This window comes from Eublepharis macularius, chromosome 4, assembly GCF_028583425.1.
Source record: "Eublepharis macularius isolate TG4126 chromosome 4, MPM_Emac_v1.0, whole genome shotgun sequence".
Classification (NCBI taxonomy): Eukaryota; Metazoa; Chordata; class Lepidosauria; order Squamata; family Eublepharidae; genus Eublepharis; species Eublepharis macularius.
The window spans coordinates 114,131,418-114,373,722 of NC_072793.1; the positions used below are offsets into that span (position 1 = coordinate 114,131,418).

At 41.1% G+C, this 242,305-nt stretch overlaps 3 protein-coding genes and 1 pseudogene across 5 annotated transcripts; 2 read left to right on the forward strand and 2 right to left on the reverse strand.

Moving 5' to 3' along the window:
- Window positions 1–10,494: 10,494 nt before the first annotated feature.
- On the reverse strand, window positions 10,495–119,111 carry BICD2 (BICD cargo adaptor 2). Of its 3 annotated transcripts, none has more exons than XM_054976879.1 (8): window positions 118,627–119,111; window positions 57,799–58,011; window positions 29,166–29,318; window positions 28,143–28,595; window positions 25,666–26,685; window positions 23,681–23,832; window positions 16,152–16,317; window positions 10,495–12,691 (listed from the first exon to the last, which is right to left on the reverse strand). In XM_054976879.1, the coding sequence occupies exons 1-8, from the start codon at window positions 118,864–118,866 to the stop codon at window positions 12,686–12,688; spliced, it is 2,403 nt and encodes an 800-aa protein (XP_054832854.1). In that variant the 5' UTR covers window positions 118,867–119,111; the 3' UTR covers window positions 10,495–12,685. The 3 variants fall into 3 exon arrangements, with proteins under 3 accessions (XP_054832854.1, XP_054832853.1, XP_054832852.1); XM_054976878.1 differs by having other exon boundaries at window positions 16,107–16,317; XM_054976877.1 differs by lacking the exon at window positions 10,495–12,691 and having other exon boundaries at window positions 12,708–16,317.
- Window positions 119,112–125,822: 6,711 nt separating this feature from the next.
- Window positions 125,823–125,975, forward strand: LOC129329454 (U2 spliceosomal RNA; annotated as a pseudogene).
- A 31,829-nt stretch (window positions 125,976–157,804) lies between these two features.
- TMEM40 (transmembrane protein 40) lies at window positions 157,805–187,097 on the forward strand. The gene is made up of 10 exons (XM_054978793.1): window positions 157,805–157,891; window positions 174,967–175,023; window positions 178,071–178,163; window positions 180,510–180,545; window positions 182,393–182,425; window positions 183,056–183,115; window positions 183,684–183,755; window positions 183,836–183,910; window positions 184,805–184,867; window positions 187,009–187,097. Exons 2-10 carry the CDS (start codon window positions 174,975–174,977, stop codon window positions 187,026–187,028), a joined length of 501 nt encoding a protein of 166 aa, XP_054834768.1. The 5' UTR covers window positions 157,805–157,891; window positions 174,967–174,974; the 3' UTR covers window positions 187,029–187,097.
- Window positions 186,865–236,862, reverse strand: TKT (transketolase). The gene is made up of 14 exons (XM_054978792.1): window positions 236,651–236,862; window positions 226,643–226,760; window positions 225,682–225,795; window positions 224,335–224,432; window positions 218,089–218,280; window positions 216,707–216,825; window positions 213,425–213,618; window positions 210,139–210,303; window positions 206,906–207,062; window positions 203,618–203,748; window positions 197,125–197,208; window positions 196,894–196,987; window positions 193,816–193,938; window positions 186,865–191,596 (listed from the first exon to the last, which is right to left on the reverse strand). The coding sequence occupies exons 1-14, from the start codon at window positions 236,755–236,757 to the stop codon at window positions 191,409–191,411; spliced, it is 1,884 nt and encodes a 627-aa protein (XP_054834767.1). The 5' UTR covers window positions 236,758–236,862; the 3' UTR covers window positions 186,865–191,408.
- Between the last annotated feature and the right edge of the window lie 5,443 nt (window positions 236,863–242,305).

Sequence of the window (242,305 nt, forward strand, 5' to 3'; positions counted from 1 at the left end):
CAGTAGCACCTTAAGAGACCAACAAGATATTTAGGTATAAGCTTTCAAATACCAGATATCTGAAGAAGGGAGTTTTGATTCTCAAAGGTTTACAGGCTGAAAATCTTGTTGGTTTCTAAGGTACCACCGGACAACAGTTCTACTGCAGACCAAAACAATTGGTCGGCATCTTTGGCAGAAGGACGCGCTTGTGATTTCTGATGTTTTTTGTAGTATCTATTTTATTTCAACTTATACAGGATGAGCAGGAGGGGAAAAAACCCAGGTTGTGCTAATTCTAAACGTGGCATTAAAAAGCCAGAGTTGAACTCTTGTGGCTATTGATAGCTACTTGTTGTCAGGTAGTTCAAAAAAGCCCAACATCACTCACATGTCCTCCTCCCAGCCCATTCAGTTTCTAGTCCTGATAATTCAGAAGTGCTTAAAAGTACATGAGAACCTCCGCAGTCAGAGGAGCAGCTGAATAAGCTTTCCGGTAGCCAGGAGGTTGGGGACTCGGAGCCCTGAATATCTTCTTCTATACCTCTCTATGAGCAGAAATGCGACAAGGCAGAGTTGCCAAATAAATTATACAAAACAAGAAAGTGTGTAAATTTTCTTGTTAAGAAAAGTACAGAATAAGATGAGCAATAATGAAATAATGAGTTTTTTATTCTATTCTATATTTCTTTTTTTATTACTAAAATAACGAGTAGAAATAGGTTTGAATTTTGCATGTAGCGTTTATTTGTAAAAAATATATACTAAATAGGCTTATTATTATTCCAATTATTATTCTAATATCTATAAAGGTTATGATTTTTGTACTCTGTATTTTAATAATCCTTGTAGCAAATAGCTTTATATTTGCCTTTCTTGTCCCTCTTCCCCCCTCTTTTCTGTACTCCCCTTTTGTTTTAATAAAATAAAAAAACATATTTTTAAAAAAGAAAGTGTGTACATTTTCATATACACAAGCGACAAGTTTGCTTTTCTTAGAATGTGTATTTTTGTATTTATTTGGAATTTGTATTTTACTCTGCTTGTAGCTACAAGCTTCTAAGCCGGTTTTGCATATTCCGCATTTGAAAGAAAGATGGACTCATGCCTCCATCTTGCATTGGAAACAGAAATACTTACCAGTTTATCAAGGGGCATGGGGATGGGGGATCTTGAACACTTTCCTCCCCTGCCGTTTTCTCAGTGGAAACCTCCTCCCCCCCACACCCACACTGCTTTTCCTTCTGTTGGAAAAACACTAGTGTACCTGTATTTTTTCCCTCTGGTGGGGATAAAAGCAACTCATAAAGAAAACAGCTGGAGGAAAAGGGTTAAAGATCCCCCCTCCACATCCATTCTCCTCCTTGATAAAGGAACCCAGGCAGCTAAATTTGTAAAAGAAAAGAACATTGATCATTAACATGTAGTTTGTTTAATTTATTTAGGTGCTTACACCCCACTTTTTGCCCAGTTGGGTACCCAAGATGCTTACATCCGTCTCCCTGCCTCTGTTTTACTATCACAACAGTCCTGTGGGGTAGGTTAGGCTGAGACAGTGATAGCCCAACATCACCCAGTGAGCGTCTGTACCATCCAGGTTTTCAACCTCGATGTTCCAGATCCTAGGCCAGCACACTAAGCTCTACACCACACTAAGCCCTCAGCTGTGAAACTCACTGGGTAACATTGAGCTAGTTACTTTCTCAACCTCACAGTGTTGTTGTGAGAGCTAATGGGCATGGAAAAGAGAATTATGTTTGCCACCCTGACTTCCTTGAAGGAGAGGCGGGAAACAAATTTTTAAAATTGCTCAGGAATATTTAAATGTTTTATTTCCCCTCTTTCAAAGGCTGTAATATTACAATTATTTCTCTTGAAATGATGCTGTGGACTCAAGTGAGTTTCTCTACTAAACAGGGATTTTAACACATATTGTCAACATCCGATATTATATTCACTAAATACTCCAGCTCTCTTTAAAGAAATGAAAAGGAAACTCCAAAAGAAATCAGTGTACAAGTAAACTGCTCAGTTCTTTTCACCATGTATGCGTGTGTGTGTGTGTGTGTGAGAGAGAGAGAGAGAGAGAGAGAGACTATATAAATTCTGCCTAAAAATGTCTTCCAAAAATCCAGACAGATGTGACATCTGAGTAAGTAGCAAACAAGATCTACAGGAAGGATGACTTAGGAAGAAGCAGCTCAAGGTATCATGTTGCCAGTACAGAGGACAGGCTGTCATTACAGCTTGACAAATTTCTAGTGCAGAAAGAGAAGGCAGCAGGAAGTGGGCTTGTCAGATTGCCCAGAATAGCCCATAAATTTGCAGAGGGTGAGAATACTTGTCTAGGCTAAACAGAAATAATCTGTTTCCAGTGTCAGAACAGTTGTGGCACTGCTGATAGTTCTATAGCACAAGGACAGCTTAGCCCAACATCAGAACTGAAGATTCCATTCCAACCTACGTAGTTTCTCGTTATCATAGAGCATTCATGCTCACACGTCTGAACGCTGTCCCCTCAGCCATCCTATATGGGAGATATTGCAATTTGCCTTATTCAGATAGACTCTACTCATGTATTTTGAAAAAGGTTGACTCCTTGTCCCTCCCATATGATACTGGAATGCCCCCATTATAACTCTTATCATGAATTATGGATTGCCCCTATTTCAACTAAATTACCTTCCACTGTACTAAAAGATAATATAGTCCCCTATCTGTTGGTGGAAAGAGATCCAAGGGCTATGTTGGCTGTGGCCAAGTATCTCTCCACCACATTTTCCTTAAAGAAATAAAGACTCCTTATCCTATTGCTCAAGATCATTGGATCAAAGGTGCTTGAAAGAAAGGGGAGGAGAAAGAAAGATTCTGCAGTCTTCTCTTGGTGTTTTATGTCATTGTGTTCACAAAACTTATATTGACGGGGAGACATTTTAGGAGAAAAGTCAGCTAACGCATTTTATAAAAAAAAATTAGAAGGAATAAAATGATTGATAGACAGATATTAAAATCTGTCTGTAGAGTTCCCTTGAAGCTGTGTCAGCCCATTAGTCCCTCAGACCCAGCATTATCTACTCTACTTTAATTGGCAGAGGCGCTTCAGTATCTCTCCCAGATCTATCATCTCATAACCTTTTGTAAAGATTGGTGCTATTGATTGAATCTGCCACCTTCTGCATACCAAGGACATGTTCTGCCAGTAACTCCTCCCTTTGAATCTTAGTTCAGCCCATCACAGCCCAGCAGCCCCCTCCCCAATATGCAATATGGGAATATAATTGTGACCTTCCTTATGGGGAGGTGTGAAAATTGCAGCAATAATGTGAAACACAAGGCACTAGCAAATGCTTATTTTTCTGATATTAGGTATATCTTTATAATTAGAAGCAGAAAAATGATGCAATTGGAAACAGCAATTAAAAGACTTCTGTTCTGAATATCCTCAGGCAGTTTTTATAAAATAACAAATGATGGGGATGCAATCTAGAAAAGTGATCTTGAGCTAATTCACTGCGGATGTGAAGCTCTCTAAAGGATATTCAAAAAATATGCAGACCCTTGCGGTGTTTAGCATGTAATATAGAGTTTATATGTTGTTGCAGACTAACTTTAGACCACCATTTAGGATGTTTTGACACAGTGGGCCTGAGAGTTTGCATTTTGGTTTGTGTAAATCCACTCTAGTAATCCACAAACATGCATTCTTTTTGCTGTTTCATTTATACTTTTTCACCATTTCACTTACAGTTTTACAGCCTTAATGGATGTTTTCTCATGAATAAATGGCTTTAAGTCCAAACTAAATCCCAGAACAAATGGAATGGAGTTTGCAACAATTCTTCTTCAGCATGGTCCGAAACATCTTATATCATGCCTTTAGAGAGCAAAAACCTGAAAGTTCAGTAAAGCAATGTGTTGCCTTGTGAAATGGCATGTATAGAAGCTAGCCACACACTGTCACCCCAGAATGTCTCCTATTAGAAATCAATGAAATCTGCTTTGCCCTTAAGAAGCAACATCTCTGGGTAACTTTAAAACAAAAATCTTTTTTCTTAAAGTCAACTTAGGTAGAATATGTATGCTTATACAGAACAGATTTCTATGCGGTATGTCAGTGATCTGTGTGCATATTCAAGGTTTTGTTAAATCAGATCTAGAATGATCCAATTATTTTTAATTAATACATTGACTATCAGGGAAATATAAATATAAACTTTTTTTAAAAAACACTTAGATCCTGCCTTCCTCCTCAGTGGAGACCGAAAGCAGCTTACATAATTCTCCTAGCCTACAATTAATTAACATCACCCCTGTGAGATAGGCTAGGCTGAGTGTAACTGGTCCAAGGTCACTCCAACAATCTTCTGTGGCAGAGTGGGGATTTGAACCTGAGTTTCCTAGGTCCTAGTCTGACACTGTAGCCACTACGCCATGCTGGCTCTCACCGGAACAAATAAAGAAACAAGACTCAAACTCTCTGTTGAAGATTGATGGCTGAGCCTGTAAATACTGAACATTTTAAGGGAGCATTCAGTTGTCAAGCAGCACTGTGATTTGGCGGTTAATACACTTCTTTTATTCAATGATATTTTAATTTCCATGTGGCTATTTAAAGTAACACCATCTCACAAGTACGTCCAGGTGACCATCACAACATTATAAGCTGCCAAACTCTAAAAATATAAGTATACCTAAACTATAAAGGAGCTGAGTTGTTCTTTCCAAGTAGTATGTGACTAAGATAACATGGCAAAAAATAGAAAATTTCAAATTGAGTGATCTGATACCAATCTCTTTCATGTTCCTTGATTATTTGTTATAAAGTTCAAGGGAGCCAGTTTGGTGGTTAAGAGCAGCAGGACTCTAATGTAGAGAACCAGATTTGATTCCCAACTCGTCCACTTGAAGCCAGCTGGGTGACCCTGGGTCAGTCACAGCTTCTTGGAACTCTCTCAGCCCCTCCCACATCACAGGGTGATTGTTGTGGGGATAATAACAACATACCTTGTAAACCGCTCTGAGTGGGTGTTACATTGTCCTGAAAGGTGGTATATAAATCAAATGTTGTTGTTGCTGTTATTATGTTCTTGATGCACAGTCAAAATAGGCTATTGGTAGGAGTTATCAAGATTGTTTTTGAAAATTCATTTATATTGAGATCAAACCTCTCTTTTTGAAAACCGCACTTCAATAATGTAGATGGATTAGTTCCTTACCACTCTAGTAGTCTGCCCTATATGAACTTGACAACTGGAAATGGTTTAATGGCTGTACCTAGTTTTAAATTTTAATGATTTTGACCATGTCACATCAATTTTATTCAAACTTGTGTTTCTGTTCTGTTTGTTGTTTGTGACTTGTAATGGCCTATGGCTGTATACAATAAACCTTCTATCTATCTACCACTCTAGTAATCACTTCAGATGTAAATCATTCTGAAGATGTCTAAAGGTATTGGAAAAATCTGCCAGTTTCTGATGCTCCTCTGCACTCCACCCCACCAATTTTGAGATTATAAACGTTGCATTTGTATTATCTGTTAGTGTGCTGGACTACATTATATGCATATATCTATGTACAGAATGATATGTAAATACACTCTGTTCAAGACCAATATTTCAGATGGCTTATACAGGCAATAGTAGTTGCATGATTTGATGGAACTTTGTGACACAACCTGTACTGTAGACTAGATCCTATAAACCACAAACACAAGGCACTCACAGAGATACATTTTTGCAACCTTCCCATTCTCCCAGAAGTTTTTTAAAGATCTTTGAAAAGCTGATTCTAGGAAACAGGAAAGCCTCATGGACAAAATATAAGGAACAGCAAGGAATACAGCAAAATTGTCTCCCTTCTAATGCTGATGGAAAGCTTACTCCATACCCTATTTCTTCTTTAGCAGAAGGAAAAATATTACTGAGATTTGTCCACAAGATACTCTAGCATTGACTTTCCAGAGATCTTTGGGCCTCCCAGTAGTGGTATGCAATTCAGTATATCTGGTTAGAAAATATACCTGAAAAATACCTTATTGGTATTTTTCAGGTATTATTTGGGAATCCCAATCATATCTGAGATTCTTGGATATACTAATATTGGCTTCCCAATTATTTGGAATTAACCAGAACCATTATTCCATATGGAGAATCTTTCTGGGGCTGGAGGGTCTGTTTTTCAAGCAAACTATACCGAGATTGCAGAGGACTGAGGGCTGCCCATCCTTTAAAGACTTCCCATGTTTCAAGAAGATTGGGTCAAGGAGTCCATTGTATGGGCCCCTGTCAGGGTTATGGCCCCTGCCACACTCTGGGGGTTTGGAGTTCACTGGTGTGCTGCAGGCCTGATCTTCTCTGGGCTTCTTTGGGAGTACTATTAGGATCTTTGACATACTTTGGGAGTGCTGGAGATGCAGCTTGAGAAGCTGTGAGATGCTAAGAAAGAATGCAGTTATCTGCATGACCAAAGATTTTTAATCATAACAATTCTACTTTCTCTCACTGTACTTTCTCTGCCTAACAGGAAAATTCTAGCACAATGAACCTGGCAGAAGGCAGACACTCCTTGCCCTGAACTGTGGTTTGGGCTTTTCCTTTCCCTTTTAAGAGGTTTCCCAGGCCAAGGGCAGGGGGAGCTGAATCTCAAAGGTGAAGAGTATTGCATAGCAGGAGAGCTGCTTAACTGTCTGCCCAACCATGCTATGATTCCCTCATGTGATCTATGAGAGAATCATCATAGTTTCTACATAGGAAATATTTGACCCAGTTATTTTCAGAATTCCAAAAAAGCTCCAACAGCTGAATGCAAAGCCAGTATATTTGGACCTGAATATCAAGAACACTATATTTATTGGATTCCTGATACCAGAGGTCCGGGGTCTGAGGCACAGCCCCCGGCCTCACCAGGAGGAAACAATGGGAGGCAGCTGCCCTGCTGCCCCGGCCAGCCATCAGGGCCAGAACCTGCCTGTGCCAGGGGAAAGGGGCAAAGGCCCAAGGCCCCAGAGGGCTGGAAGGGGCAGGGCAAGGCCAGCCAGCCCCACCCTCCAGGGAAAAGATGGGGAGCTAAGCAGGGCAGAGGGAGGGGGCAAAGGCAGGGGGAATAGGGACCCAGCAGCTGCCCAAACAGAGCCCTTACCAGCCAAGGAGGAGAAGCAGCCACAACAGCTCAGAGCCACGCCCCAGCCTATCCACCAGCTAGAGGGCAACAACCAGGCTCAGGGAGTGCCAGGAGCAAAGCAACTCCAGGTGGAGCTGCCACAGGCATTCTGGGGGAGGAGATGGGCAGCCCCACCCAGCATGAATGGGCAGGCAGCCCATAAGCTGGCCAGGGCAATTCCCCAGCCTATCCACCAGCTAGAGGGCAACAACCAGGCTCAGGGAGTGCCAGGAGCAAAGCAACTCCAGGTGGAGCTGCCACAGGCATTCTGGGGGAGGAGATGGGCAGCCCCACCCAGCATGAATGGGCAGGCAGCCCATAAGCTGGCCAGGGCAATTCCTCGCGAGCAAGGCCAGGGAAGCTCAGCCGCACAGAAGCCGACTGGGGCAGCTCCTCATGAGCAAGGCCAGGGAAGCTCAGCAGCTCAGAGGCCTACTGGGGCAGATCCTCGAGAGCAAGGCCAAGGAAACCTCAGCTGGGGATTGTTCACATTTAACCCCACCCTGCCAGAAAGGCAAGGAAGCCTAGAAGGGATGAGTGATGGGAGGGAAACACCTGAGGGGAGGCACAGCTGGGCCAAGTCAGGAGAGGGAACAAGCCTGAAAGGAGGGTGGGGCGGGGCGAGGCGGAGAAAGAAAACCCTATAAAGGCTGGCTAGGAAGAGCTCTGGGTGGTGGGTTTGAGTAGGAGTGATGGAGTGGAGCAGAGGCAAGGAGGAGAATGGATGAGGGAGGAGGAGATGGCAGAGATCAAAGAGGGTGAGTGGCAGAGGTTGAGTGGGCCAGTGAGTGGATTGAGAGGGAGTCTGGGTGATGTATACCATCCCTCTGTCCACAGAGCAGGGTCCCACAGAATCCCTGGCCCCCCCTTTGACATCAGGAGCAGCCTGCCCAGCGCCCTGCCCAGCAGCAGCTGCTGCAAATCCTGACACCAGAATCTGAAAAAATATCAATTTGTTTTTTAGTGCACATCCTTACCTCCTAGGGGAAGTTGGGGAAAGATGCGAACACGTTCTGCTTGCAGCTCACAGATTCCAAACCTATGGTTTGACCACTTTCATGTCTTGGTAATAGCATGCATTCTTTAGGAGCAGAAAATGATGGCAAATTACTCTTTTAATTCTAGTCAAGCTTACATGCTGAAAATTATCTTGGAGGCTTTGCAAAGAGAAGGCAGCACTGCTGCCATCTTCCTTTTAAAGTCATGCATGTGGGGTAGAAAAATATTCTTTTTCCATTACCTAGTTTAATGAGAAGCACGTCATTCCAGCAGTCCCTAAAGGAACCCAGCAGTCTGAAGGTTTAGGCCTAGTAACTGGAAACTCAAAACTCTTCTCATGACAAAAGATTGCATTATAATCCAATCTTTTTTTTTCTTTTGGCTGCTAAAGGTTTCACTACAGCCAGGCAACAAGCATTCAGCATTAAATTGCAAACTGGCCATGACAGGTGGGAATAGGAGAAGGTTTCATCCCCCCCAAGATTAAGAAGAGCAACATCTGTCAACCTAAAACTTCCATCCGCTGCTAAGGTTGCAAGCTTATGCTCCCAGTTTACTGAAATTGGCATCTAAATGAAAATCTAGTATTTCTTATGGTAACCAGACCAGAGGAATGAGGAAGTACTTTGCTTTGTATAAAACTGACATATCTAATTACATGTTGAAAAGGTATTTTTAAAAATTTTAATTGATGTATGGAGAAATTTGTTTCACGATAACAGCTTTTTTGAATCATTAGAACTGAAGATAAGGACTAAAATGTTTCACTGAATGTTTTATTTAACTGATGCATTCTTTGCACCATATTGCCATTGTAAAGCTTGCTATGTTATTGTTACACTGTAACTGCAACATAAAATATATCGGGAAGGAAATAAAATCATAAATCTTGTTTGTGCTGCATTCCAATGGAAGATTCTAAACTTCCCGATAACAAAGATTATCAAAGTAAAAAAATTTCACCACTGAGGTTATATTTACAAAATATCTCACCTGCTTTCCTTGTTCATATATGTACAAATTAGTAAAAGTGACTGGTTATTACTATTTGTAATTTCATTAGTCATGTAGCACAGCAGATTGACAAACCTGCATAGAAAATGTAAATTGCAGACTTTTATGAATAAACAAAACAAAACAAGATCTAGATAGACAGTATATAAAACATACGTTCAAACAAAGAAACAGTGTGGTGTATTAAATACAGTGACAGGCCAGGGAAGCTGGAGTTCAAGTCCCATACCTAGATTAGTCAGGTAGCCACCATCTCTCAAGTCTAACCCTAGGTTTGTATGATGATAAAATGGGATCGCTCCCCTATATGCCACAGTGAACTCTCTAGTGGAAGGTACTTTTAAAGAGGGAGGTGCAAGATGTCCTTAAGCAAACAAATTCCAATAAAATGTAATGTGTTTTCTGCAAGAGGAAAGGCTGTTTCAGTATTTATTGCTTGCATTTTTGTTATATCTTACAACCAGCAATGGCACCTTCATCGTTCAAAGTCTGTCCAAACAAGAGCTTTTTGAAATCTACTCAGACACTTTTGAAGTGTTTTCATATGTTTGTGTATATGTAAGTATTATATAGAAAAATATTACCTGTGCAGTGCCCAGTCCTTGAGGGTGTTACTTTTTGTTTTCCAAGCCACATGAAGAACATACCTGAAAAATACCTTGTTTGTGAACAAACGTAAACACTTTGAAATCTCACTTTTAAATACATTTCTCCTATTGAAATCATGGACTTAAAATGGCTTGCTAGAACATGTCCGTAATGTGTAAAGAGACCATGAAATAGAAACAAAAACTACTAAAGATATAAAGATATTCAAATAAACATAGACAGGGCCCAGGCACTGGGGGGCCTTGGAAGTGGGAAACAGGTACACATTACCTGGACCTAAATGCTCACAGAGGGTCCCCAGCTGGACGGCTGGCCTTATATGTTTGTTTTTTTAAAAAATACCTTTCATAATTCCTCAGTATGAGGAAGGCAGGCAGGCTAGGGACATATTTATAGTGACTGAATGAGATCTGGGCTGAGCTTTGTTCCTCCTGTTTTAGAGGCACAAACCAAAGGGCTCTTGGTCCTTAACTCTTTGTCCATGCCTTATCCTTTGTGGCCTTGCTCTATTTGTAGAGGCCCTGACAGGAGGATCCAGAACTAGCCCAGGATGTGATGAACTGAAATGTGTCATTCTGTTTATTTATATTGTATTTTGTAAGCTGTTCCTATTTTAGAGAAAAGTGGGGTAAAAATTAGCAAATACACATATTTTTGCAGGGCGCAGTAAAATGATGCTTAGTCCACAGTGGAAAGAGAGAATCATAATTCAAAAATACACCAGACATAATCTCTTCTTTCTCCTTTATTGATACTGCCAACGTGACTACCTTTATGCAGGTAGATTGCTTTCCTAAATAACCCACACTCTTTTTGGATTAATTTGGAATTAACATTTTTTTGCCCTCTACACATCCTAAAATTATCAAATTAACACAGAGTGTCCCTTAATCAGCTTCCACGTCTTTCTTTTAAGCATCCACTTTTTCCAGGTCTGTGTAAAGGTTACTTGGCAAAGGGTACATGCACATAACAATAAAATGGAAATCAATCTGCCACTAAAAGGTAATGCACATAAAAACATAATACAGTACTTTGACATTTCAAATAAATACCCACATAGAGATGTAATTTTAAACATAATATGAGTCAATACTGTAACCAAAAGATGACAATACAAGTCCCCACTTCTAGGAATTATAAAGTTTTTCCAGCAAACAGAAAACTTTCCCCATGACATTATTATTACACTTTTTACCTTTTTTAAAAAAAAAAAAAGATGGAGGAGTTTTCTTTCTCCCCCAGAAGTACCAATTTAATTATTCCAAGTAGCCTCAACAAATAGCACCATGACTAGCAGGTACATTTTGTTGATCCACATTTCAGTTTCTGTTTCCTGAAATTACAATGATTAGATATAACATGCAAGAGAAAAATATTAAACATCATTTTTCTTCTTCTTCTTCTCATTTGCAAACAATACTATGGTTAAACTGGATCCACCACCATACAAAGCTAGCAGAACACCAAAAGTCCCCAAACATCCTCTGTACTGCAACCACAAATGTGTTAAATACATCTTGTTCATTTTTTTTTCATTTGGTTCACAAACTGTAAATTGGATTTCATTTAATATTTGTTTTTCTTTTATGCCCCTGAATTTGCAAAGATTTGCAGGATGAAGTATCATTGACTAACAGAATTTTTTACAATTTGCACAGACATCATCTCTATAGTCGGTCTAGCCATTTAAAAAAAAATGTGCGATAGGGCAATTCACTTGCACTTATTGCTCCACATGGATCCCGCAATTCCAAAACCACTGTTTCCTTTCTTCTTGGACAGACTAGCCTACACTCTCTGTTAAAATTATGAAAGGCACTACTGGCAACAATTAAACAACACAAAGGCGCTGAAATAGAACACCCCATCACTAACTTTAGAATTTGTCTTCCTAAACTGTACCACAATTTGGCACAATAAAATAAAGTAGTAACAAAAACAATTCCAATTTGGAATTTAAATGGTATTGTATAAAATTCTGTTAACCAATCATACGCCATAACATCTTCCTAAAACCCAGACAATCTGGAATTTACAGGTAACACTAATTTTTTTTCAAGTGCCTATAACTGTTTTAACCAGAGCAAAGTCAAGTTTTCTTCTTGTTACATTGAACTATTCCTAAGAATAATAATACAATATGAAAAAACCCCAGAATTTGAATACCCTGGATTTCTCAATTAACATGGCAGTTAAAAATCAGTAATTTAAAACAGATAAAGCTTAACATTTTATAATTAAACAAAAAATGAATGAAAAAGGAAAGAAAGTTGCTGATTCACAGCACATATATACTTTAGCAGAACCCAGTTTGTCTTAAGTTCTTTTCTTAAACACAGTGCAGAGCAAAACCAATATAATATATAACTCTGCCACATGCAAATAGAAAACAATAAAAAACATCAAGCACAAGTCCAAACTGGAGGGAGATTGTTAGCATAAGTCACTGGATTTTTTTTAATATATAAACTCTTCTACAAAAAGAATAAAAAGAAAGTAAATATCAAAATATTAAAAGTGCACAGGTTTAAACAATCAGATTTTTTTTAATGAATGCTCTTAGGAAACAAAATACCATCTGAACATTTCTAGCAGGCCAGAGTAAGCCACCATGGCAATTATTACATTATGAAGTAGGTTTCTTCAGCATTTGTAAGGTTTCTTCCTGCAGCAGCACTTAAAGGTGTAAAGCTTTTTGCTGGTTTGTTTGCATCCAGACACAGTGTGTCAAAAAGGGGGAATAAAAAAAAAACACTGAATGCAAATTGAAAATAGTGTGGCTTTGTTTTAAGGGGGAAAAGAAGGTTCATTATCAGTGGTTTCCATTCTTTGCGCAACGGGCTACCACCACTTCTAACCATATCGACACAGGCTAAGATACGAAGTTGCCCAGTTGCAATGGCCATCTCCAGGAACTACTCTACAGCTGCAAAGTGGAAAGTAAAAAAAATAATAACATTAGAAATTTTTCAAAAAGCTTGGTTATTATGCTTCAGTTTAAGAACTAGAAACTTTAAAAATACAATGGTGTGCTGCAAGATGTCCATAGCACATTAGTCAGCTGAGGGGCTGTTAGTCTTCAAAGGTCAAGCAACCAACTTAGCTTGAGTGTGCTTTCCAAGCATCTGAAACAATGCTTTGATGCACTTGCCAGTTAGCAAAAGCTCTGCAGGAAGAAAGTTCCTTACAAGTCCTGAATCAAGCTATGCTGCTCAAGCAAAAAGTAGACAGCACTGAGTAAGCAAGAGAAGTTATCAATGAAGCTGTAGGTTCTCCAGAAACATGCAGGTCAGTGTATCATGCCAGACAATGCAGAGGGCAGTAAATAATTTATGAGAAAAGTCCTACTTGCAGAGGTAGGTGATGGCTTAGTAATTTTCCATGCTGTATCCCAACTCAACAAAAGCAGACCCTTTTAAAATATATCAACTGAAGTTAGTTTTAGGAAACTGACTCCCTCATACAAACTCTGAACATCTGGAATTCAAGTTTAGAAACAGAATCTGCATATCACCTTACAGAATTAATCTTTCTCTTTCTACCAAGGATTAAGACCAATTGGACCCATACAGCATTCACAAACGTTTAACAGTGAAGGAGGGCTGCTCCAGGATGGGATTGACCCAAGCATGGCAACTGGTGAAAGTTCCAGACATAACATGATCCAAGAGCTCAGCGGACTACACCTCTGTTTGTTAAAAAGAAGGGTAGAGATGACAACAAAACCACTATCCAACCTGTGCTGAGCTCTCAAACCGTTGTAATGAATTGACATTGATAAGACAATGATAACTTCAAACAACACTGATACTTCTCGGTTTTTTTTTCAATTAACTTGAAAACTTGCCAATGCAATCCATTTCTTAAAACCTCCTTTTTCCTGTGAGTACTCTATACTACAAGCACAACCAGGAACAAAGGATACAGTTCGCATTGTACTAACAGCTCCCCATTAATCTGGAAGCATAAGAGATGGTTGCTTCAAATGGAGCAAAACAGGGTAGCATTCTAAATGCCTAGTTATTTTCCCTCCCACAGGCATCTTTTAAAAATTCACATACAAAGCAAGAATGATGGGGGAGGGCAGTTAAAAGGCCTTTGGGGTTATTGTGCAGCAAAGAGGAACAAAGCAGGATTGAACATTGTTAAAAGGTGTTCTGTTTCTAAAAACATCAAAACCTGCTACCTAGCAATATTAAAGCTCAAATTCCAGAGAATACAGTGTTTCCTGCAAAGGCAGTAATAAGTGAGGCATATGGAGCCTGCCATTCTGACATTAAACAATCTAAATTTTTTTAAAGAAACCAACTCTCTCATGTTAGTTGATTCTTCAGTAACGTATTAGACCTGGACATATCAGCAGTTATAACTTTTTATATCTGAAATAGATGCGAGATTCTCGGGTTTCTTTTTGCAGACTTTTTTTGGGGGGGGGGGTTCTAATTTCTCAAGAAGTCCAAGCACCACGTAGTTTCCTCTGCTGGGAAAGCAGGCAGCACTCCCCTTATTACCTTACAGTAACATTGCTATAGCTCCTAACTACTTTATAGGCAGAGCGGCAATGCAGAGGAAGCAAGCTGCTGATCATCTACAAAAGAAACGGTAATATGAGATGAGGCAGTACAACACCAAGATTATTCTTAGCATGGCTTGGCGGGAGGGGGAGGGGCGGAACTGTACTACCATCAGCAGAAGGTACAGCTGTGCAGTCTTGCATCACTCTCTAGTAATATTCTAAGCATACAAAGTAATTTGAAAGGAGTACAAAATGGACAGGGCTTTACATTAAAATAAAAGTTGGGACTAGGCACTTTTGAATCTTTTTCTTTTGTTCTTTTAAAAAAAACAATGCGCCTTATTGTGCTCTTTAAATTTACCACATCGTTTTATCCCCAGTCTTGTATCATTATCATTGTATTATTATCATTACCTCCAGTCTTGTATCATTATAGGCACCAATTATGAAGTACACTTTTATTATTATTGTTAATAACTTACTGAAATTAAGTGGCTAAAGAGGCCCCTTAAACGTTCAATAGTGGACAAAGTATTTTTTAAAAACACATATACCTAACCAACTTCATAATTCTGTATTAGCAATAATAAAGTGGTCATTTAATTTCCTGTGCCTAGAATGTAGAGCCCTGTCAAATATGTGCTTGCATAAGAAATGCAGTATTTTCTGTTTTATTGTTTTGCGTAAACAAAAGTCAGAGCTCTGTAATGTTAGCCTACTGAGCCTTAATACTGTCAGGTAAGAAGAACTGCATTGCAACTTGACAATACTAAAACATATTCCTATTAACAATTTTAAAAGCATATATACTGTGTAGACAGCATAACAATGAGCACAACTCCATTGATTGCAACTGGAGACCTGAAGCTTAATTTTGGCTGAATAGTGCCTGGTATGTAATATCTTCTTCCCAGAGCATTATGCTGGCCAACAACATGATACCAGAGAAATCTTTGCAGTAGATGTTACTGTCCCGCAGCATAACTTTTCTGGGTGATCCTAATCTTGTTTTTAACATTAAGTTTCACTCCAAAATGAGTAATATTGTATATCTTGTGTGTGCATGTGTGTGCAATTTTCTATAGGTTAATCCCCTGAAGCCAAGCAGAAAAACATTTCAGAGGATCTCAACATCCAGCCTCCCTCCTTGAGTTCTTCTGGCTTTTGCAGCTTATATGAAAGTATTTGGACTTTGATAAGAGGTGATAATGTGAAGCTTGCCACCACAACAAGCTTAATTTGCGTTTTGCTTTAAAGGTCTCTCCATACCCAGGTTATGTATCTAATTGCAAATGACTCATTTCACCACTTCTCAAACATATTAGGCAAGGAGATGCTTTCGCCAGAGAAATTATCTCCATCATGAAGTATGCTTCCAACGCAGGGGAAAGGATCACATTTGTGCTATACAAGCTACATTTAAGAACACCAGATGCCATATACCTGGTGTGCACTTTTAACACTTACCCTAGACAGTAAAACCATACTTGCTCCTTGCAGAAGCAGCCAAGAACTTCTCCACTGCTTAACTTGTTAACAGCATTACCCCCCACCCCATGCTTGTGAATCAGTTACAGTTAAGACCACTATAATACAACTTGTATTACATGGTTTAACAACATACTAGTACAAATCCACTCATCACTGCAACATTAAAATAGTGGGGATTTATGCTGACACCGAACAGCACAAACATCAGATACATATTTATGACCTTCTATTTGCCTTCTTAGTCACAACAGATCTTATATTTCTCACTGCAAAAGACCTGGTTATTGAGCACAGACCCTTCAGATCTGTCTCCGCAGGATCGTATATGACTTACGCTGGGGTTACTACTCTTGGCTTTGGAAGCGGATTTTGTGCGCACCCTTTTGGACTGCTCGTGATCCAGCTCCAGATGCTCAAGGCGCTGGGTCAAAGCCAGCTTTTGCTGAATGGCCATTCGGAGCAAGGAGTTCAGGGTCTTCTTCTCATCTTCCGCTGCAGCGAGCTGGCGCTGCATTTCATCCAGCTGGGTGACGTATTCATCACACCTGCGGCACAAAAAAACACTCTTAAGCAGCACAATTTTGGAACAGTGGCATCTTGGGTCACACATTACTTTTGGACATCTTTGGCCACAATCCTGAGAATGCTTTCCTTGGAGTAAGGTCGCATGAATAAAATGGAATTTACTTCTGAGTATACCTGCTTAAGTATGCCCCTTTCATCACTTGTAGGCACAGTATGCTCACATGAACAGCAGACCTGAGCCAATAAGTGTCTGAACTCGGCTGCAGCAATTTCCCTGGCCTATGAAGTACAAAATGTATTGTTCAGAGCCCCAAAGTCGCCGAGATTAAAATCTCCAAGTTCCTACCTTACACGTTAAACTGACTCTCAGCACATGAATGATGTCTATTTGCATATCTGGTTGCAAAACAATTGGGTTCAGAAGGCTACGGTCTTAAGATAGAAACTACTTTACACGGGGCATAATTGTAACATGGAATGGCATTCAGCACATAACCACCCAAACATACCATCTGAAGTTGCATAGGGAGAGGAAGATATGATGGCAGGAACTGATATCTAAAACAGCCTTAAGTCTTCTATGGTAGGTTCTATGTTTATCACAAGTGAAATTCAACTCACATTTATAACATAAACAAAAATTATCTTGTAAAGATAAATCCTTGGGCTGAATTCAGCACAAAAACTGCAAAAAGACCACCAATCCCAGCTTTCCCCTCCTCACAACAGACACCTCACCTCAGGAAAGTTTATTCCCAGGACCATGAGACCTGCATGGAGCCATGTAGACTGGGAGACAACAGAGGGGAGACAGAAGGTAGTGAAATCATTCTCTTCTTCCTCTTCCATCAGTGGAACTCTCCCCATGCAGATGGGAGTGATTTCACCACTTTCCCCCTCCTCATTCTGCAGCCCATGCCTGGGTCAGGAAAGACTGCTGGGGAGAAGGAAAAGCTAGGAAGTTTGGTGACCTCCAGCAAACTTGTTTATTACAGGCCTCATAATGTATTTATTCCACTACTGAATTTTTTCTTTCTTTCTGAAATACAATTTAATTCTCCTCTTAGGTATTATTCCTTACCTCGGGCTCTTAACAATAAATTCAGAACTGCCACAGCATTTTTAAAGAACAGTTATAACATCTTAAGTGCTATGCACTGTAATTGTTGTTTATTGGCTTTTCCTTTCCAGAAGGCATCTGTAATTTGTTTTACATAAAATGCAGACACACAAACACATATACAAACCCTTTCTTAATACTAGAAGTTAACCTAAAGAGAATGACTTTAAGCTAAATAAACTACTTTTTCGCTCACCACTGAGGAATCATAGAATCATAGAGTTGGAAGGGGCCATACAGACCATCTAGTCCAACCCCCTGCCCGGTGCAGGATCAGCCTCAAGCATCTCTGACAAATATTCAAACAGCCTCTTCTTGAAAACTGCCAGTGAGGGGGAGCTTACCACCTCCCTAGGCAGCTGATTCCACTTTTGAACTACTCTGACTGTGAAAAAGTTCTTCCTAATATCCAGCCGGTACCTTTGTGCATGTAATTTAAGCCCATTGCTTCGGGTCCTACCCTCTGCTGACAACTGGAACAGCTCCCTGCCCTCCTCCAAATGACAGACTTTCAAATATTTAAAGAGAGCAATCATGTCCCCCCTTAATCTCTTCTCCAAACTAAACATTCCCAAGGCCCTCAGCCTTTCCTCGTAGGGCTCAGTCTCCAGACCCCTGATCATCCTCATCACTCTCCTCTGCACCCTCTCGATTTTGTCCACATCCTTTTTGAAGTGAGGCCTCCAGAACTGCACACAATACTCCAGGTACGGCCTGACCAAGGCAGTATAGAGAGGGGCTATGACCTGCGATTTCGATGCTATGGCCCCTTTGATACAACCCAAGATTGAATTAGCCTTTTTTGCCACCGCATCACACTGACTGCTCATATTTAGTTTACAGTCCACTCTTACCCCAAGATCCCTTTCACATATACTACTGCCCAGAAGTGTATCCCCCATTCAGTATTTGTGCTTCCCATTTTTGTGGCCCAGATGTAATACTGTGCACTTGTCTTTGTTGAATTGCATCCTATTCGCAGCTGCCCACTTCTCCAGAGTATTCAGGTCTTGTTGAATTTTAATTCTATCTTCTTGGGTGTTTGCTACTCCTCCCAATTTGGTATCATCAGCAAATTTAATGAGCAGCCCTTCCACTCCTTCATCCAGATCATTGATAAAAATATTGAAAAGTACCGGGCCCAAAACTGAGCCCTGCGGCACCCCACTGGACACCTCCCTCCAATCTGATGAAACGCTGTTGACCACCACTCTTTGGGTGTGGTCCTCTAACCAGTTCCCTATCCACCGAACTGTCCTATAGTCCAGTCCATAGTCTTCCAGTTTGCCCACCAGAATGTCATGGGGGACCTTATCAAAAGCTTTACTGAAATACAGATAAATCACATCAACAGAGTTCCCCTGATCCAGTAAGCTGGTCACTCGATCAAAGAAGGAAACCAGGTTGGTCTGGCAAGATCTGTTAGGGACAAAACCATGCTGATCACTGAGCGGTCCTTCAGATGCTTACAGATTGATCCCTTTAAAACCTGTTCTAATATCTTCCCAGCAACAGAAGTCAGACTGACCGCCTGTAGTTTCCTGGGTCATCCTTCTTCCCTTTCTTAAAGATTGGGATAACATTTGCTCTTCTCCAATCTTGTGGCACATCCCTAGTCCTCCAGAAGGCCTTGAAGATGATGGACAGGGGTTCTGCAAGTTCTCTAGAAAGTTCTTTCAGCACTCTTAAAGGAATCAGTCCTTTAAGAAGTGCTTGCTTACAGATCAGAGAGGTAACTCTGAAACTTTTTCCATTTTAGAAATTAAATATCTTACATCTCACTGCAGACATGCTTCACAGAAGCCTGCTGTGATGTCGGCCCCTTGTCCAGCTACACAGATTGTGTGTCAGCTACATAAATTGTGTGTCAAGTGGCAGTTTTACGGATAGCTGCAGGGACCTATCAGACTCTCAGTACTTGACACACTATAGAACTCTTCAGCTATGTTAGTCCAAAAGAAGGAGAATGGTGACATGAACACATCCCTGGAATTCTCAGCTCTTACTGAACAATCACGGGCTCCTTTCCTATTCTTTTTGGGCTAAAGAACCAAAACAACATATTTTTTGTCCTGGAAGAAACTGGAAACTCGCAGTCAACTACTTGTATTTTCACTGGATAAACGCTACTTTACAAGACAGGAGAATCAATGCACATTTCTTTTTGATTGCTCCTAAAGATATCTGAGAAGGGAAACAAGAGCACTGCAGGAAAGAGAGTACAAGCTTCCCACACAATAGGCTATACACATTACCATTCAGTTTGCTATTACTGAAGCCCCATCTTGTCAAAAACTACCATGTGTACCATCAAACTGGATGGCAGCTTAGCAACATGACATACAGGAGAAAAATATAACATATCTATTAAGTGTGTTCACTTATGAGCTTTATTGAATTTCTCCCAGTTTTCTGTACATGCCTTACATTTTAAAGACATTCTTAGTGTGTTTGTGATTGTAGTATTGTAGAGTAATCCTACAGAAAAGCCAACAATATAGTTCAATTTTTTTAAATGCTAAGATTAGCTATTGGCATGCATTCAAGTTAAATTACAGGCTGGTGTTTCTCCTTTGTTAACAGGCTTGCCAGGTGCCTGCCTTTGAAGGGAAAACTCCCAGCAATTTGCCTCTCTGCTTGGCAATCACAGGTGATCAACAGGAGAAGATAAGCTGCCCAGAGATCATCCACCATTGACAGGCAGCCTCGGCAAATGGCTGTGTACACTCCTACACCCTGCACAATGACTGCTTCCAGTGACACCTTAAGAATCAGCCCCAAACAGCGTTTTCACTGTGTTTGGGGATGATTCTTGAAGAACTGGCTCTTGTGCAATGCTGTCACTTCCAGTATAGCCAGAAGTGATGTCATCGTACAGAAGCATGTACACACGAAAGAAGAACAGTTAAGTCCCCGTACCCTGCCCCATACCCCCCAAAACTCCCACCGGTTGCCAGGAGGGACCCAGCAACCCTGCTTGGCTAGGAAATATGCTATGCAACATGGTATTTCCATGTGACTTCCAATGACAATCTGCTTCATACAAGACATTGTTCATCAGTTATACCTAAGATAGCTGCAAGTGCAAGATCCAAATCAATGGTTTGCCCAATTTCATACACTTCCATCTCTCCAGCCAAGGATGTAGTATATTTATACAAAGCAATGGGGAAAGCCTTCAATCATGGGGACCACTGAGAGGGAAGCATACCTGCTCCAGACTGCTTTCCCAGAGTCTAACATTCTTTGCTTCTTCCCACCCCAGCTATCCTTGTTTCTTGCATATGCATTAGCCATCACTGTCAGGAGAAATCTGGTGTCTAGTATAAGTGGGCATGCTCTAATGAGATACTTGGGGTTTTACAGCATGCCTGAAGGATCTCTCTAAGGACCCTAGGTTGCCAGGGCTAAGCTTCCTCTCCTCTGGAGGCATCTGCAGTATATGTTCTGGTTGCTATTTATACAGAATGTTAAATAATTTCTTACAATCATGAAGCTTTTTCAATGGTTAGAATATTTTTCCTTCAATGGCTTCTCATGCTGTGAGCAAAGCTAATTTATTAAACTATTGCATCATTAAAGAGGCCAAATGTAAGGCAACTGAACTTTCAAGCTTTCATTAAGGCTGTGAATTTTTTTTCTCTTTAACAACTCCATTAAAACTAAACAGATCTAAAACATAGTTTTAAAACTTTGGTGTTACCACACATTCTCATCACTATTTATTAACCAGGAAAATCTGAATTTAAGGAATATTATTAATTTACTATGTTTTAAATAAACACAGCATGCATTTTGAAGTCTATGGATCTAAGAGGAAAAAACTCAAGAAGATGAAGATGAGGCCAGCTCCAATTCATAAAGCAGTAGTTAAATTATTCTTTTAAAATTAAGTTAGCGGTTCATGTGTTAGAGCTAAATCAGTTTCAAAAGCATTTCAGCATTAATGTTATTTATTAGAAAGAGCTGCATGTTATCTCTAACCATACATTTTTAATAGTTTTAACTCTGTTGTGCGCCTGCAAAATGGTTAATTAATCCCAGGATATTTTCCTGTCAGTGTTTAGCTATGGCTTAAATATTGTACATGATCTTTACTTGAAAGTGTCATCTGTCGTTAATTATTCTCATGAACTACTTTACAGCTTCACTTTTAATTCCTGCAGTGACCTGAAGATGGACATACATTTTAAAGTGTATATGAATGTAAGAATGAATGTCTCTTTTTTGATGGCATACTTATGGAAAAAATTATCCTTGAATTTGAGTAAACACTGTGTTCTCAAACTTCTTTCCCCTTTTAATTAGAAAATAAAACTAATGCACTTATCTTCAAAGCTAATACTTTTTCACAATACAGCACTACTTGTGAGCAAGTCACAGTCTTCTGGTTTGCTATAACAGATTCCTCTTAAATGCTGAGAAGAAAAATGGAGGACTTGACAAACCATCCATTATTTTAACATAGCACCTTTCAAAAGATGGTAGAAAACTCCATTTCAGTTTAAAATTGCTCTTGCTAATATTTTGAAGAGGTAAGCATTACCTTAAAGGTCTCCACACAACTCTTCCCCCCCCCCATGTGGTTTGTGAAAATTATATGGAATAGGCATATAAATTATTATTACATCAAATGATGGTCACTCCCAACATCTGCCTGGTCCCTCTTATAATTGCCAAAGTTGCGCCTTCATTGGCTTCTCTTGTCCCAGAAGCTCTATTATAACTTTTCATTCAAACATTCTATCTAGTGACCTTTCCATTTTTCAAAAGAAGCTACTCCAGAGGTTTTAAGGTATATAGGTATATGGCAGAATGTTCTTGCTTATTCCCAGGGCTTTTTTTTCTGGGAAAAGAGGTGGTAGTGGATTGCCCTCAGAGAAAATGGTCACATGGCCGGTGGCCCTGCCCCCTGATCTCCAGACAGAGGGCAGTTTAGATTTCCCTCAAGGTCAATCTAAACTTCCCTCTGTCTGGAGATCAGGGGGCGGGGCAACCAGCCATGTGACCATTTTCAAGAGGTTCTGGAACTCCATTCCCCTGCGTTCCCCCTGAAAAAAACCCTGCTTATTCCCATGATGCTGTCCCCCCCAGCCATTTTGATTTTTTTTAAAGATAAAGCCTGTGGTAGGAAGTGATTTGCAAGATGCAAAGCTAAAAAACAAATGTTATCGCATGTAATATTCTCCATGCAACAGCATATCTATGGACGAGAGAAGAAAACTTCTTATTAAATCAAGCAGCAAGAGAAGCACAACTCTACTGTAGTTTTATTTTCTATCCCTCTTCATCATATGCCTGTAACAGTGCAATTCTAAGTAAAGTTTTTTTTAAAAAATAAAGATTTTATTTAAAAAGAAAAGATATAACAATAAAAAGTGCATAGAAACTTATACAAACACTACATATGAATTTAATTTAAGCTTAAAAGGAAGATATATTCAGAATATATAACAGCACAACTAAATTGTATAATAGTTTCATCCCTTCTCCTTAGTTGCTTATACCCAAACTTTAATGTCAATAATTTTAAATCAGTTAGTTATCCTGTGTTTTATCTTTGTAACATAATTACCTTAATTTATCTTAGTTTTAACCTAAGTAATCAAAGAAATTTTTCCAGAATTCCACTCTGTGCACGCAGAAGTTAATTTAGCCATGGATGCATATTCGTACATCTTGTCTATCCACTCTGGCATGTTAGGGCACAAATCTGTTTTCCATTTTGCTACAAATCTGTTTTCCATTTTGCTACTGCTCTTGCAGTATTCTAAGTAAAGTTGCACCCTTCTAAGTCTCTTGAATTACATGGGACTTTGAAGGCTGCACTGTAAAAATGATCACATTCTGTCTGTGTTTAGTCACTGTCAGATTACAGCCTCACTTTCCAGTATGCTCTAGGCTTTTATTTTATATTTTTAATTCTAAAACCATGTTACATTAATTCTATTAGTAATGCATTTCCCTTGTTATTTATGTTATAGTGTATACCTCAGGGTTTTACTGTATGCATTATGTCATTGAAGAGAATGTCTTATATATTAGCATAAATATTAAAAAGGATTTTAATATTCAGCTATTAAATCTCTCTCTCTCTCTCTCTCTCTCTCTCTCTCTCTCTCTCTCTCTCTCAAACACACACACCCTACATTTCATTGTGGATCAAGCTCTTATTCTTCCATTCCCCAGAGATGGTTCTATAGCAAGTTAGATTCTATTTATTTCCCTTATAATTAACTCGTGTTGGATTTTGGTGCATTTACCTGGTAGCAAACATGGCCCTCAGAGAAGAGAAGGTAGCAGCATCTTCTTTTAAAGCCTTCAGTTCATTACGAAGCTTCATCATGGTCTCCGTAACCATGGCTTTTTCATTTTCATATTTGCTTTTTAAGTTGGCAAGGGCAACTTCTGCTGTCTATTTGTTTACCAAAAAAGAGCAAAATAAAACATTAACAATTAACATAATTTTTCACAAAGCAGTTAGCTAAAGAACCTTTCAAATGTTCTTGTACCAAAACAGTGACTTGGCAACAGAGGTCACTATTCTGTAACACCAGTGAAATTGATGGTATTCCATTGGGAAAACTCTTTATAGTTTATCTAAATTAAGAAGCAAAAAAGATAAGCAATAGAAGTCCAAGGATTTCAGAGATTTTTTGCTTTAACAGCTGTGTGAATGAAGACTGACCAAGCCTTGAAAACAGAGGCGTACTGTAGCACATTACTTTAGGTTGCTACTTCTTTGAGGTGCAAGATTGCACCTTTGTGACATCAGAACATTATTCCGTTGGTGAGGATCAACAGCATACATGTAGGAGCAATCAAAGAAAATCACTTGTCTGAAGCTACTGAAGAAAGAAAGCAGACAGCAGCTTCAAGGACTATAGGATAAACTAAAAATTATATCCTATATGCAAGCCAGTTTGGTGTAGTGAATAAGAGCGGTGGGACTCTAATCTGGAGAACAGGGTTTGATTTCCCCCTCCTCCTCTTGAAGCCAGCTGGGTGACCTTGGGTCAGTCACAGCTCTCCAGAGCTTTCTCAGCCCCACCCACCTCACAGGGTGATTGTGGGGATAATAATAACATACTTTGTAAACTGCTGAGTGGGCGTTAAGTTGTCCTGAAGGGTGGTATAAAAATCGAATGTTGTTGTTGCTGCTGCTGCTGTTATTATTATTATTAGAAAAGCATTTAACTGTGGTGGCTAGTGCAAGACTGATGTAAGGTGTAGTGGTTCGAAACCCCCAATCTACCATGGAAGTTTGTTGAGTGACACTAGGCCAGACGCACACTCAGCCAACCTACTTCATAGGGTTGTTGTTATGAGGGGAAAAGGGAAAGCCCTTTGTATATTTTGTGCTAATTTGCAATGAAGCAAAACATTAAAAAAGAAGTTCTTTGACCTCTAAAGTTCTGAATTGGACTGCATGTTGTTACTCCATGGGGGTGAGCATCCCTGTGGTAAGTTTCCTACCCACACCTAAACCCAGCTGTGAACATAGTGAAGAGTTAATCAACTTACCTCCCCAAGTAGCTCAGGGGGACTCTCCCATTTTATCCTCGCAACAGTTCTATAAGGTATATCAGGCTGAGAGACCCAGAGCCTGGCCCGAGGTCACCCAGTGAGCTTTATGGCAGAGTGGAAATTTAAACCCAAGCACTCCCAGTCTTAGGGCCAAGCTACAAGTGACGAATGACACTTGAACGGCAAGTGGATTGAGTGGAGGGCAAGTGAACAGGGAGAAATACACTTGCCGTTCAAGTGTCATTCGTCACTTGTAGCTTGGCCCTGAGTCCAACATTCTAATCACCATATCTATCTGTGGTGGTATAACTCACTATCCTTGATTTTAAGGACTTTAAAGCTTCTTCTAAATTATTTATTGTGTTTAATTAGTACATCATTTATTGTTCAATTAGTTTGTCTTTATTCTATAAACCATCTTGGAAGTTTATTTTTTTTTTAAAGGAGGGTGGGTAAGTGGTCGAATGGATGAATAGATAAAAGGTTTCTTTAAGTGGTAGCCTTGATTGATGGATGCAGAACTTGCTTCAGGAAGGTTGATCCACATAGTGATTGTAATGTGTAGTCCAGCAATTTGGCAGTCAATAGGAAAGGTTGGCATTTATTAGCATCAGACAGTATTTGGCATGTAAAACCACTGCTTGCTGGAGGAGGGTTAAGTGGAACTTTGGGACACTTTTGACAAAACTACAAAGAGTTACTACCTGTGTAGACTGCTCACCTGCTTGTTGGCCTTTAGCACAGTCCTCAGAGTTGCTATTTGCTCTCGTTTGGTGCTCAGCAGAGACTTCAGCTTCAGGATTTCCTCCATAAGAGCTTCTTTGTCCTTGTCCACTACTGGCCCAAGTTCTTGCGTAGTCACTCGTTGCCTGGACAACTCTGTTGTTCTGTCTACAGCAGCCTGCAGATGCTTTATCTGGTCACGAATTATGGCAATCAGATTGTAAATGTTCATTGGTTCCTTCCTAGGATCTGATACAGGTGATGGGAGAGAAGACACTGGTGATGGACTGCTATCACCACTCCCATTCTCTGATTTTCCTAAGTCTATGGACAACAAGCCTTTGGAAAGCAGGATTGGTGACTTGCGGCCTTTGCCCTCTGGACTGGTGCGTCCTCCTTTACCTTCTTTGTAGTAATCCAGCATCACCCGGTTTGGAGTTTCATTGTTACACATACAAACGTGATGGTACAGGTTAGCTAGCTCTTCACTGAAAGTGACCAGTTCATCTTGGGCAACACTGAGACTGCCTTGAGTTTCCCCAGCAACATCACTGACTTTCTTGAGTTCCTTCTCCAGTCTGACTACCTGCTCCCTATCTTGCCTACTAGATTTTTCCAGTGAGGTAATCTTTTCTGTCAGAGCTTGAGCTTCTGTCTCAGATCTGCTCTTCTCCTCTTCATAATTTGATTCACACTCCTCATATTTGGCCTTAAGGCCTTTAAGCTCTTCTTTCAAGTCATTAATTTCTGCCACAGCGACTTTATACTTGCATTCTAGAATCTCTGGGCCATTAATGTCAACCTCATAATAATCTCCATCTTCATGGCTGTCACGTTCCTTTTCATTGTCTAGAGCTGACTGACGTTCCTTGCTGACCTGGAGTTTCTTCATGGCATTCAGGTTCTCTGTGAGCCTGCCAACTTTTTCATGTTGCTCTGAAAGGGCTCCCCGGGTATTCTCCAGCTGTTTCTGAGACTCCTGAAGTGTGGACAACAAACTCATCTTTTCTCTTTCCATCTACAGAAAATGAAGAATGGATAATGATCTATTTTAACACCTGACATAAAAGAGATCATAATTCAAAGGCACAGCACCTGCTGTACATATGTAAAGGTTCTAGTTTTGACTCTAGTATCTCCAGCTGAATATTGATAGACATGTCTATGACAAAGAGTAGACTGTTGCAGATGAACCAATGATTCTGTATAACTCATGTGCATACTTGCAGCTAGCTATGTTCCTTGTGTATCAACTGCTATTATACTTAACGATGCTCAGTACAGTGTGGCTCCTGAAAGAATTTGGGCCTGAAATGTGTTCAGTGCCAATGATCATCACGCTATACAATTCACATTAGTTCTCACTTCCTTCATCGATGATGGAACACACAGCTTGTACATCAATGAAAATGCAGCTAACTGTGAGAAACAGGAAGAATCACAAGATACATTGATCATTTAGTATTTAGGGACCTTGGTTGTTTATATCTACAAGAAAAAATGTACTTGATGGAAGGCAAAAATGTATGTCCTGGAATGTTTGTGGAAGTGAAAACAAAGAGCAAATTTCTTAACTTCCTATAGAGTTCTCCTCTCAGCTTTTCTGTACTTTCCTCACTTAGTTAACTCCGATTTGCCACCAGTTCAAATGAAATTGAAAAGAAACTCCATTGACCATTACATTGCCTGACACAGTTGTAGGCACTACAAAAGGACCTAATAATACAATATTAAACTATCCATATTGTCTGGCCCCGCATTACTATATGGCACATATTCTCTAAGACATAAAAATGTCATCAAATAAGACTCTCCCCTTGTAGTCTGAAAGATGCTATTCAATCTTAAAGGGCTCCTAAAGGATTTATCATCAACAGGACTGTGGCACTTTGGACAAACCACAAGACATATATGTGATTCTTTTCTTCTCTATAGCAAGAATAATCTCTTTAAGTCTGCTTGCAGGGTTCCCAGCACAATGCAGTGACTGTCTGACATATATTTCACTTTTTTAAAAAAATACAGTAATAAGATCATGGGTCATCTGCCAAAATTTAGTTAGAATTCCAGCAGCTGATACTGTGACCTTCATACTATTTTATTCACAGTACAGGAAAATTAATGCATTTTAAATGTATACATTTAAACTTCCTCCCAAAATATATGCTACTTCCACATAAGGTCTCATAATAAGGAGTTTTGTACTTTATTATTTAGCTTCACCAAAGTGTAAAATTATCTCTCAAAACTGAGGTTCTCCCTTTCGTCTGAAGGACCTATGGATAATATGAATGTGACATTATATAGCTACTTAGGTTGTAAAATTAATGTGGAAGTAGCATATATTTTGGGAGGAAGTTTAATGTATCATATATACAGAACTTGTATACATGATATAGGTATCATATATACCTGCATAACGTATCATATATTTACCTGCATTTATCATATATGATAAATGTATCGTATATTTACCTGCATAAGCTGCTGTTTCAGCTTCTGGATTTCAGATATATTCAGTTCACTCAAGAGGTCAGACACAAGGCTAGGGCCTGGAGGGAAGCTTTCATTTTTCTTCGGCACAGATGCTTTGTTATTGCCATTGTTCATTTTACTCAGGCAGTTTTGTTCAAAGCCGTTCACGATTTCATCATTATTGGGCTCTGTGGCTTCATCGCTGAACTTCAGTCCATCCAAGGAGATATTCAAGTGGCTGGTGTACATGGAATCATTGATATTCATATAATGGGATAGCTCCTTGCGAAGGTTGTTCTTCTGTTCACGTTCAGTCTTTAGGGTTTCCAAGGCCTCCTCAAGCTGGCGTTCAGATATCTCTTTCAGCCGTATGGCATCTTCTAGCTGGCTGTTAAGGAATTCAGTTACCTCTTCAAGCCTCTTGATTTCATGCTTCAACCCTTCAAACTCCACCTACCACAAAATGTTTTCATGTTAACAGGGAAGGAGAAATCAAAAAAGTAAAGAACTCTTCAGAGGAGGTAACTTTTTTCAGAAATATGCTGAATGTCGCCTTACCTTGTTCTATTCATATTGCACTGATGTAATTTAATTGTTCTCTAACTTGTAGCCTATGAAGCCTATTTCAAATTTACCTTTAATAAACACAGATGAGACCAATGTTCTGAAAGAATTACCAGTATCACTTCTGAACAGCAGATGCCTCTCAAATTTCAGGTGAACTTATAATCTGTTTAATAAAATATTGAGCCTGTTGAATGGTGACTGAGGACTAAAAATAGACATACATACACAATGTGAAATAATATACATTACAGCTTCTAACAATGCTAAGTAATACAAGAAATGAGAAGGTAAAAAGAAGCTGAAGCTCTGTATCAAGGTAAAAACTATTGTAATGAAACAAAAAGAGCGGCCAATGGGCTTTGTAGTATGGATATGGGTGGCATAACAGGCAAACTATGGCTTTCCAGGCAGAAATGAATTTTAAACCTCTGCAAGTAATGACATGTCAAGCCCCACCTGATTCTGTTTCAGAACAGACACTTGTTTCTGCAGACAGATGTTCTCCTCCTCAAGTTCTGTATAATCTTGCAGCAAGCGTGCTTCTCGGAATTTGTACTCTTTGATGTCATCTCGCAAGCGGCCCCTCTGTACCTCCACATTCTCATTTATCTGCAACAGTGTACACAATAAACAACTATGACATGTCTTTTCCTCAAGCAATATGTGATATTTCAGGAATGACCCTAACTCTTCCTCATATTCTTGCCTAGAAAAAGAAGTAATAGATACTTGAGGAGTGGGACTTACTTTGGTTGTTTATAAAAGACACCCCTACAAAAGGCCATAATCATCAAGCATTGGTTTTAAAATCCATAAACTTTATTTAGGCAGTTTTTTAAAGTGGTCTAAAAGGTTGTCACAGTGAAAAGGCACAAAGACTTAATTGGAGCACTACGGAATTAGAAGAGATATCAAAATATGCTTTAAAAATAAAAATGGCCTGTCCTCTGTTTCTTAAAGAGAAAAAAATTGACCAGAGAAGATGCTGAATCTATTTCCTTGGAGGTTTAAAAAGTAGATGAGCGTCTGCCAAGCATAATTTAAGTCTAGAGAAGCAAGCATTTGTGAATCTATGATTTACTACAACTGTCTGATACGTGCCATTATCAGAGGAAGGAAGGTGAAAATGAAACGCATTGTACAATACAATTTACAAGAAAAAGAAAATACAGTTGTTATTCCATACTTTATAACAGCTTCCGACAGCAAATAAATAAAATAAGACAGATTCTCCATTAGTTTAGCAATCTAAGCAACAACACCCTCTCTGTCATTATTGAAATAGTAGCCCAGTCAACATATAGCACAAAAGCCTTATTCTTTCCCCACAAAATATTTTGGTACATTCAGTGGTTAATCTTATCCATCTTTATGTTGTGTGATGCCCAGTTTCTAATCATACATTTTATGTACGGTTAATGCAGTTATTCAGAATGCACCATATATTCCTCCCCAAATATAAGGAGATTCACGTTAGTAACCATGATGAAAAGACCAATCAATCCTACTCTTTCTGTTCAGACACCTGTTACTTCAGCATCCAAAGCCACATCCACTGGGGTGTGGGTGTGATTAGCTCTTCCCTCTGCACATCTCCCCTCTGGACACTGTACAATACATTGCTTTTGTGGATTCCCCCCCCGCCCCCATTTTAAAAAAAGACATACCTACAAAAGGCCATAATTGTCAAGCACAGGCTTTAAAACTATAAGCCCTTCTTTAGACAATTCTTTAAAGTAGCATAAAAAGTCACTTTGGGGGAAGTGCAGGGGGCTACAACAGAAAGAGGGAGGTGGGAAAGGTCCATCCCACACACCCAATGCTGTTATTCTGGTCTCCAAGACAAGCAACCTTTTAGTAATCTTTAGCTATAACTTCTTTTCTCCTATTCTACATTCTTGCCACTGCCAAGCCTCTCACTTCAGTCTGGTATCTCTTGCTACAAATCTTACCTATCAACTTTCCTGCTTGCTCTCCTTTTCTACCAATTGACTATATCTCTGCTAAACTATTGTTATAGTAAACTTTCTCTCCTTTTGCTCTATACTGAGTATGTGTGGGGGGGGGGCGTGAATTTACCATGAAGCAATGCTAGATCATGCTCTATAGGGAGCACTACTTTTGTAACAAATGAAAAGAAGGCTTTCTTCTTCATACCACCTCCAGTAACATACTTCTGAGGATCAGGAAGGACTAACACTACTAGGAAGCTAGGAAAGGCCAGGCACTAAGGCTAAGATCCAAAATACTGGAGAAAGCGCATGAAACAAGCATACTCAAAAGCAACAGCGAGTCTGGGGCATACAAACAGCAACGTGTTAGCCCCACACCTCATATCCTCAAGGAATGACCTTCAGCTGGTTTGACTCAGCCATATTTATACTGCAGCTTCCACATGTTGTACAGGATACAGTGTCAGACTTGGATCAGTGAGATCCAGGTGCAAATTCCAGAGCAGTCATGAAGCTTTCTGGGTAGTCTCATCACCGTTTCTGAGTTTAATCTATAGCACAGAGTTGTTGTGAGGTAAAAGAAGGGTAGGAGGAACCACAAGCTCCTTTGAGAAAGCAAAGGATGAAAAAGTAATCAATCATTCAGGCAGATGAAAAAGTAATAAATCATTCCATCCCTAGTAGCCATAATTATAATTGTGATTTGATTTTCTTTACTATAAGCCCTATAAAGCAGTAATCGCATCATTTCAGTTATCTGCAATGCACCCTCCAGAATCAATACCTTTACAAATATCCAGATTACATAGCTACTACCCTCATCACCGACATGAATTTAAAGACAATGATGAAACAGGCAAGTCTATCGATATGACTTAATAAAGCTTCTTTCACAGTGATCTTGGCATACAAATGTTACAATACTGAAAAACTTGTATGAAAATATATGTATGTAATGACAGCCATGAGGTGATAACATCACCAACTTGTTAAATATGTCTGGCTCTCCCTCAGCTCCAGACTTATCTGGCCTAGCTCCCAGACTTACCTAGCAGAAGACATCAAGAAGACTGCCCTAACAGCTGGAGACCCCGCTCACAGAAGAGGAAATGGCACCAACCCTCAAAAACCAGCGAAGACTGACTGTAGCCCCCCGCCAGCTCCCTATAGGTAAGTGACAGGAGATGAGCATGGGTACCACGGGAGCTCAGCCTGAGGAAATGGTTCTATAGAGGAAATCCAGTTAGGCCTGCTCTATACCCAGGGCTGGCCTAGCCATTTCCCAATAAGCCAGAGGTAACAGAGGTGGATGGTGTCTGGAGGAGCCAATATAGCCTTTTTTAAGTTTCAGGGAACATGGTGACACCCATAATTTATGTGCAAATGGGTGATGTGGGATGGGACAGGAGCAAGGCAGCCATCCCCACTGGCTTTTGACTCTTACACAGCTTCTGTGCCCTGAGAGACCAAGACCAATCCCACATCAAGTACCCTCCTCAGAAGGGGGGCAGATAGGGAGGGAGGTCTCCTGCTTCAGTGGGAGACTTCCCACTCCTTGCTTAATTTTCTTATTGTTGCTCAGCTATGCAGTGGGAGAAAAATTCCCAAGGGAATGGGTGGGGGAGCAGCAGCAACACTATAATGTCACTTCCAAGGCAATCCAGAAGTGATATCATGTTGTATGCTCTGGCATTTGCCCAAAGTCAGGTAAGGTGTTGGCAGTTAACAACCTCAGGCTAGACACCCTAGGACCAGAAGGCAGGTCAGGGAGGGTGGAGAGTGAGCCTGACACACTGCCAGCATGTGCAGAGCACAATGGTGCTAACAACCCCCTTTCCTCTCAAACCTGAGGCCAGCCAGTTTCTAGAAGGAAACCAGTATGGAGGCACATCAGAGTACTCAACCTGTCCCCCTCCAAATTTCTTCATCTGACGGGGACAACAGTGAGCCATGTTCCCTCAAAATGGTATTTATATAGGCCTCTCTGAAACTTATTTATACAGGTCTCTAGGAAGTTGCACTTGTTGAAAGACAGAATAGTGGCTCTAAACTTTCTGTTTAGAACCTAAGTAGAATTAGCTGAAGAACAAATCCAGTAAAGCTAACAATAGTTGTCCCTCAGGAAGAGATTAGGCCTTACAAGTCAGGCTACAGACTCCCATCAAAGTAAAACATAGAGCACCAGAGTCTTCACCAAAGTCTTCGAGATTGGTTGACAAAACATACGACAAAAAACCATGAATGTGTGCCATCAATGTCTCAGCCAAAAACACAGTATGCATTCATTTAAGGCGTATCTGGAGGATTCCTGAAAATGAAACCTAAGGTAATACAAACATTTATGATTTTTAATTTGTGGCAGTTAGTGAGACTTTCAAGTTCTGCACTTCTATATCTAGGGTCCTGCTCCAACTTCAGCATAGTGGCAGATGTGTCCTCATTGCTGCTTGCACACATGGTGCAGAAGGTCAAGAAAGGCACCGTTTCTCACACTACATAAGGCCAACATTGGTACATAGGATTAAATGGAGCACAAAACTGTAACAGATTCAGAGTGGAAAAACAGGTCAGACAAGTGCAAAGAATGGACATAGACCTGTGCTTTTTATAAACAGGTTGGTAAAAGAGCCCTGTTCAATAATATTGTACATTTCAGGTATCTTGTATTACAATGTTAAAACATACTGATTTTAAAAAGCACAACGCAGCCTATTTCACATATGTTGAACCTAACAATATAATACAAGGGCAAACAATATAACAAACAATATAACAAAATTTAATAAAATTTAACGTATCAATAATGAATTAAAGTCCAAGGAATGAACCAGACATAAAAGTAAGCCTCCACACAAGGGAGACACAGGCAGCAATAGTCAGTGCAACACAGCAGTGTAGTGAGGTGCAAGGTAAGTGCAGTCAGGATCTTTAAACATCTTGTTTGAAGACAAAGCCTTTCATTCTTAATGTTGCTTGACTTGTGTTTTTTCCCTGCAGGTGTCCATGACCAAACAAGGGGTACAAAGACCCCAACGACTCTACAAGGAGCCAGCAAAGAACTTGTGGCTTTTCAGTAGAAATACAAAGGGCTGAATCCAAGCAGCTTTTACAGTGAAAAAAGGTCTCCTTTGACCACCAAAAAGCTAAGTTTGTGATCATAGGACCAACATGGACATAAGCCACATGCAACAGAAGCTGTAATAAGGAGGGGGATTGGCTGAGTTTCAGCAAAAACGCTGGCAGGATCTACCCCAAAACTTTTGTATCATATCATAAAAATAAATATATATAAATATAAATAAATAAATCCTTGTCCATAAATCCTTATATGCAAATTAACTGTATACCATTCAATGGTGATAGATGAGTTCATTTTTATTTTACTCGGGCAGCTCAATCCTAAGAAGGTGGGGTGGAAAGTGCACAGGGAGAGAACTAAAGCTTCTGCAGGCGTAAATGGGTCTTATGTCAACGTAAACCCTCTCTGCTGGCACCCGCCTGAGTTGCACTACTGCAGATCGGTTGCCGCCGGCAGGCACACTTGGCAGCCGGGTGGAGGTGCAAGTGCGGCACAAGTTCCTGCGCCGGTGCTGGAGGGGGCAGGGCAGGGGGCAGGCTGCGAGTTAGTCTGCTTCCAAAGCCACTCCAGGCCCAGGAATACCCCCTGCAGTGGCAGAAAGTTACGCCACAAAAAAAGGAGGCATAGCCCATAGGCGCCCATTGAACGGAAAAACTGCCGCGGGAACTCTGTGCATGAGACAGGAGAGTGGGTACTCACGGTGGCAGGCCCTGAGTGCACTGGGGGGACTTAGCGGAAAAACTGGGAGAACTTTGCACTTGTTAAGGGAAGAAGGGCAAAGTCCTGAATGTCTGGCTAACTAACAATAACCACTCAAGTCTTCTTGAAGGTTACCTGACTCTGAAGTTCCAGCTCAGCAAGAAGCGAGGGAGCACTTAAGAAGGAGATGGGGTGGCGGCTAACCTGGCTTGCTGATTTGTGCCAGCTGCCCCCTCACCTGACCACTAGCCTCTTCAGGAGAGGCTCAGCGGGGGAGGGGGCAGTGATGGCAGCCCTTGCCTGCCCCAGAGGCAGTTGCCCAGAAAACTACTCTTGACACAGCCATTCATGGGGGCTGCTGGCTACCCTTCTGGGTGCTCTGTTCAGACTCCCTCAGCCGGGGACCCTCCTGGTGGAGGAGGAAGTGTGGCCACGGGTCAAGTTGACCAGGTGTTCGTAACTACCTGTTGACTTTCTCCCTTACAGGATAAAATCATCCCGAGGCAGAGCGCCTCCTTGCCAGAGGGTCATGCATCATCTGCACCAGTGGGGCTGCTGCTGCTGCTGCTCCCTACTATGTGCATCTTCCCAGATGTTGGAAAGTGGGTTTGGCCTCAGCCATAGACCGGGCTGGGTTAGTTGCAGCACATGTGTCTCTTTCCTTTGCAGGCACATTGTAACTCATCTGGGAGACAACAGAGCATGTCTGCTTCAGCCCCCCCCCCCCATCCTCCGTGAGTGCCATTCAGATCCAGCCCAGGGAGTGGTTTCCCAAGGCAGTCCGCATCTCAGCCTCACCCCTGGGAGTGCAGAACAAGGGCTGTGCAAACTGCCTTGGCTCCCTTTCCAGCTGAGGGACATTGGCACTTTTTCCAGTTTAATAAAACATGTTGAAAAACAACAAACTGCTATGTTTGCATGCCTGCCTGACATTGCCAGTAGCTGCCCCCCGCAACTCCCCATTGGAATGTCCTCTCACACATTCCCACAAATGTTTCCCAGCTCAGAGCTGGGATGGATGAGGTGGGCTCTGCTGCCAAGAGGAGCAGGTGTCAAGTGGCGCCTCCTCCAGCTTTCCTTCCCCCTTCATCCCCTCAATGTAACTTCAGGCAGTTTGAAGTGTGGCCCATGAATGTCTGACAGAGAGGAGGCACTGAGGACCTTTATTCTCTGATAGTCTGAGCTTCTAGTATCTGATAAGCCAGGAAGATGGTCACTGCATGCGGGAAGTTGCTGTCAGGGGGTGAGGATGTGGAGTTACATCTTGGAATCTCTGGGTATTCCTCTCTTTTTCACCATTTGCAGAAGCAGGGATGGACTTGGTAAATCTGGCATGGTGAGGGGCTGTCAGTCCACGCTGGGGCGAGTATCACCCCAGGACTGGGGCATGGATTTCAAGGTCCAACCCGCTTCTCACATCATGATGATGCAGTGATGTGTTCAAGTGGCGCCACTGCAAGTTTGTGGGCGCTTTTCACTCCCCTCACCTCCAATCAGACTTTTGGCCTCCCATGTGGTTTCCAATGGGTGTTCCTGTCACTCATTGAAGAACCCGCCTCCTTCCACCTGCCTCTCTGGAACCTGGGGGCTGAAGGGTTGCCAGTCTCCAGGTGGTAGCTGGAGATCTGTCAGAATTATAACTGATCTCCAAGCAACAGAGACCAGTTCCCTACTATCTGGCCCTACTTTTCAGGGAGGGGGAACCTGTTTCTTGTGGTGGTGGTGGTGGTGGTGGCAGCTGAAGTGATGGGGGATTTTCTGGCATGCCAAGCTGCAGCCACCAGCCTGGCCCTCATCAGAAATGGGGGCTGGACAGACAAGAGGGTGGGTGTCCAATCCGCACCTTCAGTGTTACCTTTGCCCCCTCTCCCCAGCAGGGATGTCTGCTCTCTGATGGGGGAGTGTTGGTGGGCAGCGGAGATCGCGCCTTCCCCATTGGCTGCACCTCTGCTTGCCCTTCACTCGCCTGTCAGGCGAGCAGTGCGGCCATTGGCTGGTGTGGGCGGGTTGTCAAGGGAACGGCGGGCAAGTGCTCTTGGCAGCAGCTGCGCCTCACCTCACTGAGCTCGGCCGCCACCAGGACTCTCCAGCAAAAGTTCATAGGGAGGAGTGGAGCAGCACCCCATTTACATCCACGCACAAGAGAAGGCGCTGCCTCACAGCTTAGGATTGAGGTGTTAGTTTTATTATTATTTTATAATGTTCTGCTTTTAATTGTAGCTGCCTTAGTGGCCTCAACTAGGCAGAAAGGCAAAATGAAAATTCTGTAAACAAACAAACAAACAAATAAATGAACTAATTGCTACCTACACTGGTTACAGTATTCAAATGAATGAAGGTTTCTAAAGCAATAAGGCATTTTAAGAAATTCCACGGCTTGTTTTTAATATTGTGATCTGTTTTTAATTGTAAGGCACCTCCAACCAGGCTCTGAACAGGCAGCATAGAAATACTATTAAAAAAAAAGGGGGAGAAGTTAGGTTAGCTTCCAAGATTAGCTTTTTGTTGGGGTGAGGATAGTCAGGGTTATCCCTATATTTATTTTATATACTACTATGACAATTCAAAAATAACTAACAAGTTTATTTATTTTAGAGGGGAAAGTTCAGGTAAAATCAGATAATTCAACATATATATATCTCTGAGATAAAATTAGAATATGCACAGACATGAGTTCTTATGTTCTTCACAGATACTTAAAGGCTTGTGTTTTGAAGCTTTGGCTTATTTTTCCCCAATTACTCTAGGATACTTTATTTCTCTTTTGAAGTTAGGTATGCTGGTACCCACTTTCTAGTACCCCAATCCCCTTCTCTTCACACACCAGTGCTTTCCTTCAGTCGTTAACTGAATCTGAAGATCTCCACAAGCAACTTCCTACCACACCAGACCAGAGATCTCTTCACTCCTCAGAGCGAACTCCTTGTTTGATTGGGTAGGGAAAATCTGCTGTCCTTAGAAGATCTATCCCGTTTTCTTTGGCCTGTTTGGGAGTCTGCACCTACTGCTCAAACTTCCTTGCTACCTCCTGTTGGTGTTAAAATTGCTCTCCCTTAGGACTCATCTCCCAACTCTTCACACTTGGTTCCTCTTTGCTAGGACTGAAAAACAGATCCTCCTCTTTCCAGCTCATGTTACCCAATCAGATGCCTTGGAGTAGCCTGTCACTCAAAGCTCTTTGTGTTTATGAGAGGTTAACCCTTAACAGTCCTGCAGCTGTGTGTACAGCACTTCTAGGCTTTTTAAAATGTGAAGTCTGTCACAACTACTACACTTGTTGTACCTTTAATAAAATTACAGGAAACTGAAGAGGTTAGGTTTTGGTTTTGTGCTAGTAATAACTAGAAAACAGGGTCATTAAAATACATAACTCTGAAGGCTGAAAAATGAATCTGGCTCCTAAATTGTTGTGATGGCCAAAGACAATTAGCCAAGGTTTGTATTATAGCACCCATTTTTCAGGAAACTAATGGTTAATATTCATTTACCATCATAAATAAATGAGTTTGTTTTATCTAATTCTAGCAGAATTATTTTCTGAGGCTAAAAACGGTCATCCCTAAAGTGAAATATTGAATTTATTTTTTACTTCTATCCATAATGACTTGGATCCTAAGCCTTACTTGTGCTTACACTGAGCCCTTCTCTGTTGCAGAGGCAGAACTGCAGCACAGTGCATTCCTATGGTATTCAGTGCTTCCATGCATGCAATATCATTGAAATGATTTGCAATGAGCTAAAAAGTATCTAGCACCAAAGGAACATGCTTTGCAGCAGACGAATGCCTCCACAATGAACAGGACGCAAGGCAAGCAGAACTAAGGCTTAAAATCTAAGCTCATCCAGCCCCTTGTGGTGGATAGTATGGTCAAGCCATAGATGACTTATGGCAAACCCAGCTGGGATTTTCAAGGCAAGAGACTAACAGAGGTGGTTTGTCATTGCTTGCCTCTGCATAGCAACTCTGGTCTTCATTGGAGGTCTCTCATCCAATAACTAACCAAAGCTAACCAAAGCTTAGCTTCTGAGATCTGACAAGATCTGGCTTGCCTGGGCTGTCCAAGCTTTATTTGTCCCAGAGGGGAGAAAGCAGCACTGTATAGGAAGGGACAGCATCCTTTATTCCAGTGAGAAACTGGCAATGGAAATAGTCTTGCAATTCACAAATCGAATTGCCTGCATTCTTGTAAACACACCTACACTGCATGCAGAACAAAAGCAGCCATCTATATTACTGACAATTTCTAATTCTATAATTTTTGAAACTGTGGATGTTTATAAGATGCTTGTCTGTTGGATTATTTGAACATTAATAAAAATCATTTTCCACATTAATGCGTTATATATGCATAGTGTGGGGGGAAGGGTGTAACAAAGATTGTTGAAAAACATTAATGTTGAGATACTGATGGTATTTGCAAATTTCACAATTGTTAAGACTGCTTCCTTGGAGTTTCTATCAAAACCCTCCAAGAGTAAATGGTACAACCTTTTTTTCCCTACACAGCTGTTGTAGTTTTTCTTTCCTTATACTTTTTTTGCAGCTGTCTAATCCTTCTTGTTGCATTGATTCTATACCCTATACACCCACTGTTTTAATTTAAGTTGTTCTTTCTAACTAAATACATAGTAATTTAATTTATGTCCAAACCGAGATGCATCGCTCTAGCCTTGAGATTTCAAAAAAAAAAAAAAACACTCTTAACCATCTCTTGTTTTGTGAAATGTATTGAAAACTTCCTGTTGTGAATGGCTCAGGAGGAACAATTAGTCATACAAAATATCCAGTTATTTTTGAAGTGAGGAAGGCACTTGACAAAAGGTATTAGATGGCTGGAAAATGGTGCACTGAGTAAACATTATGTTATTTCCAAGACCTTCCTTAGGGCAAGTTAAGTGTTCTAAATGCACAAACACAGTATGCTTAAGTCAACTAGTCATTTTGGAGACTGGCATATGAAAAAGTAAGATTTTTTTTTTTAAAGAATGACATTGAACATCAAAATACCACCCCCTTCCTTTATCTTCTGAGCTCTTAGGGTAGTCTTGTCTATCTATGAGGTAAAATCTATTAATTTTATGTCTTTTAAATACATAGCAGCACTAGTTGATATAGTACTCACAAGAAGGCCTTGCAGGAAAATACAATTCCTTATTTGGGGGCTACAGGGACAAGGATAAACATTACATTTCAGAAATTTCTCCTAGCAGATGTAACTATTAGCATAACATGAATGGAGCATAGGGTCACATAATGGATTTCATTAAAAGTTAAGAGATAAAAACATCTTCATCCAGGCACAGTAAAAGCATTAATTTTCAAACAACAGCATGGACTGAGATGCTTGGGAACTAGAGTTATAAAATCAAAACATTAAGCACAATCTGCATTAATTTTAAAACCTGTTTTCCAAAAAAAACGTGCATTTAAAAATCAAAATGTACTTTGAATGTCTGCATTAATTGGAGGCTGCAGCTCTCTAGACAGTTGCCTTTAAAAGAGACATATTCAAACAAAAGATGTTAAAAAGAGCATATCAATGCACAACAAAAATGGAGGAAATCATGAACAGATGCCTTCTTAAATAATACACAGAGTGAACCAACCCAGATTTCCATCACAATTTATCATTTTTGAAATGCTTTTTCATTATTGGTTCTCAAAGGGCTGCAAATGATAAATGATAGTTTCTTACTGAGCGAAATACAAAATTCATATAATTATTCAAGACGAAAAAGAGATGGTGAGAGCACACTGTCAGTTTAAAATCAAGTTCAGTGAAGGTAAAAGGTGGGAAGAGCAACAGCTGCCGTCTGAAACAGCCCCCAGCATGCTGAAGAAGCACAAAGCAGTGGGCTCAAATCTGATTCTTCTCATCACAACCAACTGAACTTTCTTGCAATGAACAAAAGAAATGCAATTACTGTGCCTATTTATCTTATTATCAGGGCTTTTTTTCAGGGGGAACAGAGTTCCGAAACCTCTTGAAAATGGTCACATGGCTGGTGGCCCCGCCCCCTGATCTCCAGACAGAGGGGAGTTGAGATTGCCCGGCGCGGAGGGCAATCTAAACTCCCCTCTGTCTGGCGATCAGGGGGCGGGGCCACCAGCCATGTGACCATTTTCTCTGAGGGCAACCCACTGAGTTCCACCACCTCTTTTCCCAGAAAAAAAGCCCTGCTTATTATTATTCTTGCTGCCTAAAGTCAAAAGGTGGGAGGGGGAATGACAAATGTTGACCTTCCTAATCTGTGCAACACCTTAAGAAAGAAGGACCCACAGGCCAAATTATTTGAGATATTTTATACAATAAAAGGAGAGCACTGACAGATACATGGAAGTAGCTTTAAAGCTTTTAGCAGGCACAAGCAGGCTGGCCACGCCCCTTGCCTCCACAGGATCATCTGCACTATGAGAAGTGCCCACGCATAGGCCCTCTTCTCATGATCAGCAAAATTGGAAAGCAACATTGCTGATCGGGATTGGACACACGGAGAATTCCTCCATGCTTTCACACCATGCTGACAACTCAGTGATCATAAGGAGCTGGGGCCAGTGTGCTTGTGCCCCTTTCCTTCCCTGCATGGCGAGGCAATGCAGGATAGGTTTGCACATGTCTTCTGTGCGCAGTCTATACTGGATTCTTCTTTGGTGTCAGACTAGGATCTGAAAGACCCGGATTTGAATCCACACTCTGCCATGGAAGCTCATTGGGTGACCATGAGCCAGTCACACACTGCAGCCTAGCCTACTTCACAGGGTTGGTGAGAGGATACAATGGAGGAGTAAGCGGCTTTGAGTCCCCACTGAAATATAAATGAAGTAATTAAGTAATATATTTGGATTGGGTAATTCTCATGCATATACAGATGAACGTTCAATTTAAACCTCACATTTACAAAGGTCCCTGCCTTATTTGTTAATTTAATTCACATTGACTCATGCTTACAAACAGATGCATGCAAGTACATGCAGGATGTATGTACATTCATTGTAACATGAACAGAGCTCTTAAAACCAAGTGGCTCATGATATTTGATGTAACAAGAGCAGCTTGTATAAAAGGAGTGGTTTTTTAGGAATACAAGTGAAGTCATTCCTGAAAGCATGCTATTAGAAAGAATGTTTGTGTCCCAAAGGAATTCAAGATCACAAATCGGCAAGTTTTGTAGTAAATATTTTGTAACAATATTTTGTAACAAATTTCATAGTAAAATGATATAACAGTATCAATTCCCTTTGAAAAAGCACCATGACAAAATTCTAAAAATTACAAAACACTGATTCAATTAACATTGTACCAGCCATACTATCCTTTTAGCACTCTGGGTTCGTGGGGGTGCCAAGTTTTTACATAATGCCAGAATAATATGTTACTTGCTTATTTAAAATCTTTTAATCCACCTACAGACTGCATTTATCAAGGCAGTTTGCAGTTTTAAAATATATATTGCGCTAACACAAACGTTTAAAGTTTGCCTTAACTGCTGTTGCTATCTCCTAAGTGCCCTATTGGATCACTTTACTTCCCTAAACACAGCAACAAAGTGTTATTTTTGCAGGCCGTATCACAAAACACATTCCAGACGCACAGAATGGCAGTTGCATAATCTCACTCCCACTCACTTTTATTTCATGCTCACAAAGAGCCAATTCTCAGACTGATATCCTTAGGCTTCTCCACTTCATGCAGGGAGTGAGATTTTGGACCTGCATGCAGGAGCTTGTTTAGCGTATATGCATAGTCACAGGCATGAGGACCTCTTAGATCATAACTGAACGTATAGGACATGTCCACAATACCAGAAAAACAGGCTTCAAGTGAGCAACCAGCTACATATAACAATGAGTGTCAATTATATTATAGCCAAACCTTCCCCTTTAAGGAGGGAGGCTTATCTCTCTTCCAACATTCAGTTGTTACTCGGCAATCATGAAGTTGATGATCTGCTGCTAAAGTTTAGCAAAGTTCCCACTTAGCTAGGATCTGAAACAAACTTGGACTCTTGTCAAAAGCATAGTTAAGCAGGAATCCTAATTAGCCTTGGCTGTGGTTCGGCTGTGCAGTGTTTGATCAAATCGAAGCAGGCGACATTAATTCTGCTCCAGGGAAGGGTTGAAGAAAGGTGCACATATACTGCTCCTAATTGCTTAACAAAGGTTATGCAATCAGGACTCTCCATAACAGACCTTAATGGGAGTATGTGGGGGGACACTGATAGTGCTTACGCTGAGGTTTATAATTTGTCTGGAGGCAGGTTTGATTCTTTATTTAGGCTGCACAATGGTACAGTTTCTATTTTGAACAAAGGATTTTGTACATCTCATTTTGTCATCATTGCTGTCTATTCAGAAGAACAAAAGTTGATGTCTTTAAAACAATTATACCCGTACATCTCAATGTTTATGCTTAATGTGGTCTTTGGGCGAGTTAAATTCACTAAGCATATGCGCAATGAGTATATTGAAATTGGTAGTTAAAGTGCCTTCAGAATTTATCTCTGTGGCCCATTTGTCTCTCTAATTGCATGGTTCATTTCCCCCCTGATGTATCTGTATTATTTTTTGTTGATTTTGAATCCAGAGGTTAAGAAGTATTGAGAATGGCTTCCCGATAATAACAACAATCTGTAATTTTAATTACTGTTCATTTTCTCTCTCTCCACCCCGCTCTCTCTCACACAGATCCATTTTTGTTTTAATTCTGTTTGCTCCCAATTTCACTTCTTGCAATTTTATCTTTATTGCCCCATTCACCTTATTACATCTTCTTCCCTGCTTGGTCGCCAAAGTGTTTTCCATTTATCTACCAAACGCCTCCTGCCTATGCCACAAAGTTTATTTTAATCTTGGACTCTTTCTTTTCACAGTGCTACATCTTCTTATGACAGCATATTTCAAATAGGAAATGGGACCGATTTTCAGGATATGCTCTGCACACATGAGTCATGTGCTCTTACCACATCTGGCTGAATTGCAATTTGAGCTTTTTATTTCAAACTATCAGGGGGGATGAGTCAGATTTGTTCACATCAGTTCAGCTCTGTTTTTCAGTTCTCCTTTTGCATCTTCATTTCTCAGTTACACCATAACAACATTACAATGCAAGGGAGTAAATCCTGTCTTCTTACTTAATTGTATCATCAGTTTAAGAAATCTTCACAGTGCACTTCTGTGTACAGTTATTCCTGTCCACGCCCACTGATTTTAACCATCTCCAAACAAAGTAAATGCATAGACCTGTATTGTTAAGCCAAATATTATAAGCTGCTAATGAACTCAGCAGCCTGCTCTGTAGGTTTTCACTCAGAAACACCCAAAACCCACCCAAGTTATTTATTTCCATACCCTACGCAAGTCAATATACTGAAAAAAGCTTTTTGATTGTTTCTTTTGAGAAGAACCATTCATAAAGAAAATTATACTTAGCTCTTAATGCAAGCTTTTAAAATGCAAGTCTTAGGAAATCTCTGGTTGCAAAGTAAATAGCAGGTTTTATCTAGTCTCCTACTGGACTAGTTTAGTAATTTATGTATGTGTGTGTGCACGTGCGCATGCGTGTGCATGCACTTATGAGAGAGGCAAAAGCAAGTTGATAATGATACACAAAGGACTAATCAGCATTTTAGCTATAAATCCTATTGGGAATAGAAATGCACCCCTGACTTTGGGAACACTCTGCCCTCACTAATGATGTTAAGGCAGGTGCTTATGGGAACTTGGAGATCTGGAACAATTAGGCTACTGTCTAGTTCGGGAAAAAAGAACACCAAACAGAGCCAATGTAGGCAGATGGGGCCTAACCAAAAGCTTAGCTGGCTACTATGGTGACAGAGCTGGCACTTAAAAATAAATGCTTGCTGGAAATAACACTGATTGGGGGTGGGGAATGAAAGAACCAGTGAGGGGGGAAGCTGTATACATAGTCAAACAAATCTTGATGAACAGAGAAGAACTTTGGTTTATTTTGCAACCTTGCATATTCAGTATCCACTTTGTATGTATTTATTTTAATAGCAAAACTGAGGGTGATAAAGCTTCCAAGCTGAACTGATGTTCTGAGAAAGATATCCTGCTACAGAAGTGGGAAGAAATCCAGGCAGGGAGCCTTATGGGTTTAAAAGAAGAAGACATTATCCATCTTCTTGCAGAGAACTGTAGATTTGGAGGCTTTGGTCATGAACCAACGAGCACATGCAGGAACAGAGAAAGAATACATGCACCCGTGAAAGCCCCACTTCCACCTCATACAATATGGGTGCAGGCTGGTGTAAGAGCCACGAATGGGGACTACAAGAAACACAGGACTCCACTGGAAGTACTGAGGGAGTGCCATTGCAGGATGCTGCGTGTCATAATCTTGCATCTCCTGGAATGAATGCATGACAACAGGAAGAAAATGGGCTGATGGGAAGAGGAGCCACAGAAACAGCTTGAAAGAACTTCTGGTTGTTTATCCTGCAAAGCAGCACTGAAAACTGACAAACCCAAGTGTTTTTTAACAGCCCTGCAGACTAGCCATCACATGCCATGGGAGCATTCAAGCCAGATGACTAAAATTAGAGTTCTTTTAACATATTCAAACCTGGTGCTGCAGCCAAACAAAATCATGCAAGGAATCTTGGCTTGAAGAATGAAGACCAACCGGAAAGTTTGCACACATTAGAAAAGCAACAGAGATGGGGGATTGACTAGCTCTGGACTCTTTTCCAGTGCAAACAGTTTTGTGTGCCTCCCAGCTTCTTTATCTGGCAACAGGACAAGGGTCAGCCTTTGCAAATGAGAAAGGCATGGGCAAAACTGTTGCCATTCTGCAAATATATTTATAGATCGCAAGTGAATTTATAGCCTCGGGACAGTTTTATGGAGTAAAAGCCTAATCGCTAATGGGGGAGAGGAGAGAGGACCTTGCTGCAAGCATCATAATCAGAAAACTACATTTTGTAGATTAACCTGAAGTTTATTTATGCAGCCCAGCCCAGCAACCGGGACTGATCATACCTATTGAAAGTAACAAAGGAACTTTCCTCAAAAACAGCCTCAGGAAAATTGTTGCCATTTTTATGGTCTTAAAAGGAATGAAAATTGCTGATAACACTGAATAAAAGCAAAGGTTTGTTTTTCCAAACATGATTTTTTATACATTACATACAGCCTCTAAGCAAATACATTTGTAGCAACTTTGTATTAAATGAACTATGACTTTATTCTTCTCTCTATTCTGAAAAAAGTGCTTTTTTTTTTTACACCTGCACAGCTAAGTGGTTTACCTGACGTAGCAACAATCTCTCTAGGAGTTATTGCTGCTGGGGGGAGGGGTTCGGGGGGGGGGAGGTACAATCCAATTGCTCAATGATGGGATGGGGAAGGGAGTGGTTATTAGCCATTCAAGGTATCTCCAGGACAAAGAACCTGCTGAGGTAGCTGACAGCAGCAGCCAAGAGGCATATTTGGCAACCAACCTATTTACATACCTTGATAGAACTAAAGCAGAACACTCATTACAACACTGAGAAAACAACATTTACAATTTCTTCTTTTGCATCACATACATTAAAAAGTCGTCATGTGCTTGGAAATGGGCTGACTCTGTGCACATATGGACATGCCCATAGCTGCAGAACATTCGCTTCAAAAAGCACTGGCTCTTCAACTTGAAAGCCTCTTACCTCCAGAAATGAGCCTGGACTACAGAAAGAACCATAAACATAATGTGGGGAAGACACTCACGGAAGCAGCCGCAAAACTGAGGTCAAACAGTCTGCATGCCTGTTGGTGGTCAGCATGTTAAGCCCTATGAAGTTAAGTGCTACTCTGTTAAGGAACCAGCAGCCTATGCTCCCCTTTTCTATATCCTCCTGGTAGACATTTTGTCAAGTTTGCAGCCCATTCAAATTAAAAGAGTTATATCTTGCATTACTCGGACTCTGCTTGAGGTGACAAGCACCTTAAAGCAAAACAATAAATACTACAATATAATATAGAAAACGTAACAACTAAAATAATTCAGTAGACTGAAACATCAACATCAACATCAATATTTATAGATCGCAGTGAATTTATATTAAATCCACCAAGATTCGTCTATTAAATCCACCAAGATTCTTTGCGCCCTTTTATCCACTGGAAAAATAAAAGGGGTTTCTTGCCCCCCCCCCTTTTTGATTCCTTATAGATTCTTGACATAGTAGGAACATACCTCTAGCAGCCATTAAAATTATTTATTTAAAATATTATAATGCTACCTTCTCACCCAATAAGGTCCCCAAGCCAGCAAACATGAAAATACTAAAACACCTGAAACACTAAGATAACATTTAAATTAATATCTTACTATATAAAAGGCAAGCTGTATTGGCGACAATTTACTTTTTATCCTTGCGCAGGTGCATTGCCAACAACTCTGGCCTCAAGGCTGCTGTGAAATGCCTGCTTGCCACTGGAGTGGGGGGTGGAGAATCAGTTTGCTAGAGCTCATTGTATTTTTTCACACAACGTGCATTGTTGCTAGTATGAAATAATTCAATAAAACATATAGACACATAAATATTATACTAATATGCACGCATACAAAGGGGTAGCAATCTAAAAATAAGGCCCAGTCCCTCCTCATATAAAGGCAAAATGCACTACTCAACCAGGATCAACTTGGTTCTAATATTCAGGGTTGCCTTTATTAAGAGACCAACATCTGTAAATATTGAGAGCTGAGATAACCATGCCTGTACTCTAAATTTAGCTGGCCAAAGAGGCACCCCCTCACCCAGCAGGTATGGAGTTTCAGATTGGGTTGATGACACCCAATTTTATCTGTTCTGGGGGTGGCCAGCCAGACTCTGCTCCAGACAAACTGGCCAGGGCTTTGGAGGTTGTGACTAGATGGTTGAAACAGAACCAACTGAAATCAAATCCCAAGAAGATAGAGCTCGTGCATCTGAACTGGGAGTTTTCAGGTTCTGGGATCCGGCTTCCAACCCTTGATGGGGCGCAGCTTATGCCTGTAGCGACAGTGAGGAGCTTGGGTATAGTCTTGGATGCCTCCCTATCAATGGAGGCCCAGGTTATGGCAGGAACGAGGTCAATGTTTTTCTATCTTCACCAGATCAGACAACTTGCTCCCTACCTTTTAACCTCCAACCTAGCTGCAGTGACCCATGCAACGGTCACCTCCAGGTTAGATTACTGCAACTTGCTCTATGCTGGGCTGCCCTTGGGCCTGCTCTGGAAGTTGCAACTGGTCCAGAATGCAGAAGCACAGGTTTTGACTGGGACTTTATTCCAGTCGTATATAACACCGGTCTTGCGCCAGCTGCACTGGCTTCCAGTGGAATTCTGCATCAGGTTCATGGTTTCGGTTCTGACCCTTAAGGACCTTAGCGGACTGGGACCAACATACCTACGGGACTACTTCTCACCATATGTTCCCAGAGGGTGCTTCAATCAGCAGATAAACATCTATTGGTGATCCCTGGCCCCAAGGAGGTTGGCTTTGACTCAACCAGGCTTTTTTGGTCCTGGCACCTGCCTAGTGGAACCCTCTACCTGTGGAGATACAGGCCGAGCAGAATTTGCTATCATTCCTCTGGGCCTGTAAGACAGAGATGTTCCGCCAGGCATATGGTGGTTGAGGCAAGCGGGTCCCTTAGCTGACCTCCTGCCATAGAGGGGACACAAGTCCCCCTGATTCTACTGCTATGTTTACTGGTCACCCAGGGTTGCCAGGACCCCTCAACCTCCTAGTGGGGGACAGGGTCCTGGCACTTACCTTTGGAGAGAGGGGGGTGAGCGCACGTGGAGCGCATGTGCGCACCCCACAGGCGTGATAATGTCACTTCAGGAGTGATGTCATTGCGTGGCCCCTGGGCAGTGCTCTGCAGCACTGGAAACGGGCCATTCTGCTCTGCAGTGCCTCAAAATGGGCCCAATCTGTAGCAGAATGGGCCTGTTTTGGGAACTGCGGCGCGCAGGAGCATTCCTGCACTCCGCAGCAGCTCAAAAACGGGCCAAATCCACGCCAAAATACGCCCATTTTGAGCACTGCGGCATGCAGAAGCGTTCCTGTGTTCTGCAGTGCCTCAAAATCAGCCCGATCCATGGTAGAATGGGCCCATTTTGGGCACTGCAGAGCACAGGAGTGTTCCTGTGCTCGACAATGCCTGAAAATGGGCCCGATCCGTGCCAAAATGGGCCCGTTTTGGGGCGCTGCAGAGCACAGGAGCACTCCTGCGCTCTGCAGCTGCTGAAAACAGGCCCAGTTTGCTGTGGATCGCACCCATTTTGAGTGCTGCAGAGCGCAGGAGTGCTCCCGCACTCCACAGTGGCCCTGATCTGGGCCAAAACGGGCCAGATCCCGGCAGCTGCGGCGCACAGGAGCGGGCGGCACCACAGGGGAGCATGCAAGGAAGATGCGTGCCCCCCACTGATCAGGTAAGTGGGGGCGGGGTGTGGGGAGCGGGGGCAGGGGATTCCTTGCTCCCACTGGAGGTCTGGGATCCCTACCCTGCCCCATGGGTATGTTGATGTTGGAGGGTTGCTGGAAAATGTGTGCTGCTGATTAATGAATATTTATTGAAATTTTGTTATGCTACCACATTTTATTTTTATATTTTGGTTGTAATCTGCTCCGAGCCTGCTTGCAGAGTGATCAGACTATAAATCCAACTAATAAATAATAAAATAAATAAATATTAGATGTCTCTTTCAACTGATTGCATTGATTTACACTGTATAATCTGCCTTCAACCTCAGTGAGAAACGTGGATGATAAAATAAATAAATAAAACAAGACCTTCGAGTGGGCGTGATAGGCTAAGTGCTCTTTTTACACATGGCTACAGCTGCTAGTGACCTCACCATGCTCTAGCAAGTCCCCTTGTGCAGCCCAGAAGCTAAAACTGAGGCTAAGATCAGGAGATGAAATCCGTATTATTAAATCCATATTATTAAATTATTGTTAAATTATTAAATCCATATTATTAAGTTATTAAGTTCTTGGCTTTTTAAAAAATGCACAAAACAAGTAAAATAGTACTTTCTATTAGACCAAAGGCAATTGCCATAAAAGCATGCAGATTTTCAAATTACATAGAATCCCTCATAGAGCGGCATGGAAGGCTTGACAGTAGAATAGAATACTGAATGAAGCATTCTATTCACTTACGCAACTCGCAATGACTCTGACGCCTTCTCATCTGACCCCAGAAGGAATGGGATGTTTCAGTTACAACGACGCACAAGTTTAGCACAACCTGGATTGCACATCAGTTTTCCCCACAGAGATGGGACAGAAAAATTGTATACTTGTGTGTACATAACTCCCATTATGTAAAATGTGAACTGACCCAGAAATTTTCTTCTAGGACTGCAAAGAGGGCAAACATCTTTCCTAATCTCTAGCAAAACCACATCACAGCTTCATTAGTAACCATGCAGTTTCCTAACTGCTCACTTACTCAATTTCCCCTCTACACACTCTCAGAGAGACCTCTGCTCTGCATCATATAAAGGAAAGAAAGATTTTCATGTCTTCATATACATTGCTGATGAAATTAGACAACTTCACCCAACATCAACAACCCCCTAAAGGCTAATCAAATTCTTTTTCAGCCCTTCTGCTGCCCCATCTTCTCCAAGAGCCAGTTTGGTGTAGTGGTTAAGAGCGTGGGACTCTAATCTGGAGAACCAGGTTTGATTCCCCACTCCTCCGCTTGAAGCCAGCTGGGTGACCGTGGGTCAGTCACAGCTTCTCGGAGCTCTCTCAGCCTCACCCACCTCACAGGGTGTTTGTTGTTGTGGGGATAATAATGACATACTTTGTAAACTGCTCTGAGTGGGTGTTAAGTCATCCTGAAGGGGGGTATATAAATTGAATGTTGTTGTTGTTGTTGTTAAGAAGAGGTTTCAGGTTAAAGAGCTGGGCCTCTGCCTTGCGATCCTTCCTTGGATGCTTCTTCTGAGTTCCATTCAACTAAAACAGGAGCAATCTAATCACTCCAAAAATGCAACAAAAAGAGTAGATAGAGAGAGACACACAGTTATAAACAGCAACCTCTGCTTGGACATAGCTCCAACCAGAGTAATGATCTGCACTCAGCGTTTACTGAAGGTACCACCCTGCAAATGGCTGCCTATACTCAAGCATTTTCTATTGTGGCTTTCACCAGGTAGAATGGCCTGTCTGAGATAGATAGGAAGGCTCTATCATACTTCTATCATTCCTCAGAATGCATAAAATGGAATTGTTCAGGAGGACAAGAGCTTTAGTTGATGCCACTGTTTATTGAAGACATTATCTTGTCCGTACTACATTGTATTCTAATTTCTGTAAACTATTTTTTGAAAATTTGTGTTATATTTTAAACCATTTTTATTGTATTGCTTTCTGATTTTGTCAACCAGTCTTAGTAGATTGTCTATTGTACATCTTATACTCTTCCCATTGCATTGTTTACATTTTGTAACTGCACTGAGTCTCAGGGAGGAAGGTAGACTGTAAATAAAGTAAAATAAATTTCACACAATTTTTTTTCAGTGGAACACTAATGATTTGAAACTGAGCATCCAACTTTATATATAAGAGATCATTAAAAAAAATTAAGAGCATGCAGGGGAGAAGAGAATCAACCAACCAGTAGACAATAGAAATTGGATTTGTGAAGCATTTTTGAAATAAATCACATCCATTTGTTTCCAGAAAAACCCGGCAAGCAGGTAAACCATTGGGAGATTACCTGCCAGTGGCGGGCACCTGAGATCCCTAGGATACTATGCCTGTCAGGAACAGTGCACCCTCCTTCCTTCCACATGCTTCATTCACCCCCAAAGCGGGCCATTCCATTTTCTGACAACCACTCAAAGCAATATATTTTCTTGACACAAAGAAGTACCCCTTTTCAAGGGAAGTATCTCTTCAACAGTCTGTCAACAGTCGTATACACACACACATATTTAGATCCAAATAAAATACAAAATACAAAATGTCTGATCATGGCCAGCAACAACTAAAAACCAAAAACCTAATCCTACTGCAAGCCATCACTGCCACATTTTCCAAAATTGTTCCCAAGCACACCCTGGTCTTCAGGGTCAAAGAGTCTTCCACACACACTATGAAATCCAGTTTACTAGGTGCAACTTCAGTCTCTCACTGCAGTGAACTCAGAATGCACAGTACATCTCCTTGGTGTCTTGCTTAGCCTTTGTTAAATTGCATTGGGAATATTTCTAAATAAACATAATGGCATGAGGCAACATGCACAGTAAATTAATGGAAATGCTCTGAGACCAGCATTTCTTTCTCACACTGCCAATCTACAGAAAGCACAGCTTGGCTCCAGTTTTAATGGGCTTGCAATCATGTCACATGAGAAACCAGAGCAGAATTAAGGTTATTCCTGTTTGATTACTCCAGCAATTTGTACTAGAAGAAAAAGGCTTATGCAGAAAATGGCTGTTGGCTAATTCCATTCTATGATCCACCTTAAATTTACAGGGAGTCTGACTGTGAAAGGGTTTAAGGCTTCCCATTTCATTCATATTAGTTGCCATAATACATACTATTACCTGATCAATTCTATCTATTCAGTGGTGTCCACTACCAAAACATCAAACAAAAGTTTTGTAATGGGCTATTATGCCATTACTTGACCTGGATTTAGATGCAGTATATTCTGCAACTTCCTTGCGATATTTTGTTCTTGCATGAATCTCTACTCTCGGTTGTGCAAATTGAGTTTTTAACATTTGAACCAAGGCAACATTATTAAATTTCCTTGTGCTACCAAAACTTTGCAGCCTTTACTTCTTGCTGTAACATCACATTTTTACCTTAAAGTTGAAAGTAACCTGTTATAGCATGCCAGCTGACCTACAAAAAGTTATCTAGTGCCGTAACAACTATAAAATATCTTACCAATATAAACATAAATAACCCACAGTGGCCTTCCTCATGCTCTGATGGTTTCACCAAACTAGGAGTAAAAAACAACAACTATCTTTCTCCCCTAAGATGTCTCTATCCTGTATGTACCTTGATGGGACTGATCATGATGACACAGAGTCAGCTCTTCAGTTAACAATTTCTATTTCTAAGTTGATTAAACTGCAGCCTTAGTACAATGTCCATTCAGTGCCACTTGCCACTACTAAACGATGGCAGAATTCAGAAAGGATTCTTAAACTGAATCATTGCGTATTTCTTTCAACCTCTTTCCATTCCATGACTTCTTTCTGAAAATTATATAAATAGTGGTGTTTTTCTGAACCACAATTAGTTTTATTAATTGCCTTTCATGTTTGATATATGAGGGGGAAATGGTTAAGTTCTGGCAGGCCAAAATGGAGGTTGGACACATTATTTTAACAATTGGCTGTCTTTACTCTATATTCACAATGTATTAAGAACAGTTTGCAATGAATAGATTCAGTCCAGTGGTTTCTGTCTGCTAAATGAAGACTGTCCCACAGAAAGAGTCTTTCGGAAGAACCATTATTGAGCTTTAAGGTTGAGTGCTAGAAGTCCTGTGCTAGAAGTTGAGTGCTAGAAGTCTCATGAGATGCACAGGACTAGTTCCAGCTCCATCTCTCTTGAGGAACCAACCAATAAGAGCAGGTGGAATGCTGAGCCAGGGACAGTCAAGAGTCTGTTGGGGAAGGTAAGAGACGGAGAGAGAAGGCTTTTGGAGCTGCTGAAAGCTGCAGAAATAGCTGGCAGTAAAATCTGTTCTGTTACACTGAAACATTCCCTGTTTAACCCAAGTATATTTATGAGTTTAAAACCATTCACTCCTCTGTTCCATCTTTTAAATAGTTTCTTTTTGTTTTGTTTAACCTTGGCTCGGTTGAAGTCATTGGCTGAGGGAAAATATCACACACAGAGACCTCAAACGCTCTGGTCACATTAAATGGGTCAAGTTTAATCTAAATGGTGGCAGCATATATTGGGGAAAATAACCTCTAAATTTCCTTTCTCCAATAGCCTGGGGCAGTAGCTGGATGAGGGGAGGCTCTCTGGTGAAGCCTCTGGAAATGGAGAGAGGGGACCCTGTGAGAATTTGGGTCAGGACTAGAGATGGGCATGATCCGGATTATGATCAAAACCCCTCCACGATAATGGCAATCTCCCAATCGTGACCTGGTGGATCGTTGTCTTCCATGGCAAACGATCCAGCAGCCGGGACTCCGGGGCGATCATGATAGGACCGGGAAGCTAGACATTCAGGTGCCAACAATCTGTTCCCCTGGCAACGGAGGCAGGAGAATGCCTGAGCTTTGTTTGAAACTTGATAATATTTCCCCTAGCAAGGAAAAGCTCTTCTCAGTGTTAACTCTTTCAAAATCCCCTTGCTTTGAGAGCAGCTATCAAGCTGTTTTGCGCTCCTCTCCTGAGTTCATTCAGTGCTGAAAGAGTTAACTGAAAAGAGATATCTCTCTCCTCCTGGCTTCTCAGCCCAGTGCCTGCTTTTTGCAAGAAGTTGGTATGTGATTTGATGTTTCATTTGTGTTTTTCCTATTTAAAAAACCATAGGATCCGCGAGGATCCTGGTTTTACTTTCTTCCTGTTTAAAATATGCTTTTGGAAGACTGGCTGCTTGCTTTTAAAATTGGGTGGGATAGAGGATTCTATCCCTGCTTTTTTTTAAAAGCTGGCTGAAACTTGTTGACGGGGTGTCTCTCTCTCTATTTGGAGGCAGGGACGGGTTAAAAACATTTTCCCCCTCTGCTCTAAGTGCGTGCGTGTGTGTGTGTGTGTGTGAGAAAACGTCCCCTCCCTGAGGGGAGGTGGCTCATTGCAGGGTTAAAAACTTGTTTCCCCATCTGCTCTAAGTGTGGGGGGGGGGCGCCCCTCCAATCCCAGATCCCAGATCGGAAACGGGACTTGATCGGAGTGAATCAGTGATCTGGACTCGTCACCAGCGTGGATCCACGAACAGCTTGATCGGTATTTTTTTTTGGATCGTGCCCATGTCTAGTCAGGACCAATGTTCCCTCTAAGCGGTGCAGTGTTGTGAGCCAGAAATCCAATTTGTGAGCAGCAACTTGCAAGTTGTGAGCACGCCTTTTTGAAAACCAGAATCCATTTGATTAAAAGACTTTTGATTTAGGTTGTCTGAGGCATTGGTATTGGGTGCCATCAATATGTTGATGACACCCACTTAGGCATGTGGTTCTCAAAAGCTTATGCCTCAATAAAGTTGGTTAGTCTTAAAGATGCTACTGGACGCTTTATTATTTTGCAACTACAGACTAACACAGCTAACTCCTCTGGATCTACGGAGAAGAAGAATTGTACATCATCCAGCCCCGCAATGCACTCACTCTCTGGCTATTCCCTTCTATGTTTTATATAAAAAGGTGTTGTGAAGCATGCCTGCGAGTGGCTCAGACACCATTTCTTTCCACAGGCATCAGTGTATTGCCAGAGTTTTCTTTGCATTTTGGGCAACATCAGGCAGATGAGCTTCAGTAAGGGTTCCTCTTTGCCCACAAGCAAATCCTAAACAGAATGTGATGTGCAGTCATTCCTCCCTCTACCTCTGCTCTGTCTATTGGCATTTCCTGTTTCTTCTGTGGCCAGATCTGCAGAAAGAAGAAGGAAGCTGGCTGAAGTTGCAGGGAGAGCACCTATTTAGCTTCCATCTGAGAGCTGCTCATTGGAACAGCCTAGAACTGGCCTTTAGTCACCCTAGAGGCTTCATGGCTTTAAAATTCTTTCCTTTTCTCTTTGTGAGTTATGGTCATGGAATCTTTGAAATGAAATCAAGTCATAAAGCATAAAGTCAGCACTGAAGTCCTGCCTTCTCCTTGCTTGCCATTCTGTTTTATTACACTGTATTGCAATTATCTATTCTCCCCTGAAGATATAAGCAGAATGCCATTGATGTACAAAAATACTGGTAAAACTGAGGCCTCAGCTCCCCACTCCCCATGGAGTAATTTAACTAGAGGACAGCCTGTCATACCAGCCCGTGTAAAATTTCCAGATTCAGACCCTAGCTCTGTCATGAATTTTCCTTGCCATGCAAGTATTTGTGACTAGGGATTCAATTTTTTGTGTGCATGTAAAATAGATTTCCTTAGTCATGAATTTACACACACAAAAAAAGAGTATTTCCCTACCTGGAGCTGGCAACCCTAGGAGTGTGAAACACCACCGCCATCTCCTCCTCCTCCTCCTCCTCCAGTGCCCGGCGCTGGGCCAGAGAGGCTGCTCAGTGGACAGGTGAAAAATTGCATGGGTCCCTGTCACTGCCGCCACTGCCTTCTCCTCCAGGACTGGGCCAGAGAGGATGCTCGGCGGGCCGGCAAAAGGCCTTGCAGATGCCCATTGCGACTCCTCTTCCACACCCGGTGACGGGCCTGGGAAAGGCCTCGTGGGTGCCTGCCACAGCTCTTCCTCCAGAGCCCAGCGAGGGGCCGGGGAAAGGCCATGCGGGTGCCTGCCGCAGCTCTTCCTCCAGAGCCCGGTGAGGGGCTGGGGAAAGGCCGTGCAGGCGCCTGCTGCGGCTCTTCCTCCAGAGCCTCGCGAGGGGCCAGGGAAAGGCCATGCGGGCGCCTGCAATGGCTCTTTCCCCAGAGCCCGGCGAGGGGCCTGGGAAAGGCCGTGTGGGCGCCTGCTGCGGCTCTTGTTCCAGAGCCCAGTGAGGGGCCAGGGAAAGGCCATGCGGGCGCCTGCCACAGCTCTTTCCCCAGAGCCCAGCGAGGGGCCGGAGAAAGGTTGCACGGGCACCTGCCGCAGCTCTTTCCCCAGAGTCCGGCGAGGGGCCGGGGAAAAGCGTGGCTTTTCCTCCAGAGCCCAGCAAGTGGCCGGGGAAAGGCCATGCGGGCGCCTGCCGCGGCTCTTCCCCCAGAGCCTGGTGAGGGGCCTGGGAAAGACCATGTGGGTGCCTGCTGCAGCTCTTCCTCCAGAGCCCAGCAAGGGTCCGGGGAAAGGCCGTGTGGGCGCCTGCCGCAGCTCTTTCCCCAGAGCCCGGCGAGGGGCTGGGGAAAGGCTGCGCAGGCGCCTGCTGTGGCTCTTCCTCCAGAGCCCGGCGAGGGGCCTGGGAAAGGCCATGCGGGCGCCTGCTGCGGCTCCTCCTCCAGCGCCCGGCGAGGGACCTGGGAAAGGGTGTGCGGGCGCCGCTGCAGCTCCTCTTCCAGCGCCCGGCGCCTGCTGTGCGCTGGGGCTTCTCACCTGTGCGCTGAGTTGTGACAATTCCTGCGCCATAGCACAGAAGCGCACGTTGGCGGGAACCCTGGTCAGGACTCTCTGCCTGCTAAATTGGAGCCTAGACAGGTGGTGTGTTGTAAGCAGCCTTTACCTGGCTGGACATCTAGATAGCCCCAAATCTGTGAAGGGAGGATTAGGGTGGGTGGCAGAGTGTGAGAAGGCAGGCTCTGCCATACACTAGCTTACGTATTCTCCACCATTCAGTTCCCATGATAGACTTCATCTTTACACCTGCACCATGGAAATAACAGCTTGTGCAAACTTGGCATTCTACTTGTCCTGCAATCACAATGAGGCCTGTTTCATAGCACTAGTGTGTGTGGGGGGGTCACTAGCTGTTATGGAGGAGGAGGATAGCCAACACAGGAACCGAGCGCTAGCACTGGAAAACATGGAAACTGGAAATGTAGCTGATGAGGTTAATCTTGTTAAAAAGCAACAGTACTTGCTGAGAACGGTTTATCAGTAGAAATGCTGATTATGCTACCTAGATAATAAATAATAAAATACAATTAAATTAAAGCACATTATTGACTTAAAACTGGAACTGATGGTAAGACATCATTAGTTACATATCACACAAACAAATTTATTCCATTTACATGCAACAAATTATATGGAATTTGTGCATGAAGAATCTCAAGAAACACCTTCTTCAATAAGCATCTTCCTATTTTTTAAGGAGATCAAGCCCTGCTCTTTGAGCTTCATTCATCTGACACTTGGATGACAGCTATAGTTTATAAGAAGCAGGATTTTTTCAGCTGTTACACCATCATTACGTAATCCCCTCCCCAGGACAGCTCATCAACTTCTTCTCTTAAAGGCTTTTGGAATGGCTGGTTGAATTCATTTAATTCTATGTTGCTTGTATGTGATTTTTAAAAAATAACATGTTATTGCTTGCTGTTCTATTTTAATGTTTTTTAAAATCATTCTAATGTTTACATGTATTATACAACTGTATTGCACAGCAGCTTCAGGGTCCCTATGAGACTGAGACAGGTTATAAATTATTAAGAATAAGTACTTTTGAATTATCCATGGTGTATATAATTTAGGGCAAATGTACCAAGTAATTAGCTATGGATTGCCAAGGGAATGCAACATGATAGTTTTAATTCAGGCATAATATCACATAAGGATCTCACCTCTTTCAGTTCCTGGGCAACAGAATTCAAGCGTTCATTTTCAGACTGGGTGTTGGCAAGAACATTCCGCAGCTGTTTCAGTTCTGTCTGCAGCTCCATGACTTTTTTCATGTAGTACTCTTCCTTTGTGGCAGATTCCTGAATCAAGGTCTCTTCCCTGCTCTCTCCATCTGCTGCAACCTTCTTATGGTTGGTATGAGCTTGCCCAAAAGCCTGCCAACAAACAAAACAAAGAAGGTAAGAATGTCGATCTTTGATGCCGAAATTTTCACTAAAGATTATTTTAATGGCATAAATGTGTATTGTGCTGAGATTAAAAAGTTAACTGCAACATGAACATCCCAACACGTAAAGCAGAAACAACAAAATAATTTCTGTTAATCATGCACGATGGCATGCATGTTCTTATCATTCTCTACTGTGACTATCTCCTTGAAGTAAAAATACAACACATAAAGTAGGCTCATGAGTAAAAGCGAAGTTTAATTTTTAAAGCAAGAAAAAAACGCTTATGATTCCCACAAATGTCTATACCTTAACAACTCTTCAAATTCTAGTTTGGACACAGGCTTGAACAGTCAGGTTCTGTTACCACTAGCAACACAGCTAAGTATTCAACAGGTACATTTTTTAAGTTAAGCAAAGCTATACTATACAACTGTGCTATCAAGTAGCAGCTGACTTATGGGGACCCCATTTGGTTTTCAAGGAAAGAGACATTGAGAGGTCGTTTGCCATTACCTGCCTCTGCATAGCAATCCTGACCTTTCTTGGGGGTCTCTCATCCAAATACTGACCCTGCTTAGCTTCCAAGAAGAGATGAAATCAAGCTACCTGAACCATCCAGTTCAGGGCATTCATAACTTTGGCTGTTTGTTTTATATTACTCTTTGCTAACAAGCTATTCTTTCTCACTGTTACTAGAAGTTCCATGATATGTGAAAAAAGTGCTTTTCTGTACCCCTCTCGGAAGCACTAGCCACCTAAAATTAGCTCTTACAAGCACAGCTAGCTACTTTGGGCAACAGATGTTCATAAAAGCAAAGAGTTTAACATTTTACACAGGCCAATGCTGACAATGATCCACCTGACAGATGGACAGCAATTAGATTAATGAATGCTACCTCTGAACTATAAGAAGTTCACTGTAGGCTTCTCCTCCGTAACAAGATGGGTTTGGGTCTTCCAGATGAACAGATATGCTCAAAATACCACTTTGAGGGGAAAAAGATTACTAATGTTCTGAGGGAAAAAGGATTACTAATATGAATGCTACTCTAACCAGGTCAAGGGCAAAACCACCATCTCTGCCTCCTTTGACCAAAACTCCTTTTGTTTAATTATCTACCAAGTTATCCATTCACCATTTATGCCCTAGCCCTTCTGAGCATATCTGTCATTGCAGGAGTAAATTTATTTCCATCATACAAGAAGTAAGCCTGAGGATTTCATTACTTTAACATATTAGATAAGGAGGCATTTGCTGATGCGATAATTATGGAAAAAACACGACTGAAACAAATGATGGGACATATCTGCTCCACCTTGCATTCAAGGCACCCTCTTATCACTCCTATCAGATCAAACTTGATTTCATATTAAAAAATCAGAGAAACCAGAGACAAATACCCATTGAGTACATTCTGGCCAGATTCTTCTCAGTGCAGTCTCAAGAGAAATTAAAAAGCATCACATTTCAGTCAGAAAGTAAAACACTGTCTGTGCAAGCTCTTGTCAAATGAGTTTCCACTCCACAAAGCTTCTTATGAGCCTAATGCCCAACTGTTAGAGACACAGCAAAAACCATATACATATATATACACATATACATATATATATATATATGCATACATACATATTATTAATTTATATATGCATTTTATTATTTATTCTCTAGGTAGCATACTCAGCATTTCTACTGAGATATCGTTCTCAGCAAGTGCTGTTGCTTTTTAGCAAGATTAACCCCATCATCTACATTTCCAGTTTCCATGTTTTCCAGTGCTAGTGCTCAGATCCTGTGCTGGCTATCCTCCTTCTCCTCCATAACAGCTAGTGACCCTCCCCACACCTTCACATGGCTACACTTATTATGAATCCACAATACAAATCCATGAAGCTGTCTAATACCACTAGTCCATCTTGCTAAGAATCATCTAGTGTCTCATATCACCTACTACATGAAACCCCTTAAGAGATGCCAGTAACAAAGGTTTAGGCCTCTATCTAGTCAGCATGCCACTATTCTGGTGCAAAGTTCACATGCCATAGCCTACATATATATAATGGGGCTGGTGTAGCATTGCAAGCTGGTTTTAAAACTCAGTGGAGTTTCAAATGACACACATTCTTCCACCCCAGTATAAATAGTTTACCCTGCAATTTGTACACTTAAAGCACACACATTACTGCAAGACATATTATGCACAGCATACACATCAAGACTCACTGTTAAAAACACACACTGTTAATACTTGACGTTATGTGACAGGTCATCTCTCCCTCCCGATCACAACCGCAAAGTACAACCAGAATGTCTTAGCCTTGTCAGTCATGTCTGAGAATTGCTATCCATATGAAAATTGCTCCCATCTCTAACTCATTATGAAAAGACAGAGCTGCCTTTGTCATAAAGTCAATGTATACAGTTGAAAAGATTTCTGCCTTATATACTGGCACCTGCAGTTTCAGTCTCCAAGACATCCCGCTGTTTGCACCTCTGGCTCTCCTTTTACTCTCATAAATCATATACTTAACATAAGCAGTTTCTTTTCTCATTTGTACTGACCCATTTCGTCCCATTAAGAACTGTTGCCATGACAAGAGAGGTTTCTTAAGCCTTTCACCAACCCCATTCTTCCTTTCAATTACATTTGCTGCATGGTTACCCTCAAATTCTTTGTGGCAATTTTAAAATAGATCTCAGTTATTATTGCAGATTCTGATTATTTGGATAGTAAGCAATTAGGCAACTGATATGGTGTATGCAACTGTGGCTGTTAACAACCCTGATTTCTGTATGGTGCATCCATGTACAAACACACTCACAAAAGTACTAGTGTTCATCTGGTGTGCACTTCATTCCTATTCACAAAACCACTTGCACAGGTAGGTTTATAATCTTTTTGGAAAATCTGCCCCTCTACAGAAGGCAGATCTGAACAAGACCAATTATTAAATTGTTATAAATTACAGTGTGTGAGCTGTGTGAAGGAAGGGAGCCTGGAAAAGCCCTGCAGCCTTCTCAGTTCTCCGCCTGGCATCTCTGCCTGTTTCTCTTATTCCCAGGGTGAACCATCTTCTCTTTGGGTAATAACCGCTGCCACTAACAAATTTCAAACAGTGTCTCCAGCTATACATATTTGTACATCACTTTATCTGTGTTGCTGTGTTTTCAACTTCAACTGTAGTAGCTAGTACAGGGATTGCACTTTCGTGCTTTTGTACTTTGCGGTAGAGAATGCACCCAATGCCCCTCCCCTTTACCACTCTTTGGAAAGCAAGACAAATAGGTATGATGTGTTTACAGAGACAGGCTTCGAGCATTCAAAATATTATGAAGCTTAATAAACAAAAATAAAAGAGTTCCGACAGTCTGTTCAAGTATTAGGATAAGCAAAGATATAAAGAAAAGATGACAACACACAATCCTCTCAAACTCTGTACTTATCCCAAACAATGTTTAACTAAAATAGGCTAGTAGTTCTTGAAGTTGCAGCATTTAAAAGACCTTCACTACCTTATTTCTCAGATTTGGGACATCCACAGAGTTGGAACCTCCCCACTGTCCCTTGACATGGGGCAAGATGAAGCTCCTAGGTAAAAGTGGCTTCTGCCCATCCCAGGAAGATGAATGAGACGTTTCCTTCTTATCTCCTGATAATTTATAATGTCCCTTTGGAAGTTCGTCACCCTTGGGGTCAGTCCAGGTCTTCCTACCATAAGAAAAAATTACTATCTAGGCTTTTGGCTGTCCCAGGGTCAATACATTTAAGTGTGACATTCCAACAAAGTGTGAGATACTAAACTTTTTGTTCTTACCTTAGCCACATCCATTTGCATAAGCTCTGGATTACTCTGAACTTGGGAGAAAAATAGTCACCTCCTGTAGCTTTCCTTCTGTTTTACCAGCTTTGCAGTATCTGGAGCATGTATAGAACACAGCCCCAGTTAATAAAATACTGAGTGGATTCTTGGGTAGAGGGCATTTCTCCACAAGCATATCAACAGGAGCCCCAGATACACATCACCCAGATATGTTCAGCCCCAAAATCTAACCACTGCAATTATTGCTTTCTACAGCTAGATCCCAGTCCAAGTTTACCGTATCTATTTAAGTCTATCGTATGTATTCCTTACTATGGATGGTGTCTGCACCCCGCAGGGTTTTCCCAGACACCACTCTATAAACAAAATCTTTCATTGACCTGTTCATCACAATAATAGAGTACCTTCATCTTCCCATACCCCAGAGGCAGGAGGTATGGCAGCCTATTTACACTCTCCTATTCACACTCTCATGTATGTATGTATGTATGTATGTATGTATGTATGTATGTATGTATGTATGCATGCATGCATGCATGTATGTATGTATGTATGTATGTATGTATGTATGTAAAATAAACAAAAAGCCCTGTTATAAATCTTTGTCTGAGATCAGCACATATGTCCACATATTCTTGTCTTTGCTCCTATTTCCCTGTGGCAGGGGAGCAGTCCATGAAGATGGCACAAGACTTGGCCGCATGGAGGCTGGGTGACCCGGTGGTATGGAGACTACATGTGAGGCCAGCTGGCTCACCTCTAAACCGGGCTGGTTGGAGCTGGTAGTGGGGTTATGGACGTGGCCAGGAGCTGCTGCAGTGGCTGCAGCAAGGTCAACAGGTGAGCCAGAGTAATTTGAGGTGAGGGCAGCAACCTCCCAGGTGTTGGAGCTGCTGAGTCCAGGAAGCAGGAGATTGCCATCCGCAAAACAGCTCTTAATCAAACTATTGAATTATGGGTATGATGGCTTTTAAATGCAGAAGTGCATTTCAGGTCAGTAAAATTAACTATGCACATAAAAAGCTTGCCAGTTTGGTGCCATTGGCTCTCAAAACAGCAAAACGCCACGGGAAGTTAATACAAGATTAAAGTGTGCAATATATTTAACACAGTCCTGCTGGTCCTGCTGTGACCCTGATGTGTTTCTTGTTAAGACACTTCTCAGGCAAAGCCCGAAATATGCAAATTTCTTTCCTCCATTATACTACAAGTTTAAAAAAAAATTGTGGATTAAACTCAGACTAACTGCACCAAGTGGATGAAGGATGCCATCTCATCTCATCTGAACTTTTATTGCTAACATCTGGTATTCTAATTCTGCTTTCCTCTATCCCACAGAAAAACCTTTCCCTACTAAGAATTATTAAAAACTGATAGTTCCACCCCCAACCCCAGCAACATTCTGAAATATTTCAAGGAATTTAACACAACAGAAATGGTATCTACAAACCTACAAGAGCATTCTGGTAGTTACAAGTTCCTTACAAATTTTTACACAGAAGTCAGTATAAATACAGAAGACAATAGTGTAGAAAATAGAAGTCATAATTCATATGTGGGCTTACTGATGATGATATTAAATCATTTTCAGTTAATCCATATAGAATACATATTGCACAGAACCAAAGTAGACATTAGCTGAAATGCACAGCCAAACTACATCTCACTCATGCATCTCTAGGTAATGCCTAATCACAGTAGACACAAGCTACAAAATCGCTGTGTTCAGAGGTTCCCCTGGAGACAGGGAAATGCAATGACATTGCATCAAATGGCTGCTTCAAATAGATTTTGCCAGGAAATACCTGGAAGAGAAGCAGATAGGAAGGCACTAGCCACAAGTTTCAGGTAACTTTTGTTTGTTCTTGAATTGCTTCATATTGCAATAATACAGTTCTTGGATGCATGCTAAATACAGAATTTCTATGTAGACTGGGATGTCACTACAAAGTGACAAACTTCAGGTCCCATTGGCAGAGATCATTAATTTATCTTTGAGCTTGGATGTGTTCCCTGGAGCACTGAAAGAGGCAGTGGTAAGGCCCCTTCTGAAGAAGTTATCTTTGGATCCCACCGATCTGTCCAGTTACCACCCAGTTTCAAATCTCCCGTTCCTGTATAAGGTGATTGAGCAGGCAGTGGTGGAGCAGCTGCAGGTATTCCTGAATGACTCCTCAGTCCTGGATCCATGGGATGGAGACAGCACTGATCGCCCTCACAGATTATCTTTGTCGGCATCTGGATTGAGGCAGGTTGGCGCTGCTGGTGTTATTGGATCTGACAGCAGCGTTTGATAGTCAATTATGACCTTGCCGATGTGGAGATGTGTAGGGCCGCCTTGCAATAGCTGGTCTCTTTTCTCCAGTCGGTGGTGCTTGGGGAGCAGATGTCACTGAGGTACCCACTGGTATGTGGTGTTCCTCAAGGGGTGATTCTCTCCCCAATGCTATTTAATTTCTATATGCTTCCCCTTGCCCAGTTAGCCTGAAGTTTAGGACTGGGATGCCATCAATATGTTGATGACACCCAATTGTATCTGTTGATGAACAGCCACCTGGATGCCGTCTCGAATGTGACTGTGAGGGTGAAGCAGAGTCGGCTGAAGTTGAACCCTATGAAGACGGAGGTCCTCTATCTGGGTTGGGGGTTGTTAAGCTTGGGAATCTGGCTTCCAACCTTAGACAGGGCACCTTTGACACCTGCGTGGATGGTGAGGAGCCTGGGGGTGATTCTGGACACTTCCTTGTCAACTGAGGTCCAGGTCTTGTCAGCTGCCAGAACTGCGTTTTTCTATCTTCAGCAGTCAGGCAACTTGCTCCCTACCTCTCCACCCAAGACCTAGCTACAGTGATCCACGCAACGGTCACTTCCAGATTGGACTACTGTAATTCATTCTATGCAGGGCTACCCTTGAAACTGACCTAGAAATTGCAACTAGTCCAGAATGTGGTGGTGCATGTCCTCATGGGATCCACATTTAGGACACATATTCAACCTGTACTGCACGAGCTGCACTGGCTCCCAGTTGAATTCCAGGTCAAGTTCAAGGTGTTGGTGTTAACCTTTAAGGCCCTTAACAGACTAGGACCTACATATCTTTGGGACCATCTCTCCCTGTATGTTCCCCAGAGGGCATTACACTCTGCACATCAACATCTGCCAGTGATCCCTGGCCCAAAAGATGTTCACTTGGCCTCAACCAGGGCCACAGCCTTTTCAGCTCTGGCTCTGTCCTGGTGGAATGCTCTCCCAGTTGAGACCCAGGCTCTGTGGGACTTCTGCCATGCCTGTAAAATGGAGATGTTCTGTCAGGCCTATGAGAGTGGTTGAGGAGCTGGCAAACTATCCTGCTGGTCCCTTGCCTGTTTTCCTCTGTTCCACTCTACTTTTTAAAGAGATCAGTTGATTTTATTTTTACGATTTTAATTTATTTATTGTGTTTTAAATTGTGGTTTGTATGATGTTGTGACACACCCTGAGCCCACTCGCAGGGAGTGTGGGATATAAACAAACAAGTAAATAAATGGAAATATCTACACCCAAAGTTTTCTGTAAGCAGCTGTCCCTACAAATCTGATAATGGATTCTTCTAATTTATTTACTCAAAATAGGAACGTTGAGGATGACAGAGGGCTTGGCAGAGAACAACAGACAGCCAGAAGTGTAAGGCATTAGCATTAACATACTATCTGCCCAGCAAGACCTGAAAACAACAGCAAAAGCAAAGATTTCCCAAGGTGCATCTGGCTTTCTAGCAGTCCCATTTTAACCTCCATTTTATCCTAACAACAGCACAGTGACGCTGCAAGAAACCTTCATGGCTGAGTCAGACCTACATATTGTTTTGAAGCAAATGTTTAGCTCTGAGGGACCAATGAAATAAAACTATGCCAACATTACTCTGGATTGGATTCCACAGAACATTTCCAGTGACAGAAAGGATTTCCATCAGAAAAGCATACCTTCCTTGGCTCCCCCCCCCCGCCACTGCAGCCCCAAATGCTCCACAAATGCTGTTCTTGAGGGATGGGAACCTCCAGGAACAGGATAAGGGGGAAGTCAGAGGTCTGCAGAGGGAGGGGAGAAATGGGCAATAATCACATCCTCTTCTGTTCATGGAAACTCTCTGTAGGATCCAATCCAATACATTCACAATCTATCTTAGAATGCTTTACTTCACCAATAGCAGGCTTGATTAATTTTAAATATCAGCTTCTCATCAACATTATATCAGTAGGTATTGACTAGCTCTAAAATCAACTAGATTTGAATTAGCTCTAAAATCAACTAGATTTTTTTTCATAAGCAAGAGCATAACAGCAAATTTTCTTAAAGAAACAGCATCTAATTTTTTCTGGATTTCAAATTTTGTGTATTTGATTTTAGGAAGAATTACATTGAATTTTGCATAACTATCTTGCTTATAAAACAGGTCTGTGTGCATTTCCATGACCACAGTAAGTAATATCATGAAAGCTTTCATAAAGGCAACCTTCTATTCTTTATGGCTGGTAAAGCTGAAAACTGCTCAGGCCAAACATGGTGAAATTTCAAAAGCCAAATGAAGGTTTGTACAAAACCTTCCAGAGATCAGGGATTCTACAATTTGCAAACATATTTTCAAAAACAACTGAATAAATTTAATTGGGAAAAATATGCAGTTCACATAGTGTTTGCTGATAAAAATCAGCAGACATCAAAAATAGCAAAAGACACTCAGCGATAATATGCTACAGACTTCCTATACTGAACAATGTCAGATTTTAAGGCCAGGTGTGTCATAAAAGTATACTCTCAATTACAGTCCTTTGTGCAAGCATTTTTAAGACGGCTTCAGCCAGATGTTTCTTCAGAATAGACGCCAGCCACAAACAGCAACTCAAGGCATCTTGGCTAAATTAGACTCAGAATACTTTCTAATGCCATAATTCAGCCTCTTTGATAGTTGCAGTTTCCTTCCCATTTGCGGGCTAAAAATGCTCTTTACTCAATAAAACAAGAATAGCAATCTTGCAAACATCCAGTTAGATGGGAGTATGAAAACAAGGCGCCCACACTAGATACATAGGAAAATAATTCTTGAACAAAACACTTGAGAACCGATAGACCATTTTATTCATCCATGAGCTGAAAAGAACATTTTCTGAGACGTTAACATTCAGATATATAATTGAAAGGTGTGGGGTAGAGAAAGAAAGTTTCACATTCACATAAAAACCAATATGTTTCTGACAAATGGGGAGGGTAATGTGTAGGCTCAAACAGAGCTGATCAAGGTAGCTGACCAAACTTCTAGCATAAGAGTTAGGATTCATCACAGGGTCCAGCATGCATCACAAATTGATCTCTTTGCGTCTCAGAGAGCTATTGGGTAGATGTGATTCATCCAAAACCACCCACTGAGCTTTACTGCTTGGGATATTAAACTAGGTTAGCCTCTCTCTCAGTGTAACCTGCTTGGCAGAATGTTGTCTGCATACTAGGTGTGAGAAAGTTATTTTATATTTCATTTGATCTAACCAAATGTGTTGTTTCACAATCCATTTGCTCCTCAAATGCTTGCACATTTCTACTTTCATTTACATTTAATTGGAACTAAAATTGGAATTAAAAGGAACTATTAATACTCCTGGAATCTTATACCCATGATATAGTAATTGCTGACTGTGTTATATTTTTTTATGAGTATAGTTTATGGTCACAGAGAGCAGTACAGTTTGTGAGTCTTGAATTAAAGAAGTATATCCCACCTAGCAAAGCTTCATTGTCAATGAAGAAGAAGCCATTCTAGCAGAAAATTCACTTCTGAGAAAAAAACACATCCTAAAATGTCCAAGAAGAATGTATTGTACAAATACATTCAATACCCAAGAATAGTGCCAATTTCAGTCTCTAGAACTGCAATAGCCAGGGGGGGAAAGAAGAAAATTGAAACCTACCCTACTGCAGAACAGCAGTATTTGCTGTGAAGATTTTAAAAATTGGCTAAACAATCATCTTCTCTAGGGAAGCGATGCCAGGCCTTTGGCAAGGCATATTAATGATGCAAGAATAGCAACTATGTACCAGTTCTATGGAAGCCATTCGCCGGGGCAATATTCTTTCTACAATGAACCTATGCATTTATAATCATGGTGAAAAATTAACTAGAATTACAGATTTAAATCTCTGGATGTGTATAGAAGAACATCCTGTAAGTTGGGTTGTGAAATATGAATCTATGTTGAACATACAAAACTGCCTTAAGACACATGCAGCCAGCGTGGTATGTCCATTCTTATTAGCAGAAGCTGCCCAAAGTCTCTCTCAGCTTTGCTACTGGAGATGCAGGTGATAAACCTGGATCCTTCTGCATGGAGGTCCTCTGCCACTGATCCATTGCCCCCCATAAAGAAGCAAATGTGTGTGACAGCCGGATAAAGAGGGAATAAGAGGAATAGTTTAGAATTCTACTCTCTCTCAATTGAAGAAGAAAAAAAAGAAAGCAACTTATCTTCCCAAAGCCTTGACATTTAAAAAAATGGGATTCCTTCTGATCACAATATAAAACAGGCTGACTATACCACTAGGTCATTTGGACTAGTGTTTTTTTGGTAGTGTTCCAGACCCAAATGCAGCCTACTCCAGACGGTCAGACTGCTGTTAAATTTAATCTCATAGGGTTTTGTGTGCTGTGGACATCTGTCCCCCAGCAACTTCCCCGAAGCCATCAATTTTACTCACATGAACTACTAGCCATCCATCAACTAATAACTACAAGTGGAGCTGTACAGAATTAACAAATCAGGCTCCTGAGCCATCCTCGTCTGCCTATTAGTACAATAAGACCCTTGTCACAGTCAAGCATAGACATTTATTTAATTCAAAATCTGTATAAGGAACTATTGTCATCCTTTTTATAGTTGGCAAAGGTTAATTTTGCAATAGTATTGTGCAGGGTGTTTCTGTGAGGCAACAGAGCCCTTCCCTATGCCTTGACTATACAACAGCAGGGACAGCCCACTCCCAATACACATGCCAAACATTGGCATACCCAACTATTTTGCTCAGCAGTAGCACACAGGGCTTGGCTTTGTACCCAAGCAGCCAAGGTGAGTCCCTGAGACTTCAGTAAAAAAAAAAAATGTATAGCAGTCCATGATAAAAAATATTAACAAAACATGCAGAATCACCCCACCCTCTCAAAATAAACAAGGGAAGGGGGAGGGGAGACAGGAAACAGAAGTAGCTATTGACAGAATTTTCTCATGCATTCAGCAGCTAAACTAAAACCAAAAGCAGGCATTTTGATCCACCAGATGATTTTCAGTAATGCCCCCGGAACAGTGAACACTTTAAAGGCATTACAGTTTTTCTGCCTGGAATATTTCCAAGTACTCTCCTGCTACCGCATGACAATTATTTCCTAAATGACTGAACAATACGCATACTGTTAAGGCAAACAGTAGAAGGCTACACTGTGAGCACTTCTGAGGCGAGAAGCTTTATTTGCCAATACTGTCCCACAGACAGCACGTGACCTGGCTTGCGCTGCAAACAGATTTGCCAGCAAATGGGTCAGGCTGTCATGCATAATTCATAGGAGCCACCACAGGATTTGTTAAAGTTAAACCAGAGGCTGCTGGCTGCTGAGCTATTACAAAGCAAAAGCTCCAAAATTATATCATCTTACTAGCTACCAGAGATCTACCCAGAAAATAATAATAATGTGACTATCCCAAATGCTGTGACACAAAGGCACAGACCCAACCCATTCCATGGTAGATTTCTGACTTCTACAGAAGTACAAAATGGAACACAGAGTCAGCACGGTGTAATAATGAAAGTGTCGGACTAGGAACTGGGAGACCCACGCTTAAATTCCTGCTCTGCCATGGAAGCTTGCTGGATAACTGTGATCTTGGGCCACTCACACACACTCAGCCTAACCTACCTCACAGGGTTGCTGTGGGGATAAAATGGAGGAGAAGATAATTATCTCAAGTACCCATTTGGGAGAAAAATGAGGCATAAATAAAGTAAATAAATAAAAGCATTGGACTGGAATAAATGGAGTTGTCCCCTCTCCACTTTTTGAAAGACTCTGTAGATAGGTCCTGCTTAAGTAGATAGAGCTGATTATTTTTCTGTCTAGATGGTTGCATTTCCCTACCAGACTGTCTGGATGGGATCAGTGTATCTGCTTACCACTTGTGCCCAGGATTCTTCTGATAGATCAAGGAATGGTTGTTGGAAGAAAGCTCAGGACGGTCGTTTGCACAAAGCGGGTCTAACCAACTTTTTGGTCCTTTCTAGCTCTATGATGAAAGCCTCTTGTGGCTTCAGGTTCATGTAATACTATAGGCGTGACACTGTCCCATCCCACAGACATCTAGACACATATTCTTCATGGACCTTGATAAGGAAAATGCTTAAAGCGTACTAGTGAGCATTCATATATGAGTGGAGGAAAAACAACCACTCTACTCCATGACAACTGCATGTATGTGTATAATATTAAACACAATTTTATTTTCAAATTCTTTCCCCACCAACTCTTGGGGAAGCTTATAGTTGGGGTTCCTCTCTGCCCCTAAGGTGACCGGGTCATCATTATGGTGCTGCTGCATCGCTGGTCCCGGGGCATGGCCCTAACCCCTAAGACCGCCTGTTCAGTCCGCTGTTAGCTCCCTGAGAGCTCTGGCGGGCACCCCCTTATAGGCCTCAGACGTGATGGGAAAAGTACCAGGGCTGTGAACCCCTAAAGCTCCTATCCCGCCTGGGAGGATGTCCCTTACCTCACGGACAGCACCTCCACTATCCTCCTCAGCCAGAAGCTTTTGCCCACCTTATATCCTCTCCCTGCTGATAGCCTGTCCCCCATCCCAGGCGCCCACCCCCAAGGCTAGCCCAGCACCCAGGCAATGAGTGGCCACACCAATCTGCCCCAGGGCCAATCCAGTGGGCCCTCAGTGTGCTCCTCTTTGTCCCACCTCTCCACCCGCCTCCCCCCAGGCCCTCCCTGGCCCCTGGCCCACTGCTAGCCCACTGATCCACTGCCAACCCAATGATCCTCCCCTGCCGCTCTTGGCTCCTGTGGTGGCAACAAGGTTCAGCCAGCTGACTTCTGGGTTGTCGGCCTGGCCCTTCCCGCCATTCAGCTGTGCGGCATGGCTCTACTGGGCCCAGCCGGGTGGGGCCCATGGTGGCATGTCTCCCCACTGCCTGGCTGGCACGCTGTATGCAGCACAGCTCTGTTGGGCTGTGTCGGGCGGCCGTGGTGCCAGCAGTGGGATAGCCCCTCGCTGCCCAGCCAGAATCCTGGGTGCTCTCTCCTGGTGGTCTCTCAGGTGGGTGTTGCCAGCGGAGGGGGTGGGCATCGGCGTCAGCAGGGGACTTCATCTGGGCTGAAGGGCCGGCTCCGGACACTTATGTTATATTTTCTTCTCATTTCCTCCTTGTTAATATATATCAGACAGAGCAATTTACCCAAACCACCTAGACTTCGCAATACTGTCAATACTGCAATGCTGTCAAAAGAAACATTTTGCATTGTGCTTCAAATACAACTGTATACACATAACAGCACCATCCAGTTATTAAAAGGGTGCCAAGGATTGCTGATTTAATCCTGAGGAATATGTGCTACTGTGAGGGAACAACAGATTCAATGAATTGCGTCTTTTTCTAATGCTGCCAGCAAAATATTTTGATACTGCTGCAGAGGTAGATTTGTATCACTAATTTTCAAAAGCTATCAACTGTGCTGATGTTTCACCTCAAGCCAACACACAGGTTCTGTATACTTACCTGCAGCTACAACTAACAGCTGTTTTTAGATCATTGTACCACATGTCCAGTGTATCACATGGTCTTTTCAATGAGGCTTGGTTGAATGTACAGTTCAAAGCCAAGTGGTAAAATAAAAAACCAGCCAATAATCTAGACATTCTTAGCCAGTAAAATGAGACGGGTCTGGTAACATAAATCTGAGCCAGAGATTTAATTTGGGATTAGTTCTACTAAACCTGTAAAAATGAAACCATGATATACAGTTCACATACCCTGTGCGAGAATTCTGAAATGTAAAGTCATTTATGACAAAAAAGGATAACAGTTTTACGCATGCAAACACAAAAACATTTCATTTTGAGATGGGTGGTTCTTGTTTCACACATTTTTGTTTCCTTGTAACCTTGTCCCCTGAAACCTTGTTACAAGATGCCTAAAAGGACAGGACTGAGACTCACACAGAAAGAGGATGATATAGCAACAGGGTCAAAGACTGGTCAGTAGCATGATGAAATAGAGCCCTAAGACTGGCATTGGCCACTACAGATGAAAAGTCATCCCAAGCTGTTAAATCTGGCTTTACTGTATGCCCTGCACACATGCATCTTTCAACAACTCACTGTCTGATCCAAACATTTCTCCTGACCAGGATTATCAGAAGAACGAGGGGTTTTGTCGGGGGAAATAGCAAAGCTTTTTTTATTATGTTTAAAAAATGATAGAGTTATACATCAGCTAAACATCTAACAATGAGCAATGAACTCTGTTAACGCACAGCCCATGAAGTCAATGAGTTCCTAGTTTAAATTTTTTACACTTCTGTAGATGCTATATGACTGTCTGGAAAGTCACCAGATGTTCTTCTCATTTTTTTGTCTTAAACAGATATAAGAATTACAGTGAAAAGTGAACAGGATTAAGTATTTAAAACTAACATCTCTTACTATTTCATCTGCTATCATATAAGGAATGGACTGTGCATGAATTTGCCTTGGAGCAAATTTAGGTGGTACTTACCTAGGAGTAGGCCCCATTGAATAAAATGGGATTTATTTCTGTGTAAGCATGCACAGAATTGCATGGTTAGCCAACTACAACAATCATGCATTTACAATGCCATTTGGAAAAAGGTAAGTGTTCAGAACGATACCATTCAATTTCCAAACCATCAATTACTAAAGATAGTAGACACACTCTAAGAGATCCTTCAGATATTCTTTTTAACCCGTACATCTTTTAAAATCAGATCTTTTAAAATGAATGATGTATGAGATACTTGCGTATTTGAACACACGCCTACTATATCAGTATATATATCTGAGAGATAGGATACACTGCAGCTCTCTGTTGATCTAAAACTGGCCTATGTGATGTGAGATGTCTGAAGGCCCTTAGATGCATCCTAGATGAATAAGCTTCAGCCTTTCCTGATCTGAGCCCCACAGGACTTAGCACCCAGGGCAGCTGCTAAAGTCTAAATGTTTGGGGTAGCCCAAGAAAGTGAACTCAGGGGACTTAGTCTAGGGAGGGGAAATGATTCTGGGATCTCATCCTGAACTTTCCACAGGGGCCCAGAATCACAAAGACTGCCCCGGCTCTCTTTGCATGAGCCTTAGCAGCAGGCCCTTCCAAAAAAATGGGGGGGAAATCACAGAATATGTGAACTATAAATAACCACAAATGTTCTATAGGTTTTTTCTGTACTGAACTATTTGGCTTCATAGAGAATTGTAAACTTTTAAGTCATTAAACATGACAGAGAGAAGTGAATTATTGTGAGTTCCTCCACAGACCAATGTATGGGACAAAACACCCCACCCCTCCCAAGATGAAAGAAGCAGTAGGATTGGTGGCAGGCAACTACAATTCCTGTCAAGTTGTCAATTAGCAAGAACATCTCAAATTTGCAGACACCCGGAGTTGTGCAACATCAGCTCATCAAACTGGCCTTGTCTGGTCTCCTTTCTTTTTTAATTAACACAGCAGTGCTTTCTGCTTCACTTGTCATCTCCTGATGCTAAAAAGCCTTGAAACCTGGAAAATTTAGTTTTTGGTTTTGAACTGCAGTGTAGCCAAAAACTTACCGTGGTAACCTGTACGTTAGTGGGGAGGAGAAGCATAAAACTGTTCATTGGCAAAGCTGGCCTGAGACAGGATTCAATGTGGATAATAATATGTTTATAAATATGCAGTTTTTTCAGGAACCGCACTATTCACACTTGTTATTTCACATGCATTAACTACCAGAAAGTGGTTTAAATCTGAAATGCAACTCCCCATACATGTGTATTCTCTGTGGGTGGCCCCACTTAATGGAATGACCTGCCTGGTGAGGTTAGGCACTATGCAAAATGAATTATTTAGGAGTGCTTTTTAATACAGATAAGAGGGCTGTATTGTAAGGAAATTGTTCAGAAAGATGCTTTAGTAGAGGGATATGGAATGGAGACTATACTACTGTGTACTCTCTGTTGCTGTAAGTATGTTCCTACTATATAACTTCTGCACTGTTTAACGTGTCATGTTTAAATATGCTTATGCTTGGTTTTAAGCTCCCCCCCCATTTCTGCCTGTTCTCAGATTTCTGAAATCTAAATCCTATTGCACTGTTGGTTGGATATCCCAGCCATTGATCTTATTTGTAATCTGCCTTGAGTCTCCAGTGAGAAAGTCAGACTATAAACGATGATGACTATGGTGATGATGATATATTGTACAAAGGGACATAACTAAGGACATTTGGGTGCTATTCCAATGTCCCCCATATTCAGTGCTATAAGGCTTGCATACCACTCCCTTCACAAAAGGAAGCTGCCCATTAGCAATGTTTGGTGAACACTGAGTCCAATAATTTTCATTTCTATTTAACTCAGCCACTGCAATCAAAAAGCAAAGCTGGTGCTGATGCAAGCAATAGTTTCTCATCTTGCCTACCTGTAAGCATCACCCCAAAGGGGATTATTTCACTGGCCAATTTTCAGCAAGTCATATTGAAGGGGGGGGGAATACAATTTTTAAAAAACGATTCAACATATGGAAAACAAGATCAATGCATTACCACAATAGTTGTAGTAAAATGATGTAACCTTTATCACACTGTGTGCGCCCCCAGTCATTGGAGCACTCCTCACAGCAGGCTCCAATTAAACCATTTCTGCTGGAAGCATGAGAAGGGGCATCACTAATGGCTAGTAGGAGGAGGGGTGAGGGAATTCTGTCTAGCAACTTGTTCCTAGAGATCTTTACTTTTAACAAAAAAAGGGACAGCATTCATGTTTGGAGTACCTACGCATGCACATACATACTTCTATATTTGTTTCCTCATTTCTAAACCACTGGCAATTTCAATGCAACCCACAAATACATTGCTGCTCCCACACTTTCACCCATTCCTATAACTGAGGCACCCAGTGACATGCAGCTCTGAAATGTCAAGCCAAACAAGGCAGCTCTTTAATAAATGCCGCACTGCCCTTTCAGTTGAAGTGAAAGACTGATAGATGAAGCTAATTGTATGCAACAGATGAAGGAGGCATTAACTGCTGTTTTCACTCATTCACAAACAGGTTTCAAGCGGCTGAGTTCTCCGTATTACATTTACATTACTATGTATAGCACTTCCCCTCACAATACTATTGTGTTCGGGAGCTCACAAATGTGTGCACATGCTTTCCCACACACACTCACTCTCTCTAAAAAGGCCAAAGGAAGTGCTAAAAAAACCACAAGAACATGAAAAGTAAGGTAGCCTCATTGAGTGTAGTCCCCCATTGCCCTCATTAAATTAGCAGGGCTTGATCTAATTTCTTCTTCAAGCAATCAGACAATCCAGAAACGTGACCCCCATTAGTAGGGTTTGAAAATGGGCACTAAGAAGCATTAGCACATAAAACCTTGCCTGCTGTGCTCAGTTTCATTTTGCCTGCTTGAATACAAACAAGATCAGAGGAACAAAAGCCAGACCCTGCTCTCCTCTTCACTATGCAATGAAACCCTCATTTAACAAAGGTGCTTTATTTGATTGGTGTGAGTTTATCAGAAACCTTACAAACCTGAGATGACCAAAACTAGAAGGGAATATCTAAGGATTGTGAAAGTCAGTAAGAGTTCACCCCAATTTTGTTGCAGTCAACATTTCCAAAAGACTTTTCCCCCTTTCTCAATGGCATTTGAAGAAGAGATTAAAGGCTAGCCTACACATTAAAGCCACCACAAAGAAGCAACTGCAAATCACTCCATGTGGCAGCTGGATTCATAAGATAAACTACTTTGCAAGCAAGGGCCCACTAGTGGTTGTGATTTTCTCCATACCAGCACAAAAATCCAAATGGTTGTGTTGGCATGGAGAATACTGCCTCAACCATATCCTGTGCTGCTGCTGCTGCCCACACACACTTTACAATGCTGTAACAACTGCCACATGGGTTGATTTAGTGCAGCTTCCATGTGGTACCTCTCATGTGCTAGCCAACTTCAATTTGCCTCTCAGCTGGCATGATGATGCTGAATAGTCAACACACCCTTTTGACTAGCCCTGCAGCCAATTATTAAATGTCATGTCGGTTGTATTTGAATGTTTCACTATGAGTACCTAAGGCTGCAGATCTGTTCAGAATGGAAGCTCTGTGTCCTGTACCTCAAAATCTGGAAACTTCTGAAAACCCAGAATTTGAGAATTTTGCTAAAGGTAGAAGTAGGCAGACATGATTTACTAAGGGATACTAAACCTTGAACAAAGGCTACATGAAAAGCAAAGATGGCAGACAGACACTGGGTTAATCATAGGTCTGAACATATAGGTTGGCTTTTGCCCTACAAGGGCAATTTTGAAGAGGGTTCCATTTTTCCATTATGTTATCAGAGAAATGCATTTGCAATATATTTTAAGAAAATGTTTACCTGTATAACATATCCTTATACCTTGGACTTTTCTGACATTACTGATGCAGGATATAGAGTAGAACTAAAGGAGAGAGTTTGATATTTATTTTTAAAAATATTAACATGCCCACTGTTCTCCTTAGCACCTTGGGATCTGAACAGTAAGCAAAGAGGTGATGAGTCTATAAAAAGTCTATTTGAGGAAACAGCCATTAAGAGAGAATGTAACTGGTGAGCATGTAGCATATAATTGAAGGATTTGGGATTTCCCAGCTAGACAACGGAAAGAGTGAAGCCTTTCCAGAACTCGGCCTAATTTTCCATCTGAAAACTCTTGCCTGGGACCAACCAGGAAAAGTCCAAGAATCACTTTCACCAGAAGAACGGGGGGTGGGGGGGGTGGGGGTGGGACTGGCTATCCAAGCATTAGAAGATATCAATGAACAAACTCACCAACTTAGTGTATTCCTGTATTAGTAACTTTGTATTTTTGTAGGACTGAGGCTATTGTTTTGTGTAGTTAAATAAAACAGGATTGTCCCCTTTTCCTGTTGGGATCTAGAATACTGTTGCATTCTTGTAAGCCCTTATGAAACACGAAATAAAATAGAGCCATTGTCTCCTTACACATTCTTAAAAACCAGTTAAAAGAGCATCTCTACATTATGAGACATTAAGATAATCCAACCAAGTTCTGTTGTGTGCTGTGCATCCCTGACTGAAAAGGAGAACCTGTGGAAAATGGAGTAACTTTTGAAGATGTCCCTCCCTTCCATGTCTGACAAATGCTGCAATAAGCAGCCCTTTTAGACCAAGTGAGGAATTAGATGATCCTAAGATTAATTACAAAGCATCAAGCGCCAAAAAACATTAGTCACAGCTTGGCGGGTGCTTCATTTATCAACATATAGAGTTTTTCCAGCTTTAAATTAAATGTAAGATCTTTTGACCAGGAAACAGGAAATCAAACACCTTTGCCCTGCTCAGTGGCAATTTAGTTTTGTTACACACAGTTGAGGCTGTAATCATTATTCATGGCCTTGGAAATTAGATCTTTCCTACACACATGCCAAGTGAACCCTCCATGCCAAAACACATTCAGACATTTTTTCAACGTTTCTCTTTCTGGGGCAAAAACTGTAGGGCTTTTCTGCACACTAGACTGACTTATGGTTTTCTTGGCAGTTGATCCACAAGCATTGGAATCTGTTTGAGCATGGTTCTTCCACATGTCTGCCATCCCTCTGTATTTTTACAGTTATGGGGTCAGATTCTTTTCTTCCACAAGTGCTTTAAATAATCAGGATTTTCAAGGGAGGGTGCTGTCGTCATTGGCGGCATCACACACACACCCTGCAAGCACACACCCCGCCTTTTTCCATTTTTTGTGTATGCTTATATCAATATATAGGGATAATGGCGGAATTTAGATAAAAAAATGAATACCTGCTAAGGGAAAAAGGGGGGGGTGCTCCACTGACACATGTAAGGATGCTGGAAGCACTATTTCCCTTTGAAACTGTTCCACTTTTTTATGGCTCTGGAAGTGACCACCCACCCCTTTTCTTGGGCCATCAGGACTTTTGCAATTTTTTAAAAATCATCACTTTAATATCGATATATTGATATATAGTTGTAATGACAGGTTTAGCTGATTTTCTGAATTCCCAGCTTTGATTTTTTTTTCTAAAGTAAGTCCCTAGCCCCTTCCTACATGGAGATATAAGGAAAAGGGAGTATCTCCACAAGGGAAGGGGTAGAGACTTTTTTAAAATGAAAGTTGGGAGTTCAGAGAACCTACTACAACTATCATTACAATGGTATGTCAATATAATAATATAAGAACTGAATTTTAAAATGATTGAAAACAAAACCAGAAAGGAAAGGCACAGGTGAGGAATGGTTTGACGATGATGAACATTCAATAATCAAAAAGTGAGTTGGAGGTGGGCGATAGGGGGCAGGATGAAGAAAACTGAAAGAAACATTATGCATGAGGGTGAAAAAGGTGGCCCAAAATCAGCTCCCAGAAAAAGATAGAGGTCAAAGTGGTCTCAAAAGAACCAGGAAAAAAAGAGGGTGAAACCAAAGCAAAAACTAAAGGCACCAAAATGTATGCAGAAATCAGGTGATAAACTGAACCATCATGGGCCAGAACATTTAAAAAAAAACTGCAGAAAAGTTCCTAATGTCTCCTTAAGAACTTGAAGGACAGAGGGACAACCAAATTGATGGTTCCTAGACTTACAAAACATGCCCTCTTTGCCCACAATCACAATGTTCACTGTGGAAGGGGAAGGAAGCTCTCCTGGTGAACTGTAAGCTTGCTTGGGAGTAAAATGCTAACCAGCAGATATCAGAAATGTTTTAAAGTGGCTTATTATGGGCAACCATCCAAAGATTCTCCAAGAAAATTACACAGAAGAAAAATTAGAGGCTCCCCAAATAATTTCGCTGAGTGTAATTATAGTATTTTTGTTCATTCAAAAGAGAAAGGGAGTTAAAGGCAGAAAGACTGCACAGAGCAGCTATTTTGAAGCCTGTTAGAAAGAGCTTCAGGACAAAGAATGTTCCCCCACCCCCGCCCCAGTTTTCTGGATCATCATATGCACCATTGAACTAATGCTCTCAGTCTGCCAAGAGCAAGCATCTGCACTTATGCCCCTCACAGTTCAAAGAAGGGTCTCCAGGACAGAAGGCTCTGACATGGACACAGCTTCGCAGGACAGGAGGCAAATGCTTACATTTATCTTTATGCTTGTTTTTACATTTATGTAAAAGAAGATCTTGGTCTTTTCTCTTCCACTTTAGCAGTCTTATTTAGGGGATCAAGTCGCTCTACCAGCACAAGATGTTCTGGCTTTCTAAACACAGCAGACTTTAGTGTTGTATTATGGAAGGCAGACCTGCCCTTTATTTCTGTGCACTGGAGGGTTTGTTTCATATGTCAGTTTCTGCAAATTAAGACCATCAAGTCAATGTATGAAAATAGGCAGTACAGCCAAGTACTGTATAGAGCGTTGTCCAAATTCAAGAGATTGGAAGCTTATACATATATAGCAATTCTGCTCTTTTAAACTTGGAACTCAAACACAGAAGTGCTGTTTTAGAGTGAAATTACAAAGAGAAAGATAATTGAGTAAGGTCTTCTGTAAGTGCTACAAACATGGCCCATATTCGCAACTGAGATAAGTGTAAAGTTCTGCATTTAGGTAAGAAAAATCAAAGGCATAATTATAAGATGGGGAAACTTGTGGGTCTTAGTAGATTATACACTGAACATGCGTCAACCGTGTGATGTGGTAGCTAAAAAAGCAAATGCAATTTTGGGCTGCATCAACACAAGTATAGTGTCCATATCACATGAAGTGATGGTATCACTTTATTCTGTTCTGGTTAGACCTCACTGCACTACTGTGTTCAGTTTTAGGCATCATAGTTTAAGAAGGATGTTGACCAGCTGGAAGGCAGGGCTTTTTTTCTGGGAAAAGAGGTGGTGGAACTCAGTGGGTTGCTCTCGGAGAAAATGGTTACATGGCTGGTGGCCCCGCCCCCTGATCTCCAGACAGAGGGGAGTTTAGATTGCCCTCTGCACTGCTCGGTGGTGTGGAGGGCAATCTAAACTCCCCTCTGTCTGGAGCTCAGGGGGCGGGGCCACCAGCCATGTGATTATTTTCAAGATGTTCCAGAACTCCATTCCCCTGCATTCCCCCTGAAAAAAAACCCTGCTGGAAGGTATCTAAAGGAAGGCAACAAAGATGGTGAGGGGTCTGGAGGCCAAGTTTTATGAAAAAAGGTTGAAGAAGCTGGGTATGTTTGGCCTGGAAATAAGATAAGTTAGAAGTATTATGACTGCAATGTGCAAGTATTTGAAGAGCTGTCACATAGAGGATAGACGAGAGTTGTCTTCTGTTGTCCCAGAGGGTCAGACCAGAATCAATGAGTTCAAATTAAATCTAAGCATCAGGAAGCATCATTTGGATCTGTTCCTCAGTGGAACAGGCTTCCTCAGAATATGGTGGGCTCTCCTTTTTGGAGGTTTTTAAGAACAGGCTAGATGGTCATCCGATAGCAGTGGCAATTCTATGACTCAGTATGAATTTAGGCAGATTGAGAGAGGGAGGGCAGGATGGGATAATCCAGTGCTAGGCTCTCGTGGACCTTTCTTAAATGTCCAGGGTAATGCTGAACACCACTTTGGAGACAGGAAGGAATTTTCTTCCAGGTCAGATTGGCCAGGGATCCTGAAAGTTGTTGTCTTCCTCTGGGCACAAGGCAAGGGTCAATAGGGGAGCAAGGGGGAGGTAGCTGTGAATTTCTAGCAATGCGCAGGAGGTTAGACTAGATGATCCTTTAGGTCCCTTCGCTCTATCCTTCTATATAGCTAGGGTACATAAGCATTCTGACTGCAAACAATAACATAATTCTCAACAAGAGTTTATAGGTTAGATGCTGAAGCCTTGATATTTGTTAAATTAATATCCACATCAACATACATTAACTTTCCTTAATTTATTTCCCCTGCCAAACATACACAGGAAAAAAGGGGAGGGGGAATGGTTCTAAACATAAAACAAATAACACGGACAGTGGGCAATCCTGACTTGTATCCCTGTGTAATTGAACACCACCTGAAAAAACTTCATTGATCAATTAGTTCAAGATTAATTGTTTTAAATGTTATCGCAACAGGTATGTGAGCTTGCTTGTCCATGAAATAATCATTTCCAAAATTGGAAACTTGATTTAAATTTTTTTTTTAAAATCAGTGCACCCAGGTTTCAAGCAAGTCCAGAGTAACGAAGAGGAAACAGGCAGACTGCATTATGAAGCCTATGCTAGTAATGTCACTTCTCTACAATGATCCAAGGTCATTCTAAACAGAGAAAAAAATGGAAAATTCTCTCAGATATATTTGGTCAGAGGCCTCCAAGGAATAAAGACTGCCAACCATTTATTTCAAAGAGAAAACAGGAAGAAGAGGTTTCCTTTACATGGCTTTATTTTTATTCAATAGGGCTCCTATAGAAATGCAACTAATGAAAGTTAGGAGGAAATTACTTCATAGCTTGTAGCTATTTTTAAATTATGAAGTCAAAATGTTTTCTACAGGGAGTGGAAATGTCTAAATGTAGCTTCCATCTCAGGCCTAATCTAAACATTATCCTTACCTGGCTACTAACATGATGTGTAGCATAAGTACTTACCATTTAAGTGGATCACTGCAGATAATATGCACTGCATGGTATAAAAGTAAAAACAAAACAAAACCTAATACCTTTTCAATTGTAATGTGCTTTTCCTACTCTAGGAATTCCAGAGATTTCATATTCTATGAATCAGACCACAATGCCTGGGCAGATACACGACATCATGGAAAGCATCATTCCCCCATGTGTATAACACAAATGTCCAAAACCACACAAGCCAAAAAGAGCACATAAAATCATCATATAATTCGAGAAGTGGGATCCTTAGGTCACAATGCATATACTAACTTTTACAAATGAACAAATAGGTCACGTGAAACCAGAAAACTCCACATGGCAAGCGGTCCATAGATCCGTTAATTTCCCCAAGGCTGGCAATATTTTTTTCTTTGGCCATCAGTAGTTTTTTTTAAGAAATACACTTTTCAAACAGCTTCTTACATCCTATATTTGCCTTGATATAAACCTTTGTAGATTCTTGATAAATTGGTTATTCTTAGAGCAGCTTTGCATTAAAGAAAAAAGTGCTTCCTGTGAACTCTTAACATACTGCCCACAGCAAATTAAGCGTCTCTTTCACTGCTCTAATTTGATGCAATTTTGCTGCTGTAAATACAAAGAAGCTTTTGCCAGAGTTTGAAGGCAATGCTGATGCGGTGTGAGGTCATCTTTTACAGAAAATACTTGAACTGTGTTCTCTGCACAGAAAAGCTGTAATCAACAACTTTAGATAGCTTTCAGTTAGCACAATATACAGACTTTGTTTAGGCAAAGCTCAAGACCACATAGTAACATAGCACTGCTCCAAGTACTATTCCATTTCATAGCTTTATTATTTATTTTTGCCCTGTGAGGAAGAGACCGCTGGACAGTGAAAATCTGTGGAATAGAAAAGGAAACGCAAACTTTCAAGAGTCAGAAATAAGACATAGATCCAGAGGAATTAGCCGTGTTAGTCTGTAGTAGCAAAATCAAAAAGAGTCCAGTAGCACCTTTAAGACTAACCAATTTTATTTTATTGTAGCATAAGCTTTCGAGAATCAAGTTCTCTTCATCAGATGCCGATCAGAAATAAGACAGAACAGCAGAAAGAGAAGAGAAATAGAAGCACTGATAAATCAGCAGAGATTCAAGCACCACTTTTTAGTAGAGCTGAATAGCTACCAAGCTATGTAGACCCTTAAAAATTGTGAGCTGAATTCTAAAGACAGCAAATAGAGGTGGTTTATGAAACAGATTTGAGCTACCCCCAACCACCCACCCAGAAAGAGTGCGATCCAGTGAGGTAGGAAGGAGAAAGTGGCAGAATGAAGACATACAAGGGTGTGTGTGTGTGGAACATTCTGCCAATTTCTCCTCTGGTTACCTTGTGCCATATCCCACTCTTCCCAAAGTTCCCTCAACCTCAAGAGTACCTTTAGGGAGCTACAGTGAGAAGGGGAAAAAAAGAACTTTCCGTAGACTCTCTGTCTTTAGAATTCAACACAATTTTTGAGGGCCAAATAGCTTTCCAACCCACATGCTGCAAAGATGCTTTGTTCATGCCCCAAGGTTCATGCCCACATTCCTATTTGCATCCAGTAGAGATTAAAAATAACTAGATGTACAAAAGCTGGCCACAGGTATAAGTACATTACAATTACCTGAATCCCATTAATGAAAGAGAGGGCAATTTACTTCAGTTCTCCTCTCCTGATACAGACCTTCTGCTGCTTCTGCAAACTTTTCCTAGGGGGTCCACTGTTTGCCAGAGCTCATTTTGGCCTGCATTGGGAAGCAAGGAAGTCCCATTCCACTGAAAGAAACCCATTATGTCAGTAGAGTTTTAAAGAAGCCTGGAAGGGCTGTGTACACACACATTTGCGGGACCCCCAGAGAGTCAGAGAGCTTTGAGTGGCAAGTTACTCCAAAGCCATCTGATTGGGTAGCCTGAACTGAAAGAGAAGGGTTTTTTCCAGTCCTGGCAGAGAGAGAGGTTCTGTGAGGAGAACTGAGAGACGGAGTAGTCAGGGAAAGCGGTTTCAGCACTGGCAGGAGAACTGGGAAAGTTGGCAGGAGGTTTCGGTAGTAACTGCAGACTCCCAAATGGGCCAAATGAGAGGGATAGATCTTCTGAGGAGATTTTCCCCTTCCCAGTTAAATAGGGAGATAGCTCGGAGAGTGGCAAGATCCTTGGTTGTGTGTGATTGTAAAGTGACTGAGACCTTTAGATACACTTAAGGACTGACCCAAATCCACAAAGGGTCTTCTCTCTCTTCTTCCCAGACACTTTACCAGACAGGTAGCCAGTTCCCTATATACTCCTCACCCAGCTACTACCCAGGGCTACTGGGGAAAAGGAATTCAGTATTTGCTCACTTATGTTGCCATCATTTTATTAATCGGGCCCATTGGTTGTGACCAGAATGCTTGATGTTCCTGTGTTATTTCCCCCTCAGGCAACAATTTCAAGCTAGCCAGGATTTAAATAGAAAAAAGAATGTTTATTTACAAGATGTATATAACACTGGGGTGAATTATTCAAAGACACAGATACTTTGTGGTTAAGCGTGGAATTTATAATCCCACGCTCTTGTAACAGTGGATGGTTACGGTGTATGAGATCAGATGTCCGTGGTCAGTGATATCTCTGCTGCCACTCCTCAGCAGCTTCAAAATCCTTATCTACCTCTCTCTAACTGCCTTAACTCCAGCTGACACCAGCCTCAGCATTCCAGCAGCTCTCACTGGCTGTTCCCTGGGAGAGGTGGAGCTGGAATTAGTCCTTTCCATCACGCACATATAACATGAACCATAGAAATGCTGCAAAAAGAGCAAAGGCAAAAATCACTCTAAAGTGCATATTCTCCAGTCTGAATTCCAATTTATGGACTACTGCCTACAAGAAGCCAGTGTTTCAGGAGCATCAGACGTAGAGATGTATTGAAATTAATTCTGAGCAGTGTTCTTGCTGCCACATCACATGCTAAATAGCAAAACAAAAAGCTAACTTTGGGGCCTAAGCTCCTTAAAAACCATGATGCCCTAAATTTAATGCGTAATTGCAAGCCAACTAGTTATTCAGCCACTCTAGAAAAGGCTGTAGAGGATATTGCTCATGTATTATCTCAACCCACAAGCAGTTCGACTAGGCTTTGTCACAGATGGCAGCCACTAATTGAAAACTTCTTATAATTAAATTCACCCAAGACCCCCAGCATTCTACTAAAGGACTTCACTGCTTGCTGGACTACACTTTTAATAAAAAAAGTCTGTGCCATTTTTCTTTTAACTACAGAAGCACTAAGCAGATTTTAACACACACACACACACAATCTGTACGCTATTGGTTCTGAACCATCTGCCAGAATCCCAGAAAGCAGCAACATATTTTTATTTTCAAAATGGGGCAGCCAATACGATAATCTTAGCATGTTTGTATCCTTTTAACATTTCATTAATGCTAAACGGTGGAATGGACTGCCAGGTGTATTTCCCTGTTTGGTGTAGTGGTTAAGAGCGTGGGACTGTAATCTGGAGAACAGGGTTTGATTCTCCAGATCTCCACTTGTAGCCAGCGGGGTGACCTTGGGTCAGTTACAGCTTCTAGGAGCTCTCTCAGCCTCACTCACCTCACAGAGTGATTGTTGATGGGGCGATAATGATAACATACTTTGTAAACCACTCTGAGTGGGTGTTAAGTCATCCTGAAGGGTGGTATATATATATTGAATGTTGTTGTTGCTGTTATCCTCCAATTCCATTCAGCATAACTGGGTGCCTGTGGTCAGGGCAGCAATGACATCAAGACAGAGTTAACTTGACCTAAACATTCCAGTGGAGATTCCCATTTCAGTAGCATCCGCATTTCCAACAATAAATGTGCTGAAGGTCTTAGAACAGGATCCTGCCAACGGGGCCCAGGTGCTTTACTCCCAGAGCAATTGGCAAGTAAAAGAAACTACTAGGCAGAAATCTGTGGCAATATACTACCTCTGCAGAGAGCCAAAGGGTGCATGACAATTTTCATCTCAGCAAGGGTCAGGTGACCTGAGAAACCAATCAGGTTCCATCTAGCCATTCAGACCTATTGACCCTGGCTTGGCTCTTCAGCAAATTATTGCCCTCGGGAGGCTGAACACAGACTATTGGATACCTTTCCTGAAATTCTTTTGAGCTGCTTGATTGTTTATCTTCCTACCTCTAAACTGTCAGCCCTGACAGGAACACCCTAAATACCACTGTTCAGCTTGCCCTAAGGGACTTGGCAAGGGAAACATGGCTGAGTTGACATGTGAACTAGAGAATTCTGAGTATATAGCTGGCCCAAGCTCTCAAATCTTGTTATGACAAGGCAGACAGTGAAGATAAGAGATGTAAGTTTTTCCAGTGCTTCTATATCATGCTTTTGGGTGTGCAAAAATTAGCTTGTCAACAGTTTTCACTACCCTTGTTTTTGTTTTGTTTTTTAATTTAAAAAGCATAAAGGTATTACGTGCTATATTGTAAAAACTTTAAAGACAACAACAACAACAACAACAACAACAACAACAACAACAACAACAACAGCACTTATATACCGCTCTTCTAGACCGATTAGTGCCTCACCCAGAGCGGTGAACAAGTTAGTGTTATTATTATCCCCACAATGCAGCTAGGAAGCTGGGATTGAGAGAAGTAGCTTACCCAAGACCACCTACAGAGCTCATGGCAGGAGTGGGATTCGAACCATTAGAATACTGATTTGCAGCCGAACCACTTACCCACTGTGTGACCTGTGTGGTGGTGGTATTATTATTATTATTATTCCAATAAAACTAATTTCTATATAAAGCTTTGAGTTTGTTTTAAAAATATATGAGGTTCAGGGACTGTGGAGGCAGCCTTAGGGGGCAGCACATTCTCCAACAATCCTCTAGTATCTCACTCCTTAAGCCCTGGCAGCCCTCAGTCCAGAGAGGAAATGGGGTAAAATGCACCCAGGACTTAAACCACATGTTCTACCAAGAACATGGCATACTTGCTTACATTATTGGTAACAGTACAGGGATAGTGTAGAATGTTAGAATGAAAGTTTCTTCACTCATTTCATACAGCAGCCTCCCTGCTCTAATCTGTGGCATTAGAACAGTGGTATATAAGCAGTGTTATGAGTCCACTGAAACATACACTAGCACAGCTTTCTATTTAGCAATAAAGTCCATTGATCATCTCACCCATCTCTCTAACCTTTCATGTTTACTTTATATTCATATTATGGGAAGTCAGTAGGGTCAGCAGGCTGACCAACAGCCAAATACAGAGATGATGGGCCAACACTGCCACCCGTCTCCCTGGGAAGAACAACCAATGAGAAGCAGCAGATGTGTTTTGGTCCAGATGGCCATCATTTATGAACACAATCTGGCAAAAGGGCTACCAATGGCCAATCTACAGGCTATGATTATAGCTGAGTGTACAAGTCTTAGATTTTTATGTATAATATATATAAAAGTACACATCACTGTGTAAAACTCCACATCTATTTGATATAAAAGAACAAACCTAAACAAAGATACTAAGAACTTTTCAACTGTTTTTGAGGCATGAAAATGAAAGATAAGAAAATCTCTAAGAACTGCCCCTTTCTCTTGTATGTAGTGCCTTTAAATTGCATATTTTTTTCCATACTAAAACACACACAAATGACATTTGAGAGTTCCATCCACAAAGCAAGTTATCACAGCCCCATTGTTATAGTACTGGATTGGCCACTGTCCGAAACAATAAGCTCTTTTTAGAAAACCAGAGATTCATCCTCTTATGTGGCATGAGAGAGGGATTTAAGTTTAATTTAGCACCATTTAGAAAAGATTACCCCTTAATTGCAACAGAAGCTGGCAGACACAGGCAACAATGCAGAACTATTATCCAGCATATTTTTCTGTGCTTGACAAATGACATAACCAGAAGAGGAGAAACCAAGTGAACTAGGCACAAAGGCCCCATCATCAGAATTTGAATTTTGCATTCAGGGTGGAATCCTCATCCACCTCTTAATGCACAAGACAAGGAGATGCGTCACAGGGAAGAAAATAAACTTGAATTCCTTAGGAGCAGCTGCTGGGTCTTTCGCGTATACATCACTATCTCCTGGCACAAACCCCTCATTCATCAGCATGCAAATCAAGAGAACGGAGGACAAGAGAAGTTGTCAAAAATGTACATGGAACAACGGCAGGCTGCTGAAGGTTCGAGATGTAAATAGGAATTTTTTTTAAGCAAGCAAACAAAGCAGATGTCTTATTGTAACTAAAACATACAAAGATTTTCACTTTGCATAATGAGGCATTTTTCAGAAAACAGCAGGCACACCAAAAAACCCCAAAAAAACACTGAACAAGAGATTTCCACAAAACGCAGCAGCAAAAACAGTTCTGCAACAGAACTACATAAAACACTTGCTTTAATCACCCCTCTGTTCTAAAATCCTTGAAGAACAAAATTAATTAAGACTATGGATCCTGCTCTAGAACTGAATTTTTGGTGCCGACTTTCAAAATTGCCCTGTAAATAATGCATTATTTTGAGATTTCTATGGTAACACTCCAGCCATTCATAAAACAGGGCATTTGTTCAAACCATCTTCATAAAATCCTTCAATATTATTTGTTAATTCTTTTACTGCACTTTTAGCCCACTTTTAGCCCATTTTTAGCTGAGGATAGCATACACATTTCACTCTTCTTCCATTTTATCCTAACAACCCTTTGGGGTAGATCAAGCAAAGAGAATGAGTGACCAAGGTCACCTAGTGAGTTTGATGATGAGTAGATATTTGAACCTGTGTTCTCCCCACCAGTCCAAGGGCATCATTCAAATTCCCATACCACACTGGTCATCATTTGGAACACAGTCTAACATAGAATCCATGTTTTCCTTTTGTGTCAGGAAGATTGGGGACAACCCCAGAGAAGGATGGACTTCCAACTGGAAACTAGAAATTCACTAGACACAAAGAAGAAGCTCTCTTTTCTTAGCTTTTGAGCATTTTGGCTCAAACTATGAAGGACTAATCCTTTAATATGGAACTCCATCTTGACCATGCATTGAGGAACAATGTGGAGAAGCCCCGAACTCTGAAGTAATAGAGGATTTTAAATGCAGCAACTTTAAGAGATATTAAACTATCCTAATTTAACTGAGAGAGATCTGAGAGAGATCTGAGAGAGACAGAGAGATCTCTGTCTTTTGGTGCTACACCTCTGAAGATGCCAGCCACAGCTGCTGGCGAAACGTCAGGAACTACAATGCCAAGACCACGGCAATACAGCCCGGAAAACCCACAACAACCAACCATTATCCTAATTTAACATCAATTAGGAAAGGTATAAAGTTAGGAGGATTTAGAAGAATATGTGTTAACACCACTTCTGTTCATCCTTGCTTAACCTGATGCTTCTATAGACCATGTGTACACTTTGTTTATTAAACTTTCTTATAATCTGAATGCCCAAAGCCTGGCCTCTGTACCTGTACCATGCCCAATTTTATCTCCACTTTCCAAAAAGCAGTAACAAAGAGGGGCTGCGGTTGAGCGTGCCATCCTTAAAATGCAAAAAATTGTCCCTGTGCCAGCTAGTATGAGTAGAAACTTAGCAACTAAGCAGAGTCTCTAAAAAGTGCTAGAAATATTAATCCTTTTAGCTAGAGAAACTTTTCCAGAATAGTTGGTGACAGAGGACAATATCCAGAGAAAAAGCACCAAGATATAGGAAAGGGGGGTACCGTACTAGGAGAGAGCCAGGATGGCTGTGCAATGCTCTTGGACAAACAGGGATGGGGCTTGTGAGACCATTTCCTAAAATATGCAAACAGTGGATGACTTAAATGAGGTAGAGATACTACAACTGGTGAGAGGTGGTGGTAGAGAGTGCCCTCAAGTCATAGCTGACTTATGGCGACTCCTGGTGGAGTTTTCATCGCTAGAGACTATCAGAGATGGTTTGCCATTGCCTGCCTCTGCAACCTTGGTATTTGTTGGAGGTCTCCCATCCAAGTACTAACCAAGGCTGACCCTGCTTAGCTTCTGAGATCTGACAAGATCAGGCTTACCTGGGCTATCCAGGTCAGGGCAGCTAGTGAGTAGGAATGGGCAATTAGCTTTTCACAAGTTCATTCAATGGCCCTATCTGCCACCCCTTCCCCTGTTGTTCTGTGATAAGCTTATAGGTGTAAAATTTGCAGATATTGTGAAGCCATAGGGGAGGGAGCTGGAATGGCTTTGGGGGGGGGGGGAACAGAAATCTGGGAAGCAAGTACATGCAATACTTACCCTCCTATCAAACCTAAACCTAACTTGATGCTTTAACAATCTAAAATGCAACATTTATAAGTTAGTATATAAGGTTGTACTAAAAGGAATTTATTCTTTTAAATTCCATAAATATACGTTTTCTACAAAGTGGTAGCTACACCCACTACTGAAAGAGAGAGCTGCTAATTTCTGCATCCTATGCTATCTTAGCATATGTATCTTAATTTCCGTTGTCTGTGAGGCAAGAAAAAATAAAAGTTGAATTTAGAACACAATTTTTTTGGCAAAAGAAAGTGCATTATTTGGACAGAAACAGTCTCATATAGTCACAATAGATAGGATTATCAGCATATTTTGATAATACTGAACTTTATAACACTGAATCATTTAATAATGTATTATATATTATAGAATATTAATTACTGCCAAAGTTATTCACATTTAAACAATAAACATATACCTGCCAACATCTTTTCCACACTGTGACACTGAGAGATCTCTTGTCTTTTGGTGCTACACCTCTGAAGATGCCAGCCACAGCTGCTGGCGAAACGTCAGGAACTACAATGCCAAGACCACAGCTATACAGCCTGGAAAATCCACAAAAACCATCGTTCTCCAGCCGTGAAAGCCTTCAACAATACAGTAAACATATACTTGGGTCAACACAACTAGAAAGAATTCCAAGCCTGTTTTCACTATAACTTATGATTAGGCTGTAAATTACAGATGTCATCAGTGTCTTTTTGGTAAAATTTCTCTCAAACACACCCCATAGCAGAAAGAGTATAGATTAGAGTGATCACATACAGAGCTTTCCATTCCTACCTGCAGCCACCTCAGTAGTAGCACACATGCTTTGCATACAGAAAGCCTCGGATTCATTCACTATCATCTCTGGAAAGTGAAGACCTTAGAGATCCATTATACTAAACTATACTAAGATAAATAAACTAATGGTTTGATTCAGCATAAGGCAGTTTCATAAATTCACTACTTTCATGCAGCAAATTCCACCAAATATTAGAATCATACCCAGTTTGCTTTAAAACACTAACTGAATGATCACTGCTTTGTACAACTTTCTTTAATTTATTATATTGTTCCAACATCAATGCAAATTCCTAACTGAGTTTGTCATCTGCATAAATAATAAAACAACCCACTTCAAATCACCACTTGGGCATTTGAAGGCAAACCACAAGAAGAAAGACTCATTCATGTCTGAAGCCCAAAGAGAAACAAAATAAAGGCTGCTTCTTTTCCCCTAAAAGGTCTAAGTTACATAAAGCTTTACTTCCAAAAGCTCAGGGTGGCAAATCTCAGTGAAAAACAAACCACAGGTACAGAACCAAAGAAAAAGACAGAGAAATACAGGAGACAGGTTAAGAAAATGTGCCCATGAGTAGAATTTGCATTAGCAGGAAGAATCTGAGGAACAGCTACATACATTTCAAGAGTTTCTACAACAATATTACTGTCATTTTAATTTTGCTTATTCTGTAAAAGCCTGAGGTGAAATAGATATAACTACCATGCTTTCAGCACATACTATCTCTAAAGGTGAAGGGAAGATTTTCATTTACAGTAATCATGCCTCACTTTGACTTATAGGCTAAGTGTTACCGCGTCAACCATACCTAGCTTTAATCCTTTAAAATATTTTTACTGGTATGTAGAAGGCTGACGGACAGGGGAGCAGACCCTGAGAGATGTAGTATCAACACTGTCACAGATAGGCGGTGTCTATCACAGATAGTCTACCACACACAGTTTTTCAACACTGTCACAGATACTGAAACAAGACAGCAGAATTTTGATTATTGCTTAAAAAAACACAACTTTTTACAGACACACAGTTTGGTCTGGCCTCACTTGGTGACCACGCGCAATCTTTACAAATGATATGGTCTCTGGCTCTTTTTTAAGTGGTGCTATAATGGAAAGATCATCCAAACACTGGATTGCTTCCATGTTTTTTAGAGAATGGATCCTTTCAGTGCTTACTGAAGTGCAAGATGCCTATCCAACAACAAAAGCTAACATTATGTACACTACTACAAAAAGGGAGGATAAATCTAAGAAGGCCTGCTTCACTTAGCAAGCCCAAGGCAAGAATGAACAGAATATACCACTGCTGTCTGTCTGCACACAGCTGAACCTACTATGGAAAAGAACAATGGAAACAGAATGAAGGAGAAAATCTTTTTTTCCCCTAAGTGAATTTAAAATATAATGCAAGACTTAACAGTATCACATTATTAGTGTGAGAAAGTATGGCAAGGTTGTGTGAAACAAGAGGGATAAAGCAGAATAAGCAGTCAACAGGGAAGGGACAATAGTTTTTCTCTCTTCACCACCCTCCCAACTTCAGAAGCAAAGAATCTCATATTCTATTCAAGTATTGTGATCGTTTTGCAGGAAACACATATTCAGTAGAACAAGAAATTCCAATACACAAGACACCAGCTGCAATCCAAATCATAGATGGAAATGAAAGGAACAAACGCTTGACTATGTTTGCTGCAAGTTACAACAATGGGAAGGTCAGAGGGAAGAGCAGACCAATTTTTATGCTAACAGGCTTGCTGCCAGAGCTTAAAAAGAAACCCCAATTGCTTAGGTTCCCCATAATCCATCTATGTTTCAGAGCATCTGGTCCCTCAAGGCTAGACTAAAAACTTTTTAAAGCCTACTTCCAATTCACAGAATGTATAACATAAACATAAAACAATTAGTATAAAATGGATATGTAGATGTAACACCTAATTAACTCCCTAAGTAAGCTCATAAATAACTATTGCCAACCAATTCCAGGTGGACAGGTTAGGAGGTTTCTGAAAATTAGATGAAAACTGTGCTGTGCCCCCCCACACACCCTTTCCATGCTACTGATATGCCCTGAATGATTAGCACGCATTGGTAAAGAGCTAGTAAATTTGAGTATGTACTGGTAACTTTTTTGACTTTGCACAGCTGCTACATGGTTCTTTTCAAAGCACATACCAAGTGAGACCAGCTCATTATAATTTCCTTTGACTAGCAACACTTCTTTGAACAGAGAAAGATTCTCTCTAACTTGCAGGTGCTAGGGACTAAACCTGAGTGTTTCTGTGATTAAAGCACACCCCAACAGTAGATTGTGTAAAGTCTATTGTTTTGAAAGATAAATGTTGAATTTGCACTCTGCAAATGAACAGCCTCCCCAAGACACCAAAAAAGCATCAGAGCAAGTTCTTTAAGAAGTTTGTATTTTGTCTGGGTGAAGAGGATAGCAACTGACATGTTACTAGTGAGTAACCAATAAAGCAAAATGGGTTTTCCTAAATACAGACAAAAAGTCACATAAGCAATGGACTTACAGACCATGAATCTTCTGGACTTAGGAGACAAGAATTTTTCACCAGATACACATGGGGTACCACCCAATGTGCATAAAAGGAAGCATCCCTTTTTTTGTTAGAAAAATACCAAAACACTATGCTCAGATTCTGAAGGGGGGAGTAAAAACTATTTTGGCTCTTCACTGACCTAAAGGAATGTTTACCATTCACTTGGTTTATGCTTGAATTTTTCCCCACTCATCATATCATTTCTCTTTTTGTCATTAATAACCTCTACTACAAAAACAGGGTTTTTAAAAAGTATGTTGTGAAATTAAGATAGTGGTCATTCAAGCCCAGATAAAAGTCTAAACACAATGCACATCAGCCAAGGAGCAGAATGATTTTGAGAAAACTCCTGCCTGGATTTAAATTTACTGGACAGATTAGACTCCTACAACTTGTCCATTTAAATTATAGCAGGTCTAGGGAAATGCTTGTAATTATAATTATCTCATGCTTTGGGATGGCATGAGAACAAAAAAATCTCAATTTGTTTCTGTCAGTTGCAAAAGTTAAAGAAGAATTAGAGCTATATAGGGCAGATCCCCTTTGCTGAATGGATACTTTCAGGAAGGGAGAATGAGAAGCTTGGGCAAATAATGGTGACAAGGCAGAAAGTTTTATAACTTATAGACGAATTGCAAGGCAATAAATCATTGGGATCAGCAGGTGTCCATCCTAGACTTCTTAAAGAATACAAATGTGAAATTCCTGGACTTCTAACTAAGATACATAACATGTCCCTAATATCAGCCTCTGCACCAAAAGACAGAGAATGGCCAATGTAACACCCATTTTTAAAAAGGAATCCAGGGCAAAAGGGGGGATCAGAAATTACAAGCCAATTAACAAATGCTCCTGGTAAACCGATGGAAAGAATTATTAAAGATAAAATTGTCACACATATAAAAGGGCAAGCCGTGCTGAATAAAAACCAACATGACTTTTTGAAAGGTAAGTCCTGTCTCACAAACCTTTTAGAGTCAACAAACATGTGGACAGGAATGAGCCAGTAGACTTTTTAAACTTACAAATGGCTTTTAACAAAGTCCCTCACCAAAGACTCTGAGCAAACTTTATAGTCATGGGATAAGAAAACAAGTCCTCTTATGGAGTGAAAACTGGCTAAAAAACAGGATGCAAAGATTAAGAATAAATGATCAGTTATCCCAATGGAGGGATGTGAGCAATTTGTTTATAAATGACCTGGAGTTAGGGATGATTAGTGAGGTGGCCAAGTTTGTACGACACCAAATTATTTAGAGTAGTTAAAACAAAAACAGATTACAACTATAAAAGGATCCCTCCAAACTAGGGGAATAGGCATTAGAATGGCAAATGAAATTCAATGTGAGCAACTGCAAACTGATACACCTGGAGCTAAAAATCCAACTTCATATATACACTGATGGGCTGGCAGCAACAGGCCAAGAAAGGAATCTTGGGGTGGAAGTAGATAGCTCAATGAAACTGTTGACCCAGTCTGCGGCTGCTGTAAAAAGACAAATTCCACGCTGACCATAATTAGACAAGAAATAGAGAATAAAACTGCCACTAATACCATGTACAGTTCTGGTCACTTCACCTAAAATAGGACATTGTAGAACTTGAAAAGGTGGAGAAAAGAGCAACTAAAATGATCAGGAGCCCAGAGCAACTGCCCTATGAGGATCACTTAAAACACTTAGGGCTGTAGCTTAAAAAAGAGGGGGGAGAGGAAGTGTAGACATGATAGAGGTCTATAAAATTATGCATTGTGTGGAGAAAATGGACAAGGAGAAACTTTCCTCCCTCTCATAATACTAGAATCCAAGGTCATTCACTAAAGCTGAGGAGTGGACATTTCAGGATAGCCAATACACATAATGAATAAATTGTGGAACTCACTGCCACAGGATATGGTGGTTCCTGCCAACTTAGAAGGTTTTAAAAGGGGAGTAAACAAATTTATGGAGGATGGGGCTATCAATGGCTGCTAGTCATGATGGCTATCTACTCCCCCCAGTACCAGAGGCAGTATGCCTCCTTATATCAGTTGTTGAGGAGCATGGGACAGAGGATGCAGTTAAAATCATCCTGTTTGTGGACTTCCTAGAGGCAGCTAGTCAGCCACTGAGTGAGCAGAATGGTGGACTGGATGGGCCTTTGGTCTGACCCAGCACAGTTCTTCTTATGTTCTTAGAGCTAGAATGGTTTAGTGGTTAAGAGTGTCAGACTACAACCTGGGAGACTAGCTTATTGGGTGACCTTGGGCCAGTCACCTTTTCTCAGCCTCACTTACTTCAAAAGGTTGCGATGAGGATAAAATGAGAAAGGAGAACCATGTATGCACCCCTGAATTACTTGGAGAAAGGGTGGGATAAAAGGTACTAAATAGACTCACAGTGACGTCTTAAGCAGAGTCAATGGGCTTAGACTGGAGTAATTCTGCTTAGCATTTCACTGTATGTCTGCTCAGGTTAGTGAAATAAGGCTGGAGAAGTCAACTTGTCATTGAAGTCCTTTCTACCACACCTTCTGCACATAAAGCATGTGCTCACCTAATGAACCATGACTCGTCCTTCAAAGGTCCAGCATTCTGCTCTTCCCAGTATGGCAAGCATTCAAGCGAGAAGCCTCGGCTCATTCTTCTGTTCCATTACAACTGTTTCAGAGTTTGATACCCCATAAACTTTTAAAATGTTGGCTGACCTAGGTCAATTTTATGTCTTTCAGATGGACCATCAGCAGCCACATACCCTGCCTGCCTGCTTAGGAGTCTAGCAGCAACCAAGAACACCTACTTGAGGCAAATACCTTGTGTATTTATTATGTAAGGAAATAAAAGAGAACAGTGGAGGCCAGAGTGGAGGGACCAAGAAATACCTTTACAGCAACAAACTGTTCTCAAAACCTATACAAGGCTAGCCTAAAAAACAATGAAGAATTATGAGAAAGCCTTAAAAGAATGTCCTCAACCTTAATGATTTTTGTCTAAATATTTATGTCATACACTATAAGAAAGAAATAATCCTAATAATTGAAGGCCAAGCTACACAAAACAAGTTATCTACATTTTCTAAAAATAACCGAAAAACTTAACACAGTTCATTATATTTTCACAATCTGAAATACAATAATAAAATCTGTCATGTAAGTGCCTTACTAATAACTGCAATACTTGTAAACTGCAACATAAAAACTAGGAAATAAAGAAACAGTAGCAATGTGGTAGTGGAGAGAGTCTGTACAGCAGTAATAATCTGCCTCTCCAATGGACTGTTCATGCCACCTATGCAGTCCACAATCGCTCCTCTGCTAAGCAGACGGGGACAGCATCTCTTTTTTTTTTGAAAAAATTTTTATTGGGTTAGGATCAAATATTTACACATTACAGTCAATATTCCCATTTCCCAATTTCTAACCCCCTCCCTTTCCCCCCCCATTTTGTTGACTTCCAACAGTTTTCCAACCCTTTATCCCTTTTCCCTTTCTCTTTATATATTCCTCTATCTAACAAATATATATTCTCCCTTTATTCTAAGCAATACTTCTTTAACTATTTTTAATACTCTGTACCCTGACTATGAGTCCCTTTTTCCATAATGGATAAACAATTTATCCCATTTTTCATTATTTCACTTTCAAATATTTCTATATATCATAAACTATATAAACCATACAATCATATAAATCAGCCAGTTTAACTTATACTCTATATGTTATTCATTCTATCTTCTTCTTTCTATTTTAGTTATATTTGTTTACATTAGTATTTCTATTCCCCTTCAGTCATAAGTCTATATATGATATCAATCAATTTGACTCATATACAACTTCAAATAAACATATTCAGTTTGGTACACTGTACGGAATCAAAAAGAAAATATTATTAGTTAATCAATCCTTATAGTTAACCCTTATGAATAATTATTTTCTATCAATATTCTATTTATTATTCTATATATATCAATCTAATATCATAACTGCTTAGACATTCTCTTTTACCTCTTCTCCTCCCCGGTAAAGTCACCCCCCTCTACATTTTATTGTACTTCAGTAGTTCTCAAACTGCCACAGTTCTCCTCCCACCTCCCATTTCTTCTCCAAATATTGTTTCAGCTTCTCCCAGTCTGTGTTAAACTGTCCTGGGTCCAGGTTTCTCAATTTTCTTGTCATTTTGTCCATTTCTGCCATATACAGCAATTTGTGGATCCAATCTTCAATGGTTGGCACTTCTTGTATTTTCCATTTTTGCGCATACAAAAGTCTAGCTGCTGCCGTCATGTAAAATATCAACGTCCTATGATGGGCTGGAATTCCCTCCATTCCCAAGTTTAGTAGCAGGAGTTCTGGGTTCTTATTAATTTGAAATTGTAAAATCTCACTCATTTCTCTTATTATTTCCCCCCAGTACTGCCTAGCTACCTCACACGTCCACCACATGTGGTAGAGGGAGCCCTCATGCTTCCTGCATTTCCAGCATTTATTAGAAGTGTTCAAATTCCCTAGCGCAATCTTCTTTGGTGTCATGTACCAACGGTAAATCATTTTGTAAATGTTCTCTTTAATACTAGTGCATGTCGTTGTCTTCATTGTAGTCTTCCACAAGTATTCCCATGCCTCCATTGTTATTTCTTTGTTGAAATTTATGGCCCATTTCACCATTTGTCCTTTAACTATTTCATCCTCAGTATACCATTTCAGCAGTGCTTGGTATACCTTAGATATTCTTTTCTTGTCCTCTTTAAGAAGGGTCTGCTCTAGTTCCGAGTTTTCTGTTCGTATACCTCCCTTTACAGAGTCCGAGTTATATAAATCTCTAATCTGTCTATACTGGAACCAATCATAATAAGGTGATAGTTCCTCCTGAGTCTTTATTCTGAGTTTAGATTCTTCAGTTCTAGTTATTTCTTTATAAGTTAGACATTGTTGCTCATTATCAACAGCTCTCGGATCTATCAGACGGGGACAGCATCTCCACAGGCTCTGCCTGCAACTAATTGGTGTACGGCACATAAGTCCTTAAAATTCGGTATGATCAAATCCTAACTTCATCTTACAGTAAGTACTAGGTAAAGGGGAGTAAACAAATTCATGTAGGCCTGCCTGCCTAGAGACAGACTGTTTCCATCAAGGACAGAGCTGTTATTATCTACTTTGCCCCCTTTTTCCACCCTGATAGGAAGTAGATTTGTTTGGTAACTTGTGTTTAAATTTTTGATAGAACTAGTGGTTTTCTATTGTTGCCCTTTTTGGTACTGAAAACCGATTTGAGTCCAGATGGAACAGAGAAAACCAGGTTAAAAGTCTCCCAATAAAATAAAGTTAAAATAAGCAATCATTTCAATTATAGCTAGGCCACAATGTGGGCAGGGAGTGGGGAAGCACTGTGTGTACAAAATTTACCAGGTGGGTATATTTACCAGGTGGGTAAATTTACCAGATGGGTAAATGAGGCAGCCCACCTGCCTCATATTGCTGTCATGGTCTCACTTGGCAAAATGTCTATAATCTTAGAGCTTTGGCAACAACTGTTAGGAATCCATAATTGCTCACTTTAACCCTCTGTGATTTTGGATTCCTAGAGGACCTCCCTTGCTTGTACATAGATTGATAAGTTCTGGCTTGTTTAGCTGTCAAATGTTTGCAGGATACAGAAGAAGGAATCTTTTCCCAGTAGCCTGTGGTGGCTCTCAGCAGCCCTGTTTATGACAATAAAATGGGGTGTCTTTCTTTTAATTATAAGTCTCCTCTCAAGTACTGGGGAACTAAAATGATGGTTCAATGAAGAGAGGATTCAGGAAGGACTGCCAAAGCAATTCATTGATCCTTGTCAGCAAAACATTTATATAGATAGTAAAATATATATAAAGAAAGATTTAAAACTCCACACCTTTTAGTTGTGACAGTTCACACACATAGTGGGAATCTAGCAAAGGCACTTATTGCTCAAGCCCTTGAACAGTTCTGATAAGTGTGTACTTAGCCTGAAAATATGAACCTGGCCCCTTTTAGACAAAATGGTGATTGCCAGTATCCAGAGGGTCATATTTAATACATGCTTCAAGTACGCATAATAAAAATCTAGCAACTGAAAAGGGCTTTAATAAAACCATTCATCTCATCACCTTAAGCCAGTCAGAATCTTTTCCAGGTAACCTTACACAAGTTAATTAATAATTTATGTTTTGTTTTTATTATGTTTTGTAAGCTGCCTCAGGCAAGTTCCCTGGAGAGACAGCATAAAAATTCACTAAATAAATAAGATCTTTTAGGCTTATTCATAAGACTGCCTCAAGACAAAAACATCTCCCATACAGACAGCCACAACTGCCTTCCATTATAACACAATCCTACATGCTTCAGCTATTTTTATTGAGTTAATCTGGTGAGGGGAGTTGCAAAGTATATATACAGCTAACTATGTTTGGGTAACAGAGGCAGCTGGCATACTTATTAACAAAATTACATTATTATCCAAATTGTATGTGGCAGGTTGCTTCATCAAGCAACAATCTGCAGAGTTATAGATTTCCTTGTTTCCCCTCCCCCCCTTAAATGGAAAAACTATATGAGGAGCTATAAACTCATGGTATGAGCAGCTGTACCAAACACAGTGGTTTCAGAGCCAAGGTCTCAGTGACAGCAGCACAAAAGCATCAAAATCAGTGCTGAGCTCCACCACTGGCTAACAGCTGCTTTGCCTTTGTGGCACAAGTGCACAGAGGAGTAATGAAGCATGCCTTCAAGCGTGCCTTCATGTGTGACAGCAAGTTACTTTGGGCCATTGGATAAACACTGCAGATAAGGCAGAATATGTCCAAGGAGCATGAAAAGATTTTTTTGATCTGTTCTGCATTTTCCTGAAATAATCATGTCCTAAAACGATTTTACAGTAGCACTTTGTGTCTAAAAAAGCTGCTAAAACTGAGAAACACTTTCTTGTTCCTGCTACTCCTTGCCCAAAAAAGTTATTTCAATTGAATTATCCAAGAGGTTACAAATAAAAGGCTGATTTAAAGCCTCACAGAGGCAGCTTTATTATTCCATTTATACTCCACCTTTCTCTATAATGGGGACCCAAAGCTGTTTTCATCATTCTCCTCTCTTCTCTTTTATCCTCCTAACAACACTTTGAGACACATTACGCTGAAAGTGTGCGACTGGCCCAAGGTTGCCCAGCAAGCTTCCAAGGCAGAGTGGGGATTTCAACTTGGCTCTTCCAGATCATAGTCTAACCACTAAACAAAACTGCTTTATAAAAGTCACGCCCACACACGCAGACAAACAAACAAGCTCTTATGGTATTTATGACAATGATAATCCCTCACACACACACAAACAGCCTCTATGTTAAAATACAAAAGAAAATGCAACATACATCAGAAGGGCTATTACACAATGATAGGAAAACTGCCAAAACATAAAAAAGCAGTCATTTTCCTAACTGTAACACACACACACACACACACACACACACACACATATGTCACATGCCCAATAGCATCAAATAGATTTTAAGTGACATATTCTACCCGTTGCGTATCACAGGGACAGATGCTTTTAAAATGATTAGGTTTAATGTTGTCTTCAAAGAGATTTCATAATGTGGTTCACCTCAAGGTCACATTGAATTAGCTAAACCCATCCACTGAGGGTTTAATTGCCTGTAGTGTAGCACAAATTGGGGGTGGGGCGAGAGAGCCGCATACACCCAAGACAGACCAAGCTGAGCTAATAGACTTTGGTTCAGGGAATCAGAGAATAGCGTGCATGCAATCCATGACTCCAGGTCTGCTCCAGAGGAGGGCTTTGGCAGCTGCCAAACACACTCCTCTGCTTGTGCCTTCATCGCCCTAAATATTATAATAGCTCAACTGAGTTAAATGAATGAGTTGAAATCTAGGATTAAACTCCAGCATTGAGCCATACATAGCAAAATCGGTTTTTCTTCAATCTGCGCTTCTGCTAATTTAATGAGGTGAAAAATACCACTCAGCAGAGTTCTCTACATGGAAGTCAGTCTGACTGACTGAGCTCAATGGGGCTTACTCTCAAAACAATATACAAAGGACTGCAGAATTAGCACTGAAGAAATCAATAAAAGCATATGAACGTATAAAACAGCCATGGATCTCCAGCATCCTGGGCAAGCAACCTGGTTCATATGAATCAAGGCTTCCTTATTTAGAGTTCAGCTGCTGCTAGTCCTGAAAGGCCACACGTCCCCTGCCATCCTGATCCAGGTGATGTCCAATTAGGCACTAAGGTCATTAAAAAGTACCTCCCTGCAAACCAACAGGGAGTTTCCATGAAGCGATTATTGTTTTTCTCAGGTTGCCACCAAATTACTGCATACTAAATGAAATACTCCCAGACAAACAGACTCCAAGACAACCTCTGCAACTCTTCTGCTGCTTTTAAGTCTATTGCTCATCTTCTGCAAATGTTAATTGCCTTCTCTGAAGAGTATCAACTTAAGAACCAATGCGCAGCTGCACAAACGTTCAAAAGCGCATGAAATGCACATGCAGTTGGACTGTGCCTGCTGGTTCCATCCTCCCGTCTGCACATTCAGCTGAATAACTGCAAAAAGACTACCACACACACACAACCATACATAACTTCATACATGCATTCAGAACTTTGCTTTTTGTAGTGGTCCCAGTCTCTTCCTGGCACTCACTGCAAGACTCAATATGTAGGTACCTGGAGAGGCCGAGCAGGAGAGAATATACATCTCTGAAAGTCTGAAGTGGCTCAAAAGTATAGCAGCAAACAGTATGGGCTGCAAAACAGGAAGTCCTCTGTTCAAGAATCACCATAGTCATGATGAACTCATTGTGTGACCTTTGTCTATAGTTTCAGCTCCTATTCCCTAATATGGAAACATTGACCCACCTGTCAGGGGCTTGAAAGAATTATGGAGATAGTGCTCATAGGGCACCTTGAATGCATTACAGTGCTACATGAATGCTGTAATTATATGTGGAAGCAGCTCTAATGCAAAGATTTCTTTACTTTTGGACGTAAAAAGTAAAAGTTTAGCTCACTTTTGGGGTAAAAATTTAGCTCACTTTCAACTACAACTACAAAGTCAACGTGAACAGATTCATAGATTAAAAGACTATACAGAAATGTTAGCATACACAATTTGTTCACTAAACACCTAGCAGCTCCCTGTCTGTGTGTGTGCAAAAAAAAAATCTGAATAAATCCCATGGCATTTCTAAACAAAATCCAAACTACTAAGCAATACTGAATTAATTATGCTCCCACTTTTCTGAACTATAATGGCAAACACAAAGCCGAAGACATCAGCAATGCATGTATCTCTCCGCATTCTCTGCTCTGCATCTCACAAACTCTTTTATCCACTGAACTATGTTTTCTTAGCCATATCTGCACCTGATTTTTAAGCAGTGGTGGTGTTCAGATGGTGATGTCCAGATATGAGCATACCATCAGGCAATATACTTCTGGTCACTTTCCTCTTCAAAATATATGCAAGCATGGATCAAAGCCTTTCTACTCTCTGCTCAAGTATTTTAAAAGGGAAAGGCGATAATTCATGCTCATGTCTGTCCTTGTATTTGTTTGGAGTCTATGGTCCAATTCTGATGCTGTGCTCTAGCCTCCCTCTCCCCCCATTTTCAAAGGTCACAAATCATGCCTGTAATCTTTTCTAACTTTACTTTCTTGGGTTGGCTTGTGGACCTTAGGTTGTCCACTGTCAAACAATCCTTTATAGAAGGAATCTTAAAAACTTTTGTTTCAGTGAAAATGCACTGTAATCTATGGTAGATATCTTTTTAATATAACATTGAAAGATTTCAGTATGTTCCTTTTGGTTTGAGATGTATTTAAACCAGCTGTGTGTATGACCAAGAAGTTCCTACTTCCTGTCCATGCAACATTGCTAAATGATTTGAAATGCAGAGAGAGGAAGATGGGAGACAGCCAAAACAACAAGGCAAATTCTGCAGTAACAGGCCAGAGCCAAGCCTGGAAAACAACACTGGATCAAAAACACCAGAGCTCGAGGATGACTTCATGATGCCTGCTGGAGGGAGAATCTTCCAGCATACTGTGGAGGTAGAATCTTGCATTTGCCAAAACTTAAAATGTCTGGGCTCCCATTAAATCTCTGATTTTGTGAGTAATTGGAGTATAATGGCTTTTCCGTTGCTGTTTTAAACAAAGATTGTCTGAATTGAGTTGAAAGCTTCACTGCCTATACAAAAGGTTTATACAGAGTTCAAATTCAGCTATCCATCATCACAACTTCCTCCTACATATAAAATGCAACACTGAAAAATAATCTCCCCCTCTCCTGTTATGAACATGTTTATACAGACACAATTTGCTCTAGCTTTACACTCAATCCCTGCTCAAAAGTGCCACAACAAACCAGGAAAATCCCTCCACTGCGCATTATGTTATCTATGACTCTAAATATTTACACTGTCAACAAAGTAGTGGAAAGACATCCATTAGGTAATGGGGCAAAAACTGCAAATACAAATTGCTTCAAAATGGAAGTTATCACCTCCAACTTACTCTACAAATATGGTCACTCTCAGATAGCTCATCACAGAAACATAAGAGCTGGGTATGATGCTCATATTGAGAACATCTCATTCCAAATTGATCAGTCTTGGTGGCTTTATTTATTTAGAAAATTCAAGCTACTTATCAGGTCCATAATTAATTGAACAATAAAATCAAGATTAAAAGCTAAAGTTAATAAATTAAAAATAACCAGCTGCTAAAGCACACATAGAAACAATTACAGGAACAGAAAAAGCCAAGTAAATCTTCAATAAAACAGCATGCATGATCCATAAAGATACTAGAATCTTTTTTTAAAATATGACAGTGCAGAAATGAAATCCACCAGCACAAGACTTTAGATTCATGCATGGAGCCAGAGGGCATCAGCCAAGGTCAGGTTGATTGAGAAAGAGGGACAGCTTTTTCCATTGTGGAATTCCCTTCCTTGGGAGTTTAGAGTGACACTGCAGGCTTTCTGGATTAAACGAAGACTTTTCTTTTCCAGGAGGTTAGGCTGGTTGTAGGAGTTGCTGAGCCAGTTTGGTGTAGTTATTAAGAGTATGGGGCTCTAATCTGGAGAACCGGGTTTGATTCTCCACTCCTCCGCTTGAAGCCAGCTGGGTGACCCTGGGTCAGTCACAACTTCTAGGAGCTCTCTTAGCCCCACCCACCTCACCAGGTATTTTGTTGTGGGGATAATAATGACATACTTTGTAAACCACTCTGAGTGGGTGCCAAGTCATCCTGAAGGGCGGTAAATAAATCGAATCTTGTTGTGGTTGTTATATTGCCTGCTCTCCTAAGAGTATAACGGAGTTCAAGGATTTATCTGGTTTTATTATTTATGATTTAAGTATTTTACATATGCTGTAAATGGCTTTGAGGACCCATTTTTGAGTCAAAAGGAAGTCTAAAATTCAGCTAAATAAATAAGATTAATATATTCATCTCAAGAATCCGTAAGTTCCATAACTGAAGTGCTCCATTGAAAAGGCCCTCTTTCCTACCCCCAGTTATCTGACCTCATGTGACAGGCAGGGGTGGGGTGGAGCATCTGATACAGATAGTGAAGACTGGGTAAGTTCATATGGAAAACATGATACTTCAAGAATCACAGTCTCATATAGGTCAATTCAGTACCTTGAACTATACTTGGAAACATCCTAGAAACCAGTACAGTCTTTTAACTGTGAGAAAATATATTCAAGCCAGCTGAGTTTACATAACAGCCAGCCTACCTTATTCTGAACTGTCTGAAGTTTCCCAACAGCTTTAGCAGTGTGACAGAATGGGCTTTTAAATGAAAGGTTTACTAAGTGCAGCATCCAGAGAGTGGAAGAGAAAGGGTAAAATACTGCCTGAAGGGAGAATGATTGACAGGCTGCTCTTCCTGTCTTCCCTTCTCTGTGATTGGCCAGTAAGGAGGTAACCATTGGTGCTGACAGATTTGTTGGAGAAGCTGAAGTTTGGAGTCTGACAAGGAATGTCAGAATAGAAACCCTCTGTGTGAGAAAGAGGTTTTCCCTAACTAGGGCAGGTTTAGGTTTACAGAAGATTTTAGTTAAAGTACTTAAGTGTGAAAGCCAGCAGTGATTTGCACAGACAAGTTAAAACTAGGGGTTTGTTGCTGGCAGAGGAAGAAGACTCTTCTTCAGCTACGTGATCAGGATTATGTATTTTGGAGAGGAACAATTCCTGCCCAGTGTCTAAAAAGGGGGATTTGGCTCTGAAGAGGACCCTGGGTCTGATGTAAAGGGAAAAGAGTGCTGTATTGAAGTCAGAAAAACCTAAGTTGTAAAGTGAAATCTATGAAGACATTTTATTAAAGTAACCTAAGTCTGCAACTATCATTCTCTGACTTTTAAGATATGAAACTACAGAAACTACGCTTTAAGAAGATTATTGTGCCTAATGACTGGGAATTATTCTGTTCTACAATCACAATTTACCTCAGCTTTACTTTCCCTGCCTACTTATATACCAACCCTGCCTGTTTAATAAACCCACTGGTTCCTTTTGAATTTTACTCAGCCTCTAGTGCCATTTCATTTAAAGAAGATGTAGGCTCTTTCTTCCCCCCTACCAAATATTTGGGCTGGGATACAAAACAAATATATATATGTTTTAAAGTGTGGGACAAAAGAAACTTTAAAGTATACCCAGTGACACGCTACCAAAGACTGCCTGGGCACAGCAAGTGATCTTGACCCTTTTGGAGAAAAAATCTGCCTCACAGAGGGAGAGTGACAGGGGTTGACATCATAAAGAGTTATTAAATAGTCATGATATTGAAGAATGTAGACCAACTCCTTAGGAACATCAGGGACATGTGCAATCTAAAAAAAAACCAGTACCAGAGCTTTCTGGTGTAGCCTTTGGGTCACAAATATGGGAACCACCAACCTAACTGTGAGACCATGACCTCTGATAATCTACCAGTAGCAGAAAGGTGCTACTACTTGGCTACAGACAGCACTAAGATTTTGCTAAATAATGTTAGAGGGCAGTGACTGTCTTGTGTTTGATTTGTCGTTGAGTTTCTGGTAATTGTGGCACAGACCAAAGTGTCATATCTCACAAGTTCATAAGCATTTCATTTCAGGCACAGCTTATCAATCATAATAATTCATGTTAGACCAAATGTTTGAAATATTATCAATAATTAAAACTGGCCACAATTAAAAGCAATTAATAAATGAAAAAGCTGCAAAAGCCCAATACATTAATTTCCATCGAGCAAAACCAAAAAAGGCACTAGCTACTAAAACAACTTCAAAAATCATTCCTGTTGTTAATATTGTGTCAAGCATAAACTGGACTTTCATACAAGACAAGCCTTTACAAGGCAGGATCTTTCATTCATCCAGAAAACCCACATTCTATTCAAGATCCTTATTGTTACCAGACCTCAGAATGGTGGCTGACAAAAGCTGATGCGGTTAAATGTGGTTAAGATCATGAAGCTTATCATGCTATTATAACAGAAAAATCAACAAAGTGTTTTCTTAGAGAACACCATAAAGGTTTCCACAGGGTAGAGATTTGTCAAAAGCAAGACAAAGCCTCTATTTTCCTATGCATTTTGTCATACCAAATGCCTTTCTGAAACTTGTTTAATCCCACAACCTGAACTTGTGCCTGTAGGGCATGTAGAAATACACCATACTGTTAAATTGCCTCTTATGCTTCTGGTGCCTAGAGGATATCAAGAAATTTTTTTTTGCCTCATAGCAGTAAGTAGGTTAACATGTTGCAGGTAATGCTTAATAGATCAAAGATTTTTACAAGATTTGTGTATTTTTAAATCCATTTAACTTGCCACTAGTCACCTATATTTTAATGCACTAAGGGATTCTGAAGGAGATAGGGAAGACATTTCTAGATGGAAAAACTTTGGAAGTCTCACTTTTTCAACCTGGGAGTCTCAGGGCCAAACTACAAGTGATGAATGACACAGGTTGTACACTTGTCAGCTTCCCTCAAGTTTTGATGGGAAATGTAGGCAGCTTGGCGGAATGTTGGACAAGTGACAGTTGAAAAGTCCTTTGGACAGCAGTTGGAGAGCCAAATTGTAAGTGCCTACATTTCCCATCAAAACTTGAGGGAAGCTGACAAGTGTCCAACTTGTGTCATTCATCACTTGTAGCTTGGCCCTCACTCTCCCAGGTTGAACAGGTGAGGCTCCCAAAGTTTCCTGGTGTCAGATTTATGGGATTACCTTTGTAGCACTGTTTTGCACTACAATAAAATTTAAGGGATTACAGTTTTGCCAGATGCTGTCAATGCAGATTACATAGATCAGATGTAGCCTCAATGCTCATTTCAGTAGAAACCTATTTATCTAGGGCATTCTTAGCTTATGTTTCCAAGAAACTCAGGCCAATATATGTGATTCAATCATCCTCTATTTGAGGGGGATAAAAAGGCAAGACTCAGATTACTGGTGGAATCAACACAGACCATGTTGGAGGTTATTTTATTCTTCTATTTTTAAATCTATGTTCAAGTTTATAAATTTTATCTTGCTTTAATTGACTTACGTTCACTAACCTGGAAAGAAACTTTGATTATAAGATTACTTTGATCTTATAATTGCAGTAACTCATTTTCATTCCATGTTACTCTTACCTCTCATTCTTTTCAATCTGGCTCTCTAATTTAGGATTGGAAACCCCTTGAGGTAGAGACATGTTTTTGCTAATGTTGTGCGATGATTTCAATGATGCTATGGTATATAATAATACAATGAGATAAGGAAGTATAATTATTTAGACAGAAATTTGCAAATTAATTCACACATTAAATATAAAATGTTATGCAGATTAAAATGGAACTGACAGGGCATTGTAAAAGCCAATCAACAGTGTTCACACCTTTTTGAAAAAAAGGTGGCATTTCTTAACTACCAGAGCATACATAGCCATACCCCAGATAAATCTTTACTGTTATTTGCTGTTCCAATATCTGATAGCTTGACCTTGCATAATCCCTTGAAACAGAGTCAAGGATTCTAAATCTAAAATTTTCATTGATAGGATATTCAAAGAGAGAAGGGATTATTGGTGTAATCCTAAAGAGAGTTCCATCCTTCTAAACCATAAACTGGTTGGGCTCGGGGTATCTGAAGGGTCCCATACTACTCACCCACTAGTTAATATCTGCCTTTCAAACTCTGGTTTCCAAGCCCCTGCCTTCAGAAGTGAAGGGGAGTGATAGCTAGAGACAGGACATTTTCCTTTGGAACACCCTCTCCCTTGAATCTCATCCGACACCTACTTTGTATCTTTTAGGATGTCCCTGGGCTAGTTTTAATGTCCTGTTACTTTTATATTGATCACTAATTTTAATTACAAACTGCCTCAGGCTGAACTCTGATGAGGAGGCATAGAAATCTCTTAAATAAACAAAGCCTATTGACTTTAATGAACTTGGAAAGATTAACTGTGTTCAGGATTGCACTGTTTGTCTTCTACAACCCCACAGTCCCACACAATTAAAGTCTTCGATTATATAGCCATTGAAAATTACTGCAGCTGAATTATTACAAAACATCATTGCTTTACTTATTCAAAGTACAGATAACCATATTATCAAAAAACAATATCCAATCTATTGTCGAAGGCTTTCACGGCCGGAGAACGATGGTTGTTGTGGGTTTTCCGGGCTGTATTGCCGTGGTCTTGGCATTGTAGTTCCTGACGTTTCGCCAGCAGCTGTGGCTGGCATCTTCAGAGGTGTAGCACCAAAAGACAGAGATCTCTCAGTGAGAGATCTCTGTCTTTTGGTGCTACACCTCTGAAGATGCCAGCCACAGCTGCTGGCGAAACGTCAGGAACTACAATGCCAAGACCACGGCAATACAGCCTGGAAAACCCACAACAACCATCAATATCCAATCTCCATGCATGAAGAGCTAACAAGAAAATCTTTAACTGTTTCATCTACCAGCGTACACAGTCTCAGAGTGAATGAAGGGGAAAGGAGAACTAATTTAACATGGCACATACATGCTTACATGGAAATGTTTCTCAAGGACATTTGCTGAGATATTCTCTGATAAAGGCTTCTCATACAATAACCTACAATGTGATCTGCATGGGCATATCAGTTTAATTATGCCTTCATAGATATTTGCTCCTATTCCCTCCCCCCAAATCACTCTAAACAGCAATCCACCTTTGGAAAAAAAATGTTTGTAAAAAAAAATGCAGCCAACAGGAAGCGTGTCCTCAGGAGATGCAAATTATCTTGTCCCATATCAAACCCTTATTCCTAAAAATACAACAAGCAGATTTTCAGTACTTAGGAACCAATCACCAGCTGTAATGCCATAGCAGAGCACTGAAGGAGGGGTTTGTCAGTTTAATGTCTCATCCACTGCTCTCTCTATATATAAAATCTCTTTTTAATGTCTAGCTCTGAGAATTACTTAGATGCCGAAGTTTATTTGTATCGCTGCTCTCTGTTAAGGTTCTCATAGATCATACTCCAAAGCTGTAGCCTCTGTTGCTTGGTTACCAACTCTGAACAAATACTCAGCCAGAAGTAGAGAGAAAAAGAATATGCCGAAGAATGCCAGAAGAATGAATCATCCAGCAGAGCAGCCTTATGGCCCAGCAATGTAGCCGATTAGTCATAACCTCACATACAGTAGAATGGAAAAGGAAATGGTGAAGCTATTCACTCTGGAACAACAGACCATTCCATTTTTAAGAGAAGACATTGTTTTCAAATGACCAGGATTTACTTTATAAAAATGTAAGGCTTTAATATGCTCTTTAGGACAAATTCATCTACTGTGAAATATACATGAATGTAACAAAGATGTGTAAAAATGTTGTTTTGACCTAATAGCTTGGGCTAGTGAGGCCTTAAGGAGCAGATTCTACCTTTTGTGGGCCATGCTTAAAATGAGCAAGGATGTGGGGCAAGTGAATTTGACATTGATTGAGAATTGCCCAATGCACTAAAGATACAGCTGAAATTAAGACCACGGTTCAAATCCATACTCTGTATGAAGGTCACTGGGTGGTCTTGGGCCAGTCATCTAACCTAACCCACTTCATAGGATTATTATATGGATAACGTATAGAAGGGGGAAGCCATCTATGCAGCTTAGCACTAACCAGTCCTTCAATTTAAGAGTCAGAACCCAAAGCAACTAATTCGCAAAACGATCATGCCTCAACACTCCTGCCTTGCTTAACAATCAGCTTCTTCCCTCTCATACATGTTCTCATTTCTCTCTTGCACTTACACATTGCTGAAACATGAAATGGCCAGTGGCAGGAAGGAAGAGGACCAGCAATGAGCCAGTTCACAGAGCAATAAAACAGTTGGTATTTCTCTGTAACAAATTTCGTATCAATCTCCAGACCCTTCTCTTACACAACACTGCTCTTTTATCTTAATTGATGCACATTTCTATGTCAAAATTAGCAAAGACAGAGTATACAGACCATTTATCTTAAGCATTTCCCTAGTAAGCTGTGAAAAGTATGCCATTCTGAACTGATTTTCCCCAATTTTCAAGCTGCTTCCTGTAAATGAATCTATACCATACCACTGTTGAGATATTGGCAACTTTTTTTTCAGTAAAGCATCTAATCCAGAGTATTTTCCCAGTACATCATTCTTTTGGATGTGTGGATCCAACTGAAGAAGATAATGCAAACATGGATAATCCTTACTGGTCCTGGGTGAAAACAAGGAAGGAAGGGAGGGAGGGAGGGAGGGAGGGAGGGAGGGAGGAAGGAAGGAAGGAAGGAAGGAAGGAAGGAAAATTATAACCCCAGTTTTCATATTCAGCGCACAGTACATCTTGAGTAGGAAGACAAGCTGAGCTGGGCAGAAAGAACAGGAATGGTTCTAATCTTAAATGGTTATACAAGATGTCACCTTTGCACAGACAATATGCAGACTAACTGGTTCTCATCTCCTGCACAAGAAAAACTAGAATAAATGAACAGAACTGCAGTGGAAATTCTTGTTTTATTTTTAATGAAGCCTAGCATGCAAACAGCAGACATATCTAGACATGTCTATAAAAAGCAGGCCATTTTACTCACTCCTCTTTTCCTGTTAAAAAAGGGCCTCCAACTCAGACAGTAGGGATCTGACACAAAGAGAAAAAACCAGGAGGGATTTCTCTGGTGTAAACCTTACTGAAGTGAATGGGAGATACACAAGAACATTTAAATAGGATCTGCATCAAAGTGGATTTTGCCCCATGTTCACTGATATAAGAAGAGCAGTTTGTATTACAGGTCAGCTTTTACTAGCTATATAAAGCACTTTGGATTTCTGATGTTTTGGGATGAAACAGTTGTCTTTTAACAGTTCGGGCCTAGCCAGAGTTACACTTAACACGATAGATGTCAGTGGGCTTAGAAGAGTATAATTCTCCTTAAGACTGCATTGTAAATATGCTAGCTTTTTTGTTCCGTGTGTGTGTGTGTGTGTGTGTGTCTTTTTCTACCCCTTTTTCACAAGAAAGAGTATGCTAAACAAGAAATGCTGAACAAGGAGGACTCTACCATTTAATCACATTAGAAAAAAGGTTCACTAAACTAGATGATCAATTGGTGGTGGGCTTTGGATTACCTGTGAAAAAGGTATGTGACCACACAAAGGGAAACAAAACCCAATGAAATGAAATATATATCAAATTATAGAAAACATACACAATTATGTATCAAATATACATCAGAATGTAACTAATTCCAATGACCATTTTCAGGAAACCATAAACAGAAAAAATATGTTATGACCTGGTAAACATCATTAAAAAAAGTACCACATCATATGTGAAAATACATGAGATCTGGTAAACATAATATAAAACAATCACATATCACAAAGCACATTATAGCTCCTAGCAAAGTAGGTTTTGAAATATTTTCTTCAGATAAAATATTGCCATTGTCTCCTAATATGTGAAATAAACTTTTTTCTCCTACATGAAGCCACCAATGATTTTAAAGAGCTAAAGATAATCATTCCTTTTCATTACAACCATCTCAACAGATTAATAAGTATATGGATTTTGCATTAACTTTATGCAGTGACTGAAAATAGCCTCCTAACCAATCATCCATTTCATACATATGTATTACTATGTCACATTCCTTGCATTACAGAAATACAGAATACCATCCGGTTTATATGCACTAAGGGAATTAATGAGGAGAATGACATTTGCTGGCCTTGCTAGCCAATCAGAAAACTGCTCTGGGCTACAGTCAGTTACATTTTAAATTTGCAGCTAGTTCTAAATCTCACCGACATCACAAATACAGATCAAAACACCATGCAGAGCAGATAACTTCTTTTGAAGTCAAGATCATGGGCCTCCTTTTTGTCTACAGATCCTCAAGGCTGTCAGTGATTAGGCTGTGCATACAATCACTGCCTTCAAACCAAAACTGATTCTGCAAAACCTCAAACAAGTAATCCTGATTTATGTCCATAGTGCTGTCTAAAACAGAACCACTTAAGGGGAGGAAAGGTGGGGCTGTGCATAATCTTGTATAACACATGGCTTTCTGAAAATCTAAAAAAAATACACACACATATAAAGTGAGGCATGCTGAAATCCTATGGAAATCTAGTTTATAGGTAATTTTTTTACTGCATAATACCAAGCAGGGCTACATGCTTGTAGGTCAATTGCAACCAATGGGTCTAGAAGGCTGTTTAAGATTTCACCTTTAGATTCTTTGACTTGCACTAAATCAAACATAAAATTTCCCCACAATAATACTAGAAACACTGGAGTGAGCCCAATTGCTTCTTTTCTGATAAACTGAGAGGCCTTGCCTTAGGAGAAGGAATTCTGAAAAAATCCTCAGTGAAAGAAAGTTATTAGATCCAACCTACTGAGTGAAGAAAAGGTAGCATCAGTTTAAAAATGCTACATTAGGGAAAGGTTTCTGAGGTGCTCCCCAGAACTATTTCCATCCTTGATACTAATTCACCCATTATTGACCTCCCTGCCCATATCCTCTTTTTCTAGGTCACTGACAATTTAGCCAAAGTTACCAAATTGTGTCAATTCCACAGTGTGTTAATTTCCATCAGCACTCCACCACCCCAAGGAAACAAACACATTTGGTCATATTGTCCTAAGAAAGAGCTGGGATACTTTCTATTTCAGGATCTGTTTCTATTTTGCCATTATGCTGTTCTTGAGGGACAGTCAGTTCCCAAGAAGAAAATTTTGGGAGATTCAGTTAGCTGCATTGGGAAGTAGGAGATCAGGGGAACTAGCCATACCGCCTTCCAAAAATGTAACTGCCCATAAGTGTTCAAAACTGCATGGCTGGATGCAGGTCCAAGTTTCAATATGCCTGCACAGAATTGCTGGCAAGGAGTCACGTGCAATTACTAGAATAATGCAGGAAATCATCTTATTTGCATATATGTTTGCTTAATAATTAAACTGTTACCTCTCTATAAACAAGGGACCCATTTAAGAAAGCTCTGAAATTAAGATTTGCCCTATCAGATAGAAGCCATATTTTGGAGTGGAACTTACTAGAACTAGAGTTCTACCAAGGCAGACAATTGCCAGACAAGCCTGCTTTAGGATGGGGTGATGGCCTTCAAGAAGAAGCTGCCCACTTGCCGCACTGAAGCAGTCTCCTACACATCTTTCACAATGTTTTGTATAAAAAGACCCTTGTTGCTTTTTTAAAGTATACTTTGGCTGCCTAACAAATTTTAGACTGTCCAAGAGAAGTTCTTAAACTCATGCATTCTCATTATTTCAAACTATTATAGTCACTGAATGTGACAATTTTCTACAACTTACTGTTCTTCTCTACAATAAGTGTTTTCAATTTTTGACATACAGATAACTTATGCTCTGCCTTTGTCCCAAAATGGGTATCATGAAAGGAAACTTAGATTTTTTTCAGCAACTAAAAAATAAAACCTTTTTTTTAAAATCATCAGTTCAAACTCACAAGCACCACATCGATATCAATAAACCAGAACTGCGTTCTAGCACAAACACAGAACAAAAAATCAATTTCTAACAAGCTTGGTAAACGATTGTGTATTCCTAAATGCTGTTCAGAATAAAAGACAGCTTAACCAGACACTGGAAATGAGAATGACAAATAACCATCTTGGGAAGGCTTTCCACAGGCTGAGCACCATGTCCTCCATGCTTGTCCTCTTTGCTTCCTTAAGGTGGTAACACACAACGCAGCGCCCCACCAGCTCTAAGAGCATGGGTAGATCTGCAGGCCTCTGCTTTTGTAGGGACCCCTCTAATTGCTCTGGATTCATCCTATGGAGGTTCTAACATTGCAAACAACTGGCATGGTCTATAGGGTAGCCAGAACTTATTGCACTTGGGGTCTCCAGGACACTGCCTCACTGCCTGTCTTGTAAAATACAAAATCCTCCCGAGTACTTTGTACTGTCACATTAAGCACAGTTTCCTAGCGGCCTAAGAAGGTCTATAGCCATTCAGGTTGGCCTTGAAATCCAAATCCATGAAAAGGTATCCATGGAGGTTTTTCATACTATATTAGTAGCATAATAAAAGACTCAGCATCTTTTTGTTTACATTGTTATAATTTTGTTACATTAATCAGCTACTATGATATATTTGGTAGAGGTAACATGCCTCCGCTGCAAGCTGAGAACAAAACCTAGGGAAGAGCTACTTCTTCGCTGAGTAAGCCCCATCAAAAATCGGAGGAAATTACTACTGAATAAACACTCAGAGGCTTGGACTGCAAATCCTCCAAGCGAACTTACAAAACAACACACAAAAAAGCACCAAAGAGTTCTTTCAGAAACTGTTCTGTACACATCTGTTATAGATTTAGCAATCCTAATGACATCCAGATTTCTCCTTAACATCATCAAGGCCTCAAAACTGTAATTTCGTCTATCCTAGACCAGCCCAGACTCGATCAGTCCCTATATGAGAATTTCTTAGCACTCAGCTAAAAAAGTCACATCGATAACAGCAGAAGCCTGTCACCGTCCCAGACAGAGCAATTTTGCATACGCTTGCTTATGTTTACGTTACACATTCTACTCTGTGAGAAGAAGAAAGGAGGGACATGAAAAGCCACCCTCTAACTGCTGGACATCCTGGCGTCTCCTCTTACCAAGCCAGAGGAAATCCTGTGTCTATGCTGTAAATGCAGTACATGCCCAAGGATGCAGATGTCTTGATAGGTATGAAATAACATGGCTAGAATAAAAAGAGATGCCATAAACCACACTCTCCATTTCCCATAAGGTTTTCATTGCAACTCCCAAGTGGCTTGACCTATATTCTCTTGATTTGATACAGAAAGCAAACTTTAAAAGCTTTAAATGACAATCTGCTTAATTAATGATGCCATCCTAGATATCTCTTGTTTAAGCTGAATGGATATTAAACATGTTGCTATAAAACAGGTTTCATTGCCAAACTGTGTCAGCACAAGTATTTGCCCTTTTAACTACAACAAGGTTAAATTTAAGCTAGGGTAACATTAGTGCCCCTATTGTGGACATACCATGCTACAATGAAAACACCTCCTCTCTCTCCCTGTCTCTCTGAAGCCTTCCCCTATGCTACCCTTCTAATCTATCTCCAAATCGAACACAAAGGTCAAGCTATCTCCTCCAATTTATCTATAATTTAGTACAACAGATATGACAAGTTGGCGGAAGTGAATGGCCAGCATTTTTGTCTTGCATAGCTGGTCTTTGTCCTTACCAAGTTCACTTTTCACCAAGCTCCCTTTATCCTGTTTCCTCTACCTTAACCACTTGGCCCCAACAGTTTGGGGGAAAGCTCTATGTTTGCATAATCCTGTGCTGATGCATAACCAAGTTTTAACTATACAAAGGCAGAAATGAATCTATCCAGGGCAGCGTTTCCCAACCAGAGTTCCACAGAATGCTGGGGTTCTGCAAGACATCATCAGGAGTTCCATGAGAAATTCTGGAATAAACAGAAATTTTGAGAGACCATGAAAAATTCCAAATAGCCTTTGAAATGTTATGGCTATGATGAAGGTGATGTAAGCTGACACACATATATAGCAGGTCTTTACATTTTCTTGACACTAATTTAGCAGTAATAGAATTGCACTCCCCATCATCAACTTTTTCTGCCTTGTAAATGTTTTCTTAAGTAGGGATTTCTCAGGATTTGAAAAAGTAATTTAGGGTTTCTCCATGGAGGAACAGAAGTCATGCAGAAGTCACTCAAACAATTAGAAACAGTGACAGCATAGGAAGGAAATCTGTACAGAAGGCCTTCCTTTAAAAAATTGCTTTGCAGAGGCAATGCATAGTGGGCCAAATGAGGGAGAGAGAGACATTTAGTTCTAGAGGAGAAGTTAAAGTTCCCCTGAAGATGCTGGTTCATCTCTTAGGGAGCTGGTGAATCCTGGCCTATGGTTGGAGGCTTCTTCTGTGGCATATGGTCCAGCCAAATTAGGTCTTGATCCCAAGTACTATTCTCTGTTTCCCTGCCTCTGGAAGAGGCAGGCAGCCAGAGACAAGGACAGGGCCTTTTTCCTAGGGGCAGTGCCACACCTGTGGAACGCCTTCCTCCTTAATGCCCAACTGGCAACTACTTGACTGGTTCTTAGACTCTGCCTAAAACATTTTGTTCACCCAAGCTATGTGCCTGTGGCCATCACTTCGTCCTCGGGCAGTGTTTCATCTTAATCACTCATTGTGTAAAGAAGTATTTCCTTTTGTCTGTCCTGAATTTACTGCTCGTCAGCTTCATTGGATACACTGCAGTTCTACTGTTTTGGGAGAAGGAGAAAAAGTTCTGTCTATTCCCTCTACCCTCATCAACCTTCTGGATCAAACCAGTGGTCCATCTAGGCCAGCATCCTGTTTTCACAGTGGCCAACCAGTTGCTGAGGCCCTCCCCTGCTGCTGTTTAAAGGCTTGTTGCCTCTGCAGATGGAGATTGATGGACCTCTCCTCCATGAATCTGTCTAACCTCTTTTAAAGCTATCTATGCGCATGGCCATCAGTACTGCCACTGGCAGTGAATTCTACGGTTTCATTACTTGTTGAGTAAAGAAGTATTTCCTTTGTCTGTCCCAAATCTATTTCTCAATAATTTCGCCAGGTGTTTCAGAGTTCTAGTATTTTGAGTGAGGGGGGGGGGGGAGGCTCCATCCAGCTGCTTTCTCCCCCCCCCCATGCATAATTTTACAAACTGCTTCTATCATGCCCCCCCCTCCAGCCGCCTTACTCAAGTGATGTTGTTAGATCTCAGAAATTGACTCTTCCAAAACACTGGATTACTGTGAGTACTGCTGCCAAAGGACAGAGAGAGAAACAACTTAATTCCAAAATGTGTGTCTTATTTCAATCAGTCTGGAAATCAGTATAGAGGCCTGTACTGAATCCCCTCCCATCAACTAGCAAACTAGGCTGGGCACCAGATCTTTCCTAAACCGCAGGAGATCACTGCGAGGGGGCAGGAGAGATAAGGATCGTCTCCGGTGGGCAGACTGCCACCCGAGCTCCAAAGTATTAATCTCAAAGTATCCTCTTTCCTGCACATTCGCAGCGCAGTGCGAGAAGAGACAGCGCAGATGTCATGGCAAGGACACGGCGCATTAGAGGAACAGACGCGCCGAGCTGCCCCTTTAAGGGGGCTGCACGGCATTCCTCCAACAAAAGGTTGCTCTCGTTGCTGCTGCGCCGCTGCGCTGTTAAGAGGGAAAGAGGGGCGCTGGTTGGTGATGCGCCTCGTGCGGGCTGCCTGAAGCCAAAGGGCCGGGCAGCTGTCTTCCGGCGAGGGCTGCGCAGTGCGCGGGGGGGGGGGGGCGGCTCTGCAATCGCCACGCAGCGCACCCAGTCCTGCCCAGGCACGCGCCACAGCTGGCCTTTGTAGACTTGCGGCCAGATCGCCTGCTCGCAAACCTGCACGGGGAGCGCGCGCGCGAGAGCAAGCAGCAGACGTTCGCACGCAAGGACTTTCGACGTGGAGGGGGGCTCGCCCACCGTAGCCCCCACAGTCAGGCAGCAGCGCTGCCCCCCCCCCAAGTCCTCCACCCACTAGCCCACATTCTCCTGCCTCCCACCTTTCTTCTCGGCTAAGAGTAGTCGACTCGGCGGCACGCACGACAGCCCATTCTCCAGTGGCCGGCATGCCCCTTCTTTACCGCTGCTCAGCTGCTCCTGCACCCCCACAGAGCAAGATGGGAGAGTGGAGGAAAGCGGGCGCCTTTACCTCCTTCAGCTGCTCCATCTCGGTGCGGATGGTCTCGTACTCCAGCTCCAGCTCCTCGTACTGCTGCTTGAGCTGCTGTTTCTCCTCCAGCACTGCCAGCCCGTACTCGGCAGCCTGGATCTTCTCCCGGGTGGTCTCGCCCAGCTCCTGGAAGAGCCGCTTGATCTCGGTGCGCAGCCACTCGGGCTCCGATTCCATCACCAGCTTGGTGAACTCTTCCTCGTCCATGGCCAGAGACATCTTTGTGGGCAAGGCTGCGAGAGGGGGGTTTCCAGACGGGGCAAAGGAGGCAGGCGGCGGGGAGCGAGCAGGACAAGGGATCCGGGGGAAACCCCCTTCTGCAGCCTTTTAAAGCCACGCCAGCCGTCGGCCCTTCATCCTCCTCTCTCCTTCGGCGCAATTTGCCCCGGCTGCCATCAAACGGGAAGGCTCCTTGCGCCTGCCGAACACGCCAGCGATCCGGCGGCCCCTCACACCATGGTGCCTCTTGCAGCTCCTGCGAAACTAGCTGGGAGTGTAAACCGCAGTGAAATCATTCAAAAGGAACGGCCAGCCAGGGAGGCTGCGGCATTGTGGGACTTGTAGTGTAGGCTGCCTCACACTCAAGCTCACGTCTGGCCCTGAAAGACTACCAGTCCCATAATGCCGAGGGGGGTAAGCCCGATGGAAGCCGGCCCTGCCCTCTTGAAGGAATTCGTGCCTGAGGAAGAATCTGGTAAGCGAGCCCAATGATGATCATGGTTAGAAGCGGAGCTGCGGCCAGACAACTTCCACTTGAACACTGACCCCTGCAGGCCGCGCCTGGAAACACTCTGCATGTGGCTGTATTGATTGGGAGACAAGCCAGCTACCATTCGTTCTGCTGCAAGCGCGCACCCCGTGGAGCTCTCCTCTGAATTGGGACCTTTGTTACCAGGCAGGAGTCACAGACATGCCCACCTGCGGTGCTAATTCAAGCTGAAAGCCTATGGATATTTAAGATCAAGCCGTCCTAACATCTAGGGGCTAAATTTTGCAGATTTCGTTATTTAGTTTTCTTATTTGCATCATTTATAGGCTGCCTTTCCTACTGAGACTCAAGGCGGATTATACAGTGTACAATTCTTTCCTTGGAGTATGCCCTATTGCATGACATGGGCCATACTGCTGAGCAGACCTGCCTCAGATAGCCCCATACACACAAACTTCTAGCCTTGATTGTGGCATTGTTGGGACAGCAGCTGAGGTGGCTGCAAGGTCCTGGAATGGTTGCCGACTCAGTTAGAGGCTGCTGGTCCCCCCCCCCCACACACACACCATGCTTATGTGTCTGGAGTGCAGTGCCCTAGCCATCCAGCAGGGGGGGGCAGATTCACTCCTTAGTGTCTGTCTACACAGAAATAAAATATTTGTAAGGGTTTTGAACGGAAGTGCCCTCTCAATGCATTTCCCACCATTAGGGTATAATGCTACATGCTCTAAATGCACATGACTGACAGAGCCCCATGGCACATACCCTATCCTCTGAGCTCTGGGTATCATCGCTAGAGGTTATATAGGATGAGGGGATGTGATGGTGTGTGGAAAGGTGTGTCCAGCCACTGGGGAGAGGTGAGATTGGCTGCAGCCATAGCTGGCTCAGCTGCTTTGGGGCTTGGGAGTGGGACTGGGGCAGGGCACTTGGACGTTCCCTCTGCATGGGCACCTATGGGATATGTCCCAGTTCTTGCTGGCTTAATTTAATGCTAATCGGTGGAAACAAGACTGGCCCCTGAGGAAGTGGGAGTGGCATGAAACAAGCTGATTTTTTCAGCCGGCAGCTTGTAGGGACGGGGGGGGGGGGGGCTTCGGGTTCCTGTGTCCATCTTTGGAGTCCACCTATACTAAGAAAAAAGAAAATTATCATTGGTCAATTTCTTTCGATTACCTTCAGTTGTTTGTTACAAGAGGAATTACCAGCACCTTTGTAATTCCTGTTACAGGTATTTGGTTCCATATAACAATGTGGAATACACATCACCGCCATTTACAGCATAACTATTTACAAGGCAGTCTTCTCAGGAAAACAAAGAAAGACACATTTGAGGACTTTATTGTTGTACTGTGGGACTTTTTTAAAGTGATACGGTCATGTATGCTCTCCTTGTTGACTACTTATTATATAAGAATTTATTTATTTTTATTGTGAATTATATAGTTTACACTGAACACTTTAAATGTGATGATATGTTAACAATGAATTTGTTATAAGTTATTCAATAATCTCTGTCGCAAGTGCTGTTCTGTGTTGGATTTCAGTGTACATCTTGGTAACGCCTCTATTTTTGTTACAACCTCCAGTGACCAGCATCTATTGTTACATCCTATCTTTGCTGTTCCAAGTACACACACCTCTGGGATAAGCTGGTGTAAAGCTTTGTTAGCTTGCTAAGCACATTTGGTTCAGGGTCAGGATTGTACTGTAAATTGTGTTCTGCAACACTAGTAAATCAATTAACCTGGTAAAAGTGACTCCAGCTTTACAGTGGCATAGTTCTGACCTGGATAACCCAGGAAATCCTGATCTTATCAGATCTCAGAAGCTAAGAAGGATTAGTAATTGGATGGGAGACCTCCAATCAGGGCCGGCGCCACCGTTGAGGTGGTGAGGTGGGGGCCGTGGATGCAGCGGGGCCAGAGGGGGCACAGGAGGGAGTGCCGAGGTTGGAGGTTGCACCGCCGCCGCCACACACCCCCGCTGCCACCGCAGCCGCTGCCACACACACCTTGGCGGGGTGCAGCAGCCACAGGCCAGGGATGGCAGGCAGCCGGGACAGTGTGCGGAGTGCAGGCAGCCTCCTCACACTGCCCCAGCCACCCGCCGGCCAATGGCCCGGTGTCACTACATGATGACGTCATTACGTGATGATGTCATCACGCAGTCTGAGGGCGCATGCACGCAGAGCGCGCAAACCAGGATGGCCTCAAGTGCCAGTAACCCTGGCGCCGTGGCTACCTCCAATGAAGACCAGGGTTGCAGAGGCAGGCAATGGCAAATCACCTCTGTTAGCTCCACCAGGGATTGCTGTAAATCAGCTATGATTTGAGGACAGGATTTCATTTTTTTCCCAACAAAGTGGGAGGGACATTGCTCAGTATGCTTTGTATGCGGATGATTTCAGGTTCAATCGCTTGCGTTTTTAGTTGAAATTATCAAGTAGTAGGTGAAACAAAAGACCTCTGCCTGAGACCGTGGACAGCCACTGCCAGTCTGAGTAGACAGGACTGACCTTGACAGACAAATGCTCTGACTGTATAAGACAGCTTCATGTGTGTTCAACTGTCAACCAAAATAAAACAATTACCTGTTCTGAACACACCTGAGAATTAGATCATCCAACATCTGCCCTGCCTACTGCCAAAGGCCATTAATAAACAACTTTAATCTTTCACCTTTCGATAATTTTGATCCTTCGGCACTACAAAGCACTTCCTTTTCGTAAAGGCCCTTCCATATAAATCAGAATCATGCAACAGCCTGGCTAATTTTTTATTAAGGATTTTATGCTAGCTCAGCACTTCACGTGGTGAAACTGGATTTGTGATGTGGGGAAGAAATGAAATAACAGCCTCATTCTCTTCCTTGTTATAAACCTTGCCTGAAACAAAACCATTTGATGTAATGCATTTTATATAGTTAATGTTCCTTTTATTATTAATTTTTTCAGAATGCTTCATGATCTTTATTCATGGCAAATGTGTAGATTCTTGGCCCAAACATGAAAATTCATACGTCTACTAAATGCCTTAATATTTATAGATATATTCATTAACTTCTGAAGGCATATAAATTCAGAGCCAGTACAGTATAGTTCATGAGTTGGAGCAGGATGAGGGGTCCAATCTCTACTCTGCTGTATTGCTCAGCAAATGATTCTGCTCCAATCCAAGCATAAGCTACCTACATGGTTGCTATGAAGATACAAGATAGAGTAGAGCAATATGTAAATTCCTCAAAGCTCCTCAGTGGAAGGTGGGATATAAATAAAAATAAACTTCTGCATCAGTTCAAGTAAGTTCCCTATGTTTTGCATTCCATTGAGCAATATCTTTCAAGGTTTGGCTGAGTCCTCAATTAATGATAGCATTCATTACTGGAGGGGTGAATTTTATCAGTGATTGCTTGGATTTGAGTCCCTCCCACAGCAACCACCCAGGGTTACTGGGGATAGGGAACGTGAGTGTTTACTTTCCCTATATACGCTGCCATCATTTATTAAACCTTGGTCTCCCAGATCCTAGTACAACATTCTGACTACTACACCACATTGGTAAAGAGGAGTTCTGGTATTGGATTCCATGTCCATGCAGCAGCTAAAACAAGTGTGAGGGAAGGAGCATCCTTCCCTTTCTCTTTGTTCCCACTTTGCTTTGGTCAGTGGTCTTCATCCTTTGCAGACCTGGGACTCATTGAACATGGGATGTGCTGAGCTGTAACACATGATCAGAAATCAGGGGACATCGGAGTTATGATTCCACTGACATCAAGGCCAAGACCATGGGCAGGAGACCAAAAGGGCTGGTGACATGAAAAACAAGGCAGGCACCAGATGTATCAAGACAAAAACCAGAGCCATGGAGGAATCCTCTTCACCACCCCATTATTCTGCTGTTCTTCTCAACATGCATACAAAGAGAGGCAAGAGGCATGCCACCCTTCCTCCCTAGGCTTCAGTTCCTTTCTAAGAATGTAAAACATGCCCTGCTCGATCAGACCAGTAGTTCATCTAGTCCAATATCCTATTTCACACAATAGTCAATCAGTTGCCCTAGAGGAACAACAATAGGGCACACAGTCCAAAACCACCTCTGATCTTTTAACACTAGTATGCAGAAGTTTAATGCCTCTGGACATGGAAGTTCTCTTTAGTCAATCAGAAAATTGTCAGCTATCTAGGGGCCCGTGACCCAGCAGGAAGGGCTCTGCTGTCTACCTAAATGTCCCAGCCCTGCAAGCACTTCCCTTCCCTAGCAATGTCACTGGGGAAGAAGACAGGACAGTGTGAAGGGGGGGCGGGGGGAGGTCATTGCCAGCGAGTAAATAAGGAGTAGAACTAAGAAGGGGAAACCATACACCTAATACACTAATTTAGGTCTGAGGGGCAGTTGATAAAGGGTTGCTGCTAATTCAAGAAGAAGGGAAATCAGCAACAAAGATGGCAGCCAGGCTAGTCCTAGGCACTTTCCTGAGATAGGCTTGTAGTACTTTACTAGAAAGGAATGTAGGAAGAAGTGGTTGGAATGGCCATCTCATCCCAGCTGTATTCACAAATAATTAGTAAAAAAAAAAAAAACCAGCATATTTTTGAGTTTCTGCTATGAAGATTTCAAAGCAGCCATCTGGGAACACTGGTTTCACTGAATATTTCTAATTCTAATCTGGAAATACAGGCTTAGAGTACCAAACAAAGAAAGTTCCCTGACACTTATTGATGTATTATGCCAAAAAATACAGTTAAAACATCAAAGAAGAGTCAAGAGAAAACACTTTTTTTGAGTTTTCAAGTCTTATCAACAATCTGGAACTGCGCCTACTTACTTTTTAGGAAATAAAGTGCACAGGCCGTTGTGATTTTACACTACCAGTGGGGGATTCATATAAATAAAAGTGCCTTGTGTGGTATCATCATCTCTGTGTGACTCTTGATTCATTGCCTCCAAACACAGTGTTGAAAAACAAAGAAACATAGGAAAATGCTGTATGGGAATTACAACCTGGTATATGCTATAGTATAACTCATAGTCTAAAGACTCATCCAAGATGTGTATTAGATCAACCTCTACATTGATTCATTATGCAAATGCATTTATTGCACCAAGATATTACTAGAAGAGATGGAAGTAATTCTGATCTGGCTCAACATAATACGAAGCTTGAGCAAACTCTGGGGCAAATTTGAGAGCTGTGGGTGGCAGACTGAACTACTGCATTACCCTTCTCCATTTAAACCGCACAACAACCCTGTGAGGTAGGTTAGGTTTAAAAGCTCTGCACATCTGCATCATAATCCAAAGTAGGTGTACTTTGCATATACTTAGAGGCGCTCTGTTTTTAATTATTAATTTGAAAAATCAAGTCAGTGTGATAAACATTTTGTACAGAAGGAAAGCCTGTGTATTGAAGGTACTGGAATGAAACCCAAAGTATATTTGTAAAAACTAAATACATTGCAGCCCCTCCAAGGTTGACAGAGATTGGTAGTTTTTGCTGTACATCATAACTGTGTCCCTAAATGCAACACTTTACATTTCACTATAGGAATCAATGGCTGTTGTTCATTTATACAGGAGAATATAAAAAGATGGCCTCAGGCATAGCCTGGTGTGGGGCTAAACCCATGGTTCTAATCTCTGAACTGAGGTTCCCAATTCCATATTGAAACTCATTCATTTTGTTCCATAGAAGTCCATGGGAGACAGAGTTAATCAGGCCTTCCCCATCTGCATTGATTGACTCTGAAATGACATGAGAGTCTGACCAAACGCTGGAAACTGGCTCTTGTGTATTTTGATGTACCAGACCTGGAGCCAGGCATTCCAAAAAGGGTTGTGCTAATTAAGTTCTGCCAACCCTCTAACCCTGCAACACTGGCAGTACATCAAGTGTTTTAGTGTGGTACGGGCAGAGCACTGGATGCATCCTCTCCTTAATTCTTGTGCATTCATGCAGTGGCAAGTCAGGCAGTAAATCTCCCCTCTAACTCACATCCAAGCAAGGACTTTGCAAGAGCCACCAATTTTTTACAGCTGAAATCTTCCTGGTTGTTGCAAAGGATTGGAAAGTTTTCCATTTACTAACTTTTCCAATTTCTCTCCTACTTTACCTCAGTAACAGGAATTTACCCCTATTGTACATGATTTACTTAACTACTAGAAAGTTACTACTCTTGGGGTTGGACAATTAAAAATCTTATGTATCACCACAGAAATGAAAACCAAGGCATTATATCTACATTATTCAACTATGAGTTCACAAAAGAGTCATCATGAATCTTACATGGAGGAACCCTATGTGAGGAAGCTGGCCTGAACCTTTTGGAGATTCTTCTGAAACACTATTGATTTGTCATTCCTCCAGAAAATTTCATGAATTAACAGAATACTAGTTCAGATGCAATCAATCAGGCAAGCTTAGTTACAAAGAACTTTCATCCTGACTTTTTTGTCTTTAAAGAAGTATCACTTCTTAGCCTTTTGGCTAAGATCAAGTGTAGTTTTTAAAACTAACCTATGCATTTTTAACTTGTATTTTAATTGAGATATCTGAAATAGGTCCTGCCATAGAGGAACTCAAAGCTGACACTCAGGTGTGGGGGCTGAGCCTAATACTTCATTTGCAGAAAATAAGAATAATTCCAGCCTTTTCCAGTTACTGAACCGGAGATCACAAAAATCCATAAGGTTACATAGCACCTAGGCTAAGCCACAACTCTGATGTTCTGAAGAATGGAATGAGTAGAACAGACAGAAATAAAAAACTTAAAAGTTACACAAGAAGACAAGGGCTGACGTGCTCCAATCAGTTTCTTGGAACTGGACATACAAGAACAGTTGTTAGATATTTGTACCACACTTCTGCCTAATGAGGGGCAAATCCACATTACTCATTCTAAGTCGCATGTTCCCCGCATTCCCCACGCAATCCTGAGTGCCGGTCACATTACCTCATTAAACAGACGCATTTCATTCGCATTTCTCCCGAATATGTGGTCACAGGTTTTCAACGGGAGTTTCACGGTGGCCGTGAACGGGCCAATGCGCAATTTACGCAGTTTTTTTAAAAACCACCCCCCTTCCTGTCTCTCCGGCTGTTCCGAGAGTTCCTATTGGCTGATTCAACTTGCAAGTGCTCCATAGTCTGCAAAAGACTGTTTTTGACTTCATAGCATTGGATTTATTGATTATGCTGTTTCTGAATCAAATCTGGTAGTTTGAAAAATCATTTTGGGGTGAATCCACCCTCAGAACGGACTCGCGAAACTTCCCTTTTAACTTTTTTATTTTTTTTTATTTTATATTACTGTAATATCGAAATTATGAAATATCAAAATAATGACACTCCAAGGAAGTGAAACTTCAGTAAAATTCAGGCACTGAACTGTCCTGCATAGGAAATGCCCACAAAAGCTTCCCACATGCTTCCAAATTTCCAAAAACGAAACGGGAGAGAGCCATCAGTGCTGTCAGTGGGGGAAAGAGAGGCATCATTATCTTCAATGATGTTTCTTTATAAGGCAAGATCGAAATAACGGAAAAGTGCGCTCAAAAATTTTTTTAAAAAATGGGCGGGAAAAAAAGTCCTGCCCAAAAAAGCGGTTTTCGAGCGGCCGTGTGATCGGAGGGACGCGCGAGAAAGACGGATTGGAAGCAGGAATGTGAACGAAGAGGAAAAAATCGCGGATTGGAGGCAAACGGAAGATATCCGATAAACATGCGGGTAATGGGTGAATGTGGATTCGACCGAGAACCCACAGTGGCTTCAAATATGGTTCTCCCCCAGTTCATTTTTATTGTCACAACAGTCCTGTGAGGTAGGTTAGGTTGAGAGGGAGTGATTGACCCAAGGTCACAGTTCTATCTGAGGAAGAGGTTCTTTAAAGGGTCTTGGGAGATCATGGAAACCCATAGAAACAAGATACATTTACAAGACACAAAGGGCTTAAATGGACAGAAAACAAACAGACTGCAATACAAAGGAAAGAAAACAGCAATCCCTTACATGCCACTGGGGAGCTCTATACAGCACCACACATAATCTGAACATCTCCAAGTCCCCAGTGAAGACCCCCTTCTCCTTTATATTGGCCTCCCAGGACAAGCAACACCTGGAAAACTGCTAGATAATGCCAGCCTGGGGCTAATGTCTGCACCTGGAGCTCCCTTAACCCATAATTGGAAGGTAGAATGGTTACAAGAGTAGGTAATCTTGTAACTTCTTACATTTATGGAATCTAGCTGCCAACATGCTGGAAGGCAGAATAAGGGTCACCTGACAACACCATCCCTAATCTTCTTTGAGTGTCCTGCCATGCTGACACTACAGTCTCCAAGAGAGTTTCTATGTCAGACTGGGGTTCTGAAGCTGTGTCTCCCAGATCCAGACTCTGATCACTACACCACGCTGGCTTTAGTATCAAGTAGCTAGAATGAGCTGGTACGACTTGAAACTGCCACTTCTTTGTTTCCATCTTCTTCCTCCTCTGTCTAACATTCAATTGACCTACCATATGGGGTAGATTACGCAAATAAATTGAATATCAACATGCAGGTTGCTTCGACTAGGACTGTCAAGCAGCCATCTTAAATACACTTAATAGGAAATAAGACCCATTATATTTCATATAATGGAGTATATATTTCATATAATGGAGTATTAAATACACAAATACTTGAAAATCCTTGTGGCAATGGCAGGTAAATCTAATCCATCCTAGGCATATATAGAAATTAGTTTAACAGACTACAATGCAAAATATTAGAAAACTAACTAGAATATCATTACACTTCAGAAAGTTATAGAACAATCCATAGGTTAGAACCAACAACCCTCTAAAGGGAACCCCCCCCCCCCCCGAAATCAATAGGTGAGCTAACTGGCTTGTTATGTATAGTCAGTTACTCTTGGTGTTTTCAGGCCTGCCTATGTTTTTTATCACAGTTCCTTCCGATACACGTTTCCATAGGAGTGTCATCCAAACTGCGAAGGACAATCAGCAGCAAGCAAAAACCACTATTCCACATGCACATCTGGTTGTGTTTAGAAAAGGGCAGATTGCCAAGGTTAGAACTCGTGTGAGATGATGAGACGATGTGATTAGCATTATAAAAGCTTGTAACGGCTGTTCTGGCCAGACTGGCACTAGTCCATAACCACCACACCCGCATCAAGGCATAATTATCCAACACATCTTTGGGGAATTATATCTTTGTTGGGCAGGAAATGGCTGGCCTATGTAATCTACCCTCTATTGCTTTTTAGCCTTCTCAGCAAATGTGGCAATTGTAATTCGAGATATCATAAAATACTAAACATTTATGTTGTATACTTCAGATGTTAACAGTGTTTCATGCCTATTATCCAGAATCCTTACAAAAGACTTTTATGATCATGCGGATATTTTTGTGCTGTCGCCACATGAGAGCTGAGAGAATCTGGCTTGCCTAAGGATGCTCAGTTTGTTGCTCAAATAGGGCTTGAGCTGACTCACATGCCACATTTTAGTCACAGCATTTCTCATGAACAAGTCAAGGAGCTGAGATACGAAACTTTCCCTAGTTATAAATCCCTATGTTGATATGCCTTTATATGCCAGTTATATTTGCACTATCATTCAAACTGCGCTCATCATTAATGAGGTAGATGATTGGGACAGCAGAGGTACAGTTTCAAAGCAACAGAGTATTGTGGATTTATTGGGGCGGGGATGATATTCCTGTGAAAATGTAATCACCTTCAGTAACAATCTTTGAACCCTCTGGAACAAATATAGAGCTGTGCAGAAATGTCTGTGATCTGTGCAACAAGTGGCGAACAATAGGTGAAGACTGGTTTTGAAATTTGTCTGGAAAAGCCCTGAGTGACTGTGTGAGTAGTGTGTTATTTGATTGCTCTTTATATAGAAGCAAACTCAATTAATTGTAAAGCCATTGGAAAACTCATACTATAATAAATAAATATAACTATCATAGACTTAATTCTGAACCTGGTTCCCATGTGGACTAAAAAAAAACAGGGAATGGGGTCAAGCACAGAATGGGAATATTTTTTCTATAGACTAGGGGGACATCTCAGATTTGCAAAAAAATATATTAAGGGGCAAAAAATTACTTGGTGGAAAGTCCAAGATCTCACCACGCTATGTTGCAAGACCTCAGCTGCCACTTTGGAGAATAAAGGGGTAGGTGCTTGCTGCAGCATGAGCCATGCGGGCAGGGAAGGAGGAGTGGGAGCCATGTCTATCCCCTGCCTCTGTGAGTCAGGTGGCCAGGGAAGGCCCTTCTGCCTCTTCTGTGGCAGCTGAGGGAAAGGAGGAGTGGGAGCCCCCGCCTCTTGCTGCTACTGCCACAGAGGCAAATGTTCTGCAGGCAGGCAGGGGAGTGGGAGCTGCCACCAGCCCAGCCACCACCACTTCCACAGCTACGTGAGCCAGGCAGGTGGAGGAGGAGGTGCCCACGCTGGGCAGACTGGCTGGGAAGTGGCTGGCCTGACAAGCAAACAAGCAGGGGGAGGGAGGATAGGATTCCCCCAGGAGTCCTGCAGGCCCTTGCGTGTACCATCCTATTTGATATTACTGCTTAAAGACCTGCTAATGCTCATGGCTCAATCCAGCATTTTCTGCTCTGCTAGGAAAACTCACTGGGTAACTTTGGGCCAGTCACTTTCTCTTAAATGAACTTACCTCACAGGTTTGTTGTGCAGAAAAAATGGAGGAGAGGAGAGTGCTATAAGCTGCTTTGGATTCCCATTGGGAAGAAAAGCAAGATATGTCTACATATAAATATAAATGTCTACATAAATAAAAGTAGGACTCCTTTCCCACAGGCAGAATGGAGGTGATATGTTGGAACCTTGAGAAAGACAAAGGTGCTCTCAGTGTATTACCCATAACTCCCCATTTTTCTCTCTCTATGGCATGCAGTGTGCATTTCAGTTCTGAGACTGACAATGTGAAATAAAAATAGAAATTATAAAAAGAGATATGAATTGGATATGCAATCTTTTACATGCTAGGAATGGGGTCTGGGTGTAATAAAAACTGTAAGAGAAACAGAATAATAGATTTTTTCATTCACGGATGTGGTAACCTAGTTTTTCTGAACTTGAAGAAACTAGCTCTAAGCGGGAAGGGAAAGGGGTTCTGCCTTTCTTGATAGCAAAGCAGTAGTTTGGCTTATGGCCAAGGGAAGAGACACAGGGGAATGATGGGAGAGCCCAAATTTCACTCTGTCTGGCATACCATCTGCCAGTGTGTATTGCAAAGTAGATTTGGGGTGTGTTCGCTCAACAAGAAACACAATCCTTGGCCAGGCAGGGATGAAATGGTTGTATGTAGGAGGAGGGAAAATATTTAATCTTCAGCTGTTCTCCTAGCATTACAAACAGCTCTTTTGTGTAAAGCCAGCTAAGGCACTACTCAGGGACTGGTAATTATCCTTCTTTCAAATCCCATTACTAATGTATTTATTAGCTTCCCTTGTATGTGTTTCTTTTTATTATGTTTATTATGTATGTGTTTCTTTTTATTATGTTTAACTTCCACTAGGATTTGATGTGATGCATTATGAGATTTACAGCACAATCCTGAACCCCAAACAATTTGGTGTAGTGGTTAAGAGCATGAGACTCTAATCTGGAGAGCCGGGTTTGCTTCCCCACTCTTCCACGAAGCCAGCTGGGTGACCTTGGGCGAGTCACAGTTCTCTGGAGCTCTCTCAGCCCCACCCACCGCACAGGGTGATTGTTGTGAGGTAATAATAACACTTTGTAAACCGCTCTGAGTGGGCATTAAGTTGTCCTGAAGGGCGGTATATAAATCGAAAAAAGGAAAAAAGGAAAAAAAAGAAAGTACTTAGAAAGGCAACTTACAGGGCTACCAACAACTTGGAGAAAAAAATGACTGGTCCCTCCCTATTATAGAGACATAATGGGATACTATTTACCAAGTGACGTTATTTACCTTTGTGCCAAGAAATGCTTTAGCTGCCCATTTCCACACATTAAAGAGCAAGACATTTGCCCCCATGATATTGGCAACCCACAGACTTTGCTAGAAAGAACTAAGCTGCCACAAAGGAACATGCAAGGAAAAGCACTCCTTCAAGGAGGTGTTTCATGAACTCATACATACATATATTGGAAATATATGCACAAAACCGATGCATTGATGTGGACATGCATTCAGCTGTCTGCACACAATCAGAACTCTTGCTTCTCACTTGTAGGTATACATAGGTGCTATAAATATGGTCCAACAGACTACATATACTAAGGTAGTATATACATATACATATACATATTGATCATACTGTAGTCCTGCCCCCTCCATAATCATTGTATGCATTCAGAATTCCTGATCAGGGTTACTGTTATGTTCACTAAAAGACAAGGGGTAGTTTAATCAGCTCCCAGTGATTTGGAGGCAGCTCCAGCCTTTCCTCCCACAGTAGAAGCTTTGCACTGTAAGTTACTTCCCTGGCTCATCTACTCCAAGTTCTGCTAACCTGTTAGCTGCTTTGATGAGGTGTGAAATGAATGCACTCTTGTTTTTGCTCTTTGATTTAAGTAGAATGTTTCCTCCACTTAGTTTTCTTGATCAGATTAAGGAAAAAATAGTGGAGGTCATTCTATTAATTAAAAGGCTGTCTTGTTAAACAATGCACAGCAGGTCTGATTTCATTCTGTGAATTTCCATTTATTTAAAGGTAAAGGCCTTGATTATATCAGCCATAGATTGATTTTTTAAAAATGGGGAAAGGCAGAAAGAAGCAACAGAAGCTGGAATTCACGACCAAGACTAAACTTCCATTAATTTTAAGAAGTATGAGAAGGAGAAGTGCTTGGTACTACAGAGCAAAATAATAGTATTTAGTAACTTCATTAAATTTCTATCTCTACAACTCCATTCTTAATAAGAGACTTGAGGTAGCAGTCATAATTAAAAGGGAAAAGAAATACATTCAGAACACCAAAATGTGTATATATACACACACAGAGAAAAATATTTTTACTATTGCATCTTGGCAAAGTCTTAAGATGCTCTCACGGAAAATACTCTGGACTCTGATGAAGCTCCAGAAAAATGCCATAAGCATTACCAGGTCTTTAAGAAGTAGTATCAAATAGGATGGTACAAGCAAGGGCCCTGCAGGATTCCTGGGGGAATCCCATTTTTCCCCCCACCCCCACCCCAGCTCGTTTGCTTGCCAAGCCAGCCACTTGCCAGCCAGTCTGCAGAGGGTATTTGTTTCTTACAGATACAGTTACTGCTTCTATTAGAGAGTTTGTGTTAAGCCCCAGTTTGTTTATTTAAACTTCAGATTTTTCAAGCTTGTAGAAAGATCTGTCTTGTCTCCAGTCTCTGGATTTAAGTATCCACAGATTTGGCCATATTTGAGTATTACAATGGTTGAGTTATTATTTTTTTATTTACTAACTTCATTTATCCTTGCCTTGTCCCCCCCCCCAGTGGGGACCCCTAAAGTGATTTATATCATTCTTCACTCTTCTATTTTATCCTCCAACAACCCTGTGAGGTAGTCTGACATACACACGACTGGTTAACAGAACCTCCTATTCATTCCTTCAGGACACACTAGATTCTCCTGGTTTCATTTCTAAAGCAATTGCCCAGTTATGTACTCAGTCCCTCAGTTCCATTAATTATAATTGATCCATACCTTCCTGCAAGAGTCTTGTAATTTTTTTGCTTTAGGAGGAGAAATATCAACTGTATCCTTGTGAAGCCAAATTCTTTACAAAGGTAAGCTCATCAGCAGTATAGCCATAGATAACTGGGCCATAATTCTTTCTGAAGAAGTGAGCTGTGGCTCATGAAAGCTCATAATCTAACACAAATTTTGTTAGTCTTATAGGTGCTACTGGACTCTTGCTGTTTTCTACTGCTACAGACAGACTAACACGGCTACCCATCTTGATCTTTCTAGTAATTTTAAGTGGAGATCTGCCACTGCCTTTGCCCAACATGTAACAGATAAGGTTGCTTCTCTGGTCTTTTCCATACATGGTTTTTCATCGGTTCTGGCCCCATGCTGTATTGATTTCTCTCCAGACTTCTGCACACATGGGCCGTCGTCACATGGGATTCTATTTAGCGCGAAAATGGCGCAATTTCCCGGCAAACACCCACCTTATTCCAACACTGATGCGATTTTCTCTCTTCTGCTTTGTGCTTGATAGTCGCGATATTTTGCACCTCAGTGTGAATGCCTCACATCGATGTTTTTCACCTCGCCACGCCATAGGCCCACCCTTTTTTTCTCTCCTCAATCCCAGAATCCATTTCTCCCGTGACTCCCATTTTTTTTTTGTAATAATGTCCTTATATCGCTATAACAACATCACACAATGAAAATTTTCTGCTGAAGAAAACAAGTAAAAATGACTGAATTGCCATTAGAGAAATTTTTATTTTAACCCAAAACCACACCTCGCTAAAAATGGCCGTGTTCAGTCATTTTCCGTTTTTTTTTTAACATTACGATGTTATACCGAGAGGATCTTAGGCGCGGAAGACTGCAGCCTCATCCAGCTGACAACAACTTCGGTAGTGCACACGGATTTCAGATTATTCAGGAAACAGCAGTAGATTAGGAAGCTGAGAAAAGAGTGAAAGGTGAGTCTTCCTGGGATTAAATTCCCTTCTTTTGGGAATTGGCAATAGGATGGCAGATCTGCTCTCTAGTAGACATAATTTTTGGCATCAACCTTGACCCCGCATGAATATCTTATAACAAATTTTATAAATGTGCAACAAGTCTACAGACCTTTTTTATCTAATGTTATTCTGTTATAGCGGAATTAAACGCCAAAAAAAGGGGGGAGGAGCTGCTTCTGTGCCCATTAGAGAGAATGGAACAGAGCGCTTAGGTGTGGACAGCTGGGAGCGCGAAGAAACGTGAGGTGACCCAAAGAAACGTTACTGAGCCAATATCAGCGATGATGCTATATGCTGTAAATTTAACGGAACAGATGCCCGTGTGACGACGGCCATGGTCAAAATACCTGAGTCAGTCTTCAAACTGCTTCCCAGACTTCTTTGCATTCTGCGTGGGGAAAGGCTGCAGCTGCCATACAACTGATCTTTACCCAGCTTCTCCACAGCTTTTCTCCCTGCACACATACATACAAGACTCATTTCAAGGGGGAACGTGCAGGAACACAGTTCCAGCAGTTCCCCAAAGAGGTCACATGTCAGGTGGCCCCTCCCACCAGACTCTTGGCCATTTTGGGCCCGTTTCAGCCTGGATTGGGCCTCTGACAGATGGTGGATCACTCTCTCACTCAGCAGTGGCCCAATCCTGACCATTTTGGGCCCCTTTTCGGCCATTTTCAGCCATGTTTGGCCATTTTTGGCCCAATTTCGGCCTTGAATGGCCAGGACTGAGTCCAAAACAGCCAGGATAGGTGATGTCAGGGGATGTGGCATATGCAGATCAGTTATGCTAATGACACACTTCCGGTGATGGCAAGGGGCATGGCATATGCTAATGAGTTATGCTAATGAGTTCCTCCAGCTCTTTTACTATGAAATGACCCCTGCATACATACCTCCAGCAAAGTCAACAGGGGGCTTTTTTGAAGTGCAGAATGCTTTCTTTTGTGTGAGCCTAGCCGTGCCTCTCACCCTCCCCTTTATTTCTCCGCAACTTGATTGGTTGAACACCAACCAATCAAGTTTTTTCCTCATTTTTTAAAAGATTAAATGCAAGGCTGGTGCCATTAAAATAGACATTTTATCTTTTTTTTCTCACTAGACATGAGAAAGTGTACCTTTTTGCATTTAATCTCTGTGGCTGGTTTATTTATTTTGTTAACTTCTGTCTCAAAATAATGTTAAAGTAGCTTATACAAGATTGTTCAACATGGTAACAAAATAGAATATGTTTCAATAAACTATGGAAGGGTATAGCTATGTTTAGGAATACAATGTAAATACCTTTCTGTGAAGCCCATCTTGTGCAATAATGGAGAGCAAGGGTCAAACGCTTAATGATTTTTGGTAGTTTTATAATACAATTATGTTCAAAGATATTTTAACAAATTATCAAAGAAGCTTAGCTTTTATTTATAGCACTAGGCAATCAGTACTGCAAAAGCAGCTATATTTTTATTTCAGCAGTGAACATTTTTATTTCAGGAATGAACAGTATGTGTGTGTTAGTGTTAGTGTTAGTGTTAGTGTTAGTGTTAGTGTTAGTGTTAGTGTTAGTGTCAGTGTGTGTGTGTGTGTGTGTGTGTGTGTGTGTGTGTGTGTGTGTGTGTGAAACAGCTGCATAGAAGCAGACATTCAACTGTCAGCTGCAATTTTCAACGACATGACAAAAGGAAAAATTTCATCTACTGAAACTCTGCTTATCATGCACCGTTGAAGATACAGAGCCTTTGCCAAGAATAAAGTTATACAATGGCAGGTGTGATGCCATAAGCATGCTTCTATGGAAGTGAGACTTAAAAGCACATGCATTCAAGATGTAAATTATCTAGAGTTAGTTTGGAGAAGAATGTGGTATTTCACCTTCACAAGTATCACTGCATTATATCTACTGAAGCACATAAAATTTATTTTACAGCATCTAGTAGATTTAAAAAGACAATTCCTTCACTGCAACTTCACAATCTAAATGTGGTTGGCACAATAGGAAGGGGAGGGGAGAAATGGGAAAGAATTAAAATGGGTAATTCAATAAATAACAACTGGGGGGGTTATTGAGCAGCTGATATGGGGATTACAGATGAAAACCCCATAACCTACTGGGTTGGAGAATTTCAAGCAAAGAAGTACACAGCTTCATTTGAAAATTACATTTCTGTTCCGACAGCTGGTTGAAACTCTTCTTTCAGTATTTTATGTGCTGTTGACAGCTGAAAGCACACTGACAGTCAGTTCATTTTGCATATTTCAAGAGTTCCACTTCTAGTCAAAGATGTGTTATCAAAAATAGGTTTAAAATGGAGGGCACATGAAAAAGAAAGATTAAAGGGTAAAAGAAATTCACAGTGGAGCTGAGACTCTCAGCGTATTGCTGAAATATCAAGTAAGGCAACACAAAGTACTGTGCTACCTAAACTGGGGGGGGGATAGAAATCCAAAGAAAGAAAGAAAGAAAGAAAGAAAGAAAGAAAGAAAGAAAGAAAGAAAGAAAGAAAGAAAGAAAGAAAGAAAGAAAGAAAGAAAGAAAAGGCATTTGGATGGTGTGTGGCAGAGGAGAAGCGTTGGCGTAGCTTTATTTGTACATGTCTTTATGCAGATAGCACACATTCCCATTTACCCAGGACAAACCCAAGTTTCTGGTATCTGTTCTAATAAATAATTATCCATATTTTGCCTTTGGGATATACTTAGGAACTCTTCCATCTTTAGTGAGGGGGTAGCAATTTCCATCTATTTCCAACTCCCACTGCAGCCCCCCATACACACACACTGTGTTGAATACAAGCTGCTGTTCTAAAATTTTGTTAGTATGAGTTACAGTTCTTCAGGTTTCAGTCCCTCCCCTTAGGTCTGAAAGTCAAATATTCAGGTGGTGAGGGGTAAAATGCATTTTGACTTCAATGCATATGTCTGTCAAAGCAGGTACACCAAAGGTGGCTTTCCTGCCATAATTTTCCATTACTGTTTATTCAGATGGTAAATGTTGATCAAAGTAGTTGAGTCAAGGATATTCTGTAATACAGTTTGATCAATTGTGAGATTCATTATTCTGTTTTTGAAATAAATAAGATACTGAAATCCATGGGGGTCAAATGTGTGTGTGTTATGTGCCTTCAAGTCTCCTCCGACCTATGGCGACCCTAGGAATGAAAGACCTCCAAAACTTCCTATTATTAACAGACTTGCTCAGATCTTTCAAACTGGAGGATGTGGCTTCTTTTACTGAGTTAAGCCATCTCATATTGGGTCTTCCTCTTTTTTCTACTTTTCCTAGCATTATTGACTTTTCCAGAGAGTCTTGTCTTCTCATAACGTGACCAAAGTACGATAGCCTTAGTTTAGTCATTTTAGCTTCTAGGGAGGATTCAGGCTTGATTTGATACAAATATATAAATTATAAAAATAATTATATAATAATTAATAATTAATATAATATAAATGATATAATACACACAAAAAGGCTGTGCAGCTAGGCCTGGCATCTAGAGTCACTCTTTTTCACATGACCAAGCACAAAAGAAAAACCTTCTAATACAGACGTTGCTAAAGGAGCCGAAGCTCAAGGAGATTAACTTAGGGATACAATGAAACCCTATGAAACGTACATAAAGTGTTAATTTCAATATTCTATTACACGCAGTAAATTCCCAATCCAATTTGTACATACAATTTGATACAATCCCGTTCCCAATAAACATATATATATATAAATCAAAAAAGAAAAAATTAAACAAGGACTATACTAGGACCTATGTACAATATATGTTTATTGGGAACAGGATTGTATCAAATTGTATGTACAAATTGTATTGGGAATTTACCACATGTAATAGAATATTGAAATTAACACTTTATGTACATTTCATAGGGTTTCATTGTATCCCTAAATTAATCTCCTTGAGCTTCGGCTCCTTTAGCAACGTCACTCTTTTTCACCTGACATGTGCAAACTTCTCAGCAGCAGAGGGGTGAAGCACAGCAATTTGAAAAGTGCTCTTATAAATTAAATCCTGGATGTATCACCTCTACCTGCACTTTAAATCCAGCTCCTTTCTTCACTCTCTTTGCTGTTATGACCACGTGACCACAAAATGGCTATCTTTCATATGTATGACATGACTACAAAGAAATGTTAAGAGGCGCTTCTGGCTTGAAATGCCTAATGTGCTCTTTGCCAATGACTGCAAATTGTATGGAAATTATGGTCCATTATATTGCACAAAAGAAGCTTGCCGTCACAAAGATTACCATTAAGTGAAAATACAAACAGCGTGTGAGACAGTGAGTGCATAATAATCTGTGCACTCTCTAATTAGTTGAAAACACATCCATGATGTAAATGTTCCGTGCATGTCTGAACTCATTCTGCTAAGGGTCATAGCTCGAAGACGCATCTGTCTAATTGCATCCCAAGGTCTGTATTTATAATACAGTCACATATCTTCAGACTCATTTTAAGATTTGCAGCATTGGATGGATTTTGTTAAGAGAGGTAAAGAACTGAATTGGTAGCTCAGACCAAGGTCAATCTAGCCCAGCATTCAGTTTCCAGCAGGAACTACCAGCTTACTCAGAGGGAGGGAAGGCATGCTGGAGCTAGCCATTCTTGGTTCTTTATTCCCAGCACCTTGTAGTCAGGTTTGTGTTTCAGATTTTTTTTACATCACCTCTTAAGAGAGTCATGCCTGAGGTAACTTTCAATTAAAGTCACCACAATATAAAAAACAAGCCCTTTAAAACATGGCAGTTCAGAGGTGTTTATATAATTACTGGTGATCACCACCTCTTCTTAGGAAACTCTATTATTGACAAGCATATTGAAAGTGTTTTCAATATTTTACTGTCACAAGTTCTGTTTGCAGCTAAACATGCCTCTTTTATATAACCTCCAACCCCTTAGTTAGATAAATCTGACTGTTAAATCAAAACTTCAAAAGTGAGCTAATGCATTATTTTTCAGGTTCACTCACACACAGCCAAAATTTTTAGGAACAAATCATGGTTTTTGGTAACAAGGTAGTTAACTTAAACAGGAATGGCTTTAGTTCTCATTAAAAAAATATATATGTCCATGATGGCAGAGGCTTTATTGGGAGATTGGCAACCATATCTGGACAAGGAATGTTGGAAATAGGCTCCACTGAACGGAGCTCCAAATACTAGAGCTGGGCCTGGGACACATACTTTGCAGGGACAAATACTTTGACAGATAGCTCTTGGGGGATTCAGTGCTGGAGGAAGAGGAAACTGTCTCTCCAGGTACCTGCCTCTCCCAAGACAGCTCTTACCTGGGCAAAGCTAGAAAATGAAAATAGACTCTCCTTGGGCTTGCACTACCCCTGCAGTGAGGAAATGCACTAGAAGTGAGGGAATGGGCATCTGGAAACTTTTAAAGGTATGCCTTATCTTCTATCCAAAGTACATTAATATGTTTGACTTAATTTGTAGCAATTCTGTTCTTGGAAATGACTGATAGCTGATTGTAAATTTCAGTGTGAATGCCTCATTCATCCTTTTTATCAAATAGTTTATTTAGCAGTTATATAATTAAAGATGGTGAATGTATCACCAGTAAATTGAGTCTGGCTTAATTTGAAACAAAAACATTCCCATGTCCTTTCTCCCCCTTCCACTTCAAGCTCTGGGTATGGTAAAATAGGGAACTCCAAGAGCTGTGGTGTGAGATTGTTTTTCAGATAGCCAGATGGCCCTTAAAAGGCCATGCCATGCCATGCCATGCCATGCCATGTCATGGGGAGACGGTCATAAGCTGTTCATTCTGCTCATATGGATCTAACTGTTTCGTTTGGATGAGGGGGATCCTATCAGAGTGACCATTATGCTGAATCCAGTGATAATTAGTCCTTTACCCCATCAATTACTCATACAATCTCTGGTGGAAAGAGAACAGCACTGGTAACATTTTCTATTTACTAATCCTGTTACATAAAAGGCAAGCCGTGTTGCTGATGACTCACTTTTTATTCTGGTAAGCCTGCGCAGGAGCACCAGGATAAAAACTGAGTTGTTGGCAACATGACCTCCGAAACTGTGGCAGTGGGAAGGCCAAGTGAGGCAGTGCGTCCCTCAGAGGTCCTGAGGCAGCCACAGAGGTGACAAGGAGGCCCAGCACAGCGCATCCCTCCTAACCGTTTGCTAGAGCCTGTTGCATTTTTTCATGCAACGGGCTTTGTTGCTAGTGTGAATATAATCTTCCAGAGGTCTGGATCAAGTTTGTAAAGTTGCTGTGAATACTTTGCTAGCAATTATGAGGTTGTACCAAGCCAGCTTCATATATGATTGCACACACCGTTATATTTACAATGACTGTTATGGTATATAAGAAACCATTTCTATAACTGAAGGTGTTCAGGCAACATCTCCATAGACAATGCTTGATTGCTACTGAGGTCATACTACCTCTGTTAACACATATTGGATGTGCAATATTTGGGTGTAATATTTTTGTCCCTTACAGGCAGTGGCTCTCAATTTTTTTTTTACAGTCACCCAGTATCCATTTAACTGAAGACGCTCATGAATGAAACTGGGAACTTAAACATGCAAAGCATAGACTGAACTACAAGCCCTCCCTGTCTATATAACCTTAAGCATTAGCTTTTTATGAATTCACATAATTTTATCTTTGCTTTTCCAATCAAGTAGCTCTTATTTAATGCCAATGGCATTTCTACAGTATTGTACTGTTCTACTGTCAAGTACAGTAGTTAAATAAAAAGTGAATATATAGTTTAGTCTTCGGTATATTTGCTTAGAAGTAAGTCTTACTAGTTAGTGTGTTTGGGATTGCCACCCTGGCTGGAATTCTGTCGGGAGGCAAGGCTTTCATCACTTCCTCTCAGCATCATGGTGCTTTTGTGCACCTCCTAAGTGTTCCCTGGCTTTGTTATTTCCAAAACCTGCTTTGCTATAGTGTTTTTGGAAAGATCTCAGAAAAGTTAGGGTGGATGCTATGTGGACTGAAACATCCAGAGCTTCCTGGTCCCGCCCATATGAGTTCTGTTTTCCTGCCCCATATCACCAGAGGAGGCTTTTTCCTTTTTTTTTTATATATTCTTGTACTGGTGTTATTTACCATTTTAAAAACACCCCACAATGTGTCGGGGGCAGGGGAGATGGGGCTAGGAAAGTGGGAAGGTCCATCATGTAGAAACCTTCTTGCTGCGATGGAGAAATCACTGAAGATTGTCAATGTGTGTTAGACCCCCTTCGCCATTTTGATTCTCTTTTTCTTCACTGTAGAAACTGGGCAGCAAAACAAATTATTGTACAGTAGAAGAAGCGCATGCAGTTTTATAACCACAACCACCTTTCCTTATAATATACCATCTACAATTTTCCTACCAGCCTTTGAAGAATAAGCTTACTTTAGAGCTTGATGGCTTATCTCATCCAAGGTCTTCTCCAAAGTGCAATGAAAAGAGAGTAATCTCTTTAATCTCTTAATTGTCTAGTAAACACTCTTTTTGCTTTATGTTAGTCCAAAGAATGTACATTTGTGCACATTTTGGCTTGATGAGTTTTGACTTTACAGATGAACAGATGCTTATGGAGGATAGCTATGAAACTCAGCAAAAGCAGGCAAAGACATGAAAACTACACAGAACTATCATGGCAGCATCATCAGTGCATTAATAATCTGTATTAAATCTGGAGAACCATAGCTTTCTCTAATACCTTTTTAGCCCAGAGGTGAAAGAATAACATACAGAACAGATGATCTGTTTCCCCCCCGCTAGCTATCAGTATTAAAAGGAGCTGCCTTGACAAGTAATTAAGAGGTATCTCTGAAAATGTGCAGTGAAACCATGCAGGACACATAAGACATGTTTACACACATTACATGGCTTCATAAGAATTCTGGTTGCTAATATACCAGCACTGAGCTAAACAATTCACCACTGGCACTGATTTCTAATGCAGTTAGCAATACGTAGGGTTGCCAAACTCCAGGTGGGGCCTGGAATTCTCCTGGAATGACTACTGAGAGTAGATAATGCTGATCTAGATAAACCAATAGTGGGATTCAGTTTAAGGAAATCTCTATCACTGATTAAATGTTTGTGCTTTTCAGTTTTCCCATCCCCTAGGTAATAGGAAGGATAATTTTTTTTCCCTTCTGAGAGCAGAACCACAAGTGACAAAAGGCACAGATTGGACACTTGTCTGCTTCCCTCAAGTTTTGATGGGAAATGTAGGCAGCTTGGCGGAATGTTGGACAAGTGACAGTTGAAAAGTCCATTGGACAGCAGTCCGAGAGCCAAGCTGCAAGACCAGGATGCCTACATTTCCCATCAAAACTTGAGGGAAGCAGACAAGTGTCCAATCTGTGCCTTTTGTCACTTGTGGTTCTGCTCTCAGTCATACATGCACAAAAGCTTCTACAGCAGATAGGTTTGAAATCAACAGTTAATTAACAGTTATTATAGTCTCTCTGCTCCTCCTTAGACTATTTCCTAAGGAAATCCCACAAACCAGGTTTTTCTTAATGGATAATCTGGGTGTTTGGCATATGTCCTTGGAGCCATATAAGTGACCTAGAATGTATGATATATGTCCTTAAACTTTTAAAGGCTTAGACTAACCCTTTTGTGGTTGTGCTTTGTCACCATATACAAACAGTGCATGATGCAGATTTTTTTTACTTGTGACAGAGTATATCAATTCTTCTAGGACATAGCAAACTCTGTAGCAAGGGTCTTAAATTTCATAGCTTGCCAAATTTATGATTCATATCGGAAAAACAGAAAGGAAAATGATACAGGAAGGAAAGAAGATTGTAGAAGGTTTTTAAAAAACAAACAAAAAACAGAGTATTGTGCCTTGAGGAATTTTTTGTTAGTTATACACATTAAAGTAGATAAATAAAATAACTACTTCTTTTGGCGGGGCTTACAAGATACTTTAGAGTGCTGTTGGGGGGGGCAGGGGGCTAACAAGAACTTTATTTATTTAGTGTATTTATCTTGCTTTTTTCACCTATGGGGACCAACAGAAACATACAAAAATCAACTTTTTTTATGCTTCACTTTTTTTATTAATTAAATTTCTTCCAAAACATACATTAACATTAACATTAACACATTCTCTTAAATGCTATACATATTGTTATTAGGATTATGTCAATATTTAAACATAAACATACACATTACAATGCTTAATACAGATTAAATTTTGTTACAAATTTGTTTTTTTATTAAGTATGAGATTTGACATTAAATTATAAGATTACTAGTTCTTCCTCCCCTCTCCTTATGTTGCTAATATTGTTTAGTATAATGTATTGGATGACTGTATAGCATTTTTAGGTATAAAGTCAATAAACAGCATCCACTTTTCATAAAATTTGTTGTTTTAATGTTGCCAATTGAATATTGGAGAGCATCTTAATTTTTTTCAATTATAAAATGGTACCAAAAAAATCAACTTTTAAACAAGTTTAAATCAAGCACAATATTCATTTGTTTGTTTTCATTTACGTTATTTATTTAAGCTATTTATAGTTCACCATTTTCACTGAGACTCAAAAGAGATTACACAGTATAAATCCATACAATCTAGGGTTGCCAGGTCCCCTTACCCTTCTGGCGGGAGGAGGGTGACTTGGCACTTACCTAAGGTAATGACTTACTATTTATTTCTCACACTCGCGCTTTGCCGAATGTGAGAGTAATTCGGGGTGCTTCCTGAATAGGAGTAATGTGAATGCTCTTTTTAGCTCCAGATCATAATCAAGCTGCAGCATTCTGTGCCACTTGGAGTCTTCAGGAAAAGCTTCAAAGAAGCATGGTTTTGTTTACATTCGGATGGAAGTCACCCACTAAATCCACCAGTGCTGTCTCTGTCCCATAGGTTGGTTTGAAACCAGACTGAAAAGGGTCCAAAGTGAGCTACTGCTCACTCAATCATTTTTCCTAGAAAGGGCAGATTAGACACCTCATGATATAAGCTTTAGAGAGTCAAAGATCCCTTCAGATATGTGAAAAAGGAGATTTGATTGTCAAAAGCTCATACCGTGAACATTTTGTTGGTCTCTAAGGTGCCAGTTGACTCTAATCCTGCTGTTCTATTGCAGACCGACTCAGCTACCTGTCTGAAACTGATTTATGATAGACATCAAGAACATCAGGACAAAACAAAAAAAAATTGGAAGAATCTTCTCTCCCTGCAATCTCCCGTTTTCCTTCTTATATCACCCTTGTATTCTGCAGCATATCCCCTTCCCCTGCTTGCTTCTTTCTCTAACAATTATCTACATTTTTCAGTCCCCCATCATCTGCCAGTTTCCCTTAAGAACCTCTTTCCTCTTCGTATTTTCTTCCATCTCCCCATTTTCTTTCTTACATTCAGCCCCCATTCCCACACTTTGGTTCGTTTTTCATTCTTCCTTCCCTGCCACCAATCTTCCTTTTGTTTTTCCTTCCTCCCCACACCTCCTCATGCCACCCCACCCCAACCACCTCGGGATTCAAAATGAAACTAGAGCTTCCATTTTGGGTAACGTAGGTAACCAACCCAGAATCGCTGCTGCTGACTCAGTAATCTCATCTCAGTATTTTAAAACTTTTCTTTTACCCTCACCTTTATTTATTTTTTAAATTTAAGATTTTTTGCAAGCCTTGGGGTTCAACCACTTTTGTAGAAACATCTCCTCTTTCTGTCCTTGGCTCTATTCTGTGGAATTTTGATCCACACTCTGGGTCCTGGTCCCGAATTAGAAATACATATACAAGACCAATCCCAATATTATTCTTACATGAGAGTTGCTTTCATTTGGTCTGTCTTCACACTTTTCCTGTAAGATCCATAAGAAAGTACAAAGTTTGTGTGAAATATGATGTGGTTCCTTCCCACCAGTGACATCCTCCTTTGTTCTCCACCATGACTAATTGATACAAGCCATGGATTCTCTCACTCACTCTCTCTAACATTCCCATGCCTGCACATGCATATTACTTGTGTCTCACTCATTCACTTCCACAAAACACAGAAAACAAATGTGTTATGCACACAGCATACAAATGCCCGAAAATTGTTCTTCTCTCCCAGTGTATTCTGTACCTGTACATTATAGTCAATTGTTTATACCACAAAAAGTTAGTAACCATTTTGGTATAATTTACAATAGCAACAGCAACAGTTTTTAAACACCAGCTTTACTTTTTCTTGGATATCTAACAGTAACACAATGATTCATTTTAAGGGAGTTGCCTTCAATTAATTTCTAAACCAAGCATAATTAAGAGATTGTTCACAAAGGGTTCTTAATTTCCCACAGTAACACCCAGTTGTTGTCTAACTAACCAGAGGCTAAGAGAAGAAGTGGCTGAATCCTGTCAATCACAGCAAGTCAAACTTCTCTCACATTTGGCATTCTCTGGCCTTTTGGGTAATGTATAATAAGATTTTAGGTCATCTTTAATGAAGGCTGATAGGATACATTTTCCACGTGCTTGCAAGATGCACTGCTGCAAAAGATCATCATAATCGATGGAGAAATACTAATTTTAAGTGGGTTTGCAGGACCATCATTCAGCCCCTTACCTAACCTTTTTATCAGCCTTTTTCTTTTAAATGTTAATGCAATGAAATATAGACCTAACACCCAGCTTATATCACATTGCCACAATTATAGGAATGTCCTACAGAAAGTATTTGGGTTTTTTCTATGGTTGTCATTTGCCTGCCCCATAGATAAATTCCCATCCTTAATTCCTTTGGTTCCTGCCCTCAAGAAACTGAGGAGTGGGAGAAAAATGGCTGGAAAATGGCCTCCGTAGTGATGCCCTAGGAATTTCCCCATGTCTCTATGCCCTTCACCATAGAGATTAGGGGAATTCCTAGAATATCACCCAGAAGTGACATCCTTCTGAAACTCAACGCCTCCCCAAGCACCACCCTCAAAATCCTCCAGCATTTGGCAATGCACTGCTGACAAACCTAGTCTTCCCAGAAAATGTTCTTTTATTTTTTGGCATCCACACGTTACTCAAGTGCTTTGGAAGACCCAAATAATGGCCCCCAGTTGTTAGCCCATCTGCTGCAAAAACAAATATGGATCCCATAGCAGCTTTTCTCTTCCACAGGGTTCCCATATCTTTACGCCTTGCATCTTAGAAAGGGCGGGGGGTCATTTTCAGCAGACTGACAATTGTCAGGGAAAGGATTGGTCAGTCGTTCCCTGCCGTTCCTTCATTTTGCCTTGAAGCTATCCACAGCTGTTTTGCATTAAGCCAAACTTCACTGAGTAAAAGATCTGTGGAACTTAAAAAACTAGACGTTTAACTTAGGAGTATTTCTGGCTGCTTTTGTGTGCACACTGGAGAGTTTGTTGTTGTTGTTGGGGAGCATCTATACAATGTTATGTTGTAATCTGTTCCTCAGAAAGCTCTTTCCCAAAACTACTTCACTTCAATAATTTTGGGGAAAGCACACCCCAAGCTTGCTATCATGTCATCTGGATGGGGGGGGGAAGGCCAGTATGGTGTAGTGGTTAGAGCATTGTTCTAGCATCTGGGAAACCCAACTTCAAATAAAGACTCTGCAACAGAAACTCACTGAATAACTTTGGGCCAGTCTCTCTCAGCTTAACCTACCTTACAGGATAGTTGTTGTGAGAGGAGGAGAACAGTGTATTGTTGCTGGGGATTTTAAAGTTGCAGAGTTTAATATTAGCTCAGTAGAAATAAGTAGACAGACTTCTGTGGTTTTAACTCTTGAAAAATACTACATATCAGGTAAAAGGTTACATTGGTGATAACATAAAGAATAGCTAACTGTCTACATCTTGATGGTGAGACTTAGAACAATACTCACATCTGAACAAAGAGCAATTAACTCTCAGTATAAGTTGCTAGTTAATTGTCCCCCCCCCCCTAAACTGGTTGCCCAATAGTGAATCCCTGATCTTCTTTATTAAGACTCCCCTTTCTATGGCAGGAACTTTTACTCAAGGCCTGAGTGGTTCCATGCTAACTAGCTATCTAACTAAACACCTAGAATAACAATTTAACTCTTTCATGACTGAACGTAGGACACTTGCAAAAATCCCAACAACTGTAACCCTCTTAAGACTCCTAGTGCAGAGAAAAGGGGGCTATAACTAAAATAAATAACTAAGGATCCTACCTTCCTCAACACCATTTTTTCATGTCAATCTCTGACACCACCATTTCTCCCATTGTACTACTGAAGAGCTTTTTGTTGTTTCTTTTTAAGTAGTATTTTCTATAGTGCTGTGCAATTTACCAATCCTTTAAAAAGGCTCAAAAAGACCTCTGGTGGTGTGACAGGGAGGAAATGCAGGAAAATGACAGCTGCTAGAGAAAAATATGCAGAATACCCCTCTTTGGATGCTCTTTTGCACATGTGTTTGTCTCTGAATTCGCAGCAATAAATGCAATAAATACAAACAGAATCTGTTGTGTAGATGCAGCCTTTTACAACCGTTTTGACGGATTCCTGCCTGTCTTCTAGTTTTGCATATCATGGCACATTCATGAATGTTACACATGAGAAAAGGCTGAAATCAGGAATAAATCAGATGCACTGGGTAGGTGATTTTTAGACAAACACCCATACTTGGAAAGCTTCCACATGAGCTTCAGGCAACCTTAGTGCTTCCAAGTCCATTCTGCTCAGTTGTACTATGATATTTATACAATATAGAATATATTGCATATTCAAGTGGCACTGGATAAAGCAAGAGCTCCTTAGCGTGGATGTCTGGGTTAAAAAAACCTCCAGGCTCTTCAGTGTGAGGAGCTAGCATGCTCTGCAAGCCCTGCCGGTGTGTCACTTTAGATTAGACAATGGATTGAGAATAAGGATATTTTTAATGCAGTCTAGGGAGTTGGGACTCAGCTTTGAAATACTGTGCTGAACTGAGTAGTTTTATTGTATAATAGCAGAGAGACATTAATTTTAGTTTGTTTTTTAAAGCCTGGCTTCCTCTTGGCTCGTCAGCTGAAATCTGATCAAATGATCATTGACCTTTATTGCAGCCCTTTCAATGCATCCGTGCAGAAAAAGAGTAATTTGAAGTCAACTTATGCTTCTATCGTGGAAACAAAGGAAATGACGTGCTTGAGCATGTATAATTTCCATTTGGACTGTGTGTCATGCTTGAAAGCTACTTCACTACACAAATGTATTTTATATTTTAGGATCAGATGGAAGTAGTTATACCTAAATTATTTCTGTAATACTTCTTATGTAAACTAAGAAGCCTGATGATAAGACTTGGTGGAGATATTTGTGGCTGGAAATTATCAGGGAGGCTGATAATTATATAATTATATTATATAATAATGAAATGCTGATTTCATTATGAATCTTCAGGACAGGATAGCAATAAAGAATTTTGTAGTTCTTAGACAGCTTATCCTGATCATGATAATGTTTTCAGTTTTATAAACTAGAATCACTAGCTTAAGTCCTAAATGTTGCTCCCTTCATGCTTCTCTCTGGTTTCAGCAGAGGCTTTTCTTTGCTATGGTGCTTGCTTCCTCTGCCATTAGCACTTCCATCTGCGTAAGGGCTCCTTGAAAAACACTGACCTGCCATTCAGAAATACTAGTGGCAGATACATTTAGGGTGGTGGGTGGGTGGGAAGCAGAAAAGGAAGATGGGAAAGTTGAGGACATAGGGGCTGCCAGGATGAGGAAAGAGGAATTAGTGTGAAGAAGGGGATACAGGGGGAAATAAGGCGTCCTCTGCAAATCCTTGCAGAGAGAACAAAGCAAAAAAGGCAGAGAAGCTATGAGGAACTTCAGAAAAGGGAAAGAGAAAATAGCGGGGGAGGGGGAAATGCCACGAGAAAACACTCTGAAATTATCAGAGGTACATACACAATGAACTCCAGGCATTAATTCCAAAATGTAAAAAACTGTACAATCCTAATCTTTAGATCATTTTTGCTTCTCTTGTGTGAGTAACCTAAGAAACAGCTGGAGAAAGAATTTTAATAACAACCCAGCCCATTACATTAAAAAACTCGTTGAATAAAATTTCCCAGATGCTCCTTTTATTAATCTGGAAGAACTTGGAATTTACATCCTCAGTTAACAAAGTGCATCCCATTTCTTATATAAAAATATCAACTTTTCTCAAATAAGATACTAAGAGGAAGTCAAACTGAAGCACAACATGCGCTAATCACAATAAAACAGAAGATTGTTAATTTTAAAATATTAGCGTTTGGGGATACCCCCATTACTGGGGGAAAGCTGCTTAGGGAGTAGAAATTCAGCCTTAAGAATATGGGTTCAAAAATCCCTCCACTATTTGCCTGCTTAAACTCACAGGTACCTAAAAGACTGCTATTGTATAAAAAAGTAAATTAAATCAATATGTTGGGAGAAAGTTGCATGTAGGATCCAGCGGAATTTAAAAGAAACTCTGTATTCAACTCATTTCTGGTAGTAAATAAAATATACAATAGTAGACCACAAGGTGGTGATAGTTCTTCACAAATTCATTCCAGCCTACACATTCCTGTGTTAGTCTGTTGCTGCACAAACAAAATGGAATTTAGCAGCATCTTAAAAGCTAACAGATTTATTGAAGCATAAATGTTTGAATGTGCCCACTTTGTCAGATGCTAAAAATGGATTCTCAGTCAGCAGAAATATATGGTCAGCACAGGGAAAGAACAACATTATGAACAACAGACCATGAAATGCAAGAGGTACCAAATTTCTATGCAAAACTAAAAAATATACAAGCAGTAATTAATGATAACTTCACCACTATGTTGCCTTATATCTTGCTTTAAATATGTTCTCCTATATACTAGCTGTGCTTCATTTTGTCTAATGTCAGTCCCAGAACTGATTATGTTCTGTTTCAGAACATAATCCTTGCTAATGCTATATCTTTGTAAACTTGTATTTATTTACCCTATGGCATTGTTTATTGGAAATGTCCTTGATACTGATTGTACTAAACTCACACTATGTAATCCGCCTTGAGTCTCAGTGAGAAAGGCGGACTACATACATACATACATACATACATACATACATACATACATACATACATACAAAGAAAGAAGCTAATCTAGTTAATTTCATTTAACATCCAACCTTACAAAGAGTTCTAGAAAACTCAAAAGTTTTGACACTGTCTTGCATCTTTTCTGTTCATCTTAAGAAAGGAAATTACATGGCATTTGGTTTGGATTTTGCTAACAACCATGTGGCTGTCTATGAGTCCTTTGTCTAGTCAGCTCAGCTCTGGCAACGTATTCCTGCAGAAACACAATAAGGTAAGGCAACTGAAGGAACTGACATTTTGCCTTTCATAAGTATTTTAAATTGGCAGTATTCATATTCATAAATAAACAAGCACATCATGTCTTCTTTTCTTAGGAGAATTTACTTGACTTATAAAACTTCTAATCTTGCTTTACCAGCAATAAAGTAAGAAATGTCTCAGAAGAAGAACCAATTTTCTCAGTGTTCTGCTTTTACCCACCTGAAACTGTTCAATAAGGAATCGCTGACCACTGTTTCCAACCAGGCCACATTTTTTAAAAAAAGGCATGCAAGCCCACCCTCGAAACCCATCCCTTTTCTCTCTTATCTTGAGAACTGGCTACAATGATGTATGTTGTATGCATCTGTTTACAGGGTTTAATGCATCTAACAAGTTTTGTTTTGTGAGCTGCCTTGAAAAACATTGTTTGGAAATGAATGAATGAATGAATGAATGAATGAATGAATGAATGAATGAATGAATGGGCATTTTGAAAAAAATAAGAAAAGCGTATTCTAAATTCAAAATATATGACTGTAGCTGATCCACATAATAAGTTGGTGCACATGAATGCTTCAGTGCAGGGAGTATTCAATATGTTGATTTGATTTAACATAAGCTGTGCCTTTGTGAATCTGATTGCAATTCTATCATGAAATGTTTAATGAACGTAAGACAAAAAGCAGAAAATAACTAGTTCCCTATTACCATCTCATCCATTGAATAGTTCCTTGACTAATTGTTCATTGACTAAGAGTGCAATCCTATGGAGAGTTACTCCAGTCTAAGCCCATTGACTTCAATTGACTTAGACTGGAGTAACTCTGCATAGGATTGCACTGTTAATCTAAGCACCATCATGATACAACCCTCATATCAGTTGCTTCTCAAAAGCCAGTAATACATAGTTGCAGTTTGCTACTTGCAGTCTGGAAAACCATGAGTACAGAAGAATGTATGTCTATTATGACACATTTTTTACCAAAAGACCAAACTGAGGAAGTGGCAGTCACTCTTGCCTCCATGTCAGCAAACTGGTAAGGTAAGAAAAGAGAATAGAATGGGACCTGGATTCTAAACACTGGACTCAAGGACACAAGTACTAAAAAAGGTGATTTCCCAGTACCAGGTGATCTGGGGAGGGGAGGAAGGGGGCAGACTGAGTCAGACACTTCTCTATTTCCATTTTCACTTTGCCTAACAGCTGGTCAGCGCTGGATAGACTACATAAAAGCCACACACATAGTGCAGATCTACTGCTGGGAGTTCCCTAGGACAATAATTCTGGTTATGTTGCTTGGCATTCTGTGCAGCCACCAACTGCATTCTTCCTATAGCAAATCTGTTGTGGATAGAGGGGAATATTCCTTTTTACATATACAACTATTTCTAAATATAAGTGCTGGTATTTGATAAATTATACTCATTAGTACAGAGGGTCTATTGTTTGTTTATTTTGCACAGAGGCATTTTGTGACTACTTTAATTCATCTCTTGTGCAGTTTGAGTATAAGCATATTTACAAATAAGTAAGTATTACTGAGTTAAATTAATACTCCCTAATAATTAATTACAGCCTTCGAACTCATCCACAAATGCAAGAATATCTTTAGTGACTCAGCATGAAGACTCACAGCTGAATTAAGGCTGTCAACTGATCAGAAGAAAGTTCCTGCCAGTTCCTGTTTCTTTGGTAGCCGTTTCATCTGCAGAAATCATTTAAAGACATTTTCACAACACAGATTAAACATTATATCACTCTTAATATCTGCAATTCAAGCTGCTAGTAAAGGCACAGGAGCAGGGACTAGAAAGAAAGTTGATATCTCTAAGCTAAATATTTGAACTGACACCATTGAAACACAGGGCCTATCTGCGATGTCTGATATGCGACTGCTTATTTACACATGTAGATCTCCATGTGATGGATGTGAATCATCTCTGTGAATCCCAGAACAAACCACAGGATAAGATAGTATCTTGGAGTCCTCCTTACTCCCATGAAAATTATTACATACTTTGCAGAACTAGATGTGGTCATGTAAATTAAAAGAAACAGGTTGTGACGCTGCACTTGGCATTCAGTCTCTGTGTTGACTGTTGAGCAAATCCCACTGAATCATGCATTAGGTATCTTCTGAGGTGTGGTGGGTAGGGTAATTGCTCTGCTTCCAGTTTCCCCTTCAGTTCTGCTCTGTAGCCAACTTCAACAACAGAATTTCATATTATTTTCAACTAGGCCTGGTGTACAGGGTGCCAAATCCATCTAGGGAAATACCTGGAGATATGAGGGAGAAAACCTGGAGTGTGGAGTTTGAGGACAGATGGGGTGTGGTGCCACAGAGTCTACCCTCCAAAACTGCCATTTTCTCCACGGGAATTGATCTGACAACTGGTAATTCTGGGACTGAGCCCCAGATTATAAAGATCAGCTTGCCTGAAGGAAATGGTAGCTTCAGAGGATAGACTTTATGACATCACATCCCCACTGAGTTCTATCCTGTCCTCATTCACCAGGAATTTCCCAAGCCTGGAGAAAATGTCCTGTCTCTTTAATAGAATAGAAATGGACAGTTGAAGGCGTCATGGTATAGAAGTAAATAACCTGGTAAATAACGTCTCACAAAGCCTCTACTAAAGGGATACAGAACATATTTTTTCTACTTGCTTCCAGCAGGGATAGAATATTTGCTAACAAAGTATGTTAATACACATTGAGAGACTACAATCTTATCAATCAACCACACGGCGCAAGTGATTCCCCTCCTATACAAACCTTGAAGAGGAAATTAAAACTAGTTCTTGAGGTCTCTCTTAAAGCCATACACACATGCAAACCTGTACAGGCAAGTTTGTGTAATATACTTACCAGTGGGCTAGAAGGTCTATAAGTGGATAACTACTCCAATGGTGAATGCAGAAAGCTAAGAACCTGTTCAGACTTAGGGAGCCATGTTTCCACTGGGACACAAGTACCTTTTTTCTTGAGACAATCTTGTCCTCTGTGTGGTGGACTACCTTCAAGGACAGTGCAACCTGTTCTTTCAAGGACCATCATCACTGGAGACCACATCATGTTGAAGCATTCCCCTCCCCCAGCATCTAGACTATAGGACTGGCTCCCACACCATATTTCCATATCTGAGTGTTAGGATTTTGAAGATGTGTTTATAGTGATGCATAGTGATGCTTCATGCTGAATTTAATGAGTTTTAAAGCTGTTGTTAGTGTTGTGGTTTTAATTATTATAAAGTACTTGAGTGTGTGGAGAGGTGGAATACAAATGCTTTAAATAAATATAAAAATCTATCTAACATACTTGGATAATTGTTAGATGCAAATAAGTCACAAAATAATTGGCATTAAAATTTGCATTTAAGTTTTTTATTTTTCTGTTTACATTTGGGATCCTTTGGGGCATGACAGATTTAAGTACTCCAATCTCTGTCTGTTGTTTGCTGATATTGTTTGCTAGATAGTTGTGTTTAGCCATTCTGTTTTTGAATCACCAGTATCTATTCCTCTTTTGAACTAGAATCTCCTTTTCCTCTTTTGGATTGTTCATACCATCGCTGTTCATTACATTTCTTTAAGAGTTTCTATGTAAGAAATTGTATTTTGTAAGGATTGGTGTTTTTTGTGTTTTCCTAACATGACATTTACTATAATTATTATTCAGTTTCATTAAGCCTGTAGATGTGGAAGGAATTATTGAGCTCATACCAGCTGGCCCCACCCAACTTCCACTCATTGATCTTCTGACTATCTGCATACCATACAACACAGTGTGTGAAAGCTCTGAAATGCTGGCTGCACCCTTAATTTTCATAGAATCATAGAAATGGAAGAGGCCTTACAGACCATCTAGTCCAACCCCCTGCCCAGTGTAGGAACAGCCTAAAGCATCCCCGACAAGTATTCATCCAGCCGCTCCTTGAAGACTGCCAATGAGGGGGAACCCACCACATCCCTAGGTAGCCGATTCAACTCTGAATTACTCTTAACATGAAGAAGTTTTTCCTAACGTCCAGCCAGTACCTTCCCTCCTGTAACTTAAACCCATTGTTTTGAGTCCTATCCTCTATTGCTAACAGGAACACCTCCCTTCTCTCCCCTAAGTGACAGTGTTTTAAATACTTAAAGAGAGCAATCATATCTCCCCTCAATCTCCTCCCAACTGAACATTCCCAAGTCCCGCTGTCTTTCCTTGTAGGGCTTGGTCTCCAGGCCCCTGATCATCCTGGTTGCTCTCTTTTGCATCTGTTCCAATTTGTCCACATTCTTTTTGAAATGAGGCCACACAATACTTCAGGTATGGCCTGACCAACGCGGTATATAGTGGGACAATGACATCCTGTGAGTTGATACACCCCAAGATTGCATTTACCTTTTTTGCTGCTGCATCACACTGACTGCTCATATTTAGCATCCCATCTATGTGTACCCCAAGATCTCGTTCACACAGACTGCTGCCCGGAAGTGTATCCCTCATCCAGTATGCATGCATTTTGGCAGGGTACAGAGAGTCATGGAGTGGACGTGTATTAGACACTCATGTTGTTTGTGCTGAGCAACACTTTAGCGATAATCACATCTTATGGACACATTTACTCAGATTTTGGAGGGAAGTGGAAACATAAGTAATAAGGTAATGGGAGGAATTCACTGGACTGGTTCTTTCTTTCTTTTTATGGTATTATTAACTTCATTTATAGTCTGCCTTTCTCACTGAGACTCAAGGCAAATTATAAATATAATGAAAGCTATTCAGTCCATCAGCAAGGGAATTACAAAGTATGATTGTATAATATGAATAAAACTTTACATTAGATACTCTTGCATCCATAGAATAATACATAATACCAGTAGTGAGGCATTGCAAACAGAAATTCTGATTAAAACGGAAAAAATAGTACTTGAGATATTTGCTAAGTACAAGATCCCCCAGCTCCTGATTGTGAAGAGTATAAATTTCATATGAGAAAGCAGACCAATGAAACATTTGTAACCATTCTCAAATTGCAGCCAGACTTAAAACTATAGGAAATTGGCATATTTTGCAGTGGGACCAAATTGTTTCAGGAACACTATCCTCAGGAAAACAGCTCATCTTTGAAAAGGTCCTTAAGTCATCTTGGCAGACAAGACAGAAGGAAAAACCAGATTCAGTAGAAATAGACTGCATCCACACAGAGGATTTTCTATGGTTTGGCATTCACATTAGCACGGACCTTTTTTGAGCACACAACATTATCCCCTAATCATTCTCTTTCCCTGTTTTTCTCATATTGCAAGGAGAGTATCACGGAAAGAGACTGGAAAGAAGCAATAAGACATGAAAAGCTAACTATAAATACATTGCATGTCCCAAATTATAAAACAATTTTTCTAGCAAAATTCTTTATATCTAAATTCATAAATAAAGTACATAATTAACAATTTTAAAAGTGCTCCAACATCTAAAGTGCAAAATATCGGTATCTGGAACATGAATAATCTACTACAATCTCACTGCAGATATCTCACACTTAAAGTTACACACAGTCATAGAATGGCAACTTGGCTAAGAAATTTGCTTTGACATGACACTATATCCAACTCATAGATATAAATGCAACATGTCCAGTTCTTTTTTAATTGCAAAGATGAACATAAACTGGGGACAGTGGACATAGTAAACTTCTGAATGAAGCATGGTCGCGGCTTTATTTCCCCAACAGGGAGCTGGCCTTCATGCCCATTTCAAACAACCTTTTCTCCAGGTATTAGCCAAATCATCAAAAAAATTTAGCTGAGTGGAAGATAAGTAAACTCCTCTCTCCCGGGAGCTATCCACCATCCTTGGCTTCCATTGTCTACTCAAAATAAAGTCTGCATGTGGAAGTAACTATTGGCTAATAAAGGTCTATTAATGTTCTAATACATGTAATGTTCCACATAGAGCTTTTCTTTCACGTTCTCTCCCCAAATGTAGTGAGTTTTTTTGTGTGTGTGTGTGGGGGGGTGCATTCACACAATAGAGACCTCTGGGGCATTAGCCTTTGAGCCAGAGCAAAAAAGAAAAAAATGTCTTTGCGCTAGCTCAAAGGAGAAACAAAAAGGTGGCTGCAAGTGAGCAGCTGTTGGACTCTTGGCTCACAGTCAATCTGGGTAGGGGCAGAACTAAGATTCACATTGAAAATAGCAGAACTAAGCTCTCCCCTAGGGTTGTCAGCCTCCAGGTGGTGGCTGGAGATCTCCCAGAATTTCAACTAATCTCCAGGCCACAGAGTTCAGTTCCCCTGGAGAAAATGGCTGCTTTGGAGGGTGGACTCTGTTGCAATATACTCTGCTGAGCCCTTTTTCCTCCCCAAGCCCCACCCTCTCCTGGCTCCACCCCCCAAATCTCCAGGAATTTCCCAACCTGGAGCTGGCAACCCTAGTCTCCCCCCTTCAGCCCTTTGTACTAATTTGCCTGTTTCTCCATTGATAATGTAATACAATTACAATGTAAAACATAGCCAACAACCAGATGCGACTCTTCCACCTCTTGTATGATAAAAAACAGGACTCCACAATATGGAAGCATGAAAAGGGCCAGAGATAAAAGGCAAATTCATTGTAAACAGTGGGCCAAGCCATCACAAAATACAACAGAATGTCCTATAGTGTAAATATTTTCTGTCTCTACGCAGACTCATCTATTCTGTTGAAAGGGTATATCCTAATGATGGCTACTTCTCGACATGCTTAATACATGACAAGATAATTATTGCTACATGCTGCTTTGAAGATGCAAAGCCCTGCATTCTGAGAATGCCAGAACAGTAGAAGTAATTGCATGTGTCACATCAAACTAGACCAAGCATGGTGCAAGGAACTGAACTGGAATGCAGTCTTGTTCTTAGAGCACTCTAGGGAGGGACAAGAAAAAGCTCTTCCTTGCTTAATTTAAAACAAAGACTCCAAGTAAATTGTGTCAAAACCTTGTTTTAGCTTCAAGAGGCATGATCTAAACTTTGTTTACTGGCTACACAGTGCTATATTATTTGTATTTACAGCAAAATAAAAGTTATTATATGCATATATGGTTTGGGATGGATTTTGGACAGATGGTAAATACCTTCTCAGTGTCTAAATTTCCAGACACCAGAAAGATTAGTGCTGCACAAACCCTTAGTTCTAAGATAATTGTTTAGCTCCAGGGTTTGACCTTCAGCTTCAGATTACACATTTAGAGGAAGTCATGCCATCTTGTGCAAGATCTTTCTGAACACAAGCAGGAAAGAGTTATCTTATGTGAATTGACCCAACACACTAGGATGAAACCTCTAGGTCTGAATAAATTACCATGAAACATTAGCATACAGCTTTTGCAATTCACAGTGATGCCTCTGAGAAATAGCTAAGCCCAATGAGGTGCTGTGGAGCTGAGGAAGGAGGGCGGTGCAACAGACCAGAAAGTCTTGTTTGAGGAGTTGCCTTCATGACTTTTTGATCCCTTTGTGTTACTGTTTCAACAGGTTGTAATTTTGTTGTGGATTGGTTTTGACCAGCCTCTGGCATTACCTGATACAACACAGCCTGAGCAGCGTATGGTAAGTTTAGCTTTTGGTTTTTCTTTGTTAAACATTAGCTGCTTTCTGTTTGATGGAGATTGTTTTGAAGATTTGCTTGGTGCTTTTAGTGTGAGAACTAAACATGATTTCTAAATATTTTGTTATGAATGGTTTCCAAATTCAGTCTCTGCTGGTCTTTAATTAGGTAGTAACTTAGGTATAGAAATGCATTGCTTCCAGGTTAGTAGTGACTTTTAGGCTTCAAGTTTCCCCAGCCGGGCAAATAGGGGACCAATTTCTGGACCAATTTCATAATGAAAGATTCTTTGGGGAGATCCATTACAATAAAACTATTTACCACAAACAAAAAAACTGTTCCAATGCAAAGTCCTTTGGAGTTTCCTGAATGTAACATGCAGCCTGATCTCACACCTATATTGACATAACTATTTACAACCCTAAGAACTTTTATTCCCCATCTTCTTTCTGTCATCTTTCTCACATATTTTTTCTGGACAACCAGGCACTAGGTCACAACCAGTAAGTTAAGACAAGGCAGAATTAAGTCTGTGAAAAATGAGTGGAAGAATAGTATACAGAAGTAAATAATTGTGTATAGAAAGTTCCCTAGCAGCTAGACACCAGGATAGTATTGAGTAGTATGGGGGCACTTAGAACAAATCTATTGCTCCCAGTGGATCAAACTAGATATGCAAATTTTTAAAAAGTGTCAAGTTCCCCACAGCCACACAGCAGCTGTGGGGAATGGCTGTTAAAAAATAAAGGAGAGCTCAAATTCCCTCAGAACACCACCGTGGGGGTGGGCTGTCTTTCCCCTCAAGCTGTTTTCCAAAATAATGAGTGGGGGCTCTCTGTTTTTGCTGTTCCACATGGAGTATTCTGTTGACATGGAGCAGTAAAAATGGGGATCTAGCCCCCCCCCATACTATTTTGACACAGGGAAATGCCTTGTGGAGGGTAGAAGGCCTTACTTCCCCTGTGGTGGCATTCTAAGGCCATTTGGGCTCTCCTTAATTTTTTTAACAGCCATTCTCACAGCTGCTGTGTGGCTGCAAGGAACCCAAGTAGGATCTGAGGAGCAATATTGGACCCTAATCTAACAGCAATGAATATATGGTATTTTTACCACAAAAAATCCAAACAAGAATCCCTTAAGCACAAATACACAGTGAATTCCAGGCCAAGAAAAAGTGTCATGCACTGTTAGTATAATATTTTGAAACCCAGACATGCTTAAGCATGAGTTGTAGTTTACTGGTACATTATGGAGCAACCTTGCAGTGGCTTTCACATAGTAATATTGACTAATTCCACAAAGAGGTTTTTCTCCATTTCAGCAATTCTAATCATGCATTTATTTTTGTTTCCACATGATATTGTCCTCCATTCATGTGCAAATTGATACAACCCATTTATTTCACTAATAACTGCTTTAAAAAAAGACCTGGAAAAAATCTTTCCCAGAATTGAGTTTTGGGGAGTCTTTTTCATGTGTCCAGAATGAAAGGTGCACCTTCTGTTTGAACAAAAGTAACCTCCTTCACCTCCTTTCTCAGAATTTTCACAATGAACTGACTGGGCGTCATTGCTGATACCAACAAGATTGAGATTTGGGGAGAGGGGTTTCAGGGAAATGTCATAACACTGTTACTGCATTACAATACAAATAACAGGTGTTTGTCTCTGTTCTCTTAATGAGCTTTGAAACATTCCTGAAGAGCTCTTTCCTCTTCCCCCAAGCAGTAGGAGGCCAATTAATATTTTAAATGCAAATTACCGCAATAGGACACCCAATACCTTTCAGCAATTAGTATTATCAGAGGATTCAAGTATTGTGTTATCCTGGGGGGGAAAGCATGTTGTTGATTTTTAAGTGTAGTATTGCACTGTTCTTGAACAGCACTACACTGGCACCAAAACATTTAAAAGTGGGCGGACATTATTGTGACAGCATGACAACAGTGGGTAGGGGAGAGGCAATCCATATTTGATGTGAAAGGGAAACCATAGCTAATAAGGGTGAAAAACAGGGCTACTATGTGCTGTGCAGAATCTCTGTTGCAAGTGCAAATTGAGCAACAATTGTACCAGCAAAATGATTGACCACTACAGGAAAACTCCCTCTTGTGGAGTCAGTACTGTCACAAGATGGTAATCATTGCAAGGAAGTGGTGAGGGTTTCTCAGTTTTAGAGAAATAAAAACTGGGGATATAGCTACACCTGCAACTGGAATATTGTTAGAGGTACAGAAGGAATAGCATATGAAATAGGCCTTTGTTCTGTTGTAACTAGGATTACAGAATCTAGCAAACAGAGTGAGGGTTGGGGTTGGGGAAATAAGGGTGCGAGCAACATCGTCTATGTCATGCCTAGAGCAATTCCATGTTTTACCCAGAAGTGATGTCCCAACGTAGCCAATGTTGCTGGGTTTTTTTATTGCCTTCTATTATTCAAAGTGGTGGCAGGAGGCTAGTGGAAGGCCTCCTGCCATAGCGGGAAACCTGGCAGTCCTAGTTGTAATTCATCCTCTGAGTGCAATTGCTGAAGCATACACAGATCTTTTTTCCTGCTCTAATATTTGTATCCATTTTACACCCACTTCATTCAAATTAGAAGGGTGTAACTCTGTTTATGATTGCATTGTAGCCCCATTATGTTTTGTCTTGGGGCAGCTCTTTGTTCTGTCACCTGTCCAGTTTCTCCATGTGATCCAGATAAGAATCTAGCAACTGCTGAGGCAACGAAGTCACCCTCTCCTAAGGCACTGCAATCAGGAAATAAACTCAACAATTAGTACAACAATTAGCAACTAGTCCTTTCATACAAAATAGACAGGCAAGGACATGCTGTCCACATGCTTCTGTACTTAATGTATTATTTTTGCCTAGGGTAGTAAAACTATTTGCAAAAGTGACCATGTGTCTTTTGCTTCCAAAAAGACCCAGGCATTATTTATTTAGCTAGTTGATTTCTATCTCTTCTTCTACCCTAAATGGTACCCAGAATGTCTTACAATATGAGTGAGACCAAAATATCACCTCAAAAAAAAATCCCTAAAAAAGAATAAAAATTAATACTCCAGTACATGATACTAAATGTACTTAGCATATTAGTAGCCAGAAAAATTACAGTAAAAAGATTCAATACAACATATTAAAGGTTAAGATTAAGATTAAAAAATGGCAAAGTTACAGAGACTCTTCATTCAATGGGCAAAGGGGGCGGTTGCCTAGAATCCACTACTGTCATGACTGAGCCCATTGCCAGGCCCTTGTTATGCCCACTTTAGAAACAGTTCCTCCCCTTCCCCCATGTAGACTGTAGGAAACAACGTTGTATGCAGTCATAGGGATAAGGTGAACAGCATTGGAAAAATAGCTTTTATTCACTACCAGGGATAAGAGAAATAAGACTGTTCAGAAAAGAGACCAGAAACGGTTTACAGGTAACCTACAGATTTTATTGGGCATTTTCACCTCAGAGAACTAGTCTTGTTTTTACCATTTCTCCCCTTTCTTCCCTTTCCCCCTTTACCAATCAGTCACAGCAGTTTTACTCCTGAAGCCCTGTCACCCTGGCTCCAGAGGCGACAAGGGTGGGATGGTCACTCTGGCTTATGTGTCTTAATGGTGTAAATATTTATTTATTTCATTTTCCTCCCTAATGGGGATCCAAAGTGGCTTACAGCATTCTCCCCTAATCCATTTTATCCTAACCTTATGAGGTAGGTTAAAATCAGTGAGTTGAGTGTAAATAAAGGAAGTGTTGGAGGTCTCATTTTTGACATTTGCCCAGGGCCCCAGAATCACTAAATCCTGCCTGTCTGGCAGGGGAGCTTTCTGCTAGCATTGATGTGGTGTAAAGCACACACAGCAGCAGTGGCAGCTTTGGGCCTGCCTCTTTTTCTTCCCTTGCTCAGCCGGCTGTCCTGCAAAGCCACCTGGTTGCCTGCACGGTCAACACGTTTTTATCAAGTGGGTCCAGTTTTTTTGTTGAGACCGTTTGCCAACCCTAGACCTAAACAGTCTCTGGAAACAGATCCTCTCCCCTCTAACACTTTGAAGATGCAAACCCTGTCTCCAAATATTAACTGTTTTGGCTTGCTTATGTTCAAGAAGACTCTGAATGGAACTTATTGATTTATTTCATTTAAAGCATTTATTAGCTGCCTTTCCTCCAAAGGTGTTCAAGGCAGCTTACAAAGTAAAATATAAACATAAGTATACCAAAAAAACAACAGTTAAAAACAGAGTTAAAACAGTTAAAATCCAGCCCACATTAAAAGCTGTCTTAAATAAAACAGTCTTCAGCTGCTTCCTAAAGCTAGAGCGCAAGGAGGTCAGGCACCCCTCCCTGGGGAGATTGTTCCATAATCATGGGACTGCCACTGAACAGGCTGTCTCCTGTGTACCCACTAATTGAGCTTCTTTGGTTGATGCGACAGTCAGGAGGGCCTCTTAACTCCCAGGAGAAATGTATGGGAGAAGACAGTCCTTCAGATACCCTGGTCCCAAGCCATGTAGAGCTTTAAAGGATAGAACCAGCACCTTGCACTGGTCTTGGGAGGGGATTGGTTACCATTGTAGTTGCTATAATATTGGGGTTGTATGTTCCCAGGAGTCTAGCCACAGCATCTGAACTGTCTTCAAAGGTAGCCCCAAACAGAGCACATTGCAGTAGTCCAGTCCCTCCAGTCTCATTCTCTGAAAGACTGGGGACTGGCAGAAAGCAGCAGATCCTTTGCCCATCCATTACACAGGGTTATTGTGAGGATAAAACGGAGAACAGCATAAGCTGCTTTGCATCCCCACTGGGGAGATAAATGTATAAATGAGGTAAGTAAACAAGAAAAAGTAACTGGTTTATAGTGTTACCCCTAGAGCCTGGGGCCCATGGAGTCAAAGATATTGTCATATTCCATCTTGTATCAAACCAGAGGTTCATGATAAAAATTAAAGACAATAAAAAGCCATCTCATAAAAAGAAAGCCACGTGTCCATGAGAAACTGTCACATCCTTTCAGTAAGGCCTTGGTCTTTGACTTCATGGGATCTCCCACTTCAAAATACATGACTAGTGCTTGTGGATCAGTAATCTGACATTCCACTCTACTCAAGAAACATCCTTCATAATCACCTGCCCAGTAAACTAATCAAGTCAGAAATCATCAGGATAACTTTTGCCCATTTATCATCCCCTTCAAATTGACTCAAGTAAGGAAAAAAATCTTTCTTCTGCTACTGGAGAAAAAGGCATGATTTGGAGTATAAAGGACTTCTTCTAGCCCACCCAGTTAAGTTTCAGTTTCACCCCATGATGATCCCTCTACCACCTCTATTCTTGACAACATTCTTGCTTCAAGATCAGGCAACGAGGAAAAGCTGGCTATAAATACTTGAATAAAATCAAATAATGTATGTGTCTCCCCCCTCCCCTGACTGGTTCCAGCCATTCTCACCCTCAACCTGAACTCCTCCACATCCTCTACACTGGCTCACCTCCTCTCCTCCCCCTTATCTCCACCAGCAACACAGCCCTCCCTTCTTTCTTCTACTAGTCCCTACTAGGCCTCATGCCTTCACTCTCTTTCCTGCTTTCCTCCTAGCACCCATGTACTCTTCTCGCCTACATTCCTGTTCTAATCCTGATCCTTCCCTCCCCAAGTCCATTCAGACTGCCCTCCCTTTTACCATTCTAGTTGAAATGCTACCTCTCTTCTCTCCCCCTCCCCCTGACCCATCTCCTTTCTTTCTTTCTTTGGGGACACTGTATATACATCCATGGGTGGGTTTGGCATGAACTAGCAGGGTATGGACACATCTAATTAACATGACTGCTTCTACTAGGAATTGTTTAATTGATCTTTATCTCATTCCTGGATTTATATAATTGCATCATATTTTTAATTTCCCTAAACAGCTCCACAGGTACACACTTATCTATACATAAGATCTCACACAAGGGATAAAGTCTGAGGTACATGTGTGATAACCACACACATGGATCTCCCTTGTTTCCCAGGCAACAGTAGTGAAATAACATATTGTTGCACTGACTGCCTTTCAGGATTGGTTGTTGGTTTGGACATGGCACCTTTCCTACTTTCTGCCCTGTTGTTACTGATTTGGATTTCATATTTAATTGAGCTGAGCTAGGGTTGCCAACTCTGGGTTGGGAAATTCCTGAAGATTTGGGGGTGAAGCCTGGGATGGCAGGGTTTGGAAAGGGCTCTCAGTGAGTATTATGCCATACAGCCCACCCTCCAATCCAGCCACTTGCTCTAGGAGAACTGATCTCTGTAGTCTGGAGATCAGTTGTAATGATCTCCAGACCTCATGTAGAGGTTGGCAACCTTAGGCTGAGCCTTCCACCATGCTGATCCAACTTCCTGTAATGTGGAGCACGTTTAGACTGATCTGGTCCCAGCTGACCTTGACAACTTTAGAATGGGAGAAAAGGATGAGAATGTGGACAAGCACTGTACAGAACAGTTCCCTCTTAGTTCTGGCTTCTCATCTTTTAATTCCTTGTTATGAACTCTGAGAAAGTTTAAACAATGAGACATGGGAACTATACTGTTGACAGATGTTCTTCGGGGTGGAGGGGGCTGTCCCTTCTCTTCCTTTTACCTAAGAGAAACTGAATTTACAAAAACAATGGCATAATCCAGGAATATATTTTAGAGTGTAATTTCCTCTGGGTGATGCAACCAAGAGGTTTAAATAGCAGCATTTCCTTTCTTCCACAACATATATAGTTGTTTCTGTTTGAAAACGGGCACAAAGCCCGACTGAGGTGTTTCCGCACAAGCATTTTTGCTTTTCTCTGTTTAGGGTGTTGAATGCACAGCCCAGCATGATGAATAGGAACTGTTCTTATGGCTGTGAGTCAGATTTACTGAGGAAGCTTGCTTTGTAAAGACTTCACTATATCCAGCCCAGAATGTGTGACTGATATTCTGAGGGAGACACACACCTAGTAGTCATAATTGGTCTGACAAAGTTTTTTCACCAGCCATCCATATTTCCTTTTTGTCCTTCAGAAGCCAGGTCATCTTTGAAACAGAACAACAGTAGCATGGGTTAAGGGTTGGAAAGCTGTTGGAAGTCGACAAGGAGGGGGGAGGAAAAGGGTGGGGGTTAGAGTAAATTAGATATGATGGGAATGTATGTATGTATTAAATATGAGATGTAAATTCACCAATAAAAAACTTTAAAAAAAAACAGTAGCATTTACACGGTTACCAAAGATAATGTTATATATTAAAGATAATGTTATTATTAAAGATAATGTTATATATTAACATTATAGGTTAGTTGGTTTCTTCCATTACTGTTATTTATTTTCTATTGGTAATGAATTTTATTTCAAATAACAGACTGTATGAATGTAATTTCTGTTATTTAAGGTATAGTGAATGAATTCTGATAACCAGTTTTTCAACACTGACTTTTGCCATTGCTATATAGAATCATAGAGTTGGAAGGTACTGTACCTCCTGGATCATCTAGTCCAATCCCCTTTACAACACAGGGAATTCACAATTAACTCCACCCCACCCCAGTGACCCCTGCTCCATGCCCAGAAGATGGCAAAAAAACCTCCAGGATCCCTGGCTAAACTGGCCTGGAGAAAATTGCTTCCTGACCTCAAAGTGGCAATCGGCATTGCCCTGAGAGTGTAAGAAAGGGCTACAAGAACTAAGCACTGATGTGATGAAACTCTTCCTGCCTTCCCTCTCATGATCTGCCTAGGTTCACAGAATCACCATTGCTGTCAGATGGCCATCTAGCCGCTGCTTTAAAACTTCCAAAGAAAGAGAGCCCATCACCTCTCAATAAAACCTGTTCCACTGAGGGACCACTCTGTCAGGAAGTTCTTCTTTAGCTGAAAGCTCTTAATTTCAACCTATTGGTTCTGGTCCAACCCTCTGGGGCAACAAAAAACAACTCCACACCATCCTCTATATGACAGCCCTTCAAGTACTCAAAAAATGTTATCATATCACCTCTCAGGCATCTCCTCTCCAGGCTAAACCTGCCAAGCTTCTTCAACCTTTACTCATAGGACATGGTCTCCAGACCTCTCACCATTAGAGATGGGCACGGACCGGCATTTCCCTACGGACCGCCGGGTCGGGGTTTGTGGCCTTCCACGGACCACGGTCCACGAACTTTTAACGGACCATGCCCGGTTCGCAAACCGGTTCGGGTCAGAAAAGGCCTTGTTTTCCCCACACATTTTCACTTCAGTCGACTTTCCCCACCAAACGTTCTCATGTAACGCTCCTCAATTATCACTTTTCCAAAGAGACAAACAACAACTTCCCCTCCCCTATTCTCACTGACCCTTACCCACCCTTGGGGGAAGGAGAGAGACTTTTGCTCCTGCCCAGCAGAGGTGGCTGCCCACAAAACCCACCTACCCACAAAACCCACCTGTTGATGGGGCTGCATCAACAAGAGACGCCCTCCCCAGGGGCGGGGAGACCAACTCTCCATGATGGGCAATGAATGGATGGACTTGAGTGAAAGCCAGCTCTGCAACAGGAGATCATGCAGCAATTCAAAGGCCGCTTGCTGGAATGGAAGGCACGGGAGGGAGGGAAAGGATGTCTCCCACACCTTGAGGGAAGGAAGCTCATGCTACCCTGTTCAGAGGGAGCCTTTTTGGGCAGGGGACGAGTCCCACCTCAGTGACGTGGTGTGTCAGCTTGCTTGCTATCAAGCAAGCTGACCTGGGCCACTGTCCTCCTTGTCACCGGACTTTTGGGGATTGACCCTCAGAGGGGCCCTTGCGCTCGCAGAAGCAGGACGGTCGGTTGCCGACGAAACCCACTTCACCAAACATGATGCAGTCAATCAAGGAAGCTCACCATGTGCCTTAGACTGTTTTGTAAGTATATAAATTCTAATGGAAGTAGTAGAGTTTATAAAGAATAAGAGGAGGTACTTAGAAGGTGCCAGGGACAGGGCTTGTCATCACGAGGAGGATACCAGGGACAGGGCGTGTCGTCAGGAGGAGGAAACCAGGGACAGGGCTTGTCGTCATGAGGAGGATACCAGGGACAGGGCTTGTCGTTCGGAGGAGGATACCAGGGATAGAACTTGTCGTCATAAGGAGGACACCAGGGACAGGACGTGTCGTCAGGAGGAGGATACCAAGGACAGAACTTGTCGTCAAGAGGAGAATACCAGAGACAGGGCTTGTCATCAGGAGGAGGATACCAGGGACAGGGCTTGTCATCAGGAGGAGGATACCAGGGATAGAACTTGTCATCAGGAGGAGGACGCCAGGGACAGGGCTTGTCATCAGGAGGATACCTGGGACAGGACGTGTCTTCAGAAGGATACCAAGGACAGGACGTGTCATCAGGAGGAGGATGCCAGGGACAGGGCTTGCCATCATGAGGAGGATACCAGGGACAGGACGTGTCATCAGGAAGAGGATAACAGGGACAGGACATGGCTGGAAATGCCCCCCCAAGTCACCCGCTATTTAGGGTGTGAAAACAGCTTTGAAAGGAGTGAAGCAGACAGAGAGCCCCCTGAAACGTGCTGCCAGTGGTCCTAGGGTGGATGTTTCACAGAGGCAAGCAGCAGTCTTCCCCCTGCACCTCAAAAGCCAAGCTGGAATTGCCCCCCCAAGTCACCCACTATTTAGGGAGTGTGAAAGGCTTTGAAAGGAGTGAGGTGGAGAGAGCCCCCCAAAACATGCTGCCAGTGGTCCTAGGGTGGGTGTTTCACAGAGGCCAGCAGCAGTCTTCCCACTGCACCTCAAAAGCCAGGCTGGAAATATCCCCCCAAGTCACCCACTATTTAGGGAGTGAAAAGGCTTTGAAAGAAGTGAAGCAGAGAGAGCCCCCCCAAAAGTGCTGCCAGTGGTCCTAGGGTGGGTGTTTCACAGAGGCCAGTAGCAGTCCTCCCCCTGCACCTCAAAAGCTAGGCTGGAAATATCCCCCCAAGTCACCCACTATTTAGGGAGTGAAAAAGGCTTTGAAAGAAGTGAAGCAGAGAGAGCCCCCCAAAACCTGCTGCCAGTGGTCCTAGGGTGGGTGTTTCACAGAGGCCAGCAGCAGTCTTCCCCCTGCACCTCAAAAGCCAGGCTGGAAATATCCCCCCAAGTCACCCACTATTTAGGGAGTGAAAAGGCTTTGAAAGAAGTGAAGCAGAGAGAGCCCCCCCAAAAGTGCTGCCAGTGGTCCTAGGGTGGGTGTTTCACAGAGGCCAGTAGCAGTCCTCCCCCTGCACCTCAAAAGCTAGGCTGGAAATATCCCCTCAAGTCACCCACTATTTAGGGAGTGAAAAAGGCTTTGAAAGGAGTGAAGCAGAGAGCCCACCCAAAGCGAGCTGCTGTTCACCAGAGAGTAGGTGTTTCACAGAGGCCAGTAGCAGTCTCCCCCTGCACCTCAAAAGCCAGGCTGGAAATGTCCCCCCAAGTCACCCACTAAAAAGGCTTTGAAAGAGGTGAAGCAGAGAGAGCCCCCCAAAACGTGCTGCCAGTGATCCTAGGGTGGATGTTTCACAGAGGCAAGCAGCAGTCTTCCCCCTGCACCTCAAAAGCCACTATTTAGCCCCCCCAAAGCGAGCTGCCGGTCACCAGAGAGTAGGTGTTTCACAGAGGCCAGTAGCAGTCTCCCCTTGCACCTCAAGAGCCAGGCTGGAAATATCCCCCCAAGTCACCCACTATTTAGGGAGTGAAAGGCTTTGAAAGGAGTGAAGCAGAGAGCCCCCCCCCCAAGGCAAGGTGCCATTCACCAGAGAGTAGGTGTTTCACAGAGGCCAGCAGTAGTCCTCCCCCTGCACCTCAAAAGCCAGGCTGGAAATATCCCCCCAAGTCACCCACTATTTAGGAAGTGAAAGGCTTTGAAAGGAGTGAAGCAGAGAGCCCCCCCAAAGCGAGCTGCCGTTCACCAGAGAGTAGGTGTTTCACAGAGGCCAGTAGCAGTCCTCCCTCTGCACCTCAAAAGCCAGGCTGGAAATGTCCCCCCAAGTCACCCACTAAAAAGGCTTTGAAAGAAGTGAAGCAGAGAGAGCCCCCCAAAACGTGCTGCCGGTCATCAGAGAGTAGGTGTTTCACAGAGCCTAATAGCAGTCTTCCTCCCCTTACATTTCATTAGCATCCAAAAAAAAAGTGGGGGAATGAAGGCAAGAACTCAAGCAGACAACGCCCAAAGCTGCCTTGCACCCACTGTGCGTCTGTGAGTGGGGTGGTGTCACAGCACAACAGAACCCACCGGCAACCCAGAAAAAAGGAAGAGATTTGGGGGGGAGGGGGGATTAAGTCCGAGAAGAAACCAAGGACTCAAAACGCAGAAAGAAATCAGAGTAACCCAATAGTGCAGTAAAAGGATTTTTTAAAAAGTGCTCTAGAATAGAAACGAGGAGAAAAAAATTAAACAGGAATGGAGAAAAGAGAAAGCTCTCTTGCAGCAGAAGCCCCAAGCCCCAAGGCACAAGCCGCGCTCTCACAAAAAAAACCCCTTCCTCACAGCAAGCAGTTGCTAAGCTAACTCGCGTCCCTGCACCAGCAAAATGGAGCGGCTCTTCACGCGCTTTGTCTTTTATGCAAAAAGGCTGTGATCTCTGACAATCTCTTGATTGGCTGACAGAGCTGCCAATCAAGGTTTCCTGGACTAAGATTGGTGTGTTCCAAACGGGGAAGGTGGCTCCACACCGCTGCCGAGGAAATTGTTTGAGCGGGAATCCTGGCATGACGGGCCAACGGACACACGGACAGAAAGCCCCAATGTTCGGCGCTTTCATGAGAAAAACACAAGCCCACGGCCCGCGTGTTCGCGAAGCACGAACTGGGTAAGTTCGTGACGAAATTAGGTCCGTTATGCGGTCCGTGCCCATCTCTACTCACCATCTTTGTTTCCTTCTTCTGGACATGTTCCAGCTTAAATTGTGGTACCCAAAACTGAACACAATAGTCTAGGTGAGGTCTAACCAGAGCAAAGTGATACTATCGCTTCATGTGTTCTGGACACTATACTGTTGATACAGCCCAAAATTGCATTTGCCTTTTTAGCTACCACATCACACTGCTGACTCATGTTCAGTGTATGGTCTACTAAGACTCCTAGATCCTTTTCTCACATGCTGCTGTCAAGAAGTCTCCCTCATTCTATAACTATTCATTTAATTTTTCCTACCTAAATGCAGAACTTTACATTTATCTCTGTTGAAATTCATTTTATTTGTTTCAGCCCACTTTTCTAGCCTATCAAAATCATCCTGTATCCTGTCTTCTACTATATTTGCTACCCCTTCCAATTTAGTATCATCTGCAAATTTAATAAGCATGCCCTCTCTTCCTTCATACAAATACAAATCATTTCTAAAAATGTTGAACAAAACACGTCCCAGGACTAGAGATGGGCATGAACTGGAAAAAAACTGAACCATGCGGTTCATGGTTCATCAAATTTTACGAACCATGAACTTTCACGAACCTGCCCTGGTTTGCAAACTGGTTCGTTTGGTTCATGAAAATGTCACATCCAGGTCAGAAAATCATCACATCCGGATCAGCAGAAGGTCACTTCTGGGCCAGCAGAAGGTCACTTACAGGTCAGCAGAAGGTCTGCAGGAAGTCCATCCCCTGTTGCCTAGGAAACTGATTGATTGGCACCACGCTGTCTGCAGTCACGAACCAAAAAATGAACCAAATGAACCAGCCTAAAGTTTGTAGCGGTTTGTCAGAAATGGGATCTGACAAACGGCAGTTCGCAAACCACAAACCGGCCTGGTTCGTGTTTAATTTTTGTTCGTATTTTGGTTTGTGCCCATCTCTACCCAGGGCCAATCCCTGAAGCACTCCACTTGTTACCTTTCTCCAAGAGGATGAGGAACCATTGGGTGTGATCTGTCAACCAGTTACAGATATACCTAACAGTAATAGGATCCAAACCAGATTTTAACAATTGTCAACAAGAATATTATGTGGAACCTTATAGTAGAAATCAAATGGAAATTGGTCCCCTGTAATGTATGATGAACTTCACAACCAATACTTGCCAATTAGCTGCAAGCTCATATGTGAGAGATATGAGGGAGCAATATTGTTGATAGAATGAAAATTTCATTAAATTGTGACTACTCTGAAAAAGAGTTCTGGAAATGGGGGAAATGAACTGGATTACATGTTATAGTCACAGTTGGAAAGTTATTCACTAAGAAGGAGTCAAGGACCAATTTGGATTACTTGAAGTATAGCAGGACAGTCTACAACTTTACATGAACTATTTATGAATGGACTATATTTGCACTGACACTTTAAAGAATGGTTTAAAAGGATTTTTTTCTGCTATATGTTGAATTATTAGATTGCAAAATATTTTTCTTAGTGACTAGTATTACATATAGGACTAATCAAATTGTTTGTACAATATATTTCTTGAATGGGTTGAATGCCCTAGCACTTTACTATTCTGAGATACTCTCTCTCTATAAGATTTGGATAATTTGCTAGTTCTTTGGGTGGACTTGAAATTCATATAGCCTACCTCTATTATGTTACTGAGAAATCTTTGCTTAGGCTTTAGAGAACTTTATTAGATACTGTAAAAGTGGCATATGATTAAATGTATATAAATTAAAACTTTATTGGGTTTATACCTTTAAATATACCATTGTATGATGTCTATGATATATCTCTTTGACTTGTGACATAGTTATTTTTCACAGCTGGTTGTTTTGGTTTGGCTTTTTTCCATGATACTCTCCTTTGTGCATCCCACCTAAAAGTTGGCAACCCTAGTGGTGACCCATATAAATAAATAACATTTGAAGAAGACTAATCTTTCAGGTAGGCATATACTGTCCTGCTTCTTAATTCCCAAAGGTTATTTTTAGGAACTTGTTAGTTGATTTGATAGTCCCTGTGCTGGACCCTTAGTGTAGGCCTAAGCATTTCTTCTGAGCAAGTTCTAGCCCACTTACAACTGGGCCTCCAATCCAAATAGACAGAATTTGTGGCTTTTCTACAGTTCATTTGAATTGAACTTTCTCCATCCCTCTTCTACTTATTTCCCTTATTGGGTTTTAAGAATTTGAGGACCAGGTTCTTTCAGACAATGACATTGCCCCATATTTAAGGTAAGCAAAATTAAGGCACAGTTACTGAATTGGTTCAATTTGTCTGAAAGTTCTGTCAGCCAGGCAGTATACATTGACTCTAGTCAGCAGAGAACCTGGGGTGTGGTCAGGAAACTCCAAAAGGTAATGCCTTTCTGACAAAACTAAAGGGGAGGGGGGCATGCAGCTACTCATCTTATGAGTAGATTTGGAAAAGCAGCCTCAGTAAGCAGAGCCATGCTGAGTTGGGGGCAAGAAGACTGCTCTCCTGAACCAGTTTCTGTTCTGGTTTTGACGTGATAAGACGCTCTGAGGCGGTGCTTCATCTGTGGGGCATTTTATTTTCATTTTATTATCTTAGTGCTTCATTTTTGTTTACATTTTGTTTTCTGTCAAATTTACCATTGATTTACTTACTTAGTTTTAGTCTTTATCTCTTTCCCCCTCATTTGTTTATAGAATCAGTGCAGACTCAGTCACAAAACCTCCTTTCCCTCCTTCGTTTGGGTGGGGTTGGAGCAGCATGAATGTTGAGTAGATGATAAGACTTGGAGCGAGTTTGGATTGTCAGGCTATTATTATCTAGTTTGTAAGTTCAGGGCTTTTGTTTTTGATTCAAAGCAGTTGAGATTTTGTTTTATTCTGACTTATTTTAATTATTGTTTTGGTTTTTTTAATTGTTTGCTCATTTCAGTGTTTTTGAAAGTCCACATTGCCTTCTGGTGTGGGTTATTTGAAGGCTGTGTTTTGTGCTTGAGTTTTATCTATTCTCTTTCTGATATCTATGAGCTGTTTGGTTGGTTTGGGGTCTTTTTGTCTTGTTTTCATTGAGTGAGTTGGTTGTTTTTAGAGATTAAGTAATAATGTGGATAACAGCATTTTGTTTTATACTCATCTCCTCCTCCCTCCCTGTCTTGCCTTTAAATCAGGGAGTGGTGAAAGAATAACTTTCTGGGAGAGAAGAGAAAATTAGTTTAGCAATTTTTGTGAAGTTAGCCCTTGCATACATATGCTAGGCATTTGAAATTTCTATGCTGAGTCACAGAGTTTTTATTGTATATATCTTAGATATTTAGAATTTTGAATTTTTAACTATATTTTATCTTGTTAGTTTTTAGAATATTTTGATTTTTTTTCCTTTAGCAATTTTCTGTTTTAAGCACCCTTTAATTTAATGAGCCAAAAAAAAGCATGCCCTTTTGAGGATTTAGCAAGCTCATATTGTAAAGAAAGTAGGGTGGGTGATTTTTTATTCCCCAGTTGGCAACTAAAATAGATTTCAATGCTTAGGTAATAGTTCTTTGTCTTCCATCCAATCTATGAAGGAATTTCTTGATCCAGCAGGTGAGAAACCTGGCCTGAACCAAATAGGAAGATCTGGCTCTAGCCCAACTAAGTCTATGCTAAAGATATTGGCAGATCAGACCTTCCTCCTATCTGATACCTTACAGAATATATTCTTTAAGATACAGGAAATTCATAGTAAGTTTGCTGTCTTACAATCAAAGAATAGTCCAGTTGTTTCAATGAGGGCCTTGCAAAGTAGAAAGGGTTTTAAGGAGAAATAGTTAGTTATGCAGGCAACTCAGATTACATTGAAAGTTTATCCCTTTAATGGTTTTATTCCCCTTTGGCATACTTTAGGCCTTGTTAGAGCTAACCTGAGTCAGTTATTAGGCACACCCATAGTAGAGTTGCTAGTCCCCTGCTGGAGGCAGCGGATGCCCGGCTCCCACTCTCCTCCAGCAGGGAGAAAAGGCAGGGGATTACACCTCCCAGGCGCACTCCTGGGCGGTGCGGCACACTCTTGAGTGCTGCAACTGCCCAGATTGGGCCAGTATGGGGCCCAATTCAGCCCAGATCAGGCCCAAATTGGGATCGAATGAGCCTGAATTGGACTGCTGCAGAGCATAGCAATGCTCCTGTGCTCCACAGCAGCCCGATCCGGGATGAATTGGTTTGAATTGGGCCCAGATCAGGCCTGACTAGGGCCTGATTCGGCCCCCTGCGGAGTGTGGAAGTGCTCCCAGGGTGGCCTGTGGCCTGTGTGATGATGTCACTTCCCAGACATGATGTCCTCGTGCAGGCTGGGAGTGCAGACTGTACCATGCGCATGCTTGAAGGGAGAACACAAGGTAGGGGCCAGGCCTCAAGCCTCCCGCCCAAGGGATGGGGGAACCTAGCACCCCAATCCATAGAGTCAGTTGATTTAAAATCTGCGGTGTGTCTACCTAGTCCATTAGGAATGAAAAGATTTTTACTCTCTTTTTGTTCCACACATATACCTAGATATATCTCAGCTAAGAAAAAGAGATATTCAATCATGGGGTATAAATGATTTGTGTTTTTAAGCAGGAAGGAATTCCCCCCCCCCCATTAATACCCCATAAAGACCATCTGCCTTATCAGACCACATCGGTTAGATCAGGTCTAAGAAGATTTCACAACCTATTAAGTCGAGAGAGAGCAAATTACAACTTGACTACTGAGAACTAAGGTGAAACAGTTGCCTTCTGCTGAACAGCAGAATATTATTCTAAGACTGGACTGGTTGAAAAGGGCACTTTCAGGTACTCAGTCAGCAGAAGCAGAGATGCAGGATTTCCCCTTTAACGCCCCCCCTTCCCCCAAAGTGCAATCTGAAGAAATTAAGCCTTCAATTGAGAGGTAGGTGGAAACTTGGCTAAAGCTAGGGAGCCTGATCATTCCTCTCCATAGACCTCCAAAAGCAATAAGCATCGCTGCCATCAAAAAGGAAAGAGCATGGGTCTCCCTTCTAATCCAGCACTATGTATATGTTCTCATTTCAGTTCTGAAAGCAGATTTCATATATGATTCTTACATGATTTATTAATTCTTATCTAGAGTTTGTGTGTAGAAATATGCCACATTGGAACAATCTTTATTATTTGTGGGCTTATTTTGGAAGCTGATCTTCCTCCATGAGTCCAAATTAATTATAGAAGAACAGGAGAACTTACCTGTCTTGTAAACTCTCTTTGGTTTTTCAGATACAGCAATGAACAACTCAAATTCTTCTGTTCCAGTTCATCCAGCAGAACATGAAGGTAATATGAAGACTAAAAGCTGATATACTATCCCAGATAAAAAGTACACCACAGCAGTCAATTTGCCTTGAATATCTTTACCCAGTGCCAAGCAAGTTAGCAAAGTCAGAGTTTGACTGCTTTGTATGTCTCTCTTCCCAGTGTTTTGCAGACTAGTGAAATATAACAAAGGTTTGCTTCCACACTGACAATTAACTTGCCTCCCAAACTCTAGATATATGGGAAAGGGGCTTCAACACAAGTGTTATTCAATTGTTCACCTAGTTTCCTCCTGCATTATGGCATGTTCTCCCAATCCTGCTTTGCTATAATCTCTTCAGAAAGATGGTATTAAAAGCAGCTTTGGTCACGTGGATGGAAAAGTGTAGATTTTCAGACCTCCCCTCATACATCAGCACAGTCCATACACAGCAAGAAATGGGCCCTGTGTGTAAGCAGCCTTCAAGTGTTTATTGGCTTTTTTGAAGACATTTGCGAAGAAGTAAGACAGTTTTCAATGTACTTAGTCTAGGTTTCTAAATCTGTAGATGCATTAGAATTGATTTACAATCACATTTCAGCCTTCTGGTATGTAACAATGCATATGTATCTTCTGTCTGTAACTGTCAGTAAAATTAATTATTCTTGATTAATGCATTATCAATCCAGTTTAAACAACTTTTTCAATACACCACTATCTGAATAAACTAATTAAATATTCGTGATAGCTGCCCCTGCCCTTCTGTTACGGTTGCCAACCTCCAAGTGGGGCCTGAAGTTCTCTTGGAATTATGACTGATTACTAGACCACACAGATCAATTCAAATGGAGAAAATGGTGTAAGGATGCCAGGCAGCTCTCAGGAGACTGCACTTTATGCGTAAAAGTTCTTTATTGATAAGATGCCAGTATCATACATTTACGCCATCTTTGCTAGGACTGGCAGCTGTAGACAAGTATCACGCAGATACAGGTTTCCCAAGGCTACTCAATTCCCCCGCCCTTCTCCTAACAGTCCTCTAAATCTGCATTCAGAAAAACAAGCCCGGAAAATCCACAATAACGAAGCTGTGTGATTCATGGACTGCTCAAGGTCAAGCAGGCTCCCAAGCTCAGGAGAGATTAGAACCAGGAACAAACACCTTCCATTCCCAGTCTCCCATCCCGGGTTCAAATAACAGAAACATCCCAACAGCATCAGCTTCAGCTGCAGGGGGATATTAAATATAACAGGTGATCCTGAGCACCTGACAATCTGCCCCCCCCCCAAAGATCAATTCCCATCCCCCTGTTTCTCCTGGTATTTTCTATGGAAAGTTCGAGCCAGTTTCTTGGCTCTCACATCAGTAGACTTAACCCATTCAGCCTGGCTTTTGGAAAAATGTTTCCATTGAATTAGGTAATACAGCACCTCCCACTTCCACTTGGAGTCCAGAAGGAGTTCAATCTCCTGATGGAGTTGTCCATCATTAAAGATTGGAGGTGGAGCCATGGGGTCAGGGTTCCACTTGTCAGGTCCAGGGTTCTTTTTGAGGAGGCTGAAATGGAAAACTGGGTGCACATGCTTCAATTTTTTTGGCAATTCTAATTCTACAGTAACATTGTTGATCATACGATTTACTTTGAAAGGACTCAGTTACTTCCATCCTAATTGTTTGCTGGGTTGTACTCCTTTCAGATTCTTTGTGGATATATAAACACTGTCTCCCACCTTCAGGCCCCAAGGGGGTGAACACTTCTTAGCGGCCTGGAATTTATAGGCATGTTTAGCCCTCTCTAATGCCTGTTTCACTACATCTCACTGCAACATTAGTCCACCAGTCTCTCAAATCACCCCCCTCCCTTTACATCTGAGTCTGTGCCTGGCATTGGCAGAGGCTTTCCTTCAAAACCTTGAGTCACTTGGAAGGGTGTTTTCCCTGTGGAGCTGTGTAGGCTATTATTATATCAGTATTCTGCATAAGGTAAGAAGTCCACCCAGTCAACTTGTTGATAATTGATATAACATCTCAGGAACAGATCCAGTATCTGGTTAGTATGTTCTGATTGTCCATCCGTCTCTGGATGATAACTGGAGCATAACCCCTGCTTGATTCCTGTTACCTTCATAAGCTGCCGCCAAAAGTTAGCAACAGACTGAACCCCCCCCCCCCCCGGTCAGAAATTATCTTGTTTGGGAAAGAGTGCAAACATACCATACTCTGCATGGATTAGGTGGCTAGTTTCTTTGCTGTGGGGAATTTGGAGCAGGGAATTAAATATGCTTGTTTGGAGAATAAATCAACTACTACTAAGGTTACAGTTTTTCCCTTAGAGGTGGGAAGGTCAGTGATGAAGTCCATGGAGATGGTAGACCAAGGTCGCAGGGAGGTCTCTAGCAGCTGTAAGAGACCTGGAGGTGTGGTAGGAATCGACCCCTTCAAGTTCCAGGGCTGCTGCCAGGCTCTGGGGCCAAGCTATTATTTATTATTGGTACCTTTCCTCGTGCCTGCTCAGGTCAGGTTTCTGAGAGTGGTGCAGTAGGGATCTTGACCAAACTTGGATGATGGCTGGAGGAGAGCCTGCTGGCCCCCACAAACATACAACCACGAACATGTTCGTGAACAGGTCATGTTTGTGAGTCCCTGTTCATGGATGGCAATGAACAACGAACATCATGTTCGGGTTTTTTTCTGTTCGTGCCCATCTCTAATTGTAGTATTGGATAGTACCATTACTGTAATTAATGAGGCATTATTGTTTAATCATGGGCCCCCAAACTTGTTGACACTGTGGACATGTTTGGAATGTTGAGAAAGGGTAGTGCGCACTACACAAATTGGCTGCAGACCTAAAGGTGATGCCTCCTGAGATCTTCTAAAGGACTTCTTGCTCCAGTGAAATAGAGGAAAGCCAGGGCAGGTCTTTAAGAGAACCAGCAAATACTGTGGCAGGCGCCATGTTAGGAATCGCTATGTTAAAGCAACAGCTCTATTACCACAGATGTTTGAAGACCTTCCTTGCTCAGTGCTTAGCTGCATAAAGCTTAATTTACCACCCATGGTATATCTCTTTCTATAATTTAACAGACGGAAAACGAAAACAAATTGGAAAATCAAAATCTCGAGGCAGTGAAGACGAAAGTTCTGCTGAGGAGTTGGCAACACAGAGTCAAACACAAGGTAGCTAAGAGGAACTGTTAGACTTTTATTTGACCAAGGAATGTGGCTCCAACCTAGATGATAAAGTGAAGAGAGTCCTCCAGGGTTGCCAATCTCCAGATGTGGCCTGGAGAGATCCCAGAATTACAGCTGTTCAGTGCCTCTGGAGAAAGTGGGTGCTTTGAACAGCAGACCCTGCTGACGTCCCTCCTCAAACTTTTCCCTCTTCAGATTCCACCCCTAAACTGCCAGGAATTTTCTAACCCAGTGTTGGTAATGCTACTTCTGACTTGAAAATACACCTGAAATACAGCTTTAGAAACTATAACTGGCTGCAGAAAAAATGTTAAGGGTTCCCTTCCTGCATTTTCCCACACATATTTCTCCTCTCCTGACTGCTTTCTAGAGTTGGCAGACCTAGCCTGGCAACCAGCAGGAGATTGGGGGGGGGCAGGGACATGGGGGACAACTGTTGGTTATGGCATGATATCACTTCTGAGGGAAAAATGGAAGTGATGTCAAGTCTCTCTAGGAATAACTAGAAATTCTATGGCATAACCATAGATTTTTGGGTGATTACCAGAGAGTGATATCACTTCCAGGTTTTTCCCAGAAGTGACATCAGTCCTCTCTAGAAATCACAAAATACTCTGTGGTTTTACCATAGAGTTTCTGGTGAATCCTAGAGAGGCATGATGTCACTTCTGGTTTTCCCTGGCTCAATGGCCATGTTTTTCCTCCTGTCACCACTCTGAGTGGTTGCTGGAAACTGTAGCTAGGGGTGGGGGATTTATCCAAGGGGGCTGGCAAACCTACTGCTTTCACACATGCAGTGAAAAGATAGTAAATGCCTCTTTCCCCGGTAGAATGTGGAATATACTCTAGAATTCCCCACCTGGTTTTTCTAAGCAGAACATCTGTGAGAAAAGAACACAGTGTTATAATTACTTTAAACCAAAACCACTGTATGTTATCAATTTAGGCTTGGTTTACATGATGAAAGAGTGAGGTGCTTGAGTCCTGAGGTAGTAGGATGGATTGTACCAGTTCAGAATACAGTTAAGAGGTGCCGTTGTTTTTAATGTCAATCCATGTAAAAACTCCTTGCAAGTAAAAAAAATCTGGCACAAGAAGAAGTAGGGTTCTAGTTCAGCCTGACACCAGCTGTGCTAGTTTTCCATCTGCAGAAAATTGCTTATGTGTAGAACCATTTAAAACGTTATTTCTACACTGTGGAGAGCACAGGTGACTACTACCTCATTCCAATCCTATCTCGAGGCAAAGGGATAGGCGAGGACTTAACAACACCCCTTCCCCCAATTCATCACTCATGCCTATGTGTTAAGGTAGGAGAACCTTAGTCCATAATGCAGACACTGGCATTGCCCCTCAGCTGAGAGGCCCCAGCCTCACAATGCTTAGCTAACCTGAGTATAAAGATATCTGCCAATACAAGAGCTCTGGCAGAAAAGACACTAACCAATATAACTTATGTCTACGTGAGTTCTAATAGGTAAAACAGGAACAAAATAAGACAAATTAATTTATGCAAATTCCTTTAATCTGAAATTTTCCATCATGTAGTAAAGAAAAGTTTCAAATAACTAAACATATGGGTATAACAGTATCCCTGAGTTCAACTGAATAATTGTTTTTGCTTGATTTTATGATAAGCGAAATTCAGTTTTTCTTCCCAGTCTATCAAGGTACTGAATACTTCCAATTCACTTTGCTTGGAAAAAGAAATCCAGTTCCAGTAACACACTGGACAACAAAATAACTAGATTATTATTTATAATTTAAAAGACATAGTCACACAATAACAACACAGTGTTTTTTAACTTTGTGGTTTGTCTAGTTTTAATTGATTTTACATTATACCTTGAGTTGGTCATTGGTGCTCAATCTTGGGTGCTGAGTTGGTCAAGAAAAACCCAGCAATTGCAGTAATAATTGCAATAATGTCAATTATACTAAATCAATTTTTTTCATATATATATTACCATAAACAAGGTGGTAAGAGCCCAGAAAATCTCATCCAGTTCTCTAGCCAGACAAAACTGACTCTTCCTGTCCTGCTTCCTCTCCACTTGGTTTACTGCTCCTGCTTGACAAAATCAGGTTGTTCCTGTCTCTCCAAGCTAACCAACTGAGTGATTACATGAGATTTAATACTCACGCCACACCACTGAAAGGTCTTCCAGGAGAAGACTGCCTCCTCCAAGTTTATACAATAGTAGCAGGCAGTCCAGTTGCTATTTCCCACCAACATACCTTGAAAAACTTTCCTTGCTTTTTACCAGAGGCAGGCTAGAACACTAAACAAATAAACATTGTTAACTGTTCTGTATTTTTGCATCATTTTAGATACAGCCAAAGAAGTTATTCCATACAGTGAATCAGGTATGTAATCTGGAATTACATCTCTCAATAACTTGGTATTAACCATGGAAGGGTAACACCTCTCTCTCTCTCTCTCTCTCTCTCTCTCTCTCTCTCTCTCTCTCTCACACACACACACACACACACACACACACACACACACACACACACACACACACACACACACACACACACAGCAACCTGAAGTATACAGCTGGCAGGAGGGAAGGGGCAATGCACAAAACAAAGCGTTACACAGGTTTATATGTAAATCACAGTTATCCCCTAAAAGGTACCTATAAAGTGTTAAAAGTCAGTAGAAGCAAAAAGGAATATAGCTGAGACAAAACGTTTCATGCACATACTTACAATTTATCATTAAGCTTGGTAACCATGTTTAATGCTCTGTGAGTTCCAAAAAGAACATATAATACATTCTCAGCCCTGATTGTACAACTGCTTAAATGAAAGTTTCCTAATACCCACAATGTCCAAATAAATTAAAAGAGATAGAGTGGACTGTATCACATACTGCTTTTCCACACACACACATACAGATTTTTTCTTTGTACACTTACCACTTACCATCTTACCAGGATTAGCTAGAGTTCCCTACCTCAGGTACATGCCTTGGTCAAGTACATTTCCTAACACAAAAGAGGGAAACTTCCTTAGAAAACACCAACGATAAGAGAGCACCTGCTCAAGGAAGTGGAATCAGCAATAAAGTTTCCGTATCAGACAGTATAGTCCATATTTATAAAGCCTTCAATGGGCAAACTCCAGTACAATTATTTTCACATACAAATGCATAAATCCCCTACACACATGTCATGTGAAACTGGTGTTGTTACAGGTACACATAAATCAAGATAACCCAAGAACTAGGGTATGTACAGTCCAAACCCAAATGGGTAACCAAACGCCGCTCGTTCCCCTAAGTATGGGGAGAGCTCCGGTTTGAATTGCGGGCAGCTCGCGTTCCCGAAAGCTGGCTACGAGCTTCGCCGGCCCTTTGTTTCTTTGCTCGTTTCGAAGCAATTCTTCTTCCAGCCAGTATTTAGAAAATCCTGAATAAACGAATTCCGATATCATCAATTTCAGTGGGTTCAATGACCCCATTGAAGAATTGCTTTGAAACGAGCAAAGAAGCACCAGTTTCACATGACATGTGTGTAGGGGATTTATGCATTTGTATGTGAAAATAATTGTACTGGAGTTTGCCCATTGAAGGCTTTATAAATATGGACTATACTGTCTGATACGGAAACTTTATTGCTGATTCCACTTCCTTGAGCAAGTACATTTCCTGCCATATAAGATATGAAGCACCCAAAAGGAAGCCATGACCTTCAGTTTGCAAGACCTGAGCAAGGCTGTCAATGATAGGACGTACTGGAGGTTGTTAATTTATAGGGTCACCATACATCAGAAGCACTGTGATGGCACAAATACACATACACGAACATTCACAGAGAGACATACATATGACTACACTGTCCCAAACGCAAACTGAAGAGATGTGGCCTTATCAAGAAATCAAGAAATGAAGCTTGAACAAAGAAGCTACAATTTTCTTGCTCTATTTTGGATGTTTCAGTCTCTTGCTTCTCCCTCTAGTGGTCACTGAAATTTATTTTCAATTGTGTACATCTAATACTGCTGGTTACATCAATACATCACTTGCTGGGAAGGTCTGATGAGTGAGAAAAAACATTTGGAATTACTTTTCTATTTATTTCAGAAAAAATCTTCCATCTCTTCTGTGCCTTTTCATAAATATAATAAATATAATAAATATCATTAAAACTTTATACCCCAAAAAGATGCCTTCTTTTGTGATAGAATATTTTGTTGTTCTTTTTCAGAGGTAATGGGCAGAGACAGTACAACCACAGATGGTAAATATAAATTGAAGAGTCAAAGATATTTTGTTGTATAATGTGTACCTTTTAACTTTATGGAATATTACTGCTAGTTTTCATTCCGGAATATGAAAATGTAAACACTGGGCCATCTGCCTTGTATTGACTCAATTTTATCTTCTTTCAGGAACAATATCAAATGTAAAAACAAAACTTTTATTGTCCATACACTAGCTGTTTATGGAGGGAAATCTCATGGAACGTATTATCAAACTAGACTGTGTCATGCTTGTCTTTATGGTGGGCCTTTCCCCTTTTTCCAAACAAGTCAGTCTTCACCTTGTTGACTCATGGAGAAAGGCCTGCAATTTTGGAAATCAGTGGGGGTCTCCTTTGCTTACTCCCAACTCAGATCCAGTTGTCTCCTAAGTCAAGTAAGGAGATAAAGGTCCTCCTTCCACTGAATGTTTTCTACCCTTTGTGAAGAGCCCTCAGCGGGCAAACTTAATACCTACCTAGTGCTCAGTAATAACTAGCCAAATAATCCATTGACCACATTAACATTTTGCAACTTCAGTCCATGTACTAATATGGGTTAATATGGTATGCCTGGTTAATATAGATCTGCCTGGCTATTATTTTTAATTTGAATTTAATTTCCTATAGTGTCTGAGAAGGATACTTGCCATTTGCCTGAGCATCCAAGGTGGTGGATACGAAAAGACGGTAAGAATTTAATTGGCTCCAAACGTGGATGGAAACCTTGCTCATTATGAACCATTGCTAAACCTGAGAGACCAGTTTAAAATATTTAGCCCTGGCATTCTAAAGGTATAGTGAAGAGCATCAAAAGAGTGCTTTTCTAACACCATTATATAATCAGTTAGATCAGAGACTAAGCATTTCCAGATAGGAAGCCTTTAGCAATTGAACACTAAATATGCAATACTATTCTTAGCAATTAATCTCTGAATATGTTCTTAACTTGGCATCTCTAATCATGTATGAATAAGGCATATTCCCATATGTTAAATAATGTATATGGCTAAGAGGTTTGCTGACGCTGTATTCAAGTCTAGAAGTTAATGCATCTGAAATGGATGCATAAATCATTTATTTTGAGTGCTGTTAGCAGCCTGTGTCTTTATTCTCTAAACTACTTGAACGATGACAGCCTTCATTTCTCCCAAAAAAGAAACCTTTATGTGTTCAGGTATGTTTCAGAAATGTCAGTCATTAAATTAGGACCTTGGTTTTGATTTTGCCATTTCATTTCTTGGGGTTTTTTTTCCAGATGAATTCTTCCATTTTGTCATTGTTTGCTTTGCAATTGGAATCTTATTAGTTTGTTACTACAAATATCAAGGTAAGTCAAAATTGTAATGCAATTATTACAATTCTGGTGAAAGATAACAAATTTCAGCATGTACACATTCTAATTTTTAGAATGGACAGTTTCTGTCGGTGTTGGCTTGATGACCTTTGCAGCCTTGGAGACAACTGGAATATATTTTGGCCTAGGTAAGTTTTTAATGTACCATAGCATATAGCAAAATAAGCTGCTCCTTCTTATAGACATCTAAGGGACAAACTAGATGTGTCTGCAAAGGGGGTGTGAACTGTTTTGGCATTTGAAAAGGGGGGGGGGACTCAAGAGCACCTCAGCTCACCACAGAGCATTTTAAAATTGCTTTAAGATGGTGCATCTATGGTTCAGACCCATGAACACCATCATATCTCGTTTGGCCCTGAGGCTTAACATTTTAAGAAACTAGTATTAATGGAAAACTATACCTTGTTCAATTAGTACTCTTTTGTTCAGCCAGAACATCCGAGGTGGTTTAGTTAAACCTACAATATAAATAATGGCAAAAGTGTTGCCATTAGAGCAGCGTGTAGAAAACTGTCTGACAGATGGGAGAAGCAGAATTTCACTTTTAGAGACCTTTTGCACATGCTGCAAAGATGGTATTAATTGGTTGCTGTAGCGTGAATGGGCAATAGACATTAAATGGTGACATCCTTACTCTTGTTCCAAACGTGGTGTCCCATTCTAGTCCTCACTTTAAGCCTCTGGCTGTAGCAGCTGCTGTGATTCTTCTTTTTTTGGTCTTCCCTTTGTCAGCTGAAAACAGAGCTTCCTCTCTCAGGCCAAGCTGTTGAGCAGCAGCTCTGACTTTCTCCTCTGGATCTTCCCCTTCCTGAGAGGCAAACAAGGCGGGTTGGGGAAGGGGAGATACAGAGACGGCTACAGATACATCCCTAAGCCTTCTGAGGACCCTATCATTAGTGATCTAATTTAATAACTCAAAACTGTAACTTCCTTGTGCTGGTGGTTTGTACTACTCATATTTTTCTTCCTTGTATGTAAAGACCCTGAACTAAACCCTTCGTTTTGTTTTTGTTTTCTAACAGTGTATCGTATTCGTGCTATCCTGGATAGTTTTATTCCTCTGCTTCAGAGATTCAAACTACCTGGTAATAAGATACTCATGTCACCCAGTTCTACAATGTTTGAGGATTCTTATTTAATAATTACCTTTACAATTAATTTTTTAAAAAGCTTTCACTTGGAGCTTGGAAAAAAGGGAGGATGGTAGAGAGGTTGGGAAAAGACAAAGGGGAAAAGAAATAAAAGACAGCTTCCAGGAGTGGAGTTCCAACTCCATACCTCATAGCAGCTCACTGAATTTTAAATGTGTTGCATGATGTTGCAAGATACACACAGTGCTCCAGGGTCCCATCCAGTATAAATATTCATGTTGATAACGCTTGCTAAAGCACCAGGGCAAGCTAATGCGGGAAATAAGATACAGGCATTGGAGAAGCCGACAGCAAAAGGTTGTATTTGATCCCTCTCCTCTTCACTCTGAATAGCACTCTCAGGTTGATTCAACAGAGGGTGCACTCCAATTCAGCATCCAAACTGGAGTGGAATGGGGGACATTCACTTGATGTTGTCCTTTCATTGTTCAGGTTCTGTTTTGTCCTTCATTTGAGGCTGTCTTTCCTTAATCTGGTTCGACACAGAACTTTAGTCTAATTGCCTTTGCACACCTTGTGGATGAGAAGGTGCACATTTTTTAAAGATTGCGCATATCTTGGGCCATTTTCCTTGCTTCAGCTTCCCATGGCCATTACTTCATCCACAAACACCAGGAGTTTCTTTGAGGTTCTTATGAAAACTGGGAATTCAAGAGCTAGTAGTTCATGGCAATAGATTTTTGTAATACTATTGAGCTATACTGATCTAATAATTGTGATTTTTTTTTTTAAAAAAAGTCTGATAAAAGCTCTTTGGTGATGGGGAACTAGCAGTCATGGGGGGGCTGAGGCAAGGGAAGTGTGGGGAAAACTGCCATGTGGATGCTCTGCTGGGCCCTGTTTATGGCCAGTGTGTGGAAACTGCCTGAACTGAAAGTAACTAGCATATCCACTGTAGTCTCACACTTGTTTACATACATGTATGTGTGTGCAATTGCTCTTGTGGAAACAACAAAGAGACATCTGGAATAGCCAGAACAGAAGATCAGGCTTTTTCAGTGATGGTCTCAAAATTCCATCTTTTCAGTCCTTAGTACTTTTAAAAACAGGTACTGTCGACCTTAATATTAACTGGTGTAGCATTGCAGGCAAGCTCCTTCTTTAAAAGTCACTTCACAAGTCCCTGTTCTTTCAGGCTACAATCAGACATCAGACCGAAATCACACTCCCTCCTTCCCTCCCATGGGGATTGAAGCTGGAAGTCTTTTTAGTTCTGATGCCTGTATGCAGATACCTGGATTTAATGGGGTTGGTTTTCTTCCTACCAAGATTTTAAACCACAGTTTAATCCTGGTGAAGAATTCCAGTTACTGAAAACAATTAGTCCATGCATTTCACATTTAGATAGATGATTAATAGGAAGGACATCTGTCTTCAAAGTCAGTTTATGTAAGAGGAGGGGAAGCATATGAGACTGGAAATTAATAAGGATCCTCCCCATTGCAAACAAAGACTCTCTGTGGCATCAGAATGCAGCCTTAGCCTTCGCCTGTCATATAGGGGACAATACTACCTACTCTATACTGCATATGTAGTTATTACTGATAACATATACATGAAACACTTTGAACACCTGAAAATACATGTGGGTATGTAATATTAACTGGCGATAGCTGTAATGAAAACAGGTTGCACGGACCCTTTTCATGCATTTAGTGTACATTTAAACATCATGATATTTGAGTCGTCATTACATGGCTAGAAAATGGCTAGAAGTGTTTATCATTATGTTCCTGAAATCTCTGCTTATTTCCTTTAAGCATCTATATTTTGCTTATAATTAAACTATAACAAACACCATGCTGGAGCTTCCCAAGTAAAAACCTGCTCAAGTTGACCTACTGCTGATAAAGCTGGAAAAGAAGTTTTAATTTGATTTTATAATTTCTCTTCATCCTTTTTTCTTTTATTAAAATAACAAAACAATAGGGTTAAAGATGTTTATATTTCCACAAATACAGCTTTATTTGTGATAGTGATACAGTCATTCAACAAGGTGGTAGCACTGCATTACCAAACATTTGAAAATAAGCTTAAGACAAAACTTTTTTCTTCATTTGGTTTTCACCATGTAGGTTTCAAGAAAACAAACTGAAGATTTCAAGAGTGCATAAACGAATCTCCAGCCTTAATGTTAACAAGGTGTCATGATGTCTAGCATACAACTGTGTCTTAAACATACAAAGGTGGTTTTCTGTGACTTGGGGAGAAGAAAACCAACACTGGGGTAACCCCTTTCTTCTCTTTTGTATAGGATGTGATTAAGAAAATGACTGGGTCTAACAATCTCATTCCTGTCTTTTTTGTATAGATGGTCTGACGTCACACAGTTCAGTCAGCATTTATTAGACCCTTAGTAGCCTATCCCAACTTCCCCCAAGTTTCACAAACAAGACTTTGAATGTCATTCCTGTTAGTGTTACAACTAAACTCTCCCCTCATCCAAATACTTGTTCAGGAGAGTCAGTGTGGGTGAGGGCTCCCAGACAGAGGTGACTGCAGTGTTATGCGAGGCGGCTATTTTTACATAAATAGTAGACGACTTTCTTCGTCTTCTGGGTGTGTCTGAAAATAAAATAGCCCATCTACACACTGAGCAAACAAAATAGCCCACCATATAGGGATAGCCAACCCTTGGAGACCCTTGCCTCCACTTGATGCCAAAGCATAAAAACAGCCATTACTTTGAATTTCCATTAATTTGAAGTACAGTTTCTATTATTATGTTGTATTATAGGGAGAAAGGCTAGGTTTCATGAACTCCTTAGTCATCCATTTTGTTAGAAAACACCATGAAAAGATTTAACCTTGCAGGCTCTTAACAACAGAGGATGTGTTGTAGGAAAAGCTACCAACTAGCAACAACAGTCACCATAGCATGTAATAGCCAAGGCCCACACTGCAGGAGTTTATTTGAACTGGGGAGCTAGATTAAGTCGTTTCTCAAAGTTTTGTTCATTTCTTCAGAAGCAGTATACTTTTGCTGCAAATATTACGATATAGCGATCTAAAAATTAGTACTCCAACAGTTCTGTAGCTCAAAGTAGACTGGTATACCCCCGTGTTTACTAGAGACAGATGAAGATTAATCCCTTAGCACTAAATCATATGGTGTATAGGGTCAAAAACTGATGAAAAGATACTCCAAGGGCAGTGCCATTCAAATGAAAAATTAAATGCCTTTTTTATCAGATCTTACTTCTCATAAGTCAGTAGCTCCCCCGTGTTTCAGGTGAGGCAAGGCATGAGTAAGGTAGAAGGGATCAGGATTAGGAAATGAATGTTCTTGCTTGTCCAGCCAAAGAAACAGGCCTTCCCTAAACATCTGGCTTGCTGATTATCTTGCACATCTTCCTTTGGGAGCCAGAGATCAGTAGGGAAACTTAGGCTGCACCCCCCCCACTGGATTCAACCAAGGTCTTATGGTCAGGATATGCTATAGTCTTAATACTTTTTCATCAAAATAGGCAAAGATTTCAGTATTTTTTGTGTAAGTAGCTAAATCTTTAAAGTATATTAATAAACTGTATATTTAGACTATCAGAACTATTGGTCTGTGGAATCATGTAAAATACAGCTAAATCTCATAAACCACTCACAATGGAGTAGTGCTACTAATCCTGCACAAATACTTTGAAATAAATAGTCTGAGTGGCATTAGAAACATGAGGTGGTAGCCTACAAAAAAAACCTCCCTTCTGAAATACATTAATAATTTTAGATATGAAGTTAATAATTTTGTAAAATTTAGAATTTGCTTAAGAGATTCTAAAATGAAAACTGGATTTAAAAAGTTAAAAATTGCTTTCATTGCTCTGGTATATGAGAAATGAAGGCTGAAGAAGGTTCCCCCCTCCCCCACACACTTTTTAAGCACCTAATGTTTGTTGCATTACACTGACAAGTATATGAAAATGAAGTGCCTATTAATTGTATAGACCTAGTCCTGCAAAAAGTCAAATTGGTTTCCTGTGATTGATGGTTGCCAACTGGGCATCTGTGCAGCCAGGTACCCAGGATTCCCATGGCGAATCAGCTTAACAGAATTCTAAAACTCTAGTCAAACTGACTCTGAAATCATCTTCTCTTGGAGTTTTGATTCTCCTCACCTCCTGATGCCATATTAAGAAAAAGTGACGAATATCTAAAGGCAGGTCTAACAATTGAAAACACCAGCTACATCAAGGTTTGGCAAAAGACCAGAATTCTCTTTGAGAAAAACCAATTTTGTAGCCATCTGCAGTAGCTAGTGGGTAACCATACTGGTGGGAACAGAAGACAGGTCCTTCAGCGCTCCTAATCCACAGACAGGGACACAAACATACAGAAGCTAAACAGGTTTGGCTTTGAATGGGAGACCCCTGGAAATCTTACGGAAACCTGCTTGGAGAAAAACAGGAAGCAATGAATTAATGAGCTGGGCCGATTCCACACGTCTTACCTGCCTGCAGAACATCGCATGAAAGACCCAGAAGACAACGTCTTCTCGCGCAAAATCGCACCAGGAAGATGTTGTTATCCGGGAGTTTTGCATCATTTCACGCAAAAATCCCGGATAACAGTGTCTTCCTGGTGTGATTTCATGCGATGTTCCGCAGGCAGGTAAAACGTGTGGAAATGGCCCTGTTCTCATGAATTCTGTATGATTCTGGCCCCTTCCCCCAATACTTGAGACTTGTACTCTCCCTTCCTTGCTCCAAGCATGGCGGGACAGACTAGCAATGAACACTAAAGCTGAGAAACACCCAGGGACAAGATGTCCCTGAGCAATGTTTGCTTTAAATTAGAGGTGGCTGAACCACAGGCTGTCCAAATATTTCAGCCGACAGCACTGATTTCCAGCAAGCAGGACCAGAAATGGAAACAAGGTCTTTGGCTTTTTTACATCAGTATATTTCATTACACATTATCTGCACTGTAAGTGTGCACAGTTCACCATTCAGAGGGAAAAGCACACACTGCCTACATGCGAGATAGTGACATTAAGAAAATATGGAGCTACAGCAACAGTGGAAGAAGTGCACAGAAGGAAAACCGTCTTTCTGTTCTTGGTATGGAAAGACATCAGATTGGATGAAAATGTTGCATGGAAAAAACTGGACTATAGTTTTCTTTACAGAAATGTGACATACATTTTGGATTGGATGCAGTGTGAGGACCCTCTGAGGACTATGCAAATATTGCTGATCCTTCCACGAAGCAGTGATTTCAGACCTCAGGAAAGTTTACACCTGTGGTCACAAGATCAGTATAGAGTAGCAGCCATGTGAGTCAGGAAAGGGTAAGATCTCTTCCTCATTTGTCAGTGGAACTCTCCCACAGGAAGCAGAGATTCCACTCTCTTCCCCCTCCCCACAGCAGCCTTCCAACCCACATGCCTATTACTCCATGTAGGTCCTGTGACCACAGGAATAAACTTAAAGTGGTTGCTGTGTGGAGAGGAAAGCAGGGAAGACCCAGAGCCATTATAGCACCTTCTGCTGATTGACTGCAGAAACAAGTCATTTATCTCAATTGGTGTATGCAAATTCTTTAGAATTAAATGGATATTTAGAGCAGGAAATGATGTTGCACCATCATTTCAACATCATGTGCAACATCATTTCCTGCTCTAAATATCCATTTAAGTCATATCTTATCTGAGGTAAGTAGAACCAATTCAAACAAAATTGTCAAGGCTATTGTGCTGCAGTAGACAGTGCTGTGGATCTGAAGGGAGTCAGGTTCAAATCCCTGCATATGACCAGGGCTTTTTTTCAGTAGGAACGCAGTGGAACGGAATTCCGGCACCTCTTAAAAATGATCACATGGCTGGTGGCCCCGCCCCCTGATCTCCAGACAGAGGGGAGTTTAGATTGCCCTCTGCACCGGAGCGGCACAGAGGGCAATCTAAAATCCTGTCTGTCTGGAGATCGGGGGCGGGGCCACTGGCCATGTGACCATTTTTGCCAAAGGCGATTTAAACGTTAACCCCCTCCTTGTTCCAGCTGACTTAAAGTGACATCATTGTGTGGTCCTGAGTTCTACCACTGAGTTCCACCACCTCTTTTCCCAGAAAAAAATCCCTGCATATGACTATGAAATTCACATGGGCTTGAGAACTAACTTTCAGCCTCATCTACCTGTGAGAGGATTGTTTGGAAAGCAGAGAAGAGTTTTAAAGAATTTGTAAATGCTGAAAGGTGTCCTTGAAGTCTGACAATTAAAAATGGGGGTGGGGGAATGAAGATTTCAATGTTTGTTTTGTCCCTAGTGTCAGTATCCATGTGTAGCTTTCTAAATATCCCTTCACTCCTGTTCAAAACAGCCAGCAAAATGAGCAAGCACTATTTTTCTCCCAAAACTTTAATTTTTATTCAAATCCTCTGTCATTAAAACTCTGCATATCATTTTAAACATGTGTTTGAAATAGTACTTCTTCCCCACCCCACCCAAATAGCCATTCCAGCCTAACATGTTGGGCCTACAATTCAAACTACTCTGCATTCCTTGATTTGGACACTGCTACCTTCACAGCCTGGATAATGGCCTCCTTATCAATGCCAAACATCCTGAGCAGCTCAGCTGGCTTTCCACTTCTTGGTACATTGGACACTGCCAAGCGACTGACTGTGATCCCAGGTTCTCCAACCACAGCAGCGGAAACTGCTTCTCCAATGCCACCTAAGAAAAAAATTATGTACAACAGATAAGTCAAAATTTTCTCTAAGCAACTGATGCTGCTAAACAAGAACAAATTGGACAGTTTAGAGGGCTCAGAAAGAACCTTTGCTTGCTCCTATACAAAGCTATTCCTTAAACAAATCTAAGAATAAGATTAATGCTTTGGAGGCCTGGTCTTGAGTGAGACTCTTCAAGAATCCTTATGGTGTGTGATGATAGTCAGATCCAGTTCTACTTTTCCCAATGAACAGACAATGGAAATTGATGGAATGTTAGGAGAAACTGGGAGTTGAGAGCTGTTAAAGTCAGTTAGGGAGACAGCTGAGAGCTGCAAGTCTGACGAGATGGACTTTTAGTCTATGAAGCAGTAGCCCGGGCTCTGTGAAAAATTACTTCATAACCATTCACAGCAGGAATAGCCTGGGATCAACAGTTCGTTTATTAAAGACAATGTATCTTAATGAGGAGTTCCCTCTAGTAATGTTCAAGATATAAACAAAGACTTTCCCCCCTTTCTGTTTAAAACTTGTTGAATGGATGTCTATTGCACCAGAGAAAACAATACACAAACAAAAGCTATTCCAGTCACAATCTCTCTCTCTCTCTCTCTCAAATGAATTTCATAGAGGCAGTGTAAAACAGAAACGACTACTGAGTTTCCTACTCCAAAAGGCCCTGGACATTAGATGGGTGAGGAGGATAAATATAAGGAACTGGCTGCCCAGTCTGGTGAAGTTTCTGGGAAGAGGAGAGAAAGGCCCCTATGTTTATTAGGGTCAGGGCTGTCTACCTAATAAATAGACTAGATGGGTGGTGAACTGTTACTGTTCTGAACGGCCTGTGTAGCCAAGAACCAGTGAAAGGAGCTTGTGATGGGTGGCAGTGTGTCAGGAGGTCACACAGGGTCTCAGGACATAGGAGTTGTCATAGAAGATACAATGCCCTAACAATTTATCCTATGTGTATGTAGAGGGAGATACACATAGTGTATTATGCTTCCAAATTTACAATTTGTTGTATTTTTTGTGTTTTTGGTGTTTTTTTAAATTGCTGATGGACAGCTCCATCCACTAAAGTAGGATAGGTGGTTGGACAGATTTATGGAGAACAGATTTATCAATATATCCAATTCTCAACATGGCCCTATCTGTGGATACTTAAATCCGGAGACTGAGACCATGAACAGACCAGCCAGATATGTGGGGAACACGAACACGAACACGAACACACACACACACACACACACACACACACACACACACAGAGTAGTGAACCCCCCCCCCCACCAAATAATAGAAGCAATGCCTTGTAGGTTTCTGAAATGAATGCCCTCTGTGACCACTGTAGGCAACCACAACAATGCTACAAATGTTAAAGCCTTAGTTTTGTCAGAAAAAGCCAGGGCCCTTCCAGGGCTGTTTTGGAGTCCGAGGAAGGACTTACAAAGGCCAATCCTGGCAGTAACCACCGAGCAACTTGCTACCACATGACTTCCATAACTAGTCCAGGCCCTATTGTTCACTACTGTTCAAGAGCAGCCACCATACAAACACAGGGTGTGGTGTAGTGTCAGAGCTTCAGACTACAAGGTTCAAAATCCCCACACTGCCATGGAAACTTGCTGGGAGATCTGGGGCCAACAGAGCACACTAATCCTAACCTACTTCACAGGGTATGTTATGAGAATAAAATGGAGGAGAATAATGTAAGCTGCTTTGGGTCTCCATTGCGGAAAAAGTTGAGGTATAAATGAAGTAGTAAATAAATATAGCTGAAGTTGGGGGAGATGATAAAAGGTAGAGTGGTTGGTGGGTGGGAAGGAGAGAAGGAAGCAAAGAAAGGAGAGAGGTTATGGGAGTTTTCAAGGAATAGAAACAGGAAACAGTGGGGGAAGGAAAATAGGAGATGCCCTCTGCAAGTTCTGATGGGTTTCCTGCTTGTCATTGGACTATTAGCCATGACAGCCAAACTGAACCTGAAGCAGAATGGGGACTTTTTTCTTTAAACCCTGCTTGTGGGTTCCCTTTTAGCATCTAACATCCCAGTGTTGGAAACAAGATGCTAGACTTAATAAACCATTGATCAGATCCATGGTGGCTCTTATATTCTTGTTTTCATTAACAAAGTCCCATAACCAAGTTGTACTTGGATGTCCCCAAGTCTTCCCCAACTCCTGGCTATGTTCATATGAAAATATCTTGCTTTGTTTGTTAGTTTACCTTCATAATAATGGTCTTCCACAGTGATAATTCTGCCTTTGGTTGCTCTTGCATTGTCAAGTATTGTTTTTTTATCCAGAGGTTTTATAGTGAATGGGTCAACCACTCTGATGGAGATTCTTTCTGGAGAGGGAGAATAGAAAGCTTGTCATGTAGTAGGACACACAGCTCATTAAAATGCAAGTTAGGAAAACAGCACACATTTGAAAAACCTAATACATTTAACCTTTCATATAAATTATGTAATGTATCCTTGTGAACCTCTTGGAAACATCTCAATATTTGGTTCTAAAGATGATGAGAATATAATGAAAATCTGGGTTGGAGAAACTAGCAAACAACCCAGCAAGTTATGACAATCTCTGGGTCTCCATATCTGCTGAGATAAGATTGAACAATTATTTCAAAGCACTATATCAAAGAACTATATCATAATCAGTATAAAAAAAGTGGGAATATAAACATTGTCTAGTTTCTCAAAGCTCTCAACAGCTCTAACAAATCAAACAGTACATCAAAATTAGGTATCTGCTACCTTATCTATGTCTAAGCATGTTATGCTTGTATAGGGAGACAAAACACTGACTTCTGTGCAATCGTAACTTGGAAACTCAGTTGATGCAGAATGCTGCAGTTTGGCTGTTATCGGGACCTAGGAAGAACATGAATATAACTCCCATTTTGCAGTCACTACCTATCAGTAATTGCACTCAATTCAAGGTATGGGCTATCCCCTACAAAGCTCTCCACAGCCTTGGTGCTTCATATCTACAGGACTACCTCACTCCCTATGTTCTGCCACAGCAGCTTCTGCATGTATCAATTTGCAGCCTGTACCCATGCATTCTCTCTCGTGGCCCCTACCTTATGGAACAGTCTACTGAAAAAGTTAGGAAAGCTCCCTCTCTCCTGGTTTTCTGCAAACTATGCAAAATTAATTATTCAAGAGGGAAGTGGTCTCAAACAGATGCTTCAGTAAAGGGACAGGGAGGAACTACAGACTTTACTACTACTGCTGTAAGTATGATCCTACTGGGTAGACACTATGTTGTTCAATATGCCAGTCTAAGCTTTGCTTATGCTCTGTTTCAGCATTTCTTCACCTCTATATTGGATTCCTGCTGGTTAAGTCTTTGTAAATTTGCATGTATATACATCATTTATTGAAATGACTTTGAAACTGACTGTATTTATTCACACTGTGTAATCCACCTTGAATCCTAGTGTGAAATGTGCACTATAAATAATATAAATAACATTTTAAAATTTCTATCAGAAATATTCTCTCACTCATTTAATTGGTTACAACAGCATAACAATCTGTGATAAAAAGAAATCTAAGGAAGAATCTGGTTTTAAGAAGTTAGCCTACAGAATATCTAAACATCATGGTATCACAAGGCCATCGCTGAGTCTGCTAAAAGCAGAGGTATCCATTACTTTATCCAAACAGTAATTTATGTATTTAGTACTGTATTTTGTAATCATTTTTTTAGACTATCATCCTGTGAAATTTCTTAAGACAGAATTTCTTTCATTCCATTAAAGAGCATCTAGTGTTACATTAGTTAATGCCAGGTAAAATACATAGCTTAAAATCCTTCTAGAATGATGATGCCCTTAGTGAAATGAACTGGACTCAGTGAACTACTGCGAAAAGAAATAATATATAGTGTACTCCCATGGCTCAGGACCGGTGATCTTTCCTTGTAAGACATAAATAATCACACATGTATACATGGAAATTTTACTGCAGATGCACATTCGCCCCATCTAAAAAACATCTGAGCTGGAAAAGAGAGTAAAAAGACCACAGAATGATCAAGGGGTTGGAATATCTCCCCTGTGAGGATATACTAAAGAGTTTGGGGTTTTCCATTTAGGAAAATAGATATGTAGGGGCAGGGAGATAGAGGACATGATAGAGATATATAAAAATATGCATAATCTGGAGAAACTGGAGAGGCAGAGAACTTTTTCTTCCTCTCCCAAAATATTAGAACTTAAGGGAGGCCCAAAAGAAAACACTTCATCGCACAATGTATAACTATAATTAATTTGCTGAAATGTTATGTGATAACAACCACTACCTTAGGTGACATTAAAAAGATAACAGCCAGATTTATAGATGGCTGACTTGGGATTTTCATGTTTGGAGGCAATATACCTTTATATCGAGAGGAAAATAGTCGGGGTAGGCTTTTATACTCTGCTGTGGGCACAGCAACCAGCTGATTCCTGTGTGAAATGGGATGTTAAACTAGGTGGGCCTTTGATCTGATCTAGCGATGCCGATCTTAAGTTTAAATTTAGGCTTAGACTGTTTCACAGGGGAAAAAATTCATAAATGCCTGAGAGCCAGTAAGTATAGTAGTTGGAGGTCTGATTAGTATCTGGAAAACCCAGGTTCAAATCCTCATTCCGTAAGGAATCAGCTCACCTTGAGCCAACCACCATCTGTCAAGCCTAAACTACCTCACAGGGTTATTGTAAACATAAATTGGGTAAGGGTGAATCAGGTATGCTTCCCTGAGACCTCTGAGAAAGGGCAAGATAAATTTACACTGAGGGGATAAGACCAGGTATAGATGTAGCATTTCTCATCATCTAACCATAAACAGGTTTTAAGGATAGTGTTTTTGGTTCATTTGCTTCTTCTTCCTCCCTTTCCCAGGAGAATTTCCTCCTTCTATTCATAGCTTGCTTTGTGTGTGTATTTGTATTAAAACCAACTCTGATTACCATTAACTAGATTTGCCTTTACAATAATAATGCAAAACCAGGGTTTAAGGAGGGTTCGCACATAGCATTAACCATGGTAGCTCTGATAGAAGACGTGAGAAAAAGAAGGAACACAAGTCCATAACCTGCTCCCAATCACGGTCAGGAGATTGGAGATATGGCCTCTAAGGATGAAATTGGATTTGATCCCATGCTAGAGAAGTTGCAAGACAAAGTTTAGCAACTGGATTACACCTGGCTAGGACTCTTGTTCTCTTAAGTGTGCTAGAATTTTATCATAAATGACAGCTTCTATACATTTTTCAAAGCAGTATGTATATTTAAGAGTCTATTCACCTTTCTTCAGTTGCTCAGCTGCAGCAAGTGCCTCATGCAGAGTCACTCCTGCTCCAATAACTGTAACCTGATCATCCTTGCTCTTGAATACTACCTGAAAAACAAACATTAAAGACAAATCAGTTATAGTTCCACTAGATTTTTTTTAAAGGTGGGCTAAAGAGAGCTTAATCATCAAGTGGCAATGACCTTGCACAAGAGTATTTCAGTGATTTTCTAGACTGTACTCACCTTGGCTTGTCCAATGTGGAAGTCCTCATTGCTGTTGTAAATCACAGCATTTTCTGGACGACTGGTCCTTATGAAACATATGCCCTGTTTTCAAAAAAGAGACCACAACACAGATTGCAAGAGAAATTGTACTATACACCAAACGTCAAAATCAAACTTTTCCCCATTCAACTTGCATCTCAACAGCAAAATACACAATTTCACATCTAACACACGGTTTAGTCCTCCTGGAACAGTACCAGTTTATAATGTAGATGGGAAATTGCATATTTGAACCCTCCCCACCAATAAAAATGCTCAGTTTGTGGAAAGGCAACAGTCACAAAAGGACTCTACAAAAAACTAGTGTTGTACTTACCTGTGTAGTTCGTCTAGATCTTTGTGCAGGCAGACATTGGGACTGCGCAGGTGCAGGCCAGCCGCCAGAAAAATTTAAAAACTCTCAAGTAGTAGGGGCCCTTCTCCACAGCCACACACATGCATGGAGGCTTCCCGCCGAATGTCATGTTGCTGGGCAGAGCAATCCCCCTTCCCTCAGTTCTTCCCAAGCCACCACAATTCAATTGAGAGTTTCACAGCGGGGAAGGAGGGAGGGAATGTGTGCCTGCATGAAACCTAGATGAACAACAGTTACAGGTGAGTGGAACACTGTTTTCGTTGTCGGTCTTCAGTGCAGTCCTACACTGGGAGAATAGCAAGCTACTCACTAATGGAGGAGGGTGTGAGATGGTTAGGAGAACAGTGAGTGAAGGACAGCTGTCCCCATTGCTGTATCCATTCTGGCATTCACATCTATAGAGTAATAGCGTATAAATATGTCCATTGATGACCAGGTGGCTGCTTGGCAGATGTCCTGTAGGGGAGTCCCTCATAGGAAGACAGCTGATGAAAACTGTACTCTGGTGGAGTGTGCTCTGATGGCTGCCGAGCAGGGAACCTTGGCCAAGGAATAGCTTTGCCTGATGACTGCCACGATCCATCTGGAGAGCGACTGATTAGCTACCTGGAATTCCTTATGTGGGCCTTAGTAACATAGGAATAGGTCCTTGGACCTCCTAAATGGTTTTGTTCTATTAACATAATACAATAAAGCCCTCTTCACATTTAACTTGTGTAATGTGCGTTCTGCTTCTGAGGTAGGGTTTGGGAAAAGGACTGGTAAAACAACCTTTTGTTGTAAATGATACCTGGATACAATTTTGGGGAGGAATTCTAGGCTGGGGTATAGAATGACTTTTTCATTGTAGAATTGGAGAAAGGGTAGATCAGTGCATAATGCAGCAAGCTCATCAACTCTCCTAATAGAGGTAACTGCTACAAGGAGGGCTACTTTCCAAAAGAGCAAGTTAAGGTCACAGTTGGCCAGTGGTTCAAATGGAGGTAGCATAAGCTGTCCCAGTACTAGTGAGAGGCTCCACTGAGGCAACGGAGGTATTCTAGGTGGGAAGGTGTTAAGAGCATCCTTCAGGAATTGCTTAGAGGCCTGGTGTGAAAACACTGTTTTGCCATCTATGGGTTCATGGAACGCTGAGATGGCAGCAAGGAGGAACTTGATGGAAGATGCGGAGAGCCCCTTCTTAAGAAGCAACACCAGATAATAAAAAATAAGTGATATTGGGCAGGAGAAGGGGGAAAACCAAGTGTGTGCTACCCAAGATGAGAAGCGAGACCACGTGTCGACATTTGATGATCTTGTGGATACCTTCCGGGCATTCAATAAGAGTTCGGTAATCTCCTTAGAGAAGAGGGCATCTAGGAAAGTAGGAGCCATGCTGTGAGTTTGAGAACGGTCACATTGTGGTATAGGATCCGACCTCTGTGGATGAGGTCTGGGGCCTCTGGGAGGTACATGTATGAGCCTGTGGACATTTCCCATAGGGTTGGAAACCAGTCCCTGAGTGGTCAGAATGGGGTGACCAGGATGCAGGGTGTTCTGAATTGTTTGCTTCTACCCAATTCCCTGGGTATTAGGGGGATGGGTGGGAAGGCATAGAAAAGGCCCTAGTCCCAGGGAGTTTGGAAAGCATCCCCGAGTGACCATGGGTCCGATCCCCCTAAGGAACAAAAGGCTCTGGCCTTGGCATTATGTGAAGTTGTGAATAGGTCTATGTCTGGTGTTCCCCACCTCCAGAAGATGGAGAGGAGTTAAGTGGGATTGATGGACCACTTGTGATGAGGCTTGAACACCCTGCTTTGTTGTTTACTCTGCCTGCAATATGGATTGCTTGTGGGGAGACGTTGTGTTGTATAGCCCAGGGCCACAACTGCAATGTCTCTGAGCAGAGAGTCAGTGAAGTGGTTCCCCCTTGTTTGTTCAAGTAATAGAGGGTGGTTGTGTTGTCTAGGAGTACCTAGAGCATTGTTGGCATGGTAGGTGATGCTGGTATTGGTACTTCTGAGAATGCTGTTGCTGCTGTTGTTGTTGAGGGGCGATCACCCTGAGTGAGCAGGCCACCTGCTGCTTCTTTTTCACCTGCTGCAAGGACTCATCAGTGTGTTCAGAAAACAGGAAAGCACCTTCAAAAGAGAAATCCTCAATTTTGTTCCTTTTCTCCTGTGACAGGGCAGTGGAGCGGAGCCAGGACTGTCATCTGAGGATGATGGCCGAGGCCATGGATCTGGCTGCACAATCTGTGGAATGTTTCCTGCTGACATTTGCTGTTTAGCTAGTCTTGTAGCTTCACCTTGGAGGGCCCTGATCAATGCTCTCCTGTCTTCAGGCAGGTCTTGGGTATACTTGGAGAGGCAATCCCATAGGAACAAGTTATAAAAACCCATTATGGCCTGGTAATTGGTGATCCTAAAATCTAGTGCAGTGGAAGAATATATCTTCCTCCCCAGGGCATCCAATTTTCTTCCTTCCTTTTCCACCAGAGACGAGTGGGACCCATAGTGGTGCCTGGACTATATCTCCTCTGTCACCAGGGAGGAGGGGTGTGGCTGGGTGAAAAGAAAAAAACAATCTTTTTGCTGCAGTTTATAGCTGTGACGGATCCCCCAGCCTTATCTGGCTGACAACCTTCGATGCCACCCCTTGTGAATGATTCTGCTAGCTTAGGACGGTTCTGATTTGGGATCTCACAGCTCCTGTCACCACTTGTGAAGTATTCACTGGTCGAGGGACCCTTCTTACAGGGAATAGAAATAGGGACCACTTACACTCCGGCTCAGTAGGTGTGTTGTAGACCTCTCCTCATGAGGCTAGAACTCAGGCTGGAAGCGGGTTCACTCTCTGGACAGAATGGAATCCTCCTCAGCTCTCACAGTGCAGAACCACAAGTGACAAAAGGCACAGATTGGACACTTGTCAGCTTCCCTCAAGTTTTGATGGGAAATGTAGGCATCCTGGTCTCGCAGCTTCGCTCTCTGACTGCTGTCCAATGGACTTTTCAACTGTCACTTGTCCAACATTCCGCCAAGCTGCCTACATTTCCCATCAAAACTTGAGGGAAGCTGACAAGTGTCCAATCTGTGCCTTTTGTCACTTGTGGTTCTGCTCACAGACACAAATTGGAACTAGAATGTGAGTTCGTTGCATCAGCACCTCCTCAAACTCTGCCACTTAAGTCTGACAGGCTGAGAGCTGGTTCCTCTCAGGGCGTATAAGATAGGCAGGAATTATCAAACCGGACTCAGATGGTTAACAGAACAAATTAACTTTACTGAAGCACATTTTATCTTCCTCCTGCACAGCCTTAAATTGTTAAACGTTCCAGATACCTCATTAACTAGTCCTCCTCAGAGAACTCTTTAAACACATCTGCCTTCCATGGTTGCTAGCCCTCCACTTTCTTTTTCAGAGTCTCCCTTAACTGTCAAAACTCCCAACTAACTATTCTAAATGGTCTTAACTGCTCTTCACTGCCACTCTCTCTCAACATTCTATTCGGGACCTGTCACTCAAACAGGGCCTGTCCGTCACAATAGCAGTTCTTGATTTTCCTGGACGTGGCAGAGGATGAAGCTGGTTTCTTCCAAACACCATGTGCTATGTCAAGAAGGTCTTCTACAGCTAGAAATTCCATGGAAGCAGGAGTGTTGCTATACAGTGCCTGGAGGACCTTGCTCTTGGGAGTCTCTGAGGTGATGTCGAGATCAGGAGCTCAAGCCATTTGGATCATTTGTTCCGAAAATAAACAGGAGTCCTCAGTGGGTGAGGGGGAAATCGTGTCTCTGACCATTTCTTCTGGTGATGGACCCAATGCTAGTTCTGAGATGGCATCAGAGCAGGAACTGACCTCTTCACCTTTGTCATAGTTGAATGGGGTGATGACTGAGTTTGGAACCCCTGAGCTGTCAAAAAAGATGTTGCTGGAGTCGACATTGTAAGAACTGACTAGCTCAGACTCGATGGGTCAGAACTGGGGAAAGAAGAGGAGCAGCTTGAAATCAGGAAACGCAGTCTTGCCAATCTGAAGCTTGGGGATAGGTTGTGCCTAGGGGCCATGGTGAGACCGAGGATGGTACACTCAGCAGTGTCAAGCTCCAAGTGGTGCCATGTTGGTGGATCAGTTTCAGGCAGGGTTCACTTGTCAGGACTGAAGGTGCGGTGACTGGAACTGGCCCCGGCTCTAGAGAGAAGCTAGGCTGGAACTTTTTGGAGTGAGGGGCGGTGATGGTGTTAACAGCGCCACAGGATCTACTCCTCTATAATATGAGATGGGGTGGATGTAGAAGAGTAGTGGCGATGGCAGTGCGAACGGGTCAAGGCTGGATGTTTTGCATGTTTGGTCTTAGCCTTCACCTTCTTCACTGGTGGTTCTGATGTAGCACGTCCACCCTGTTCTGGGGAGCGGCGCTTCTTCGAACCTGACTTCGGCTTTGAGTGTTTGCTCAGAGCCGAGATGTATGCAGGTGGGGCAGTCTTCGGAATCTATGGTCAATTCTGTTGCAGATCCGGGATGGCCACTCTTGAGGGGGTCTGGTCAGCTCACGTTTTCAGCTCCTGCTTGGCGATCATGTTTCGCTTTAGATGTGAAATGCTAGCAATGCTGGCAATCTCCAGCATTGCAGCCCTCACTTAAGTAGAGCAGTAGGTAGAGTTCGTGCTCATCTGAGTGCGGCATCTTCGTGTCGCATCGTGAACACTTTTTGAATAGCGCCTTTTGAGACATCATTCATCAATGAATGGACAATCCAAGAGTGTGAGAAAGAGGACTTGAAGAGGAGTGACAGAGAAAGCCTTTCTCAGTGGCGGCAAGAAAGGAATTGAGGGAAGGGGGATCGCTCTGCCCATCAACACGACATTCAGTAGGAAGCCTCCACACATGCGTGTAGCTGCAGAGGTGCATCCCCTACTACTTGAGAACTTTTAAATCTTTCCTGGCAACTGGCCTGCGCCTGTGCAGTCCCAATGTGGGACTGCACTGAAGACCAACAATGAAAGAAAACTTTCAAACTTTTAGAAGAAAACTTTCAAATGTGCATTTCTCCTATCAGCCACAGTCTCAGAAATATGCAAAGCAAAGGGCTGGATTCTGCAGGGTTCTGAGCAAGTTAAAGAGGGGCAAAGTGCCGCTTTTTACCATCATAAAGACTATGCTATGTTTCATCAGACTTGCATAGAGAAAATCTAGACTGGACAGGAGGCAGAACGCAAAAAAACTGGTAATCCAACCCAAACACTTGTGTACCATAGTTTTCTTTAACTACACTGAATTACTATTTTACAATTGAATTTTTGTCCAATTTACTCACTGACATAATTTGCCACTGGACAATTCATTTAATTTAATTTAATTTAAATTTATTACATTTATATTCCGCCCTCCCCGCATCAGCGGGCTCATGAATTTTAATATTGTTTTGGAGTGTAAACATAACTTTAACGGAAAATTTCATTCTTGCAACAATAAATCTGCATATACTTCAAGGAAATCCAAGTTCATAGTTCTTTCTACAAAGGTCATTAATAACCTTCTAAGCAGAGCAGACAGGAAAAGAGAAATAGGGGCTATGAGGAATAGGCACAAAAGAGAAAGGAGACAGAAGAGCAGGAGAGATCACCAAACTTGTCATGCAGCCTTCAAGGAGAAACAGAAAGCTTAAGGTACATGATATTTCGGAATCCTTGCTCCTAAGTTTTGTGGGTTTTTAATGCTGTCCGTTATGACAGATCCAGCCTACTGTAAATAAGGAGGCAAAGTTGGAAGAGCACAGGTAGACCATGCCCAGAAACAGGCAAAAGTGTTCCTTGAAAAATTAAACTTCAGCACGGTTACTGCAATGGTCATCCACAGATCTGACCCTATTCCCATTAAGATGTTCAGTGACTATCATTTGAACTGCAAGTTTAACATACTGTTCAATCAATTTAACTGAAGTTAGAACAATGATTCTTTGCACACTGTTCTGAAAGGCCCTAAAAGGAATATAATCATTTTAACAGTATGATCCTAAGACCGTTTTCCTGGGAGAAAGTACATTGAGTAGAGCCAACCAGGATAGTACTGTAAATCTTTTGAAGTTAATTTATTTGCAAACAGTTCCAGACCTTAGTATTTGCAGCCAGTTCAACTGCCTTTTCAGTAGCTACAGCATCACTAGGATAGAAGACGGTTGCGTTAGGAATGGTACGAAACATGCCCAGATCTTCCAGAGCCATTTGTGAAGGTCCATCCTCACCTAGAGAGTCAAAGTCAGGAAAATGTCAATATAAAATTGAACTGATGCCTCTTCAGAGTATTACTTAAAGCAAATAGTGTATAATACAAAGAATAAGGCACTCACAGGCATGGAAGACTACCTACCATCTTCTTGTTAAACTCGGAACTCTCTAAATAGCAAAGAAAGAAGACAGAAGGAAACTAAAAAGAAAGAGAACTAGGGTTATAAAGAAAAATCAAGAAGAATGCAACAGTAAAACAATAACTAAACAAGAGCACAGAGGCAAAAGAACAAAAACATAAATGGAGGTAGGTGGGGAAAAATACACACACACTCAAGTACATGTTTATACTTTGCAGTCCAATGACAAAAAAGTGTGAGAAAACAGTGTGTCAATCCTATGAAGAGCACAGATTAATTGTGCGTTTTACAATGCCAGGTCCATATGGAATTGCACTGTACCAAGTCAGACTAGTAACCCATCCACCCAGGCTGCCTTCCCCATCAATCTACCTCTAGTCAAGGCTTACAAACTGGAGATTTTTCTCAGCCTTGGCATCTTTTATTACTTATTTTAATAATTTCTACCTTACTCTCTTCAGCAGAGATGCTCAGGATTGCTTGTAGGAAATTAAAACCAATGTAAAAACAAACATTTAAAAATATCAACAAAAAGCCTCATAAACCAAGCATATCTACTTAAGATTACGCTCCTCAAAATAGTAAGGATTTAACCTGGATCTCCTACCAACTGAACGAAGTAATAGGCCTCTGCTGGTTAACCTGATTGCTGCATGAATTCTTTAGAAATAAAAGCACATGCCTAAACTTGTTAACAGTCACAGAATAGGTACTATAATGTGTGGCAGCCACATACACTTAAAATAAGGCATCATTGCACATTACATTACACTATAAAATATATGCCAGGAAATTATGCTTTTTTTAACAAATTAAGAATCTACAGCTAGGAGACAGAGCGATGAACCAGAAATACTATAGCAGCAAAACAAAATCCACAATTAAAATTCCTGAATTGCAGCCAGTCCGTTCAGGCTTTGCCAAGGCTGTTTGTCTATGTTTGCAATGAACACATTAAGTCCTCAAGTCAAAAAGGAAACTTCCACTGCAGAGAGCTCAGATTGAATCTAATATTTTTGAGGATTTTTACTATTGAAGCAAATACAAAACCACTGCTTACTGCATATGTCACTGATAAACTATTCAGGATCTATGAAGCCCCCAAAGGTTTGAAAATGGAGGTCATTTTATGCAGACATCTGTTATGTAAGTGTTCACACTAATAAACAAAATACATTTTTGTCCTACTATGCTTTGCTGCGTTGACTTTCAGTATAGTGAAAGCATCCTGCACATGACAATTTCCAGAACATGACAGAATATACGTCAATGCACTATTTTCTAGGATTGGCTTGAAAAACAAAGGCTTAATGCTTTTTTGATCTGGGGCATATGAGGGCTTGCTGCTCAGAAACGTATTTTTGAAACTGCAGCAGAAACTCCCTCTCCAAACAAAATTTGCATATATGGCCCTGGCATCTCGGGATAAGCAGCAGCAACAATCAATAAGCTCTCTCAATTCAAGATCATGTATCTAGCTGCAGGAACCTTGAAAGAACAAAGAGAAAGCCCAAACACACTACTTGCTATGGCATCGCTCAGTTCCTCGCGCCTGCAATTTCAAGAACTTCTACACAGTAGCCCTGTGCCAGATTTTCCATCTTGTAGCCTTAAAGGCCCAGCAGACCATCAAGCTTTGAAGAGGAAGAACATGTTACATATGGAGTTTGAACAACTGAGTTTACCACTTGGGTGCTTGCCCAAGGCCAATTATTATACACTCAAGGAAAGCTACCAAGTGGCAAAAAAGCGGCCCATCACGTATGAAATGTTTCACAAGAACTTTATTTTGTTTTTTACACAGTAGCTGACCAGCCAGTCCACACAGGAGTTGTCTGAACTATTTATTGGCAGAATATCAATTCTCGAGCCATAATCTATATGTGACTGTGCATTATCTTTCTCCATCGCTTGATTCTAGATTATATCTGCAGGAAAAATACCCAGGGCAACCTATGTAGGAAAACACACAACTTCTGATAGTGCCAGTTGTGCAGTCTCCACTGAGTCTGCATCCTGCTGCTAAAATGCTCTTTTAGCCTTCACTGCAGTTGTAAAAACCATACAAACTACCAAAGATTGGGAAATTACATTCGGTATATGAAAAAAGGCCTCATTCTTTTTCTAGGAAGATGGTTTTGAACTTTAAATATTGTGTGTGGCTTAGTTGTTACATAAAACCTTAAGTGGATAGCTCAGGCTAGTCAGAGCTGGGAAGCTAAGCAGGGCTTGCTCAGGTTAGTATTTTGATGGGGGACCACCAGGGAAGTCTAAGATTGCTGCGCAGGGACAGGCAATAGCAAACTGCATCTGTTTGTTTCTTGCCTTGAAAACCCTCTGGGGTTACCGTAAGTTGGCTGCGATTTAACAGCACTTTACACACACAATCAACTGTGCAATAGCTGGCTGAAACCAGAACAGCGTTCTGCAAAAATCACTAACATATACTCCTGGTTTTCTATGTAAAAAGGATATTATTATGTTTGAAGAATAAATACCAAAGGTTTGCAACAAATATAACTATGCAATAAGGTGAAATTAGATATGCCTATCATGCTAATAATTTAAAAAGGGATTGTTTCATGTAACATTTTAAAATCACTTTCATTAGAGTTCTGCAAGTCAGACAAGTAAACTGAAACAGATCTAAGAGGCTTTTTATGTTTTCTAAATTTATACAGAAGCAAATGTTAACCACACATATCAGAGTACTGAGTACATACTTATAAATGTAAGTTGCTTCAACATCTGGAGTACCAGATGTGTCACTAGATCCTGCATTGGATCTCTAGCACGTTTAAAAAAATATAGATGCTTGTTTGGTACATGAATTTTTCCCCACTACACTTGGGGAAAATAGCAACTTAGAAAGAGTTTTTTATTTCGGAAAAGGGTTGTAAGAAAAATCCAATTCTCTCTCTACATACTCACTGATTTGAAAAATTAAAAGAACAACAGAGGAACAGAAAGACAGAAACCATTTCATTATGTTTGGCACTCAAGTAATTTTGTGAATACGTTTAAAGACACTTACCAATGGAAACACCACAGTGAGATCCACAGAGATTGATGTTGCTTTCAGAAATGGCTGCCATACGGATCTGATCAAAGGCTCTAGTGAAAAATGTGGCAAAGGTACTAGCAAAGACAATGTTTCTATCACGAGTAGCGCAGCCAACTGCAACACTCACCTGTTAAGGAGAGAGAAAAGGCAGATAGCTAACCTGGAAGGCTCCAAAACATGGGACTGGATCCAAAGGGTGCCTATACCACAAAAATGTATGCCTCCAATAGACATCTGACTCTGTTTTGAAATATCAACTGATCGGCTCCCTCACTGGAACTAACATCTAATTTAAACATGATACTGGGGAAGAAAATAACAAACTCATACAATTTTTCACATGCCCAGCATCTTATTTAAACTGGGCTACTACTATCTGTGGGTGGGTGTGGGAAGGTGGTATGGTATAGCCTGATCTCATCAGAACTCAGAAGCTAAACTGAGTCAGGACTTGAATGAGAGACCACCAAGGAAGATTCTGCAGAGAAAAGCAATGGCAAACCACTATTGCTCCTCACTTGCCTTGAAAATCCCTTAATGGGATCACCATAAGTTGGTTGATGGTTCATCACATACATACATACTACTATCTGTGCAAAGCAGAAATACATGCTTAATTAGAAGGCAAGAGATCCATAACCTTCTAAGTGGTTATACTGGTCATTCAGGGTTATAGAGTATAAATATTTTAATTAATAAACATTTATTTGCACAGGTTGCACTACAGTTTAAATAAAACACTGGGCAAAAACAAAGCACCCCAGCTGAAATGAGTTTTCCAGCAAGTGTAATATTTAGATCAGATCTAACTGAATCCTGAAAAAATGCAACTCCTTATTAGCTAGATCAGACCAAGTGGTAGATTTCTGCTAACGGAAGGGGGGGGGGAGACTTTTTCCCCTGATTTCTCTCCTTTCACTAGTAGAGACTTCTGACTTGTTCCTGGGGATCCCTTGAGAACATTTCAGGATGCAATGGGCCAAGAGCGGCAAGAAAGTCCTGCTCCACTGGAATATCTCATCAGCAGAAATTATCACTAGCTCCAACCCAGTGTACCAACCTCTTATCACCTTACACACAGAAATTCTTAAGCACTGCCAATGAGCAGTTCAAAAACAACTCCAATAAAAGGACAATGCTGTCCTCAACACATGTCCATGAAAAGTGCAATGGGCTGCTGCTTAAGCTCATGAAAAATCCTAAGTGATGGCTGTAGTAGCTGCAACCTGACCTACAGAGCTCAAAAGTAGATGAATTGTAAGCATTGTGGACTGGGTATAGGTAGAGGAATAACAACAACATTCGATTTATATACCGCCCTTCAGGACAACTTAATGCCCACTCAGAGCAGTTTACAAAGTATGTTATTATTATCCCCACAACAAAACACCCTGTGAGGTGGGTGGGGCTAAGAGAGCTCCAGAGAGCTGTGACTAGCCCAAGGTCACCCAGCTGGCTTCAAGTGCAGGAGTGGGGAATCAAACCCAGCTCTCCAGATTAGACTTCCGCGCTCTTAACCACTACACGAAACTAGAACAAAGTGCTTCTGTAAGAGCAGAGGGTGGCAGCCAAATTTTCTTCCTAGCTGTAACCCCTTATGTCACTGGGAATGCTGGGAGGGCTCTCCAACCATGAGAAGCAGCTTTTGTGCAGGTGCCAAGAATGGCAGGAGAAAGGCAGCCTGAAAAGCAATGGTGTATGCATACTTTGGGTCCTGGTCAGTACTCTTGTATCTACACTTCAATAAAATTGTTGCATGGTGATACTGTGGATCAGGAAGGGGAGGTTCCTTCCTCTCCCTGTTCCTGGGTACTTCGGTAGGGTACCATCACCCCATCTAGGAACAGGCTTTTCACTTCCAACCACTAGGGATAGATGGTTAGCCTCTTAAGCATATACAAAATTCTGATAGGTGACCAGGTGGCCAGCCGTGGGTGAGAAGTGACACAACTTTATTTTAATCAAGAAAGGTCTTTATTTACTACAGCAAACTACCAAAAGAGAGAAGGCACACAAGAAAGGGAAAACAGGATTGTTACCATGGGTTTCGCAGCTATTTAAAAGAAAAAAAATTGTTCTTGGTCTAACTTACACCATCAGGAGTTAACACAGTATACCTCATTCATCTCCTGCTTGAGATGGGCAGTCCAATGTCTAGGGAGGGGGAGAAGGCCGACCATCCATGACCCCCTTGTCATCTATCCTAGATTTCACCTGAGCAATACTAGCTAAAGGGCTGCTTGCTCCTTTTGTACTCTTCCCTAAACCCAGCCTCATCCCCTAGGCCTCCATGGCTAGGAGACCTTTGGGTCATGACTCTCAGGCAGGACTCATCTCACGGGTCCCTGGATTTTATGACAGAGGTGAGAGGCTAAAGCAACACACAATAAATTTATCTCAAGCTTGTCATTTTCTTCCAGCATCTGATGAGAGGTATGAAGGGAAAACAAATGACCATTAAATTGCCCCTTCTCTTCCTTTATCTCCTGCTTGATTATGGAAAAGTAACTCAGAGGCCTGTTTTAATATTAAAAGTCCCCGGGCCTGATCCTTACAGGTGGGAAGCATGAACCCTAGGCATTTTAACTGCATGTAATTACTATGTATGTATTTTATACATTATATTCCCGTCTACTGTTTTGCAACGGCAAATGATATATTTCAATATTCAGAGTCTAGAGGATCTCAGTTTCATATATTTGCATGGGTGAATATCCAACCATGCTTTGGGGAAATATTTTAAAATATACAGGAAGCTGGCAAAAACAGCTGTTCTCTTGATGGCAGGACTTTAACATCTACCCCAATATTCCTCCCACATCCCTTCATCTCCTTCAACATCTCATGTCTCTTCTTGGCATCTCACACCAAAAGCTTCTAATTCTGTTAAAGCAAATGCAACCAAAACAACAAAGTTTGGGTTTTCAGGATGACAACACTGGGCAAATCCTTCCTAGATGTTACAATCGAAACAGACAGAACAAGAGCGTTTTAGTCGAGAAAGAAGCAGCCTATTTCTGAGCATACCGAAATCACTGTGTCACTTGCAATACTGCATTTATTTATCATTAACCCTTGTTATATCGGGCTTAGCTACTTTTAAGTAAAATTGCATGAGGACAATACTTTGGTCCTGGAGGTCAGATCTTATCTGAAAAAGAATTCTCTAGTTCAGAACAGTGCATTTCTCAAAAAGAACTTACCATGTTCTGTTCAGCAATGTAACACTCAATAAATCGGCTGGGGTGTTCCTTTTTGAACAGCTCAGAGAAAGTGGAATTTTTTGTATCCCCATCCAAAGCAACCACCCGATCAGAGGCATGGCCTAGTTTTGCAAGAGCCAGGCCATAAGCTTTGCGAGTAGCAATCTGTGAGGGGGAAAATAACACAGATACACCGTTTCTCTTCTAACATTATTTCCACTGAAGTCTTTCATAGACAATACGTACCAATGCTTGCAAATAAAATCCTTCAAACACAAATATCCAAATAGGTGGAGAGAAAAATGACAGATATAAAGAATATTCTTTTTCTTTCTTTCTCTGTATGCCACAGCATGTAGGTATGGTTTTACCTTTAGGTTTCTATACACATATTATGCCATTTAAAATGCTCACAATTTCAAATGTTTTGAACACATTTCACTCTGTGTTCTAAATCTGCCTGCAGTGCGTATGTAATATTCCTGCAGTGACATTATGTCTTCATGGTTTCTAACCATGTGTTGGCATGACTGTCTGACTACCTATAATTTAAAAGCACTTAATAGCTGAAGCAGTGAGGCTCAGGGTGCAGGAAATTCTCAGCCCCAGGAAACCAGATCCTCGAAGAGAGGCACAACAAACCGATCAATGCCTTTTCCTCACAAAAGCTAGCTACAAGAACAAAACTACTGCATTCCAAACATTAGGTAAGAATCTAACACCATTCTCTCTTGTTCGGGACAAATTAACATTCTCCATTTCCTTGACACTATCTAAGAATTTGGGTAAGGTTTTTATCTTAAGGTCCAGATGGAATTCTCAACCCTATCAAAGTGGACTGGCAAATCTGACTCATCTCTCCTTAGTGCTTAGTTCAGGCACCTGGCAGTTTTCATGGCATTGTAGCAGATAGAAGAGGAGGGGAAGTTCTATAACTATTTCCAGACTGGGAGAAAGGACAACTGAGAACCTTAGTTTCATGAACCTATTCTTCTCTTTCTCTCATCAACTTGAAAAAATAATACTCTCAGTCCAGCTTCCGGAAGCCTTCAAGCAAGAATTCTAAAGAAGAATTCCAGGACATAACTGTGGTATGCTTTTGATATTCAAAAGCAGCAACCACACTGAGATACTTTAAATCCAAATTTTTGGATATTACATTAGAAGAGACTCACAAGAATTCTGACACAGCTTTATAACCAGCAAGGAGCTAATTGTTAAGAGAATGGTTTTCTTCGATGTGCGCGTGCACAACACACACAAATCATCCAGCCAACATATGAGTGATAGGCTTCCTCTGTATCCCCTTACCCACACTATATATCCTTTTCCCCTTCTCCTGGTAGCCTCCATATCCTACCTTTCCTGCTTTTTTTCCTTCCCACCCTCCAGCCAACCTTTTATCTTCCCCTCTGCCACCTTCAGCCATATTTATTTTTATTTACTTCATTTATACCTTGACCAAAAGCAGCTTACATATTTCTGCTCTCCACCATTTTATCCTTACAACAACCCTGGAAACAGATTGGGGAGCCAGTGCAAAGAGGCTGAAACTGGAGTGACATGGTCCCTACAACCCACAACAGTCAACATCCTGGTGGCAGCTTTCTGCACCAACTGAAGTTTCTGAACACGATTCAAGGGTAGTCTGATGTAGAGTACATCACAGTAATTTAATCTTTGGGCAGATCTTTCCTGCTCAGGAATGGCCACAGCTAACTAAACAGTCAAAGCTGGTAAGAGGCGCTCCTGGACATAGCTGCCATCTCCTTATCTAGCAGTAGTCCTGGGCCCAAGAACACCCCAAGCTATGGCCCTGCTCCTTCAAGGGGAGTGCAACCTCAACCAGTACAGGTAACACCTTAAATCCTGGGTCAGATCTTCCAATAGCACTTCCAATTAGTTGGGATTGACCTTCAGGTTTATTAGCCTGCATCCACTTCCAAAATGCCTCCAGATGCCAGTCCAGGATTTCTACAGCCTTGCTGGGATCAGATGGAAGCAAGAGGCATAGCTGAGTGTCATCCACATATTGGTGACAATCCATCCCAAAACTCTGGATGACCTCATCCAGTAGGGGAACAGATGGAGCCTTGCAGAACTCCACAGGCCAAAGGTCAAGGGGCTTCCAACAACACCTTCTGAAATCTACCCTCTAGGTAGAACCAGAACCACTGCAAAATGGTTCCTCCCCAGTCTCAGCCCAGAAAGGCAGTCTAGAATGATACCGTAACTGAAAGTACCGAAAGCCACTGAGAAGTCCAGATGAATGGACAGAGTTACACTCCCTGTGTGCATCTCCTGGTACAGGTCATCCACCAGGGTGACTGAGGCTGTTTCAGTCCCATAACCAGGCCTGAAACCAGTCTAGAAAGAATACAATCAATCTATTTCATCCAGGAATGCTTGAAGTTGTCCAGCTACCAGTCATCCAATCACCTTGTACAAAAATGGAATATTTGATTTGATAGATATAAAGATTTCCTGGGTCTAAATAGGGTTCTTTAGAAGTAGATGCACCACAGCCAGAGTCAAGTTAGGGTGACCGCTCCCTCTCTCAAAAAGGCATTAACAATGTCTCGGACCTAGTCAACCAGCATCCCCACTCCCTGCCAGTAGAGTTGACTGGAAGGGCAAGGGTCATGATACTGATGTTTGCTACTGAGGACCACTTGATGCTGGATTACATTTACTCAGTGGCATTCTTTGTACCTCTTTGTCTACTGACTGGTGGGTTTTATTATTTTGGTTGTCATTCTTTGACTTGGATCTAGAGTAATATTGTCAGTGGAAATCATTATGCATGCAGAAGAGTACAATTTTCTCACTTCTACCCTCTGGTGGCAGCCCAAAATGTCCCCAAAATTCTGCTCCTGGGGGGTCCTTCTCCCCCTCAAGAACAGGATGGGAGCATTCCAGGCTGCTGAGGGAGGGGGGAGCAGGAGAACTCCTTGCACCAATGGAGATGTCACTCTAGATCCAACCCTTTCTGTTGTATTTTGTTATGTCTAGAAGCCAAAACAAAGAAATTGAATTGAGTATGTGTTTTGACTGGAGTCTGCCGTTATGATGAATTAATTACAATTGACACTTTTCCCTAGAGCTGGCTTCTGAAAGTCATCCAAATCTTTTACAGAATACCATAATGAAAGTTTATTCCTATTACCTAGCTACATAAAATGTGCAGTCCTCAGACCGGGAAGCAGTGTTTTCTTCTAGCACTAATATGAAATGAAACTAATAATGTTTCTGAGCAAAGCCACATTGGTGGGAAATGTTACACTACCTTATCTCCCATCTTGTAATTGGGTGGGGAGGGCATCTTAATGTTTCTGATGTTAACTATTGGCGCATCCTCTTGCGGGAGAGCTGGAGAAAGCCTTTTCTTGTTCTGGATCTTGTCGTCGATCTCCTGAATGACTTGCTCAGCCATGTTTTTGGGAAGAGGTTTGCCATGCCAATTTTCCTTATCTTCGATACCTGATGGATTATTAAACATTTCTGTTTTAAAAAGTAAGAGGTTAAACTACAACCCATTTTGACAAACTGCTGAAATCAGTGGGAGTTCTGAGTTAATGCCACAACAATTTGGCTTACTTGGGACTATTTGCAAATATGAGGATACTAAACAATGCTGCCACCTGGGATCCAATGTTAGTGGTGTGTCTCTGATGTAGCCTGCCTCATACTTGATATTATCTTGGACAGCCAGACACTCTCGCTGATAAGCTTATACTCAGGCAGTCTAACCCTTCTCTTCTACCATGCACTTCAGCCCCATTACTGTATTTTAATTCCTCCTTTCCTCATTGCTAGAGATTTTTCCTCTAGCATTAATTCCAGTAGCCCAAACTCTGCAGCATTCACTGGTTACACTGAGATTGCCTCAGAAATTTATTTTCTTTCACACACACATGATTATTTTGATGTACAATAAACGTACAGCTGTCATCCTGCTTTTTTAAAGGCAGCCAAATGTTGTTTTCACAGCTAGTATGGCTCTTGTGGAGAAACTGCTTTCCTCCCGATAGTATTTGTGAATAGAGAAGATGCAGCTCCTGCCCCCACAAGTACTGAGTTTCTGAAAGGCAGGAATAATGTCACAAAAACACATGGCTGCAAAGATACTGTTTGTGGAACCACATCCACTTAAGTTTGTTCCGTATCCCGGACAGATTTGTGATCCCTTTCAAAAGGCTGTGCTCTCCTCCTCTCCAACACTGGAGTGCACATCTTCACCTAATTTATATCTTTTAAAGGCCAGAAGACAGGTTCTTCACCCCACCCCCCATACACAACTGCTCCATGCACAATGCAAATCAGTATAATGCAACAGCAGCCTAAACCTGTGGAGACTGGGGTTCAAATCACCATGAAGCTCACCAAATAAGCTTGGGTCAGTGGCCAACTCCCGGCATAAGCTACCTCTTAAGTTTTTTGTGAAGATAAAATGGAATAAAGAACCATGGATGCCACACTGAGCTCCTTGGAGGAAAGGTGATATGTAAATGAGAAAGCTGGAAAGTAGTGACTTTAACATACCAATAACATTGGATCCCACTAAGAATATAGTCCACTCTTAAGAATCATTGGGAAAAGCTCTTCTTTTCTTTGGCATATATATTTTTTTTGCTGTATCTCTACCTCGTGCATACTTGAATTCATTTTTTCTGCCCCTGCAGAATCCCCAATATAACTGCAACACACTCATCTGCATCCATTCAATCAGCATATATTTGTCTGTCTAGCTGTTCTCCCACTTTGCCTCTCACTGTGAGCTTTTGCACAAAAGATCATCATACTTGACTCCTGCGAAAATGCTACTAGTTTTGACCCCTTAGAACAGGGTGGCCTACAAATCTGAGATAAATGAATAAATCAAGTCAGCAAATCAAGTCTTGACTGCAATAATGACATGCTAGGTATTCTATAATTAAGGACCTGAGTTAGCAGGCACTCTGTGCAAGCACGAAACGTCTCTTTGCTGCAGGAAAGAGCATCAGACAGACTGAGCTCTCACAGTAACAGGATCTAAATAGTGGATTCTTTTCGCCATACAGAAGTCTCACAGAGTGGCAGCAGCCCAGTTAAACAGCATTTGTTCCTGAAAAATGACAAATATCCTAAGTTTATTTAGCTGTTTTTGAAAATGCTTAGGCCAGCTGATGGATGCACAAGATTAAGTTTAAAAACACAACATAATGGGAAGAAAATACATGTATAAATGTGTGGCACAACAAAACTACTTCTGCATTTTTGCCCAGCACAAGGTTTGTTACAAGTGGCAATTTCTGCCAATCCTGTACCAGATCTAAAAGGAATTCAGATCTTTGTGCATATTAAAATTCAGGACTGTGCTTTTGAACTTCAATATTTATTGGGCACAACATACTAAACAGGCAGGAAAATAATAAAATATTTAATACATACAACCATTGGTAACAACTTGCAATTCACACTGGAGAGCACAGTGGAAAATTATCCACTGACAAATGTCACATTATGAAATAAGGACAGAGGAAGAGCACAAAACATATTTTAGGGGCTAACAAACTAACACCACAAAATGCAAAGAGAATCTAAATCAACTTTAACTACTGAACTAATTTAACAATTTTCTGAGTTTTCTTGAAGCATGACATAAAACTATAATTTTAATACTTTTATGTCACACTTCATCTTTTATGTCGCACCTGAATTTGTGCACAGGCACACACAGACATTTTTCTTTTATATCAGCTAACATTCTTTCTTACATCCTTCTTCAGACTGACTCTCAACTTCTATTTTATTCAGCTTGTTTTTAAAAAAACCTCAGCAAAATTGACATTTGTTTAATATTTCTTTCCTATGGGGCAAACAGCTTACAAGATGAACACATTCACAACAACCACTTAAATTTTTACTATTTCTGCTTAATGTTCCATTACACATTTGCTCATATTTTGCATGATTTGTGAGGAAGATTATTTAAGCACTGAGGAAGATTATTGTATGTTATTGTGTCGAATATTATAAGTTAACAGAGTAACAGGGAAGTTTCTTCATATTGAGATTAAACTGCAAAACTAAGGGTTAGAAGGAATTTTCCTCCAGGCCATATTGGCCAGGGATGCTGGATACTTTTTGCTTTCCTCTGGGTATGGAGCAGGGGTCACTGGGGGAGGAGAGATTGCTGTGAATTTCCTGCATTGTGCCGGGGACTGGACTAGAGGACTCTTGAGATCCTTTTCAGCTCTATGTTTTTAATTCAGATTCAAGTTTTCCATGTTAAAAACCATCACATGACTTGATAAGGTGCCAACCATCTTGCTTCTATATTCAGTTGCAAAGTGAAACTGGAAAATATGCCTTCAGCTTCAATAAGGAACTTATTTTAAAGAAATGTTTCAAATCAAAGCTTTGTTGAAAATGTAACAGTGAGCTTAAAGCAACTTACAGTCTAGTTTCAGATGTCTGTAAAGACATCACTAATAAAATCGGGCTTAACATATATGATCTGATTAATAAAGTTGGCTTAACAAATAAATGATAGTAGTAGCTGCTATTCAGTGAAACTATATATTACCTGTTATTCCTTTGCCTTTATAAGTCTTGGCAATAATTGCAGTTGGCTGATGTTTGGCTTGTCCAAAAGCTTTACAAAGTTCCTCCACGCTGTGCCCATCAACAATGATAGCATGCCAGCTACAAATGCAAACAGATTAGCTTTAAAGGGATTTACAGAAGTACAGCTTTTTACAAGAGCTCCTAGCCAAATACAACAGCAGCCACTATACTAGTAAGTATAACAGTAAGCACAAAGCTGTAATTGTATCTACATATAGCTATTTATCTATAATGTTTACCTAAAATAGTCAAGTGCTATGCAATAGCTGCAAAAGATTCACAGAGGCCAGGATACAAAGATTCATGGGGGGTGGGGGGAGGTCCACTTGGTATACTCAAGGGCTTAGCTTAGTAATGAAAAAAGGTATTTTTCACTTCTTTTCCCCCTTTGAGAAGTTGACCCTAGTGCCATGTCAAATAACTCTGGAAAGTTTCACCATCTGCAAAATCAGTTTGGCATTTAGAACTGTTTGAGACACGCAAGTTCAAATTACTTTTGAATGTGAGCACTGAGCAGTGTGGATATATACATTAAAAAATTAGGTCAATTCACATTGGCAAGAAATAATGCTATATCTGGAAGTTACTGCTTAGCCAAGATCTCTAAACTCTATGGGAATTAAGAAAGTGAACTGCTTTTAAACAATCAAACTCATTTGTGGGGAAACAAGATCCTATATCACAGAGAAATCTACTTCTAAGTATGCATGATAAGAAATGTAGCATTGGCATTCTATATCTGAGAGAACAATCCTAAATCGATCTACTAAGAATCCTATTCATGTCTATCCAACAGCGCTTGCTCCCAAGAGAGTGCTCTTAGCATGGCACTGCTAGCTCCCAATGGTATATGTATACTATCATACTGTATAAGCCAGTAGCTGACAACATTAAGGGGAAAAACATGCCTTCAAACCAATTAGCTACATTACATTAATGTAATGTGAGAAATTAAACATTTATTTGGGATGAACAGACTTCTTAGCACTATACAGCGGCAGGCAGACTTAGCCCAAGTTGCAGGCAAGACATCAGCTCAAATCTCTTTTTTTTAAATGCATGTCAGAACTTATATAGGAAACATTAAAAACAGCCAGAAAAGCAATGCTAGGCAATTAAAAGCAAAACAAATATAAGCCTTTCGCAGCCATTTATTTCTGAAATGCAAGAAATGAATTTGATCCTGAAAACTAAACATTAATCTGCACTTGTTTTTATTGTGCTAGCTTAGCTGTATCTTTATATTGACCATCTATGCTTTGTGTTTAACTTCAAAACTCAAATGCACAAATTAAAAACAATACATAACATGAATGAAATGTCTGTCAAAGACATACATACCCAAAGGCTTCACAGCGTTTTTGGTAGATATCAACATGATGCTGCAGAGGAGCAGGGTCACTTTGTCCAAGTCGGTTAATGTCAAGAACAGCAATCAAATTATCCAGTTTGTAGAACCCAGCAAAGGCCATTGCCTCCCAAACTGAGCCTTCAGACAATTCTCCATCCCCAAGAATGCAATACACTCGGTAGCTTTTAATTAAATAATAAAAAGGATTAATTTATACATACACACACCCAAAAGCTGATGTGAAACATACAGTCCATCATATTTCTATGCAAAGCTCATATGTATACATAAGATAACACTCACAATCATTTCTACTGGCAGGAATACAATAATTCTAGATTTGCTGAGGTAATTTAGCAGCTGAAACTCAATGAATACAATTGAAGGGCCTAGAGAATTTCACATTAAGAAACTGCCTTCGAAGTTTTTGTTTTTTGAGGTGACTTTCAATTCAGGCTTCCATTCTTTGGAATCGCCTGCTACATATGGTATAGAAAGTTCCTACATACCCCTTGTGATGGACTGCACGTTTTTAAAAGCCTAGAAGGGCCGTACACACATAGCTGAAGGACTGTTAAGGGTTAATCCCATACATAGAGCTTTGAGTAACAGGCTACTCCAAGGGATATGTTTGGGTAGCATGAGCTGGAAAGAGGAGGGTCTTTTTTCAGCCCCAGAAGAAAGAGATGGAATGTGAAGAGTTGGGAAATGGAGTCTTAATGGAGAACAGTTTTAACACCAGCAGGAGAACTGGGGAAAGTTGTCAATAGGTTTAGGAAGTAGGTCTAGACTTTCAAACGTGCCAAAGAAAGGAGACAAATCTTCTAAGGAGAGGAGATTTTCCCTACCCAGTCAAACAGGGAGGTAGCTCTGGAGAGTGAAGAGATCCCTAGTCGGGTGTGGCTGGAAACTGCCCATGGAGACCTTCAGATTCAGTTAATGACTGAAGGAAAGCACTGGTGTGTGAAGAGAAGGGGAATGGGGTACTAGAAAGTGGGTACCAGCATTCCTAACTCCAGAAGAAAATATATATGTTGAATTACCTCAGAAATTTTCAACCCCTGATTTCACCTGACCTTTCCCCTCTAAAATAAATAAACTAGTTCGTTATTTTTTAATTTTAAAAATACCTCTGGTGAATTTCTGTTGCTTAAGGACAAATGAACGTCATACCCCTTCTTCCATAAAAGGTGCTAAATGGAATTAATTTGATGAGATTTTAGCTGAAATAACAAATTAACATCTCCAGCAGCTGGTGACAACATTGCAGTTTTAACTTGATGTATTTTAATTGTGTTTAATTGTGTTTTTATTTGTGTATGTTTACATTTTCTAAGCCACCTTTGGAATTGTGGAAAGGTGGGATATAAATATTTTTAAAACATTTTAAAATAAATCCTTCAAAAGAGAACATTAATCTTGATTTTCAAAGGTAGTTTGTTTTGCTTATCTAATCAGAAAACGACTTACATCCCTTATTAAACTGATCCAATTTTTTGCATTGCATTTTTGCATTGCCTCCTTATTAAGCAATGTGTAGAATTGGCAGGTCATAAAATAAAATTTATGAACAAAATAATTGGTGCTGATGTTACTTTTGAAAGCCCTATGACCCTTCATATCTGTAGGGTTGCCCTGCCACACACATGTGCCCATGGCAGCATTGATCATTAGGCCAGAAAGTATTAGTAGTTCCTCCAGTTGGGTTAATGAAAACCATCTCTGCTTGGGCTTGTGCTTTCTCAGGGGATATACTCTGGAATGGGCTTTCCAAGGGTACATGGAGGATCCCAACCTTTTCCAACATGCTTTTGATGGCTCATGAGAGGAAGCCGCAGTAAGCTTCTTTTTATTTATATTTATGCAATTGTTAAGTCAGTTTGAGTCCCATTCATCAAGAGGAAAGCGAGATATAAATATTTTAAGAATATAAACTTAACTAAATTTAAATGAGAATCGTCTTGCAAAGGCCCATATAGTCACAACATTATGTTTCTGAGAGCAACTCAGTAAATACCTCTAGAAAGAACATCACCATAATGCATAAGAAAGCTGATTTTAAAAGTAATCATCTCTTTTCAAAAGCAAGAGGAAGAAAACATGATTTTTGATTTTTTAAACCAGTCATAAGAATATTACATATAAGCATAAAAAAGCTTTAATATGGCTATGCATCCTTTCTTACATGAAAGCCAAGAACCGAAATCTGCAAGGCTACACCAAAGAATTCTGGTGTGCATTTGGTAGGGTTGCCAGTACCCTGGAGAGGGCGGAGGATCAACTCAACTCTCAACCAACTTTCAGGATGAGAGCTGGTTGCTGACAGGATTTTGAGGACAGTGAGTGTGAGAGTCTGACTGGGAAGGTCAGACAGGTTCCCCTCTGAATTGAGGAGAAAGAAATCTTTTGCCCTAACTGTAACATCATTGATTTGAGGAAGAATTCTAGTTAAGAATTCCAAGTAAAAAAGCTAGCACAAGCTGAAACCCATTTACACATCCACGACAGAATTGGGGGGAGGGGGTTGGCGAAGAGTGATTGGGTAGTATGTGGAGACTCCCATTCAAGCCAAGTGAAGAAAGGTTACATCTTCTTGGGAGAAGAAGAATAGTTGCTGCCCAGTGTCTAAAGGGAGTTTGGCTCTGAGCAGGATCCCGGGTCTGTTGTAAAGGGAAAACAATTTTAAATTAACTCTAGGAAACCTGAGTTGTAAAAGGAACATTGTTGCTATAACCAAAGTACTAAACAAAACACCTTTCACTGTAAAGGATTAAGAACACAGAAACTAAGTTTAAATGAAACTATTTTCCCTGTGACTCACAGAGTATTCTATTCTACCAACAAATTTTACTTCAGCTTTTTCATTCCCTGGCTGCCCTGCCTGTTCAATAAAGTTGTTGCTTCTTTTGAAAGTTAGGAGGAAAAAAAGGGGAACGGTCCAAAACCACAAGAAGGAGAGACGTCGAAAAACGAGTCAACAGACCGTATAGAACTGCTTCAATTGTATTTGTAATAGAGGCACAAAAAAGCTATGGGCAAAGAAAACAAAGGGAGAGCGCCCGGATTTCACGGCTGCTCTCAACAGCAATTAAGCGAGGACAAAAAAACAAAGGGAGAGTACTCAAATTTCTCGGCTACTCCCAAATAAAGCGCCCCGACTTGGCGGCTGCTTTCAACAGGAATTAGGCAAGGAAAACAGAAAACGAAGGGGAGAGCACTGGGGTTTCTCGGCTACTCCCGACGGGAAAAAGGCAACGGGCTTGCCAGGCTATACTTTATCCCGTTTCGCACAAAATTAAGCTTCTTCAGCAGCCAAAATCATAAATTCCTGAAAACACACAAAACACAATACTTTACATGGTGAGCCCTAATTACGCTACTTGGGGCTGTTCAGCCAAAGCGTACAAACTGAGATTTTGGTGGGAAAATCTGCCTCAGAGTAGGGGACTGAAAAGGGGGTTCATCATAGCTGGGTTCCCTACCCCTCCCACCAGAAAGTTAAGAGGACCTGGCAACCCTAGCATTTGGGCTTCTGTGTGGCCTCTTAAGGCCTACACAAACAAGCCACACTGGAAACGACCGCAGCAGGCAACAAAAACTAGGGCTCTGAGGGATTTATAATCTCTTGATTATAACTACAGCCCATGGTTTATCCACTGGATTCATTTGTTCTGTGAAGTAAAACTTCTTTAGTTGTTACAACTTCTCCACCAAAGAATCCTGGGAACTGTTATTCTGGTGAGGGTCCTAAACAGCCAACTCAGTTTCTCAGTAGCGGCAAGGCTGTAGTTCTGAAATATTCATGGATGCTTAGAACTGGTTTTTGGTTTGTAATGCACCTTCAGTGAAAACTTGCTCAGCTTCTTATCAGTTTTGCCAAGAAAAACAGGTTTGATTCCAATACTATTCAACTCTATCATACTGTAGTTTATTAAAAACCAAATTCAAGCTTTCTTAAAAAGCAATTAATCATAACTGACTTTATTATTACTTAATTCACTGAGGCATGACAATTTGAACAGAAGCATCAGACATTATTTGAACCCAATAAGACAGTTCTTAAGGCCAGCAAAAATACTACCAAAATTTAACCAATTAGAACTAAAAAAAGCCCTCTTCCCGCTAAGCAAACCAAATGAGCAATTAAAGAGAGGATATTAGTGCCAGTTGTTATAGAATAAAAATGTAACCTTGGCAAGGAGGTTGTTCTAAACAATGAATCTTAAAGTGAAAACTGGAATGAACATGCCTGTTCACTGTGACTCAGCAGAATCACTGACAAAGCACAGCTCTTACTTGAGGAGTGCTGCTTATTTCCTTGTCTGAAATCCCCATCTGTGTCAGTTTTGCTGTATGAGGAAACAGACCACAAAGTTTTCATTTCCAAGAAGTGACTGTTTAGTTTAATCCAGTGTCAAGTGAGGATTGGCACATCATCTATTCGGCACATTCAAGTCCAAATGCTGAACCCCTGAAGAGCAGCAATAGTAACCTATTGAAAGAGGCTGCCATTTTCTTTGCAGCATTACAAGCTGCCCTGCCCTAAAGTGCAATGGAGAAAAGACTTGCACACCAATGTTTCTTACTGGCAAGGATGCAAATGTTTAATCAATTAACTGATTATAATACAAAGCTACACTGACTTTTAAAAGAATAGTCCATTATTTTTAATATGAGTTCTTAAAAAATTGCAAACAGCAGGGGTCATCTTAGATAAGGCATTCCACCCCCCCAATTCACACACAGAAGAAAGAATGCCTTTTGCAATACTGTCCCTACGGCATGGTTACACAGATTTGATCAATTAATCTCATACAGTCAGATAAGATTTCTTTGATCTGACGGAAGTCTTACGTTTGGGGATGGATTTCTTTCATGATTAAGAACTTCTGCTCTCATGGACTCTGCTGGCTTGCTGCCTGTGGCACAACATGGTATGTATAGTGCTACTTACTGGCACAAGAGATGGAGGCAGCAGGTCTGTCTCCGAGTTCAGGGATAGGTGGGTTACCCTTAGGACTTTGGAATGGTGGGGGGAGGGGAGAGATCAAAATTCCATTTTTTTCTGGCACAATTCCTATGCCATACAAGCTGAAATTTAACAGGTTAAGTTTGTCTCATTATGTGCTAGGGAAAACATATTAATTAACTGCCAGACATGAGGGTCTTGTAGTAATATCTACCAGCCTCAGGATTTTGCAAATCAAATCCAGTCCCAAGCGAGAAGAGTTCTTTCTGATCTAGATTTTAATGCATTACCTATTTTCTGAAAGATTTTAAGGATGGCTGCACTGTTTCTGGGCAGATATGTCTATTTGCCTAAACATCAAAATTGTACACACTTGGAGGAGGGGGAGTGAATAAACCTGAAGAAAGAAAGATGGCAAGAAAAATAAATAAGAGCAGTTTGAGCTATCACGCGAATATTATTTGTGTTAAGACCAAAATATTTACAAACCTCATTATTTGCTTAACTAAATTACAATTTTATAAAGTACTTATTCTCTAGTGCTACATATAATAGCCAGCAAGTGCCAACAGTAAGCGGCAGAAATAAGGTCTTCCTATGAAAACCATCTGTCAGACTGAATTATAATCACCTAGCCATCCAACACAGAAATGCTTTCAAGCAAGTGAAGTGTACAATTTAAAATTACATTTACTCAACAGCCCAGATTTTCATGCACCAATACTGTCATGTAAAATACATCAACTTTCTCAACAAAGATATGCCTTTGGATATCCATTTTTCTTTAACACCACACAAAGATTTTCATGCCAGTTCCAAACAGACTGCAATATGACCAAACACTGTTTCTCCTGACCAGTCTCAGGGTTGCACAATAGGGTATTCCTGCATTATTTTCCACCATTCTTTTTTGTTCTACAATGTCATGTTGCCATAACAACCTGATTCTCATTTGACACATACTAGAAACTACTCTGCTACAAAGCAGCCTGCCCCACCATGAATAGAAACACTGAGACAGAAATATGGAGATTCTCAAGCACACAGGACAAAAAACAAGTTATCACTGCAATTCCAGATCTTCTTTTGCCATTTGGTTGGGTCTATAACCAGTGTATGAGCAGATGCCCACATTTTGCAGTTTCAAGCCACAGTTGCTATTGAAAGTTATCTGTGTAAGGAAATTGATAGATGGAAGTGATCCTTATTTTCCTTAATATTTCCCTCATACAGAAACTATGAGACCTAGAGAAGTCATCAAAATTACCTGGCTCTGTCAAAGTATTTCCCAGTATAGGCCATTCCGCAAGCAGCACCCAGCCCTTGACCAAGTGATCCAGTAGCTACATCAGTGAATGCTTGTTTCTGAAAATAAGAAGGCAATAATATATAAGAAGCAAAAGGCCTATTTCACAAACACCCAAGTTGAAATCATATCCATGGAGGTAAGGCCCACTAAACTCAGTTGTGCTTACTTCCAACTACACATGATCAGGAGTGGACAACAGATTCAGTAATCTTCCTCAACATTTAGGATCGCAACATTTAGGATCCATATTAAGCCTTAGAACTTCCAGATGACAGATATACAATTTCTGGTATAACTAGAAATTTCAGCTTGTTCAAAACACAGCTGTTCAAGTCTTGGCTGAGACTCACCACAACAAACGTATCAAGCCAGGGCTTTTCCAACTGTCCTGGCTTCGTTCGTTTCTGAGAAAAATTTAGGGTGCTGATTCTGACCTTTTAAGCCTTAAACTGCCTGGGTCCTTCTCCACCCATAAGAACTTGCCCATACCTTGAGAATGAGAGTTGAAACCAGTGTTAAGTGATTTCCACCTGCAACACCCAGGCTATGGACTCCCTCCCTTGAGAGACAAGACTCACACTCTCTCTTCAGGTCTTTTGGAGTACTTGGAATGCATTTTTAGTCCTGAAAGCCTTTGAATGAGGATTATGGTTTTTTTCTTCCCAGTTTTATTTGATGGCTGTTTACTGCTCTTATTGATGTGCTCTGACAACTGTTTTAAAAATATTCTAAAACAACTCATTCCTAAAAATTTTATTGATTTTCTGATTAACTGCATTAGTTGCCCCTAAAGGGAATAAAGGCAATCCTATACAAGAGCCAATTAACTTACTAAAAATATTAAGAGCCAGGACAAACATTATTTTGAAATAAGTTACAGAAATAATCTAGTTGCGTCTATAATGTACTTTATTCTAGAATCTTGGTCCTGCAACCTCCACAAGTTCTGAAATTCAAGAGCTGCACTGCCTTCTAAGAACAACTGTCTGCGGTATTTATTTATTAGGACGCTTATACACCTTATTATTGTACTAGTTACTATCCTACATAACAAGGAATGAAGAAAGCGTACAATGTACTATGAAAACAACCATTTAAAATTTCACAAATATAGCTAAGACAACAGAATACTGCTGTGTCCAGCATTATTGTTGTGCCCTTTCTCTTAACACAAAGTCTAGCTAACTGACCCTTCATTTGCTGCTCTCCTGGAATAAAGAAGGTGATTACAAAGAGCAAACTTACACTTCCCACTTCATAAGGATATGTTGTGTTACGTATTGGGTACAAAGGAGTAATACTCACTGGCACAGGGTGTCCTTCCAAAATTGAATCAATTTTCCTCAGGTTTAGCAATTCTGACTCATGGAGGAAACCTGCCTCTGCCCAAACAGCATAAAGGATTGGTGCTGCATGACCCTAGGGTTAAACCACAATAGAACAATAAATAAATGAATCTTTTGAAAGCATCTTTAAAAAAGGGAAATCGCATGCAGAGATGTGAAAATTTCAATTATTGAGGATAACACACTAAATACTAGAGTTGCCCGGTGCCCACCAGTGGCATGCAAACTCCTGGTGGTTTACCCCTCTGCCCATCTATTACTGGTGATAAGTGGAAGGAGGCAAGCCACACAGCAATCACCATCACCAGCAGGCACCCTGGCCAAATGGATGTGCATGCCCCAGCACCCCACTGTGATGGCACAGTGACATCATCGCATGGAGGTGAGAACACGCACACTTCATGTCAGAGTTAATTCCTTAGGAATTGGCCCAAAACATAGTGTTTTGTAGGCAGGGCATGAGGTACATGCACACTTTGTGCGTTTGTGATAGTACTACACCCTGATGCCCTCCCAAACACCTGCCTGTTGACAGGGAAACCTGGCAACCCTACTAGATACTGAACTCAAAAGAAACAGTTCTCAGGGGTCTTTCAATCTAGAGTAAAAGAGGGGACAGTAGATGGTTGCTGAATAGAAAAAGAAAAAAATGGTTTGACTGTACATGGAGAGCAGCTGTATTCTGTATGACAGACATCACCAAAACAGATCATGGGACAGATGAGCATCCAAAGCAAGAGACAAAAGTGGGTAGTACTGCCTGAACAGATCCCACTGTTCAATCAAGGAGTCAGTAAGGAAATCTTGAAAGAAGGTTTGCAAAGACACTCAAATTTGAGAACAATCACACAGAAGGAACACAATTGCTGACTGAGGGAGAAAACAGAGTACAGCCTGGGGGGTACCACAGGTACTCTTACCTTTGAAAGAACAAATCGGTCATTGTTAATATTTCTGGGATCCTGTGATTTGTACCTCATGGTATGGAAAAATAGCACAGACATAATTTCTGCAGCACTGCAACATGATGTAGGATGGCTGCAAGTCAAAGCACATAGAGTGTTACAACTACAACCTCTTGTGTAAGGTCACATTCCAGCAGCAAAATACCAGTTGCACCATCATTCAACATTCAATGAAGAAATAACATGCCATTAGAAATATGTATGAAAATCCCTATCATCTGCTGTTATCCTAGTGTCAATTAGCTGTACTTCACCAGAAGTAGATATCATATTATTCTGTCCAAAATAGACATTAAAACACAAGTTTTAGCAAAAAGACAGTTTGAGTAGTTTTCACTTATCAAAGAAAGTCATCAGAATCAGCAACTGTTGTGCCAATAAAGTCTACGCAGCACACATGTGAAGCTGCTTTTTATTCATTTCTTACTATGGAAAAGCTTTGCCTCATACAGAGGCATAAGCAGATACATTGGCCCTGACAATGTTCCAAGGCATTCTGCAAAGAGAGGAAAGACACAGGCTTTACGTAACCTATGTTATTCACAGGACTTTTAAAACAGAGCATATAGTACTACAGATTAAAATTCAAATATGCTCTTACCAAACACTTAAAAACTGCAGGCAGTAAAAAATAGAAAGCTAAAATAATGTACACAAATATAATACCTTCATTTATTTACTTTAAAAATATTAACCTTATTGCTATTGAAAGGAGTCATTCCCCCCCCCCCCCCCGGACAATAAACTAGATGGAAAATACGAAGGGATATTCTATGTCGTAGATGCCAGATGGAAGACGAGAAGCGCATTTCCAGCTTCAGATGGCAAATTGTTTGAGTAATTCAGGACATGAAAAACTAAGATTTGGTTTAGAATAAGCCATGACTGGCTTTGCACTACATTTTGGTTCCTACTTCCATACATCTTAGGTCATATTTGCACACGGTCAATGTTGTTGGGAAGTGGGAATTTTTCCTACTTCCCCACAGCATTATGGAGCATTTGTGTATCTCATGGAGTTACCCCTGCTTTTCTCTGATTCTTCTCAAACTTGCTTTGCCCCAAAGTTTTGGAAAGATCACAGTGAAGCCAGAATGGCTGCCATGAAGGTGAGAAAATTCTGACAGCAGCCATTTTTTCTAACTCTCTCCCTGTAGTGGACATTTCCTCTTCCTGCCCCCAAGGAGATTTTTAAAAAAAATAAATAAAAGCTTTAGAATATATCATATTGATATACATTATACCAATACATGTACCAGGTTCTCTGAATTCTGAGTTTTAATCTTTAAAAAGCAAGTCTCCTGCCCCTTCCATTGCAGAAATCTAAGAAAGGCATATCTTGCAATGGAAGGGGCTAGAAACTTATTTTGAAACAAAATATGGGAATTCAGAGAACCTGGTACAAATACTTGTATAACATTATAACAGTGGTCCAGGGCAGGGGGGAACACTGGTGGGAGACTCGGCAGGGAAATAGCTGGGAAACAACTGCCATGCAGAAGCTCTGTTGAGGCTGTGCCTTATTAGCAGCAGCCGAACCCACAACAGGGAAATTATGCAAGCCCATTCCCATGTGGAAACCACTATTGTATGCTCAAGCAACAAAAGAGATTATTTTTTTTTCTTTTTCACAGGAACCATGACACAACCTGACACCAAAGGCCCCACTTGCCTGTCAGTATTAAACACAAGAATACTGACAAGAACAGGCCTTAAATCTTTTTACCTCCTTCCAGCTCTTTATTTTATAACATCCAGCCTAAGGAAGAACTCTGGTGAACCCCAAAGCTTGCACACTGTTTTGTGTGATTTTGTTTCGCCCTAATAAAAGGGGTTATGTTACTTGTGTTTTCTTTTTGGACCCGCATGACTGAAAGAAACTTTGGTGTTCTACTTTAAAATTATCTTCTTTAGGAGATTGGCAAAAGCCCAAACCTGATTATCTTTTATACTATCTTTAAATTATGGTTGGGTTTTGTTGCTAATGTCACATGCCCCAATCTTTCCCCCTTTTTCTAATTCCTGTATTTCTCACACAGGTTCTCTCTTAAAAACAAATAATGTGAAATCAATGCAATGTCAATGGAAGTCATGTCTACATAATGCATTTCTGAGCAAGATATCAAGTAAATATCACTTGCCGTTCCAAATACAAATTCTTTGGAAACAGTATTTTTGTTAATACTCTCTTAAAACACATGCAACATGTGAAGTAAAGGATTAGTGTCCATCCCTTAGGAAGTACTTGCACCTTAGGAATTAAAATAATTAGGCTTAAGTCATGACTCAGACTTGTATTAGTAAATATTTACACATATCGGTTAATCAATAAACCTTACATGCTTGTTTAAGACTTTCATTTGTTAAATCTTAGAAACTTTATACTTAACCATCTTGCTAAAGAACTGCTTCTTTGGGGGAAAAGACTTAAACCTATTGATGAACATATAGAAAATTAAAAATTAAAAAGAACAGAGCAACATTTGAAAAGACAATATGATGAAAAAATACTTCACAAAAAAGTGAAGCAGATCTGCTTCTCAGCTTAACATACATAATTCTGTTTTGTGCATAGTAGAAGACAACTATAATTTTGTTTATATTTAAAACATAAGATATTAGAGTGCTAGGCTTAAGTTATATGAACAAAACTGGAAAACCAAAGTCATGCGCCACTTGGTATAATAAGCTAGAAACTGGGCAACCTTTTGTAGGAAAATCAATATGAGGCTTTGAAATGCAGCCTTGATCACCATGTAGGCAGTAAGCTCAACTGGCTTCAGAGGGATGGATTTTCTCATTTACATTCAGATTACAAATTACTGATTGTTGTAAAATGCTAAACATGGCTGCCATTCAATACCTGATTTCATTGCGGCTTGTGTGGAAGCCTTCAAAATAATGGTGGTATTGCAGTTGCAAAGCTTAGCAAAACAGATGTGCTAAAGTAAGTTTTTCATACTGAAAATTAAACACTTAAAAAAAATTCCACAGTAGTAAATTCCATGCAAGACAAATAAAGACTAAAACCCTCCTTGCAGCTTATTGTAAAAGAAAGTATTCCTCCCAAACCACATTAGTCAATCACTCTTTGCTCTTTTGAAAATCTAATCTCCTTCTTCCAATGGTCAAATTCTATTAGTTCTAGTCAAACTGTTTGCATTAGCGCAGCAACCCTTTTACTCACCCAAGACAAACAGAGCTGGTATATAAAGTTGCCAGCTCAGCGTGTACAGTTGACTGAGTAAAAAGGCACCAGGTGTAGGGCAGTGGGGGGAACTATGCAAAGGCAAAAATGTAAAAAGATCAGAAAATAATTACTTGAGTCATGACACATGGCTCTCCCAAAAGCATACAATAACTAAGAAGTAAGAAGAATGTGCTTTCAAGTCACAACCAACTAATGGCAACCCCATTCTTGGGGCATTTCAGTCAGAGATGAGCAGAAGCAGTTTGCCACTGCCTTCCACTCCGTAGCAACCCCAGTCTTCCTTGTGGTCTCCTATTCAAGCACTGACCATGGCCAACCCTGCTTAGTTCCCCAACTCTCACAAGTCCAAGTTAAACTGGGTTATTCAGGCTGCTAAAGTGACCATTAAAAGATGACAGTAACTAATTCCCGGCAATAAATTAACAACAAGAAGCAGCAGCAGCAGCTGCAGACTGGCTACCTTCAGACATTTGGGCAAGGAAAAACCAGGGATACACCATAGAGATTTGTGATGGGACAGCCGGGAGACCACAGCTTCCAACAGCCAAGGAAACCTCTAGGTTTGGGCTAAAGGCAGCTGAGAGTAGCATGTAGCAAACAAAGGATGAGCTTTCATGTAGGACCAAAATCTCTGCTTTAGCTATGACATATTGGCTCGTTGCGCAGATATGTCAAATGCATACCTGACTTAGTTCTAGGTGGCCCTAAATCAGGATGCTTTTACAGGAGTGATTTGGACAGACATAAGGGTGTATTCAAAGTCTGCCTCCAAAGGGAAGTTTAAATTTCAACTTTTCAATTTTCATCACATCAGTACAGTGATGAAGAGGGCTATTGCTTTTTTGAGGTGTGACAAGTGTCTGATTCTATCAATTATTAATAGGTTAATCAGGTGTGGGACAGAAAGGTGGACAGATGGCCCTGTCCCACAGCAGAAGACCGGATTAGAAGATAACTTTCTGACTCTGATTTTGAAGGGCTTGTGTTTGAAATTCAGCCCCTAATCTCAAGATTTTTAGCTAAGTTACTGCCAAAATTAGAAAAACCATTAGGTACATTAGCAGGGTCATGGAAAAATAGAGGCATCTATTGTAAAGTAGAGCAGAACCACTAGTGACAAAAGGCACAGATTGGACACTTGTCAGCTTCCCTCAAGTTTTGATGGGAAATGTAGGCAGCTTGGCGGAATGTTGGACAAGTGACAGTTGAAAAGTCCATTGGACAGCAGTCAGAGAGCCAAGCTGCAAGACTACGATGCCTACATTTCCCATCAAAACTTGAGGGAAGCTGACAAGTGTCCAATCTGTGCCTTTTGTCACTTGTGGTTCTGCTCGTAGTTTATAACACTTGGAGAGGGGGATTGGAATCTTGGCAAGACTTGCAGCACAAGGACAGAATAACCATCTGAGATAGACCACAATATGAGATAACCGTGACAGAACAATGCTTGGCTTTCTACTCTTTGGTACCTTTCAGTTAATACAAAGGTAGGGGAAATATATGAATTAGAGAGCCAGGTAGTGTCTAATTATGGCACAGGTTGTACAGGGCCATCCACATTCTTGGTTCTATTGAGGATTGCTTTCTGCTGCTAGGAAAGACAGTGACGACAGATATTCATTGCCCAGCAGCAGCTGGTGAAGGCTTGGACCTCACTGCAGCTTCAACTCTACTCCCATTATTCCAATACTGTTTAAATACTGATTCTGTATGTTGAAGTAGTATATTGCAGACCTATGAGGTGTCAACATGGCACTTGTGAATGGTTCACATGAGATCTTATCTGCCTAGCCTATACTTTCAAAAGGACTCAGTCCTCAATGGGAAATTGAACTTGGAAAATAAAACAGGAACCACTTTGATGTTGTAAAAGAGTAAATCCAGTTGTTACATCATGTTCACAGTATGAAAGCAAGCTTATTTCCTTTAGTGGAGTAGTGTGGTTCTGCTTTATGCCTAGGTGTTGTTTTTCAAGAATTTCCCTGTTTTTTCTCTTTCCTCATTTCTCACAGTGTACATTAGGCAAGAGCTTCATAAAAACAGTTGGGGCCATCTATGACACAACCGTATTTTAATTTATAACAAAAATCTATACTGTCCTCAACAGTACTGAAGAGGAATGACCAACATCAAGCAATGGAACTTGCACTCAGCTGGAGAAAAAAATGCAAAGAACCCAAATGGACCCACTCTGTTATAACCTGTTTACTACCTACTCATGGCCAAACTAGACCTGAAAGGATCTACAAGTCCCACCTGTGGATGCTGCCACCATTTGAGTGGGGTTTCAAAACGCCACACGGGTCCAATCTGGATCAGGCCCACAACACAGCAGAGTGAGGTGCTCCTGTTATACCCCCCACATGCCTTTTCAAGTGCTGAAACAGCTGCACACACACCCCTGTGGCTCCTTCGGTACTTGAAAAGGTACATGGAGGTGTAACAGGAGCACTTCAGTCTGCTGTGTGGGAGTGTGGCCTAGTTCAGCCTTCACATGAAACCATGACATCACTTACCACTCTTCGGCTTGAGATACAGAATTCCATATTATGTTGACAATTGTTTTTTCTTCAGCTTACCCACCTCTTACCCAAATCTATACATCTCTTCCATAACCAACACAATGTGCTTAATATGTGGCACAGTTTACCAGGACTGATACCAGAATCTAGCTGTAGCATAAGAGTCAATCTTTGAACATATTAAAAGAGCCAGTGAAATATAGTGGTTAGAGTATTGGACTGGGTTCTGGGAGAACCAGGTATGAATCCCCATTCTACCGTGAAGCTAGCTGGGTGATCTTGAGCCAGTCACACACACTCAGCCTAACCTACCTCACAACCCCTCACAGCGCTGTTGTTGGGATAATTGGAGGAGAGAAGAATTATGTAAGCCACCTTAAGTTATCACTGAGGAGATGATAGATAGATGATAGATGGATAGATAAAGGTCCTCCTAAACAGGGTTAAATGCATATCTTCACCAGTAAGATATGAGATGGAATCTGCACAACAAAAATCAGGGCAAGGGCTTGGGCTTCTAAGCCAGAAGGAAACATTTCAAGATAGATTTGGGCCCCCATGTGACTTTTCTATCAAGAGGATGCATTCCACTGCTGAGTTCTTCCAGATCAAAAATTTAATCCTATACCCTTTCTCTGGAGAGAAAATTGCAGAAGGTATGGATAATAATAATCCCATTCACAACTAGGCTGCATTAGGTAGCAATGTTACTCACACAAACCTTAGCATAAGTCATCCATTTCCTCCTTATGCTTTAAATGGCAAATGTTTTAAATGCAGAGTTTATTTTTCTGTCATATAAAATAAAAGCAGTCTTTATTCAAAGACAGTTCTATACATCAAGCCTCTTCTTTAAAACCTCCAAAGAAGAGTTCACCATCTCCCAAGGAAGCCTGTTCCACTGAGGAACCAGTCTGTCAGGAACTTCTTCCTAATGTTTAGCTGAAAACTCTTTTGACTTAATTTGTTGGTTCTGGTCCAGTCCAACTCTCTGGGGGCAACAGAAAATTCCACTCCATTCTCTGTGTAACAGCCCTTCAAATACATGCAGATGGCTATCGTATCACCTGTCATCTTTTCTCCAGGCTAAATGTACTCAGCAACCTTTCCTCATAGGACTTGGTCTCCAGACTCATCGTCTTTGTTAACCTCCTTTGGACGTGTTGAACACATTCCACCTTGTCATCATCCTTCTTAAACTGTGGTGCCCCTAACTGAACACAGTCCTCCAAGTGAAGTCTAACCAGAGCACAGTGATACCACCACTTCATGTCATCTAGACTTCTGCATCTATTGATGCCAAAATCACATTTGCCTTTTTAGCTATTGCATCATACTGTTGACTCATGTTTGGTGTATGAGCTACAAAGACCCCTAGATCCTTTTCACATGTACTACAGCCAGGACAAGTCTCCCCTATCCTATAATTATGCATTTAACTTTTCCTAAATACAGAACTTTACATTTATCTGTTGAAATTTATTTTTTGTTAGTTTTAGTCAAGTATTCCTGCCTGAATGGTGATCCTCAATCTTGATTCTGTCTTCTACTGTATTTGCTACCCCTTCCGATTTAGTATCATCTGCAAATTTAATGAGCGTCCCCCCTATTCCTTCCTCAAAGTCCATTATAAAGATGTTAAACAACATAGAGCTCAGGACAGATCCTGGAGGCACTCCACTTGTCACTCCTCTCCAAGAGGATGAGGAAGGGACCATTTACAATCACTCTTTGGGTGCAATCTGTCAACAAAAACAAAGAACGCAAAAGTTAGCGTCTCATTTTACGTTCTATTGACAATGCAATTGGTTTGGGAAACGGCTAGATTTTTCTAATGAGAAGATGGGGAAAAGTTTCTCTTCTCATCTGAGAAGTATGTCCAAAGCCTGACAAATCCTGGATTCTGCAGTCTATGAAGCCTAAAATAAATCCTGCCAAAAAAGTTTGAACAAGTTGCCCATTGGAGACTGAGGGCATTTGGCAAATAGTCCCACTTGGTCTAAGTTGAAATTCTGTAGACAATAAGCTACAACTGATGGACTCAAAAGGAAAAAGATAAATTGGCCTTGGGTATAAATGCTCTTTAGCTCTGCATCAGCTTAGCATTCCTGTTTTTCTCTTTCTACTGCATCATAATATTTATAAAGAACCTACATCATCTTACCATCTGTGTTCAAATAAGCTTTCAATAGGATTACATTCATGTCTTATGAACCCCTCTCATTTAGGTGCTCAAAGCTCCACATCTGATCAAAATGGGCAGCAGTATTGTGATAAAGGGAAAATCCTCATCAACACTACCGTCCACTAATCAAAAGCTTTTGCATGTGTGCGCTCACGCACGTAGTAGTCAAGAAAAATGTCTCCATAACAAGCCACTTTGTTCTCTATTAGAAACCAGCTTTTGAACCAAAAGGAACAAACCACTTTGTTCTCTATTAGAAACCACCTTTTGAACCAAAAATAATATTTTCTGACATCAACTACATACAATGAGCCCCATTCCAAAGCAACATGCATATAAATATATAGATTGAACTGTATAAACAAACATTTTAAATGTATTATAATTATTGTTCTTTTTCATAACTATCTCTGAGGTGGGTCATAATTATTCCCTTTTTATACCCAAGTGGACTTACTGAAGGTAAGAACACAAAGGATTTTCAGACAGGTTTTCCAAATTTAATATCTACTTCTGTCAATGATAAAGAGTATGCTCCCCTCCCTGGAGTTAACAACAAAGTAAAACAACAAACATAAACCCTCATCTCTTTTGCCTACTGAGGAAATTTAAGGTCTACAGTAAAAGAAAGGAACTATCTTGGATTAGATATATCTGCAGTGTTTACTATAAGGGTAAACATTCTAAATTGATTATACAGGCTAACCTCCCATAATTCAATGAATGGATGATCTTACAACTTTATCTATATTTGAACATATGCATACAGATGACATCTGAGAATGGACTTATTTTTAGATATTTGGAAACCTTTTATAGATGCTTATGTGAAAATTTCACTTGTAATATTTTTATTTCTATTGTATATGATACTTATTTTCATTTTTTCTCTTCTTTTCAAATTAAAAACAATTTAAAAATAAAGGCTACACTTTTGGACAAATAGGTTACTGTTGAAACTGACAGCTTGTCATTACCTCACCAGATTTGTTCACTACAGGAATTACAAAACTTAACTGGCATCTAAAGGTTGTTTCAAAACTACATTTCAAAACCTAAAGGCATACTTTAATTCCTTTTGCAATTCAAACTTCTACTGCAAACAAAATCTTCTATTCTGACAATACCCAACATTTTTCTATTTAGTTTTAGAAAAAAAGAAAGGTTTTAGAAAAAGTTTTAGAAAAAAAGGACTGGCAGAATGGCCAACAGGGGCTCTAACCTCTTTTACAAGAAACTGCAACTGGGCCAAGTTTCAGCGGATTCAGTGATTACTTCCACAGCCGCACCCCACAAAAATAAACCTCAGGGTTTAGGTAAGGTGCAGAGACATTCAGCTTGAAAGCTGGCATATGGCTCAATGCATTTCAATAGTCAGCTTCCCTGAAGAAACATTCAGCTGTTCAAACTTGCAGCAGCAATGGGCAGAGGAGTTTGGAAAAAAGCAGCATCAGGATGGATAGATTCCTCTCTATATTAACATAACTCAGTTATCTTCTCATTTGCTGGAGAAGGAAGAGCAGCTAGCAAAACAATCTTTTCAAGTTAAATCGAGGGACATGCAAGAGAAAATTACTGGGGGCAGGAACCTGTTGGGGGGGCACAAAAAGTGAAGAGAAGATGGGGGATGCTCACGCAGACAACAAGCTGGGGGTCCCATCAGTAAATGATACAATATTATCTGTCCACAGGGATGGCAAAAGGATGCACTGGAATAGACACCATCTGTCTTGAAAGTGGCGAGAAACTATGGTAGGAAGAACAAGCAAGTGGCTTGCTCCACAAAAGGAGGAGCAGCATGGGGCCTACACACAGGAGGAAACGGGGACTGCAAAAAGATGTATGCAAGTGGAGAGCATTTCTGAGACAAGCCGCCTTCTGCAGCCCTTCCTCTGCAGATTAACAGCTCTTCATAAACCTTGAACCAAAGTCAGCCAGACGCCGCACGCCCCCCAGCACTCCGCAGAAGGAAGGGAGCAGCTTCCCGGCAGGGATCCACGAACGCCTGCCTCTTTCCCTCCCGCGCCCGGCTTCGCTTGGCTCACCCAGAGCCGGCTGCGGTGGTCGCCTTGATAGAGTTGATGCGGAGCCGATTCGCCGTGTCCTTCAGGGCCTGCAGAGTCTGCTGGTCGGGCTTATGATAATCCTCCATGGAGAAGCAGGAGCGTGGCCGGCAGCGGGCTACACTGACAGGCAGCAACAGCGAATGGGACAAGGGGGGCCTCCGCTCGGCGGCTGAGGAACAAGAGGAGGAGCTGCGCAGCCAAGTGAGGAGGAGCCAACGCTGGGCTGCCTCTGAAAACCAGACGCGAGTGCGGCGATGGCAACTCCCGCCCCGCCCGGCCTATTCCGCGCCCCTTGACAGGCGGGAAGGGGGGAGGCCGAGCCCAGGCTGCCTCGGGGAAGTCGGCCTTGTTCCCAGGGAGAAAGAGTTGCAAAGCTCAGTGCGGGGAGCCGCCTTTTGCATTTCCGCTTTCTTGTCTCAGTAGTTCGGTGAAGACGCTTGCCTACCCCGCCTGGTTGCGGATTCGCGCTGCGCGCTGTACTTTGAACTAGCACGTTAAGGCCTGCTGCGTAGGAGGAAGCGCGCGGTGGTTCCGGGGTAACAAAAACCTTGTCGGCAGCTATGGGTGCTAGAGCGAGGGAGCGCCCATCGATTGCTGGACTTTTCTTTAATGTCCCCGCCAAATAAAAAGGAGCTTGCAAAGCACTGCTATATAAAAAGAGACTGATAAACTTTACTGGGTATATATTAATCGTTCGACGGATTAGCCCTAGGTTAGTTAGGTGTGTTGCCGTATTCGAGCAGCAGGATTTTCGTCCAGTGGCCCCTTAGAGACCAATAACATTTTCAGAGTGTAAGTTTTCGAGAGTCAGAGCTCTCTTCTTCAGTCACTAGCCCCAGATTGTGGTCGATAAAAGTATCCGTGAAAAAAATGCAAGAGACAAGCCAAGAATGACCACTGGAAACAATGGGAGATGCCTGAAGGCTCACTGGATATAATGGGAGACGGGAATTCCAATTGACACGCATGGGCTCCATTAAAATGCATGATAACAGTGTACAAAAGTTGCTAAGAAAATGCAGAACAGATTTTGCAAAACCTGCTCTGGGCCTGGAAGAACTGCCCCCAAAGTGAAAGCACAGCTCCTGAGACCAGAGATACTGCTCTGGGTCTGGAATGACAGCCCATAGAATGGCATGAGTATTTTGTGACTGGAATGACAGCATCCACAAGCTTCAACTCCCAGGGACAGTGATTCCACTGTGGTGGCTGTCACTCCCAATTCCAGAAGAATTACACTGTTCCAGGGAATATTATTCCACTCTGGGGACTGTCACTGCAGTCCCAAATTAGTGTACCTGGTCACGGGGACTGTCATTCCAAGCCTAGGGCAGATTTTTCTAAATATCTTCCACATTTTCATTGCGACTTTTCCATACTGTAATGTATTTCAATGGAACTCATGCAAACAATTGGAATTTCTGGCTTCTGTTATATCCAATGGGCCTTTGTGCGTTTCCCTTTGTTCCCAGTGGGCATTCTTGTAATTCCATTTAGTGCATCCCTTTTCATTGGCCACAGATCTGATTGGCTATGCAGATGAAAATATTATTTCAACAGCAGCTGCTACCACCGTTGTGATTTTATTCTCTCTCCTTTTTCCCAGTGTATTTTAAAAATTACCCCTCTCATCCCTTTTGTGTGTGCTTCCTGTGTGTGTGGTGCCACCTTCTCTGGCACTGTGGCAGCCATTTTGTGGTTGCATTCACCCTCCTATGACAGAATTCTAAAGGTGCCCATGGACCTCACACTCCTGCTTTGCTTTACCACAAACCCTTCTCTCCCCTACCCCAGTCATGGAGCCAAACAATACCTGAGGCTGCTTTCGCAACAAATTGCCCAGGCCGAGGAAAGCCAGTAAATGTGCTGGCTCATGCTCTTTTCACCACCACTCTCTTCTCTCTACCCCATCTCCTTTTCCTTTGGTACAGCTCCAGCTACTTCTGTCTTTCTTTATTCTCCCTCCTCTTCACAACTCAATACCATCAGGCCACAAGGCTTTTACTCCCCCTGCAGTTTATACACACTGAAGGCAACTCAGGTTGAACATGACTGATGTCTAGCACCTGTAAGTGCTAAAACTTGTGTAGGGCAACAAAGTCTCCCAAAATTCTACAGAAGGGATGATAATTCATTTTCCACCAGAGGGCCCAGGCAATCGCCAAATGAAAGCTGTAATCAGCTTTAGAGTGTAGTCATACTCCAGAACATTCCCAGACAAAATGAGATGACCAATTATCTCCCAGTGTCTAACCTGCCCTTTCTAGGCAAAGTGATAAGAAAGCAGTAGCAGACCAACTCTAGGTCTTCTTGGATAACTCTGGTGCTCTGGACCCTTTCCAGTCTGGTTTAAGGCCAGGCTAGGGATGGCGACAGCTCTGGTGGCTTTAGTGGATGACCTCCATCTGAATGTAGACAAAGGTCACACTTCTTTGTTGCTCCTCCTAGATCTCACTGCAGCCTTTATTACAGTACATCATGCCATCCTGTTGAGGTGTTTGGAGGCAGCAGTAGGTATTAGGGGATGTGCCTTGAACTGGCTTAAATCATTCTTCATGGTATGGACTCAAAAGGTTGCTATTTACCAGCTATCTTCAGCGTGGCAATTATTTTGCAGGGTCCCACAGGACACAATATTGTCCCCAAAGTTATTCAAACCCTATTTAAAGCCTTCAGGAGAAATCATTTGTAGCTTTGGAATTGGATTTCATCAATATGTGGAATGCACCCAGCTCTATATCTCGCTATCCAAATCTGCTGTCTTGAGTTGTTGCCTTACTGCTGTAACAACAACAAAGAAGGCCAATAGGGAGATACAAGTAACCTAAAGCAAAAATGTCTCCCAATCAACAGTGAAAAGCAAAAGTCAATGTATTAATGCAGTGACAAAGTGCAAAGTATAACAAGCAGTCAATAGTTCATAAATAGTAACAGTAATTCATAAATAGTATACATCCAAGGCATAAATCACATCCATATAAACATAACAACAGCATTCGATTTATATACTGCCTTTCAGGACAACTTAATGCCCACTCAGAGCAGTTTACAAAGTATGCCATTATTATCCCCACAACAAAACACCCTGTGAGGTGGGTGGGATGTATACATCCACTGGTGGTAATCTAGTCAGTGTAAATAGTAACATGTAAGAAAAACACTCAGTCCACATCTAGAAACAGTGTATTCATAGTCTGGAGAACTCCCAAGGCTCCCACGACGACCACACTCGGGTGTACAAAGTAAGGAAAAATTCCAATAAATCTTCAATAGGTGCCCGGCAGCGCCTTCGATCGCCAGTCTCTATATGAGTGTCTTAGAAAGATGGAGCATCTTGAACCCTTTCTTTTCTTACATCGTACATTATCAGTGATACATAGATGACATTTTTCTTAATTTGTCTAATTCTGACATAATTGATGACTTTACCAGTTGGATGAGCGACCTAGATCTGAATATCAAGTACACATGGGAAAGCAACCACAATCAAATTAATTTTTTGGACATGGTTGTTTATAAAACTGCTAACAACTTGGCCGTGCAGTCATTTAAGAAGTTGACAGACTGCCATTCCTACTTACATTACACATCCCACCATCCCTCTCGGCTAAAAAACAACATTCCTTTTGAACGACAACTTCATTTATGCAGGAATGCTACTTCAGAACTAGATTACATCAGAGAGAGCTCCAATTTGGTCAGCAACTTCTTAGAGAGAGGCTACCCACTCAGGGTGGGACCACAGTGCCAAAACAAGGACAGCTAATGTATACAGAAGGGATCTCTTAAAGGTGAGGAAGAAACGGGAGGGAGGTAGAATCCATTGGTTGCTTAATTTCACATCTTTAGCCCCTAAAATAAGTAACATCATCAGGCAGCATTGGCATTTGGTGAAGCATCTGCCCGGCTGCGAGCGAATGCCGTTGGTGGGTTTTAAGAGAACACACAGCCTTAGGGACATTCTAGTCCATGTGGATATGCAAAGGAGTGGTAGACTGGAAGATGCCCCGGTTGCACACTACCGCTGTGGACATTGCAGCGTGTGTGCCTTCTCGATGACAGGGAACAGTGTCACTGTACAACAGCCTAGCCGGGCAATACAGTTAAAAGCATTCTCCACATGTAACACACATGGAGTTGTGTATTTAATAGAATGCCCGTGTAAAAAGATCTACATAGGCAGTACTGCCCAGGCTGTTAGAATAAGAATCCAGGAGCATCAGTCGAAAATTAGGATGGTGTTAGAGGTGCCTTTGACATCTCATTTTATTCAGTGTCATAGGAATGAAAGAGACCTCTGTTTTGTTGTACTAGAAGTGGTTAGAGATAGGGAAGGACGTATTTCTCAACGGTTACTTCTCTCAACAGGAGTCATGTTGGATTTTTGAATTGGGTTCTAGATCACCCACAGGGTTAAATTTAAACTCGGACTTACCCTGTTTTGTGTAAGTTCCAGGTGTGTGGAGGTGCATATACCTTTAAATTGGAGTACTATATCTGGCATGGAGGGTCTCTCTGCCACACGGAGATTCCGTCCATCCAGAGAAAGAGGCACATCCACTTTGTGAATTAGAATAATGGTTGAGTACGTAAGTTTTTTTACTGTAGATTTTGTTTAACAAGTTTACAACCATGTTGTCAGTACCTATATATGTCTGGCTTACAGATATTTGCCCTTGAGAAAGCCTTTGGTGTGAAACAATCATAGCTAGCAGGTTGCTGGGCGGAGCCAGTCCCGTTGGCGTTCCTCTTGCATACATGAGACTTCTACACATACTGAAGATTTATTGGAATTTCTCTTTGCTTTGTACACTTTACTGAATGTGGTTGTTGTGGAAACCTCGAGAGTTCTCCAGACTATAAATACACTGTTTCTGGGTATGGACTGAATGTTTTTTTTACCTATTACTGTTTACATTGACTAGATTACCACCAGTGGATATATATATATATGTATTGTTGTTTATACGGATGTGATTTATGCCTTGGATGTATACCATTTATGAATTACTAACTGTTACTATTTATGAACTATTGACTGTTAAATTTTGCACTTTGCACTTTGTGATTGCATTAATACATTGACTTATGCTTTTCATTGTTAATTGTTGATTGGGAGACCTTTTTGCCTTACTGCTGTAGTCAAATAGCTGAAAATGACCGCATTGAACTACTTCAGCTACCAGTTTGCTTATAGGTAGAATAAACAAGCCCTTTTCACGTTGCACTGAATCTATGTACATCCTGCCTGTACCTGCATGCACCTGTTTCTAAGAAAGAGCCAACATGTGTTCACTTTACAACGGAAACTAGGAACCAGTACCTGGATAAATGTGGGGTTACTGTAAAATGAAAACTATTCAATGCACAAAGAGTAAGTGTACACTGTACTCAAATTGCATACGTGTTCACTGTAACTTGTGAACAAGGTTAAAACATTGGTGATAACTATATCATGCTTTTAGGACATCTGAAGGAGCTCTGCTCTATGAAACTCTAGTCAGGGAAATCTAGCTGGTAGAAACTCACAAGAGCTTCCTCGGCTACTGCCTCCTGTACTGTCACTTCATTGGAAGCCTTCTGTTGTCAGCTGAATTGTTTAGTTCAGAAGGCTTTAAGTTTTCTCTGATGCCT

What these genes read in the sequence shown, in the direction of transcription:
- TKT (XM_054978792.1), bottom strand. Translation starts at nt 236,757, where the DNA reads ATGGAGGATTATCATAAGCCCGACCAGCAGACTCTGCAGGCCCTGAAG. An exon ending in TCACTGTGGTGTTTCCATTG is followed by an intron (nt 203,749 to 206,905) that starts GTAAGTGTCTTT and finishes TTGACTCTCTAG; the next exon opens with GTGAGGATGGACCTTCACAA. An exon ending in AACTGGCTGCAAATACTAAG is followed by an intron (nt 197,209 to 203,617) that starts GTCTGGAACTGT and finishes TTTTGAAAACAG; the next exon opens with GGCATATGTTTCATAAGGAC.
- TMEM40 (XM_054978793.1), top strand. Translation starts at nt 174,975, where the DNA reads ATGAACAACTCAAATTCTTCTGTTCCAGTTCATCCAGCAGAACATGAA. An exon ending in TCATCCAGCAGAACATGAAG is followed by an intron (nt 175,024 to 178,070) that starts GTAATATGAAGA and finishes ATAATTTAACAG; the next exon opens with ACGGAAAACGAAAACAAATT. An exon ending in TTGTTACTACAAATATCAAG is followed by an intron (nt 183,756 to 183,835) that starts GTAAGTCAAAAT and finishes TCTAATTTTTAG; the next exon opens with AATGGACAGTTTCTGTCGGT.
- BICD2 (XM_054976877.1), bottom strand. Translation starts at nt 118,866, where the DNA reads ATGTCTCTGGCCATGGACGAGGAAGAGTTCACCAAGCTGGTGATGGAA. An exon ending in AGATGGAGCAGCTGAAGGAG is followed by an intron (nt 58,012 to 118,626) that starts GTAAAGGCGCCC and finishes GTTTGTTGGCAG; the next exon opens with GCTTTTGGGCAAGCTCATAC. An exon ending in AGGGCCATGTTTGCTACCAG is followed by an intron (nt 16,318 to 23,680) that starts GTAAATGCACCA and finishes TTTGTGCCGCAG; the next exon opens with GTGTGATGAATACGTCACCC.